The sequence below is a fragment of the Uloborus diversus genome, chromosome 5, assembly GCF_026930045.1.
Source record: "Uloborus diversus isolate 005 chromosome 5, Udiv.v.3.1, whole genome shotgun sequence".
NCBI lineage: Eukaryota > Metazoa > Arthropoda > Arachnida > Araneae > Uloboridae > Uloborus > Uloborus diversus.
In genome coordinates, this window is record NC_072735.1 from 175,792,197 (window position 1) to 176,017,755 (window position 225,559).

A 225,559-nucleotide genomic window follows, 5' to 3' on the forward strand; every position below is an offset into this window, starting at 1 on the left:
ATGTGACATGTTGTGCATCCGTTAGTGTCTGACTTAGTGTGCATGGAGTGCGCCAGCATTGCGTTTGCGAACACATGTTCCTATGTAAATCTTGTTCATCATGATATGACAGACCAGCATGTTAAGTTTGTAAACGACCTTTTGAGACACCCTGTATATATGTTTGCACTGTAATTCTACACAAATAAAAGTGATTACTTGTTGTAATAGATTTATCATTGCACGAATTAATTTTTATCAAAGTGCAATGTAAAACAAAAGGGCCTAATTTTACTGAACCAGTTCTGCTGATTGCAATCTCTTTTAAACTGCAAAAGCAGAATTTGGAATTTTTAAGCAAATTTTTTCATTTTTAGGCCTTCTGAAAATTCTAATGAAGAGCACGAACTTCTCGAGCTTTTTGGATAATCATCCCTGGGTATTAGACGATACATAACACAGTTCAGTAACATGGTGTTTACACAAATACTTTACTTAAAAGTGAATAATACTCACCACATCGTCGAACAATCAAAGCCCACCAGTAGCCATTTGTGAGGATTGAAATTAAAGCTGTCAGCGAGCTATTTAAAAAATAAAATTAAAAAAAAAAACATAAATAAAATTTAAAAAAAAAGAGATTTATTTTATAATTTTTGTTACTAGCTCACTCGTGCGAATGATTCGCTCTCGACAGAAAGCATACAAAAATCCGGTTTATCATATTAAAATAAAGAATTATTTTTTTTGATTTCAATGCAATAACACAACTGTGGTTTTGGAACCTAACCCCAATAAGTTAAGATTGTATATTCTTGGAAATTCGTATCAAAATTTGGTTGAGGAAAACTAGCCGTTCAAAAAGTGCATTTTTTGGCGTATGGGAGGATCGATTCCATGACTTTCGCATTATTATGCAATGTTTTTACTAATTAAACTAGTACTTGTCTTACGTTTCGGTATGTTATACACTACAAAAAAAAAAAAAAATGAAATCGATGAATCGAAAAATATTTTTAAAAAGTTATAAAAAGTTATTTTGTGATTTACGATGTAAAAATATGTGTTTTGCTTCCTGATTTTCACAACTACAGAACTGTAGTTAAAAATCCTGCTTTACACATATTCATAGCTTACACATATTCATGGTAATTTGGATCAGAATTCTTCTAAAGAAAATAATCCATTAAAACGATATTTTTTGGCCCATTCGTAATCTATTTTTATGCAAAAATAGATTAAAATTGGAATAAATTGATAATTAATAATTAATTAATTAATTTGATTACAGAATATTGCATTTTCTTCGGGTCTGAGGTCGCATGGCAAATTTCAAAAGAATCCGATCGCAGGAAGTGGGTGTAATATGAGTTGCAAGATTCCGTTACAAGATACATTCAGGTGAAGCTAATAAAAACGTGTTAAAAACAGGGGGCGTGTTAAACCCCGTTTTTGTCAAAAAACGGGGTTTTTTTTGACAAAACAACCACAATGTGAATTGTCTCTTTATTTTTCATCAAAAGCGGTGATAATAATCTTTGTAATGATGTCTTACTTTCAAAGTAATAGTTTTTCCATATATTTTACCTACAAGTTTAGTAATCATAAAAGAAGAAATTTTTTAATGAGTTTCTATGCTTTATGGTGTGTTTACATTCAAAGAAAAATAATTTAAAACTGCTATGAACTTTTGATAATCCATGTACGTGAACATTTGGTTTTACAAAGAGAATCGAAAACTTCGAATAAAAGTAGGTGTTAAAATTTAAAGAAAATGAAGAAAAACTTTTCTACTGTATTCTCATGGAAAAAAGCTTTTTTCAGAGCTGTTCATTTGCTGGAAGGAAAAAATTATTAACCCCTCCTCCCCCCCCCTTCCCCGGGGTTTTCAAAAATCAGTTGATGATATGACTTTTATACTGCGCAGATAATTAAAAGTTCAGTGTAATCCATTTTTACTTTCTTCTATATCTAATATATAGAAAAAAGTATTAGATTCGTGCAAATTTTCGAATTTCGAATTTTGACGGATTCGAACGTTTTGAGGTGTGCTGAGTCCATTTCGACTATTTTTGGAAAATGTCTGTCTGTCTGTGTGTGTGTGTGTATGTGTGTGTGTGTGTGTGTGTGTGTGTGTATGTGTGTGTGTGTGTGTGTGTGTGTATGTGTGTGTCCGTGTGTGTGTCACGTCTGTGTGTGACCAGTTTTTTGTGGCCGCTCTGCAGCAAAAACTACCGCATGAAATCGAACGAAATTTGGTACACATATGTGCCCCTATGTGAACTTGTGCCCATTGGTCTTTGGCGCGAATTCCTCCAAGGGGGGGTGGAGCAATGGGACGTTTTTTGAGTTACGCGTGCTTGCTATTCCACAGGAAGTAACTGACGGAATCAAACAAAATTCAGTCCATATGTTGCCATTAACAGGAACAGGTGCTGATTCAATTTTGGTGCCAATAACTCAAACGGGTGTTGAGCTATAGAACGTTTTTTGTCGTCAATTGTGACTGCTGTATCTCAAGAAATAATGAACGGAATCCGAGAAAAATTTATCGACAAGTAGTCCCTAGAGGCTATAAGTGCTGACTCTATTTTGGTGTCAATAGCTGAAAAGGGGGTGGCACAATCGAACGTTCTTTTTTTTTCATTGTGAGTTCCGTATCTCAAGAAGTAATGCTACCTTCTGGATGAAATTTGGAATAAATGTCAATCCATATGTAAACAGGCGTTGGTTCAATTTTGGCGCCAATTGCTCCATGGGGGGGGGGGGGGGTTTGTGTGAATAAAAATAGCTTTATAAATGCAACAATAAGAAAGATAAATTGTAATAGACTGTCGTCTGCGTATTTCGCGTGATTTTAACTGTTGGAAAATAACCAGAAAATCGCGATGATTTAAAATTTTTAACTGTTGCCATCTTGCGTTTGTTAACAAATAAAATATTTGTAATTAATTCAAGCAAGGCTTTTAAAATAACTTTCAATTTTCGCTCTTTGCTTTGCTTTTGTAATAATTCAGACATTGGGATGATCGTCAAGTTTTTGCATGTGTAAGTTTGATTTTGTTGGGAATATTGCTTCCTCGTCAAGCATGGGGAGGGATCAGAAAAAAAAAGAAGAAAAATATAGATGAAAGTTTTGTGATAGCCACAACATACTAGTTATGGTTTTGGCTTTAAATTAGTTTCTGAAAACGTCGAGTCAAGTGTGAATAGTCCACTACAATTTCAAAAAATGTTTACCTCCACTCCATCTAACAATGGCCTGAATTCAGGGCAAATGAATGAAGAACCAGCATAAGCAGCGTCTATGTGCAACCATATGTCTTCCTTCGAACCTAATAACGAAGAAACAAACGATTAATCAGTCCGAAAGATTAAGGTTTGTATAAAAGAAACTGCGATACAAAAGGTGCTGTTTCTGTGTTTGTTCCTGATACAAATCTTAGCTTGCAACGTATTAGAGGTGCTTTGATCCTCAAGAATTTTTAAAGGGGGGGGGGGGGTAACTAAATTTAAATAAGATCTAAATTTTCCTAAATTTAAAGTTATAAAAACGTTCAAATTTTCTTTTTACTGCTGAAATGACTTTACAATAGATACATGAATTTCGTGTTGCCTTAAAGCTCTTGATTTGAATATTTTGAATGTATATAAAAACTGGGAAAAATGTATTTTTAAATATAGCAACACTACGTGAGCGCCAGACATAAGCCATTGTACAAAGACCTCTTTAATTTTTCTTCGTAAGTACATCATTGCAGGTGCTATTATTTAAGCTGAGTTGGGCAGGCTTTGATAGGAAACAAGTAGCAAAAGATGTGTCAAAAACTAAACATCATTGAAACATTCCATGTCAAGTGACCTCGTCGTCTCTATCCGACCATCTCCGATTTGAACGAAATTATATAGAGGTGCGCACATGCCTTTGAAACTAACCTATACGAATTTTCAGTTTCCAAGGCCCAAATCCCGGGGATCTAGGATTATAAAAATAAGGGCTCCAAAATGGCGGATCAGATTTGTGAAACGAATTGCCATGTTTAGGCTGATCCAAGGACGAATCCAGAACATTTTCAAGGAGGGGGCGATTATTCTCACTTACAACGTATCTTATTCGCACGTGCTTATGGGGGGGAGGGGAGACTGTCACAATATTTTTATTTAAAACATCTAAAAAAGGGAGATTTAGCCAAGGATAGGGAGGCAGGAGGTTCCGGAACGTATATCTTTACTTTTCGTTACCAAAAGTATTCTAAAATTGCGTTTTTAGAACTTCAACTTGCTAAAAAATCCAGGGAAATGTTTCGAAGATCCCCTTTCATCATCAAAGGTCATCAAAAATTTTATTTTTTGGAACTTCAGTTTCGAAAAATTACCAGAGGAAGGCCTCACTTCCTTTACTAATGTCATCAAAGATGGTTTGCACTTGCGATTTTAGGACTTCTATTCCAGAACATGGCCGGTTCAGGGTCCCGCAAGGGAGGGGCGATCGCCCCTCCCTTGTATCCGCCCTTGGGCTGATCCTCCATTGGAGGCCATTTTTTGGAGTCCACATCCTAGATCCTCATGATTTGTGTCTTGAAAACTGAAAATTTCCATAGGTTGGATTCAAAGGCACATGTCTGCGCCTCTCTAGAACGTCCTCCAAATCGGACATATGGTCGGATGGGGGACCACCAAGTCACGTGACATGGAATTCATCTATGATGTTTAGATTTAGCAGAAATTTTATTACTCTCACCTGTGCTACCTGTTTCCTACCAAAGTCTGTGTGACTCAGCTTAAATAATAACGAGCCTTTCTTACCTGCTGTGATGTGCTGTTGCAGAAAAATTTTGGGCCTTTATACTACGACGTAGCTCTGGCACTCATGGGCTCTTGGACTGAAAGTTTTAGGATACCTACCCCGCCCCTCCCCCCCCCCTCCCTGAGACGATGAAATAGTGGGATAAGATTTTAAACATAACTAAAAAACTCATGCAGATAGAAATCCTTAGATGAGCAAATTTTGATCATTCCCCTTGAAAGTTGAAATCGCGGGCTTAGCTCTCTGAAAGTTAAGGTGTTAAACAATTGAGGCAGTGAGAAGCGCAAAGGGGTGCAAGTGGACATTTTCAAGTTTTGAGTAAAACGCGTTTAAAGATAAGCTCCTAGGTAGGCTTTCATTAAAATTTTTTTCTAAATCATGCCGTACAGCAGCACCTACCAGGGCTACTTGTACTATCTCTTTCCCCAAGACAGAGGAGAGGTTCACCTACCATTTGTGCTGGTTATCTCCAAGTTTTTAATTTTGCCACTTGCATCCCTTTGCTTCTCACTACCTCAATTAAGCTTTAATTACTGAAAGCAACATTATGGAAATATTGTCATGAAAGTGGGATCTTACACACAGTTCCAATCTCTTTCAGGTTGTCGAAAGCGCAGGTACTGGTCGTTCCTAAAGTGGCCACTACCTATTAGAAAATAATAAAAGTGTTGTATTTTGTAGTAAGTTACCGCCCTAAAGCCAGGGCTAAGACAGAAATACTTAAAATACACCGCCAGCTCAGTTATTCCATCCGAGGACTGCAGTTTCGTGCTTTTTAGCACTCATCAGCCCGGAATAAGAATCACATGAGCTGGAGGCGAAAAATCTCTTAAAGGAGCCAAGAGAGCCAAACAAACTGGTAGCTAATGTAGAATTAGCACACCAGATGAGTGACCGCAGCAATGGTGCGGTTCAACTCAAAGATTGATGGCAAAGCTAAGCTTTGCTTCAATACTTAAGAAAAAAGGCAAAGCTAACTTCAAAACTTAGCTTTGCCATCAATCTTTGAGTTGAACCGCACCATTGCTGCGGTCACTCATCTGGTTTGCTAATTCTGCATTAGCTACCAGTTTGTTTGGCTCTCTTGGCTCCCTTAAGAGATTTTTCGCCTCCAGCTCATGTGATTCCTATTCCGGGCTGATGAGTGCTAAAAAGCACGAAACTGCAGTCCTCGGATGGAATAACTGAGCTGGCGGTGTATTTTAAGTATTTTAAGTAATAAAAGAGTTGATTATTACTGAGTTGATGTAGGGTATAGCCATGGGCGCCTCGATGGGAGGTCACTGTGACCTTCCACAAATTTCCTTATTTGGCAAATTTTGTCTGATGATTCGCTAAAATTATCATCAATCGGCCAAATTTGGGGTTCGATTCGGCAAATTGAGAATTTCCACCCAGGGTCGGACTGGCCCACCGGCCCATCGACCCTATGGCCATCCGGACTATGCGCCCTCAAGTCTGAACACCTTTTTTTGAGCAATCACGATTGCTTATTGTTCTCACTTGACAGTCCTTGATGTTCCGGTTCCTTTTTCAGCTTGGACCAGGGCTGCAGCACCACCGTCCACCGGCGGCGGCGCGGCTGCTCCTGACCACTGTCCCCCGGAATCCACTTTGGCTGGGCCATGTCCTACACACGCATGCTCATACACACTCCCCTACGTGCGCACGCCTTTACACACATACACACGCCTACGTGCACACAAGTAAGCCTACACACACAACTATACAGTCGTAACCACCCAGGAGGAGGGACATGCTTGGGCGGGGGAGCCATTTCTAGAAACAATAACTCTAACCAGTAGAGTCTTGTCACAACTCGTGATTGCGAAAAACATAATTTGAATTCAAAGTTTCGGGATTCAAATTAGAGTTAATTTTTTTATTTTTTTTATTTTTTGGTGCAACTTTCCCCTTTTTTTGGCGTTAATAAACTTGTGAGAATTCACTTCGCTTTTTTTTTCTTTAAACCCGTAAACCTGTGTAACATTACTTTTTTCCTTTTCTTTCTTTTTTTTCTTTTCTCTTTCTCTCTCTCTCTTTTTTGCACCTTTTTTCTGCGCCCTTTGGAAGCCAAGGTTGGCGCCCTGTTGCCGGACCAAGTCCGCCCCTGTTTCGAACAACCCAAAATTTAAGTTCGAGACGCCCCGGGTACAGCTTGTTGCTTCATGGTACAAGCTGAAAAATATTGACCTACACTTACCCACATTGATACTTATGAGCAATGGCGTATGCAGGAAAAGGAGGGGGAATGGGGCATGCTGAAAGATGTGGAGTTTTGGGCGCGAAAAATTCCTGACACTGTTTGGGTGTCAATAAAAAATATGAAATTGGCGACGAATAAAGCGTCGAGTATGGCACAAACATTTTTAATTAATATTAGAACCAATGAAAGGAAGCATTATATTAAATATTTACTTAAAAAAAATTAATTAAAAATATTACAGAAAACACTTCATTCATAAAGTATTTGAACACAACGTGTGATAATTGCATGATAATCTACATCCATTCATCTCGGATGCAATTATTAACTATGGTTATACAATTGTGATGGATAATATTGTCAACGGTTTAGAGGGGGGGAGGGTATTGAGGGTCATGACCCTCCCCTTGTATCCATTCCTGCTCTTGAGGGGGAAAACACGAAATTCGCTTTCGTATTTCAAGACTATCTACATTGGAGTCACATGAAATGTGTAAATGTTTCAGGAATAATGTACTCCAAAAAACTGAAACATTTAAAAAAATTTTTTAAACGAATTCCTCATATTTAAACGAGCATTAACTTGAAAATTTTCAATTTCAACCCCCTTTTTAAAGGGGGGGGGGGGTAAGGGTCCTTGCAACTCCAAAAACACGAGCCTGCAATGTTTGATGCCGTTTATGTAATTTTAACTTTGTTTTCATTTACTTTTAGTTGTTACATTTAAGTAAATATTTTATTTGTAATGAAGAAAATATTCCAGTACAAAATTCATATACTTAATATCTTAGAAAAATTTCAAAACTGAGCTTGACGCTTGCTGAATTATATGTTAATTAAAGAAAACATTCTGAAATGACTTGCTTAATGTTTAGTAAAAGGGTGTACTTACAATAAAAGGGATGTCTCCTTTATCCTTATCTTCTTTGATGGCTTTGGCAAGAGTATCACCTCTCAACGACAGATTTTCGTCTGTTGGCAATAAACGCATGCGTACAGCACCTAACAGAGCGGCACGTTCCACGGAAGAATGAGACTAAAGTAAAAAAAAAGACTAAATTAGAAGAAATACGCAAAAAAAAGGTAAAAAAACTCTCGGGTAACCCTCAGTCTAAAACCAATAATAATAATAAAACTTATTCAAAAAAAACCGTCTATAAAGAAAATCTTTATAAAGTAAAAAGAAGCTGAAGAAACCATACACATTGAGCGCGTTTACAAAAGAAAAGTAATGACTCGAATTATTTCCTGGAGTAGAGATTCTCATAGCAACCGTTTACACAACAAACTGAACCTGACCTTCCTTCCTCTGAATTGTCCTAGCACCTCTGCATCTCCCTAGTAAGGAGCAGGTTCGTAATTCTACCTGCAATGATCTGTTTATCCTTTTTCAGCGAATTATCTTCATGACTGAAGGGGGGGGGGCATTTTCCACAGAAAATAAAAATAGGGGTCGGTCCGCTCGAAGGACACAACTTCCCCAAGAAACTAAATGACATTCCTCCAAGACATCGTATTTTGTCCATGTACTCGCAATGGCAAAGTAGAGTGCATCACAACAGAGTTAGTACGAATAGTGTAATGATGAAAACAATTAAATAAGTAGTAATTGTGAAAGAGCATATTAAAACATTTTTTGATGCAAAAATTATTTTCCTTCGTCACTCGTTTTAGAAAACTAATGTCTTAAAGCCTGCCGAAGTTTCAAGAAAAGTCGCCAAATTTAAAGACTTGAGGAAAAATGAAAGATACCACAAGACCTCACCGTCTGCATGTGGCAGGATATCTACTTGCAAAGCATGTCAAAGATGTCTTCCATTACTCACCGAAACTCGCTAAATTTGGCAAATTTTCTTAAAATTTCTTCAGACTTTAAGATCTCATATTTCTATAATAGGGACATGAGGGCAAATAATTTTTACGCATCTAGGAACATGTTTTATTATACTCCTACTGATTGCTACTTATGAAGTCCATAATGATTGAAGAGTATTAAAAAGAAGATGATGAGAGGAGGAAGACACTTTTTTGTGGATATTGCTGCATTACATAAAACCATTCAGCTGAGCAATATGAGCCTGAAGTTTCTGTCACTGAACCGCATATTTCAAGAGCCCAACCATTGTATCAGGTAGTATTCAGGACCTTTAAAGAACGATTACTTACAAACAATATGCGACTGAAAATCACACGGAAACCTTTTTACTTGAACAATTGAATGATTTCACATACCTTGCACGAGAATACACAATGCAAAAACCGACTAAAATTTCTCTTTGCTTACAGGTATTGCACTGATATCTGTATTGTAATGTTTTATAGTTGAATGTTACGTAAAACTTTTTAAAATGAAAAAGTAAGAAATGCAAGAGTTTAATCAGACATTGCACTAGCCGCCAATCGAAAATTCAGCACCTATTTCTCAATAACGGGCTTAGCTCACTTGGCAAAGCACTGAACATAGTCCATAGAACATAGACGCAATCGTATACATATGCATGCATTTCCAGTCTCTCTATATAATGAACACCCCCCTAATCTGATCACTTTTATTCGTCCCCATGAGTGTTCAAAATAGAGAGAGTCCACTGTATTTCATGGGTTGTCTAGGGTGTAAATAAAAAATTGTACTGTGTGTTGTTTTATTGGAAGGTCACCTTCTTTGTGAGACAATGGCACTTTTTTCCCACAGCTGTGGGACATGACAAACAAGCGAAACTTTAGACAGTTTTATGTGTGCTTTAGAATACTCTTCGGGGGCATTTGAGTTTCCGACATTTGTAACATAGTAAATCCGCCCGTCTACAAGGGGCCTCAGTTACCGAGTGATCTGAGCGATGGCTTGGTACACTTGAGGTGGTGGGTTCGACGCCCGTCCTCGCTTCGATGTGTCTCACCTTCTTTGTGCCATAAAGTCTTTCATATTGTACTTGTACAATTTGTACCATTAAATGAAATGTAACGGAGTTAAGGCGAGCTTATGCAGTTGGAGCTTTGAAGACGAATGTAACTACAAAGTGATCTACAAAGTAAGTTCGTACATAAAGGATTAAAATGAGCATCAATAAAGCCCAAACTCGAGATCTTTACAGACACCGAAGTTTCTTTGCGGATTGTCATACGGTTTACAAAAAAAGAAAAAATAATAATAATAAAACAGAACGCTAAGATGGGCCTCCATGGCTTAATGGTAGTAGCTTCGGTTCGTATGCCGGAGGTCGAAGGTTTGATTCTCACCCGCTGTCTGGGCTTTATTTCCTTCTCTATGTGTTGTAAATTTTTCCTGTTTCTGTCCGGAGAAAAATATGCGGTCCTTTACGTATGTAAATCTGAATGTGTCGGATCTTTTAGTTCTTCAAGCTGGGGCAAGTCTTGAAGCCACGGCCCCAACGAATTTTCCTTCAAGTTCTTGTATGGAATTTCAAAAAAAAAAAAAAAAAAAAAAAACTCACAGAAATAAGGTGAAATTTTCGACCCACAGAATTGCCACCTACGGCAAGTACTACCGGCTTACTGCCCGCTAGGTCCTTCACTAGAAGTTAATCAGCTTCTGGTATTCGCAACTGTAATAAACTATAGGGGGCGTTGCAGCCAGTGTCTAATGGCGGATGAAAAAGGTAAAACAAACAAATGCCGTAACTTATAACTTGCTTTGACGCTTAGTGAATGACAGTAATTTTTCATCATCGATGTGAGAAGCTTTCTTTTCTATTCTTCTGAAATTACATTACACCACAAACTGTCTGAAGCCTGTAATTTACCCCAAAGAAAACACATGGAATGGAATGTTTTACCTTTTTCTTTAGTATTGTTAATCACCGCAAGGTAGTGTATTCGAACTCTGGAGTTGCGAATAAATAGAAAAAAATAAAATTAAAAAAAAATAAAATTAAAAAGAACGCTCTAATGATATTCCAGTTTGTTTTGTAGCTCACGGCCTAACATTTGCACTAGCAGACGATATTTTATCCATGGCATGTATGTAACTGTAATCGAGTGGGGAAAGTTCGCTTGATGATTTTTTTAAATTTGCTTTTAGAATTAGTTCGCACCTGTCAAAATAGTGCACCGAAGAACTCTTTTGTAGTTGCGTCATACTTTGTGCTTAGTATTATAGCGCCGAATAATGTGATATTCACAATTCATGCAAAGTTTTTTACATTTTAAATTGTGAGTGCTTTCTTTTCTTTCTTAAATGTTTCCATTTTACTAGTCTAGGAACGTTTTTTCTTAACGTGTATAGTTTACGAAAAATGGGAAATCTTATTGTTAATGTAAATGTACTGTTGAATTATTATATGATATTATTTGTTTTGAGATGAAGTTCGTTTAAACTATGATGGAAAATTTAATATTATTGATTTTCCATCTAGAGAAAAATACATTTTTGATAAAGGGCAACAATTTCGTATTTTTAATGATGAATTGGAAAAAAAGGAGTACATTATCATTATAATGTAAACAAGTTGAAACCAAATGGCTATAATAATCTTTCAAAATATCGTGGGGTTACAAATGAAACCCACTAAGTAAAGTATAATTGATTTTCGGATTTTTAGCTTTTCTTAATCCCGGAAATCAGATCTTTTGACTGATGAAATGTGTTAAGTCATAGCTTATTTTTTTCTCTTATATTTCAAAATTTTGTAATCACATAGTCATACATACATTAAGCATTATTACAATTCGTTTTTGAGTGAAGACAGGACGGAGATCATCCCTGGTGGAATTAAAGTGTTGGAGCTGTCCCCAACTGATGGTACACTTAAACGGGGGGGGGGGGGGGGGAGCGTGAAATAGTGACATTTTGGGACAAAGGAAAGGGAGGAGGTTAGAAGAAATGACCATCACATTGTTTTATTATAAAATGTTTAAGAAAAATAGCGTTACATTTCGGAGGGGGGGGGGGGGAGCGTGAAATAGTGACATTTTGGGACAAATTAAAGGGAGGAGGTTAGAAGAAATGGCATCACATTTTTTATAATAAAATGTTTAAGAAAAATAGCGTGACATTTCGGAGGGGGGGGGAGCGTGAAATAGTGACATTTTGGGACAATTTAAAGGGAGGAGGTTAGAAGAAATGACATCACATTTTTTATAATAAAATGTCTAAGAAAAATAGCGTGACATTTCGGAGGGGGGGGGGCTTGAAGTGTGACTCTTTGTGACAAAAGGAGTTGGCGGGGGTCAAAAATGTTGAAAGAAACTGTGACATCATTAATGGACAGCCACTTATTGTATCGAAATATGGTAAACGAAGTTGCAAAATTGATGAATGAAAATGGTCAGCTTATTGCAGGGGTTCTCAAACGGTGGGTCGCGACCCTCCTGGGGGTCGCGAGATGTGAAAGAAAAGTTTAAAGAAAATTAATTTATTGCTGTGTTTTTCGTACTGCGTGCAATGATAGAACTTGAAGGAGCGCAAGATCAATAACTGTCATAAAACTACTGCTAGATTATAAAATCAGTAAGGTTTACTACTATCTCTTATTATAAAATAATTGCAGAGACAAAAGTTTATGTTTATTTTACTAGTTAGCTGTGTTTCTCAGGATAAAAATTAACCATTTGTGCAGTTTTTTAGTCTAAAAAGGGAGTCGCAATGTCTAAAAGTTTGAGAACACCTGGCTGATTGGATATCATATTTGCCATCACTAAATTTCACAAAATTCGTTCATATAAGCATGTCGCATTTCTCTCACAATGTCCAATTACTTCGTCGTTATTCTAGCCCATTGCTTTTATTGAAATGTACTACTGTAAAAGCACCTATTTTGACGAAGATGAAGATCTCTGTGATTGCACGGGATGGAAATTTCACGATTTTTGAAAGAACAGAACCTAAAACTGATTTAATTTTCAGGTTGAAATACTTCGCGAGGCTCAAGTTTTTATAATTACAACGGGTTTACAAAAATTGCGAAAACTAAAGATCCGCAAAACTAAGTGCATTTAGTACCTTTCTCTCGTATAAAGTAACAAATCCGTCAGTAATTTCATAATGTTGCTTGTGTCATCATAGAAGACATGGAATTACATTCCAGAAGATCAGGGAAAAAAAAAGTTGTTTCTATGTTGCTCAGTTCTTTATTAATGTGTATACAAAGAATTCAGTTTAAATTAAGTTAATGGTGCAATAAAATAAGTCGAAATCGTAAGTCATTTGTTTAATTTTAAGATTGGCTTTGAAGAATTTATCCTACAAAATGAGGGTTTAAATTATACTTTTTTAGAGCGTAAAATCACAGCAAATGGTCGTAAAAGCAAGAGAATATTGATATTTTCGTTATTCATTTATTTTCGAAAACTTACAATTCAATAATTTACTCTAAATAATGTACTCTAAAAAAATCATGAAGTAATTTGTAACTATAAACTATCTACTTAACTTCGAGATTTCTTATGAAGTATTCAGAATGCATGGGTGCCCCCCCCCCCCTCAAGTTTAATGGCGCAAATTACCCTCCCCCCCCAAAAAAAAATGTCAGCCCTCTTTCTCTTTTTTATTTTTTAGGTCTTTTATTTATTTATATATATTTTTTAAATATTTTTCATTTATTTATTTATTTATTTTTAAATATTAATAATTATTATTTATTAAAAAAGTTCTCTGCTACGCCAATGACCTACACACAAACTAAATAAATTAATTAAATAAAATATAAACAAAATAAAATAAAAAAATTTAAATTAAAAATAAATTAACAATTTCATTAAAATAAGTAAATTTACCCCCCCCCCCCCCTATTTTGATGGCCCAACTTTGCGCCATATCCCCCACCCCTGTAGGCACCCCTGTCAGAATGAATGGTTCAAGTATGCTTAAAAAATGTACTACGTCCAGTTTAAGCGTTTAAGCAATGTTATTGTCAAACCAATCATAGATCATTACATTATTTGCAAACCAAAATGCATAGCTTAACTTGTTAAATATATTTTACTGTGCAGTTTTTTTTTTTTTTTTAATTTTTACTCGATTATTGAACTGTATTATGTTTTAGCATGTCTTATATTTTGTATTTAGAGTTTTTGACGTAAATTGGTTGCACCTTTTGAGTTTTAATGCTTCTTTAAAAATATAACTATAAAAAAATATCAAATCCTTGTACCTGATGAATCTTCAGGAATAGACAAGGGCGCCCATATAAGGGGCAAGGGGGCTCAAGCCCCCCCCCCTTGAAATGAGAACTTTCTTTCTTTTAGTGCTTTTTTCTGTGCAAAAATGTATAAAAATTTCTTTTCCAGCCATTAATGAATAAATTATAAAAATCTCCAATTTTAATGTCTCTAATCTGTACTGAAATCAGTTTCAATGGGGAAAATATTCTGCTAAACCATGGGGAAAATTTTTGAGCCCCCCCTTAAAATTTTGCATATGGGCGCTCTTGGGAATAGATGTGATGAAGGAGTGGAAAATTAAACAGAACAGACTGTGAAGAGGATGAAAATGATCCTAATACTAAAAAATTAGGATCATTTTGTCAATGTTAAAATTGCAACCATAAATACAAAGAACTGTAGCTGAACTTACGAATCTGAGTTGAGGAGATGTTGGGTATGAGGTGCAATATTTAAAGAAAACCGAAAACTGAGATATTTATAAACAACGGACCTGAATATTATCATTCCATTATACTACTGCTTTATTATGATACTGGTTGATATTATGGATATATTTAATGTTTCAATTATTGACAACCAAGTTCGACATCATTTTTAAAATCCTGTACTAAAATTTTTATTTAATCATACACACCCTTTTATCTATTATTTTCATTCTTATTATTAATCTTTTGGAAAAGGTACGTCCGTTACCACTGTTGGTACGTCCGTTACCGACACAAAATATTTTTTTTAAATTATAATTTTAAAAAAATCCTAAAATGTTTTGATTGTTTTTGGATCATAGTACACTTAAATCTGTCAGAAAAATATTTTTTCACATGAGGAATATAGTAAATCAGAGAATTTTGATCAACATTAGCCTTCTATTGAAAGTCTTGTCCAAAAATGGTACGTCCGTTACCATTCACAAAAATGTATAGTTCTCAAATTTATTTTATGCATGAAGACAAAAACTTGTATAGGGTGAAAGGAAATGTTAGACTTGATCTAAACGGTTTGGGGTCAAAATGTCGCGGGACAAAATGTCGCGGCCAAAATGTCGCCGTTCTAAAATGTCGCCGTTCCAAAATGTCGCCGGGCCAAAATGTCGCCTGTCCAAAATGTCGCCGGGCCAAAATGTCGCCGGGCCGAAATGTCGCCGGGCCAAAATGTCGCCGGGCCAAAATGTCGCCAGTCCAAAATGTCGCCGGGCCAAAATGTCGCCGGGCCAAAATATTGCCGATCCAAAATGTCGCCGGTCCAAAATGTCGTCGGTCCAAAATGTCGTCGGTCCAAAATGTCGCCGGCCCAAAATGTCGCCTGTCCAAAATGTCGACGGGCCAAAATATTGCCGATCCAAAATTGTCGCCGGTCCAAAATGTCGCCGGGCTAAAACGTCGCCTGTCCAAAATGTCGTCGAGCCAAAATGTCGCCCGGCCAAAATGTCGCCTGTCCAAAATGTTGTAGATCCAAAATTCGTTTATTCAGTTGGTAAGAAAAATTTAAATGTATAAAAATGATGTTTAACACCAAATTTGCAGAATAAATGGTTACTGCCTTTAATGAATGTCTCCGTTAAAAATGGGACTGGACTAACTGAGTTTCATGATAAATTTTAAAAAGATTATTCCGTTTTGATTCGCAACTCTCGGCTGTTTTTCAGAAAACAAATAGAATACAAGCGTTACGTTATCTTATTTCTTGTGACTCGCTATCCACCAACTGTAAAACGTTCTGACGACGTTCAGTTCTGACGTTCGCTAAATTATTTTAAACTTTTCTTCAAGAATAGTGTGCGTTTGTATGTGACCGATTTTTTGGGGACATTCTACGTCAAAACCTGTTGTAAGAATTCGAACGATACCCGCAAGTACCCATTATATGATTTAGGGGCTGCGTGGTTTTTTGCGTCAATTCGTTCAAGATAGTGGAGTAACTGAACGTTTTCATCGATATGCGTGACTGTCATTGCTCAAAAAATGATGAACGGAATCAAATAAAATGTTAGGAAGCAGCAGGGGGGACAGATTTTGGACTCAATAACACCAGAGGGTGGAGCAATCGAATGTTTTTTCCTTTCTTTTTTATTATCTGTGATTGATATATCTCAAAAAGTAATACAGTAGACCCTCGTTTTCAGCGGGTTTATTTTACGCGGTTTCGATTATACGCGGTTGAAAATTTGACACCTTTATTTTATTTACGCAGATGAGTTTCGGTTTTACGCAGATGCGGCAATGCAAACAGGTAACATTTTCCTCTCTTTCAAAACCCAAGCTCCTAAAGATTGCAGATTACACGTAACTAACTGCATTTTGGCGTGCTAATAATCGAACTTGGGTCCTTGGAGACATTTTATGCGATTGGTTCCAGAGCTTTTTCCATCAGAAGTAAAGTGATTAAACTCACACAGTTCAGAACTCACTGGAAGAAGAGCTTTTAGGAGTGACAAAGGAGGTCAAAACCAACGCGGATACCGACTCCGGTGACACACAACCAAAAACGCTCACATTGAAAATTTTCGAACCATCCGTAGACAATAGGAATGATCTTTCTGTTTTGTTAGTGAAAGAAGATTCTATCATGGAAATGACGCAAGTGATCATGGATAAGTTAATGCTAAGCAAAGAATTGGAGGAAAAATTCGTAATGACTACCAAAAAACTATCATAGTCAGCTCTTCTTCATAAACAGAACACGAAATTAGTTTGTTTTCTTTATGCATATTGTGCATAAAAATTGATATAAGTACACATTAAACTTATTATACAATTAGTCATCACTAGAATGAAGTATTTTTTTTAATCTACCGAACCTAATTCCTATTTTGACACTAATTATTAGGTCTCAATTTACGCGGTTTCGATTTACGCAGCATTTCCGTGGAACATAACCCCCGCGTAAAACGAGGGTCTACTGTACAAGGGTTAAGACAAAATTTGGTCTACAGGTATGATCTTAAAGGGCGAGTTGCTCATTTATTTTTGGCTTCAGTCATCCCAAAAGGATGGATCACTGAATAATTTTTATCGTTTTATGTGACCTGCTATATCTCAAGAAGTAATGCGAGGATTCATACAAAAATGTAGTATACAAGTGAAATTAAACGAAAACAAGCCTTATTTTCGTTCTAAGTTGAGTTTCGTAATCGTTTACGTGAGTCAGTGTAATTAAATAAACAATGAAAAATATACTGAATTTATATATGAGAGGTTGAGCATGATATCAATAAAATCTAAATTAGCCGTGTATTCCTTTCATTTTTGTAGCACTTTAACTAGCGTGAGTGTTGAATAAAAACTGAGTTTGCATTCTTATATAATTTGCGTAGTAAAAATTCACTAATTAAAACAGCAATTTTTTCTGAGAGAGAAAAACTTATTTGTTTATTATTATTATTATCAATATTCTTTTCTTTCTGAATTACCAAGCTATATTGAGCTGGAACTATTACTTTTTGAAACTCATTTTAAAAATAAGTCTAGGTCAAAATTGATCTGAATAATCTCATTGATATCAGTTATTTCACCCTACATTATGAAATTTTTTCTTTTCTATTTAAAATTGGAAAATGTGATTAGCTGACAAGCGCTACTTCGCATGCATGAAAGTATCCTCTTGAAAACCTTCAATAAAATAGCTGTTCTGAAATTGTCCCTTGATGTTCTATCGAATATATAAATTTCATGAATGTTGAGAATTGAAAATATTTGTCATCGCGTAGAGTCGTTTTTCAAAAATCTGAGTGTAAGACACCTGTTTTAGCAGTTACGGGTTTCATTGATTTCAAAAGATTTGACGGTGAACATTTCGACGTAATTTCAGAATTTTACTCATAAGAGATAGGAGTTCCCACGGCAGTTTTGATCTTACTTTAACCAACGTATATCTCACTGAAAACGTAGTTTTTTTTTTTTTTTACAGTTCTTAGGGTAATGTTGATAAATCTATGAGAAAATTAAATTTCATTAAGATACTTTTCTACTTTATTTCCACCCTGGCCCGTGATTTCGAATTTTTCCAGTGAAAGGGGAGAGGGAGGATAACGGGCGTATGTATAACCAATGCAAATTTCATAAGATTGCTATAAAAACCACTCCCACTTGTATATAAAAAAAAATTCAAAGTCGAGGGCCATTCCGCCTGATCCCCTAAATGACTGACCTGTCGCTACCGTAATAATATGCTAGAGTGAAGGAGTTATTTGTTTTTACTTCATTACGCCAAAAAATACAAACCGCCTATTCTCTTGCCATATTCAAATTGCGCCTCACTATTCTTTCATTCGCGTTTAGAACAGTTTAGTTTTACTTCCATACCAATTTTTTGTCTGAATCCTTGCGTTACATCTTGATCCTTTATGTTACATCTTGAGTATTATTATTAATCAGATTAAACGAGAAAGAGAATTCCGTTGCAGCAGCCTTTCACATGTTTACGTTTGTAATAGTATACAGAAAAACGTATGTTTTTCTGAAAACTATTAATTTTCTGGAATTAATCTGATGTTTACGAATTAAGACAGGAGAAAACGTTTGGAATTTTTGAAGGAACTTACTTTGAAAGGCAATTAATATTCTTTCGCAACTTTTATGCTGGAAAGCATCGACGTACATTTAAATTTTTCATACAAATTGAACTAGCGAATTTTAGGCCGGCGACATTTTGGACCGGCGACATTTTGGACTGGCGACATTTTGGGCCGGCGACATTTTGGGACGGCGACATTTTGGACCGGCGACATTTTTGACTGGCGACATTTTGGGCCGGCGACATTTTGGACCGGCGACATTTTGGACCGGCGACATTTTGGACCGGCGACATTTTGGACTGGCGACATTTTGGACTGGCGACATTTTGGACTGGCGACATTTTGGACTGGCGACATTTTGGACTGGCGACATTTTGGACTGGCGACATTTCGGGCCGGCGACATTGTGGACCGGCGACATTTCGGGCCGGCGACATTGTGGACCGGCTACATTTTGGACCGGCGACATTTTGGGCCGGCGACATTTTGGGCCGGCGACATTTTGGGCCGGCGACATTTTGGGCGTATACCGATCTAAACATGCCAAAATTTTAAACAGCAAATCAATAAATGAGCGAGCTAAAAAAACATCATGAATTGTTGTATTTTTCTTGCAAATGGTACGTCCGTTACTTTGATTTTGCCTTAGAAGAAACTCTCCTGCGGTTTCAAAAGTAGATGCACCTATACCTTGTACTCAGGGCTGTAGCCGGAGAGGGGCCAGATTGGGCAGCGCCTGAATTGGAAACATTTTTTCCCATATTAAGATAGTCCTGTATTTGTCTTTTTTACTTTCTTCTATATCTAATATATAGAAGAAAGTATTGGATTCGTGCAAATTTTCGAATTTCGAATTTTGACGGATTCGAACGTTTTGAGGTGTGCTGAGTCCATTTCGACTATTTTTGGAAAATGTCTGTCTGTCTGTGTGTGTGTATGTGTGTGTGTGTGTGTGTGTGTATGTGTGTCACGTCTGTGTGTGACCAGTTTTTTGTGGCCGCTCTACAGCAAAAACTACCGCATGAAATCGAACGAAATTTAGTACACATATGTGCCCCTATGTGAACTTGTGCCCATTAGTTTTTGGCGCGAATTCCTCCAAGGGGGGTGGAGCAATGGGACGTTTTTCGAGTTACGCGTGCTTGCTATTCCTCAGGAAGTAACTGGCGGAATCAAACAAAATTTGGTCCATATGTTGCCATTAACAGGAACAGGTGCTGATTCAATTTTGGTGTCAATAACTCAAACGGGGGTTGAGCTATAGAACGTTTTTTGTCGTCAATTGTGACTGCTGTATCTCAAGAAATAATGAACGGAATGAAAGAAAAATTTATCGGCAAGTAGCCCTTAGTGGGTATAAGAACTGATTTTATTTTTGTGTCAACAGCTAAAAAGGGGGTAGCGCAATCACCCGTTCTTTTTTTCCATTTTGAGTGCCCTATCTCAAGAAGTAATGCTACGTTCTGGTTGAAATTTGGAATATATGTGAATCCATATGTAAACAGGCTTTGGTTCTATTTTGACGCCGATCGCTCCAAGAGGTGTTGATTTTTTTTTTTTTTTTTGCGAATAAAAATATTTTTTAATGCAACAATAAGAAAGATAAATCGTAATAGATTGTCGTCTGCGTATTTCTCGTGATTTTAATTGTATGGAAATGATAGGAAATATTATCTCAATGATTTAAAATTTTTAACTGTTGCCATCTTATGTTTGTTAACAAATAAAATATTTGTAATTAATTCAAGCAAGGCTTTTAAAATAACTTTCAATTTTCGCTCTTTGCTTTGCTTTTGCAATAATTCAGACATTGGGATAGTCGTCAAGTTTTTGCATGTGTCATTTTGTTTTTGTTGGGAATATTGCTTCCTCGTCAAGCATGGGGAGGGATCAGAAAAAAAAAGAAAAATATAGAAGAAAGTTTCGTGATGGCCACAACATACTAGTTCAATTTTCGATGTGAAACACGTTTCTCGCTTATACGTTAGAACTTTCTACTAATTGTAGTATGTACTGATTTTGAATTAGAGTAAAGAACGCCTTTCCTTACACTAATTAATGGTGGTAACCATAAAGATTTCTTAAGATTAAAATCCTATTTTTATGAAAAAATATCAAATAATCTTTGCGCTACAATATGATTAAACTGAAAAACCAAGTTAAATAAAGCTTTCTGGTTGTGTGTTGAACTTTTTTGCACTGATGAAGAGGTTAAATTGTAGCCTTGAAATAGCTATTTGCTGTGTCTTCTTTGTGCTTTTTTTAAGTTGGATTTTCACTTTTATCCTATTTTTATATTGCAATAATTTAGACCCTAAGATTTCAATAGTGAAATGACATTGTAAATCATTAAATGTTAGACACAATTTTTTTTATATGCGTATTGAAGCTCTGTCGTTCAATTAAAAGAGCAAACATCAGTTTAATAATATCCTGAAATAAAATTTTGTTCCGCATTGATCATGCAGTGAAAAAAAAAAAAGATACAAGATCCTATATTTTAGCTCGTCTCTCCTATAGAATCCGGTTCCCAACCTATTATTGGGCCCTAGGTGGAAACCTGCTTCCACTAATAGTAAAAAAGCTTAAAATAAATCTCAACCCACCTGATCCGAGGCGTATGCAACTAACTTTTCCAATTTAGCACCTTTCGTCAACGCTAGAGACCTACTTCTTGCAGCCAGTAGTGCGACTAAAGTTGCTTCACTTGCTGTTCCCTGAAAGAAAATATGCAAATTAAGCAAAGCTATTCATTTCGTATAAGTTTATTAGAGCAATTCTAGGACACTCATTCATGAAATAAAATCATTAAATAACCCTCTTTAAACCATTAATAAACCGAATTCTGAATGAAACGTGACTACATAGAGTCATATACCATTATTTACACAACCCCCGTTGCTTGTCGAAATGGCTTCATCCGACTTATAAAATTAAAGTTCAAAGTTCATCAAAACTTGAATTTTAAAGAATATAGTGTCAATATTCATCCTTACTGCAGTATACACGCCCATTTTTTGTACAATTTTATAGTTTTACAGTGGCGTGCTTAACGCGTTCGTGAAACTTGTATGAACTTATATATTCACTTTCGCACATAAAATAATCAGTGCCAAATGTACCATGTCGCGATTGCGAGGGGCCACATAACCTCAGGGGTTCTACAGGGATAAAAGTCTACGTTATAAATGTTTTACATAGTTCTGTGAAAACAAAGAGGCCCCCAAATCTGTAAATGGCACGATATTGTGCATTCAAACATAATATAAACAGGATTCAGTGAAAGCTAACAATTTTATTTGTGCGAACTAATGTATAGTACTAATAGATTGAAACGCATCACTCTATTAACCTAGTTAAATTCTTGGAACTTTATCATGGCTTTTATCCGCAGCCATTTTTTTTTAATTATTAAAATTATACCATGATGTAAAAAAGGTTGAGAATCACGAACTTTGCCGTTGGTTTGATGATTTTTTTGAAAAAATTTCACTGCTTTTATTGTTTCCACTTAAGACCGTAGAAGATTGAGTTTGATAGGTTGAAATAGTAAATCGGGGTTTTAGAAGTTTTCAAAGTTGGTGACATATATATTAAAAAAATGTTAACCTTCTGAGTAAAAGTTGCCCTGGAGAGTTTATTCATTCAATAGCAGGTTGATAGCAAGCACCTTGACATTTTAATAAGTTCCAAAGGGCAGTGGCGCAGTCAGGAAAATTTTCTGGGAGGGGTTTTCAAGATCGAAAATTGTTGCTTTCTTTCCCATTCATTTACAATGCGTAATTATTCAATATCAAAGAATTTCTACAGATTAGTAATTATTCATTCAAAGTAATTGCTTAAAAACAATTAATAATTCGTATTGATATCACTATGAAACGAAGAAAGTGAGAAAAAGCACAAAATATTTATTATTAGTTTTACTTTAATCTTATATTCATTTTTGTGTGTTTTTCACGAGATCATTTAAAACCTACTCCTCAAAAACATTCATGTCTTTATGAATGTCAAATGCTAGTTAATAACGGTTTCGATCTTTCGATGAGAATTGGTTAAGAGCCTCAGAAAATCCGGTGCGGTAGGCTTCCTCTTCCTAGATGTCCCATCCCTAAAAAGGATTTGTGCTGTGATGGAAGTCCTGAGGGACCATGATACCCTGTAGAGCTTTATCGACACCATTTTAGCTCTCTTATACCAGTGGGGACGTAGGGTGCTCATCATGAAATACAATTTTTATATTCAAGAACTGAAAAGTAATTTCCGACTGCTTCCCGATCATTAAAAGCAGTAAGATATTTTGTTGAAACCTATTCCGCTTGGAAAAGCTCAAAAACTCTGCTTTTTTCCCTTGATTTTAACGGAGGAAATGAATGTGCTTATGTTCTGGGAGGGGTTTTAACCCCAAAACCCCTCCCGTGGCTGCGCCATTGCCAAAGAGTTAACTCTCTCACCTGTATAACTCCTCCTCCAGGTCCTTTGGATTCAAATAAAAAGTGTTCAGGTAGTTGGATTGCTTTGCCTAACCAGTCCATCATCACCATTTCCATTTCCGTGCACGATGGACTCGACATCTGAAATGAATGGCTATAACATAAAATAAGTATGTAACAAAACTGATACAAAGGATTAAGTCTTAAATCTTGTGGTAACGGCTTGTGGAAAATGTTGATGGTAAATTTTGACATCGACAACAAGAAACGTTATCAACCTATTAGGTATAAACTCAGTAATTTTCTTTTGAATTCTAAAGCGTTTATTGGTTTCTGAAATATAAACTTTAGTTATTTAATTTATTTCTTATACAGGTATGACAACTTAAGATTCCTATTCATTTATAGCCTTCCGTACGGCACCCTTGAAAACTACTCATGTCTAATCATAAACCAAAAACTAGTAGTTATACTCAGTTAAATTATGTTCAATTGAACGTAACGTAATCCAATGAACCTTAAAACTAATTTTCCTTGTTCAATTTAAATATTACTGAAAATCAACTTACTCTGTTTATTAAAGTTATGACTGAAATCAATTTATCTTGTTCAATTAAAATAAGACTGAATGTCAATTTGTCTAGTTATATATTGACTAAAATATAGACTGAATGTCAATTTTTCCTGCACTGTTAAAAATTTAACTCTGGATCTCCTTTTACCGTGTTTAATTAAAGTATGACTGAAATCAAGTGACCCTGTTCAATTAAAATATACCTCAAAATCAATTTACCTTGTTTAATTAAATTGACTGAAAATCAATTTACCGTGGTTAAGTTACAACATGACTCAAAATCAATGTTCCCTGTTGAATTAAAATATGACTGAATGTCAAGTTGTCCAGTTCAACGAAAATATTGACTGAGTATCAGTTTTTCAAGTACAGTTACAAATTTAACTGAAAATCTCACTCACCCTGTTTAATTAAAGTATGACTGAAATCGAGTTATCGTGTTCAATTAAAATATAACTCAAAATCAACTTACCCAGGTCAATTAAAATATGACTGAAAATCAATTTACCCATGTGAATCCGATGCACGAGAGAGCACTCAAGAGTATATCGGCGCACATAGACGGATAGGAATTCGCTGTAGGAAAGTAGGCATGGAAATGGGGAGAATTCCAATGAGTCATCTGAAATATAAATGCAATTTGAGATTACGAGAAAAACTTTAATGAACAAGTTTCTTAAAAAAGGGGGGAGGGAGTGGACTTTTGAAAAAGAGCGCCTGAAAAACAGAATAACCGTGTTTCTGTACTTCGGGTACACTCAGCAAGATTACATTGTAACAGCACTATAGTCTGACCACGGATTGTATGCAGAGACAAAGATCCGTTTTACAGCCGGAAATGGACGAATCTATTATTTTTTAGCGATGTCAGCTTTTGCAGAAGCAGAGTCTCATTCAAATGAGCGGAATACGCGCATCAAATTTTTACTTTCCCCCCTTATTCGCATTGATTCGTCTTATGTGGACATTTGAAAATTCCATGCAATCCGTGGTTGGACAGTATATGATAATGCACGCCGAAATACATAGTTTTGTCAGCAGACTTACACCCTAGGCAGCTGCTTATTCTACCTTGTTAAAAATTTATCATTGGATGCAAGCCTAGAATTTTCTTAATAAAGTATTTTGAAAGAATAAGTAGAGTCAAAATTTAGAGAATAATCGAAACTATTTCCTGTTCACAAACGAAAAATAAAAATATTATAAAACTCCATTCATCTTATAAAATTCCTCATAGTCAAAACATGAATGTAAAATTGCTTTCGGATTTAATCATCTTTATATTTGCAATTTTAATTTCATAAAATTTTTTTGAATGGCAATTATTTTCTTGACTCATTTCAAAATTCTTTTCTGCCGTATATATGCTTTGTAATAAAAAAAATTCAGAAAATCTTAAGAGGGTATACTTATTAAAAAGCTTTTAAGAAGAGAGAAGAGAGCGAGATTCAAAGTTGGTGAACCAAGAAGAACATAATTTTAAATTATTATTGAAATGAATTTCTATAGCATATGTATCCCACACATTTCTGTGCAATTTGGTCTCATTTTCCGACTTCTGAATAAAAGTTTACTGTTATTCTCTCGGAATGTCTATTTCTCACTCTTTTCTGTAGAAAATGTTTTTGGTTTGAAACACAAGCATTCTTTCTCAGACTCAAAGCAAGTATATTTTGCATTTATCTTTCCAAATTTTTAGCTCACTATTTCAACTAAAAATGATGTATTTAAGGGGGTCCGGGACACATTTTGAAATTTTTTTATTATATACTTTAGAGTTTTGAAATTTTTTGCACTGATTCACCATTTATTTAATAAGCAAAATCATAACATAAATATGAAAAAAAGAAAAATTTTTATTTAAATTTAATTAGTTTTTTTTAATAAAAAATGGGGTTTCTTTAAATTGCTATAACTCAAAATATTCTTAAACAATTTTCAATTTTTTTTCAATGAATTACGCACAAATATCTAAGCTTTAATTTTTATTCGGCGATTTTAAAAATATTGATTTAATAAAAAATAAAAAATATTTGAAGAAAAATTTCGAAAAATTCGAAGATACTTTTTTTTTTTTAAAAATCGTAATTTTTGCAGCAAACGTTTTTTTCAAATTCGACGAATAAAATTTAAAGTAAACTGTTTGAAAAAGATATGCTCCAAGTTTCATTACTTTATCTTTATCGGTTCCTGACTTATAAGAGTTTGAATGTAAGAAATCGGGAAAAATTGCATCATGGAGAAAAACGCGTTTAAAGTTTTAAAGTTAAGTACACATTAGTTAGGTGCATGCAACAAAAATAATTATATCTTTCGTTCTGTTTAAGATAGAAACAAGATTCAAACCTCCTCTTAAGCAGAAAAACACGGAGTAATTTTTTACATGATAAAAAAAAATTGCAAAATTTGACGATTTTTGTGTCCCGGACCCCCTTAACCTGAAAACTAGCCCAACCCATGAATTTTGAAAACTTTTGCTGCCGTAACTTGGTTCTTTTTGTCTGCATTATCACACCACAAAGCAATTTGGAACAAATCCCTCTCAATCGGGTAGAAGTCCGTTTCACATCAAAACTGCTCAGTTCATGCTTTTACCATTCCTCCATTGTAAAAAATGCTGATAATATCAACAAAATTATTATTAATATATTGCTTAATATACTTGCTTATTCTTTTATTGTTTATTAGTAGAAAAATTAAAAGGTCTTTTGGTTCGCCTGTATATTTACAAATAATGTATGATGAATTTTTCGCCAATTGGTTTGACCATGTTACGGTTCCACGTTATGATAACTTTGTGATTTTCTCGTCCATCTTATGATAATTTTTCTCGGTAAAATGTTCTTAAAATTGAAATTGAACAAAATCGAATTTTCGAAAAATCGCTTCGAGGTGCACACCCCCATGCTACAAAATAATTCTGTGCCAAATTTCATGAAAATCGGTCGAACGATCTAGGCGTTATGCGCGTCACAGAGATCCTGAAAGACAGAGATCGGGACAGAGATCCGGACAGATATCCAGACAGAGAGACTTTCAGCTTTATTATTAGTAAAGATATTTATCTTTCCACTGTTTCTGATAGTAAATAGCATTAAAAAAATAAAAGGAAAACACATGAGTTTTACTGGAATTCGAATAATAAATTAATAACGCCGATTTACTTAAAAACCAACTGAAATCCAATTTTTTAGCTGTTAATAATTAAGCAATACTGCTCCATTAAAATGAAGATTGTAAATCGAATCTTATTCAAACGAGGAAAACAGTTTTAGAAAAATAAAGTAGGCAGAGTGCGATTTTTTTTCTTTTTTGTCTTTTCTGTATTTTTTTAAACCAATTGAGCCGACATTGATACTAAACGTTTCAAATGTTTTCAACTGTCATTTGTGCATCCAACCATTTCTTTTATTTATTATGAACAATTTTTTGTTCATGGCTATGCTCTCCTTTTAGGTACGCATCTTGATTGATAGCATTAGTCTCCCGAAAAATTTTATTTCGAATCTCAGGAAATGTAAATTAAAAACAGACGATACAATTAGATTCTTCTCCACTTTATTTCATTACTTTTTTCCCCCAAAAGAACAAAAGACTTTTTTTCTTATATTTGAACCGTATTTTTATCCTTTTATTTCCCCGCATTCACCACAATCTTAAAACCACTCGACTCTTTCCCCTTTCACCAACGACCGTCATACAGAAAAAAAAAGCCCATTAACACCTCCCCAGTCGCTCCTTAACAGCATAGTTTCAAAGATTTCCTCTATGGGAAGAGAGCTAGAGCTTGTAGCAATCTCGGATAATGCATCCTCCCCCGGTGTGTTGCCAGGCAACGACTCTTCGGCATCCGGAAGGGGTGTGGGAGGGGAGATTCTTTATCCCCTTAGTGACAGGCGACCGCGGCCTTTGGTATCTTGGCATCCGAAAGAGATATTTTCTCGCTTTGATGGCACTATTCATCCCCTCAGCGTTTAACCTTTTGCTTTTGAGGCGAGTAAAATAAAAAAGAAAAGAAAAGAAAAAAAAAAATGGATGAGAAATAGAGAAATAATCAGCGTTCGCGTCTCGATTCGTTGACAACGAGTAGTTTTCCTTGGAGGAGAAATGTTTTAAAATGTGGTTCTGGGGGGGGGGCAATGGGGGGGGGGGGGCAATTTTTTAAGTTATTTATTTTCGGGGGGATCCATTATTTGCGAAGCCTAAACTATAATCAGGGCCCGATTGAGATAGCAGGGGGCCCTAGGCTAAATGGTTTTTCGGGGCCCATCTGTAGTCAATCTTCACGAAGTAATAGGTACAGGGGGCCCTGAGGGCTATGTTATGCAGTCAATCTTTACAATTTTAACCATTGGCTAAAACAGTTTAGGTCATTCGGGGCCCCTAAAAATCAGGGGCCCTAGCCTACGGCCTAGTTGGCCTGTTCAGTAATCAGGCCCTGACTATAGTTTATCCGAGTCTCGTATCAATTCAATACGAAAAGTTTAGTCAACAGGTAGCCTGGTTTTATCAACAGTGAAAACGTGTGCAGGGCAGTGGTTCTCAACCTTTTCACTACTGAGGACAACTTGGTACCCTTTCGAATCTTAAGCGGACCACATACATACAGTCAACTTGATGCAAGGACAGATACAAGGGAGGGGCGATGGGGTGACCGCCCCTTCATTGAGGGACTCGGCACCGGCAATGTTTTAGAATTGAAGTGCTAAAAAGCCAAACGGTAGGCCATCTTTGGTGATGTTACGGGAACGAATGGGATTCAAAACTCTCTCCCGGAAACTTTTCGAAATTGAAGTTCAAAAAAGCAATTTTATAAGATCTTTGGTAATATTTTGGGGAGGAGAGGTTTTGAGGCCTTCCTCCAGATGTTTTGAAAACTTATAAGTTACCATTTCACTTAAGGTTAGGAGATAAGGCTCAGGTAATTTTTCGAAACTGACGTTCCAAAAGACGTAATTTTAGACAACTTTCGATGATGTTAAGGGGAGGGGAGTTTGAAGCATGCTCCTGGAATTATTACGATATTGAAGTTATGAAAACGAAATTTTAGAATACCTTTGGTAACGGAAAAGAAAAAAATAGGTTCGTGAACCTCTTACCTCCCTTTTATAGACTAAATCTCAATATTTTAGTTGTTTCAAATAAAAATGATGTTGCAAGCCCTCTCCCAAGTACGTGTAAATCAGATACGTCGCAAGAGATGAGTAAATAAGTAAATCGCTCCATCGGGGAAATTTCTGGATTCATCTTTGACTCGATGACTAGAAGCCTTATAATGCGAATATTTCTTTTATCTCAAAGTTTTCATTGAATCCTAAACTCTGGAGAAGGCTGTGTGAACTTCCCATAACTCGAACTACCAATAACTCGAGGGTTTTAGCCGATCCCTTTGGACTAGAGTTGACTATGTAGTATTTTCATAACAATTTCTTTAGTGAAATGAGGTGAATCCAAAAGTTTGCCATAATAAATTTAATTCCAATTATAAAAATGATGTAGATTAATTTTCACTAGCTTTTTGTGGACCACACGAAAATTGATTTCGGATCACTAGTGGTCCTCAGGTTGAGAATAACTGGTGTAGGGAAGGATGTTGTTAGGACTATCGATACGGAAGAACAAGTCAAACCAGACGCGGATCCAGAGGGGAAGAGGGATCATGTGGTCATGACTCCCCCCCCCCCCGCCTCTAAGCAAAGGCGGATCCAGAAAATGTTCAAGGAGGGGGCGATTGTTTTTTACTCTTTGCTCCTAAGAACTTCAATTTCTAAAAACTTTCAAAGGAGTGTACTGAATTCCTCACTTACCCTTATGTAATCAAAGGTGTCCTACAGTTGTTTCTTTAAAAAAAAATCCATCAAAACATATCCTTAAAACTATCCCGAATGTCATCTAAGATCGTCCAAAATTGAGATTTTGGAATTTTAATTTCGAAAAAATCCTTGTTGAAAGTTCCGGCGCTAACCCCAGAGTAATAACAGATTGCGTTTTAAACACTTCAATTCCGGAAGAATTCCGGGAAAGAGCTCCCTTTCTTCTAACATCATCGAATATTATGTAAAATTGCGGTTTTTAAACTTTAATATTCAAAATATACATGAAGAAAGTTCCTGTCTCTCGGTTCAGGGGGGGGGGGGCGATCGCCCCCATCGCCCCTCCCTTGTATCCGTCCTTGCCTCTAAGCAACTAAAGTTAGCCTAAAACTGCTTTCTGGGGACTTATATTTCAAACAATTCACCCACAGTTACCCTATATAGGCTCGAATAACCCTTCTTTCACTTATGACCCTTCTTTCAACTAATGACCATTCCAAAACCAGAAGCTATATTCGCTTTAAGTCAAACAAATTCAAAAGTATTTAGATCAGACGTTTAAATGAGGCCTTTCAGTCATAAAAAAAAAATGTAAGCTTTTGATTGACAGAAAACCATCACTACCGAAGTAGAAACAGAATCGATCTGAGAAATTTAATAGATTGAAGTTAATAGCCCACGTGCGTTGTGTGTGTGTGGTCGAAACCCTTTTCAAATTTTGAATTTAAATTATGCTTTTTCCAATCACGTGTGTGTGTGTAGGTCTGTATGGGTGGGTGTAGGTGTGTATGTGTGTGTGTAGGTCTGTATGGATGGGTGTAGGTGTGTATCTGTGTGTGCGTGTATGCAGACGTATGTGTGTCTGTGTGTGGGCAGGCCAATGTGTGTGTGTGTGTAGGATATGGACGCAAACGCCCAGCAGCTCGCTGGAGGTCACGGTGCTCGCTGGAAGAGCAGCATCGAGGAGTCGGTCGATGGGGGGGGGGGGGGGGGACAAAAAAAATCAAACGGCAGATGGACGGACGGACATTTAAAGCGACAACTGAGAACAATAAGCAATTCTTCATTGCTCAAAAAAAAAAAAAAAAGAAAAAAAAAAATTGAATTGCGATTCTACTCTTTTTTTTTTCTTCCTTCTTTTTTCAAAGTTTAAAATGTTTTTATTTACTTAGTTGCATATGAACCCAATCAAATTCCGCTTTTTTCTTTTTTTTTTCAATGCTAAAGTGCTTTGCTAGAAGCAAACAAATACCATCCATCATTTTCTTGACATTTTCCTTTCCCCCACTTCCGACGGAATAGATACATACCAGAACTTATCGGACAGCTTGGAATATATTCCTTGCTTTTCTAGCTGCGAAGGTAACTTTAAAAAATAAAATAAAAAAAGATAAGTGCCATTCGAGCACCCTGTATCCAGTAAATGTGGTGAAATAACATTCATCATCAGGGAGGCCATACCTTTGATATTGGCAGTGCAAATACCAGCAGTGTTGCCAGATGGTCAAATCCAGATTTCCCCAATTCCCTTCCAACTTTTCCCCAAAAAGCGATGTTTTCTACCAAAATTCCCCAAATTCAAAAATTATTTTTTCACTAATATTTTCATAAAATGAATCGACTTCCTCTGATATTTTTGTCTCTTAAAAAAAATGGTTTTTCCCCAAATAGCCAAATTTTCTTATAAAATTCCCCAACTTTTTTTTTCTTCCCATTTTCGTTTTTTTTTTTTTTTGTCTTCTTTATCTTTTTTTTTTACCTTTACTAATAATAAAGCTGAAAGTCTCTCTGTCCGGATCTCTCTCTCTATCAGAATCTCTGTTTGTCAGGATCTCTGTGACGCGCATAGCACGTAGAACATTCGACCGATTTTCATGAAGTTTGGCAAAGAATTAGTTTGTAGCATGGAGGTGTTGCACCTTTAAGCGATTTTTTGAAAATTCGATTTTGTTCTTTTGCTATTCCAATTTTAAGAACGTTTTCCCGAGCAAAATTATCATAAGATGGACAACTAAATTACCAAGTTATCATAATGTGGAACCGTAACGTGGGCAAGCCAATTGGCGAGAAATTCATCATGCATTATTTGTAAATATACAGGTGAACGAAAATACCTTTTAATTTTCTACTACGGGCAAAGCCGTACGGGTGCCACTAGTCATAAATACAAGCGCCTGAAAAATAAGAAATAGCCAAATGTTTTTTTTTTCTACTTGCATTTACTACTCTGCTTCTGTATGTACATTTAAACTATGATTTTTGTACATATTTATCCAAGAACATTCTTCATCACACTTATTTTTACCCGTTTCACGTATCAATTAGTTACTCACGCAGAACTATTAATGAGAATTCCGTAGAATAATATTCCACATAATGCGAAATGCGAATTCCATAAAGTTGAGCAAAGCTAAACCAACGCTGTTTGATACAAAACAATATAACTACTAGATGTCAAGACGAGAATTTAAATACGAAAAAAAAAAAAATTCCCAAGGGTTTTTTTCCCCCCAAGTTTTCAGCAAGAAAAACAATTTTCCCCAAAAAATTCCCCTCAAAACCCATTTCCCCAAAATTTCCCCAGAGAGCATCAGATTTCCCCAAAATGGGGAAATTTCCCCCAATCTGGCAACACTGAATACCAGTGAAAATCAGAGACATGAGATAAATGTCAATTGAAGAAAACTTTGAATTTTTACATGATTGTGCAATATTCTAACAACAGTTATACATTATGTATTTGCTAACGAAATTCAAGGGAAAATAATGAAATAAAATAGAGCTATGATTTTCAAGTGCACGTTCTCATGTCAGAATGATGACTCTTTAAAGGTTGTCCCCTTTTCAAAGGCATTACAGAGTTCCCGCATACAGTCGAACCTGTCTATCTCAAATTTTACGGGAGAGAAGAAAAGTTCGAGATATGGAGGTTTCGAGATACAGAGGTTTTGAAAAAAGTTCTAAAAATAAGTAATTGGAGCAATGACTCGTAAAACTTTGGAAGCAATTTTACTAATCAACAATGTTCCCTTCCTCTCGTTTCCGAATGGATATAATTGCTAGAAAACTTGCTTCTTGTACATAAAGTTTTAATTCTGGAGGATTATGTGACTGCTAATATTAAGAAAAATGCTTTTTGTCTCCAAATTCCAGTTAATAAAGATGGTTGGGGATCGAATTCAAGAAAGACACTTTAGTCGGAATTCGAGATAATAGGTTTTCAGAAAACTTCATTCGAGACAAACATGGAGGAAAACATTGAATTAATACTTTATGTGCAGGGAAAATGAAAAACTTCGACATAGAGAGGTTTTCGAGATAGGCAGGTTCGAGATAAACAGGTTTGACTGTATTCTGTAATTCATTCAACTTTTCAATCAATTAATTTCACATTTGAGGCAATGAGAAGCAATGGGATGTAAATAAATTTAATAAAGTTTTGAGGAAAACACGTTTAACGTTCAGATCCTAGGTAAGCATTCATTGTAATTTTTTTTTCTAAATCATGCAGTATATTAACAACTATCAGAACTACTAGCACCGTCTCTTGTTTCGAAACAGAAAAGGGGTTCTCCTACTGGTTATCTCCATTTTTTTAAATTTGTCACTTACATCCGTTTGCTTTTCCCTGCCTCATTTGTTTCATCTGACCCACTACTGTTATTGGCTTCACACCAATGTCGTAGGAATCTAGTATGAATTTTATGTCACTACTAGTGGTACCCGCACGGCTTTGCCCGTAGTAACAAAATTATAAGATGTTTCGGTTCGCCTGTATGTTAACAAATAATGTATGGTGAATTTTCTCGCCAATTGGCTTGTACCCGTGTTACGGTTCCACGTTATGATAATTTCGTATCTCGCCAATTGGCTTGTGCCCATGTTACGGTTTCACGTTATGATAATTTCGTAATTAACTCGTTCATCTTATGATAATTTTGTTCCTAAAATTGGAATAGAAAAAGAACCACACTGAATTTTCGAAAAATCGCTTCGAGGTGCACACCCCCATGCTATAAACTAACTTTGTGCCAAATTTCATGGAAATCGGCCGAGCGGTCTAAGCGCTATGCGCGTCACAGAGATCCAGACTCCAGACATCCTCCGGACAGAGAGACTTTCAGCTTTATTATTAGTAAAGAAGATCATTAAGGACTCCAGTTCGGACTTGATTCTTTTGAATTTTAGTCTTTTTGTTCTTAAAAAAAAAAAAAAAAAAAAAAAAAAGGCTTCGAGAAGAAAGTTTGGCACAAACCAGTGTATAGAAGTGGCTGTAAGACTAGGTGGCTGCCTTCTATTACGAAGTTTAGGAAAGTTGATGCCACCTTATAATATCTCTGAATCGAAAGGGTGCCTATGTAAAGAGGTAGCTAGATGATATATCCAGGGCTGCAGAGTCGGAGTCTAAAAGTAAGAATCGGACTGATTTTGAGGTAACAGGAGTCGGAAGTCGATGGTATAAATTGTCAAGAGTCGGAGTCGGTCATTTTCCCTCAAAGTCCGCAACTCTGCCAGGGCTTGTGTATTTGGAGTCGGGGTCGGACTGATTTCGGGGTAAAGGAGACGAAGTTGAAGGTTCTAAAATTTTCGGAATCGGAGTTGGTCATTTTCCTGCCGACTACGCAGACCTAGATATATCGAAATACTTCAAATAAAACTATTCTCATTCTCACCCTGATTTTCATTCAACAATCGATCGAACTTTGAAAAAAAAAAAAAAAAAAAAAAAAACCGAGCTGATGTGTGCATCACATGACTTCCTTTTACTCCAATTTAATGTCATTTCCCCATTACTGGCAGTTTTAATGGGATTCAATAGTCTTCTCTCTAAATATCACCAACAGTGGTCAAATTGAAATCAAATTTAAAAAAAAAAAATAAAAAAAAATCGCCAAATTAGTCGACAACTTGGCGACAAAACTTGGCGACCAAAAGACTGGCGATATATCGTTAAGTGTCCGCCAAATTATAATACCACTTGAGTTTGCATCGAAATTAACAATAATTTACCCCCAAAAAGGTTTAAAAGACCCCTTTTGAAACATCCGAATGCAATCAAAAGAAGAGGTGCCCAACTTGACCCCACTAGGGAGTCTACGTACCAAATTTCAACTTTCTAAGACATACCGTTCTTGAGTTATGCGACATACATACGCACATACACACATACGTACATACAGACGTAACGAGAAAACTCGTTGTAGTTAACTCGGAAATCGTCAAAATGGATATTTCTGGCGTCTATACGTTCTTAGGTATATATGCACGAGTGGTCGGGTCGAAAAAAAAAACTCAACATTCATTCGGGGATGAGCAAAATGGAAATTAAGATCGATTTTTGAGTGAAAATTTTTTGTGAATACACTACTTCCTTTTTTGTAAAAGGAAGTAAAAAGAGACTTTTGTACAGATACGGAACTGAGTTTCTAATAGATTTAATGATCACGAGTTAAAAATATCGCAAATAGGAACATTTCCGAACTCACCCCGGGCATGACGACTCGTTCGATGTCTTTGATCACTTCTTTCCAGTTCTCCGATTCCTGCGGAGCTTCGTCAGGGAGCAGTTCGGCCATGAATCCGGGCTGGACGTCCGGCAGGACGGACCTTTCTCCTATCCGGTCCAGATAATCCGCGACAAAGTCCACTAGTTCCTTCGCGCATCGGCGGAACTCGGTCGAATCCATGCTCTGAATCGGTTCCTTTTTGCCGAAGGAATGGGATGAAGAAACTAACGAATAATGGGGAAAATAATAGTTAGAAAAATAATAATAATAAAACAGCATCCAGCATTCATTTGAATTTTGACATCTTGAATTCAAATTGTTTTTCGCAATCACGAATTGCGATAAATGACCCTACTCGCGGGTTTCTTCTTTCTAGAAACGGAATTGAATGGAAATAGCCAAGAAATTTGCACCCGTAATATTATGACCGTTGATTTTCTAGAATAGGTAATACGAGGAATATCAATAAAAAAGGAAATGGTCATTAGAATGCGGTGATAGATTTTATTGCCGATATCCTCCAGTGCACTTATCATAAAGATTATTTACAGCGCATAAACGGTATGTATTTTATTTCTTGTCAATCTTAAATGACCACTACCCTACTTTCAAAAGTAAAATCTGCTTAAGTTAAGCCTTGAATGAACGTAAGCGATTTTTAACCATGGCGACGAAAATGTGTCCTCTTAATAAATATTAAAACAACGGGTTTGCTTATTTTCGTCGTCATGGCAATTTGAAAAATCAGAGCAACATCGAGTGTGGTCAAGTGAGAATAATAAGCAAATCGTGATTGCTCAAAAAACGAAAAAAAAAAAAAAAAAAAAAAAAATTGCCGTTGCGGGATTGGCTGACAGAAACTATGTTTTTATTGAATAAATTAAACTTTCATGCTGAAGGTATATTGAAACAGCAAATCGGATTAAGTTTCAGTGTTAATCGAATTAAGTTCATATATGAGTGATTTTCTCAATTCGGTTAACTTTTGTGTCCTAATGCTATATCTTTCAACTAAATATTTATTTTCAATATTTAATGACATATTTTACTTAAAATAGTCAAAGAGTATTAACAATGTGGATCAGTCACATTTTGTGTTTAAATTTTATTTTAAAAAAATGAAATGTAGGCGAAATGTCATTCCTGTCCCCAACACACATTTGTCAACTTTTGAACAAATTTATTGTGTTATGAAAGGGTCAAAAAAAAAAAAAAAATAATAATAATAATAATAAAATACATAAATGCATATACATTATGATATAGTGTAACTGTATAGTCCCCAGGTTTTGTGTTAATACTACCCCAAGTAGAAAAAAGGGTAATAAAGTTCTATAAGTGGCTCTGGTTCGCTAAAAAAAACTTCCAGAATACAAAGAAGGTTCTTCTCTGCAAATAAAGAAAATTTGAAATGAAGTAAAACATCTTCATCGGTATGTGAGCCTTGTTTTATCTTGAAAAATCCATGTGTGACTTTGTTCAATGTCACCTCTGTCCCCCAACATATCTTCTAAGAAGTTGAAAAAAAGTTTAAAAAAAAATGGACAGCCGAAAGTGTAATTACGTACATTTATAAGCTATGAATAGTTCAATTAAAGTAATGAAAAAGTTTTTCCTCTTTTGGGCCAAAAAACCACTATTTTGTTCCCTCTGTCCCCTCTTCATAAAGTGGTTAAGAAAGCTTTAAGAGCGCTCAATTTATTTGGTTATGTAATTTTTTAATTCTTTTCTCAAATTTCAAATACTAATAAGTTAAGAATATTGATCATAATATTTAAGATTTAAAGATATTTAGTTACATCTAAAGTTATTAGTTGTTTTATTAGTTACTCTAGTGGTACCCGTTTGCCCGTAGTTGAAAATTAAAAGGCCATTTGGTTCGCCTGTATATTTACAAATAATGGATGACGAACTTCTCACCAATTTGCTATATTCATTTGTTTGCCCATGTTACGGTTCCTCGTTATGATAACTTGGTAATTTACTCGTCCACGTTATGATAATTTGCTCGGTAAAATTATCTTAAAATTGGAATGGAAAAGGAACAAAATCGAATTCTCGAAAAATCGCTCGAAGGTGCACACCCCCATGCTACAAACTAATTTTGTACCAAATTTCATGAAAATCGGCCGAACGGTCTAGGCGCTATGCGTGTGACAGAGATCCAGACATCCAGAGACAGAGACTTTCAGCTTCATTATTAGTAACTAGTGATACCCGCACGGCTTTGCCCGTAATAGAAAAATCAAAAGGTCTTTTGGTTCGCCTGTATATTTACAAATAATGTATGGTGAATTTTCTCGCCAGTTGGCTTGTACCCATCTTTCGGTTCCACGTTATGATAATTTCGTATCTCACCAATTGGCTTGTGCCCATGTTACGGTTCCACGTTATGATAATTTCGTAATTTACTCGTCCATCTTATGATATTTTTTTTCTTAAAATTGGAATAGAAAAAGAACCACATCGAATTTTCCAAAAATCGCTTCGAGGTGCACACCCCCATGCTACATACTAACTTTGTGCCAAATTTCATGAAAATCGGCCGAACGGTTTAGGCGCTATGCGCGTCACAGACATCCTACAGACATCCAGACATCCTCCGGACAGAGAGACTTTCAGCTTTATTATTAGTACAGAAAAATGGAATAGAAAAAGAATCACATCGAATTTTCGAAAAATCGCTTCGAGGTGCACACCCCCATGCTACATACTAACTTTGTGCCAAATTTTATGAAAATCGGCCAAACGGTCTAGGCGCTATGCGCGTCACAGACATCCTACAGACATCCAGACATCCTCCGGACAGAGAGACTTTCAGCTTTATTATTAGTAAAGATAAAGAAGATTAGCAACTATCAATTAGTTTCGAGATGAATTGATGCAATGAGAAGCAAAGAGATTTAAGAGGACATTTTCAAGTTTTGAGTAAAATGCGTTTAAAGTTGTGGATCTAGGTAGGCTTCCATTGAAGAGTTTTGCTAAACCATGCTGCGTAACAACCTGCCAGGGCTAATGCTGCCGTGCTAAGCACAGATGTGGTATCTGCACATTTTATCAAAATTGAGTTATTGTCACCAGGTGGTCGTTAGTAATTTAATTTACCTAAATCTCAAGTTTTTTGGCGATTTGTGAACGCGAAATATTAAAAAAAAGCTTTAAGAAAAAAGTCGTAACTGCAAATTTGCTTAGTTTGCTAAGGCAATTCGAACGTAAGCCTTTAAATTGGTATATGCTCAGTTACCACTTTTTTCCTTAGTATTTTTTGTAGATACGACTTTTATACCTTAGAAAGCAGCATATTTAATAATGTAGCAGTTTATTATAACACAGAAATAAAAATTAGTTTACCGTTGAATAGTTGGTACAGGTTGATAATAAAAATTAATACAACTTTGCATAATTGTTAAAGTAAATATTCAGCTTTTTCTATTCAAATGTTTATTTAAAATGTAAATTCTAAAAATGAAATGCATGTAAAATATTAATATCTAATTCTTTCATGCAAAAAAAACGCATTTCATTCTACGGCCAGTAATATTTTTATTTAAGTATCGTCTGCTGTCAAAATTATCTTCATGCTCGGTAAAAATGAATCTAGAAAATAAAACATTATAAAAAACACATTCTTTGAATATATAGAACAGAAAATTGTAATGGATTACAGTTTTAACTGTCCGGAGTTTTGAAAATGGTATCTTTCAGAAGGTAGATTTTGTTAGATTTGTATTAACAAAATAAAGCGAAACAGCTAACTCCAAAGAAAGCAGATGTTTTCAGTATTATTTAATGATACCTTGAGCACGTTTTACTAAGCTATTTTTGTCGTATCTTTGCAGATACCCCTAAAAATGCGTAACAATTGTCACTTACGGTGAAAATAGCTTAGTATATGAAAAGGTTTTGAAAAGAAAATTTGTCGTAACTACATTTATTAATTTTAAATTAAGATTTTTACAAAAATACTCTCTTACGGTTTTTAGATAAGTTATTTACGGAACAACTACCGCAAGTTGAGCATTTAATTAAGTCATAAATCAAAGAAATGAGTTGTAAAACTTTAATCGTCGATTTCTCATTTTGAGCTCTACTGCAGATACCACATCTGTGCTTAGCACGGCAGAATAGTACTATCTCTTGCACCAAGACAGAGGAGAAGTGCACCTATCATTTGTACCGGTTACTTCCAAATTTTTAATTTTGCCACTTGCATCCCTTTGCTTCTCACTGGTTCAATTGGTCCTGCTTGTCACTGGAAAAAAGTTAACGTGTTGAGAAAATAAGCCATATATCAATTCAATATTATCAGCTTGAACATTATAAGTAAGCATAAGTTCTGTCAGCAATGCCATGACTGTCTTTTTTTTTAATTGCTTAAAAAAAAGGAAAAAAATTATATTAATTTGAATTTTTGCCATCTTGAATTCAAATTATGTTTTACGCAATCACGAGCGTGTGAGTGTATGAATGTGCGTGTATGTTTGCGTAGGCGCATGTGTGTGGGTGTGTGTGTGCGTGTGTATGTATGCTTGTGTATGCGTGTTGTGTATGCAGTGCTGTGTGTGTAGGCGTTCGTGCGTGTGTGCGTGTGTGTATGTAGGCATATGTGTTTGTGTCTGTGTGCAGGCATGAGTGTGTGTATGTGTGTGTGTAGGATTGTGTGTTTGTGCGCAGGCATGAGTGTGTGTAGGCGTGTGTGTGCAGGATATGGACGCAACCTGGAGACGGTTTTCGCAAGAGGATGAGTAGCATCGTGAGGCCGCACAGTGGGGCGAAAACGCCAAAAAGCGCTTAAAAGTGTTTTTAAACCTCTCTCGCTTGTTTGTTTACTCAGGCATGTTATAATAGATTTTTCTCGATTTGTTTGGACTCTAAGTCCAAAATTCGCAGGTTTACGCAGCTAATTCCTTCTCAGGGTATTTCTACAGACCATTGGTGACTAATTAATATTAATTTCTAAGAGGACATAAGAGGACATTTTTTTGTAGAGCGTTTTGAAAAAAATAACTTTGAATTCCCCAGTTTTCGGTACTGATCAAAACCAATTATCTGTTTGAATATTCGATTATGCTTTCTTTTGTTCTTTTACTATCGTTGGACACGAGAGAAATTAAATGTACCCGTTATTAATAAGAAAAAAAAATATAGATTGCTTCAAAGCAATTTGTTTAAATCCCCTTCATTCACGGTTCTTCACCTTCTAAAGGCTATCTTTAGCTTTGTAGTGGACGAAAGGCTCTAAAATTCCAGTTCTGATTGCCTAAGATATAGGCCTGTGCAAATATATTAATCCGCAATTGGTTGAATATAGAAAAAAAATTACCCTTTTAAGCGGTTTTTGTCGTTTTCGCCCTACTGTGGGCCGGTCGAAGCGGGGGTGGTGCTGGTGGGAAAATAAAATGATAGGAATTCAAAACAGTCAAATGAGAACAATAAACAATCGTGATTGCTCAAAAAAAAAAAAAAAAAAAAAAAAAAAAAAAAAAAAAAAAAAAAACACATCACTCTTCTGGGTGGGTTTGAACCACCAACCATTCGGTGAACATCCGAATGTGGTCATTTCAACTATAAATCTCTATATCAGTGGCTTTCTGTTCAAATATTTAAATCGAAAATTGTAACGATGAGTGGTATGAATGTAAGTAAAAGTGCTCCGAAAAAATTGCCCTTCCAGTTATCAATGATACATTTTTTAAAGTCATTTTATGATGAGGAAGTAGCTATTCATCACCGCAGCAATTGGATGTCCATGACCGAATAAGTGTCACTTTCTTTCCTTTTTTATGCTTCTTCTGTGTTTTTATTTATGAAGATTATCATGCAGGCTGAAGGCTACAACTTGTACTTACGTAAGATTAGCAGTATCTCACATTACAAATTGTAAACCGGGGAAACATAGAAAAAAAAACACAAGCTGATTTTTTTTTTCTGTGGATAAAAAATGCTAAAAGCCCCTCTCTCTTACATAAGGGTGAATGTACGGTAAATTATTTTATTTTTGCGTTCCCAAAGAAAAAATTTGTCTAGTTTAACATTCATTATTTCACTAGTTGTCGTTATTTTTGTATTTGCAAAGATGAAGATCAGATGATGTTTGAAGCTTCTTGAGTTTTATTGGCACCAGGGGAAAATATACCTTCGGGAGGGGAGGGAGGCACTACTGGCTTTCAAACTGCCAGAGGAGGGACGCCAGAGAAGTGACAAATCAACACATAACTTTGGGAAGAGTCAGGGGCACAACCAGAAAATATTTTTAGGGGGGGGGGGGGCACAATTTTTTTTCACAACACTCTATCAGCGTTCTCTCTCTCTCTCTCTCTCTCTCTCTCTCTCTCTCTTTACATCAATATATATTTATTATTATTATTAATATTATTTAGTAAAATTCCTTAAAATTGTATAAGTTTTTTCAATTTATTCAAAAACTTGCAAAAACAGAATTGAAATCACGTTAAGAATAAACTTTAAAGTACTTGAAACAACAGTATGGCGGTAAGATATTCAAATTAATAAATGGAAAGAAATACTTGTTATTACTTCGTTTACTATATTAATGAAATAAATCAAAATGAACACGAATTTTTATCACCAAAAGCTCTAAACTATTTATATTTTTAAGATCATTCAAGAAAAGAGAGAAAAAGAAAGGAACACGTTAAAATGGCATGAAATCACTTAAAAATACAACAAAATAGTCATTAAAATCACATACACTTGATGAGTCCTAAATATCCACATTGCATATGTACACTTATAAAATTGTCTTATTGTTTACAATCCCTGCTTACTTTGGAACCACTTCGTTTTCTCAAAGCGCATTCATCTTCGTTCGAATAAAAAAAAAAGAGTATTTTTGAAAATTGTTCAAAATAGCGTTCTAGGGGGGGGGGGGGGGCACGGGCTCTGCTGGTTGCGCCCCTGGGAAGAGTTACAGTCGCAGATCTGAGCCATTCTTGCATCTTTATAAAATTGACCAACAGTGTTTATTGCGTTTTGACTTTGCTACGGATTGGGGCATCACTTTTAATACTAACCTTGATTTTACGCAACATATTAACAGCATTGTTTCAAGGACATATAAGGTTCTGGGTTTTTTTAAACGCAAGACTAAAGATTTTTCTAATGAGCAAGCACTTAAAACGCTTTGTTTTTGTCTTGTGCGCTTTAAACTAGAGTACTGCAGTCTTATTTGAAATCCCTATTACAGTAATAAATCTAAAACTTTTGAGCAGGTTCAATCCAAATTCGTTTGTTACTTATGTTACAGAACTAATAATCAAGATTTTTTAAGTCATTCTTACTATCATTTATGTAATACTAGTGGTACCCGCACGGCTTCGCCCGTAATAGAAAAATTAAAAGGTCTTTTGGTTCGCCTGTATTTACAAATAATGTATTGTGAATTTTGTCGTCAATTGGCTTGTACTCATGTTACGGTTACACGTTATGATAATTTCGTAATTTATGATAGTTTTTTTTCTTAAAATTGGAATAAAAAAAGAACCACATCGAATTTTCGAAAAATCGCTTCGAGGTGCACACCCCCATGCTACATACTAACTTCGTGCCAAATTTCATGAAAATCGGCCGAACGGTTTAGGCGCTATGCGCGTCACAGACATCCTACAGACATCCTACAGATATCCTACAGACATCCAGACATCCTCCGGACAGAGAGACATTCAGCTTTATTATTAGTAAAGATTTATAATGTTTCCACTCTTAAATCACGCCGTGAACTTTTGTGTCTTCTTTTTTTCTATGAGGTCATAATTTAATTGACTACTCAGATATCGTCAATTCGATACAACTTGCTGTGCTAAGTAGGACTCTTAGGAGTCATTCTTCTTTTAAAAATTTTTTTTACCAGACGGAACTATGTTGATAATTTCTGTCTTTATAAATTTTACAAACTTTTAAACATTCATTGTCATGATTAAGATATTTTTAACTTGTCATTTTACAATTTTAAATCTTTATGCTTTAATATTTTAAATGTATAGTTTTGTTTTAGTTGCTGTTTTTCTATTATTGTTGCCACTGTATCTGGATTCTTTCTGTAGTGTGCAATACTTTTAATAAATAAATAAATAATCAATAAAAACACCACCACGCGTTCTTTTCACCAGAAATTAACCGAAATCCATGAAGTGTTCACACAATAAATATTGCATTGTACAAACGTATATTTAGGTAACGAAAAAATTAAACGAGCTGATGTGTGCATCACATGACTTCCTTTTACTCCAATTTTAATGTCATTTTCCCCTTTATTGGCAATTTTAATGTGATTCAATGGTTTACTCCATAGACTAATAATAAGAGTAGACCGAGCTATGGCAACACTTTTGCTGCTCATAAACCAAACCATGTGACTGGTGGAGATCCTAGCAACAGCGGGCGTTAATCGTAGCAGACGATCAACGCCAGCGCGAAATAAAATAAATAGAATTGATGGAACACGGAAGAATGATCTTTTATGGAGTCCGATTTGTAAATTTGTTATTCTAATTTGTAAATATTTTGTTAATATAGTGAGTTTTTCGTTTAGATAGTATTGTGCATTTTCTTTAGTCAATTTCAATAACTCTCTAAGCAATAAAAGATGCAAGCGACCAAGAAGAATCGGCAAACGGTAAGATTTTTACCTACAGTTTCAATTTAAGATACCGATTAGTACATTTTTGCGTTAACGCAAAACGTTTACGCCATTTCGTTCACGCCAACGCTGACAGCTCCAAATGAAATAAAAGTTACCGAAAACTGATCAAAAACTATTACTAGTGTCAAAATAATGCATAACTAAAAGAAAAACAGTTCAATCTCTGCATCTGGAAGTTTTTTTTAATGAAAACACATTGTCGTAAAATACATGTCGAGTGCCAAACTGTAGATAATGCTGCCATCTAGCAACCATGCTGCCAAAGTCTTCGCCAAGCCCTTCCACTAGTCACATGATACATCTATGAACCAATTTTCTTCATCAGCAAGAATGAGAAAGCTCGGTCTACTCTTATTATTAGTCTATGGTTTACTCTCTAAATATCACCACCAATGGCCAAATTGAAACCAGATTTAAAAACAAAATCGCCACATTTGTCGCCAACTTGGCAACAAAACTTGGCGACCAAAAGACTGGCAAAATATCGCCAAGTGCCTGCCAAATTATAACACCACTTGAGTATACATCGAGATTAAAAATGATTTCCCCCCCAAAAAGGGGCAAAAGACACCCTTAGAAACATCCGAATGCAACCAAAAGGGGAGGTGCACAACTAGACCCCACTAGGAGTCTACGTATTAAATTTCAACTTTCTAGAACTTACCGTTCTTGAGTTATGCGACATACATACGCACATACATACATACGTACGTCACGAGAAAAGTCGTTGTAATTAATTCGGAGAATGTTAAAATGGATATTTCGGATGTTTATACGTTCATAGGCACTATCCGCGTGTGGTCGGGTTGAAAAAAAAAAAAAAAAAAAAAAAAACTCAACATTAATTCGGGAGTGAGGAAAATGGAAATTAAGGCCGAATTTTGAGTGGAAATGTTTTCACGAATACAATACATCCTTTTTTAGAAAAGGAAGTAAAAAATATATGCTTTTACCAGGGGAAATACTGAAACGACTGGCACAAGCACGCTTTGTAGCAGTGCAAAGAGAATTGATGCAATATTATTTGAATTTTACTCGACCCCATTAGCTTGCTTCTAACTTTCGTCTGTATTACGCTGGTTATTCGCGGTCACGGACATTTTTTAGCAATTTTAATGCTAAATTATAGTCTTTTAATTTCGCCGAGTGAGGGTGACATAATTATTATGTCACGTGAAAATGAATAATTTTTTTTTTTACAATGTTTTTCGATAAAATATGTTTTGATGTTTATTTAGGTGTGTGATTACGGTAATATACATTATGCCAGGTTATTTAAAAAAGAACGTTGAACGTGTTTGTATAAAAAGTATAAAAAAGGGAGACCAGGGGAATATACATTTTAAACTGTTTTCAGCTATAAATGCTAAAATAAAGCAGTTATGGAGAATTGACTGTGTGTACCACATAAAAGACAAGATTCTTTATTAATAAAGCATACAATAATATAATTAGTTTTACCAAAAAAAAAAAAAAAAAAAATTCTATGCGTCGTTGAAATTTAAATAGTGTATATTCACCTATAATGCATCGTGCCCTCGTTTAAGCTGCATAATCTCCATTTTCGCAAACGTTAGTCCTAGATGCATACTTCCAGTTGCAAAAATATACAAAACCGGATGCAGAGTTTTAAAGTATTGAAAGTTTGAAGCGAAAATGAAATTTATCGAAAAAATACAAAGTTTTAATTTTTTCATACGGACCTTAAGTTCCCAAACTGAAATTTAGAGAAGTAATTTCCATTCAAAAATGATTCCAACACAAAAAAACTTGAGATATTTGATAAACCGATAAATCTTCACTAATAATAAAGCTGAAAGTCTATGTCCGGATCTATGTCTGTCAGGATCTCTGACGCGCATAGCGCCTAGACCGTTCGGCAGATTTTCATGAAATTTGGCGCAGAGTAAGTTTGTGACATGGGGGTGTGCACCTCGAAGAGATTTTTCAGAAATTCGATTTTGTTCTTTTTCTATTCCAATTTTAAGAAAAAATTTCCAAGCAAATTATCACAAGGTGGAAAAGTAAATAACCAAATTATCATAATGTGGAACCGCAACACGGGCAATCATAGCAAATACGGAAATTTTCGATTTTTCAAAATTTTTAAAGTTCAAGCGCTTGTGACGTCAAATGGCATAGGAAGTGACGTCATGCGCTCTTCCAATAGGGGAGAAGCCGAAGGTCACGCATTCGACTTCGAAGACGAAACATAAAAGGCTTATCTCCTCGCATTTAACTCCTCGCGTTTCTGGAACATTAAACCTCTCATCCTCTCGGAAATATTCGAATATCATCATTGATGTTACATGAGGAAGATTATTTAGATTGTGCTTTAACGAATCCAGTCTCCATAGTGTGTTCAAAAGGATTATTGAATTTCTAAAAAATAAAAATATCAGCGCGCTCAAAATGTCCCTAGCGAAAACAAGGGATCTTCGGCGGAAGGCTGCCCATTCGCGCCCTGTGACGTAGGCTCGTGACGTTTCAGAAGAGCGCACTTTTGCGCGTGGATTTTTAAAAATTCATTAAAAATCAACCACGGTGTTTTAAAATTCGGCGATGGTGAGTTTTTTAGTTTTGAGGGTCAATTAACAATATTCAATAGCCAAAATATGAACATTTAATAGGTTGCAACTTCCCTATTGGCGAGAAATTGATCATCCATTATTTGCAAATATACAGGCGAACCGAATGACCTTTTAATTTTCTACTACGGGCAAAGCCGTGCGGGTGCCACTAGTATTATATAAACCGACCAAAACTCAAGAAGATATTGCAGTTCAAACTTCAAAAGGGACCGTGCAGAGGATGAGATCGGAACTTACCGTCTTTACAGAATAATGATAGGTTGTCGGATCAAAGGAAAAGCAAAATACTTATACACCACAAATTCAAATAACTAGAATACTTTGGGGGGGGGGGAGTTAAATCTAACAAAAGATAAGAGCAAAGTAGGTATTTAAATAAACGTGCCGCCTTTCTTAGACTTTAAAGTGTACATAACGTTTCATATAAACCTAATTAAAAATTATCTTATACAGAATTATCTAAAAGTTTAAGTGATGATACTTTGCACATTGAGTCAAAAAATAGAACATCAAAATTAAAATGGAAAAATATATTTTCAAACGAAATAATATCAATATTTTGTCGCGTCATTTTTTTGCAAGAATCACATCTTTACTCCTTTCAGATATAAATTTCAACAGCTGTTAACATTCAAGGCTACTGATAATGTTTCTATACTCTCTTTAATACGGCAATAAGTTCAATTTCGTTAGCGCGCCCTAGGTCATGAACCTTTTTCTTTAGATTTGGCAATACCGAAAAAAATATTGATGGTATTGACATCAGTAGAGTTTGCTTGGCCAGTTTAATACCAAAATCCTTCTTTCTGCTTAAAATCTACGAGTCGATATAGAGATGTAACACGAAGCGGAATCTTGCTGAAAGATAAGTATGTCACTGGATGTGTCCCTACTGGTGCCCCAGTAAAGAGTATCATGCAATAATCCAGTATATCTTGATAAACAGCGGAAACTCCCACATTGTTTTAAGATACATACAATCGGCCAGTTCCAGCAACTCGCATGCATCCCCAAACCATAAATGGTGTCTCAATTTTAGAGATCGTCAAACACAAGATTTCTCAAGCGCTTTGCTTTTCTAATGCCAGAACCGAACACCTCTTTCTTCAACACACTGTAAAAAAAATCCGGAAACGTTTCTGAGTATATCGTGCAGCTGGTGGTTCATGAAAGTTTCAAAAACGTTTCTGAGTATTTCGGAATCCTCTTTCTGTAATGTCCAGAAACGTGTCTGAGTATTTCGGAATCCTCTTTCTGTAATGTCCAGAAACGTGTCTGAGTATTTCGGAATCCTCTTTCTGTAATTTTCAGAAACGTTTCTGAGTATTTCGGAATCCTCTTTCCGTAATTTCCAGAAATGTTTCTGAGTATTCTGTGCAGCTGTGGTTCATGAAAGTTTCGAAAACGTTTCCGAGTATTTCGGAATTCTCCAAACAATTTTCAAAAACGTTTCCGAGAATTTCGGAATCCTTTTTCCGTGATTTTTTCTAAAACATAATTCTTTATTATAGTATTGCATACCATATCAGTTTCAATTCTTTCATATCTAAGAGCAATAATACAAGCAATTTTAGAATTATTCGTGGGATTTTTTTTTTTGGAATTTCTAATGACAAATAGCATGGTTAACAGCATAACATATGATGGTATTGACATCAGTAGAGTTTGCTTGGCCAGTTTAATACCAAAATCCTTCTTTCTGCTTAAAATCTACGAGTCGATATAGAGATGTAACACGAAGCGGAATCTTGCTGAAAGATAAGTATGTCACTGGATGTGTCCCTACTGGTGCCCCAGTAAAGAGTATCATGCAATAATCCAGTATATCTTGATAAACAGCGGAAACTCCCACATTGTTTTAAGATACATACAATCGGCCAGTTCCAGCAACTCGCATGCATCCCCAAACCATAAATGGTGTCTCAATTTTAGAGATCGTCAAACACAAGATTTCTCAAGCGCTTTGCTTTTCTAATGCCAGAACCGAACATTTCTTTCTTCAACAGATATTTCAAATAAAGATTCATTCATTGAATAAAATACTTTCTCAGACTTGACTTGTTGCACCGAGATGAGCTTTGCTACAGGAGAGTTGGGCACGTCTCTGGTTCATGTTCATCTTTGGTTTTACTTCGACGATCCGAAATCGAAACTGTAGCAATCGTCAAAATGCATTTCAACACGACACGATAACTACATATGAGGTAGTGAGAAGCAAAGGGATGCAAGTGGCAAAGCTAAAAATTTAGAGATAAACAGTACAAATGGTAGGTGAACCTCTCCTCTGTCTTGGGGCAAGAGATGGTACTAGTAGTCCTGGTAGGTTCTGGTATACAGCTTGAATTAGAAAAAAATTTCATTGAAAGCCTACCTAGGATGTTATTTTTAAACGCGTTTTACTCAAAACTTGAATATGTCCACTTACATCCCTTTGCTTCTCACTACGTCATATGAGGTAGTGAGAAGCAGAGTGATGTAAGTGACAAAATTAACTAGTATGTTGTGGCCATCACGAAACTTTCTTCTATATCTTTCTTGTGAATTCTGATCAATCCCTCTGCTTGAAGAGAATGCAATATTCCCAGCAAAAAAAAAAAAAAAAACCTGACGGCCGTCCGAATTCCTGAATTCCCACAAAAGCAAAGCAAAGAACGACTTGAAAGTTATTTTAAAAGCCTTGCTTGAATTAATTAGATGTTTTATTTGTTAACAAACATAAAATGGCAACAGTTATTAATTTTAAATCATTGCGATAACATTTCCGATTATTTCCCAAAAATTAAAATCACGTGAAATAAGCAGACGACAGTATTACAATTTATCTTTCTTATTGTTGCATTTATAAAGCTATTTTTATTTACACAAAAAAAAATCAGCCCCCCATGGAGCGATTGCCGCCAAAATTGAAACAACGCCTATTAACAAATAGATTCACATTTGCTCCAAATTTCATCCAGAACGTAGCATTACTTCTTGAGATATGGCACTCACAATGAAAAAAAGGAACATTCGATTGCGCCACCCCCTTTTCAACTTTTGACACCGAAATAAAATCAGCTCTTATACCCACTAAGGGCTACTTGCCGATAAATTTTTGTTTGATTCTGTTCGTTATTTCTTGAGATACAGCAGTCACAATTGACGACAAAAAACGTTCTATAACTCAACCCCCGTTTGAGTTATTGACGCCAAAATTGAATCAGCACCTGTTCCTGTTAATGGCAACATATGGACCAAATTTTGTCTGATTCCGCCAGTTACTTCCTGAGGAATAGCAAGCACGCGTAACTCAAAAAACGTCCCATTGTTCCACACCCCTTGGAGGAATTCGCGCCAAAAACCAATGGGCACAAGTTTACATAGGGGCACATATGTGTACCAAATTTCGTTCGATTTCATGCGGTAGTTTTTGCTGTAGAGTAGCCACAAAAAACTGGTCACACACAGACGTGAAACACATACACACACACATACACACAGACAGACAGACATTTTCCAAAAACAGTCGAAATGGACTCAGCACACCTCAAAACGTTCGAATCCGTCAAAATTCGAAAATTTGCACGAATCCAATACTTTTTTCTATATATTAGATATAGAAGAAAGTAAAAATTAGGAGATAACCAGTACAAATGGTAGGTGAACCTCTCCTCTGTCTTGGGGCAAGAGATGGTGCTAGTAAGTAGCCCTGGTAGGTGCTGCTGTACAGCATGATTTAGAAAAAAAAATTTCAATGAAAGCCCACCTAGGGTCTGATCTTTAAATGCGTTTTACTCGAAACTTAAAACAGTTCACTTGCATCCCTTTGCTTCTCACTGTCTCATATGGCTTGAGCACAATAACTACAGATTCTTTCCAACACTTATGGATGTGATAGGCATTTTTAAAACGATTATTTTGGACAATTCACTTTAATTTGCGTTCATCTCTACCAGTTGTCGCAAGCTTTCTTTCTCATTTATTTCAGTTATTTTTTAATTAGTCGGTCCTTCTATATTCTTTTGAAATCTTCGGTAACGTAGGTAGTAAATGGTTCTTTTAATCCAAGATTAACTGTTTTTTTCTAACTTTAAACAATGATACAATAAGCAACATCTTCGTTTCCGATTTTATCACGTTGACTTTCAAACTTTATAGGGGAACTAGCATTCCCGTACCCAGCATTGCTCGGGTAATGGAATTAGCAGGGGTTAACAGTGCTTGGTGCACTTCGAAAATCCCCTATAATAATTACTTATTACCTATAATTTTTTTCTAATTTTGGGAGGATCCCGGGGCCCTTATACTCCTTATATATATGCCCTTGTCCTCAACCGATCTTTAACTGTTATTAACGATCCTTTTAAAGTATTGATTACCCTTGCAAACACAGGTCATCCACATTTTATTGTTATACCTATGTTTAAGCAAGAACTTCTTTGTATACAACATTTTTAGTTTTTCTTTTTTTTTTCTGGTGCTAAAATTAATAAGCTGCTTGACTTTGGAGCAAGCTACATAAAATTGGCCGAGTTGAAAAAAAAAGTGTTCTCTTAAATCGATCCCTGCTACTTTTAACGTCTGTCCTTGTGACTTATTAACGGTTATAGCAAAGCAAACTTTTACAGGAAACTGCACTCTTCTAAATTCGAAAGGGTAGTCCGCCTGTGATGATGTTCTTAAAAACTTCGTTTCTAGTTTTGAAAAAAATGAAAGCAAAAGACGGAAACATTATTATTTGACTTGAGAAAAGCTTCGAATAATCACGCGAGAAACAAAAAAATATCAAAATTAAAATTCGCTATCGACCAAAAGTTGAGATGAAGTACTGAATAATGATTTGAATGGAGGAAAGCCTCCGAAAATAAGGGATTTAAATTTGAATGACAATTTTTAATTCCACAGAATTTAAGGGGTTTTAATTAATTTCTCCTAAACTAATTGAAATTTCGAAAAATCCTTTCTTAGTGGATACTTTCGTAATCATGTGGACATGCCTGCCAAGTTTCAAGTCTGAGGCTTCAGCCGTATAGGCTGTGCGTTGATATATATATATATATGTTATCTCAGGACATTGATTTTTATATATTAAGATATGGAACAAAGTGAAAAAGTGAAATATTTTCTCTGCGTTTAGCGCCTGTTTCTTGTTATTAATATTTTAACTAATAATTGAGACCTTCTAATATGCAATACAATATTTTATTTGTTAATATTAAGCTTATTTGTGTTTAAAATATTTGCTCAAGTAGTCGAGTACATGCGATACGCGGAGCAAAGTGGATGGGGGGAAAAAGTGAAAAAGCTTATTTCGTTTACTCAATCAATCATTTATTAACTTACGTATTCATGCATTTATTGATTTATTTACGTTCCTTTAGTAATTCACTTATTTATTCATTCATTCTCTTGTTTTCTTATTCATTCACTTTGTTATTCACTCAGTTATTTTTCTTCATATATTAATTTATTTATTTATTCTTTTATTGTTTGATTTTATTTTCATTTAATCATTTAAAATTTTATTTACTGATTCATTTGGTCACTTTTACAATCAAAATACTTTTTACCGTCAAATAAAAAATAGTTCATTATAAAAATATTTCACTTTTCACTTGCCCCATGAAAAAAATAAGTGAAAAATTTCCACTATTTTTTAAAGGCTCAAAATTACTACTAAAAATATGAAATAATGTTTCAATGAAAGTTTTATCATAAAATACAATGTTCTTTCTTTTTGCACTGTTATTTTCAAAACAAATTTCCTATTTGTTTTTGTTTATTTATTTTTTGTAACCCGACTTTTATAGCACTCCGACGGTACTCAAAAGAATGAGCGGATTAGGGTATTCTAATGCAATCCTTTATTAGTGAGCGTGTGAAGAAGGCTAAAACCCGTGCAAGCATAAAAATCAATTCATTCAAAACAGATTGGTAAGTCTAATTACAAATGTCTAATGCTTTCCCGTTATTCTAATGTATGCTGGACATAAATTGCGTTGAGTAAACTTGAAGTGAGGGAATACGCTTTCACATTGAGAAAGAAGTGACGAGTTCCCGTTATGTTATCAATTACTCTCTCCATTCGTTAGTTTGTTTGTCTTTAAAGATAATACCATGGATTTGAAGTGATTCATCTACACACGATCTCATGCTTTTCATGATAGATAAAGGCATAAATAAATATGTACAGCTGAAGGGAAGAAATAGGGGATAGCTTTTCGATGTACAGTTTGCAGAAAAAGTGTTATGATAATTTGAGCTACATAATCAAGCGACCGAACCAGAAGAGGAGTTTAGTCCAAACCTTCTCGAAACGCAGGGCCTGGAGTTTGATTTACCAATTTTTATGTGTACAGTAGAGTACGGATTGTCCGAGTTATAATGTGGACCCCGTCTCACTCGGATAATTGAACAGCTCGGTTAACGCAATGGGTATAAAAAAGAAAAGAAAAAGAGTAGGTATAAATGTTATAAATTTCACAAATTCAAAATTTATACCAACTCACCACATGCAATTTATCTTCTATACATATAATAAAATAAGATGTTTGTGTGTGTGTGTGTGTGTGTGTGGCGCGCTTCCCGGGAAAACGGTAAGGCCTAGAAAGATGAAATTTGGTATACAGGTGCTGTTTTTGCCGAAGATGTGCACCTCGGGCTTCGATTTTTGATATTTTTATTTAAAAAAAAGTTATTTAATGTTTTATGTGTTTTTTTGCACTTTTTAGTACTTTTTACTTCACAGACCCCGAACCAATCGCACCACACAAATATTTTTTGTACTATAGTGTAGGAAATTTAATTTTAAATATGATGAATGAAAAAATTTTGAAGATAGAGCAATTTTTATATTTTTTATGAATTTTTGAAAAAAAATTTAATTTGCATTTTTTCCTGCGCTTTATTTTTTTTTAATATCATCCTGCGAGAAGTATCAAAGCCTTATTTCTAAAATTTAATTTGGTAATAGTAAAAACATTTCGCCCTCTTCAAAAGAAAAAAGTTCTTAAAAAAACCCAATAGTTTTTTTTTTAAACAATTTTTTTAATGCTGAACACATTATGTCCATACGCATCTGTCGAAAAATGCGTTCTTCAATCTTTTATGTCTCTGACGTCACTACTAGGATTTCGATTCGATATTTACGATGGAATCTTAATCTCAAACAATGTTAATCTTTTTTTTTACTATATAGCTTACGTCTACATTTTATGACGTGATGACCACGTGTTTTCCCGACAGCGCTTGCTTTTTTTTCTTTCCTTTTTTGTTTCATTTAGGAATTGTATTTATTTCTTTTTCCATCCCCCCCCAAGCTGGACGTTTTGCTGTATCTATATTACGTGACATTTCATAGTTGAGCGCATTTAATTCAATAAAAACAGCGAGATTTTTTTTTTTTTTTTTTTTGTCAAACGCTACTTTTTGCACACTACGGGGAATTTTGGAAATAACTTTTTTTTTACACTACTTAAATTTTGAAAAAAAAGCGGTTTTTTGAGTGATCTTTATTTTTATTAGGAAATCTGCGGGGAGGTTACAATAAATAGAAATGGATAAGGAAATTTAGAGATAGATCGTAAAGGTAGATAGCCGCCGAAGGCGGCAATCTTGGCGTAAAAATGTGAATGGCACAAAAAAAAGATAGAGATGGATTGATTAATACTGCTGCCAAATTATTTAAACAGCCGCCGAAGGCGGCAAACTTGAAGTAAAAATGTAAATGACAAGTTAGGTGAACAGCTGCCGCTGGTGGCTGCTTGCATAGAAAGGCGAATGGCGTAAGAAGGCGAACCAGCTGGTCGCCGCAGGCGGCTAGTATTAAAATAAAAAGCTTACTTAAAAACAATTAAAAACATTTTTTGCAACAGTTAAAGAGTTAAAAAAACAAGAGTCCTTAATCATTTTTTTTTACATTACATTGGCCCTTTTATGTAGCAATATTTCGTTATTTTTTAAAGAATAACAGGAAGGCTGGTATCGCATCTTTTATTGTTCTATATATTCAATAGCACTTTCACCATCCCCAATCAAAATCGCTCTTTAAGCGGTTAATAATTTAGTTTTACACACTTTTATACTTATTATTTCTTAATTATTTAGTTTTGTTTTAATAGCTACATTAACACTATTAAAGTAGAGCACGGCAGTTGAAAATACGATAAAGAAAGTTTGGAAAAAAAATTACTTGAACGACTAACGAAGTTATTTTTCGTCACAATAAGAAAAGAAAACGGAGGCTGGAGTGAGGTGGGGAGCTAAGAGAGATACTATTTTTTTGAACTTTGAAATAATTCAAAAGAGAAGTGCATTGCTCTGTAGCTATTATTGTTAATTATGGCGCATTATAGCCCGCAGTGGAGTTGCGAAGAGAACTGTAGGTTTTAACCTCCCCTTAAAATTCAAAATTATTATATGAACGCATATGCAAGTATGTATGAATATATTTTAGTGAAGATACTTTTTTTTCCCTGTGAAAAACTTCTCGCTCAATCTCTGATATCAGTTTGAAGTCATTGAGTTATTAAAACCTGTGCGTGTGTGTCTGTGACCCTATCGCTTGCGGACTGACAGTGTCTACCACGTCAGTACTAGTACCGTTGGATACAGGACAATTACGGGAAGACATTCCGTCCTGTCTCACCCCTCTATACCTTAAGGCGCTGGACATCCAGTCCTGAGGATGTCCTGACAGCCGCGGGTGGCAAAAGGGGGCTGACGAGCAAAGCGAGCAGGGAGCTGAGCCAGCCCCCTAGTTGAGTTATTAAGCCTAGAAACTCTTTCTCCTGCAATCTGATTGACTGCTTTGATCCTATCAGGCAATATTGCTGGACGTTAAACACAGATCAAGTAAATAATAGTCTAATGCAGTGGCACCTACGGTCCATGTGGCCGTGTGCGACATGTTGGCCGCGAGGTAGATCCGCGTGGCCTGTTGCTTTGTCTACTGTTACCACCATAGACTAATAATAAGAGTAGACCGAGCTATGGCAACTCTTTTGCTGCTCATAAACCAAACCATGTGACTGGTGGATATCCTAGCAACAGCGGGCGTTGATCGTAGCAGACGATCCACGCCAGCGAGAAATAAAATAAATAGAATTGATGGAACACGGAAGAATGATCTTTTATGGAGTCCGATTTGTTGTTATTCTAAGTTGTAAATATTTTGTTAATATGGTGAGTTTATCGTTTAGATAGTATTGTGCTTTTTCTTTAGTCAATTTCAATAACTCTCTAAGCAATTAAAGATGCAAGCGCCTAAAAAGAATCGGCAAACGGTAAGATTTTTACCTACAATTTCAATTTAAGATACCGATTAGTACATTTTTGCGTTAACGCAAAACGTTAACGCCATTACGTTCACGCCAACGCTGACGTAGCATTTCCAAGTGAAATAAATGTTATTAAAAAATGTGATCAAAAAATAATTACTAATGTCAAAATAATGCATAACTAAAAGAAAAACAGTTCAATCTCTGCACCTGGAAGAAAATTATAATGAAAACACATTACGTCTTAAAATACATGTCGAGTGCCAAACTTTTGATAATGTTGCCATCTAGCAACCATGCTGCCAAAGTTTTCGCCAAGCCTTCCACCAGTCACATGATGCATCCATGAAAAAAATTTTTCATCAGCAAGTCTGGGAAAACTCGGTCTACTCTTATTATTAGTCTATGCTTACCACGATTAGCCACAATGTCACAAAATGGAAGCAAAATATTCAGAAATTGGTTTCTAATAAACATATGAAGTAAATAAAGAAGCATCAAGAAATAATAGCAGCAATACTCAGTTTGTATTCCCCCCCCCCCCCCCGCGTTCCCATGTTATGTATAGAAAAATGTTGAGTAGTTTGGAATTCAACATTTGTTCTGCGCGGAGAGAATCATTTTAATAATAGGTGTGACCCTCTGGTAAAAAAGAGGTTGGTCACTAGTGGTTTTATTTAACTGACTATTTGACATTATTCTTATAGTAGTCGACACTTATAAAAATTACATGAACAATTCCACGGGTAACTGATTGACATTTTTGAAGCAAAACTATAAGTATTTCGTAACATATGCAAAACATATGTTGTGCAAACAATCTTTTGGCCTACAATATTGTATTTTTATTAACATGCTTTTATTAACTTCACCCGTATGTATATATGTATCATGTAACGGAATCTTGCAACTCAAATTTCGCCCACTTCCTCCGATCGGATTCTTTTGAAATTTGGCACGCGACCTCAGACCCGATGACAATGCAATATTCTATAATCAAATTAATCAATTAACTATTAATTGTTAGTTTATTCCAATTTTAATCAATATTTTGGCATAAATTCAATAATGTGAAGAAGAAAAAATAAAATATATAAATATTAAAAATTACTCGCAAAAATTATTTAAAAATATCTATAAAAACCATTGATTTTTCTGCATTAGATAAAATTTATTCCAATGTTCCGAGGTAGTTAGAACAGGAGTTATAATTTTTTTTAACTAATTTCACATCAAAATTTAAGTACGCCTTCAATAGGCAATTCCTTGTTGATCAGGCTATTGTTACACTTTTATTAAAATGTATCTCAATTTCAGTATATTTATCATTTCAGTCAAAACTATTTGACCGTTTATCTTTGGCATATCATTGAGCTGATAAACGATTTTAGAACAACAATAGCTGTATCTTATTGAATTGATTACATTTTAAGTCTTTATTTCCTAAAAATTACTGAATTTAGGAAATAGAAAACTACTTGAAAAAAAAAAAAATAATAACAGCAAACAGATTTCCTCTCCTACTTCCCAGATCTTACTGCCCTGAAGTTTAATTTTGGATAAGTATCCTATCAAAATTACTGTATACAAACTCGTAAAATAGTAACAGTTATGTAAACGAGACACAAGTCATAACTTTCTAGATGTATTTTGCTACATCAATTGTAATGCATTTCTATCTCTGAAAATAATACGGATTTTAGGAAAAAAGAAGTCAAATCTTTTTGAAAAATCGTTTGCTAAAAGACAAGTAAATGTTTTTTTTTTCCTGCATTTTACTGCAGTGCCGTGAACAGCATAGACTAATAATAAGAGTAGACCGAGCTATGGCAACCCTTTTGCTGCTCATAAACCAAACTATGTGACTGGTGGATATCCTAGCAACAGCGGGCGTTAATCGTAGCAGACGATCAACGTCAGCGCGAAATAAAATAAATAGAATTGATGGAACACGGAAGAATGATCTTTTATGGAGTCCGATTTGTAAATTTGTTATTCTAAGTTGTAAATATTTTGTTAATATAGTGAGTTTTTCGTTTAGATAGTATTCTTTAGTCAATTTCAATAACTTTCTAAGCAATAAAAGATGCAAGCGACCAAGAAGAATCAGCAAACGGTAAGATTTTTACCTACAGTTTCAATTTAAGATACCGATTAGTACATTTTTGCGTTAACGCAAAACGTTTACACCATTTCGTTCACGCCAACGCTGACAGCTCCAAATGAAATAAAAGTTACCGAAAACTGATCAAAAACTATTACTAATGTCAAAATAATGCATAACTAAAAGAAAAACAGTTCAATCTCTGCACCTGGAAGTTTTTTTTCATGAAAACACATTGTCTTAAAATACATGTCGAGTGCCAAACTATAGATAATGCTGCCATCTAGCAACCATGCTGCCAAAGTCTTCGCCAAGCCCTTCCTCTAGTCACATGATACATCTATGAACCAATTTTCTTTATCAGCAAGAATGAGAAAGCTCGGTCTACTCTTATTAGTCTATGGTGAACAGTATCATTAAGGGATCACAGTACCTTTCAAGCAATATTTTATTTAAATTTAAGTAAATTCTATTTTTTGTTGAAACCATAACATGCTTACTTACTTTGTAATCATTAATTTTTTTAAAATTTTTTAAAATATTGCTTACATTTTTTAAAAAATTCAAAACATTTAGGAAAATTTCAATTTTTTAAAATCCCTAAGGCTTTTTTTGTTTTTCAACTAATATAAAAAAATCTTTTTGCTAAACGATCACAATCATCATCTCTAAGAATCTGTGCATTCATTTGCTTTTGTGTTTACTAGAAAATTTTCTGTGATCAATTACGGAAAAAATCGTAATTTTTTTCAAAAAACTTAGGTTTTGAAAGGTATAACATGCTCTAAACATTTAAGTAATTTATAAAATGCTTATCCAATGCACACTTTTGTTAAATATACTATCTTAATTGTAATAAGTATTACTTTAAAGCTGTATCTTTAATAGAAAAAATCCTTAGGGATTCTTATGACACGAAAACACAAAAAACGATCATCGAGAAAAATCAATTTAAAGTTTTCTTTTTGCATAAGAACACCATAGCGAGCATGACTTAAAACCATTCATAACTTTTTAAATATTTGAACGAAAGCAATGAAACTTTTCCCCTGTGTTTGGACAAGTGTTTAGTTTCGAAATAAGCAATAAATTTTTTTTTTGACCGTTTGATCATTTTTTGAGGTACTGTAACTCCTTAAGTGTCCGTAAAAAAAATTACTAAACATGCAAATTTGTAAAATCGCATTAGTTGTATAAGAGGTAACAAACTGAAATTTGAACAGAGCTATTTTTACAGAAGAATCATTAGAAATCTGAACTGTGTTTTTTTTTTTTTTTACTTTTCAATTACGGGGAATAACATTTATCTGAATGCGAATAACATTCTGAATTATGTAATACTACGCAAGGGTATTATTGTTTTTAAATACACGCATAATATTGAACAATTATTATGGATTAATCTCACGTTTCAGTTTAAGCTATTACAGTCATTCGCAGTATCTTTGAGCTAGTCCGGATAACTTCATATTTTTTTGTAGTATAATATAATTTAAAATCATAAAGAGCATAAATCGTATTTTATAACCTCGCCTCCAAGAACGCATCACTGGATCTTCCAGTTTTTTCCCCTTCATGTCAAAAAAAAAACAAAAAAAAAACACGAGGAGACGTAAAGTTATCCGGACTGGTTCAAAGATACCATGAATGACTGTACTGAAGTCAGTAGCGAAGCGAGAAATTTTTCATGGGGGGGATTCATATGAAATTTTTCGAAACTAAAGGCTGAAAAGCGCAATTTTAGGTCCTTGCATGCGTGTTCATACATAAAATTTTGCTGCTTCAAGAGGGGGGGGGGTATGATCCCCCTATCCTCCTCTGGCTACGCAACTGACTGAAGTTATCTGGAATGACTTTAAAAGTAATTCAAGTAACGACGAAGAACTCAGCAAAACTACCTAAATTTCAAATCACAACCAATTTTTCGCTCATCCCACTCCCTCAAAAATATGATCTTCTTCCGTTTTGGAGCTGAAAAAAATTCAAAAGTGGATTGAGTACTCACCGCAGCCTGTTGCTCTTTCGCGCAGAGGAATGAGAAGAAACTGTTGCTCCCCGAGATGAGGGATGCGCGCGCAGTTTGCCGCTCTCCCACCCCTTCGGGATTGGTTTTATTTTACAATCGCGCAGAGAGAGCTTCTTTATGGTGTAATAATGCAAAGGTTATGAACGCATCAGTTTCTTTTTATTTTTATATAAATGTATTGAAAAACGGGAGCTTCCATCATGGGGACACTTATCTGGCGATTGTGTTACTTTCTTTTTCTTTCTTTCTTTTTTCCCCCTTTGTTAGATAATGTGCTCGTTTTGAATACTTTGTAACTTTCCCGACTGTCAGTTTTTTTTCCCTTCCCCAGATAAAGCAAGATTTTTTGAAAAATACGTACAAATTTCAAACCTTTCGCTCCCCCTCCCCTCACCACCCCGAATCTATATATGTATATAAATGGATGTATTTCTCTATGTGTGTGTGTGTGTGTGTGTGTGTGTGTGTGTGTGTGTGTGTGTGTGTGTGTGTGAGTGTTAGTGTGCGTGTAAAAACTTTAAGGCCACTAAATTTGTTTGAGAAATTGGACGCATCTTAAACTGAGGATCAAAACATAATTTGAGTGATAACTATTCCCCTTAAATACAAGTGAAACAAGACAAAATAATCATTTCTAATTATTTCATTGTCAGAAAATGTTAAAGATCAATATTTGAGCCTGAGTAAAATCTTTAAGGCCAGCATAGAAAAAAGCACAGGAAGAAAAAAGTAAAAACATTTAGAAGTTTGTGTGGTAGCCATTTCTTCAAATGGCTTCAAATATTCTTGTTTGCATAGATGAAACTAATTTTTGACAAAGTTCGGGATCTGTTTTATGCAAATAATCTTGCATAGTGGATTTCAGCTCTATTGATGAGGTAAAATGTCTCCCATTTGCATAAACTTTTCTTACTAAGTCGCAACATAAGTTCTCGATTGGGTTGAGATCCGGAGGCATAGCTGGCCAATTCAAAGTTTCAACATTGTTGACTTGGAACCCATTTTTTTGCACTGTTACTCGAATGGACAGGCGCTTTGTCTTGCTGATATTTCCAATTTTCTCCAGCAATAAGTTCAGCAGTTGGTAAAAGATGACTTGCAAGGACATTTTGATATGCTTATGTGAATTCATTTCACTCAAAACAAACGCAGTTGAGCCCGTACCATTGTAAGCAAAGCACCTCTAAGTCACGACAGAGCCTCCAAATAATTGGCGCTTGGAGAATATTTCTTTTTCTTTTCGTAAACCATGCCAATAGTGCTTCTATCAGTCTGGTCTATCCAAATTCCACTTCTTTTCATCAGAAAAAAATATTTGTTGTGATAAACAATAGGGAAGTTGCAACCTATTAAATGTTCATATTTTGGCTATTGGATATTGTTAATTGACCCTCAAAACTAAAAAATTCACCATCGCCGAATTTTAAAACACCGTGGTTGATTTTTAATGAATTTTTAAAAATCCACGCGCAAAAGTGCGCGCTTCTGAAACGTCTCGAGCCTACGTCACAGGGCGCGAATGGACAGCCTTCCGCCGAAGATCCCTTGTTTTCGCTAGGGACATTTTGAGCGCGTTGATATTTTTATTTTTTAGAAATTCAATAATCCTTTTGAACACACTATGGGGGCCGGATTTGTTAAAGCACAATCTAAATAATCTTCCCCAAGTAACACCAATGAGATATTCGAATATTTTCGAGAGGATGAGAGGTTTAATGTACCAGAAACGCGAGGAGTTAATGCGAGGAGAGAAAGCCTTTTACGTTTCGTCTTCGAAGTCGAATGCGTGACCTTCGCTTCTCCCCTATCGGAAGAGGGGATGACGTCACTTCCTATGCCATTTGACGTCACAAGAGCTTGAACTTTAAAAATTAATTTAAAAAAAACTACTTATCGTATCGCAAAATTTTTTTCACCTATGATGTTCGTACATGTTACTCTATCATATAAAAATAAAATTGAAAAATCGAAAACTTCCCTATTGTGCACATTTTGTAGTAAGTTACCGCCCTAAGCCAGGGCTAAGGCAGAAATACTTAAAATACACCACCAGCTCAGTTATTCCATCCGAGGACTGCAGTTTCGTGCTTTTTAGCACTCATCAGCCCGGAATACCTCTTAAGGGAGCCAAGAGAGCCAAACAAACTGGTAGCTAATGTAGAATCTTTGAGTTGAACCGCACCATTGTTGCGGTCACTCATCTGGTGTGCTAATTCTACATTAGCTACCAGTTTGTTTGGCTCTCTTGGCTCTCTTAAGAGGTTTTTCGCCTCCAGTTCAGGTGATTCCTATTCCGGGCTGATGAGTGCTAAAAAGCACGAAACTGCAGTCCTCGGATGGAATAACTGAGCTGGTGGTGTATTTTAAGAATTGTACAAATTGTTTATCACAGGTCATGACTTTCAGGCTAAAGTTCAAACGCTCTATTATGTGCTTATTCGGTAGCTCAGGCTTAACCAATTTTGCTGCATAAATAAAACTTTTACACCTTCTTATTGTGTTATACTCACTGAAGATGTTATTCAATCAATTTTAAACTTGTAAACACAACCTATCAAACAATATAAATAGTTTTTTTTCCCCCCAGCATTGGCAAATGCTTTTTTTTTTTTTTTTTTTTCAGATTCGCAAATGCTGACTTTTTTTTTAAAGTTTAGAGTGCTTGAAAATGCTTACTTCTTTTAATTTAATAACAAATCAAGTTTTACAACTACTTAAATAGTGAGGCATTTTTTACAATTTTTATCGGTGCTTTGGGACGTTTGATGGTAAATTATTTGTTGTTTTTTCAGTTAGAGCCCGAAGCTGCCAAGTGGTTATTTAACCGTAAACCATACCTATTTATTTTTCTGAAAATATTTTTCTTATGATTTGACCAGAATGATTTGGAAAAACAAAACTTAGAACCATTTCTATTTTCTTACTTTTCCTTTGGTTAGTCGGCAAGAGTCGAGCTGCTACGCGAAAATAAACGAGCTTTTCCTGCAGATCTTAATGATGGAGGAGACATTTCGCGTCAAAGAGCCCAATTTCCGCTCGAAGAGGAAAACTTCTTTTCTCCAGTGAATAATGGCAGCAGGAATGAGAAAAAGAGTCGACTTAAGAGTGGCTGATTGATCTTCATGCAATTCGTCAAAATGCCAAGACTGAATCTCGAACGAGTTATGTTCCACTAACAATTAGGAGCGACAAGATTTAATTGATACACATATTGCATTTTGATTTTTCTAATTTCTGGTACTAATGTAACCTATCTAAACAAAAGTTCATGGTAGTTGGTACAACAGTTGTGGTACACTGTTAAAAATTTTCCGGAAAATTTACGGTAATTGTTACTGGCATCCATGTTGCCAGTAACTATTACCGTAAAAATCAAATGTTACTGTAAAATTTTACAGTTTCCTTGGTAGACCGCAGCAACCAATTGGCACTGGGATCGCATATTTCTCCGGTAAAAATTACCGTAAAAATCGGCAATGCATTAGCCCGCCATTTTACAGTAACAATTTCCAGAAAAATCTTCCTGAATTTTTAACAGTGTAGAAGTTATTGAAATACAAGCGCAGATCCTGAAAATTTTCTATTTGCTAGGAAGCGCTACATCATTTTTATTTAAAACAACTAAAATAAACATTCAACATAAAGGAAATACGACAAGCACTCTTTAAAAATATTTTATTTTTTGTACATTGCACTGTTGCATTGTCATTCATTTATGAGACAAGTGGAAGTTTATTCACAAGCCTGTTATCGCTTCGGCTAATTCGGGTCATTGATTCTTGTGATGTAATTACGAACGAGTAAGAAATACAAAGTAATACTGTTTAACAAGTGTGTTTATTGAAATTATTATCTTAAAAGTTATGAAATTTTGGCTAAAAGATGGCTAAAAAATGATGTACGATGGCTGTTTGGAAAGTAAATACGGATTAAAAAAATACACATAAAAACAATTTTTCAAAACAAAATTTAGTTTTACATGAAAGAGCATTTGACACAATTGTTCAGGCATTTTTAAAATCGGGAAATTATTTTTTCTATGCAGTCCTCATAGAAAGATACCTCCAGGAAAGATAACCACTGTTGAAGGAAATTTTTTATATCGTCATCGCTGCCAAAGCAACTACCTTCAAAACCATATTACGTGCTCAGTAACCAGTGGAAATCAGAAGGTGCGAGATTCAGGCTGTATGGCGGGTGTTCGAACTGCTCCCAACCAAAATTTCGAACAATGTTTTGAGTGGCAGTGGCGTAGCCATGGGGGGGGGATAGGGGGGTCAGACCCCCCCCATGAGCCCCGAAACTATGTATATATATATGTATATATATATGTATATGTATGTATATACATATATATATACATATATATATATATATATATATATATATATATTATATATATATATATATATATATATATATATTATTATATATATATATATATATATATATATATATATATATATATATATATATATATATACATATATATATACATATATATATATATATATATATATATATATATATATATATATATATATATATATATATATATATATATATATATATATATATATATATATATATACAGTATAAGTGTATAAACTTGAGGGCATGGCTTTACTTGAAACTTCAGAAAAAATTAACCCCCCCCCCTAGGATTTTTTCTCGCTACGCCACTGTTGAGTGGTACTTGCAAAATGAACTGCACTTTCTGACTAGCGCTAGTTGGACTCTGGAGGAAGGTGCTCTGACAGCAACGACTGCGCAAAAAACTGTTCAACAGTGTCAGTGTTATTGGCAGCATCTTTCCATGAAGGGGCATAGAATTTTTTTTTTCCCGCGACGAATTTTGAATAATGGTAGCAATGATACTGAAAAAAGGTTCATGAAATGCTTATAACTGTAAAATTAAAATCGTTCTCAAAATGGGGTAAAATGCCTGAAACATTATGAATAACACCATTGCACACATACCCTTGAACCCCATACCCTAACGAACACATCCCATACGAGCTGCCAGTGCGCCGAAATTTGGCAAGACTTAAAACTGAAATTCGAAGGTGTTTCAAAGAGTAAGGTAACTCGAGTTGATGTATTGCTAAGAAGTAGCATGTGGATTGTGGAACTGCCTTAACTAACTGCGGGTCTCTTTGAATTTATGAATAACTAGCTGTACCCGACGCGCGTTGCTACGCCAATAAAAAAAATACATCATTATACTGATTTTCATGACAATCGGTTGAACGGGGCAGAAGTTGCTACTCTGCAGTGCCACCTGGTGGCGAGTGGCTTCAATGAGCATATTATGCACCTTCTCCGTGGAAAAATACGTATATATAGCAATTTTAATAATAATCGGTCCAGGTATCAAGTGAAGCCGTGACTATACTCAAATTTTGTACTCACGCAGTTTGCAAGATCAATCAATCGCTAAAAATATCAAATAGAAAAAGTTTTAAATCCTCCCGTTGCATGAAAAGCCATAAAACAATAAAGAAAGAATTTATTTGTTCAAACTCAAGGAAAATGGCAACAGCCAACTTCTTATCAATGAGATCTTTCACGCATAGACTAATAATAAGAGTAGACCGAGCTTTCTCATTCTTGCTGATGAAGAAAATTGGTTCATAGATGTATCATGTGACTAGTGGAAGGGCTTGGCGAAGACTTTGGCAGCATGGTTGCTAGATGGCAGCATTATCTATAGTTTGGCACTCGACATGTATTTTAAGACAATGTGTTTTCATTAAAAAAAACTTCCAGGTGCAGAGATTGAACTGTTTTGCTTTTAGTTATGCATTATTTCGACATTAGTAATAGTTTTTGATCAGTTTTCGGTAACTTTTATTTCATTTGGAGCTGTCAGCGTTGGCGTGAACGAAATGGTGTAAACGTTTTGCGAATTGAAACTGTAAGTAAAAATCTTACCGTTTGCTGATTCTTCTTGGTCGCTTGCATCTTTTATTGCTTAGAAAGTTATTGAAATTGACTAAAGAAAATGCACAATACTATTTAAACGAAAAACTCACTATATTAACAAAATATTTACAACTTAGAATAACAAATTTACAAATCCGACTCCATAAAAGATCATTCTTCCGTGTTCCATCAATTCTATTTATTTTATTTCGCGCTGGCGTTGATCGTCTGCTACGTTTAACGCCCGCTGTTGCTAGGATATCCACCAGTCACATGGTTTGGTTTATGAGCAGCAAAAGGGTTGCCATAGCTCGGTCTACTCTTATTATTAGTCTATGCTTTCACGCGAATTAATTTCTGCAGCCGATAATTTTATTCCTATTTATCCAATGGATTGTGACTTAAATTGGAATAAAAAAGGAACTATCGATCGGATTTTTTTCGAACTGGTCTATAAACATTCCCAGTACCAAAAATAACAAACGGTGAAAGTTTCAGTCAAATCAGCCGGGTAGTTTTTGAGTTCATGGATGACATACAGACAAACATTCATTTTTATATATATAGATGGTGGTTTCATACTAACAGCAACGAAGACGGAATCTTTGTAAAAACTATTCAGCACTGTTAAAAATCCATAAATTTTTTAACGTGAAACGGAATTTTTACATCGTAAAAAAAAAATTGGATTCCTGTTGGTTCTTTATTGGTTTACGATTTGCTCATTGGTGTTTGCTTAATCCGCTATTTTTATCTTTTAAGCTGTTTGCTTATCTGGCTCTTGTCTTTTCTCGGATGTCTTTTCATCCATAAACTCTTTTTTTTTGCCATTGAAAAAGACGTTCCTTGTAACACCGAAACACGTGTCTGCAGTAATCTGCAATTTGTGCTTTTTGACGTTGTTATTTCTTATTTTACTTTTCAGCACGAAGGTATTTATTTATCTTATTTATCTTTATCTTCGATTGAATGGTCTACTGGAACAATGTTGGATGTGATTTTTTTTTTTTTTTTTTTTGAGCAATCACGATTGCTTATTGTTCTCATTTGACTGTTTTTGGTGTCCGTGCCTTTTTCAACTTGGACCAGAAGCTGCTGCAGCACCACCGCCCACCGTCCTCTGCTGATGGCGCGGCGCGGCTGCTCCGGTCTTGAGCAATCCGCTTCTCCTGGTCGGAGGCGTCCATGTCCTACACACACGCACGTTCACACACATACACACACACGACTTCACACACATACACTCACACACGCCTACGTGCATACACACAGGTCTACGCACACACACAACTATGCACACGTAACCGCCCAAGGAGGAGAGGCAGGCTTGGGGGGGGGGGGGGCAGGAGCCGTTTCTAGAAACAATAACTCCAATGAGTAGGGTCCTGTCTCAGTTCGTGATTGCGAAAAACATAATTTGGATTCAAAATTTCAGAATTCAAATTAATTTTCTTTTTTTTTTTTAATTTGATTTTAATTGGTTTTTCGGTGAAATAACGCCAGTTGATTCATTAAAAAGCAAATTCGGGTTTATTTTTATCCTTTGGAGGAAAGTGTTTATTACAGTAGAGCAACGATGGTGTGTCATTTCTTGCCAGCTTTTTCAATTTTAATTGAGTTCGCAGAAAGAATGCTCTGCTGCAAAATTTGCATTTTGTAACCCCCAACTTTGTTCCATTCGACAATGGCATACCACGTGGCTAATGGTATGAAATGAATAAATCCTCATTCCCGTTCTTCCCTCGAGTCCCATTCAGTATAGAGGCTAGCGCACCGTTCTTTGAACGATGAGAAAGCAGGTTCGATCTTCTTGTTTGTACCTCATTATTTTTCATCAGCGCAAATAGTCGCAGCGTTCTCACTTTCTTACCGTGAGATTGTACAGTAAATTACTATTTTACGGTAAAAAGTGCTTGTAACAAAGATGCCAGCACATTTAACCGTAAAACTGTACAAGAAAATACGAGTTTACCGTAAAAGTACTGACAACATGGATGCCAATACATTTTGCCGTGAAATTTTAGAAAAAAATTAACAGTGCGCTCATGTTGTGCGATCTGCATAATTCATATAACACGCCATTAGACTGTCTCATTTACTGTAATTTGTTCCATCAATAAAATTTGGCTAGAGGACCATGATTTGTTGATTGTGCATTGAGGTAAAGTTTTGTTGTTGATGTAACGCCATAGCAACAGCCTACACTGCAGTGGGCAGGTAAAGGGCAGTAACCATTGAGAAGAGATAAAAATGGAGGGAGTGAAGACTTTCGTTCGTGAACCAGAGGCCCCACGTCACGTGATAGGTTTTAAAGCAAAGCATTGGATTAAATCCGGTTTTTTTTCGCTAGTTTCACGCAAAACGTGCCAACCATTCGCCGTTGTTGAGTCACGTGACTCAGAGTCGCAGCCTCAGCGTTTGCTAAGCCAAAGATTTGACTGGCATTTAAATTCCTGCTCTATGACAGTAACAGCAAATTTCTCGGTTTTTTTTTTTTTTTTTTTTTGGGGTCAACTGTTGTACGTTTGCTTTGTAGAACAAGCTTGTTTATTTGGTTTCCGCTTAAAAAAAAGGGCGAAAAGTGTAATTCCAACTTTCTCCTGTTGCTAGTATTGAATCCATCACACATATCTTCAAATATCTCAAGCTCATTTCTGCAGATACTGCCATTTAACTGCCCACGGCAGTAACAGGAACAGCAACAAAAACGCGTTTTGAAATGGTCGTGGATGGCGTGAAACCAGCATAAAAGTTACCTCTCTGACGGCTCGTTACCTTTTTTTTTGAACTACCCTCGCATACAAATTGCACATCACAACCATTTTTCTGAAATCTCCAATGGCGATTCCTCCGCGCATAATAAATACGACGACACTACATTCATCCTTTGACAGTTCGGACTGAACGAGAAGCTCTGAAAGAGAGGATGGGTCTTTCTGCAGATAACTGCATCCGCGGCGTCCAGTCGGATCCATTTTCGGGGCTGCTCCACTGGGAGTGCCCCTGCCTCCACGGATAGCCCCTGCACGGAATCTGTTTGTATTCTGCGTGGAAGCCCGGCGCTGAGCCGTCCTTGTCGGATTCGAACATAAGAACAACTTCATCCGCCTCGCCGATCGGGAAATCGATTTTCCCTAAAAGAGAAAAGGAGGGAATTATTCAAATTTAGGGATGAGAGGATAAATCAAAGCAAATCAGTTTATTGTAACACAAGCACAGAACACAGTGGCAACACATCATTAGCACGGTAGCAGTAACAACTAAGTGGTAGCATATCAATTGTGGCATCGCATCGGTAGAGGTAGCTAAGCAATGTTAGTGGCATCGATAGTGGCAAAAGAGTAGTGACTAACAGCTACCATACTCCGTAAACTACTATTTTCAAAAGCTTTTACCAATTGCAATTCTGTACCTCAGAGCCAAACTAACGTCACTCACGTTATTACTACTTTACAGGAGAGCGATAAAACTTTTGTTTGCTGCATGCGAAGGATGGGGCTCACGCTCTTTTATGATAGCAAATAATTATCTTTATATTTACTCACTAGTGATACCCGCACGGCTTTGCCCGTAATAGAAAAATCAAAAGGTCTTTTGATTCGCCTGTATATTTACAAATAATGTATGGTGAATTTTCTCGCCAGTTGGCTTGTACCCATCTTACGGTTCCACGTTATGATAATTTCGTATCTCGCCAATTGTCTTGTGCCCATGTTACAGTTCCACGTTATGATAATTTCGTAATTTACTCGTCCATCTTATGATATTTTTTTTCTTAAAATTGGAATAGAAAAAGAACCACATCGAATTTTCGAAAAATCACTTCGAGGTGCACACCCCCATGCTACATACTAACTTTGTGCCAAATTTCATGAAAATCGGCCGAACGGTTTAGGCGCTATGCGCGTCACAGACATCCTACAGACATCCAGACATCCTCCGGACAGCTTTATTATTAGTAACTAGTGGCACCCGCACGGCTTCGTCCGTAATAGAAAAATTAAAGGTCTTTTGGTTTGCCTGTATATTTACAAATAATATATGGTGAATTTTCTCGCCAATTGGCTTGTACCGACGTTACAGTTCCACGTTATGATAATTTCGTATCTCGCCAATTGGCTTGTGCCCATGTTACGGTTCCACGTTATGATAATTTCGTAATTTATGATAGTTATTTTTTTCTTAAAATTGGAATAAAAAAAGAACCACATCGAATTTTCGAAAAATCGCTTCGAGGTGCACACCTCCATGCTACAAACTAACTTTGTGCCAAATTTCATGAAAATCGGCCGCACGGTCTAGGCGCTATGCGCGTCACAGACATCCTACAGACATCCAGACATCCTCCGGACAGAGAGACTTTCAGCTTTATTATTAGTAAAGAAGATAATAAAGCTGAAAGTCGGATCTCTGTCTCGATGTCTGTGACGCGCATAGCTCTTAGACCGTTCTGCCGATTTTTATGAAATTTGACACAAATTTAGTTTGTAGCATGGGGGTGTGCACCTCGTTGCGTTTTTTCGAAAATTCGATTTTGTTCTTTTTCTATTCTAACTTTAAGACCATTTTGCCGAGCAAATTATCATAACGTGGACGAGCAAACTACCATATGAGGCAGTGAGAAGCAAAGGGATGTATGTGGCAAAATTTAAAATTTGGAGATCAGATCAAACCAGTACACATGGTAGGTGAACCTCTCCTCTGTCTTGGGGCAAGAGATGGTAATGGTAGCCCTTGTGGTTGCTGCTTTAAAAGCATGATTTAGAAAAAAATTTCAATGAAAGCCTACCTAGGATGTTATCTTTAAACGCGAATTACTCAAATCTTGAAAATGTCCTCTTGCATCCCTTTGCTTCTCACTGCCTCGACAACGAGGCGAACAAATTAATTAAGCAAATTGGCGAGAAATTCATCATCCATTATTTGTAAATATACAGGCGAATCAAATGACCTTTTATTTTTCTACTACGGGCAAAGTCGTGCGGGTGCCGCTATTAAAGGAATATTTCTTATAGAACTACGTTCTGATGACTCGGAAGAAGATTCTGCATATAAAGCCGCGATAACCTGAAAATTGCCATTTTTGGACTTCGTTAATCTGGCTCTGAGGTGCAGAATTCTTGTTCACTGTGGACAATTTGATTGACTTTTCCTTCTTGGAAGTTTTCGGAATTCAGTTGTCGATTGCTGGAAGAGTGTAACCTTACTATTTTGGACTTCGTTAGTCTGGCTCTGAGGTACAGAATTCTTGTTCACTGTGGACAATTTGATTGACTTTTTCTGCTTGGAGGTTTTCGGAATTCAGCTGTCGATTGCTGGAAGAGTGTAACCTTACGACCAAACGGTACCACCTTGAGGGTCACTGGACAAAACTCTGGATGTAGATCAATTCGCACTGGACACGAGCCCAGGCAAAGCGATTTTACTGCACGCTCCTGCCCTAGTTCGGCTGCAACGGTAATCCGAAATTGCTAGTTTGGCTTCAGCAAGACAATGATAATTTCTTTGGAATTGATCTATTTTGATACTATACTTGCAACTGCACCTATTACTTCCTTTTACAAAAAAGGAAGTATTGTATTCGCGAAAAAATTTTCACTCAAAAATCGGCCTTAATTTGCATTTTTCTCACCCCCGAATGAATGTTGAGTTTTTTTTTTCGACCCGACCACACGTGGATATATGCCTAGGAACCTACAGACATCCGAAACATCAATTTTGACGACCCCCGAGTTAATTTCAACGAATTTTGTCGTGACGTCTGTATGTATGTGCGTATGTGTGTATGTATCTCGCATAACTCAAGAACGGAATGTCCTAGAAAGTTGAAATTTGGTACGAAGACTCCTAGTGGGGCCTAGTTGTGCACCTTCCCTTTTGGTTGCATTCGGATGTTCTTATGGGGGTCTTTTGCCCCTTTTTGGGGGGAAATCATTGTTAATTTCGATTTAAACTCAAGTAGTGTTATAATTTGTCGGACACTTGGCGATATATCGCCAGTCCTTTGGTCGCCAAGTTTTGTCGCCAACTTGGCGACAAATTTGGCGATTTTTTTTTTAAATTTTAATTTGGTTTCAATTTGGCCACTGTTGGTGATATTTAGAGAGTAAACTATTGAATCCCATTAAAATTGCCAATAATGGGGAAATGACATTAAATTGGAGTAAAAGGAAGTCATGTGATGCACACAAATCAGCTCGTTTTTATATTATACTTGCAACTGCACTGCAGTATGTACCGATTGAGTACATTCATTCACAATCTATATATAGATAACTATCTGTATGTGTGCATGCATGTATGTTCTTTATGCATATCCACAGTTTACGTTCGATCTTTCTCAAATTTGGCATTGAGGTCCTTCGATGCTCAGGAATTCATTGAAATTGGGGGAGGGGGGGTTGTCCCTATATAAACCCACAGTTTGCATAGGATCTTTGCCAAATTTGCCACTGAGGTCATTTGATACTCAGGAATTCACAGGTGTTCACCAGAAAATCTATGACACGGAATGTTTGCTCCTATTATTGACAATAACTAAATTTTCAAAATTTAAAAAAAAATCCAAAGATGTCAAAATTTTAATTTTGATACATTTTATAGATTACTCTTTTCTGCATGTTGAGCAATCACGATTGCTTATTGTTCTCATTTGACCGTTTTTGGTGTCCGTGCCTTTTTCAACTTGGACCAGAAGCCTTTGCAGCACCACCGCCCACCGTCCTCTGCTGACGGCGCGGCTGCTCCGATTTTGAGCCATCCGCTTCTCCTGGTCGGATGCGTCCATGTCCTACACACACGCACGTTCACACACATACACACACACGACTTCACACACATACACTCACACACGCCTACGTGCATACACTCAGGTCTACGCACACACACAACTATGCACACGTAACTGCCCAGGAGGAGAGGCAGGTTGGGGGAGACAGGAGCCGTTTCTAGAAACAATAACTCCAATGAGTAGGGTCCTGTCTCAGTTCGTGATTGCGAAAAACATAATTTGAATTCAAAATTTCAGAATTCAAATTAATTTTTTTTTAAATTTTTCCTATTTTTTTCTTCTTTTCTTTAAGCCTGATTGTTGAACATGCGTCACATGACGCAACTTTTATTTTAGTGCAAAGCCGGACATACGCGGTTGGTATTAATTAAATTCTATATTATCCTCCCATAAGTTGTATTGACAACAAAGGCCAAATGTGTAGGACAGCAAATATTGTGCCAAAGCTTCACATTAAATTAAAAAACACCATTGCAGTTTTGGAGCGAAACTAGCAGCTTTGGACGCCTGTTGCAGAAGAACTAGAGCATGTGTAGTCCAATTGCTTCAACTATGCTCATACCTACTGCCGATTCACAGTTTTGGAAGGATCCGTGACCCTCAAGGTTGTGACAGGGGAATGACAAAAATTAAAGTTAAGTTATACATTGTCATAACTACATGCAACTAGTGATGTTCCCATCAATTTTTCTGAGGGTATACTCCCAGTAATCGATTGCGCACAATATGTGTATGTGATCATATACATAATATGTCATAATATGAAAATTTTTGAAGCTTGAGGGTATACGTTACAGTAAAACCTGTAAAGTTGATCACCTTTGTAAGTTGACCACCCGTCTATGTTGACCGCCTTTGTCTGGAACGGAATTAGTCCTATCTTATATAATGACTAGTGGTACCCGCACGGCTTCGCCCGTAATAGCAAATTAAAAGGTATTTTGGTTCGCCTGTATATTTACAAATGATGTGTAGTGAATTTTCTCGCCAAATGGCTTGTGCCCACGTTACGGTTCCACGTTATGATAATTTCGTATCTCGCCAATTGGCTTGTGCCCATGTTACGGTTCCACGTTATGATAATTTCGTAATTTACTCGTCCATCTTATGATATTTTTTTTCTTAAAATTGGAATAGAAAAAGAACAAAATCGAATTTTCGAAAAATCGCTTCGAGGTGCACACACCCCCATGCTACATACTAACTTCGTGCCAAATTTCATGAAAATCGACCGAACGGTCTAGGCGCTATGCGCGTCACAGACATCCTACAGATATCCTACAGACATCCAGACATCCTCCGGACAGAGAGACTTTCAGCTTTATTATTAGTAAAGAAGGAAAACCTGTGTAACTTGACCACCTCTCTATCTTGACCACCTGTCTATCTTGACCACCAATGAACACCAAATTTGGTTTGGAGTAGTGTAAAAAACCCTTTGTAAGTTGACCACTTGGTTTATTTTTTAAAATTTTATTTAGCAAATTATTTTATTACTAGTGGTACCCGCACGGCTTCGCCCGTAATAGAAAAATTAAAAGGTCTTTTGGTTCGCCTGTATATTTACAAATAATGTATTGTGAATTTTCCCGTCAATTGGCTTGTACTCATGTTACGGTTCCACGTTATGATAATTTCGTATCTCGCCAATTGGCTTGTGCCCATGTTACGGTTACACGTTATGATAATTTCGTAATTTATGATAGTTTTTTTTTCTTAAAATTGGAATAAAAAAAGAACCACATCGAATTTTTGAAAAATCGCTTCGAGGTGCACACCCCCATGCTACATACTAACTTTTTGCCAAATTTCATGAAATCCGGCCGAACGGTTTAGGCGCTATGCGCGTCACAGACATCCTACAGATATCCTACAGACATCCAGACATCCTCCGGACAGAGAGACATTCAGCTTTATTATTAGTAAAGAAGATTATTATTATTTTTTTATAGCTTTCCAAGAACATTTTTGATGTCAGACCAGCATTTTACCAACTAAATGAAACAGCAGCATAACTAAACCTCCTTTTGAGTTTGAGTAGATTATCATGGGGTTATAAATGTATATGAGAAAAAAATTAAGCGAAAAATTTGTAATTTTTGATTAGCTATGAATTTTTAGGAACTATTAATATCAAATGAGTAACTTTTCATAAACAATAAGATTTTTTTTTTGAACAATTTACTGAAATTTTAAATTTGCATGACACATTATATGTCATTCTGGGAAAATATTCTCTAAAAATATTTAAATAACATTTTAAATTATTGTTTCAACAAAGTAATGCTAAACAATGAAAGTGAGTGGAACAGAAAGAATAAGTGTCAATTAGTCAAAAAATGAATATATGGTGCAAGAAGTGACAAAAAAAAAAATCATTACCCCCTTTATAAGTTGACCACCTGTCTAAGTTGACCACCAAAGTACTGCACCGCAAGTGGTCAACTTACACAGGTTTCACTGTATATGTCTAAAAAATGTTTGAGAGTATACGATGTATATGGAGGGGTGTTCCCTATGGGAACACCACTGCATACAACAAAAAGCCATGCCACTTAAAGTAAGGCGGAAAAACACCATACCAACAGTACTTAATCACTCATTGAGAGATTGTTACGAAATTAAACTAATTATCAGAAATAAGGTAATGGCAGTCATTGAAAATACTTAACAAGATTAAACTTGAGATCACCTAACTGTACTTGACTCTGTGTATTTTTTCCAAAAGAACCAATTAAGATTATTTCTATAATGAGGCTACAGTTCAAAGACTAAATTATGGGTTAATACAACTATTACTAGATGTGAGAAATATGAATTCCACTCTTCGACAGGGGAGTGGCAACAAAATAAAAATGCATTATTTATTTATTTTTTCTTCAAAGTAGTGTAAACCTTGAAAAGACTTGATTTTTCTATTTTACAACATTGCATACTAGTTGTCAATATGTTAAACAACATTTTCTTTGCAAATATGTATACTTTTTAGAACTAATTTTACTATAAGGGGGGGTAGGGATACGCAGGGGAATGACTTTTATCATGTAAAAAAATATTTACATGAATAATAATACAGTTTATTAATCTTTTTACTTCCTTTTACAAAAAAGGAAGTATTGTATTGGCGAAACAATTTTCAATCAAAAATCGACCTTAATTTCCATTTTGCTCACTCCGAATGAATGTTGAGTTCTTTTTTCGACTCGACCACACGTGGATAAGTGTCTAAGAACATATAGACACGCGAAATATTCATTTTGACGATTACTGAGTTAATTACAACGAGTTTTCTCGTAATGTCTGTATGTACATATGTATGTATGTGCGTATGTATGTCGCACATACATACATATGTACATACAGTCGCATAACTCAAGAACGGTATGTCCTAGAAAGTTGAAATTTGGTACGTAGACCCCTAGTGGGGTCTAGTTGTGTACAGCTTCTTTTGATGGCATTCGGGTGTTTCTAAAGGGGTCTTTTGCCCCCTTTTGGGGGGAAATCATTGTTAATTTCGATGTAAACTCAAGTGGTGTTATCATTTGTCAGACACTTGGCGATCTATCGCCAGTCTTTTAGTCGCCAATTTTTGTTGTTAACTTGACGACAAATTTGACGTTTTTTGAGCAATCACGATTGCTTATTGCTTTCATTTGACTGTTTTTGGCGTCCTATCATTTTAATTTCCCACCACCACCCTCCGCACCATCACCGCCGACCGGCTCCTCACGATGCTGCTCCTATAGCGAAAGCCGTCTCCAGGTTGCATTCATGTCTTACACACACGCGCATACATACACAACTACACACACACACGCATACACCTACACACACATACACCTACACACATACACCTACACACACATAAACCTACACACACATACACCTGCACACACATACACCTGCACACACATACACCTACACACACATACACCTACACACATACACACACATACACCTACACACACATACACCTACACACACATACACCTACACACACATACACCTACACACACATACACCTGCACACACATACACCTACACACACATACACCTGCACACACATACACCTGCACACACATACACCTACACACACATACACCTACACACACATACACCTACACACACATACACCTACACACACATACACCTGCACACACATACACCTACACACACATACACCTACACACACAAACACACACATAGACACAACTATCCACACATTCATGCCTGCACACAGACACAAACACATACGCCTACACACACATACACATACCATCTCACACACAACTACCCACACAATTATGCCAGCACACAGACACAAACACACATGCCTACACACATATACACATACACCCCCCACACACAAACACACATGCCTACATACACACACTCGTGATTGCGAAAAACATAATTTGAATTCAAGATGTCAAAATTCAAATTAACTTTTCTTTTTTTTTTAAATTTGGTTTCAATTTTTCCACTATTGGTGATGTTTAGAGAATAAACTATTGAATCATCATTAAATTGGAGTAAAAGGAAGTCATGTGATGCACACATCAGCTTGTTTTTCTCAAACATAGAAACGTGTTATTTAAGCGTTGTAGCATCAGTTTCATTTCTATACGAGTTAATTTGTCATTTTTACTTTCTTCTATATCTAATATATAGAAGAAAGTATTGGATTCGTGCAAATTTTCGAATTTCGAAGGATTCGAACGTTTTGAGGTGTGCTGAGTCCATTTCGACTATTTTTGGAAAATGTCTGTCTGTGTGTGTGTATGTGTGTGTGTATGGTTGTGTGTGTGTATGTGTGTGTGTGTGTCACGTCTGTGTGTGACCAGTTTTTTGTGGCCGCTCTACAGCAAAAACTACCGCATGAAATCGAACGAAATTTGGTACACATATGTGCCCCTATGTGAACTTGTGCATATTGGTTTTTGGCACGAATTCCTCCAAGGGGGTGGAGCAATGGGACGTTTTTTGAGTTACGCGTGCTTGCTTTTCATCAGGAAGTAACTGGCGGAATCAAACAAAATTTGGTCCATATGTTGCCCCTAACAGGAGCAGGTGCTGATTCAATTTTGGTGTCAATGAGTCAAACGGGGGTTGCGCTATAGAACGTTTTTTGTCGTCAATTGTGACTGCTGTATCTCAAGAAATAACGAACGGAATCAAACAAAAAATTTTTGACAAGTAGCCCTTAGTGGGTATAAGAGCTGATTTTATTTTGGTGTCAACAGCTAAAAAGGGGGGTGGCGCAATCGCCCGTTCTTTTTTTCCATTGTGAGTGCCCTATCTCAAGAAGTAATGCTACGTTCTGGTTGAAATTTGGAATATATGTGAATCCATACGTAAACAGGCTTTGGTTCAATTTTGACTCCAATCGCTCCAAGAGGTGTTGATTTTTTTTTTTTTTTGCGAATAAAAATAGTTTTATTAATGCAACAGTAAAAAAGATAAATCGTAATAGATTGTCGTCTGCGTATTTCTCGTGATTTTAATTGTACGGAAATAATCGGAAATATTATCTCAATGATTTAAAATTTTTAACTGTTGCCATCTTATGTTTGTTAATAAAATATTTGTAATTAATTAAAGCAAGGCTTTTAAAATAACTTTCAATTTTCGCTCTTTGCTTTGCTTTTACAATAATTCAGACATTGGGATGGTCGTCAAGTTTTTGCATGTGTAATTTTGTTTTTGTCAGGAATATTGCTTCCTCGTCAAGCATGGGGAGGGATCAGAAAAAGGAAAAATATAGAAGAAAGTTTCGTGATGGCCACAACATACTAGTTAAAGCAAGGACAAGAATAACGCAGCTCAGAGAAAATGACCCACTATGTAACTGATTTAGTTCAATACTTACTGCTTTTCCCTTTCAGTTTGTCGCCGCACAATCTCTCCCCGGCCACTATGAGTGCATCCCCTTCGCACTCTGGAGTCTCTGCGATGTTGAAGTCGTGGAAGTAGACCTCCACTCCGCAGAAGGTCCGGACCCGCACGAGCCGGAACGAGCAGGACAGGTCCGGCGGGTAGGGGGCCGGATAGTCCGGGGAAATGATGTGGCCCCTTCTTTCCCTGAGGCAGTGGTCGCACATTCGGATGGGAGGAGTGGCTGAAAAGATGCGAGTAAGTCAGTAAGATTCAGTTTTTTTCAATTAAGAAAAAATAGTTTCGTCTTTTAATTGGTTTTTGTAAAAAAAGAATCTTTTAACCCTCCAGAACTCGCGCGGTTTGCAAAGTACTCACACTAAGAAGAAAAGAAAATATTTTTTATTCTGTTTCATCAAAATAATATTTTATTTAACAAACGAGGTTGGATTTATTGAAGTAAAAATCTCTTGAATAAGATTGTACTTAGCTTTGAATTTCTTACCAGGCTTCCATGTTGTTCCACATTCGGTCTTTTGTTTCACTTTTATGGAAAATCCACTTTTGGAACTGTCCCAATCGGAGTTGAAAGTAAAGCGTATTTCTTGAGTATCGAAAGGTATATCACCTAAGGAAAAAAATGAAAGTTAGTTTTAATTACCAATAATAATGTTATATAGAAGTACAAATTTTTAAAGTTACGTAAGCATAAAACATTTATACAGTATCATTCACTAAACCATTTTTCATTACAATTGAATCATTTGTTTCTGAAACCACTGAAACGCCAAAATGTCTAATTTTAGGAAAGAATTTTTATCATCCTATATTAAACAAATCAATGCCGATCGCAACTCTTTTTTCTGAAATAAATGCACCCAAATGTGTATTTTTAACGGTTTGAAATATTGTTATCCTACTCGAAAAGTTTTAATACACTGGCCTCAAAAAGTTAAGATACAACCGTTTTTTTTTTTTTTTTTTTTTTTTTTTTTTGCGTCTAATTTGCAAATGAATGAATGTAGAAACCAAAAATTAGGAAGGTATGTGCATTAAATATGTTTTTTACTTTCTTCTATATCTAATATATAGAAGAAAGTATTGGATTCGTGCAAATTTTCGAATTTCGAATTTTGACGGATTCGAACGTTTTGAGGTGTGCTGAGTTCATTTCGACTATTTTTGGAAAATGTCTGTCTGTCTGTGTGTGTGTGTGTGTGTGTATGTATGTGTGTCACGTCTGTGTGTGACCAGTTTTTTGTGGCCGCTCTACAGCAAAAACTACCACATGAAATCGAACGAAATTTTGTACACATATGTGCCCCTATGTGAACTTGTGCCCATTGGTTTTTGGCGCGAATTCCTCCAAGGGGGGTAGAGCAATGGGACGTTTTTTGAGTTACGCGTGCTTGCTATTCCTCAGGAAGTAACTGGCGGAATCAAACAAAATTTGGTCCATATGTTGCCATTAACAGGAGCAGGTGCTGATTCAATTTTGGTGTCAATAACTCAAAGGGGGGTTGAGCTATAGAACGTTTTTTGTCGTCAATTGTGACTGCTGTATCTCAAGAAATAACGAACGGAATCAAACAAAAATTTTTTGACAAGTAGCCCTTAGTGGGTATAAGAGCTGATTTTATTTTGGTGTCAACAGCTAAAAAGGGGGTAGCGCAATCGCCCGTTCTTTTTTTCCATTGTGAGTGCCCTATCTCAAGAAGTAATGCTACGTTCTGGTTGAAATTTGGAATATATGTGAATCCATACGTAAACAGGCTTTGGTTCAATTTTGACTCCAATCGCTCCAAGAGGTGTTGATTTTTTTTTTTTTTTTTTTGCGAATAAAAATAGTTTTATTAATGCAACAATAAGAAAGATAAATCGTAATAGATTGTCGTCTGCGTATTTCTCGTGATTTTAATTCGCAACTCCAACGAACTGTAGGGGGCACTGAAGTCACTGTCTAATGGCGGAATTGAAAACTAAAACAAACGCACATGGTAACGAAGAAAATGCCAAGTGTTGTGATTTTTGTTCGTACGTATGATTTTTTCGCTTTATTCTTTTTAAATTAATTTTCAAAGTCTTGTGGATATTCTGGCCCACGTAGAAAGAAATGAGAATTCAAGAAGCATTACTAAACGTCAAAGATTAATGCAAACTACGTAGTTCGTAGTTCTAAGCAGCTATTTCCCTGATGTTGAATTCGATATTTATCAATTCTTGATAAAACTAAATAATAATTGTGGCCTGACAAGAACAACAATTAATGCTAGAAAATTCAATATGACATTACAAATTATTATCGAAAGAAGATGATACTTCTTTGCCTTGCTTGGCTAGCGCTTATTTTTTTTCCATTTGTAGCTGAGTTATTTCTCTCGAATTCCCGAATCGGTTCATTTAAAAATTTTCTGTTTCGATTTTTCTAATTTCTGAGTTACGATTTAATTGTGTCATGTTATGCAAATCATCAACAAAATTCTCACGGATATATGGTGGTAGTTTTCTTTTCAGTTGATTGACCATTATTTCTTTTCACTTATCGAATTCTGTAATCTTACTACCATTTTATTCCACTCATGATAAAAATTAAAAATGGTTTAACTAAAAACGCGAAATCTCGCCAAGGCTACTTTGCTCGCACAATACCAAAATTATAACCCTAAACAAATTTGGCGAAACCTTTCAGCTGAGAATAAAAGGAATAAAGTAAATTCTTTCTAGGTTAAACATTTTTCATTTTGTTCTACGATAATAAATCCAAGAAAATATTTTGCATACTGTCCATTCCAACTAAATGCTGCTGTAAAATATGATTAGTTAAATTAATTTAAGATTAAAAAAAACTCATATTCTTACAAATTCATACAATAAAAATTTTTACCTGGTATAACGTTATCCAATTTTGTTGATCCAGAGTTTTCTTGTTTACGCTTCCACCATTTAATACTTTTTTGAAAGAAATAAGGAAAACTAACATTATTTTGAGAAGCTCGAGAATACTCTTAGGGGACGAATTAATTTCTGTAGCTGAAAGCAAACTAAGACACATCGATTGCGTTAATAAATACTCAGAACAAACTGCCTGTGTTTACGTCAACAGACACACATGGAACTAAAACGTGGCAATGTTTTAGTTCCATCGGCAGTTTTGTAAATCACCGCAAGGTAGCGTATTCGAGCGCTGGAGTTCCGAATTGTATGGAAATGATAGGAAATATTATCTCAATGATTTAAAATTTTTAACTGTTGCCATCTTATGTTTGTTAATAAATAAAATATTTGTAATTAATTCAAGTAAGGCTTTTAAAGTAACTTTCAATTTTCGCTCTTTGTTTTGTTTTTACAATAATTCAGACCTTGGGATGGTCGTCAAGTTTTTGCATGTGTAATTTTGTTTCTGTTAGGAATATTGCTTCCTCGTCAAGCATGGGGAGGGATCAGAAAAAAAAAAGAAAAATATAGAAGAAAGTTTCGTGATGGCCACAACATACTAGTTTATTGAATGTGTCATAGAAGTTTGTATAAGTGGATTGCAAAAACGATTTTTAACAAAAGCAGCAATTTTTGCGGAAAAGTCCTTTTTTCGAAGAAAACAGAACATCACAGTATTATGTAATTAAATGTCATAGAAACAATACAAAAATGGATTCTAATGGGGGGGGGTGTCCCCCTCTAACTTGAATACATTGGCGGCATTGATTTTCCATGCTGTTTGTTGTGTTGTCGCACGTTGGAATAGAAAGCGAAGACCAGACACAGAGTAAGCCTTGTCCCAGCTCATGTAACGACCTTGGAGGAGGATTTAAAGCATCAACCTGTCCGCCAAGATAGTCCCAAAGATGTTCTATTGGATTCAAGTCTGAAGATCAAGCTGGGCATTCCATTCGTCCCAAACTGTGATCCTCAAGATACTCAACAACCCGAGCTCGGTGAGGTCGTGCATTATAATCCAATAGAATGAAATCATTACCAATGGCACCAGCTTCTGGGCGTACGTATGGATCAAGGATCTCATCCTAAAATCTCAGACCAGTCAGAGTTTCTCCAACGAACACATGGGGTCAGTGTGACCACCGAGCAAGATCCCTGCCCAAACCATGATTCTAACACCTCTTTAACTGTGGTATTTCAAGTGTTGGATTGATAGTATCTAATGCGCTGTTCCCTCCAGATCAGTAGACGTCTTGAATCACTTTCCAATGTAAATCTGGGCTCGTCTGTGAACAACACAGAAGCCCATTGCTGCTGGGCCCAGGAAACATGTTCTCTTGTCCAGCATAAGCGGATCCTTCGCTGTGGTCCTTCGAGGGGGAAACAAACAACTGGTCGTCTTGCATAGAGACTTGCATTGTGAAGACGATTTCGCACCGCAGTAGCAGAGATTCTTCTTCCTGAGGTTACAAAGTGGTCCTCAACAAGTTGCGGCACAGTAGTGGTTCTTCTCCTTCAGGCCAAAAGAACTAGAAAACAGTCTTCTGCAGGTGCTGTAGCTCGTGGTCGGCCTGGAACAGGTCTTCTGGACACATAATCTTCGGATTGGTATCGATTCTAAAGTCACTGAAAAACACTACTGGACACATTGAGACGTCTAGTAGCATCAGACTGCGACAACCCCATTTCCATCCATCTAACTGCTCTCCATCTTAACGAATCGGGTAAACGACGTCTCTAAGATATTTTCCAAAATCTATTGACTATTATCACCGAAACTGCCAACAGCAGTTGAAAATCAATGCAACTTGCACACAAAAGAACGAAAGCTTGATCTTTGCATATTTTTTCTCTCTCGTAAAAAAGTTATTTTCTATAAAAGAAAAGTGGTAGCAACCTTTTTTACTTCCTTTTACAAAAAAGGAAGTATTGTATTCGCGGAAAAATTTTCACTCAAAAATCGGCCTTAATTCCCAATTTGCTCACCCCCGAAAAAATGTTGAGTTTATTTTGCAACCCGACCACACGTGGCCTAGGAACGTACAGACAACCGAAATATCCATTTTGACGATCCGCGAGTTAATTAGAACGATTTTTCTCGTGACGTCTGTATGTGTGTATGTATGTCGCATAACTCAAGAACAGAATGTCCTAGAAAGTAGAAATTTGGTACTTAGACTCCTAGTGGGATTTAGTTGTGCACCCCCCTTTTTGGTTGCATTCGGATGTTCCAAAGGGGGGTCTTTTGCCCCTTTTTTTGGGGAAAATCATTGTTAATTTCGATGTAAAAAGTGGTGTTCTAATTTGGCGAACACTTGGCGATATATCGCCAGTCTTTTGGTCGCCAAGTTTTGTCGCCAACTTGGCGACAAATTTGGCGATTTTTATTTATTATTATTTTTTTAAAATCTGGTTTCAATTTGGCCACTGTTGATGATATATAGAAAGTATATTGAATCACACAAAAAACTACCAATAATGGGAAAATAACATTAAATTGGAGTAAAAGGAAGTCATGTGATGCACACATCTGCTCGTTTTTATAAATGGTTTTAAAGTTCGTTATTATCATTCTTGCAAACTATGCATTTAATTGTTACTACCATTTTTATCGTGAGCTTCAAAAAACATGTTGTACCTTAACTTTTTGAGGGAAGTATATGAGTGGGAAAATGCATCATATGGGGCGTTCCATAAATGATGCGACTAAATTGGTGAAAAGTAATTCATTGAATTCATTCGTGCAATAAATCAAAAATCTTTAAAATAGCACCCTCTTGTGTCGATACACTTCTGGAGGCGGTGTTTCCATATCTGGAAGGTATTCTGGAAAGCCTTTTCCGCGGAATGTCCTTTAGAGCCGATGTAACTTGCGCCTGGATGCTTTCAATCGTATCCCGATGTTTTCCTTTCATGGCTCCTTTTAACCAAGGAAACAAAATAAAGTCAGCGGGAGCCAGGTCAGGATTGTAGGGAGGCTGGGGAACCAATGGGGTATGGGTGCTGGCCAGGAAGTCGTTGACAGTGAAGGTGCTGTAACTCGGCGCGATGTCGTGATGAAGATTCCACGCGTCCTTGATACCAATTCGGCAGCGCTATCCTCCTTTTCGACCTTTTGAGCACTTCCAAGTGGAAAGCTGAGTACTAATCTTAAGGTGGTCCGGGACACATTTTGAAATTTTTTTTATTATGTACTTTAGAGTTTTGAAATTTTTTGAACTGATTCATGATTTATTTAATAAGCAAAATCATAACATAAATATGAAAAAAATTATTTTTTTATTTAAATTTAATTAGTTTTTTTCAAAAAAAATGGGGTTGCTTTAAATTGCTATAACTCAAAATATTGTTGGTCAGTTTTCAATTTTTTTTCAAAAAAGTATGCACAAATATCTAAGCTTTAATTTTTATTCGGCGATTTTAAAAATATTGATTCAATAAAAAATAAAAAATATTTGAAGAAAAATTTCGAAAAATTCGAAGATACTTTTAAAAAAAATCAGAATTTTTGCAGTAAACGTTTTTTTTTTCAAATTCGCCGAATAAAAATTAAAGTAAATTGCTTGAAAAAGATATGCTCCAAGTTTCATTACTTTATCTCTATCGGTTCCTGACTTATAAGAGTTTGAATGCAAGAAATCGGGAAAAATTGCATCATGGAGAAAAACGCGTTTAAAGTTTCAAAGTTATGTACACATTCGTTAGATGCATGCAACAAAAATAACTATAACTTTCGTTCTATTTAAGGTAGAAACAAGATTTAAACGTCCTCTTAAGCAGAAAAAAACGGAGCAATTTTTCAAATTATAAAAAAAAATTGCAAAATTTGAGGATTTTTGTGTCTCATACCCCCTTAACGATTAAATGTGCCATGTTACATAAACTCAAAACGGTGATCACGGGAATGCACGTCCTGACCTGTCTGGCAGCTCGCAGCCGACTGAGACTGGGCGCCTTTTGAAACTGAAGGGCTGTTCACTTATCAACCGTCCGTTACTTATAGAACGCACCTTGTATTATTGACTTTAGGTTTAAGCAGATCTTACTGCAGACACTTTTTCTGGACACTTTTTAAATAGCTCTGGCAGCAAATATGACGCAACACAAAAAAAAAAAAAAAAACCTTCGGAGAAAACCAAGGTTTTACGCAATAGCAGTTTTGAGTTATTTAGTATCCGAATCTAAAATATTGCAATACGCATATAACAATTAAGATGTTATGTTTACTGGTTGGTTTTCGTTATCTAAATTAATAATGCATGCTTAACGTTCGAATATTTTTCTTCTAAATTATCTAGTTGTAATGACGTGTCACTATTAATTATATCGTTTTCACTCCGCCACGCGCCAGTTATGTAAGCTAATGTTGTGCGATTTTTGTGTCACTAAAGAGCATTATAAATTCAGATTTTAAATCAATTATTAGTACATTTTTCCAAGTTTTGTTTCTTTTATTTGAGTCCCTTTCGTTGCCGGGGCGCGATATGAGAAAGCGCATTACATAAGCTTCAAGAGACCCCAAACTACTTTAATTTCTACGTAACTTTAGAGATATTCAGGTACACTTATTTATTATAATTTTTTCTTAGTGATGCTTTTTTGAGTTAAATGCAATTAAAAAAGCAAAAACTTTAAAAATTGCCAATATCGTCTTAAAAGCAATGAACTTAAAAGCAAGCCTAAAACCTTTTTGTATCACACATTATCGTCACAGTAAAAATTTTCAATTTCTGTTACTCAACAGAATCTGAAAATAAAACCTTGAAATAAAGTTCAATCTCGGGGTGTTGATTTTTGACTGAAATAACGTATGTTAAGATCGCGCAAAAACGAGTTAAAACCATACTTTGGGGCTGCGTAGCTATGGACAGCAGTGTTGGGCATTAATCAATTATTTTTTCAATTGCCTTGATAATTGATTAAAAAAGTAATTGCAATTAAATTAATCGCAATTAAATTAATTGAAATTAAATCAATTGCAATTAAACTATTAATTGTACTTTGCAATTAATTTAATTAGATTAATGTACGTTAATCGCTATTCACAATTAAAATAATTGCAATTAATTTTCTTAATTCTTTTATGAAACAATTAAAACTAACAATTAACTTAAAGTATCAATAGGTACAGCGCAGCGTACAAAGTTCAAAGTATTATTCGAATTTATTTTCGTTCAGTGTTGACTGCTCGCTCGCCGCGTGAACTATTCTCGTCTTGGCATGTTTTTTCCACACGTAAATGTTTGTGTTTTAATTAAGGGTTTTAAAATTGTGCAAATCATTGTTTTATAGCTTAACCTGTAACAGGGGAAATCAGAAAGGAGGACATAATAGGGGACGTTAAAAAAATAAAAATAAACAGAGACCGCTCTGTTTATTTTTTTATTTTTTTAATCGTGTAGTTAAGATGCATTTCTGTAATTTCCCTCAGATGTTCTTCGGACTTTAACTAGTACGGAAAAAAATTTTAAATTTTTAATTGAAATATAAATTTTTTGAGGATATTTTGCTGGAGCCATAAGATTTTTTGAGAAAAAACATATGCTGCAGTAAATAATTTATTGATCGTAATAAAGTTACTGGTACGTGAAATACACCACCAGTTCAGTCATTTCCAGCCGAGGACTGCAGTTTCGTGCTTATTAGCATGCATCAGCCGGCATAGGAAAGTGACTGAGCTGGAGATGGAAAACCTCTTAAGGAAGTCAAAAGTACCAAACAAACTGGTAGCCAATATAGAATTAGTGCAGACGAGACGAGTGACCGAAGCAATGGTTCGGTTCAACTCGAGTATTTCATATATTTCTGCTTTAGCTCTGGCTATTGGGCGGTAATTTACTGAAAGTTACTGATATTTTATTGATATTTTATTTGTTGCTAACATGTGTATTTAAATAATTCGATAGTAATATGGTACCCGTTTAGCGTCCACGTCCCAGGTAGACCTTTCGTCTGTAGAATATATTGTACAAAACCAGTAATTTTTTTATGAGTTAGTTTTGATTAAAATTCACAGAACAATCGCCAATTGTTAACTGTAGTAAACTACAATTAACAATTAATTAATTGCCAATTGTAATTTTCCACAATTACAATTGATCAATTGTTAATCTTTAATTGTCAATGCAATTAAGATTTGCCCAACTCTGATGGACAGCAACACTACGCAACCACAATATCAATGGAGTCATAGTACAATCGCCAGAAATAGTAAAATCAGTAATAATAAATATAACTTTCAGGAAAGTGGTGTTGCTGTAAATAACTACAGTGCATTGAAATGTGCCTTGTAGTGGTTTTGTCAAAGCAAGCGCTGCACAATGTAAAACTTAGGACAAATTTTTTCGGAAAGCTGAAACTGTCAGAATGTTCACTTCATATGACGCACTCTCATATATTATTTCTTTTTTAATCATTTATACGGGAGCTTAAACAGCTTAACATAAATAAGGATTGCGCACAAAGCGCTTTGCATACCGACAAACGCAAGAAAGTTTTGCAAGAGGAGAAGATAAGACATAGGGCACCGGCGGAAATCGAACCCTCGACCTCCGACATGGAAGACGAATCTTCTACCACAGAACCACGGAGGCCCCGCTGTTATATATCAAAACATTACGGAAATTAAAAAAATCTCCTCTCTTACATTTAACCTCTTTTACATAGTTAAGGAAGTATTTCCATTCGCAAAGTTTTTTTTTACTCAAATGCTACCCTAAATTTCCATTTTGCTCACTCCCGAGTGAACGTTAAATTGATTTTTCTGCCCAACCGCAAGTGCATATGTACTTAAGAACATATGAGCGCTCGAAGTATCCATTTTGACCATTTCCGAAAGAATTACCCGGAGCTTTCTCGTGACGTCTGCATGAACGTATGTGCGTATGTATCTCTCATAACTCAAAAACGGTATTCCGTAAAATGTTGAAATTTTCACATAGGCTCTAAGTGGGGTCTAGTTGTGCAGCTCCCCTTTTGATTGCATTCGGATGTTCCAAAAGGGGCCTTTTACACCTTTTTGGGGTAAAGCAGTGTTAATTTCAATGCAAACTCAGGTGATGTTGTAATTTGGCGAACATTTAGCGATACATCACCAAGCTTTCGGTCGCCAAGTTCTGTCGCCAACTCGACGATATAACGTCAAGCTGGGGACAAATTTGACGAAAAAAGATATGTTTTGAATTTGGTTTCAATTTGTCGCTATTGGCGATAGTTAGGAAATTGAAACACGTTAAATTTGTTGATATTGAAAAAAATAATTTCTGTAAAACGCTTTTTTTTTTTTTTTTTTTGCTATCGCTTCGCGACAAACTAGAAGAGAAAATATTTAAAGTAATTCCTTGCTTTATTAGTTATTCAAAAAAAAAAAAAAAATTTTAATAGATGTAAAAAGGAGTAGAGTGGAGGCCACACCAGATATTTTTTTTCTTAATTTCAAAGCATAGTTTTTTTAAGCTAATAACCCCATTTCCCTCCGTTTGAATCGGTTGTGTCTTACAAAAGAATTGATGATATTATATTTTGCAACTCACGTGTGAAACCAGACGGAAGCGTTCCACAGAGAGTCTTGTGGCCAATATCCAGGTGGTCCCTTTTGCAGTCCGGCCCTTCTCCGACTTCAAAGTGCGCGAAACGAAGTTCCAGGGCGCACACCTCCGAAGAGAATTTCACCACCGTGTAGACGCAGGTAGCTCCTTGGGGGTACTCCTCGGGATAGCCGGGGCTCTGGAGATCGAATTCGGACTGCTTGAAGACTCCTCCGCAATCTTCTGCGACGGGGGTGGTTGACGGGACTGGAGAAAGAAAGTGAGAGCCATCATGTGCCAGACTCGATTAAAATTTCATTTATTGTGATACAGTGGACGCCGGTTAATTGAATCAGTGGTTGGTTGAATTAACCGCTTTAATGAATCAAATGTCAAAAACAGCATAAAATCCAGCTTTATTGAAACAGCCGCTTTATTGAATCAGCCGCTTTATGGAATCAAAACTGTTTAGAACAAACGTGATTCATACTAGCGGTGGCCACTGTGCTTTCAATGGCAACAAAGAGACATGTTGAATATGACTGCAAATCATATGTCACACTCCAGGGTCGCCCCATAACTACCACTATTTCTGTACCTCAGAGCCAGAGGTAAGTCACGTTGTGGTAATTTTACAGGAGAGAGGAAAAACTTTTTTCTGGCGCATGCAAAGGATGGGATGCGCTCTCTTAACCCTGGTAAAAAATTGAAAGGGATTTTTTTTTTAAGAATTAAGTTCACATGAATCGATGCGGAATGGGTTTCCACACACAATGCACTAATAAACAGAAAATCGAAATTTTTCGACTCATGTCACTCTGGCTCTGAGGCACAGATTTGTGGTTCAACCGTTTGGAAAAGGCCCTTAAGACGGATCTGCTTTCTTTTTCTTTACATCCAGACTAGAAGTCGAGCAATTTCTGGTCCAGCAACCCCAGAGGTATCGACTCATACATGAATACTTCGTGACCCATATTTAACATGCCCCAGTCACCCAAAACGAACACGGATGATCTTCTACAGGCTGGCATTGAATCCGTGACCTTTCGGTTACGAGGCTGATGTCTTATCGATCAGACCTCCACGACCACACATAATCATGCGATATGCACGCTAACGAATTTCTGCACCTACTGACTACTTATATAGACCGTGTATTCAGAACCCATGACCAAAGGCGTACGAGGCCAAGGTCTAACCATTACGCCACCCGCCAACGCTTATTGAAAATATATCTCAGCTATTAGATTAAACAAAAAAGTGCTAATAAGCACGAAACTGCAGTCCTCGGATGGAATGACTGAGCTGGTGGTGCATTTTATGTATTTCTGCCTTAGCCTTGACTTTAGGGCGGTAACTTATTGAAAATATTAGATTACATTTTTGTGAAATGTAAAATATTTGAAATGGTGAACATGGTTGGCATCACTTTTAATTAAAACTTATACATACCCTTTCTGTGACCATCAGTCTTGCCAATTCAAATATCTCACATAATATCATTTAATAGTCTGACGAAAACGATGCATGAAAATTTTCATCGATTCCTACCTAATGTATTGTTTGCTACTCTAAAACAAAGGCTCACACTCAAATCAGTACAACCAACTTTATAAAGTGAAATGAAATGAAACAATCGTCCTTACCAGTTTCATTTTTCGGACAGTCTGGAATTTGTCGCACTTGTATGGAGAATCCTTGTCTCTGGGAGGCAGCGTCCGAATGGAATGTCAGGAGAATGTTCTCCTCATCAGGAAGGAATGGAATTTTTTCTAAAAATAATAAATAAATCACTTCTCATTGCAAGAAATTATATGCTCCACGCGGTTACATTGCGTAACAGTTGAAAGGGATCCCATGATTAATAACTGGGATCTCCATAATTGCGCAATGGGGCTTTCCGAGTTTGCCTACAGCGCAGATGCATGAGAATGCCTGAGTTCATATGGCTTTAGACAGCCGTGTCGTGAAGGCATGACTGGAAAAACTCCTGGCCGAATAGCGGGATAACATTTATAGCATTAATTTTTACCGCTATTCGGGAAAAAGACGGGCAGACAATCTGCCCATCATGTAAACTGTTTCAGTGTGTAGAAAATAAATTAGTTTGTGTGTATTGTGAACATGGTCCCTTCAATTCTCTCCAAAAATTGAATTATGAAACATGTGAATAAGAAGCGGGGAAGATCGTTTTCAACACACGTTATTTGATTTATCGATACAGAAGAATGTTAAAAATATATACTATTAAAACCTGTGAGCGTCTTCCTGTCTGAAAACTCATCTCCGCGAGACCCTCTGGGAGTTGAGAGTCGAAAGAGGTAATAATTAATTCAAAAATTTATGAGGAACTCATCTTGTTAGAACTTATTTTCCAAAACTGCTCAAAACTCTCATGGAAAGAGCTTTTACTATTATAAAAACACATTATTTTATTAAAACAATACGCAGCGTAAAAATTCATCAAAATTGCAATTGCTCGTTATATCACCTCATCAATAAATAAATAAAACTTTTACAAACACATTACAATCTCTCTAATATAATAAGAACAATCGCATTTCGTCCGGTTTCATCTTTGTAAATTATTCAAAATATAGTTATGCAAACACTTAAGAGTTTTCTTAAATATCACATGTAACGTGCTTATGAAGTTCTGAAATTCCTTCGGGGTATCAAAAAGTGAGGTAACAAGAGCTCTGACATGTGTGAAGATTTTCTGTATGGTTGGAATAGAAATTACGCTGAAGATAACAAAGACAATCATAGTTTTCAAACGGTGCCGGTGGCTGGAGCTGGGAGTCCACTAACAGAACAAATTGTCGGTTAGAAGAGGGCTGCGTTAACTGAAACGTGCCCGCCAGTGAAACAAGAAGTGGGATAAGGTTTTTTCTTTGACAGGTATTGGGCCATACCTCCTTAAAATCTCGACCTCACACCAAGTGACTTCCATCTCTTAGGAGCTTTAAAGAAACTCTTGGATGGAAGAAATTACTGTCAAGAATGAAACCACATCAAAAGAACGCTTGCTGAGCTGCAGTACCGATTCAGAACTGCTGACCTTCCAAGTGCTTCTTTCAAAGTCCAAAAAGGTGGAAATAAACGGGTGCGAGGTTAAGGCTATAAGGAGGGCGGTTCAAAACCTCCCAACCAAAAACCTTATCAGATTTCTTGTTTCATTGATGGGACATGCTTCCGTTAGCGCAGTCATCTTCCAACTGGCATTTTGTCCTGTTAGTGTCCATTCTGTCCTTGTGTCCTCCCAGCTCCATCTACCAGATCCATTTGGAAGCTCCGTTCATCTTCATTATCTTCATCGTGATTTCTATTCATACAGAAAATTTTCACACCCGTCAGAGCTCTTGTTATCCTAATGCATTGAATATACAGCCCTTTGTTCCCCCCCCCCCCCAAGCCAGGATAAAATTGGAAATGACGGACCTACCACCAGGTAATTACAAAAATAAATCATTTCAAAGCAGAAAATTTGAAATTATTCCGCTGTCAGTAGTAAATATTGTGAGTCATGCTGAAATATCATCTCAATAAAAATCGCAGGTTCAGTTACATTTGGAACCATACGAACACAGAAGGGAATCATATCTATCAGTTATGAAGCTTACCAATGTGATCTTTGGGCAACTGTCCGCAGAGTCTGTAATTCCTCGGCAGCTCGAGTCGATCCCCGCTGCATCGGGCGAGCCCTTTCCCTGCGTCTTCTTCGACGTCGAAGCTGAGGACTCTTAACTCGATGCTGCAGTGGCCGGGGCTCGCCCGCCTGATCAGGTACTCGCAGGTGGCTCCGGGCGGGTAGTCCTCCGGAAAAGAGGGACTTTGTACCAAGAAGGATTCGTCCCGAAATTCTTGTGAGCAGGATTCGCTCGTTGAAGCTTAAGGAAATAAAGTTAGGACATTCTGTTGTAGGTAAATTAGTTTTATTTGCAATAACATACAGTCGAAGCTCGATACAGTAAAACCTTTAAAGTTGACCACTTTAAGAAAACCGCCGTTTTAGGTACATAATTAGTTTTATATCATATAAATCAACCTCTGTAAGTTGACTACCTATTTATGTTGATCACTAAACTAGTGCACCGCAAGTGGTCAACTTACGCAGTTTCACTGGAAACCGAAACTCGAAGCTTATAACTCGAATATTCCTTTATCTCGAAAATTTCATCGGGTCCCAAACTCTTGAGCTGTTGTGGAAACTTCCCATAGCTCGAACTACCAATAACTCGAACGTTTTAGCCCGCCAATGGGACTTCGAGTTATCGAGAATTGAATATTAAAAACTATACACAACAATATTTTAAACCAGTAGTACCTATGACTTAAAAGCCATATGGAGCATACGAAGATGATCCGTATGGCCTGTTGTTATAGTCGGTGTATCGAGTCGTTTACTAAGTGTTATGTAACCTTCCAAAACACCCGCTCATCTCCATTCGGTATAACAAATGGCTGTTGAAAATTCGAATCCAAAATGAAATTGGCTTCTTAACGACAGGTACAAACTTCATTTCAATGAAATTCGCGTGTAATGACAACACCTCGCAGCAAAAAAAGAGTTTTTTTTTCTGCATCCTGTTTTTAAATAGTCAACTCCTGCTAATTTTGCGTCGAGAAAAACGAGAGTGGATTTGTTTTATTAGCTCTTGTTTTCAAGATACACAAAAGCCAACTGGAGAAAGATGCACAGCAACCACGTATTGATTTGAAGGTATAGTTAAAAAGAAAGAAGAAATCTATGCAATAAATGTTATTAAATACGTCCTGTTTCATTAAATTCAAGCAAACGCAAATTAAGTTAATTTGCGTTTTGATTTTGTCGTTCTCCGGATTATCTGGAGGGTTAAGAAGTGATTTGAAACAGTTTGAGGGGGGGGGGTAACAAATCTTTACTAGTAATAAAGCTGAAAGTCTGTCTGGATCTCTCTCTGTCAGGATCTCTAACGCGCATAGACGTTCATCTGATTTTCATGAAATTTGGTACACAATTAGTTTGTAGCATGGGGGTGCGCGCCTCGAAGCGATTTCTCGAAAATTCGATTTTGTTCTTTTTCTATTCCAAGTTTAAGAAAAATTTACCGAATACATTATCACAACATAGACGAACAAATTATAAAATTATCATAACGTGGAACCGTAACGTGGGCAAGCAAATGAATATAGTAAATTGGCGATAAATTCATCATCCATTATTTGTAAATATACAGTCGAACCAAATGACCTTTTCATTTTCTACTACGGGTAAAGCCGTACGGGTTCCACTAGTGTCTAATATAATTGGACAGTAGGGTGGAACGAAAATGACCTTAAATTTTTTTTTTAATTTTTTTGGTTTGCCGTAGGGGGGAAAAGTTGTCATTTAAGTTTAAAAAGGAGCAGAAGAAATTTCATTGCTTTACTACAACATCTTTAGGTGCTGCAACGAGCTTAAAGTTTGATAATTACCGAAATTTCCATTTAACAATGAAATTCCTTTTTATGCTTTTCTACTGTATATAATGGCACAAAATATAGCAGTGAATACATTTTTAAGCATTACATTAGGAAAAAAATACTAATTAAAAATTACAGTTTTAAAAAAATCATAATCTTTACTAATAAAAAAGCTGAAAGTCTGTCTGGAGATCTAGATCTCTGTCTGGATCTCTGTGACGCGCATAGCGCCTAGACCGTTTGACCGATTTTCATGAAATTTGGCACAAAGTTAGTTTGTAGCATGGGGGTGTGCACCTCGAAGTGATTTTTTGAAAATTCGATTTTGTTCTTTTTCTATTCCAATTTTAATCACATATACCCGAGCAAAATTATAAGAAGGGCGAGTAATTACCAAGTTGTTATAACGTGGGACCGTACAATGGACAAGCCAATGGCGAGAAATTCATCTTACATTATTTGTAAATATACAAGCAAACCAAATGACCTTTTAATTTTTCTACAACGGGCAAAGCCGTGCGGGTATCACTAGTATACAATAAAAGACATTAACAATTCCATTTTTACCATTCAAAGTATTCTTAATGATTGTAAATAAATGGTTAAAACTGTATGATGTTTGTGTCTACTTCTTTGACACATTAAAGTGGTTTTTTTTTTTCTGTACCAAATAACTCTTTCTTCCAAATAACTCTTGAGTCAATTTTTCATCTCCTGCGACTGAACCATACTTTTTAAGAGCCGCTTACGGGTTACAAGTTTCACTTTGAGGGATTCACTAGACAAATGTTTTACCAAGGGGGGTTCGGTTATTTCATTTTCACCCCATTAGATCAAATCGATGAAATCTTTGGCAGCAAAAATTATTTGTTGAACTTTAAACGTCTTAACCCCGCCTCTACTTTGTGTTCTTGCATTCAACACACGTCGTAATCCAAGTTCTCTTACATTTCTACGCTCTTTGCATAACATAGCCAAATGGAGATTTTCTGTTGCATCAAAATACCCATTTCTTTATGTAACATGGTCTATAATGTTCTTAAAATCATGAGAGAGATACCGTGAATGTAAGATACGTTCAAATAAATATTTAGAGCCGTAAGTACGAGAAGGTTTTAACTTGATGTTAAACCACACAGGAGCATACGCATTGCCCACTTGATCCGTACAAGAAATGGATCCTTTCTTGAAAATGTATGAATGAATAATGATTACTATTAATATATTTCAGTATTTTTATTTGTTTTAAACAATTTTAGCGAAATGCCACGCCCATATAAAGGAAACTATACTTTACTACACTTTAACAATGTACTGAGTCAGAGTCTTGAGATTTTAAGTCGGATTTTTAGTTGCCACGTATAATCGAAATATACGGTTTGCAAATGTAAATCATCTGGAGTGGGGAAGTTTTCCCAGGTTCCTTGAAGATAAATCTAGTGAGAAAGTCCCACTTGATATAGTGAAACACATATCCAATACATATTTGTGATCGGTACTTATGTCTTGTATGTTCTCAAAAAGAAGGTTATTTTCAATGGATAAGGAAGTAACCACAGGAAGTTTAGAACAGGTTTCCAGCTGTTGACTTAGTTTGTCTTTAAATTCGTTTGATTCTTTTGTTTTACCATCTAAGAATCCATTAGGCTTCAATTCCTGTTGTCTCAAAGAAGCTCTTAACCAAATGTAATCTATTCTGGAAACTAAAAAGTCATAGATATTTCACTTACAGAAAGATCTTTTACCGCCGCACTTTTTAAGCCGTGTGTAATAAAACAGTAGCATTTCATTACATCTTCGTAAGTAGGTAGTAAAACTTCATTGAAATCGCTAAATATTCCAAAAATAGGACATTCTGACATTTGTCTCGTCTGCACTTGTTTAGACTGAGCCATTGCAAATCACAACAATGAAGTATTTTACCAACTAACGAAATTTTACGCAACTCACTGGTCACTAACTCAACTCGACAAAGAAATTGACACCTGATCTGAGCTTGACCCCACTCACACAAATCACTGCTGACCAGCCCGCCCCATTAAACATCCGCTGCTGCAATGACTCAAGCTCCCAGATGCCAGTGCATTCGGCAAAAAGTGCGTTTTTGCGAAACTTACTTTGCTCTTGCGGCACCTCAAGACATAATCCGAACAACAAAAAAAATCTATTATGTGACCTGTTGAGCATAAAAACTGCTTTTCGACAGCATTTAAAGCATAATGATAAATTTGAAATTTTTTTTAAAAAATTTAAAATGTAGCAAAAATTGCAATTTTGCAAAACTTTATGCACTTTGCGGCACCTCAAGACGTGCTTCAATATTTTTCATATTTTTTTTACATCTTGTTTGCATAAAAAGGCAACTTTTCCGCACTACGGCAAATTGAAAATCAAAAACTTTTTTTTTCGTTCCACCCTATTGGACAGGCTCATGAAAAACTCGTGTACATACCCTTCTTCACCACGCGAAATTTCGATTTATGCGAGGGGTCTTTTGGAACGCATCTCCCTCGCGTAAGTCTACTGTCAATAACAAGAAGTTCCGTCTAGAACTAGACGAGCCTACTTTCCCGTATACCCATACTACTTTCTAGTACCTGATCAATATTCTCAAAAATAGCTAAAATCGCAAATTTTTTCAAACATATTTTTTTTAATATTTTAAGCTGATTTCTAGGAATAAAATATTCCTTACTTTTCTTCAAAAAAACGAACAAATAAAATAGCAGCACCTTTTAAACAAAGCAGCTAATACACTTCTTTCCATTAAAAAATTTTTTTAACAGCTTTCAAAACGAAAAAATAATAATAAGTTCATTAAAATAAATACATCATATAAAAAAAAATCGTTTCTTTTTCCCCTGTTGCCGAAAATAATTTTTTAAACGAATTAATGCACTTACCAAAATAAAAAAAACAATAAAATGTCAACTTAAAGAAATAATTTTCATTGTCAAAAAAAAAAAAAAAAATCGTCTGCGCATATTTTTCGAGTTTATTCACCGAAAACTAAATACCTAAATTAAAACTTTAGCGTGAAAATAAAAACAAATCATATCAACAATAATTATTTCACAGTTAAAACCACAGCAGCGGAGTCGGAGTCAATCTCATTTTGGGATAAAAGAGTCGGAGTCGAATATCCAAGAATCGGAGTCAGTCATTTGTCCACCGTGTATAAATGTTTGCCAAAGCTACGAAGTCAGAGTCGAAGTCGGGGAGTCGGAGTCCGATTAATTGTCGGGAACAGGAGTCAGAGTCGGTGTCAGGTCCCCCTAAATTCTCGGAGTCGGAGTCGGGAGTAGGTCGTCAAGAGCTATTTCCAACAAAGTTTGTTTGAAGTAAATCCGCCTTCAAGTACGGAATCTACATTGACTTTCAGTTTCCCCGTAGGCGCTAATGTTAAGGGATTTGAACTGTTCAAAATTGAACGGAAAATTGTTCAAATCAAAAAGATATCTTATATACAAGTTTTTTTATCAAAATCTTTTTCCTACAAAGTTTGTTTGAAGCAAATTCGCCTCACAGTTCGGAATTGCTTTGAATTTCCCCGTAGGCGCTAATGTTAAGTTTTTTTGAACTGTTCAAAATTGAACAAAAAATAGTTCAAATCAAAAAGTGAAATATGGGAATGAGGTGTCCTCGCCGAGATCTTTCGAACAAAAAAAAGTTTGTTCGAATCGGACTATTCATTCAAAAGTTATTAGGGGGGGACAGACAGACAGACCGACAGACAGACAGACAGACCGACAGACAGACAGACCGACAGACCGACAGACAGACAGACCGACAGACAGACCGACAGACATTTTTCCCCATCTCAATACCCTACTTTCCAATTTTTAATTTTTCAATATTTATTTAATTATTTTATTTATTTTTGACTTTTTTTTGTTTTTCACGATATTTTTAAGATGCATTAAGCCTTCTTTCATGCTTTTTTCTTCTTTTTCTGACTTTTACTGTGAAAGTAGGCTAAAAAGGGAAGCTGTAAAAGTTGCTTCCCTGCCAGTGGACTATCAATACGGGGAAACAACTTGTCTTAGTTACATGAGAACAAGTGTGAGTGTTTAGCAGCAGTTTTAATTTAAGCGGGAAAACTCGCAATATTTTCCCTTGTTTTACTTCGCTCGGTATCAAATAAGTCTCAATAAATTGATGAACATAATTTTCTTAGTAATGAGGACATTTTAACGAAAAAGAGAACTCAAAAGGTACGTTCATGCGAAAACAATGCCCTCGAAATGAAAATTAAAAACTTTACATTTTCAGGGATGTTTCTCGTCAATGTGGTTTATCAACCGAATAAAAGAAATTTAACATTTATTTGCTGATTTGAACATTTTTTTTTCTAAAAACTATCTTCTTTATAAGGATTCGTATTGCGATGCATTAAATGAAGTGAGAAAGCTGTCACTGTCTAAATATTTTGTTGCTAAGTTTCTCAAAATATTTTTCAGCTGTGTTTTAAGATCTTTTAGCAACGCTACAGTAACCAACTTTATTTTGAAATGAAACTTTTTAGCGGGCTTTAAAATTCACTAGACGTTAAATCCCGGTTATCACAAATTTGCCATTTCAACTGCGCTTGCGCACGGACTTGGCTTTTTGGGCCTTCTGTTTTAAGATTTCGTGTTGCTTGTTTATATTTAGAAAGAGCTAGAGTCCCAACAAATTAATGAATGCGATTAGAAAATTTTCAGAGATTTCGAGATATATTATATGAAACTACGGATATGAATAACTGATAATCTTTATAATGTAAAGGGAAAAATGATATTTCAATATTTATTGGTTTGAAAATATTTACTTAACGTAAACGTAAAACACATTGTGTGCTTCAAAAATGATTGGAATATGAGTACAGATATCCGTCTTTTGCGGATATTTTACGTTAGGCGTGAACAGCTGAGTATTATACATTTTTATTTCGGTTGAGGGTTTGGCTTTTTATTAGAAGTGATGCTGCAATTCTAGTACGCTCTTCTGAGGTTAAAAATTTGGCCCTGAAAAAGGCCTTTGACAAAAAAATTAGACTCCGAATCCATTAATAATTAAGACGCAAAACTCAATCTTTAACAGGCCTATAAACTAAATCAGAGAAAGCTTTGTGATTTCTAATTTTTATCTGTTGCCATCTCATATTTCAAATTTAAAATGTTTGTAATTAATTTTAGCAAGATTTTGGAAATCAGCTAAGTCTGCGCGTAAGCGCAGTTGAAATGGCAAATTTGTGATAACCGGGATTTAAAGTCGAGTTTAAAATTCTGATCTGTAACCGTTTTGAGTGACGGAAGTGACGCAGTTGTATTTTTATTGTTGCCAAAAACAATGAAAAATAATACAATTTATGGGGTTAGTTATGTTAATAGATTTAACAAATTAATTTCAAGGCTGATTTTAAGCAAGCATATATTTGTGGAGTTTTGGATGCTTTAAACTTTTCAAATAATACAAGTTTTCGAACATTTCTCTGATTCAAGTTAAACCATCAGTTTAAAAGCGTAATCCACATTGCTTAAATTCAGCCTTGAAATTAGTTTGTTAGCTTTTAGTAACAAAATCAACCGTATAACTATTATTTTTCACTGTTTTTGGCAACAATTGAAAAAGTGGATTTGGAGTTTTAGTTTTCTCGTTGTTTATAATTTATTTTCTTCATTAAAATGTACAATTTTGTTGTGAATCTACCTAAATCAGACGCAGAAAAAATAAGAGCTTGGCGCGAGAGAAAACTTTGGGTGAAGTGACAATTCAGAATGTGAAAATTAGAAAATGTAAAAGTTTCACTTCTATCGTGTGTCTTTACGACTCACATTTTTTTTCTTGCTTTTATTTTGAATCTAGTTTTCTAACTCATAAATAAAATTTAAAAACAACAAACGTGATTAAGCTGTTGTCGAGCACATGAGATGTTTTGTTTTCCAAATGCACCATTTTTGCTAAAAATTTGATATCTTAATCAAATTTAGATAAAGAAGGATAAAAACAACAAAAAATCGCTTACTTTTACGAACTTAATCCTCTTCAAGTTTGTCCTTCTTTAAAACTATCACACACATGTTTTTTTTTTGCAAAAAAATAAATACAAAAAATAACTTACAAGACCTCCTGATTTCGGGGCAGTCTTCCGTTTGTTGGACTAAAATAGAAAATCCGGGGCGTTGAGTTTTGCCGTCCGAACGAAACTTGATGATCATCGTCTCGTCGGTGAAGGAAATGAGTCCTAAAGAAAGCGTACAAACATTCAGTTCACTCGTACGAGACTTGACACAAATGTTTGTTACTATTGTTATAGTTGTACCATGGAGAAATGGCGGATGAACTAGAAGCGGAAGCAAATACACTTCATTTTGCAGTAGGTAGAATCAGCGAGGACGCGCGGCAAGCGACACCAGCGGAGGCGGAGCCCTCTTATTGCACTGAAACGTGTGCTATAAAAATGTGTCATTAAAAAAACTAACTTCAAATATTTCTTGCAAGTTGTTCGGATTATCCGGACGGTTCGGATTATTAATTTGATTGGTTGGTTGGTTGTATTAAATTTATTGGCGCACGAGCCTTAGTTGGCTATGCTGTGCCAAACAAAATTGTCGATAAATAGACAAAATCCAAAAAAAGGGGGAAATTTCATTGAGAGTAAAAGACACAAAACTTGTAGAATTTTGAAGAGTTTAACCGAAATAAACACATAAACGAAGTTTCAAAATTTTGAGCAACAAGCCAAAAGGGAAAACAGAAGAATAATTTTGAGCAACTTTAAATCATGTAAAACGGAATAAATATCAGACGAAAACAAGAACAAAAGGACGCACAATAAATTACAGAAAGAAATCCAATCTCCTGAAATAAGAAGACCAATTTTAGATGAGGCAAGTCCCCTAACAGCTCCTTCAAAGTTGAATGAAAATAAATGAAGTGAAATAAAAATGAAGAAGCTATTTACTTTGAGGCGGGGAACTTTTTTTTCTTTTCACAAAATCATCAATTTAACGCTTTTGATTCTGATTGTTACGATGGCACCATTTAGTGGTAAAGGTTACCATTAGAGATTACAAAAAACATGGCTGCTAAACATAGATTCTTAGAAATTAGCAGTGCCCAAGGTACAACACAGTGAATTCAAAAGTTTGTCATAAGAAGCCAAAAGTAAGTAACTTAACTTTTGAATTTGATTTTTCAATTTTCAAATCGAGTCTTAGGCTTTCTCTTTACAAGATGTTCGGATTTCTGGGATTCAGATTTTTGAGGTTCCACTGTTTTATCGTACTTACTGACAGTTCTCGTGGGAATGGGTCCGCATAGCTTCTCACTCCCCACTTGCAAATAATCCTTCCTGCAAACGGCGTCGTTTTCCAGATCGAAGGCCAGCGTGCTCAACTGCAGGCCGCAGATGTAACGGTTTGCCTTTTTGATTTCAAATCGACACTCCGCGTTGGGAGGATAGACCTCGGGGAAATTAGGGCTCTGGATCACAAAAATATCTCTGTGGAACGTCCTGTCGCAGCTGACGTCTGAAAAATGAAATAGTTATAAGATCATATTTATTATTTCGCAAATGGTGCCTTTTGTGAATGCGTCATAACTTTCCTAATACAATAGACCCTCGTTTTACGCTGGTTTGTTTTAAGAGGTTTCGATTATACGCGGTTTAAGATTTGACACTTTTGTTTTTATTTTACGAGGATGAGTTTCGGTTGTATGCGGATGCGGTAATGCAAACAGATAACATTTTCCCCTCTTTCAAAATCCCAACTCCTAAATATTGCAGATTGCACGTAATAAACTGCATTTTGGCATGCTAATAATCGAGCTTGGGCCACTGGAGACATTTTATGCGATTGGTTCCAGAGCTCTTTCCAGAAGTAAAGTTATTAAACTCACACAGTTCAGAACTCACTGGAAGAAGAGCTTTTAGGAGTGACAAAGTAGGCCAAAACCAACGAGGAGGTGTGACAAAGGAGGCCAAAACCAACGAGGATACCGACATCGGTAACACACAACAAAAAACGCTCACACTGAAAATTTCGACCCATTCCTAGTCAATAGAAATGATCTTTCCGATTTGTTAGTAAAGGTAGATTCTATCATGGAAATGACACAAGTGATCATGGATGCTTTAATGCTCTGCAAAGAATTACAGAGAAAAATCCTTAATGACTGCCAAAAGACTGTCATAGCCCGCTCCTCTGTATAAACAGAACACGAAATCAATTTATGTTTTCTTTATGCATGTTGTGCATAAAAGTCGATATAAGTACACTTTAAACTTATTATACAATTCATTCACTAGAATGAAGTATTTTGATATTTACGGAACCAAACCCCTATTTTAACACTAGTATTAGGTCTCAATTTACGCGGCATTTCCGTGGAACGTAACCCCGCGTAAAACAAGGGTCTATTGTACTTCATAAAATTTCATAAGAAAAGCATCATTTTGAAGATTTTTTCCGCAGTTGCTGGCTAAAAACAGACAAATAGTTTGAATTCTGATTAGTTCCTGAAAAGTTACTTTTCAAAATCTGGATTCAGTTCAATCGCCAAGATCAAACAAGAACCAATTCACTTCTGCTCGATTTCGTTCGATTCATGCAGAAGTTCTCGAGCACGAGTGACCTCAAAACATCTGTCACACACACACAGACAGGTAGATAAATTTTCCAAAAATGCTCAAAACGGATTCAGCACTTCTCAAAACATGTAAACCCGTCGGAATTTGAAAAATTTCAGAAACCTTGTACTTTCCTCTGAGTATTAGATAGGGATGAAGGAAATAAAAAAAAAAACCGCTTGCGCCAAAACAAAGCAAAAGCTCTAGTAAAAATATTCTTTCATTTTCAATGCAAGTAACTTTGTTTCAATGCATGTACAGTGCGATTCAAAAAGATTGGCGACGTTTCAAACACATATATTTCTTAGAGTTAAATGGTGCTAAAATAAAAGTTTTAAAACTTGAAATCCTTCTCATGATGTTTTTTGAGCCCTCTTCCTGAAGCCTGAGCGATGTCCCACCTCGACTCAAATTCCTTCCATACACGTTGCTTGTACGCAAACACAGAAGCAATTGCTGCAGTGATCTCATTTTTCAGTTCTCTTAGATTTGCAGATAAGAAGGGAAAAGACATAGTATCCTGTACATACATATCACCACATGAAAAAAGCACACGCTGTTAGGTCTGGTGAATTGAAGGGAGGGGGCAGCGGAAATCATGAATTGCTAAATCACCTCTCCCTTGATCGCCATTTTGCCAAATTAAATGATAAATAACAAGTGGGGCACTTGTGATAGTACGTGGAAACATCTAGAGACAGCCAATTGAAACTTTCCAACTCGATCTTTCATTCAAACTCCAACAGAGATCCTGTAGGTACAATATTTCCAAAATGTTGCCTTATTAATCCCCTCCATTATTTTTGAAACACCCTGTATGTTGCAGTATTGTTTATTTGTTGATTTATTTGAGTGGATTTTTAAAAAAAGTTTGTTCTCCGGACTTACTTCGATACACTACTGGAGGCGGTGGTGGCGGCGGCGTCTTCTCGACGTGAGGTTTGCACTTCAGCTGCTCTCCGCGTATGAGGAAGCCTCGGTGGGAATGAGCACTGTTTGACCGGAAGTACAGGGATATTTCTTCGGAATCAAAGAGGTAGGCTCCTTCAAAGAAAATAAAAATGTCAGTCGAAACCAACAACATCGTAATTGAATATACACTGGTTATCATAAATTAAGGAAAAATCACAAAAATGACGATTACTCAAAAAGTTACGTGTAGAATTCTATGAAACTTACCCACAATATGCAACACATAATAAGATATAAAATAACATAAAAAGAAATTATCAGACAATTATGGCAGTATAGAAAGTAACACATCCCTAAAATGAACAAATCGAAAGTGTCAGTTTGCTATAGAAAAAGTACCTCAAATATGGACTGTGTTAATCTCTAGAAGCAATACAGCACATACAGCGATGTGTGATGCTATCAACCATGAGGTCTGTCAGTTCCACAGGAAGTGGGACCTAATGCTCTTGCAAAGCAGTATCAAGAGCAGCAAGGGTCTGAGGAGGCGGGTTGAGAGCAGATAGACGTCTCCCTAAAGCATCCCGAACGTGCTCGATGGGATTCAAGTCCAGGGATCGAGCTGGCCACTCTATGCGAAAAATTGTAGGTTGTTAAAGATAATCATGAACGATGTGAGCTCTGTGTGGTCTTGCGATATCGTCCTGTGACAGAAAAGCATCGCCTATTGCCACGGCATATCGGCGCACTTAAGCATCAAGGATGTCATCTCCATAAACCTGAACATTCACGATTCCCCTTGGAAAGACATGGAGGTCTGTGCGTCCATTTAAAGAGATGTCACCACAAACACAGACACTGCCTCTTTCGTATCCATCTCTTTGACGGATGATAACGGGTTATAGGTTACCTCCAAATCAATCCTACCATCGCTTCCTAGACTAAATCTAGACTCATCCGTAAAGGGAAAAGCCCTCCATTGATCAGGCGTTCAGTGGAGATGATGTCGTCACTACTGTAAGTAACAGTAAGTCGTGAGCACTGTAAACCGTCCTTTCTATGACGAGGCGTGAGCTTCACACAAATGGTTGGTCGCCTCGCATACAGACCACCTTTGTGAAGCTTTCTACGTACAGTTGACATTTCTGTGGCTGCAGCACAGAAGGATCTGAGATGAGTCGGAGTAGCGGCTCTATTCCTACGTGCACATAACCTCAAAAATAAGTCATCAGCGCTCGCTGTAGTCATTGGCCGTCTTTGGCTGAACCTCCTGGATGCCAAATCTGTCGTTTGAAATTGGCTCCAAAGTCTGTGAAGCACAAAAGGACGCACATTTAGCCATCTGGCTACTTCTGTTTGACTTTGCCTTGATTCTAGTTTACCAATCGCTCTCCATTGTAATTCTAAAGGCAAATGATGCCTGGAAGCATTGTTACAAAATGGCTATCTCGGATTTCTTATGGCAGTATCACAGCGAAGTTTATGGACTTTCTGTCAATTATGGACTTTTTATGCTCTCACAGAAGACGCACTCCGATTTCAGCGCCACTGACTTTCATACTGCAGTTTTATTGAGCAATTCTTACTCGGCAACATATTCAAATTTTACACGGTTTGACTTATTTTTAAGAGTTATCACTATTTTTGTGATTTTTCCCTTAATTTATGATAACCAGTGTACTTCATTTCAGTGGCGCAGCGAAGGGGGAGTTGGGGGTGAAAACATCCCCCAGAGACATTAGTTTTAACATAAATACAAATTCTAATGCAGTAGTTTATGCATATGAAAGGGCTGTTTTGATCAAAAAAAAAACCTTCAAAAGGTATTTTTGATCGAAAAATCCTCTTCAAAAGGGCTTTTTTCATTAAAAAAAACCTCCAGAAGACACTTTTGATCCAAAAAAAACCCTCCAGTAGGTATTTTCTATCAAAAACCGCCTTCAGAAGGTATTTTTGATTTAAAAAAAAAACTCTCCCGAAGGTATGGCTGCGCTAATGCTTCGCTTTAACTGGCAGAAATTTATCCCATAGAAAGAGATGTTTCTTCAAATTTGCCACTCCGTACCATTAAGAACAGATAAAATGGAGGGAGAGAGGATTTTCACTCGTGAAACCAAGACCCCACGTCACGTGATGGATTTTAAAGCAAAGCATTGGAAGAAATCAGGTTTCTTTCGCTTGTTTCTTGCAAAACGTGCCAACCATTCGTCGTTGTTGAATCACGTGACTTATGGGAGTATTTGAGTCAGCTTTTGCTAAGCCAATTATTGGACTTGCTAACTCCATTTACTAATTCCTGTTCTAAGTTCCGTACACCGCAGTAAAGGGGAAATTTGACTTTGAGAAGAGAAACATAACGTTTTTTGGGAAAAGCAACATGGCGGACATCTTTAAATAAGAACCGAATGTATTAATAGAGGGTAGAAAGTAGTGAAGTCCATTGTCTTCAGGAGTTTTTTTTTTTTTTTTTTTGTAAAAAACTATTTTGGATTGATACATTTATCACTTAATTCATGTGCAAAAGTGGATACATGTTACAATAAAAGACCGAAACTTCGTTAATGTCGACATTCTCCAGTGAAAATCAACATTTGCAAAGTAAAGACATTGGTAAAGGATCAAATATTTCAGGTGAATTACTTTTGAATGATGATGCTCTCTAATTTTGGTCTTTTCTTTTAGCATATAGCACCATAGCAAAAAAAGTGACCGAACTCCACACTTCGGGAAAACGTACTAACTATTGAAGTAAAATTGAAATTTGATGCTCTTTCTTACCACAAAATTCGCGCAAAGTTAGTTTACTTAACTGGTGCATGATCAGGGGTGCCCACATAGGGGCGGGGGTCGTGGCGCAGACTGCGCCATTGAACTTTTTAGGGAGGTTCAGGGGGATATTCCTCTTTTTTAGGTGGGGGGCTCTTGCTTTTGGAAGGTCTTAGTGATTTTGGGGAGGGGATGCGCCCTTGCTCTTATGGGGAGGGCACTCCTGACATAATGGCATAAAAAGGAGATAATCATTAGTGACTCGTAATTAAATTTCATAATTTTGAAGAAAAATTTTTGAATTTTAAGTAAGCATTATTACTTTAGACAAAAAAAAACTAACTGGAAAACATTACACCATAAGTAGTTCGCTCCTTTTGTAATATTTGAGACAAAATCGCGTTAAACTACAATTGCGTAAACTCTTGATTTACATCAAGTTTTTTTTTTTTTTTTTTTTGAGTAGTCACTTTTCTTGCCGGAGTGCGATATGTACTACCTTAAAAAGCAACATTATTATATGTTAATGTAAAAACTAAGTTGCCAAGCACAATCATGGAATATGAAATGCAAATATTTATTTGAAGAAAAAGGTGTTAGCAGTCAAAAAAATTATCACTATGTTAAAATCTGAAATGATGAGCTGGAAATGTTAAGTTTTATTCGTACAGCAAACAACAGCCAGTAAAACGACTTACGAATTTCGTGATCCGGCAACGTTCCGCAAATACGTCTTCCGTTGATGCTGAGATAATCATGGAGGCAGTGTTCGCTGGCAGCCAGATCGAACCTAAGGAAAGTCAGCTTGACCCAGCAGACATTCCGAGAGGGGCGCCTGACCAGATAGCGGCAGTCGACACCTGCGGGATAAGGCAAGGGGAAGTCGGGACTTCGTATTTCGAACTCGGCTCGTTGGAACGTCCGGTCGCAGTTCGTGGTTCGATGAACCTGTGAAACATGATGGAGCAAATATTAAAAAATGGAAAGTGACGACAAAAGGCATATGTCACAATCAGGGTTGCCAGACGTCCCGGATTTCAAGCAGGGGTGATTGTGAGTTCATCAAAAAATACCTGAAAGTTTCAAAGCGAGAACGGGGGTAGGGGGGGGGGTAATCTTTGGCCCCTATTACCTAAGTGCACCTTTGCCATAGTTTTAAATAGTTCTGAGTCAAAATATTGCGTGCACATTTAATTAAATTTTTAATGGATTACAAAGTTACTTTTGAGCTGGTGTTATACAAATTATCCTGACATTTGTCCATCTTAAGGGATAATTGTCCATCTTAAGGCTCTTGCAGGTATATTTGATGAGTATTATCTAATTTAAAATAAATTGCTGAGGTAGGGAGATAAAAGCATAACGAAACGAGCTGATGTGTGCATCACATGACTTCCTTTTACTCCAATTTAATGTCATTTCCCCATTATTCGCTATTTTAATGTGATTCAATATTTATTCTCTAAATATCACCAACAATGGCCAAATTGAAACCAAAAAAAAAAAACTCCGCCAAATTTGTCGCCAAGTTGGCGACAAAACTTGGCGACCAAAAGACTGGCGATATATCGCCAAGTGTCCGACAAATTATAACGCCACTTGAGTTTACATCGAAATTAACAATGATTTCCCCCCAAAAAGGTGCAAAAGACCCCCTTAGGAACATCCGAAAGCAACCAAAAGGGGAGGTGCACAACTAGACCCCACTACGAGTCTATGTACCAAATTTCAACTTTCTAGGACATACCATTTTTGAGTTATGCGAGATACATACGCACATACGCACATACGCACATACGCACATACACACATACGCACATACATAGAGACGTCACGAGAAAAGTCGTTGTAATTACCTCGGTGATGGTCAAAATGGATATTTCGCGTGTCTATACATTCTTAGGCACTTTTCCGCATGTGGTCGAATCGAAAAAAAAAACTCAACATTCATTTGGGGGTGAGCAAAATGGAAATTAAGGGCGATTTTTGAGTGAAAATTTTTTCGCGAATACAATACTTCCTTTTTTGTAAAAGGAAGTAAAAAGAACATAATTCCGGTACTTTCAAACATGAAAATACCGGAAATACGTCCGAAAATACCGGAAATTTGGTAAAATACCGGACCACAATCACCCCTGTTTCAAGGGACAGTCCGGTATTTTGAAAAATTGTCCCGCGTCCCGGGGAACATCCACAAGGGGTGGCTGAAGTCCCATATTCTGGCTAGTAACAGTATTTTACAAAATGAGAAATTATTTTAAGGGGAAAAAAAACACGTGAAAAAAAGGGCTAAAAGAAAATAATTTAATGCAAAAATTGTTATCGTTTTTATTTGGTTCGTACGTTTCCATTTTGGCGGTAGACCATTAGGCTTACTCATTCAGATTTCCACATTGGTTGGTGTGGCATTAAAAAATAATTTTTGCTCCACGATTCCTTCCATTACTATTTTTAATAAAGTAGTCACATTTAGCAAGAAAAATTTTCGACTGCACTGTTTCTCTTATAGCAAACGTAAGTAAAAAACTATTAAAGCTTGACCACGAAAAGAAGGCGAATGACCTTGAAGCGAAACATTATTTGTAATAGGTAGAATCTGCCAGAAAGCACCGAATAGTAAGAGGCATGGTCTCGCTAATCCTATCTATTCCAAAATAATAACAAACAACCTATAACAAATGATACAAATGAGATTTTTGCTTCAAGGTCATCCGCCTTCTTTTCGTGATCAAGCTATTTATAGCACCTGCTCCTATCAACGTCGATCTGTAACTGAACATCGTTCTATTGCTTGCTTTATTCTCTGAGATATAGTTCCTCCAAAATTGTGCTCACCGATAAACAAACTGAGAGAAATCTTCGGAAAGCTATAAAAACATCGGTGTTTATCACTCCTTAAAGATACACCATAACCAGTAATTGCACTCAATCTCAAAAATATCCCCCCCCCCCTTTTTCACTCCTAGAAGCCCGTCCCGTATTTACTGCTCTTAAATCTGGCAACCCTGGTCACAATATGAAAAAAGAATATTAGTGTTTCAAGTTTCAAAACATATTTGTGTCTCTGCATTTCTAAGATTTACAAAAAGTGAAGCAATTTATCTTCTTAAAAAAAATTATTTCCTTTAAATTTCCTTTTTAAGACTCTTAACAGGAAACCATATGAAAGTGTAATAGCAAAAATTAAATAAGTAGCATTCGAAAGAACATAGTAAAACATGTTTCTGGACGCGTAAATTAATTGCTCTCGTGTCCCTGTTCTCGAAACAATGAGGTCCTAAAGCTTGCTGAAATTTCAAGGAAAGTTGCCAAATTGAGCGAGTGTCGGTGAGTAAGATACCGTTTAGGAGCTCTGCAGATGGATGGCCATTGCAGACGAAGAAGTCGCAGTGTGCACCTTCAACTTCTAACCGAAATCTTAAATTTTGTGGTTTTTCCTTAAATTTCGGCAGATTTTAAGACCTTATAATTTCAAAAACGAGGAAGGATGGGGAAGGGACTATTTTTGCGCAAGGAAAATACCTCAATATGCTGTTTCAATTGGTGTCTATTTAGACTGTTTTGATTCAAACATTATTCGTGTTCCTGGTGAGAACTCTATTAACATTGCATTTATCCACAAACTCGTCTAAAAGAGATCATTGTGTAGTTTGTATGACTACTCAAGGTGTTTTAACTTAAAATATGTTTTTAATCAATCTGTTTCTCACTGTTTAACATTAGTTGCATTGCGCGATCCATTTTTACTTTCTTCTATATCTAATATATAGAAGAAAGTATTGGATTCGTGCAAATTTTCGAATTTCGACGGAATCGAAGTGCTGCTGAGTCCATTTCGAACATTTTTGGAAAATGTCTGTCAGTCTCTCTCTCTCTCTGTCCGTATGTATATGACCGCTTTTTTGTGGCCGCTCTATAGCAAAAACTACTGCATGAAATCGAACGAAATTTGGCACACATATGTGACCTTATGTGAACGTGTGCCCATTGGTTTTTGACTGGAATTCCTCTAAGGGGGTGGAGCAATGGAACGTTTCTTGAGCTGTGCGTGCCTGCTGTTCCCCAGAAAGTAAGTGGTGGAATCATATAAAATTTGATCCATATGTTGCCCCTAACAGGTACAGGTGCTGATTCAATTTTGGTGTCAATAGGTCAAACGGGTGCTGAGCTATAGAACGTTTTGTGTCGTCACATGTGACTGTTATATCTCAAGAAATAGTGAACAGAATCAAACAAAAATGTATCGACAAGTAGCCCTTAGAGGGTATAACAATCGACTCTATTTTGGTGTCAATAGTTGAAAACAGGGTGCGCAATCGAACGTCCTTTCTTTTTCACAGCGAGTGCCGTGTCTCAAGAAATAATGCTACGTTCTGAATGAAATTCGGAATAAATGTGAACCTACATTTAAATAGGCGTTAATGGTTCAATTTTGGCGCCAATCGCTCAAGCGCGGGGTTAACTATTATTATTTTTTTTTTTTTTTTTGAGCAATCACGATTGCTTATTGTTCTCATTTGACCGTTTTTGGCGTCCGTGCCTTTTTCAACTTGGACCAGAAGCCTTTGCAGTACCACCGCCCACCGTCCTCTGCTGGCGGCGCGGCGCGGCTGCTCCGGTTTTGAGCTATCCGCTTCTCCTGGTCGGAGGCGTCCATATCCTACACACACTCACGTTCACACACATACACACACACGACTTCACACACGTACACTCACACACGCCTACGTACATACACACAGGTCTACGCACACACACAACTATGCACACGTAACCGCCCAGGAGGAGTGGCAGGCTTGGGGGGGACAGGAGCTGTTTCTAGAAACAATAACTGCAATGAGTAAAGTCCTGTCTCAGTTCGTGATTGCGAAAAACATAATTTGAATTCAAAATTTCAGAATTCAAATTATTTTTTTTTTTTTTTTTGAGCAATCACGATTGCTTATTGTTCTCACTTGACCGTCCTTGATGTTGTGGTTCCTTTTTTAGCTTGAACCAGGGGCGTCTGCAGCACCACGGCCCACCGGCGCGCTCCTTTGGTCCTGAGCACTGTCCCCCTCAATCTACTTCTCTTGGGCAGCGGCGTCCATCTCCTACACACGCATGCTCATACGCATACACACGCCTACGTGCACACACAGTCTACACACACACACACACACACACACACTCAACTATACGCACGTAACCTCCCAGGAAGAGGGATATGCTTGAGGATGGAGGGGTGCGCCGTTTATAGAAACAATAACTCTAATGAGTAGTATCATGTTGCAACTCGTGATTGCGAAAAACATAATTTGAATTCAAAGTTTCAGAATTCAAATTAAGAGTTGATTGGGGGAAGTGGGTCAGTTTTTTTTTTTTTTTTTTGCACGAATAAAAATAGCTTTATTAATGCAAGAATAAGAGAGATAAATCGTAATCGACTGTCGTCTGCGTATTTCGCGTGATTTTAATTGTTGTAAAATGACCGGAAAATCAATGATTTAAACTTTTTTACTGTTGCCATCTTGTGTTTGTTAACAAATAGAATATTTGTTTTTATTTAAGCTTTGCTTTGCTTTTGCGATAAATCGGAAATTAGGATGGTCGCCAAGTTATGGCGTGTGTATTGTGCAATTTTGTTTTTGTTAGGAATATTGCTTCCTCGTCAAGCATGGGGAGGGATCAGAATTCATAAGAAAGATATAAAAGACAGTTTCGTGATGGCCACAACATACTAGTTTCTCTAAACGTTTTACTATTTGTACTAAAACTCACAATTCACATTGATGAATCCTTTTCTTGCCTAATTCGTGTCTTCATATCCTTACAGTACACAGTTTGGATCTTAAGATTAATATCGATGTAAAAGGAGTTAAGGGGTCTAAGGACCTTTAACCTTCAAAATTTTCGAATTTCTGGAAAAAATATATGTTATGCATATTTTAATTCTGAACAATTCGGTACCTTATTTATTACCATACGCCAAAAATTTTTCAAGTTATCGTAAAAATGTGTAAACTTTCCCCATAGAGTTTTATGTTAACAGCAGCTGTTTAGGCCTTTTTTTCTCAGGTGCCGGTTTCTTCGGATTTCTCGTTTTGCGCGCATGATATCTCAGAAAGTTTCTTCTGTATTTCCGTAAAACTTTTAATGTATGTTTATCTGGTTTATATTTATGACCTAAACCTAAGTTTAGTTATTTTTTTAAAAATTATTTATTTTTTCTTTTGAAATTTTATAAGTTAATATCGAAAATTTCCAAAATTTTGGGCAAAAATATATATTTTTTTAAATATTAACTTTTATTTTTAGTTAAAATTTAGGTTCAGATCATAAATATAAACTAGACGAGCATGAAAAGTTTTACGGAAATATATAAGAAACTTTCTGAGATATCATGCGCGCAAAACGAGAGAACCGAAGAAACCGGCACCTGAGAAAAAAAGGCCTAAACAGCTGCTGTTAGTTTTTGGCGTACGGTAAAAAATAAGGTATCAAATTGTTCAGAATTAATATATGCATAACATATATTTTTTCCAGAAAATCAAAAATTTTTGAGGTTAAAGGTCCTTAGACCCCTTAAACAAATTCATTTTCTGAAACAGTGTTGAGAAAAACTTGTTTGAGAAAAAAAAGCTTGTTTTCATAGAGTTGGCACCGTTATTACACGTTTGCCATTCCATGTAGGTTTGGATCCGTTTGGTTGGAATTCATTCCATAGAAGTCGTTCCCCTTTCAAGGAATGACCTTTCAGCATCTGGACTTAGTAAACCGGAAAAAAAGAAACCTATTGGAAAATTTCAAGCACACTTGAAGAAGAGACTGTACATTGTACAAGATTTGTGAGTAATGTAATATTTGACTGCAATAACTTGCTGCGAAGCTAACCAAACTCAGTTAAAGTATAGCAATTCCTCCTCCTACTGCTTGCTCTCTTCAAGAAAAAAAAAAAAACTTTCTCAAGCTCGGACCTCTTATTATCAGACCCAGACAATAGTTTTCTAACCCAGTTTTATAGCAGTTTTCACTTAAAATAAATTATTTTAAACTAAAGGAATTTCTCTTTTTTTTTTTTTTTTTTTACAACCGGTTAAAAAAGTACCTTTTTGTTCTACCTTTTTTTACTCCTTAAACTGCTATACGATGACTTCACTAGAACACAAATAAAGTATAGATTGCTCTCTTACCTGTAGCGTCCTCTGGTGAGACAACGTCTCAATTTCTGGGTAATCAGACAAATGTTCGTAGTCGTAGGGATGAATGTGGGGGTAGTGGAGTGTCTCCACGAACGGGCGACGTTCCACGTGCACCGGCTCTGCTTTCCAAGAAGACGTCTCCACAGTTTGGGGGGCACATTCCTCCTGCTCGACTTTTATTTCGAAGCCAGGTCTAGCGTTGGCCGAATCAGAGTGAAAGGTAAAAATAGTCTGGTAGTCACCTTTGAATTCCACCAACTCTGAAACGTTACATAGAACGGTATCAAATACACGTTGACGGAAGTTGTTCAAAACATATGAGGCAGTGAGAACCAAAGGATGTAAGTGGACTTTCTAAAGTTTCGAGTAAAACACGTTAAAAGTTCAGATCATTGAGAAGATGATAAAATGAAGGAAGTGAAGACTTTCATTCGTGAAGCTAAGACCTCAAGTCACGTGATAGATTTTAAAGCAAAGCATTAGAAGAAGTCAGGTTTCTTTAGCTTGTTTCGCGCTGAACATGCCAACCATTCGTCGTCGTTGAGTCACGTGACTTGGGCTCTTTGTGTCAGCTTTTGCTAAGCCAATGATTAGGCTAGCTCCCTTCATTTACTAATTCCTGCTCTAAGGTTCAAATCCTAGGAAGGCTTTTATTGTTTTTTTTTCTAAATCATGTTGTACAGTCAGGGGCGGCATTTCAGCATTTCATTTGGGGGGTCGAATTTCTTAAATATGAAATACCTTAGTATGGAACAAAACACATATTGGCTAACAGCAAATAATCATGATATGGGGGGAGATTGCATAGTTAACGACCTCAGAAAAGATATTTGTTGATGTGAGATATATTTTTTTAATAGGATGTATTTTTTAAGAATACCTATGAAAGCATTACTATGCATTCAGCAGCTGAAATGTGTTTCGGACAGAAGAAAGTGGTGAGCATTCATTTAATAGACACACTTAAAATATAAGCGTAACAATGTATGTAAAATACCAAGATATTTTCTTGTGAATATCACGCAGCCTCTCACTGCACGAGCCTCTCATAACCATCGTTACGCGGAGCACACAAGAACGAGATATTTAGCCTATATGAGGAAATTACTTCTTTAGTTAAAACTAGCAAAAATACCCGGCGTTGCCTGGGTCAGTAATAATTATGAGAAACAATCGTTACTTGCCCTTGTTTTCTGTTTTAAGCGAAAGAATTTAAAACAAACCTTTTTGACGTGATTAAAAATCGAGCTTCTTCCTTACTCATTAAACTAAAATAGCAATAAGTATAAAGAACAAAATAGTATTCAACTAGAAACGAAAGCACGACATTTAAGCATATACAAATTTGAAGAATTTCCGAAATATGAAATTAAATTTTACATTTTTAAAAAGATTTATCTGTTAGTACTTTTTTTTTTTTTGAATCTAAAACCTTCTCTGTTTGGCTATTGATGTACGAACTGCTTTAAAAAATGTAGCCGCCCGTGTTCCCCTTACACTTGCTTTAGTTATTTTGGGAAATTTAAATTTTTGTGGGCACTTGGTGCAGTTTAAAATCTTACCAAATTTGCGAGAATCATTTTGGGACACTTTCGATAATACTCCCCCTCCTTACTAATTTTTATTATAGAAATATTGTTGCCAGATGCTGAGATACTTTTGGTCAAAATAAAATGGCGCTAAACGGTTTCATCCGAAATGTTTCCAAAAATAAGTAGTAAAATTTGGCGATTGTTTGAAATCGTGCAAAAAGAAAAATTAATGGAAATTTTTGTGCGGTTTATGGATTCGCCTAATTTATTTGTTGAACTATTTTACACAGTATTTTTTTTTTTTTTTTTTTTAAGTATCTTTGATTGGCGATATTTTGTTTATATGGTGAAAGCTGAGAAACATTAGGTAGTCTTTGGGCTCAAAAACAGCGACAGTGGAAAAAAACTGCCAAATGCATCAGCTACTGAAATCTTTCTGAAAAAATTCTGACGATATTTCTGCTGGTTGGTTGGATATTGTGACCAAGTGTCCAATCAGCATAAATAATAATAATAAACCATTAATTACATAAGTTTCGTTTGAAAGTAAAATGATCAGCCAAATCCATTTATTTTTAGCCAATCTTGTGGAAAAACGTTACTTTAAGATTTAACTTGAGAAAAGTCTCAAAAAGTCAGACGAAACGCAAAAATATTCAACAATACAACAATTCTTGGGAGTTGAGATGACACACTAATTAATGACTTGGGTTGATGAAAGCCTTCGAACAGGGAACAAAAAAGCTCATAACTCGTTTTTTATACAACTTAGAAACTTCGAACAGATGCTATCTTCAGCAGAAAAATTGGCGCTTAATGTTAATATGTGCACGTTTTTTTCCACCCCCATATTGGGGCATTTATGCGAAAATTGGGACTAAAATTGGAATAAAAAGGGAACTATCAATCGGATTTTTTTCGAACTGGTCTATACACCTTCCCAGTACCAAAATGAACAAACGGTGAAAGTTTCAGTCAAATCTGCCGGGTAGTTTCTGAGATCTTAGGGAACAAATTTACCAAACTCCATTTTTATATATATAGATTAACCATTATTCATCATCGGTTTTTTCTGTATTTAAAAAACGGAAAAAACTTGCTCATGTCTGGAAATGTATCGAATTTCATCAACCATTACGGAGAACCAGCAAGATTGTTTTTCTTGAACACTGATTTGCGATTTACGTAAATTGAATTTGCTAATTTTTTATCATTCCTCTAAATATCTTGTTCTTGTGTGCTCTGCATAACGATGGTTATGAGCGGCCCGTGCAGTGGTGTGGCTGCGTGATTTTCATAAGAAAATGCCTTGGCATTTTACATTAATTGTTATGCTCATATTTTAAGCGTGTCTATTAAATGAGTGTTCATCACTTTCTTCTGTCCGAAACACATTTCAGCTGCTCAATGCATAGTAATACTTTCAAAAAATTTGGGGGTGTCTCTGCCCCCTCTCGACCCCCCTATTTGCCGCCCCTGTGTACAGTAGCACTCACAAGAGCTACTAGTACCACTTCTTGTCCCAAAGCATGGGAGAGGTTCTCCTATTATTTGTTTTGATTACCTCTAAATTTTTAATTTTGGCACTTACGTCCTTTTGCTTCTCACTGCGTCATATAACACTAAAGCATTATAATTTTGCAATAGCAAACGTTATGTACACTATATATATCTATCATTTCAGTATTTTCATTGGATTATATATGCATTACATACAAAGACAAACATGTGTATATAATACTTATTGAGTGATTTTTTTTTTTTTAATCCCATAGTAAGAAATGTTTGTACTGTCTGACCACCGTTAAGATGAAAAAGCGAACACACCATTTACTGGCGGAAATGGAAGAAGCTATTGGTTGGCTGAGACAATAGCTTTTGCAGATATGTGTTGGCCTCTAAATCAAGCAGTCACATAGAAATGAACGAAGTAAGCAGGTTATATTTTTACTTTTCGTACTCATTCAGATATACCCGGCTTAGCTGGCCATTTGTCAATTCCATGGCAACCATGAATTTGACAATATATTTTCAAAAACAATTTCTTTTTAACACGCTTTTATTAGCTTCACCTGTATGTATGTATGCATGTATGTATGTATCTTGTAAAGGAATCTTGCAACTCAAATTTTGACCACTTCCTGCGATCGGATTCTTTTGAAACTTGGCACGCGACCTCAGACTCGATGACAATGCAATATTCTGTAATCAAATTAATTAATTAACTCTTTTAATTGTTAGTTTCCTCCAATTTTAATCAATATTTTGGCATAAATCTAACAATGTGAAAAAGGAAAATTTTTTAAAAATACAATAAAAAATGCTCCAATGTTCCAAGGTAATTAGAACATGAAATATAATTGTTTTTAACTAATTTCATGCCAAAATTTAGGTGAGCCTTCAATTGGAAATTCATTGCTGATCAGACCATTGTTGAACAAAACTTTTATTCAAATGCATCTCAAATTTTCAAAGTAATATAGATATGATTTCCGCAAACATACATCGATGACTCACAGTAGCTTCCCATCGGGGTGCCCTTGTCGTAACTTTAAGATATTACCTCGCACTAGGTTTATAAATAATTTCGTCGCCTGATAATTCTCCAACATAAGACTAAAAAACAGAAAAATAATATAATAGTTCAAAAAACTAAAAAACACGCTTTCGTAGCAAAATGAACTAAAAAGTGAAAAATAATCTTTGGACTGAAGTAGTTGACCAATCACTTAATTTTAATGTAATACAAAAAAGCGTGGGGGGGGGGGCTTCTTATCAGTTGTCTTGAATTTCTTCCATTTGTTGTCCAAGCAAAAATGTAAATAGACAGCACCCCACGCTTTTTTGTATTACATTAAAGATAAGTGATTGGTCAACTACTTTAGTCCGAAGATTATTTTTCACTTTTTAGTTCATTTTGCTACGAAAGCGTGTTTTTTAGTTTTTTGAACTATTATATTATTGCTAAAGAGTTTTACTTTCTACATTGTAAGTAACTTATTTTTCTACATTTCTTGTTGGAAAATTGTTACCAGTCAATTATAATTCATTCAGCTATTATAATAAAAAAGCGATGAGTTTCCATTTCTTTAAAAGAGTGCAACTGCAGTAGCACCAACGGCCGTGTTTACTAGTCAAGTTGATCTTCAATCAACCATCCGAACCAACAGTACATTGCAGTCTTCTGATTGGTTGAATAAGGCTAAGATTGGCGGTTCGGGTATTTGACTCATATTCAACTATGCTGGTCAATATGACATTTAGATCGTTCGCCCTTGTGTCATTCACTCAGTTCTTGTTCAAACGTCAAGCACCAGTGTGCAAACACTGTCAACAACTGAGCCCTCCAAGCTAAGTTTGATTTCAATTTCTCTATTTTAGCTGTTTCATTCACGTATTAAGACCAGTTTTATCTCTTCTATCGACTCCTGAAGAACTGATTAGTTATTTAAATTCAAGAATAACATAACTAAGAAAAAAAAACGTTTCAAATAATTGTTATCCTATAACTGGAGCAAACCTAACCTGGCAGCGTCTTAATGCTATGATTAGGATCCCTGTAGCCTTCACAGAGCTGCCAGGTTATGTTTGCCCCAGCTAAGGCCCCTATACGAGCCGAAGCATCAGCTTAAGATTGGACATTTTAGATCAGAGCGCGTGTTTGAGTGATTTGATTACTTTTTCTGGCGAGTTATCGCGTTTGGTGATTGTGAGCAATTCTTAGCGTCACGTGAATTGTTTATTAAATATAAAAAAAAAATCTGCAAATTTGGTGAAATTCGAAACTTTGCTGTGGTAACTCTAGCAGCGCAACAATGCAAAATCCGATCCAAAAAGGTTAAACTTAAGCTGATTCGTCGGTCTATCTACTATATCTTCTCTACATAGTACAAAATGAAGTCCCCAAAAAGCGTCTGTGTGTTTGAACTCGCAAAACTCGAGAACTACCCGTCCAATTGCGCTGAAATTTTCACAGTTTGTTCCTTTAAGTCCTGAGAAGGTTTTCAGACCAGTTTGAATAAAATTCGAAGAATACAGTTGGCTCTCTATTTAACGACTTTCAAGGGACCACAAAAAATCGTCCTTAAGTAGAAAGCGTCCTTAAATAGAATGCTTTTAACACTATAGTGGACCATTTGGGACCATGAAAAGCCGTCGTTAAATAGAGAAAGTCGTTAAATAGAGCGTCGTTAAACAGAGAGCCAACTGTAGTTCTTTTTTTTTATTCCAATTTACGTCCAATTTTTACATAAATTCTCAAATATGGGGGTGAAAAATTGCTTGCACATATTAATATTACATATCGTTAGAAAGGGTTTTTTTCGCGTTCTACGCAATTGGTTTCAATGCCCTAACTTTGTTACGGCGGGAGTTATTTGCGTTTTCAGCTCGAATTTTTTTAGGCTTAGCTGAAATTTAGGCACTACTTTCTTCATTAAATAAATCAATAAAAAGTGAAGGAATTGTCCCACAGCTTTCTTTTTGATGCCATTGGAAAAAGCGACCTATTTTACTCCAAATCTAACTCGACCTATGGTCGAAAAAATAAGCTTTTATCTCGAAAGGAAAAAAAGTTACTAGCCTTTTTAGTTCAAGTTTGAGAAATCTCGATTTTATTCAAATTGTGAACCATTTTCTTCCGCATTTTAATTCCTTAAACTTATTTTATTTTGTGTTTCCATGGTTACGCATTTTAAATCCATCTTTCTGGATTTAATTTCTTAAAAGTATTTTAATATCTGTCGTCATTGTTTGGAAGGGACATCATGATGTTTTTTACATTTATTTTTTGCGCCTGATTGTTGAATATACGTCACTTGACAAAATTTTTATTTTCAAGGTGGACCGGGCAAAGCCGGGCAACGCAGCTAGTCCTGTATATAGTTGCTCTAGCCCCGCAGCTATCGTTACACCATTATACCTTACGATTTTAATAATAACACATTTCACTCATGAGTTTATTCATTTGGAAGCATTTTTTGAAAATCAAAGCTCGCAAATAAAGTCTTAAAGTGAAATTGTTAAAGGCAAGTTTTTTTTTGCCGGGGCTCTAGACACTAGAGGATGGTCCCGTGCAAATCTCCTCCGAGCCCATTTAGTACATACGCAATCTTTACTAATAATAAAGCTGAAAGTCTGTGCCTTTGGATGTCTGGATGTATGTTACGCGCACAGTCAGACCGTTCGACCGATTTTCATGAAATTTCGCACAGAATTAGTTCGTAGCATAGGGGGGAGCATCTCGAAGCGATTTTTCGAAAATTCGATTTTTTTTTTTTTCTATTCCAATTTTAAGAACATTTTACGGAGGAAATTATCATAACGTGGACGAGTAAATTACCAAATTATCATAACGTGGAATTTTAATATGGGCGAGCAAATGAACGTAGCAAATTGACGAGAAAATTTTCATCCATTATTTGTAAATATACAGGCGAACCAAATGACCTTTTAATATTTCTACTACGGGCAAAGTCATGCGGGTACCGCGAGTATTAAATATTGCAAATCTATGTAACCGTAATAGCAACATCATAAAGAACTGACAGGGATTGAAGAATTTTCACATATATTTCTAAATTAAGATAAGAAAGAGATTTTAAAAGACGTCAATTTTTTTTTTCAAACTTTTTAGATCAACACAAATGAATCTAAAATACTAAAACTAACTGGTTAAAATCACTCCAAGAAGCGTCCAATGTACGGGTTTGCTAAAATAGCCTTACGCCACCTATTTCATGCAGTCGAATTTCTGATGTCCCAAAAAACAACTTGTTCTTCTTATTACGTTACGTAAACGTTGCTGAGACACAACGACTTTCGGAATAACTAGAAAAAAAAATTGCTTCGAATTTATGAAAAAAAGGAACATGTCATCAGCTTTTCCGCTCCTTTATATGCAAACAAATGAACGAGAGGGAGAGTTTTTTTTTTAGTAGTTATTCAAAGTTGTCGTGAGCACAATCTTATTAGACCATAAAGTAGACAAAGTAAGTAAAAAGTGCATTGAGAGGACAGGAATTTATCAAAAGGATCACGTGATTGTTTCAACGATGGGAGGATTTTACTAAAACTTATTCTTACGTATATGGACTCGAAGAGGGGCATGTTTTTACCATACAATTGAGATTGAAACATTATGAGAATATCATTTTCAATTACATGCAAACTTATAATTTCTATGTTTATAGTGAAGGTTTTTTTTTTTCCTTGCAATTTTCTCTCTTCCTTTTCTTTTTTTTCCCTAATTTTTGCCAAGTATTACAACTTGAAACTACTCAAACGTATTATACTGCCCTGCTAAACACTAAAGTCGAATTTGCACTTTTGAAAAATTTGAGTGATTGTCACCAGGTTGTTTTTTTGTAACATATATTGCCTAAATACAATGTTTCGCTGCCATTTGCTAACGGGAATTTTTTTTTTTTTCAAAAAATTCTGAAAAAGTGGCAGCTGAACCTAGGATATGGAGTTGTAAAACTTTCAAAAGCAATTTCATATTTTGAGCTCAGCTTTACATGGCACTTTTGCGCTTAGCTCTGCAGTATACTCATTAAGTCCCATTACATTGACCAAAAGGCTCTTAAAATATTGAAACATAAATGTGGATGAAAAAATGCTGAAAATTCAGATTTCAACTAAACAAAAGATAATAATGTTTGATAATTATATTGACTACGAACGAATGAACCAGTCGGTTTGTTCCGGTTTCACTGGGCAGTAATCGGAAGCGTTTTAATCAATCCACTGGGAATTGGGCGTACGAGAAGACGTCCCACTGGTCAACTGACCAATTGTGATTAGAGTAACCGCATCTCGATGCCAGTTAATACGATTTCGTGGTATTTTCGGCCAATAGATAATCTGTAGCTCAATTTCGAATCTGTGTGTTTAGAATTGGCGTGTCCAAGACCAAATAACTCTCCCCCTCTTCATCCTTTTTCTCATCTGGGGTTCATAGTAACGGCAGTATGAACTTTTTCGCCACTTTGCTTCTGCTACGCGTAAAATATTTTATGTGCTGCAGAAACAATGTGGGGAAAAAGTTCATGCTGCTGTAACCATGACAACAGTCGGAGAAATAGGGTAGAGAGTGGGAAAGATATTTAGCTTTGACACGCCTATTCTAAATATATAGACTATAAAGTTCTAAAAGAGAGGCTGGGCACATTCTTCTACTCTAGTAACGGTGCATTAACCTTGTCTTATTCAAACGTGACCTTTATTTGTTTTTTAAATTAAGACAATTTGGGGGAGGGAGTGGAATAAAATTGTATTCTCAGTATTTTTTTTCTGGTGAATGTAAACATTGGTGGCAATTGGAAAAAAAATTTGTTTTATGCTGGCAGTGGGGAAACCACTCTGTGGTATCAGAGTCTACTCTAAGAAAATATGCTGTGATCGGCAGTGAAAATATCATGGCATGTCCTCCTCAAAGTTTACAACAGTTATAGAATAAAATAATTGATTTAAGATCAGAAATGTCCCATGTGACACGAACTTCAAGATGCTTTTTACAATCACCAATGTGACTTACTGGTGTATCCGTCAGGCAATGTTCCACAAAGTTTCTCTTCCCCCACTTTCAGCCAATCATATTCGCAGCCCTCGCTGCTCTCGACTTCAAACCGCCTGAAGGAGAGACGTAGGCGGCACACCCTGACGCTGAGTCGCCTGATGGTGTATCGACATTCAGAATCAGGCGGGTAGGCAGCCGGATGAGCCGGACTCAGCAGCACGAAAGCTGGAGACGCGTACAGGCGGTCACAGCGAAATGGAATTGTATCCGTGCGGCGAGACGGTCCTCGACCTAACAAAAAAGAAATACGTTAATTAATTAATTATAAAAGTATTTATTTATTTTTATTCAGAAGCTAAACAGTTTCACATACATAGAGGACTGCGTGCCAAGCACCTTGCCTCCGGACATACACAGGAAAAACCTACAACACCCAGGGCACCGGCGGGAATCGAACCCCCGACATCCGGCTTAGAAGACGAAGCTTCTACCACAGAGCCACGGTGGCTCCCAATTATAGAAGTAACAAAGTAAAACTTGAATCATTTTAATAAATGAAGACTGGTGGTGGATGAATATGTTTAATAACGTTTTTAGCGATTTTTAGTAGTTTTAACTACAATTACAGTACAATCTCGTTTATCCGATGTATCTCGTTATTCCAATGTATATTAGAAAAAAGTCTCAGTCGGAAACAAGAACAGCCAATTGAGGTTAGAAATGCTTTCAAATAATCACAGGACATCAAATTATGTTCCTCAAAAGACAGTAGAAATTTCATGAATTACAAAAATACCTCGCTTTTCGCAGGGCTTGCTCGTTAAAAGCGAGTTATGCTCCCATGGGTTCTTAACATTGTACTAACCAAGTATTTCTGATTTCCTCGCTAAATCCGGGTTCTCGTAAAATCAGTGTTCGTAATGAGCGAGTTCGACTGTACTAGCAATTCAATTTAATTTGATAGATTTCTCTCTTTCACTTATGTGCCCAGTAGTGTAGGATAACAGAATTTAAAAAAAAAACCAAGCACTTTTCATAATGCACTCAAACGGACAAAATAACTTTTCTGGGTCAGACCGGACAATTTAAGAATTCCTGTAGTTTTCGAAAATTCCAAGAAAATGACACCACAAAATAAGAAAAGTGCAGCTCAAGTCATGAAGAGAATTTATTATTATTATCTAGCTTTTAATCATAACTTTGAGTGTTGAAACATGCATGTTTTTCTTATTGGGAAAGATTGTTTGAAATGACTAGAACCGCACTGTTCTTCGTTTGTGTGTCATTTTCTTGGAATTTTCGAAAACTACAGGAATGCTTAAGTTGTTCTTTCTGACCCAGAAAAGTTATTTTGTCCTTTTGAGGCAATTAAGGAAAGTGCTTAGTATTTTTAAAAAAATTCTGTTATTTTATTCTTTTTAGTGTAAATGTATTTCAGAAATAGAATAATTTTACCCTCACGAAACTTTTACCTCATTTTTTCATATAAATGCTCGGTTTTAAAAGGGAAAACACCTATATATGTGTCTAAAACTTTAAGCAGTTGGCACTGAAAATTAATCCTTGTTCCTCTCTAGGATTTATGCTTGCTAATTTCATGCCTGCTACAGAGAAACTTGATTCAAAATTTTCATTACGATTGCTTTTAACGTTACTGTTACAAGGCAACAAAATTTGTAACAATGGGTTTTATATTTAAACATTTAATAGGGAAATTACATGAAATTTGCTGTTTTCAATCCTAACTGAAATAATAATTTTGTTTTAGAATTTTAATTTTTCAGCGTTAAGTTGTACCTTATGATTAAGCAAATCATTTAGTGAAATCTCGAAGTCTCTAAGTGGTCTAGTTGCAGAGATATAAGCAAAACCAGGCCTCAGATTTCTCCGTGACAATCAGGTCATTTTTTTTAATTAAGATTTTGACACAAAATTTGTAGTCTTTCATGTGTGACCTCATTTTATCCCTAAGCCCCTTGCATTTTATCCCTAAGCCCCTTGCAGGGCAATAATTGAATATTAAAGAATTGTGTAAAACTGCTTCTTTGATAGTGAAGCGGAAATGAAGGGAGAAGAATGTATCCTCTCTATATTGCTACAATATTAACTTTTTCAAAAATATTCAAATCTCACCAGCTGCGGGGTCGCATGGCAGTTGCTTGTAGACAGCATAAAATCCTCTGCCAGAACCGGAAGCATCGCTAAAAAAGGTGACGTTGATAACTCGCGGGTGACCATAAAATGTCAAAGTTCCTGCAAGGAAAGAAAGAAATCAAGTTATTTCATATATAAATTACGATGCACAAGAAATCAAGTCATTTCAGCTTTTTACTATTAGGGATTTCCCAAAAGTTCATAGAAACATGGAAAAAACTGATATTTTACCTGCCAAGTAATAACAGAAACAACAACAACCAAAAATACTAAATTAAATTTTTAGCAAGTATTTTCTTTACTAATAATAAAGCTGAAAGTCTCTCTGTCCGGAGGATGTCTGGATGTCTGTAGGATGTTTGTAGGATATCTGTAGGATGTCTGTGATGCGCATAGCGCCTTGATCGTTCGGCCGATTTTCATGAAACTTGGCACAAAGTTAGTTTGTAGCATGGGGTTGTGCACCTCGAAGCGATTTTTCGAAAATTCGATATGGTTCTTTTTCTATTCCAATTTTAAGAACAAAACTATCATAAGATGGACGAGTAAATTACGAAATTATCATAACGTGGAACTGTAACATGGGCACAAGCCAATTGGCGAGATACGAAATTATCATAACGTGGAACCGCAACATGGGTACAAGCCAATTATCGAGAAAATTCACCACACATTATTTGTAAATATACAGGCAAAACAAAAGACCTTTTAATTTTTCTATTACGGGCAAAGCCGTGCGGGTACCACTAGTAGACAATAAACTGAAACTAGGAGAGCATTAGAGCTATACGCAATTAGGTAATTTTCCTTAGTTTAAAAGTGGACGAGGCTGTTGACTTGGTAGCCAGAATGAAACGAATATGAAACAAAAATCGGCAATTGCAATGCACTAAAATCTGAGTTGTCTAAATGTCCCCCAAAAAATATGGTAGCAATATAATAGTCATCAACAAACTTGTCGGTGTGACTATTGAACAAACTGCAATGAGATCTGAATAGACATTAAAGTGATGTACATGCGACTTTTGATTTCTATTTCTCCTGGTTTCTCTGGTTTTTTTTTGGGGGGGGGGGGAGGGGATTAGAAATCTAGTTTTTAAAATTACATGAAAAAAAACGAATGAATGCGTCAAGCTTAAAGTTAATTTTTGCTATTTTAAATTGTCTTTAAAAATATAGCAGTCTATTTGATCATAACTTTTAGCTCATTTTTATTTCAGAATTGCCCAAATTCAGTAACAATTTTAACTTGGATGAATGGTTTTTTTAACTCTTTAATTAAACAAAAGTAGGTTTGTAGGTTTTCTGAACGAGTATTCTCTACATCTTTTTGTATGATTTGGTAGAGACTTTTCTGTCACGTGAGTGCTAAAAGTGTCTTTCTCTTGAGCTTGTCGAATAAAATCAAATCGTGAAAAACTGGTGGGGAATGCTTTTGAGGATATTTCTCTCCAATGGACGGACATCGTTGACACGGGGGCCATTTCACATTATTTCGGACAAATGTACAATGTTCAAAATTCAGGAATTTTTCACGGTAAATATTACTGTAAAATGGAGTGTTTACAGTACAGAAAAAAAATTTACACGTTTGTTGATACACTACGTGACATACAGTGCGAAGCAGATAACGCCGTATTTCTACCCGCTCGATGTGTTCCAACTGGTATGATGGTCAGCAAAGCCGCCTGCCAATACGAAGGTCCTGAGGTCGAGCCTGGCGTTTTTTAACTCTCGCTTATTCTGCCGTAAACTTTTACAGTAAAATAGGATTTTACAGTAAAAGTTCCTGGCAATATGAATGCCAGTAACTTTTGCAATAAAATTTCAGGATTTATTTTAACAGTGTCGAGTCCGTAACATGACTCTGTTGCCATAACTATTTAATTTGCCGTTTGATTAACACATTCTTTTAATTTGAGTTTGTGCGTTGGTAAGATAAAATCAAAATAAAATAATGTGCTAATGAAAAATACACTAAATAATTGTGACAAAAAAAGTTATGTTGCGGACTCTACATAATCAAAACATCCAAAATACTGTGAAGTGACCCATTGTTGATTATTTCAGAATAATTTCCAACAATGTCGAATTCTGATATGTATAATTACCATTTTTTATGATGACACTTCTGACTTAAGAAAACGTAAGTAACCATAAAAACAACAAAAATCAATGTTAATAAAAAGCAATAGTTTTTACATCCGTTGGATAATGCAGTTTATGGACTTGATGCAGAAAGGAAACAAGTAACAGTATTGAATTGATTCAATAAGTACTTTTTTGTCCTTGAAGTTGAGGTCCACAGTACTTTATCCCATTGATGATCAAGAAATCTTTCGTGCAAAGAGCATTTTCGGCCTCCAGTCCGAATTCTAGGAAGTGTAGAGAGATCCGGCACCGGTCTGGCAGGGCTTCGAATCGATAGACGCAACGTTTCGAAACCGGATAGGCGTCTGGGAACGATGGACTTTGGAAGGTGCCACTCGCATTGTTGAATGTCATGTCGCATTCTGAAAAACAACAATTGATTTCAATTCGTTAAAGATTCCATAAATGACGCACATTTTTGACTCACATCGAAGATTGCTACCATATAAAATAGTGCCAATATTGCTTTTTATCAGCCATCCTAAATAACGCGAGCGAATAGCAATTTGACTGTTTCAGGTCTATGACTTGTTTTTGAATAACCTAACCACTAAGTTTAGAAATTATTTCAAATTTAATTTAGCACTTAAAATTTTTAAGTTACATAGGGCTCAAAGTAACTATTTCACAAAATACAGGATATTTTAAAAATTGTATGGACAAAGGAATTCTGTTTAGCTAAACAACAACTACATACATTGCATGCACAATTTGCAATTCCAATAAACTATAAGAAACGCTGCTATCTCAGGCTAATGGCGGCTGAAAGAGGTTACAAACACTTGAGAAACTTATAACCTCCTTTTTGGAGGATTTTCGTTTCTGTTCTTTAAAAAATACATTACACCACAAATTATCCGAAGCCTACATTTTACCACAAACGAAAAAGAGCGTGGAACGGAATGTTTTACCTTTTTCGGTAGTTTCTTAAATTGCCTCAAGGTAGCGTATTCAAACTCTAGAATCGCGAATATAAAATACTACCTTTTTGTGTTTCTGATGAACACGAAAATTTTTTATATTCCTTGCTAAAAAAATTAATTTTTTTACTGTGGCAATAAAGTGAGTTTGACGTTGCCACAAAAAACAACAACAATATTTTGGAAAGAAAACACTTGATTTGAATTTGAGAGGTTTATGTCAGCCAATAGGAGAGCAGTAGGGTATCCTGTGACACGTGTTCTACCGTGGAAAGTGGTACCATTCACATAAGGGGTAGAGAAAAAATCGGACATGGCGGGAGAAAATTATCAACAGTTATAAATTCAGCATACCGATTTTACTCGGACACAACTAAAGAATGTTACTCGGCAGAAATTTCGCTAAAACATTTTCCCCTGTGTAAGCTTAAGTTCGGTTCACATCTTAGTTTCAAGAGTCTTGCTACATGATGTATGTAAATTACAATGTGTCAGTTTTTATCTTCAACGATAAATTAAACGAGTCCCACAAAATATTTCGTTTCACAATATTATTATTACTACGGTTAGTATAAAGCATCAATACTATGATTAAAGTTCGTACGAATGTTTAAGTTTAATAACTGTTTTTGTGTTCTGCGAAAACCAATTCTAATATATGAACCAATGGCGTCGCTTATATGAATCACGTTTGTTTTGAACAGTTTTATTTCCACATAGCGACTGATTGAATAAATCTGGATTTGGTTCTGTTTTTTACGACTTGATTCATTAAAGCTGTTGATTCAATTAACCAGCGTCCATTGTATCACGTGCTTTTTTTCGCACATGTTGCTGTGTCTGAAATAGTTGGGTTTATTTGCACATTGGTAACAACACGTAACTTCTCAGCGTTTGAAAATGGTTCTTCTTTTACCTGCAGTTCTCCCTCCAGTCAACGGGGCACAATCCATTTGCTGTCCACGAATATGAAATCCAGGTCTTGCAGTAGCTCCATCCGTGTGAAATTGAAGGGATATTGATTGCTCTTCAAACGGCACGACTCCTGAAAATACAAAATGAACATTATTACAGCATTTTGCAATAGTTAAGGCTTAATTTCAGACTTTGAAATTAGTTTTGCTAACTTATTAACAACTAATTTTTGTTTTTGGCAATGATTAAAAATTTTGTTCTACCGAATCACACTGACACCAGGACACAGTAAGTGGAAAGCTTTTAAAATTTTTTAAATTCATATTTCTTTGTTGGAAAGTTTTGAAGGAAAAGCTATTAGGCTAGTGAGAAGTCTTTCAGATTTAAATTTCAAGGAGTCTTAATATTGATACAGCCTGGAATAAAGGGTTATAGGGGACATGATTTAGTTGGTTAAACTAAGCAAAATGAAAGATGTTAATAGGTTAAATATTTTTCACGGAAAGCAGAACGAGGGGGTCATTGTTTTAAGCTATTCAAATCTCAGGCTAATCTGAAAATGAGGAAAAATTATAACTTTAGTAAGGTTGTGGGCACTTGGAGCAGCTTACCGGAAGAGACTGTACTAAGTAAAGAGGTAGAAAGTTTTAAAAGGGCCATTGATCTTTATTGGGGACTACTGAACTGACTAGACCCAGAGTCTGTTGCTGTTCGTCATATTTGTATTGTACAGAGTTAGCATAAAAGAATATCTCGGTTTTAAAAATTTATACTTCATAAACTATTACACTTAGCACTATAAATGATGCATAAAGATAAACTGAAAGTTTTTTTTCACTCACAAATGATCGAGGTGTGCGCCTTTCGTAACGCGACACACATCTATAACATACATTTTGTACTTCACTGTCAATTTTTCGAAATGCTACACGTACGCGATCTTTCAGTTCTTGCAATGTTGTAGGCAATGGTGGTGTATAAACAGTCTTTGACGAAACCTCATTTAAAAAATCACATGGGGTTAGGTTTGGGGTCTGGCTGGCCAATGCATAAAGGGTATATCATCATCACCTCGAATCCATCGTTGCGGAACGTCAGTGGCGCTGAGAAGTGGGAGGGGAAGACCCCCCCCCCCTCCCAGAGGACTTTGTTTTAACATTGTTGCCAATACTAGAACAGTAGTTAATACACGTGTAAGGACTGTAGTGACCAAAGAACCAGTCCCGGAAGGAATATCTGGCTGCGCTTGTGCAGAACGTGCACATGTACATAATTATTTACGTCCAAGAACTTGGACAGTTTATCTTTATTTTTATGCATCATTTATAGTGCTAAGTGTAATAGTTTATGAAATATAAATTTTTAAAACCGAGATATTCTTTTATGCTAACCCTGTATTGTAAAATAGCTACTTGCTTTTGAGGTTTGTCGGATAAATCCCACATAGTTTTTCTCCCTGCAGCAACAGGTAATCATACTGGCATCCATCGCTCGCTTCCACGTCAAAGGTAAGGAACGTCAGTTCCAAAGCACACACCCCTCGACTTGCTTTGGTGATGTTCCATTCGCAGTTCTGATGGGGGTCGTAGTTCTTGGGGTGATTACGGCTCTTAACTTCAAAGGTCGAACTTGACAGTGCAGTTCCACATGTTTTACTTTTCGGCGATGTGGCACCAGCAGGTGGAGATTTGCAGGAAATTTGTTGAACTATGATCATAAAACCTGGTCTGGATGTCCCGGAATCGGAATGGAAAGTCAGCTGCTTTTCGTAGTCCTTGAATGGAAAGGTTCCTGAGCAAGAACAAAAACAATATTTTTTTTAGATGTGATGAAGTATTTGAGTATAATATTTTCAATGTTTAAATAATAGGGGAGCGTGGGGCAAAGTGAAATGGTAAAGATAACTCAGCTTTTTCAAAGTGAACTAATCACCGGATCTAAAACTGCGGATTTATAATTCGTCTCGAAAACAGAACGAAGTAGGGGAGAAAAGTAATTTACTAAGTTGAACAACATCATAGATTTAGTTCGTAAAGGTACCTTGTGCACTTTAATGCGAAGAATATATTACCTAAAACGCGCTTCTGGCTTTTCGTGACTATGACGTCATAAAACTTGCACTGAAGGAAAAATGATAATCTTTCGGGCAAAATAAAATGCTGCTGCGTCCATTGAGAAGGAATACTAATGGAGGGAGTCATAGCAAATGTCTCAGTGAAATGAGCTTGGGACCCAATGTTTCCCAGGTCAGGTGACTTGTTTGGCTGGGAAGTTGTCGCGTTTTGGCACGCAATCGCTCTTTTGGCATTAAATATTTTTCAGACGACGCGACTGCGCTTATAATGAAGTCGGGCTACAGATCAGAGCAACTCTGGCTCCAACTCCATTACCGCATAATAATAAATAAATAAATAAATAAGTAACGGATAAAAATACAGGCCTATCATTCAAATACCCTCTCCCCGCTGCTTTCCGGATTTTAAACTATAATGTAAGTATATTTTTCATGCATTTTGATGTTTATCCCTAAAATGACGGGCATATACAAATAGTTTAAAGTGTTCTGTTATTGACTGAAAAGTTATGGATTGATATGTATTGTAATCAATGTTTTGAAATGATTTCATACGCAGGCATACTAGTATTTAAACTGAAGCATAAAAATAGCAAATCTTTATTCTTGCGCATCCGCTGTTCACAGGAGCTTGGCGAGAAGATACTCGCTAACAAAGCAAATGTACACAAAATGCTTAAGAGCCGTTAAAATAATTACTAGTTGAGTAAAAAGTGTTTTTATGGAACTAAAATGTTATTTGCACTCAAGATATACAATTTTTTATAACTTTTACAGGCAAAATAAGTACAAAAATTAAAAAATTATAGGCAACTGTGGAATATGTACTCGTTGAATGCATATAAATGTTATTTTTTCTTTATATAGAAGTAAAAAACATTTATAAATGCTAGGGAAAAGTTACTAGACCTCCTGGTGTGGCTTTTTCTTCACAGTTTACAATGCTAGAATACTGCACTGTTACTATAAATCTAATTTTTCCCTACTACAGTTAAAGGTTGTTATCATACAGGGCTTCAGCTAATGAAAACTTCTTCAGCGGTTACGGTCAACTCGAAATTGCTCCCCAGGTAACATGGCACTGTTGCCGTATCGGGATAGTAGGGTTGCACTCTCTCCATCTATTCCTTCTCAATGGCTACGTCAAACATTATGTTGTTCTGTTTTTTGCTTTCCTTAATTGTTTTTTTTTCACGTCACAGTGTAGATAATCACGAAAAAACAAATGCGCATTTTAACCATTCTATTCTTTGCATTGATGTCCATGAGGTGTCTTTTGGAATGAAATCAATGACACAGTTCAAATTTGTAAAGCTGTTTTTTCCCAAGCTCGTCCCGTTTTCGAGATGGTAATTCTAACTCCGCAGTTTTCTACTAGGTGGCGCCATTGGTGCTTTTATACAGCTATATTTCATACGCATGGCTACTTTTCTATATATAGATCCCGCTTTTATGAAGGTCTCACCAGCCGTTTCGAAGTCAAAAGGTGGCAAGGGATTTTAGTGGCCACACTGAATACAGTTAAGACCTGGGGCATGCACAGGGGGAAAAGGGATACTTGTTGGCCCCGGCACGAGCATGAAGGGGCCCCAATATTTTTATGGGTGAAATATGAGGATAAACAATATGGAGGGGACCTGTAAAAGTCATTTGTGACGGGCCCCAAAATTTCTGTGCACGCCCCTGGTTAAGACCTGTGGTTGTATCTCTGTAAATGCGAGTAATAGTACAAATAATGTTTCGCCAGCTTACAGTAATTTCTAGAACTCGCTTTCTTGTGATGCAAGATCAATGCATCAAGAGAATGGCGCTAGATGAGTTGTTAAGCTTTAGTTGTTAAACAATATCCTTGAATACCATCTTCAGCAAAAAGAAATGGAAAAATGACTTACGTGTGGTGTTTTCGATGACGCCGCATATCTTCTCGCCATCGATCTCGAGGTAGTCGTACTCGCATTCGCTGCTCGACTCGACATCGAACCTCATAAACTGAAACTCTAATCTGCAAATATCGTCGTTCAGGCGTCCAATCACGTACCTGGAAATAAAAGAATCAGGAAACAGAATTTCAATAAAATTTAAAATTTTAAGTAACGTTTGATTAACTTGCGGATTACTGCAGTGGATCATTTCCTTCCTTTTGGATGAATTAAGAGATAAAACACAAAGTGGTCAAAATACTTTTAAATCCTTCATAAATTACTTACGTACAGACCGATGATACTCGTACTTTATTACACAAAAATTAATGGAGAATCAATTTTTGAAAATGATTATTAGGCGGAAATTATTAAAATTGATCAATGATATTGAAGGGCAAAAATGTGATATGCCACATGATGTGAATTTTTCAGTAGGCCAATGTCCATCTTATAAAAAAAATAGCAGTAGAATTTTTCAACGTTATTATACATTCTATATTCAGCTATACTAAAACTATATATGTTTTTCTCCAAATGACATAATCCATTGTCATTTTTATTTGTTTTAGTTATAAGAAACAAACATTTTGATTGAAAAGTCGCTCCTTGTGGCTTGTCACATTTCTGCCCCTAGCCCTTCAATTAGAAAGTACTGGACCTGATTTGTACTATTTTTGTGAGAATGTCCCTGTTATGCTTTTTCGAGCCGGAAATCCCAATTTTACCGGGGTCTTTGTTTGCTACTTTTAATGTATTATTTTTAAACTTTTGCAAGTGCCAGAGTGGGAACAACTGTTGCAACCAGGGGTCGCCGACTCAAGGGGTGCTGCAGTGCTCAAGCACCCTGCTTGAGCTCCGGTGTTTGTGGGAGTGCTGGGCTTCAAGTAAACAGAACATAAGACGGAAAGAAATAAATGGGACCATCTCATTTTTTCTTCCCAATTTCTAAATACAGGAAGAGACAATTTTAAGTCACTCTAGGAACAGGATAAAAAAATTTAATTTCAAAAATGGCAACACCTAGAAGCAGAAGCTACTGATAACGCTGCAACTATAGCAAAAACTGCTTCAGAATTGTAAGCAAAACTTATGCTGTACCTGCTGTTCACCATTTTCCTCCTTGCAATTTAAGAAGCAATGCAAAATAAGAACCTGGTGAGAAAAATTCTGATTAAAAAAAAAAAAAAGAAATGATTAGTTTTGTATATTAATACCCTAATCGTGTGGCAGTATTTAGAATCTTTATAAAAAGTCGAAAACCATAAAATTCCTTCATCCTTGCTCTTCGGATTTTTTTGCTTTGCCTTCATATAAAAATATGTAATTTTCTACAAGGAGTATGAGTTACGGCAATGAAATAATTTTTTCTTTTCAAAAAATAAATATTGCAGTTACATGTGAGTAAACGCTCACTCACATTCTTAGCTGCTGTGCGCTGAGCTATTTTGTACTGATGAAGGAGGACTGTTAAAAACAAACGCTCAACGCTTCCCAAGTTTCTGGTTAATCCATGGGTCTTAAAAAGGAGAAGTACCATTTTCCTGGTTCATTTGAAATGATCGCAATCAGCGAATTACTAACTTTCACCGAAATCTTGGTTCAACTGAGAGTGCTATGGAGAACACTCAGGTCCAGGCTCAAAACAGTCCGGCAAAGCCTGGACTGTTTTGACAGGCTGTTTAAAATTTCGGGGGGGGGGGGGGGGGCTCAAGGCCAAAAGCTTTATCATCCCCCCTCCAACCTAAGGCTTACAGCTAAGAGTTGGGGTGTGTGCGGAGAAAAGCCCCCCCCCCCTTCCTTTGTTGTCGAAACTTTCAATTTTAGTCATTGGTTAAAACAGTTTTACGCATTTTGGGGGCAGGAAAACAGTGGTTCCCTAACAGTGGGGGTTGGGTCATAGGGCTCTAGGCCACGAACTAGTTGGCCTATTCAGTAATCAGGCCCTGTCGACAGGACTATTTTATCTTTTGCTATTTGGAAAATCATAAAAAGTAAACATTTAAAAATCACTCTTTCATTACGTATGAAAAAATGTTCAAAAGTATAAAAAGAAAAAAAGGCAAGATATCCACACGCTCAAGAACACAGTGCAGTCGTTACGTGTTTACTTATAATTGTATACTTTTCTTCAAGGTTGTCATTTTGTTTCTAAGCGTCCCCAAGTTGCAGTGTTCTGTCGGGCTTGTCAGCGCATCAGCTTAGTCCTCCGACATCCCTAATCTGACGAGTTACACAAAAGGTCAAATTAACAGCCATCCTTCAGGTGTAGGATAAGATTTGAATAATATGAACATCGTTCTGAACAGCTGTGATTTACCGTGGAACACACACCACAACAGCATTCAAAACGGCTTTCCGCTCGCTGAAGCGTAAAAAGAGAGATGTTGCGCCTGGAAAAATTGAGCATTGATGGTTATTTATGCGTTTAAAAAATATGCATGGCTAAGCAAGAGGCTTTTTGAATATAATGTTATAGTTTCGTGTCATATGCTATTATCGTAGATTAACGAAAAGTAGGAGTTTAAGAAAAAAAAGTGAAATGCGTTTTAGCGGTTATTCAGTTGAAAAAAAAAAAAAAACTCTTCCTTTCGAAATGACGCGAATCTTCTTTCACAGAGCCGCATTTCATTTTAAATAATTCGTTTCTCATTCTGTATATCAGCGACTTTCAACCGGTGCTTCGGCGCCGGTTTGCAGAAAAATTTGACCGGTCCCCAGACATTTTTGCTCATCCATGTTAAAAAATGTTCCTTAATCAAAAAAAAAAAAAAAGAAAGAAAGAAAAAAAGAAAGAAAGAACCTCCATAATAATAAATTGTGATTAGTTTTCGTACTTTTCTGATTCTGATCTTCTCGTACTACTCTGATTTTTGAGCAATTTTTAGTACTTCTGTATAATTATTACAATAATTACTTATCTTAACATTCAAATATATTTTGCTACAGGTCTTTAACACCAAGTAAAGTTTTACGCATACATTTTTTTTTATCCATCCAATTATTATATTTTGTAAAAAAAAAGGAAAAAAAAAACCTTTTTCGTTTGCGAGTATTTAACGGTCCTCGAGAAAGAAAAAAAATGAAGTAGAAAGGACCTCACCGGTTCGTAAACATAATCTGCATATTTTTTACGGTGTGCAAACTCAAGGGGTGTCTTAGCGGGGGAAAAGGAAAAAAAAGAAGGAAAAGAAAAATTCTTGCTGGTCTGCGGGGGGTTAAGAAAGATTGAGAAAAGCTGGTGTATACCATTCAGTAAATAAAATATCTTGAAAATATACGAATGAAGCATTTATGTTCAAAAACGTCTTAAATGTTTTAAAAATGATTAAGATGTAATAAGCAGTAAGTTACCGTCCTCAATCCGGCTTGAGGGCTTTTTACCTGAAGTTTTTACCTTCACTGACGAGTTAAGCTGCACCATTGCTCGCGAACTCTCGCTGGAGTGCTAAATTAATTTTAGCTACCAGTTTGAAGATAATCTCAAGTTTCAATGAAATTTCATCCGCCTCCAGCTTGGTTATGACTATTCCAAACTCATGAGCGTAAAACTAAGACGAAACTGCAGTCTCTGGATGTTTTAATCGAGTTTTTGGTATTTGCTTGGATGATTTAAGTGTAGGGCTCCCTCATTCTCATCGCTAACCCACACAAAACTTGATTTTTTTTTTTTTTTAAGTCTTGATTTTTATTAGTCTTTAGTAGCGTTCAAGAGACAATACATTTTAGTTTAAGGGGACTTGGTACCTTTCGACCTTCTTTTTTTAATTTATTTAAAGATTTTAGTCTACCTCATGTGTGTAGTATTAAGGGTTATTACGTATGAAATAGCATAATTATCACACAAAAACAAAACTTAAATTTACAGATTTTTTTTTAGATAAGGTTTATTTTACTTTTTTTCTCCTTTTTATTTATCAGTATTTTGTTACTTTTATACTTAAGGAGGGGTTTGCTTTTGCTATAAATGAACTACTTAAAAAAAAAAAAATCACATCCATTGACAAACGTAGAATAAATCTTCTGCTTCTTTGTTTCAAATGTTTTATTTTTTCAAGATATAGCCCACCCATTTCTAATTCTGTTTAGCAAATTTTATTGAACTCAAAAAAAAGTTAAGCTTTTTCATGAATACACCTTGAGGTTTTAGCACTTGAAATGCTACAATGTGAAAAAAAATCCAAACTGAGAACACAGTATTTAAAGAACACATAGGCTATTAGAAACACAGCACTATTGAAGCTTACTATTTAGCCAAGTCCCGAAAACTCGGCCCAATTTGGACCAAGTGTCCGAGTGTGAAAATGAAAGGTTATCGAATGTGCTCGCAACAAAGGTTTTCCCGTCTTCCCGGAATGCGGTCGTGTGTTCTGAATTCGGCCAGGTTTTTGAAAACCGAGTTTATGGGACTCTACTGTTTCAATATTGATTAGATGGCTCAAAAACTTTTTCTCCATTATACTCAGGGTTGATTGTGTTCCGGTATTTTACCGAATTTCCGGTATTTTCGGGCGTATTTCCGGTATTTTTTTGTCCGAAAATACCGGAATTATGTTTTTTTTGTTATGCTTTTATCTCTCTACCTCCGCAATTTTTTAAAATTATGTAATACTCATCAAATATACCTGCAAGAGCCTTAAGATGGACACCTATCCCTTAAGATGGACAAATGTCATGATAATTTGTATAACAGCACCCCAAAAGTAATTTTGTAACCCATCAAAAACTTAATCAAATGTACACACAATATTTTGACTCCGAACTACATAATACTTTGGCAAAGGTGCACCCCCCCCCCCCCGTTCTCGCTTTGAAACTTTGAAACTTTCAGGTATTTTTGATGAACTCACAAACACCCCTGATTGTACTAAAGGAACTAAACCACATTTTAAGCAAAAAAATCATAATTTGCCATCTGTGAAGTACGACAGGGGTGCCCACCTAGAGGAAGGGTGTTCCAGACTACGCCATTGAAATTTTTAGGGAGGGTCTTTTGTAGGGTATTTTTTATTCTGGGTGGGCTCTTGCTTTTGGGGGGCAATGTGCGATATTAAAGGGGGGCGCCATTGTCTTAGGGGGGTGGGCACCCCTGAGAACGAAGTCCTCTTCATCAAGAAACTCCTAAAACAGGCAGTATCTGATATCTATCGCCCATTGGCAGGACTTTTTCAACTTACCTGCAATCGACTCCATTGTCATAATCGGCAGGATGATTGGGACTGAGCAGCACAAATTGGCTACTTTCGAAGTATTGGTCACACAGTGAAGATGGGGTCGTCGTGGGGGCGGCACACTCTCGTTGGGTCAGGGTCACTTCAAACCCCCTATCCTGCGTCACTGAATCTGAGTGAAAATGTACCACAATTCTGTCCGTTTTGAAGGAGAAAACACCTGAAACATAAAATTTTGTGTAAACTTTGATTTCTCACTTTCTTTCATACCCAAAATAAGAAGAGGTGATGTGCAAAAATAGTTTAATACAACCATAACTGACGTAATGTGGAAAATAAAAAGGGGTTGAAGGAGGGTAAGCCACTTTTGAACCACTACAAGTTGTTTTTCTATATGTACTGTAATTTTCAGAACAAATTTCCAGATTGTTTATTTTGTAAAAAGTAAATTATTTTCACTATTTCCCTTTCCCCCAACATTCGTCTTCTTGTTTAAAAGCTTTTGTTATACTTGCTCTGTCCAGTCAGTTCATAGAATAATAGTAATTATGAAGTTAGTTGTAAAAAAAATAATTTCTAAGACTTAATATAAGTATAGTATCCACGCATTTAAAATGGTTTTAAACTTTTCAAATAATACCTGCTTTTTGAGACTTTCCTCCATACAACTAATCAATTTACAGTCTGACCACCGGTTAGATGGGAAGGCAAGCGTCCGGTTTGCAAGCGGAAATGGAAGTATCTATTATGATGTCAGCCTTTGGAGATGTATGTTACCCACTAAATTAAGCAGAGTCACATTCAAATGAACGGAACACGCACATCAAAAATGTTTACTTTTCCCTCTCATTCAGATTGACTCGTCTTAACTGGACGTTTGGCAATTCCATATAATCCGTGGACAGACTGTAAAAGCCTTTTCAATTTATACTATTAGTTCACACTCTCCTTACATATATTTACTTGTCTTGTTCAAACTTTCAATCGTTGATAAAATACTTTTTATTCATCCACTCAAGTTCAAATTCGTTTTCAAACTTGTAGAGGATGAGTTATGTTTATACAGGGGTTTTTAACAACAATTCATTAATTAAATGTAATTTATATTTTGCCACTTAATATTAAGATTATGTCATATTTATATACATATTGATACGAGTCCAGGCTCTTCAAGAAAATCTCTAAATGACGGCACAGTTCTTGAGAAAACACAAGAGATTTATTTACAATCATGTACAAGAACTATCGTTAGCAACTGCTAAATTAACCATATCAATTAGGCAAATATCAATTAACACTGTATACTCAACGATGGCACACGTATTTACATCAAAATACGCAAAAACACAGCGCAAAGGCTAATACACACTTTCCAGAGCAAGGACTAAAACGAGACTAACTTTGATGACGCCGAAACGGCAATTTATAAAACTCAAAAGAAAGCTCTACATTCCACGTGATTCCCGAGAGAGAGAGAGAGAGAAGTTTCATTTCATTATCTTTTTTTATTCGTTCACAAATCTTATCCTTCAGAAATGGAGGGACTATATACTTCCTTCGAATGTAAGGGGGTTGTATATTCATTGCAAGAAACTATTTACAGATTACGTTACTAAGATAGTTTTAGGTGAAAGATTTTGGCATAAACGCCAAAATTAGCCTGATTACAACAAATTAATCATTAAAAAAATTTACCATTTACAGAATTTGTAACAATATTTATATTAACTGCAATTATTTCTTAAAAATAACTAAAATCAAAATTTTTCTTTGTCGACATAAGTGGAAATTGAGTTTAAATGTTTTTATATATTACTTGTTTTCATCGTTTAAGTGTTCTTAATTCAAAAGAAAATTGAAAAGAAAATAGAAAAAAAAAAACAGAACCCAAAGCATACGTTTATTTCCCGCGGTCGTGCTTCCACAGAAACGATGCCCGTCAACTTCCAGGAAATCATACTGGCAGCTGTCCCCAACCTGGATGTGCAGGCTGTGGATGACGAGCTCCAACTCGCAAGTCGAGGAACCGGACCGCAGAACCGTCCAGCGACAGTCCATGTCCGGCGGATAGACGAAATCCGGGAACCCGGGGCTGCGGATCGTGTAGTCTTCGCTGCCGGTCAGGGTCCGGTCGCAGCTCGAAGAGGGGGACGATGCCCTCCTCCCGGACGCTGTCTCGTTCGACGAGCAGTTCCGTTGCAGGACAGATATGTGGAAGCCCTTGTCCGGCACGGTGGAGTCCGTCTCGAAGATCATGATTATGTTGTCCTGATCACCAAACGGGTACGTCCCTGGGAGGAAAAAAAATCATCAAGGAACAGTTTTGGTATCTTCCATACTTAAAAAATAATCTTAAGATGGCATAATTGTTGCAGAAAAAGGATTTGGACTGTTTGCTTTTTCATGAAATATGAGACACATTCTACGTAAAAATGGAAAGTATAAAACTAAATCGAGATTATGTTTTCAGCTTTTTCGAAGTTTAAATAAAACGCGGTGTAGCAACCCAGTAAATGAACATGTGTAATTTCTGAACAAACAAAAGATTTTCTACTATTCAAAATATGGAATATTTTACTTTAAATCAAAGTACCATTACTTCTTCTTCTCACTGTGTATTTATTTTACCTTTGTCTTTTTTTTTTAGGCTCTAATTATTATTATTTTTTACTATTTTGTTTTCCCTCTTGTCTATGTCTACCCTCATAAATTTCCTTCGCGTTTTCTGGTACACACTCTTTCTCTTCATTTTTTCAAAATTAAATTGTTGTCTTAAATAGATTATTTTCTTCCTATTAGAAATTGAATAAAAGAGTGATGCTGTTGCCGGTTTATTTAGTACTAGTGGCACCCGCACGGCTTCGCCCGTAATAGAAAAATTAAAAGGTCTTTTGGCTCGCCTGTATATTTACAAATAATGTGTGGTGAATTTTCTCGCCAATTGGCTTGTACTCATGCTACGGTTACACGTTATGATAATTTCGTATCTCGCCAATTGGCTTGTGCCCATGTTACGGTTACACGTTATGATAATTTCCTAATTTATGATAGTTTTTTTTTCTTAAAATTGGAATAAAAAAAGAACCACATCGAATTTTCGAAAAATCGCTTCGAGGTGCACACCCCCATGCTACATACTAACTTTGTGCCAAATTTCATGAAAATCGGCCGAACGGTTTAGGCGCTATGCGCGTCACAGACTTCCTACAGACATCCTACAGACATCCAGACATCCTCCGGACAGAGAGACTTTCTGCTTTATCATTAGTAAAGAAGACGCTTTCACACCTAACCTTAAAAATGTATAAATAAAGAAAAATAAGAACCGTTCGTTTAGAGGGATATATTCTTTTATGTCTCTCTCCCGGTAAAAAGTTAATGAAGTAGTTTTGGTTTTAGATGCATTTGACGACATAAAGTATACAGATTTTAGTGCACGAAAAGGAATATCAACCCACTGTTCATTCCAGACTCTATGGTACCACATAGTCTCTCTTCCGCTATCTGCAGGTAGTCGTTTTCGCACACTTCCCCTTCCTGGAGTTTGAAGTCACGGACAGTCACTACCAGCTCGCACACGTCTTTGGAAGCACGCGCAACGCTATAGCGGCAGCGTACCTCGTTCTTGTAGTTTTCGGGATAACCCGGACTCTGCAGCTCGAATTCCGTCTCCCTGGAACGAGGAAGTAGATATTCAACAAAGCAATTTCTTTGATTTTTCTAAAAACAATCACAATAAATTCATAATGCACCTTTTCAGAGAAGAGAACTACAGTTGGCTCTCTGTTTAACGACGCTCTATTTAACGACGGCTTTTCACGGTCCCAGATGGTCCACTATAGTGTTAAAAGCATTCTATTTAAGGGCAATTTCTACTTAAGGACGATTTTTGTGGTCCCTTGAAAGTTGTTAAATAGAGAGCCAACTGTATTAATGTGGCGATATAATATGAAAATAATGTACAGGTGAATCTGGCCGAAACAGCAAAATTTAAGTATAGCAGGGTTAAACATAACTTGGCAGCGTCGTAAAGCTATGATTAGGATCTGTGTAGCCTTCACAATACTGTCAAATTAGGCTTGCTCCAACTATAAGTGACAGAAAACTTCTTGACAAACAAGAATCGGATTGGAACATACGCTCGCAAAAGCAATGCCGACGCGCTACCTGGATACAAAGCCTGAAACTGATGGGTCCGGCAGTGATGTTCCCATCAATTTTTCTGAACGTATACTCTCAGTAATTCATTACTCACAATATGTGTATGTGATCACATACATAATATGTCATAATATGGAAATTTTTCAAGCTTGAGGGCATACGCTATACGAAATACACCGCCAGCTCAGTCAAGTCCTCGGTGCCAATTCTATATTAGCTAAAAGTTTGTTTGGCTCTCTTGACTTCCTTAAGAGGTTTTCCACCTCCAGCTCAGTTAGTCCTATGTTGGGCTGATGAGTGGTAATAAGCACGAAACTGCAGTCCTCGACTGGAATTGATTGAACTGGCGGTGTATTTCATGTATTTCTGCCTTAGCCCTTTGCTATAGGGCGGTAACTTCCTGAATATACGCTATATGTCTAAAAAATTTGAGAGTACCCTATATGGGAACACCACTGCGAAGCAGGTCATAAATTTATTACACTTTATTACACAATGGCGATTTTAAGCACCATTTTAGTTTTTAAGAAAGGTTCAAAGCATTTGTTAAAATTTTTGACCAGCAGTTGCATCACATGTGTCACCATGACAGCTCATCGACGAGCCATTCTGACAAGCTTTCACTGGTTGCTGCCCTTCCCTCCTCTTGTCACACTGTATAACGTATAGCTTTTTTTTAAATGTTATAATTTTAACCAAATGTGTAATGCCATACTTCTTGTTAACCCTCCCACCCCCAATCACAAGCTGTCACAATTTAATAAACCCACGTCGCCTTCACAACATGATTTTCTTCATGGATTTTCTTCCCTTAACGAGTAGAATTAGTTTGTATTAATCGGTAATGTTTTTAAAATTTGGTACAATTTACTGGTTACGCTTAGTTTGTTAATCTGGCTCTGAGAAGGTGACTACCGATGTGCGAAGCATGAAACGAATCCATTTGTTCAAATAGAGTTGAAGGAAGCCAGTTCTCTTTTCTAGTACCGATTATTAGAGTATACCAATATATATTTTTATCGAGTCCAAATATTAATTGAGCTTTTCCAAGCTCAAGGTTCTGGCTATCAGAGTATCTATTAAAGCTGTATACTAGAAAATCACGCGTCAAGGTATGACGGATGAAAATTTCTTCTTCATTTGAGTGTAACAACTGCCTGTTTGAGAATAGTTCGTTGAAACTTCGGGTCGCATAACTTTGGGCAATTGTTCCTTTCTGGCAAAATCAGAGAGGTCGAAGCACATTAACTCTTTTTGGTACCAAAAAAATTGGCAACAGTTGAAAAAAAAATCTCAAGAATCTCAGTTATTTTCTCGTAAAAATGTATGCAAAATTTGAAAAACATCCTCAATTGTAAAGTTATTCATTTAAAAAATAACTTCATTGCTGGTGACGTCAGAGCGTTACTCGATCGGTAATTTTGGCTATTATATATATGAGGATGCTTGCGAAAAAGATGATTAAGGTACCATGCCAAGATTCAAAAATGAGATGTACCGGTAATCTCTGGAACATTCTTCCTCCCCAACGATGGCCAGGGACCTTTGCTCGCACTCTTCTTGGTGTATGTGGGCGAAGAATCCGGGGCCCGTCACGCTGGAGTCGGAATGAAATCGAAGGAGTTTGCTCTCCGTTTGGAAAGGGAACGTCTCTGAAAGAGGATGAAAGAACTAGATCAGTGAATTTTCAACATTTTCTTCTCAGAAGATTTTCAATTATTTGAAAATTTAGCGGCACATTAACACAATTTTTAGGGAGTTTTGCTTGGTTACTTGGTAGATATTATAAGTTACGGTGAATCAAGTAATTTTCAACATTTTCTTCACGGAAGATTTTCAATTATTTGAAAATTTAGCGGCACTCTAACAATAACTCAATTTTTAGGGAATTTTGCTTGGTTAGTTGGTGGATATTATAAGTTACAGTGAATCAAGTGAGTTCCAACATTATCTTTATGGAAGATTTTCAATTATTTGAAAACTTAGACTCACTCTAACAAAAACAATAACACATTTTTTAGGGAATTTTGCTCGGTTATTTGGTGGATGTACCGTAAAGTAGGTTTTTTTTTTTTTTTTGAAGAAAAAAAAATGCACATAACTTTCTTCGTATTGCAGCATCTGACCGGAATCGAAGGATTCCGTATTAAAAGCCCAAGGAGTTAAGAGTCTACGATTATATAAGGGCTCATACTCGTTAAATTTGTGGGTTTGAAAGTCTTGTAGTAGGTCACTAAATCTTTTACAGTTGATACAGGACACTGAAGGTCTTTTTATTCTCGTTACCCAATAAAGCAGGTGGAAATGACTGGTGGTGCCATCTCTCGATGGTTGTTCCAGTTATCTAAGTGCAATTTTAAAGGAATGTTGGTCACCTACAAAGTCTTCTTCAAAAAAATTTAGCTACCAGTTGGTTGGAACTCTCGACTTCAATGAGATGACATCTGTCTCCAGCTCCATCACTGACTATTCCTGACAGATGAGTCCGTACCAAGGAAAAACTGCGCTCTGGATAACGTGACCAGGCTGTCAGTATATTGCATGCAGTTTTGATTTAGCCCTGGTTTAAAGGCGGTAATTCACTGCGTACTATCTACATTCTACGCTATTAAAATCCGATCTTATCGATGTATGTCCGACTAAAGGTCGTTTCTGATTGGTTGTCGGGTGTTACATGTCATTGTTGATGATGTTCACGTTACAGCTTATAACTTAGAGGTTCGAAAAATTTCTAAACTTGGCATCATTTGGCAATTTTCCCCAAAAATGTCGCAAAAGTGATACCAACTGGTGGATATAGCTTCAATTTCTCTCCAAATCAATAAACTCTAAGCAGATATAACATCATCACTCTATGATTGATGGTGAATGTTTGTTTTGTTGAAGCGACGAAGGCCGCTATATACAGGAATTTCAGAATAAATATTTCGACTATCGTGTTACCTTAATTTTTATTACATTATTAGTTGAACAAAACATTCCTCGTATGTAAGTTTTGTTCGACATGACGTATGCTGGTTTCGCATCTACCACTCAGCCACGAAATAGGTTGCTGTTTTCTCTGTAACTTCTTTCCTGTTCCTCTTTGCACCATAGTGCAACCAACAAATCATACTATCGATGTGTAGATGACGACCAATAAGTGCAGATTTTCAAAACTGAAGTCGTATCAACAACGTTGTGTAAAATTAATGGTGTTTAGTAAAAACTATGACGAAGGTTCTGACGCTATCCTTAAAATATTAAATCCAGGGCCAACACAGGAACGATTATAAACATGAAAACAACCAAGAACTCGTTTGATAGCGAGCACCGGTTGGTCTTTTAAATGACGTCATAATGAAAGAATAACGTCTGGGTGAAAATATTTTTTATGATGGTACAAATGACAAATTATGAGCAAGCGACCGGCAGCATGTAGACGTGGTAATTAAATTAAGTGGAATCTCGCGGAAAGAGAAAAAGGGTGGCGCAAAGATCTCGAAAATCACAGCAAGACCATTGTCAGACAAGAAAGCGAATGAATTAGAAATTGACTTCAGTTATATCACGAAATATATTTTACGTTTAGTGGGAAAAAGTTATGGCACACCTGTTGTTGCATCAGCCAGTTGACCACAGAATTTCTTCTCGTCGACCGCAAAGTAATCACTTTTGCAAAGGGCGCTCTTCTCCAAGCGGAAATGGGCAAAGGTCACCTTTAGGGCGCAGACTCTCTTGCTGAATCTGTTGATGTGGTACGTACAGTCTGCGTCGTCACTGTAGTTTGCAGGAAACCCAGGACTGCGTAAGAAGATGTCTTTCTTTGAAAAATGGCCATCACACTTCTTACCTGAAATGAATGGAAAGCTGTTTAGTTTTCATGTAGCTAAGAGAAAGAAACGAGTTCGAGAAATCACCACAACCTCTCAATAAGTTTTAAATAGTGTGTCCACAGTTTAAATGCTTATACTCGACACCAACAGTTTAAATGTAGTGGTCAATTATACAGGGTGTTTATAAAGTCTAGTAATGATGGCGAAAGCCGGGCTCGAGCGCAGCCAGAATGTACCTTCTGGGCGAAGATATTTTGTTCATAATCTTCCTTTTATTGATAGAAACTACGTATTATATTAGAATTGGCAATGTGTGTTAAAACGGAAGGTTTTGAAACCCTTCTAGTGCCTCCCCTGAAAGGTTTTTCTTTCTCAGACGCCATTTTCAATTTTCGATGCTAGCGCCATCACCTACACGCCTAGCTAATATTGTACCGAGGGGGAAACTTTGTGAGACAAGGATAAAAAGTTTTTTTTCAGTGTATAAATCTTAAATGTATCTTTTTTTAAATATTTTTTTACACTGTATATGTATACGGGACGTTACATTAGTATGTATAGCTTTTACTCGGAAAAAGTATCAAGTATGGATATCCAAAAAAAAAATGGAATGTTGCTTACGGTGTTTCATTTAACAACATTTTACGTCATTTAGAACTGACATTCCTCTTCTTTACTAGTTTAATGTAACATCCTTCAATAACTTGTAATATTTTTTTCTGTGTAAAAGATATGTTTGTTATAAGAAGTTCGAAACTATATTCAATCAATTTACTTTAACCTGACAATTTTAACTGTGTTTGTGTACTATTTCATCTAGTCACCTGTATATTTTATAGGTGGAAATATTTAACCTAAACATGTCGACTTTCACTTTTGAAAAGGTTATTTTCCAATTATAAATTTATAAGACTTTACCCAGACTATAAAAGAATAGCAATGGAAATAGAAAGGCTGGGATATTTTACCTTCAGTGGGGGTATTGCACGAGTTGAGTTGTTTGACTGTAATGTTGAAGCCCATCCTGGAGTTTTGATTGTCACTGACGAACGTTATCGTCGTCAAATTGCCTGTAAACTTGAAGAAACCTGTACGACGAAAAATAACACAATTAAGAGACGATTTTTCTTTTCTTGTCTGAAATAAGAAAGTGAAATTTATCAGAAAATGTTATAAGTAAAAGAAAAATGTAGAAAACGAAACGCGTGATTTTGTTTTATAAGGTTTCAAACGTCAAATGTTTTTAAATTTCAGTTGAGTTTCATTGTCCGTCTGTAAGTCATAGAGATCATGATATTTCCCATTATATTGCAAGCAAATGTAATTAAAAATTCACTTTTCTTTTATTTAATATGTCTTTAAAATGTCTCACTCGTTTAAAACTTTTTGTAAAAGATATTTACTTCTGCATTCCAAATTCATTCCAGTTCCATCCAGGTTTAAGTTACAGGAAAATGTGAACTTCCTGACTTCCACTCTGAGTTTCTACCGTCATTAAGGTAATAATTATCGTAATTAAGGTATGGTTGTTCCTTTCTTGCATAATTTTATTCGAAAATAATTAATATGAGACGAACAGCAAACAAATTTTGATTCCCTTTCACTGACGGTAAGGCAACCAGAATTTACCTTCTAGGAAAGTTAAAGGGGCTGGTCTGAACAGTTCTTACCTGTATACAGTAAAACCTGCAAAGTTGACCACCCTTGTAAGTTGACCACTGAAGTGAAGCATCACAAGTGGTCAACTTACGCAGGTTTCATTGTATAAGCTATACCATATTAAAATTGATTATAGTGCTAAAAGCAAAGGCTCTGTTGGGTTTGATCCCCAATCTCCTTCTCCTCTTACTGCCCCCCCCCCCCTTCCACCGGTTTTTGAAGACATTCTTCTATAAATTAACGTGAAATTGTATTTAACATTCATAATAAACCTATAAAAGTTACTATTGATCTTGAAAGATTTATTCCGCATGACAAAAAGTTTAGAAAATTTTATTGAACTTATTTCGACACTTTTAAACTGCTTAAGTCGGTAAAATATTGTGAATTTTTGAACTATTCTTCCGCATGTGAATATAGTCAAAAGGCAGTTAAGTTAATGTTCGGAAGAACCTTGCTCTGCGCATGAGCAATTAGGGGAGTTCAATATATTTAACTAAACAAAAAAGTATATTATTATAAAATTGAATAAATATCTTTGAGCATGAAAACTAAAACAAGGAATACCAGCATATAATTGCACAAAATCGCAGACACGTGTTTCGGGGTTATAAGGAACTCCCTTTTCAATGCAAAATAAGTGAGCTTATGGATGAAAAAACAACCAACAACAGTCTAAGTCGGCCTTTTGTCGGATGTCTTATCATCCATAAGCTCCCTTATTTGCATTGAAAAGTGGGTTCCCCGAAACACCACACACGTGTCTGCAATTTTGTGCAATTATGGGTCATTTTTTATTTCATAGTACATTATTATATTGTAACGGATCCGGCGCGACTTCCACTTTCTTGAAATGAAGACACAGTTCTTGATAAAAACACAGGAAATTTATTTACACTATGTACAGGAGAAATCGTTAACAACTGCTAAAATAATCATTAGCAATTAAGCAAATATCACTCAACACCGTAAACTCAACGGTTACACACGTATTTACTTCCAAATACGAAAACAACACAGCGAAATGCCTCGCTATAAACAGAGCAAATACGCTCTGAGTTCGAAATCTCAATCGAAACTCTCCTTTTTCTCACGCAGGACGCCTTTATAAACATCGAAGAAGTTTCCACAACATTCTTTCTGCTTTCCGAAATGCGTAGACCGTTATCAAATTTTATCAATGAAAAGAAAAGGAAATAGGGGGTCGTATACTTTAGCGGAATGAAAAGGGGTTATATATTCATTACGGGAAACTATTTACAGGTTACGTTACTACAATAATTACTATTTACAGAATTTGTAACAATATTAAACTGAAACGTCAGTGAATGAAGTTTTTATTCACTTACGAACTGTTCCTGAAGGAATTCTCCCGCATAGCCTCTCACTGCCTTGAACTTGGAGGTAGTCGTAAGTGCAATTATCACTCGGTTCCAGATCGAATGCCCAGAACTGAAATTCCAGACCACATACGGTCGAGTGACTGTGGACCACAGTCCATTCGCAGCGCCCCCTAGAGGGATAGGACGAAGGATGACCTGGGCTTGAGAGGGTGAATTCAGTTTCCTTATGTACTGCACCACACAATTGGTCTGCAACAGATTGGGAGAATTTAGTACACAGAAATTTGTTTACATTTACAGCATATACAAGGTGAGTCCAAACTCTTAAGCAAAATTTTAAGAGGTGTTAGAGGGGACGATAAGAAGCAAGAATCTTGTAAAAACATATGGTAGCAAGCGCAATACTGACGCGCTATGTGCACACAAAGCCATCAAGTGATGGATGCAAAACAGGTCGCAAATTGAATACATAAAGACGATTTTGCACAACATTTTATTTTTTAGGAAAGATTTAATGCAGTTGTTAAAAGTTCTTGACTGTAACTCTAATACAACGACACCTTAGCTATCTGTGAAATCTTATCAGAATACTCGTTATTGCGACGGTTTGCGCGTCGTCATTGTGATACATGTAATACAGCTGCAGGCCGCAAATTTCAACAACCACATTAAACTTTTCTTAAAAACAAATAAGTTGTGTAAAATCGTCTTTTTACACAACTTATAACTGTAATAAATTTGTGACCTGTTTTGCATCTTTCAGTTCCTGGCTTTGTGTACATGTAGCGCGTCAGCATTGCGTTTGCAACCATTTGTTCCTGTATGAGTCTTGTTTCTTGTCGTTTCCTCTAACATCCCTTAAAGAGTTAGCCCCCCCCCCCCCCCAAGAGTTTTGGCTCGCCCTGTATAGTACAGCTACCAATTTGACAGTGTTTACCTCTGTTTCGGGTAATTGGAACTGAGTTGAGTTGGATTACTTTTGCAGTAGTTTTGTAAAATTATTCCAACTGGAATTCGAGGCAATAACACGTTTCGTTTCCACTCATCTCCCCCAACACCACTCACCTCCTCATCAGTTGTCGAGGTAGTAACTCAAATAACCAGAGCCGCACTATACTAGTATGGCTCGAGATTAGTTGAGCCTTGTCTATGTTCACTCCTGTTTGGAGCAATAGGGAAGGATACTTGGCACCTAGTTAAGTTGGATTACATTCGAAATAATTTTGCAGAAGAATTCCAACTCAATTCCACAACGATAACGCGTCCCTTTTTCTCCCCGAAAAGCAGTATTGTGAAGTTCTGAGAAGTTGAGCTCCGACTCCGACAGTGTTTACCTCTGTTTCGGTAAATAGGGAGGGGGTAATTAGCGTTAAGTTGAGTTGAGAAAAATACTTAGCGGTTTTTCAAAAATATTCCAATTAAAATCCGAACTAATAACGCGTCTATTTTTCACTAAACTCCTCTAAAACAGGTAAACATAGTCAAGGTCACAGCTCAACTAGCTGCACTGTAAGCATTGTCGGGGTCAAAAGCTCAACATTATCAGACCCTTACTATAGAAATATCGAATACGGATTCTACAACCACAATTCAAAAGAATAAAGTTAAAGATTTTTTTTTCTTTTTGGTCCTGTGCTTAGAAGTTTACACTTAAATTGATTTGCGAAATTTGTTTTGTTCACAAAGCATTTTATTATTTACTAGTGGTACCCACAAGGCTTTGCCCGTAATACAAAATTAAAAGGTCTTCTGGTTCGTCTGTATATTTACAAATAATGTATGGTGAATTTTCTCGCCAATTGGCTTGTGCCCATGTTACGGTTCCACGTTATGATAATTTCGTAATTTACTCGTCCATCTTATATTTTTGTTCTTAAAATTGAAATAGAAAAAGAACCACATTGAATTTTCGAAAAATCGCTTCGAGGTGCACACCCCCATGCTACGAACTAACTTAGTGCCAAATTTCATGAAAATCGGCCGAACGGTCTAGGCGCTATGCACGTCACAGAGATCCTGACTGACAGAGAGACTTTCAGCTTTATTATTAGTAAAGAAAATCGTATACTCAAAGAATTACACTTTTGACATTCGCTAACGACTTGTTACCAGGACCCAATCAAGTCATAGTTTTGCCCTGGGCCTGGAGTTCACGTGCCACCCCTTCCTCCTCTTTCTACATAACATACATTTATTTCAATACTAGTGGTACCCGCACGGCTTTGCCCGTAATAGAAAAAATAAAAGGTCTTTCGGTTCGCCTGTATATTTACTAATAATGGTGAATTTTCTCGCCAATTGTCTTGTACCGGTTATGTTACGGTTTCACGTTATGATAATTTCGTATCTCGCCAGTTGGTTTGTGCCCATGTTACGGTTCCACGTTATGATAATTTCGTAATTTACTCGGCCATCTTATGATAGTTTTGTTCTTAAAATTGGAATTGAAGAAGAACTACATCGAATTTTCAAAAAATCGCTTCAAGGTGCACACCCCCATGCAAGAACTAACTTTGTGCCAAATTTCATGAAAATCGGCCGAACGGTCTAGGCGCAATGCGCGTCACAGAGATCCTGACAGACAGAGAGACTTTCAGCTTTATTATTAGTAAAGAATACATCCATTATTTCAAAAGCAGTTTTGTGTTTAGGATTTTTTGCATGACCATTTACATTAAGACTTATCTTTGCTTCCTCCGAATGAACGTAATTTGTATTACAACCTCTAGTTTTAGAATAGAAATCTCTATAGTAACTGCCCTTCAAATGTTAAAACTGAAAATTGTAAGGATTAGTGGTATGAACGCAGCAAAAAGTGCTCCATAGCTTCTTTTTTTCACATTTATATGCAATAACTACTCTTTTTGTTACAAACGTCAATATAGTTTCAATGTAACGCTATAAGATAACTAGTGTTATGCAAGTATATTGAATGATGTTTAATTTAAATCACAAATAATAGATAAATTAAAAATTAAAACAATATATTTTTAGTATTTTTACATCTAAACGCCTAATAAATAATAAATTCTATAACTGCTGATGATTTGAAAAGAAACTGATTGCCCCAATTTTGGGGGCCCTGAACCTGAACCCAATTGACTCGTGCGTTAATTAGAGCCTGCCAGAAAACCCAGTTAAAAAATAAATTCCTTAAATTTAAGCAAAATGTAAATTCCTTTAGAAATAAATAGTGCATTCTCAAATGCAACATGGCTTTCTATTGCTAAGCTACTTGATACAACTTGTTGATATCCAAGGTCTTTCTGATCCAAAAAGTACAGCAGTGTCGGAGCAGGAAGGGATGACGAGCGCTTGGCTATCATGCACATTTCCAATCCCAACACTAGGTTTTTACATGTAAAACCTGTTACTACGACCCTCCTCCCATTTAACCCATCCCTCTGAAGTTAAGTTCTGGCTGCGCTAGTGAGGTTCAGTCACGGGGAAAAGAACGGAATACTCTTAATTATTCGGTAATTACTACGAAAGAAAGAAAGTTATCAATCGAGTTGGATTCAAATCTTCTTTAAAATCACCCAAATGTTTTCTGTGAGAGTTAATTTGTAGTGTCAAATCCCCTCTCCACCCCACCCCCCGATTAATTTTTTTATTGTTTTATGTAAAGAAAAATTTCATCCAATATTCAAAAACAAATTTATGTAGTCAAATGAAAGTTAACATTGAAACACCAGTATTAATTATGAACGCAATTTATATAAAGAATTATCCTAGAAGACAATATATGTAATCGCCTCCTCCCAGCAATATGTGCTATCCTTCATTTTTGTTGAAATTTGAAAGCTTAAATGTAATATAAGATATATTTGGAGAAAATTTTCAAAATTGAAAGGCATATATTTTTTTCTGAAACTCTTAAATCCATTTTAGGTGAAAAAGTGTGTCGTCCGAGGCAGACCGTCCTGTCCGCCCCCGGTAGTTCATCTTCTGTTTTCATTATATAAATGAATATGGAAGCAGCCTGAATACTAACTACCAAACGGCACGACCTTGTGGGTCACGGATTTGGACAAAATTCTAGGTATAGGTCAATTCCCACTAGATATGAGCACAGGTAAAGCGGTTTGACTGCATAGACCCTAGTTCAGCTGCAACGGGGGTCCAAAGTTGTTAATTTGTGCCCAGGATGCAATGGAGTTACCTTTAAAATTACTATTTTTATCTCTTTTACTGCTACTGTACTGTAGTATGAACTACAGTCGAGCCTCCATATATCGAACTTCCACATATCGAAATTTTCTATATATCGAAATCCCAGCAAATTTCAATGTTCATTACATAGAAAAATTGTTTCTATATATCGAAAAAATCTCTATATATCGAAAAAAATTTCGAGACATTCGTAGATTTTTTTTTCACTTTCGACTTTAGTCTCATGAAAAATGAAGGTTAGGGGAGAAAATTATGTTTACTAAAGGTTGCTAAGAAACTCATAAGAAATCTGGGTTTGAGGGGTATGTAGATAGGTCGTTGTTCCGTTTTGGAATTCTTAAATTCCCTCAAGTTTATTTCAAATCTTAGTTGTAACCAACCACTAACATTATAAAATCAGTTTCAAGTTATCCTTTTTGTCTGTTGATTATCATTCCTAGTCTTTTTAGTTTCAGTAAAAATCATTAAAGTTAATTAGAATGATTTTTTTACTTTTCTCTCGATTACATTGTCAAAACGAAAATCCCCCAAATGTTGCGAATCAAGTTGAACTGTCGAAGAATGAAGATGTATGAAGGCACAAAAATGTAATTTCTGTTAATTTTTCAATTATTAACTTTCGTTTAATCCAATGCTCGTATCAATTAGAAATTGGGTTTTATGCGCGAAAATTTGCTTTAATTTTAATGTTTTAGGAGATTTTTAGGACAGAATAAGATCGTTTCTATATATCAAAATTTCTGTGTATCGAATTTTTTTCCCGGCAATTTGCTACTTCGATATATGGAGGTCCGACTGTATTTGCATGCTTACCTTTGAATTAATTATGTTGGATACTAGTTTTCAATAAGCTGTTCTCAAATTTAAATTGGCTACTACTTTTAATTTCAGTAACTTGACTACAAAACTAACATAGTTACAAGATATTTACCGTTTGCAAATGAATTTAATTATTTTCGTTTTATATTAATCGTCTGCTAGTAAAAAGTATTTATCGTTTGCTAATAAACACATTTACTTTAACTGGATATTGATCATCTGCTGTCAAAGATATCCCACATTGATAAGCAAAAAATGGGGCAGGAGAAAAAGCTCTGATTTATTGCGCATAACACACACACACACACACACACACAAAAAGATTATTTTGACTTTTTATATAACTTAGATAGTGCCCATAAATAAATACGTGTTCAACTCATACTCAATTTACTTACAAAAGATGCCAAAGGTATTGGGAGATCGAACATAGTGTCGAAGTCTGAAATTCCAATGGAAACGCTATTGCATTTCTGGGTATCCAAACTAGCAACTTTGGAGGAGTCACATGCACAGAAATGGATTTTTTTTCCTAAAGCATGAATTAAAAAATAAAAAAAAAATCAACAAAAGAATTGAACATTTCTCACAACTTAACCCGGTCTGTGACTTGCCTTGACATCCGGAACATAATTGGATGGGTCAACAAAGCTCAGGAAAGGAGAGGAGAGAAGAAAATAAGGCATTCTGTGCTTCGCAATTTCATTACCCAATCCATCCCAGAATAAACATCAAAGAAATGTAAAGAGTTAATTAGGAAGAAAAAATCGTTCACGGATCGTTGGCATACACGCAAACTTCCATGATGAAAGAATAATTTCTCCCGCGGAAAACAAAAGTAATTTCTATCTTAAAAAGGAGAAAAAAAGAATGAACGAGTCTGGAATATGAAAAGAAGGTGAGATGTGGGCTTGAGTTGACGTTTCTTTTGTAGGGTGGATTTTTTTTTTTTTTAATTACATGTTACGGTTCATTGTACTTAAAAAATGATAACCTATCGTTTGAGTTATGATGTTTTGAGAAATACGCAATGTAAATTAGGATTATTTTATTACATGTGTCTAATACTATGTTCTAGTGGAGTTACTAAGGGGAGGGGGATGAGAGGTGTCTATCCTGGGTTGACACCTAGGGAGGAGGTTTGCTACCCAAATTAAATTAAGGAGTTAATGAAAAATATAGACACTTCAATTCTGAAAATTTCCCCGAATAGTTGTTACATTATTTTTAATCTATTGAATTTCAACAAAAATGGAGTTCAATATTGTTAAGAGAGGATGGTTACATATGCATCTGAGATCTGAAAAATGTGTGAAACTTCTTTTTACCTATAACATTTTTTTTTAAAAACTCTGAGAGGGGGGGGTGGAGATATTACAAATTGCATCCCTGTTCGACGCCCGCGGTAAGAACGCCACCGTTTATACCAAACATTAACTTTTTTTCATCTTCAATAAACAATTTTTCAAAATTGTTTTTTTTTTACAAAACCATATCTTTGTATTTTTGGTCTTAATGCTCCTATTTTGAAGCTTTAAGCTACTATACACCCTGAGTCGGAAATATTTTGTGATCGAAAACATAAATCTTGTATCAAAGGATGAAAAGACAGTTGTGTTAAACCAGCGATCGGCAACCTAAACTAACTGCCGATCGATTTTCCAATTTTGGTCAACACCACAATCGATTTCACTGGGTGGTGGCGGCGGGAGTGGTTGGAGGGGCTGATCTCTAATTGCTGCGCCACTGATAAAATTCTGTTCAAAGTAATGTTTTCCTTGGTAAAAACAATTATAAAACATTCGTACCAACTTTCATCTGTCAATCCACGCTAACTTTAGCAGACATTATTTTTGAAGAACAAAAGGCAAAAATGATTCCTTTTCTTAAGTTTTGAAAACAGTAGCCCTTTCTGAAAAAAGTTATCAAAATTCTTCAAAACCTTTTTGATTCAGAAATTTATTTTGATAAAATAATGTGTATGTAATAAAGTAATGTACCCTAGCAAAACAAAAAAAAAAAAAAGGGTCTAGAATGTCGCCGGGATCGACTAAAAACAGGCTCGATATCGACCGGTCGATCACGATCGACGGGTTGCCTGCCGTTGTAAACAATGGTGATGAATACTATTTCCAGCTGTCCTTAAATTCACAATACAAGAGCTATTTGTTTAGAAAAATGTTTTTATGAGCAGCAATATGCCTATAAGAAATATTCAGGATTGTTTGAAAATATTATTTATCTTAGAATTTTTTATATCCCGTTTTACTAATTATAAACAGGGTGTCTGTCAAAGTCTGTTGCCACCCCAATAATTTATGAACAGCAAAAAATAGTCATAAAAGTTGGGTTTACGTGTAAAGTTGCCGCCGCTTGCAGTGAAACATAGCGGCAAAACTCGGAGTTAGCGTTCCTGTTTCAGAAACGGTACGAGACACGGGGAAATGGGTCAATTACAAAATTCTTCAGCACCATCGATTTAATCAGAATATCTTTCGTAAAGCAATGCTAAAAATATTAGGCACAAAATGCATAATGTTAGTAAGCATAAGATGTTTAGAAGGCATAAAATGTTTGATGTCGTTGAACAAAACGTTACTCGCCGGAAAGAAGTCTCATCCATCTATTGCTCAAAATGATGTTTTCGATCACAAATACCCGTATGGACACGGGTCTGCTCTTCCCGCTGAATATTTACTACATGGTAGGTATCCGAATTACGGTTTCAATATCCCTGCAATAATGATGGAGTCGTTGCATACACTCGCTATGTGATGCATTCTTGCAAAAGAAGGTGCTAGTTTTCCGAGCAACTGAACGTGGAGACCATTCTACGCAACCGCCATATTCGACAACTTCAAGCTGGGGTGTGTTTTACTATTTTAACACTACTATGCGGAAAATTTCATTTCCTTCTTAATTTGATGATGCTGAACATCTTTGAAATTGCCTTTTTTTCCCCGTACCTCGCACTGTTTTCGAAATGAGGGCACTAACTCCAAGTTTTGCCACCAGGTGGCCCCGTAAGCGGCTTCATTGTGTGGCGCATCGCAACTTTACTATACCTAGATCCAACTTTTATGAACTTCTTGCCATTGAGAAACTATTGGGGTGGCAACGGACTTTAGCGAGCACCCTATATAGCAATTGCAATACTGATCCGGTGTTTTAAGATGAATATTTAAAATTCCACAACGAAAATTAGTTATGCAATGAAATAAACTAATTGGCAAGTAGTTAACTACTTTTGGAGAATAGTTGCTACGAGTTGCAACTAATCCTTTAAAACAGTAGTTAACTATTAGTTCACACTGGATAGTTTTCTGCTAGTTTATAGTTCATAGTTAACTTCTTGATCAGTAATCACCTAACACTAGCAGTTTAATATTCGTTTGTGATAGTCACCGATTCTAAAGATATTGATCTTGATACTTGCAAGATATCTATGTATACCAGCTTTCACCTTTTTTTTTTTTTTTTTGGTTCCACGGACTAGCAGAATTTGTAAAAACGAATTCCCGAACCGGTAAGGTTTTTTCAAAGAAAAAACACTTAAGGTTTTAAAACTGATTACACAAGTTGTAAAAATTTCGTACGATTTTGTGAAATTTGTATTATGACTGACTTACAATGATGCGTTAAAGTAAAGATGAGTAATTATCACGATTATTATGCACATCTAAATGAGCGTTATCACTGAAAAATATAAATAATCAGACTTCACCCAAAACATATCGTATAAAATGCTTTACCATTTTTACTTATTTTATTTATTTATTTATTTTATTTTGAGAATAAATACTTTATAAGAGTCTCTGAGAATGGTAAAATTTTTCAAATGATTAGTGTCAATCTGCCGAACTAGCGGTTGAGAATCGTTGATTTATATGTTTTTAAGTCTTATGCTTCTACATCGCCAAAGGCCAGCGAGCGCCGAGCGGTCATGTCATCCTAATATGAAACTAGGGCCTGGCCTTTGAGGGGACCCTGTTCATAATAATAGAAGCATAAATTTAGTGAGTTTTATGGAGGACCCATTGGCCTAACTGACAAGGGTCCCGCCTTGACTCTGGAATCTTGATCGAGCAGGCTGCCTTTGTTAGTTAATCCACTCTAACTAATACTTTTAAAGGATAAACTTTACTCATTAACTCTACCGGTCCTTTCGCTTGATTTGAAGGCGATTAAGTTTCTTCAAGATTAGACACTCAACAATATTAAGTTGCTTTCAGAACATTCCCTCTTCACTTCAATTACGCTGTCTGCTTCCGAAATTATGAACTCCAAACTAGAGTTCGGAAGCAATTTGTTTCCGAACATTCTTTAAGGACACTTATCCTCCAACAGCAATGATTGGATAGCGCAGTGATCCATCACAATTATTTTGTCTGAAAAAGTCTTCCGAAAATTTAATAGCTACTGGCGTCAAACAGAACATTAAAAGCATCCAGCATGAAAGCATCAGGAAACGGTAGTTCCTCACATAGCTGTTTACACGCAAGTAATCAAATCAACGAGACATTCTATTCAACATGGTCGGCTGTATCTTGTTCTATCTAGCAAGTAACGAAGTCACCGCGTGCAGCAATCTGCCCCATCAAGGATTGAGTTGTTGAAAGAATGCCCTACTTTCATGGCACGTAAAGAAAAGAAGGTTTCAACATTTATTTGCACAACGAAGTACCTTGCTTAACAAATTAATATATCAGAGTATGCATGTAAAGTGTAACAAAGCACCGTACTTTGAACTCGGAATCTTTTATGTCGCCAAAGGAATTTGATTGTAAGTTAATAATAGCAGAAGGTGTTTATTGAAACACTAGGTAAACAATGAAGATAAGGAAATTTATTTTGTATGTTGTGAGCAATTTTCTCGCTAGGTTCTTCTTTGCAAATAGGCAACATTATTCGTTTGAAATGAATGAATGCTTATTATGGAATTACGATACAGTGAACTTCACTCGGGATCACGAATAAGAAAGTTTCTCTGCTATTACCTTGAACTTAAGATTTGAGTAACATATTTTTGAGTACAAGCCATGTTTCGAAACTCATCTGGAAAAGCGTAAATACTGTAGATTCTGCTCATTAGAGCATAACGGCACGTTATTTACCTCCGAGTAATTTTATATAAGAAAAAATTTTTTATAATATAAAACATTTCTTACAATTAAATTTCCACAAAAAAAATACCTCTTTTCGGTAATTTAAGAAATGATTTTGCCTGATAAGAGACATTAAGGTGCGATTTGGTTGAAACCAAATATTTTGAGTCTCAGCTTCTTAATCTTAACTGAGACATTTGGAACTTTTTGAAAAACAAGTCTGTTAGATAAGCTCATTTTTGGGAAGCAAAACTTAAGAAACAGTAAAATATTTTTGAGTGCAAGCGAGGTTTTAAAACTCACCTGGAGAAAAGTAAATACTGTAGAATCTATTCATAAGAGCATAATGGGATGTTATTAATCTTCAAGCAATTTCATTTAAAAACAAAAAAAAAGATTTTTATGATAAAATAATTTTTACAATCAAATTTCTACAAGAAAAGTTACCTCTTTTCGGTAATTTATAAAATGATTTTGCATAAGAGACATTAAAGTGTGCTTTTGGTTGAAATCAGATATTTTGAATCTTTGCTGCTTAACCTTAAGTAAGACATTTGGAAAATTTTGAAAAACAAATCTGTTGGACAGCTTCTTTTTGGGAAGTAAAACCTTTTTATTGCTTTCGCGTAAGGCTTCGACACAGGACCAAATTTATCATTATGGGCTCATGTGACTCGGGCAAAAGTTACTGACGTACATTTCTATTTGCTTGTTTTTCTGCAGTTACACTATAAAAAAGCTCTTTTTCTCGTTTTGAAAGCAACTGCAGATTGGTCTGAAGAGATAAAAGACTTTATGTAATGAATTCAGCGATGTTATCATACAAAATGTATTTATAGCACGAATTAGTTTTCATTACGTTTAGATTCTGGTCTGTGTGAAAATATTTGCCATGTGTGCACGGCCTGATTGAATCAAAAATGGAATTCCTTATATTTACACCGTATGTACGGCAGTCTATAGACTTGCATTTGCATAGAGAAAAAGATATACGGTTATTATCAGTACTTCAATTGCTGAATTCCAAGAGACTCTATAGACGCGTCGTGCCTACTGTCTCGATTTTTTTCCCATTCTCCCTGTTAATCATTCCCTTGCTTACCTTACACACATTCATATATAATCCAAAACTAGTTTTGTGACATTGAAGATTTACAACGTCTGAAGAATTAGAAGAAACAATAAACCGTATTTTATTCAGTGGCCTAAGTTTACGGATGTAGCTTTTAAACAGTCGAATTGATTCATATCATGTTTTAAACAGTTTATATGAAATTGTTAATTGAAAATTCTAGTTGACTTCAGCAATATGTTAAACGTATTTTGTGAATTTAGTGATGAGTTTAGAATCAGTGGTGCTCAACCTTTTTCTATCCGAGGGCCGCACCTCATATTAAAATGATTCTCGCGGGCCAGAACACATGTAATATTTTTAAATATTTTAACGTTTTCTAAATAACATGGAAAAATATGGAAAAAGGAAAGAATATTAAAATCTAATAACTGTTGTTATATCATTACTTAGTTGTTCATTGCATTTATTTTTCAGAAATCAATTTCCAAATATTTGGCTCTAAATTTGTAACATTGTCATTAATCGTACTTTCCATTTGTAGTATTCAAACACAGTAACAGGTCACACAGATTAGCTTCACGGGCCGGATGTGACCCACGTGCCGTAGTTTGGGCACCACTGGTTTAGATTGAACACTGATCACTCACTTCGATTTAACAGGTGAACTATGTCGGATGTATAATATCTTTTTGTATTTAAGGGTTATTCCCCCCCCCCCCCCAGCTCCACACATAGTGGAAAAAAATCTGGATTCATTTCTGAATCAACAGATTTGTTTCGCATTGCTTTGTTTCTACCTGTTGCCATCTTATCCGATGAGTTCTGTTCTCGATGAATCGATACGAATCTCCTCTTCTAATTTTAATTCTTTTCTACCTGGAATCCGCAACGAAAAGAAAGAGGGTTTCCTTTTCTTTCTTCATCCCCTTGAAAAAAGCGCCAGCTATAAATGGCTGGCAGTCCACTTTCCGGGTCAGTTATCGGGGTCACTCCAGCCCCTGTCCTCCCTTTCAGATTCTTCGCTAGACGAGAGAAATGAGGATCTGTCTCAGTGTGAGGCAGGAGAAATCTCTCCTCTGGATCGATGTCAGTTACCCACTCATTGAAACAGACGATTCATTAGACTGTCCGTTTTTTCTATTGAATGTAGTACTTGGGGCTTTCATTATTTGGCTCATCGATTCTTATGCAAATGAGGGAATTTTGTTTTGATTGCGGTCCGTACTGAATGTCGAGTGCCACAGCGGAGGCTGTTTTCATTAGATGTTAGCAAGAACTTTCTCTTTACTTTCATACTTGAATATTTTTCAGATCAGCTGGGGGCGCGTCTTAGGCTTCAATCTAAGTTTTTGGGGCACTTCAATGCTCATTTTGTAGCCATTTTTCTCGCCTAGACGCTTTTGATTTGTGATAGACATTGATGGCTTGACTCTTAATTTCAGCGTCAATAAGAGAATAAAACGTATAAGTTCGCATGGCTCCCAGAAATACAGTTTTAATTGCACCTGGACAGTATTCTATTTCATTGGAATTCTTAAAGAAGACAATATTGAACAGGATTCTTTTGTCGTATTCTCACGAAATAGCTATTAGTTATGATGACTAAATTTGTGCGATCAGAGATAACTGGAAAACCTTTGGTCAAAAATCACGCAAAGAAGCTGTGCTCAACCTTATACTGAGAACTGGATGTGATTGCCTGGTCGACTAATCAGAATGAGCATTTTTAGCTCTAGTAAATGTTTTATGTGCTATTAGAACTGGAAAAATGAAATAAGTCTAGGGTCACTTTTCCTACTGGTTTCGCAACTAATTCTGTAGCATGTAAGAATGACATTTTGAAGAAGATGATTCTCAGTATTGGGGAGCGAGTTCGATTTTTAAATTTATGTCGCTTTGTTGATTGGCTGTTTTTGCTTTGAGTACCACAATAGTTAACCAATAAGCAGTGTAGATAAAGTGAATTACTTTATGTTTTGTTTTCTTGAAAGATGGTAAGCGTGCAGCATTCCAAATCTTCTTTAGTGGTCATTTTCGCCTAAAAGATGATGCTGATTTGCTTAGCTACAAACAGTGGCGCATAATTTTACCATATTTTGGTATAACATATGCATAGAAGCACCAAAACTTGCATGTGCTGCGCCAAAATTATATAAAACTAATAAAAACCATCCTTTGGAGCCTGCGAATTAGCACCATCTGTTGATGTGTCAAACTACTTTTTTTTTTCTATTAAAGAAAGCAGCGTGAGAAAAATAGTTAAAACATATAACATTATATAACATTTTGAAGCACATTGTTTAAAATATCGCCGAAGCAACGTCCAAAATTATCGGCGTCCACACATTCAAAGGAAGTTTCTTCCAAACAGCGACCTCTGCGTATATCTTCCCAAACAGAGACAATTCCATCCAATCTGGGTCATTACAGCCATGGGAATCTGCCGTAATTTGACACACAGAAGTAAACAGCGGGATTAATATCGGGCAGAAGCACTTTCTGGAAAATGAACCGCAACCCTTTAACCCTTGTTAAAGAGGCTCATTGGCGGTGGCCATGCGGAAGTTGTTGTTTTCTGGAAAACCACGATTCTCCAATTGAACTCCATTTGTTCGACATGGGCAGGGGGCTCTGATGCGTGACGACACACACTCGGGTGACGGAAGCAGAAGGCGAGGGATTAAATTAAAGGGACTCACGCATAATTTATTACATAAGTTTTTCCCCCATAATCACGACAGCTTAACCTTCGGGATTGTCTGCTGTAAAAATATATGGCATACCTACGCAGATGACCTTCTGGGAAAGTTCGTGGCTTGAGAACAACCAGAAGGTCAACTTAATGATCCTGTTGCCTCAGGTGGTACAAATTTGGCGAAGGAAAGTTTATGGTAATTTTCGTTCAAGAATGGAATGTGGTCAAACTATTAAGTCACCACAGGCACAACGTGGGAGAGTTTAGGAGTTAAGGAAAATCAGTAAATCCTTCGTTTAAGCTATATTGCTAATCCTCATATGCTAATATAGCCACATATTGGCAGTGAGAAGCAAAGGGAAGTTGTTATTGTTGTTGTCTTGTGCCAGCTAGGCTGGTAATTTGGGGTGAGCTGCGTCACTTTTCCAACTGTACCGTAATTTAGTGTGAAGTCCGACTTCCACTGTACACACATGCAATAAAGACCCGTTTATAGGGTAGGCAACCATTCTCAGCACAACAACACATTCACAAAAAGGAAGGATAAGGACAGGAGAGAGAAAGTACATTCATGCCCGAGCCAGGATTCGAACCCGGGACCTCGCTATCGCAGTCAGACTCCTCTGACTACTGGACAGGGCGGGCGGCGCAAAGGAATGTAAGTGGCGAAATTAAAAATTTGGCGATAACCAGTACAAATGGTAGGTGAGCCTCTCCCCTGTCTTGAGGCAAGAGATAGTACTAGCAGTCCTGGTAAGTTCTGTTATACAGAATGATTTCGGGAAAAAAAATTAATGAAAGCGTACCTAGGACCTATTCTTTGAACGCGTTTTATTCAAAACTTGAAAATGTTCACTTCCATCGTTTGCTTCTCACTGCCTCATCTAACGATTGATATGTTCAACCTCCTTAGCAGTAAATTTTTGTTACCCCTTGTGTACGTCACCAAAAAAATAAATTTAAAGAAAGAGACGCTTTATTTGAATGACATTCAATCCGAAGCATCAATCTAAATATTAATAATAAAATCAATAATCGCTGAAACGGAATTCAGTTTTTCGACTGCAGACGAAAAGCGCAGGGTGTATTACGGTGTGGCATAGTAGTACGCTTTCTGTCAATGGATGCCACTGTTTCCCACACTTTTTACTCATTCCCACGCTTCGAAGCCAGCTGCATCGAATTCTTTCAAATCCATAAAATACTATGTTCCGCCCCCAAGCTGACCTTTGTTCGTTTTGGCTCAAGTTTAACATTCCGTTCCCAGGATGGCCACCTGCATCCATGGACCAGCTGCATCCTTGGGAAGGGAGTGAGAGAATCCCCGTTTGTTTTCCAAGAAAAGGGGAGATGAATTTAGCGGGGGCTGGGGCGCGGCTGACTTGGAAACGAGGAGAACGATCAAAAACTTTGGAGAGGTCAGTCATGTTTTTCTGACTCTCCAGAAATCTATCTAACTACGAATCAATTGTGTACTTCTGAATCTTGTAAATAGCTGTGTAAATAAACAATGTTAAGTTTACCCCTGGTAACTTCTTGCTTTACCACTCAGCATGCCACACGTACTACCAAAACGCCACAGCTATATAAATTTTGGAGCCAGCGGTGGAGATTTTAGTTAGATAGAAAATGAGAGTTTTTCGTCTCCCTTCTCTGTATTAAAGAAAGGCAATCTTTCATTGAGAAGTTGTGTTGCTGCAGCCTAGCTGCGGAAAAAGAAAGATCGACCCCCGATCTTATTTTATGGTCAGTTTTTATGACTTCGCTCCTGCTTCCTTGCTCCGGCGTAAAGGACCTCCTGCTGGTTTCTTTTGTTGAATGGAGAAGATCGACCCCGATCTTGATGTGAAGTCATTAGACTGAGTGAAAAGATCGCCCTGCGGATCTGTTGAGAAAAACGGAACTTCGTTGTCGTCTCGCGATTATCCTGATCTCTGGGACATATTTTTTCGAAAGATTCGAAATTTTTTTCTGGCTAACCTGGCTGATGTGTATGTGCGAAGTGTTCCAGTGGCGATCCTTGCCTGTTGCGTTGTTCCTACGGCTACCCTAGCCGATTGTGTTGTTCCTGGGCTATTCCTGTCGATTGTGTGACGCTGTGACATGCGTTAAGGAGACATCCTGTTCTCCGGGGAAATTTGTGAACAAAATTATTTGTGAGGCCAACTTGGTCTGATTCTGGTCGGAACGTCCGTTTCTGAACAGTGTATTTATCCGCGCAGTTGGTTATCTCCAAGGAATGTGATACTTAGAACAAACTGACTCAATTTTCGCGAGTGCTATGTCATGTGAACGTTTAAGTTGCATTGGATTACTTTGAAGCTGTGCCAGGGTGCAGCCAGCGTAAGTTTTTTTTTTCTTATTGTTGGTTGTGAATAGCTTGTTGGTAAAAATTCAAAACAGTGCATTTGCTTGTTTACATCCGATTGAATTGTTTATTTATTTTGTGCTTTGCTGTTTGTTCTAATGCTTTTCATATAACTTTAATTTTATGCCGCTTAAACACTCTTGTGTGTGTATTTTTTTTTAAATTTACTGAAAGAGTTTTGTTCATTGTAAATTGCATTTCATTTTAACATGGCATTTTTGATAAAAGTTAAGAAGGTGGACCTTGAAGAACTCGCAACAGAGTTCGGGGTACAATTTACTTCCAAAATACGGAAGCTGGATTTAATAAAACAAATTACCGAATGTACTGATTATGAGGAAGAGCTAGCTCAGATTCTGTTAGAGGATATTGTGCAAACTAGAGATAGGAAAGAGAAAGATGAAAGGGATAGAATTGAGAGAGAAGAAAGGGATAAAGAGAGAGAGGAAAAGAATAAAGAGAGAGAGGAAAAGGATAAACAACGTGCTTTTGAATTTGCTATGCGCACGAGCACGAATGGGGGAACAGCATATTCTTCTACTAGAGTAATTCAATCAAGTATTCACAATTTAATACCTAAATTTTATTCCTCCCAAAGTGATATTTGTCTCTACTTAGTCATGTTTGAACGGCAAGTTAGACGCGCGGGCATCGAGGAAAGTGATTGGGTATCGCATTTGATTCCATTACTGCCCTTAGAAATAGCGCAGCTAATAGCGCGTGAATCAGATGAGGATGCTGAAAATTATTCTTTTGTTAAAAATTTGCTTTTAAAGCGATTCAAGTTAAGTGCCGAAAGCTTCCGAAAAAAATTCGTTCAGCACCAAAAACGCGACGACAGTACATGGAAAGACTTTGTTTTTGAGCTTCGAAACTATCTAAATGAATGGATTGACAGTCTAGAGGTTAAGGATTTTGAAAATTTAAAAGACCTTATGATTACGGATCAAATGAAAAAAAGAGCCCCATCGGAAGCAAAAGAACACTTCCTTGATGACTGGTCAACAATGAAAAGCTCATCGAAGTTAGCAGACATGCTTGATAACTACGATGAAGTAAGGAAATTCAAAAATCCTAATTCGGAAAAAAAGAAGGACAGGAATAATTTGTCTGAAAATACGGAGCTAATAAAGAACGAAAGCAATAAACCCCAAAACAGATCCCTTTCCGATAGTGAGTGTAAACAGCAGTTTTGAGCAGGACTATAGAAGATAGAAGGGCTGGGTCTTAGCGCCGCGAAAGAAGGAACGAGGGGGAAAGTGCCAGTGACGTCACTGGGTAGACTCGATCTGGGACATTTGTATTTGTATAGTGAGTGCGCGCGTAATTCTTCACTCTCTTTTCCCGTTTTTATGTTCAAAAGTTTTTTGAGGTTAAGCTTCAAAAGAAATGAAATACAAGGGTAAATGTTTTGAGTCCCATCGACAAGTTAATAAGCGATACTAAAAACTATAAACATAATTAAAATCTACAATACAAATTTTTAGTTTCTCTTGCTTAGTTATGGATATTCTTTATCCAATATGCGTGTTTTAATGGGGTAGAAAGCGGAAATTTTGCACAATAAAATTGAGCTTATAAAGAAATGAAAATAATTTACTATGCTTGTCAAGTTTCCTCTTGCGTGTACATAATTTTGTCAGTTTAGACTTTAAAAAAAATAATATTTTTATTTCAAACTTGTCTCAAAGAAAATGAAAGAGATAAGATAGATATAAGGAATAACTAAACATATTTGAATTTCGTGATACCTCCTTTGAATATAAATACTGCCGATAATTTTTAGAGGAAGTTTTTTTTTTTTTTTTTTTTTTTTACGAATAACTATAACTCTGACCAAGAATCTTAACAAACGTTGTTTTTGAAAACTGAAGTAGAACCTCATTAACCTAGACTAAGAGAGGATCCAGGTCTTCTAGATTGTTTAAAACGAATTAAGCAAAATAACCTATAAAATGAACCAATATACATAAGTAAAATACTTGAACACAGTAAAAATTGTATTTTTAATTCAAGAGAATGAAATATAAAGCTGTATTAGAAAAAGGTAAAAAAATAAAAATACAGCCTTACAAAAATACATTATTGCGCTAACGCGTTCTTTATTTACACCGTATGTACATTCAAATGGTTGTCCGGATAAAGCGAAGTCCAGATTAATAGGTGTTTACTGAAATTGCTAATCAGTATTTTAATTACTTCAATTTAAAAATAACATATTGAAATTTAGCAACGTAAACCAAATTTTAAGTTTCAATGATTATCACCAAATTTACAAAGCTAACTTATTTGTAGACTGAAAAATTTCTTCATGTCTGAATTCTACAAAACATTACGTTGCAGTAATAAATGAAATCTTTCCGAATATTCTACAAAGTTTTCTTCTGTGATAAAGTCCATTTAAAAAAAAAAAAAATTGCCGGCTTACCTTTTGTCCTCAGAAAGTTTTTCATTCAAATATCGGATTCTTCCATACGTTCTTACTCGAGAAAAAAGTTCAATAGCCTTTTTATATGGGTCAGGAAATTGGTCTTTCAATACAGAAGAACAATTAAATGGCCTAGCTTTTGTACTATCATAAAAACACTAATGTATCTGATTTGGAAGCTTTAAATAATCACAAAAAAAAAAAAGCTCCTATACTAAAATAGATACACGATTGAGATAATCACGATATAGTGCTCATTTTCCATCTCCCTTCTCCCATCTTTAAGTCATTGTCGCATCAATGCGAATTATTATATATTTTAAGCATGGGGATACAGTGTTCAAGAAATTGTTAAGTTAAATCTATTGAATAATATTTATAAAGAAATTTCGTGCATTACATCTAAATGCATTATAATTTTACGGTTGAAGGAAATTTATTACGGTCTCACAGTGCAGTTACTAAATTAATTAAATATCATAAAGTTGCATTGTGACAGGGTTAAACCAAATCCTGCATTAAAAAATAACTTCGCACACCACATTTTATAAAATTTGTCTCGCTCTATATCTTAACTTTTTAAAATTCTTCCCCAATTATTTATTGAAGCAACTTCAAAGTTAGTATTCAAAAAAAAAAAAAAAAAAGCATTTCAAAACAGAAAAGAAGGTTGTATTTCTAATTTTTTGGGTGTGTTTTGAGCTCTTTGACAATCTTGACGGAAAACTTAAGTTTCTAGAACTTTTTCAGTAACTAGGCCATCAGCACGTGAAGGCATTTTCAATACTTTCAAACATAATTACACACAAATATTTTCGATTCTAAAAAATGTGAACTTTATGTCTACTTTAGCATAACGTGAAGGGAAAATAACCTGTCAACAGATTTAGCGCAGGATCTGAAGAAGCCCTAGTCAAATGTTATGAGATATTTCCAAATTAAAATCAAACCTTGAAAACAATATTCATATCCTTATTCATAATGAGTGATTTTTAGCCTTGTCTGGGAGTGGCCTCGGCCCCTTCAACTGCCTCTTCAACAATCCTTGTACAAATGTAAAAATTCTTAAATTCTATTTTAGCTAAGGCATACCACAGTTCTTTGGGCATACGCTGTGGAAATTGTCTCGCGGAGTGTACCCGATGACGTCAAAAACGAGTTTTCTCCTCTCGCTGTCCATTTGGCGGCGGATGAAAAGATCAAAGGAACGAGCTAGCCCTTGTATTCGTAAGTCCTGAGTTTTGAGAAGCGAAGACCCCTGCGGTGCTTTGGGTGTAGCAGCGAGACACATTTGTGGCCGACTTGTCCTAAGAATAAAAAGAATAGTGGATTCCCCGTGGCGGAAGAGGTAGTCAATTGCGTGAAAACTCTCGCTGGAGAAGAGCTATTAGCTCCATTCATTACTAAGGGAACTGTGAATTCTTTTCCCATTCGTATTCTTCGGGACAGTGGTAGCTCTATTGATTTGGTTTGCAAAAAATATGTAAACCATAGCGATTTTACCGGGGAGAATGTTTGGTTACAAACCCCTTTAGATAAAAAGAAAGTTTGTTTACCCCTTGCCAGTGTTTACTTAGAAGGTAAATTTGGAAAAGTGAAAACTAAGGCGGCAGTCATAAGTGACGAATTAGATCAAGGGAGATATTTATTAGGAAATAGAACTGCGCTTTTGTTAGGGGACAGCTTCGAAAATTATTGCTCGAACGGAGATGCTTTAGATGCTGTAACAACGCGTGCTCAGGCTCGCGAAAAACAAAGTTTAGAAGGAAAAAATCCTTCTAAGAAGTGTAAGGTTTCTTTGGACAATACTCCAATTTTTCCCGTAACGCCTTTGGAAAATGTAGAAATTCCAGAAGTCGATATAAATGCGCCAGAATTTTCGTTAGCCAGGATAAGTCCTGAGGAATTCAAGTCAGCGCAGATGGAGTGCCCCACTCTTAAGCCCCTCTTTGAGTTAACGGGGAAAAATACGGGTCTAAAGGGAAAGGACTATTATTGTCTTGAAAATGGAATACTGTTTAGGTTTCAGGAGGATCACATGGGGTAACACTAGAAAATTAGCGGTTGTCCCGGAAAGTTTGAGAAGTAAAATACTTACTCTTTGTCAGGAGGGTACCTCTGCACATGAGGGAATGACAAAGTCTAGGGAAAATTTGAGTCAATATTTTTTCTGGCCTGGTTGCCATAAGCAACTGGAGAAGTTTATCCAAGCTAGACATGAATGTCAGATAGCTGAGAAGTCAACTGATAAGAAGGAAGTCCCTTCGAAATTAGTTTCAATTATTCGAGAGGTATTTTTTGGAATCAATTTTGATGCAAGGCAATGGCACCGATTTCTTTATTTTTGTTCTTACCTTTGGGGAGCAAAAAGAAAAAAAGAAAGAAAATTCGACTTAAAGAGTTACACTAGCATGGAAAACTTTGATGACAGTCATAAAATAATGTTCTACTTACTAAAGTTTCAATGTAGTTGCAAAATTTTTAAAATTTTGGTTTTGTGTATGTACAAGTTTTACTTATTGTATTAAGTATATCATTTGTGATTGATTCTGTTCATCAAATGACAAATGATTGATTAATGATTTTTCAGGGTTTTTTGAAGTGTAAATTGGTTGAAAATTTTAGTGTCATTACTAAAAATCTGAAAATGTGTTAACTGTGCACTTTTAAAGCAACTGCACTGGTCACGTTATTATGCTATACATCTTAGATGTTTTGAAATTTAAATTTAAACTAAAATTTTGAAATTTTAAATGTGTTAAGTCCAGACAAGCTGTTTATTTTTGTATCACAACCAACTTAGGAAAGAAATACTTGATGTTTTGATATGAATTTGCATTAGGTATTATAGTTTAATTTGTTAATGGATTTGAAAGTTCTAAAGGGGGGAGGAGTTGTGGCATAGTACGCTTTCTGTCAATGGATGCCACTGTTTCCCACACTTTTTACTCATTCCCACGCTTCGAAGCCAGCTACATCGAATTCTTTCAAATCCATAAAATACTATGTTCCGCCCCCAAGCTGACCTTTGGTCGTTTTGGCTCAAGTTTAACATTCCGTTCCCAGGATGGCCACCTGCATCCATGGACCAGCTGCATCCTTGGGAAGGGAGTGAGAGAATCCCCGTTTGTTTTCCAAGAAAAGGGGAGATGAATTTAGCGGGGGCTGGGGCGCGGCTGACTTGGAAACGAGGAGAACGATCAAAAACTTTGGAGAGGTCAGTCATGTTTTTCTGACTCTCCAGAAATCTATCTAACTACGAATCAATTGTGTACTTCTGAATCTTGTAAATAGCTGTGTAAATAAACAATGTTAAGTTTACCCCTGGTAACTTCTTGCTTTACCACTCAGCATGCCACACGTACTACCAAAACGCCACAACGGTAAGTAGAAGCGGAATGATTAACAACCTAACAGAGAAATTTTTGCCCGTGTACCATAAAGATCCACCAAAATGGCACCTTGGTGAATCTTTATGGATGAAAATTTCTTTTCATAGTTATATGTGTGATTTTTTCTTGACTAACCATAACACTGCGTTTTCTTCTGTGCAGTCGCCATTTCGATTGTTTTAGTTTTTTGACTTAGAACTAGTGCCTTCTATTTCAAGCAAGTAATACCAGAAGAAAACGTTCGAAGTTTTTCATTCTTCTGCAGCAAACTGCGTTTCAAATCACCTATTATTAATATTATTAATATTAATGTTCAGAATGGCAAAGATATGTTCGGCAAAGATATGTATATAGGTGAAAAAATGTCCGGTTAAAACAAAATGACATCTTTTCCTAAAGCTATTTAAAAAATATTAAGTAAACCTGTCCCTTCAAATTTCATTTCATTGATTTTACTCCAATATTGTTATCCATTAAACTTTCTTTATGTATGAACCCGCAACTTTGACTTTCATTTTCATTTATTGCATTAGATCAACTACAAATTACAGTAATTAATTTTGTTATTTAATGACTGACCATTGACCAAGACATTGTTTGGACAATAAATATTTATAGTTTAGCATATACATGCTTCCTAAACTTATTATATGAAACTCTTTTTAGCACCACTTTTCAGAACTGAAACAAGATTTTGCAAAAAAATTGTTTTAATATGTCTGTCACAAGTATTAATATATTTTTTGTATATAATGGTGATGAATCACAATAATCAAATGCGCTAAATATTAAACTGGAAAAATAACATGAAATAGTTTTACCTTTGCTTACTGGTTCCAGTGTGCCATTTTCTGTGCCCTGAAAAATAAGGGAAACTTTTAAATTTTCTAAATGTGTCAAACTGAAACAGGGTTTTAATATAACTCCAAGGCGGAGTAAATAACTTTTTTTATGTAACAGAAGAATCACAGTTAAAATTTTTATAGTTTAAATAAGCAAGCAAAAATAAATTGTTGAAATGCAGGTTTGTTAAATCACAACTAATTTCAATAAATACAAAATCCTTCGGAGGTGTACTTAAGGCACTAACGGACTAGCCAGCAGTGTGGCGTAGAAGTTTGGTGTTGGTTTCTCAGGATCATTGTCGTGGATTCAAATCATTGAAAAAAAATAAAATGGAGGGAGGGAGGGAAGATTTTCATTCATGAAACAAAGATCCTAAATCACGTGATGGATTTTAAAGCTAAGCATTGGAATAAACTAGGTTTATTTCGCTTATATCACGCAAAACGTGCCAACCATCCATCGCTGTTAAGTCACGTGACTTGGAGTCTTTGGGTCAGCTTTTGCTAAGCCAATGATTGGACTTGCTCATTCTATTTTAATTCCTGCTCTAAGGTTCAAACCCGGCTCCTGTCGGTTGATCTTAAAGATGTAGAAGATCATTAGCGTCCATTTCGTAGGGTTATGCCGCAAGTTAGAAATCCCTTCAGCTATCTATTCGGCTTTGATAGTTTTGGTTAAATTTAACTTTCCGAATTTCTATAGTTTTTGGATAGGCGACGAATGGTAAGGGGTCGTTCGCAAACTGGCAACACTTTCCTGCTATCGATGCAGAGTGATTCATGATAAGAACGGATTATTTGCGTACGATCCCTCACAATTCGTCGTCTAACCAAGAATTATAGAAATTCGGCTCATTAGATCGCTGATAACTTTTCAAATTTTAAAGATGTCAAGATGGAACTTTTTATGAGATGCAGGATATATCTGGGCTTCCAATTAAGAAGGTTATAAATTGCTATCTTTCACGCATGCGCAGCAAAAAATTAAATGCTTTAAACGTCCATATTTCATTAAATTTTCAATATTTCAACTTCAAATTTTATTATTTTGTTTTTCTAATATGCTGTCAAATATTCTGAAAGTTTAGTAACGTTTGACGGAAAACTCTGCGTGATATGAGCCAAAAACCTTCAAAAAAATTTTGCATTTTTGAAAAAAATGCTTATATCTCCGTGGGTATAAGAAATACTTTCACGAAAATATAAAAATAAATTCTAGATAGGTTTTTAACTTATTTCTGAAATGTATAACTTATTCCTAGCTATTTACAATGAAAAATTATTAAGAATCTGTTTTGTTTCCTCAATATGTTTTTAGTCCCCAAAATGATTAGTAGAAATAATTTTTGTTGGGAAAATGGCGGTTGGAGTATATACTTTTTATGTGAAAAAATTACAGAGCAATTCATCTTTTATTTCTCGAGAAATCCGTAAAAATGTGAATTTTTGAAAATGTCCCAATATTTTTGGTCATACGTGTAGAAGCTTATTCCTCATCGAGCCATGAGAACGTATTTCTTAAAATTAAAAAAAAAAATCTTTTCAATTTTTTACCTGGATTAAAAGAACGGGTTTCCTCATCATTTGCATGGGTCAGAGAAAATTGTTTTTCCTCTCTACTGTTAAACTTTCATAACGTGACTTACGTTCCTTTGACTCTGAGGTACAGAATTAAACTAGCGAAGCATGATTAAAAAAATATCTGAAAATAATTACAAAACACGACATTTGATTAAAATAATCAGATAGGCGATGTTTTTAGTTCAATGACAAATCCAATGTTTTCTCTCTTTTACTGATCTATCAACATTGATTTAAAAATTGTGATGAAATAATTCAAAGAGATTTTTCAGCTTCGTTATTGGCTACTAAATATTGATTTTGTGAATGTTATTACATCTCTTTAAGCACCACTGTCAGCGAAAATTTCCACACCAAACTAGTCTACGCATCGCGTTGTTAGTGCATCAAATAACCACTAAACTCCAGTCATTTATTTATTTTTTCATTCTAAATATTAAAATTGATGGCACCTTAGTGGCATCTTAAGTTGTGAAGATCGGAAGATAAAGAAATTTTCTGATCGAAAAGAAGGAGTAAGATTCTCGATATGCTTGAACAACTATAAAACATCGACTTTAGCGCGACAATAAGTAGGAGTGAATCTTCCATTACGTACAATTAAAAGGCAAAACAAAAGGATATCTGTAAAAGTTCAGGATTTAGTTTCAATATTGAAGCTTGCAAAGCAGTCTAGCGAACTAAATATTATAACTAGTATGTTGTGGCCATCACGAAACTTTCTTCTATATTTTTCTTTTTTTTTCTGATCCCTCCAAATGCTTGACGAGGAAGCAATATTCCCAACAAAAACAAAATTACACATGAAAAAAACTTGACGACCATCCCAATGTCTGCATTATTGCAAAAACAAAGCAAAGAGCGAAAATTGAAAGTTATTTTAAAAGCCTTGCTTGAATTAATTACAAATATTTTATTTGTTAACAAACATAAGATGGCAACAGTTAAAAATTTTAAATCATTAAAATAATATTTCCGATCATTTCCATACAATTAAAATCACGAGAAATAAGCAGACGATAATCTATTACGATTTATCTTTCTTATTGTTGCACTAATAAAGCTATTTTTATTCGCTAAAAAATAATGATAATAAAAATTAATCAGCACCTCTTGGCGCGATTGGCGCCAAAATTGAACCAAAGCCTGCTTACATATGGATTCACATATATTCCAAATTTCAACCAGAACGTAGCATTACTTTTTGAGATAGGGCACTCACAATGGAAAAAAAGAAAGGGCGATTGCGCTACCCCCTTGTTAGCTGTTGACACCAAAATAAAATCAGCTTTTATACCCACTAAGGGCTACTTGCCGATAAATTTTTCTTTCATTCCGTTCATTATTTCTTGAGATTCAGCAGTCACAATTGACGACAAAAAACGTTCTATAGCTCAACCCCCGTTTGAGTTATTGACACCATAAATGAATCAGCACCAGTTCCTGTTACTGGCAACATATGGACCAAATTTTGTTTGATTCCGCCAGTTACTTCCTGAGGAATAGCAATCACGCGTAACTCAAAAAACGTCCCATCGCTTCACCCCCCTTGGAGGAATTCGCGCCAAAAACCAATGGGCACAAGTTCACATAGGGGCACATATGTGCACCAAGTTTCGTTTGATTTCATGCGGTAGTTTTTGCTGTAGAGCGGCCACAAAAAACTGGTCACACACAGACGTGACACACATACACACACACACACAGAGAGACAGACAGACATTTTCCAAAAATAGTCGAAATGGACTCAGCACACCTCAAAACGTTCGAATCCGTCAAAATTCGAAATTCGAAAATTTTCACGAATCCAATACTTTCTTCTATATATTAGATATAGAAGAAAGTAAAAATGGACGCTGCTCCTGTGTTGTGGATTAGTAAAGAGATCAGGAAGAAGGTGCCAGAAATTGAAACGTTATAAAAGAAAAGGCGATGCAACCGTATTTAAAAATGTATTTGATAAGAATAAATAGTTGATTATGGAGCATAAATCATCACTATCTTCATTTTTTTACTTATAAATATTGTCACTGGATATCTACTGTACAGTACTGTTATAATGAAGCATTTTATTACTACTACATATTGTACGTACAGTGTTGTTTCTTTTATGTCTTTCCCTCCTATCGATCATTCATTCTGTGCATCTTAAAGTATTTCACGTTGAATAAACCGTTTTTTTTTATATTTTAAATACAGTAAAAGTTCAGTTCTATATGCAAGAAACTGTAGTGTATAGTTGAGGAATACTTTAAAACAGTTTGAGGAGTGTTTATAAGTGTCTAAAAGAATTTGGTATACTTCTAAAAAATTTGTATGCATATATTTTTCCACAACGCTAAATTTCGACTTACGCGAAGAGTCTTGGAACGCATCCCTCGTGTAAGTCGGGACTAGACTGTACTCTGCGTCAGCAGGCCTCGATTTATACCTCATGGGTCCAGGACTAACCAATTTCAAAGTGATTCTTGTGCCCTCCAACCAGCGGTAAATTAAAGTAGTAACTACTTAAATGAAACGACATTTGAAAGGGTACTTTCCCCATTTATAAGCGTCACGATTAATAATGCTAAATATAAGTTGCTTCCAAAAGATTAGTGGGGTTTCATAAAGCTATCCGCTATCGATTTCGGAAAATTAAACTTACAGCTTTTTCATGGAGCTAGAATGAAAGAGTGAATTGTTAAGTTTCAATTGGGTAATGATAAATATTCACGTGTTGTCAAATGTGTCCCCCTTTTTACTCATTTTTCAGTTGTTCAAAATGATGATCAAGGGAGAACTGATTTTTCATTTTATGATTTGACCCTTAAGTCACCAGAGCTAACACCATGTGGTTTTTTCTTGTGGGGATATGCAAAGGATACTACTGTGTTTATACCCTCCTTATCTGCGCATATTGACGAACAGAAAAAAATAGAGCACAGTAGCAGTTGCTTCTGTGACTGAATACATGCTACGTGTATTTTATAAATTTCAGTCCAGGTGGGATAGCGCTCAGGTGTCAGGAGAAAGGCACGAAGAACACCTTGAGAATGATTTAGGCATGTTTAAAAAGTTTGCGTTTTTGTACCAATTTTACTCTTAGAAATAAACACGTTTGAAACTCCGCCACTTTGTTTGATCTCCTGTACTTAGCAAATGTTTGAGCATTTGTTTACAGAAAAAGTGACAACCTTTTTCTGTTCGTGTGCGCTGGCATGAATGCTGTATAATATAGACTACATCAGGGATTCTCAAACTTTTCCGGCACCAGGCACCCTTAAAATTATTAGATTTTTTTCACGGCACACTAGTAGTCTATGTATATTTTATATATATATACATACCGAAATTCCCCCCAGGGTTCGGAAGCCCTTTTGAAACAAGTATATCGTCGGCACCATGCTAAACTATCGAATGTGAAAAATCGTAAAGCGTGTTTTTCAAATTCGATGATTTGCAGTAGTACTCAAAAAGGGCTACCTGTTTTAACTATACGATAGTTTTAGGCTTGAAACTGTCAATACAAATTAAAAGATCGAAAATAACTAAGCGCATCAGGTGAAAAAACATTATTGTTTCGGCTCCCCTGAAAAGTGAAAATTTTCAGATTCGTTAGCTTAGCATGGTGCCGATGATATCTTGACTAATAATAAAGCTCAAAGTCTGGATCTCTGGATGTCTGTTACGCGCATAGCGCCTAGACTGTTCGGCAGATTTTCATGAAATTTGGCGCAAAGTTAGTTCGTAACATAAGGGTGAGCATCTCGAAGCGATTTTTCGAAAATTCAATCTCGTTCTTTTTCTGTTCCAATTTTAAGAAAATTTTATCTAGCAAATTATCATAACATAGGCGAGTAAATTATCATAACATGGACGAGAAAATTGTCATAACGTGGGCAAGCAAACTATCGATGGGCGAGCTGCTTAAAACAGAAAATTAGTGAGAAATCCATCATCCATTAATTGTAAATATATAGGCGAAATAAATGACCTTTTAATTTTCTACTGCGGGCCAAGCCGTGCGAGTACCGCTAATTGTCAATAAAGCAACAACGCAGATTTTACTGGAGAATAAAACTGTACCAGTTTTGTTTCCGAAATGTTCGATGTATGCACCTTTCGTATTGCGACACTGATATTGTAACTTTTTCAGCAAGTAGAGTGCAACATTGAGCATTTTTCTTTCGCAGTCAAATATAAGAAAAATATGAAGTCGTGAAAAATTAGCCCACATGCTACAAAATTGCACTAATTCATTGTAATTCTCTTGAAATTACAATGTTAACAAACATTAAAATATTCAACAAATTTAACCCACATGGTTAAAAGTTTCTGTATTCCTCCTGATACAAAACATTAAATAAATTTAATCGAATGATTTAAACTTTATTTAGCAAACTGTAGGGGAGGCCGGGGTACAGTGAACACGGCGAACAGTGGGAAAAATGATATTTTCTTACTATGCAAATGCTTACAAATCTGAAAAAAATCCACAATTTAATTAACTTGTACGACAACACTGTGGAAGCTATCCACTTCTACATTTCATTTTTTGAGGTAGTTGCAGCCATCTTTATTTCTACTATCAAAGCCATGTCAATCAAGCAAGTTTTAATTTTTGAATTTCAGTTGTGAATTATTGTTCAATGTTGAATATAAGCTATAAGTTTCGCTAGTATAATATGTTATTTATTTATTTTTCTAGAAATAAAATTTATTCAGTTTTTTTTTTTTTTTTAAATACTTCTTCGGAGGTACAATGGAATAGCGTTCCACTGCTTCCTCGTCAACATAATTCACTGTAAAGTAAACATGTTTTAAGAAATTTCAAATTAAATGTATTTTTCATCACCCAGATTTCCCCATTAAATAAGTTATGGTCATGAGTTTTAATGAACTATCATATCAACTATAGCGTTAATGACATTTAAGAATCCTTTTGAAAATTGTTTTTAGCAGCCTATATTTTGCTGGTGCTATTATATTGATATTGTTAAGTGTTCCATATAAACTGCAATCTTTATTCATTTTTTAAATTTTTTTCATGTTCGAATGTGTAATAAAATTGTTATCTTAAATTGAACAATGAGAGAAGTTCAAAATTATAAAAATAATAAAATTATATAAAGAATTATACTACCCTTCCAACTTTGTTTTCCTTTAATATTTTGTTTGATTTCCTTCAGTATTTTCATTGCCTCAAACATTACCTTGGAAAAATATTTCAAATTTCAAACGTGATTTATAGTTATAAATTGTTTAAAAATCCTGTCGCTCAAAAACTGTTTTCATATCTTCTATACTGTAATCGCTATCTGAATTTAGTAATAATAAATATTGTTAGAAAACAGCTGGTTCTAACTGGGCATTTCTCAATGTCCCACTGCAGCCGAAACCCTGTCTCACAGAGCCCCCAGATGGGGTAAAGTAGGGCACTTTGACAGCCTGTCGAAATTTTATTCCTTCAAATAGAAGCGAGTGAGGATAAATTATGAAGAAAAAAAAAACAGTAATATGTAAAAAATCTGCAGTCGTGCCCTGTAATTAAAATTTATTTAAAACTAGAATTTAAGAAATTGCAACAAATCAAAATAAATCTGTCCCGCTGTGCCCCACTCTCCGCTATTCCTCATGACTTAAATATTCAACAAATTGAATCCACATGAGTCAAACTTACCTTGAATGATCGTGAATCTCGTGACTGAAAACGTTCAACAAATTTTACGTGCGTGGTTCAAAGTTACCCACGTTGGTTTCCTCATAATTTATAACACTCCCAAGTCCAATCGACATGATTCAAAGTTACTCTAAACAACTGTATTCCTCATGACTTAACATTCAAAAAATTTAACCTACGTAAGTAGAAGTATTCACACGTGACTAATTCTCATTGCCTGAAACATTCAACAAAGAAATTCCACACGAGTTGTTCTAAGGGACTGTATTCGTCATGACGGAAGATATTTAATAAATGTAACCCACGTGGTTCAAAACTAACATAAATGAATGTATTCTTCACTCAATGCATTACTAAAAATTTTTAACAAATCTAACCTCAAATGGCATAGTTTCTCTAAATGATTGTTGCTCAAAATTTAACAAACCGAAGCCACATGATTCAATGTTACATAAATTCCTCATGACTGAAAACATTTAATAAATTTCCCCCCTATGGTTCAAAGTTGCCCTAAACGACTGTATTCCTGATGTCTTAAACATTCAACTAATTAAACCCACTTAAGTCAAAGTTACCCTAAATAACCGTGTTCCTCATGACTGAAAGTATTCAACAAATTTAACTTACATGAGTCAGAGTCAAAGCTACCCTCAATGTATTCTTCATAACTTAAAACATTCAACAAGTTTAACTCAATTGGTTCAAAGTTTAAAAAAAATGCCCATGTTCCCCACGACTTAAAACGTTTAAAAACCGAGTAAACATGGTTCAAATTTACCATAAATAACTACTTTTCTGATTTCTTAAAACATTCGACAAATTAAACACACATGAGTCAAAGTTATCCTAAATAACCGTATTCTTCATGACTGAAAGTATTCAACAAATTTAATCTTCATAAGTCAGGATCAAAGTTACCTTAAATGTATTCCTCATGACTTAGAAGGTTCAACAAGTTTAACCCACTTGGCTCAAAGTTAACCTAAATGCCCATATTCCCCATGACTTAAAACATATAAAAATTGGACTCACATGGTTCAAATTCATTATAAATGTTTACATTTCTGGTGTCTTAAAAGATTCATCGAATTAAACCCACTTGAATCAAACTTACCCTAAATGACCGGATTCCTCATCATTGTATTCAAAAAAGTTAATCCACATGAGTCAAGGGCAAAGTTACCCCAAATGTATTTCTCATGACCTAAAACATTCAACAGGTTCAAGTTTTACGCATTTGATTCAAAGTTAACCTAAATGCCAACATTCCTCATGACTTAAAATTTTAAAGATCGAACCTACATGGTTCGAATTTACCATAAATGACAACATTCCTCATGACTTAAAATTTTAAAGATCGAACCCACAAGGTTCAAATTTACCATAAATGACTACATTCCTCATGAATTGAAACTTTCAACAAATGCAACCCACACGAGTCAATGTTACCCTAAATGACTGTAATCCTCATGACTTGAAACATTTTAATACTCCGGTAAGAGATGCGAAAGTCGCAACTCACCCATGCGTTGTGCGTCAGCATCCCGATCAGCAAGAGCACGAGCTGGACGTCCATTCTTCGCGTATGGTCCATGCCCTCTAAGTTGAGAGCCAGCAGCAGGAGAGAGGGAGCGCAGACGATGCGTGAAAGGGATGACCGTCCAGGCGAAACGCTATTCCAAAAGGACTGTAACGAGCTACGGCCGTCGTTAAAGGGCTCCGACCATTCTTTTCTTGATTGGAGCCTCTCGATTTGTTTGCTTGCTTGTTTTTTTAAGAAACCGGAATCTTGTGAATTGCTCTCTTCTTCGGCAGATACCTCTCTCTCTCTTTTTTTTTTTTTTTACTGGTGTGAGGTTTTTTTTATTTTATTTTGCAATATTGTGGATGAGATTCCTTGAGTAATCACACTTATCCCTCTCTTAGAAAACGTTCAGGTTTGTAGAAGATGGTAAATGTTTGCATTTCAGATTTCTCTATGGATTTTCTCAGATGATTGAAAGGAAAAATCACTCTTTTTTTACTGGGCTTTTTATTTGTTGTTATTTTTTATATATAGTTTTATTTTCTTTATTGGGACAATTCTCACAAAACTAGAGACAATAGAGGGGAAAAAATCTCGACTTTTCAAAGCAATTTTCGTCTACTTTTAACTTTTAATTTAAAAATCTGTCAAGAGTTATTTGTTCACAAATCATCATTTTCAGCAATTTTGCTTCCATATGAATCCTATCAATTAGTTTATTTATCTTAGTTATACTGATGAATATTTTGCCATGTTAGCCATTTCGGAGCTCATTTTTAACACCATGTTTCATTTTTAACACGCTTTTTTTAGCTTCATTTGTATGTTTGTGAGTAACTCGCCTTTAGACTAAGAGCTAGTGGCTTATTACTGTTAGTACATTCCACCACTTTATGAGCGTTCGTGGCCGAGCGGTCTAAGGCTCGGGTCTTCGCTGACGTCCACCTCCGGGAATCTTTGGGCGTGCGTTCTAATCCTTTCTACACCAAAATAAATTCATAATCTTGCAACTCAGTTTTCGCCCACTTTTTGTGATCGGATTCCTTTAAAATTTGGAATGCAACCTCAGACCCGATGACAATGCACTATTCTATAATCAAATTAATTTATTAACGATAAGTTCTTAGTTTATTCTAATTAACACGCTTTTATTAGCTTAACTTGTATGTTTGTGGGTTAAACTTTCCTTTGGACAAATAGCCAGTGGCTTATTAGAATTACTTACAACCTTACAAATCAGAGCTGCGGAGTGTTACAATGTTTGCACATGAATTTACCAGAAAGCATGCAAAATGTCTGATGCAAATAATGCTATAGAATACTAACATACATTCCATTATAAAAATCGAACACACGCACAAAGATTTCATTTAAGAGTAACAAGTATTAGCAATATTTAGTATCTAAATCTTATTTGAAATTAAAAAACTTAAAAAACACGCTTTTGTAGCAAAATGAACTAAAAAGTAAAAAATAAAATAATAGTTTAAAAGACTAAAAAAACACGCTTTAGTAGCAAAATGAACTAAAAGGTTAAAAATTAGCTTTCGATGACAAGTATATAAAGTAATTGACCAAACACTTAATTTTACTGTTATAGAAAAAAAGCGTGGGGGGCTTCTTATCAGTTGTTTTAAATTTCTTCCACTTGTTATCCATGCAAAAATGTAACTAGGCAGCCCCCCATGCTTTTTTTTTATTACTGTAAAATTAAGTGTTTGGTCAGTTACTTCATATACTTATCATCCAAAGATTATTTTTAACTTTTTAGTTCATTTTGCTACTAAAGCGTGCTTTTTTAGTTTTTTAAACTATTATTTTGGCACCACGTTTCCTTTTTTACTTTTAAAAGTTATTTGTATCGCCATCATACAAAGTGATCAAATGAAATTTCTGTAAAAACGTCTGTATAGCCTGGCCCTAGAAGAGGCCGTGTCAGCCTAGTCGAAAACTAGGGTTCGAGGGGGAAAAAAAGGACAGAGAAAAAAGGAAGAAAATAAGAAAGTAAGAGCAAGCAAAAAAAAAAAAAAAAACTATGAACGTAAACGGGTCATTCTTTCAAAAAGTGTAACTTTTCTTGTCACACGAACTTTACAGAATAAACTTTAAGAAGCAATTCATTTAACAATGATTTTTAATTTCATCAAAAATATATCTATTTAAACCTGCCTACAATTTTTTAAGAGTAATTTTCATTTTAGTATATTTTTGGTTCACAACATGTGAGTTCTCACCTCCGTGGCATGTCATACACCTTGTGTGACAGTTTATGTTGCTTAATAACTTGCTTAATTAAAAATATTTACTTATTTATTGATTACTAGCCGCCTGCGGCGACCAGCTGGTTCGCCTTCTTTCGCAATTCGCCTTTCTGGGCAAGCAACCACCTACGGCGGCTGTTTGGTGAACTTGTCATTGAGCAGTATCAATGAATCCATCTCTTTTTTTTTTTTTTTTGTGCCATTCACATTTTCACGCCAAGATTGCCGCCTTCGGCGGCTATTTACCTTTACGATCTATCCCTAAATTTTGGTATCCATCTCTATTTATTTTAACCTCCCCGCCCATTTCCTAATAAAAACAAAGATCTTTCAAAAAACAGCTTTTTTTTTATTTAAGGGGCATTCCACGGTATTTTTGACATTATGTAGAGTCCGTAACGTGACCTTTTTTTGCCATAACTTTTTAATTTACCGTTTGATTTGCAAATTATTTTAATTTGAGCTGGTGTGTTGGTAGGAAAAGATCAAAATAAAATAATATGCTAATCATACAGTAAATCAAAAAGTTATGGCAAAATAGGTCACGTTATGGACTCTACATAAATGTCAAAAATACCGTGGAATGCCCCTTAAGTAAAGCAAAAGAAAAAAAAATCTCAAATTCCCCGTACTAGTGCAAAAAGTAGTGTTTGACAAACATAAAAAAATCTCGCTGTTTTTATTGAATTAAATTCGCACAACCATGAAATGTAACGTAATATAGATACAGCAAAAGGTCCAGTTTCGGGGGGGGGGATGCAAAAAAAAATGTAGTCCCTAAATAAAACAAAAAAAAATAAAGAAAAAAAGCAAGCGCTGCCGGAAAAACACGTAGTCATCACGTCATAAAATGTAGAAGAAAGCTATATAGTAAAAAACAAGATTAACATTGCTTGCGATTAAGATTCCATCGTAAATATCGAATCGAAATCCAAGTAGTGACGTCCAAGTATAAAAGATTGAAGAACGTTTTTTTCGACCGATGCGTGAAAAGACATGATGTGTTCAGCATTAAAAACATTGTAAAAAAAAAAAAGAAAAAAACACTATTCCGTATTTTTAAGAACTTTTTTTTTGTTGAAGAGGGCGAAATGTTTTTACTATTACCAACTTAAAATTTATAAATGAGGCTTTGATTCTTCTCCCAGGATGATATTAGAAAAAAATAAAGCCCTGGAAAAAATGCAAATTAAAGGTTTTTTCAAAAATTCATAAAAAATATAAATATTGCTCAATCTTCAAAATTTTTTCATTCATAATATTTAAAATTAAATTTTCTACACTATAGTATAAAAAATATTTGTATGGTGCGATTGATCCGGGGTCTGTGAGGTAAAAAGTACTAAAAAGTGCAAAAAAACACATAAAACATTAAATAACTTTTTTTCTAATTAAAATATCAAAAATCGAAGCCCGAGGTGCACATCCTCGGCAAAAACTGCACCAGTATACCAAATTTGATCTTTCTAGGCCTTACCGTTTTCCCGGGATGCGCGCCACACACACACACACAAACATCTTATTTTATTATATGTATAGATTTCTTTCACAAGTGTCTCAAATACTAATTGTTAAAGTATATATATTTTTTTAATATTGTGTTTTAGCAGGAAAAGAAGTCACACAATAAATTTTCACTTTCGTTACCTAAGCACAAAATGCCATTCCTCATTAACGCATGGCAGTAATCACATCAAATTTTATTTTCCACGATACAAGGGAAAATAAAATTTGATGTAATTACTGCCACGCGTTAATGAGGAATAGCATTTTGTGCTTAGGTAACGGAGGTGAAAATTTATTGTTCACTTCCGCCTTACTTTCAGCCATAGTTGAAGTTGTGAGATTTTTGTCGAAAAACAAAAAGATAGATTTTGCTTTAAAAACTTAGTATGGTTATTCTGACTTCTCACCTCCGTGAACTTGAATTCAGTGATGTAAATTAATGTAAAAAAAAAAGAAGTGAACATGTTTTCTCATATGCTTAACATGTGCAGATTGTAGTAACGAAGAAAATAAATTTCCCTGAAAAAGTGTCTATTATGCCTATATTAATGGAAAATTTTTCACCTCCGTGACAGACCTATCAATGTCATTATTTCTGTGGCGAAAATAAATGATGGAGGCAAAATACATCAATAATAGGCATTTTGCCATAGTTATCAATTGACAGTATATCCTCAAATTTACTAAATATTTTGAACATACATTTGAAACTACTAACTAAGCCGTACTTTAATTAAGAGAGCTTAATATTATATTCACACTAATCATTAAAATAGCTGATTGTTTGCACCAATCAACAAAATTACTACTTTGATATTAAATTAGCCTCGATTTTTAAATATTAAAAGTTTTTTTCCTTTTTTTATTTCTATGAACAAGGCATTTTTTATTTTTTTTATTAATAAGTAAAATAATTGGAACTTTGCTGGGCCACTATTTATGGTTACTTCTAGTAGTTAACACTTTCATGTAGGAACAAAAAAAAAAAAAAAAGCATCGTAGCAAAAAAAAAGTCATATCTGCATCTGAGTTAAAAATGATAAATTGCCGTTCAAAGTTTTGCAACTCCATGTATTTGATTCAGATGCAACTTTTTGAGATTTTTTTTTCTTCAAAAACCATAATTAATGACCATAAAACATTGTAATTGGATAAAATATGTGGCAAAGAATCATCCGATGATCGTAACTCAATTTTGATAGAAAGAGCAGATACGACTTTTGTGCTAAGCACGTCAATGTCTGTAATTTAACATTTCAATGGTATTTCTTGAAATATTTTTACAAATTTAAAATTTAATAATTGGGGTAAATCTAACTGAAGGTTACGCAGATCCTAATTATAGCATTATAACGCTGCCAGGTTTGATTTGCCCCCACTATAGGATAAAGTTATCTTTACTAATAATAAAACTGAAAATCTCTCTGGATGTCTGGAAGAAAGAAAAGAAATAGTTTCGAAATTGAGGAATATTTGCGTTTCAAAAGTTACATTTTCTGGAGAATGACCCAAATAATACAATTTTCTTTTAGCCTGAGTGTTCGCAAATAAACAAATGTTCTGTTCTCAGTAATGATTAAGAGGGTGAAAGTGCCCCCCACCCCCTCGTCCAAAAAGAACGATCATAAAATATCACGAAGCGTGTTGAATTGAGAATTGCGAATAGTATTACTGACGTCAGAGGCATGTTTACACTATTGGGGGGTCTGTCTCAGTTCTCAAGATACGTAGGTTAGTCAGAAAGTTAGTTGAACTACTTCGTAAATACGTTCCGTCTAAGACAATTTTGATAAAACTCGGTGGCAATACTTCAGACATGTACCTTTGTCGTGTGACATAGCGACTTCCCCAAGGCAAGTTTAGTTTTTCTGATAATCAGTCGCAAGCATGTCTCAATCGCTGCCATTAGCGTTCAAATTGGAAATGCGTGCAGTGATTCGATTTTGTGGGCAAAAAAGATGCAATTGCACTGAAATTTATGAGCAGTAGCATGAAGTGTATGATGCAAATGCAATGTGACGTTAAGCTATCGTGAAATGGTGCAAAATGCTTTGGAATGGACATGCAGATATTGGCGACGCTGGGCGCGGGAAAACCAATTTTAGGTAGGAAGTGTGGGATCACCCTCCCCTAGCTTCCTAAACCTTTCACCTCCTGACTTCGATGTTTGTGGTTCCAAGAAACAAGAACTTTCAAAGCGACGATATCATTCGGATGACGAAGTGAACGCAACCCAACAATGGTTATCGGACATTGGACGGCATTTCTTTGCATCGAAAACCTTGTGCCACGCCTCGACAAATGCTTAAATAACGGAGGTGGTTAAGTTAAAAAAAGTAGATTTTGAATCGAACTTTAAGATAACAATAAAGTTATAGTAAAATTACGATCATTTTCTTGTTTTCTTGAGCAGTGCAACTAACTTTCTAACTGACCCTCGTATTTTTGCCCATCTCACTGTCTATCACTCGAAAATAAACAGCAATACTTTAAAAAATGAACTTTTCATAACTTTCATCTCTAATTTAAAACGAACTGATGTGTGCATCACATGACTTCCTTTTACTACAATTTTAATGTCATTTTTCCATTATTGGCATTTTAATGCGATTCAAAAGTTTACTCTCTAAATATCACTACCAGTGGCCAAATTGAAACCAGATTAAGAAAAAAAAAATCACCAAATTTTTCGCCAACTTGAGGACCAAAAGACTGGCGATATATCGCCAAGTTTCCGCCAAATTATAACACCACTTGAGCATACATCGAAAGTAACAATGATTTCCCCCCAAAAAGGGTCAAAAGACCCCTTTAGAAACACCCGAATGCAACCAAAAGGAGATGTGGACAACTAGGCCCACTAGGAGTCTACGTACCAAATTTCAACTTTCTAGGACATACCATTCTTGAGTTATGCGACATACATCCGCACATACGCACATACATACATACGTACTACATACGGACGTCACGAGAAAAATCGTTGAAAATAACTCGGGGAATGTCAAAATGAATATTTGGGGTGTTTATATGTTCTTAGGCACTTATCCGCGTGTGGTCGGGTTGAAAAAAAAAAAAAAAAAAAAAACAACATTAATTCGGGGGTGAGCAAAATGGAAATTAAGGTCGAATTTTGAGTGAAAATTTTTTCGCGAATACAAATACTTCCTTTTTTGCAAAAGGAAGTAAAAAAGCAAGATCGAAGATTTTTCAAAGGACTGTCTTCACACGTTAGAAATAGCATTGTAAAAAGGCATTTTATTTTAAAGCATAGTTTTTCATCTTACATGATAAACAAAAAGACTTATTATTGAGAAAATACTACCTGTTTGTCAAACGCTCTTATTTTAAGGGTTTTGCAGTTTCAAAAAAAAAAAATTTTTTAGCTATCACGATTGCTTCTTGTTCTCACTTGACAGTTTTGAATTCCTATTATTTTATTTTCCCAGCGCCACCCTCCGCACCATCACCGTCGACCGGGTCCTCACGATGCGATGCTGTTCCTATAGCGAAAGCCGTCTCCGGGTTGCGTCCATGTCCTACACACACGCGCATACATACACAACTACACACATAGATACACGCACACACAAACACAACTACACACACATACACCTACACACATACACAAACACATACACGCACGCATAAATACAGACACCTACACATACACAAACACATACACGTACGCATACATACAGACACCTACACATACACACACACATTCATGCCTGCACACAGACACAACCACATATGCCTACACACACATACACATACCCCGCCCCCACGCACACGCATTCATACACACAACTACCCACACACACATATGCCAGCTCACAAACACACACATACACATACCCCCTACACACAAACACACATACCCCCACAAGCATACACACACGCCTACCTACACACACTCGTGATTGCGAAAAATATAATTTGAATTCAAGATGTCAAAATTCAAATTTTTGCACTCTAAAATAAAATTATTTCTATTTCGTTTCGTCTTGTAGTTAAACATTTCAAAAATATATCCCCAAAATTTCAAGTCGTTTGAAGCAAAATTCTCAAGTCAATCGAGTATTCAGTCTCCTCTCCTTCAAACTGAAGCTCCGACAGCTACCGAAGAATGCAGCAGTTCTGACAGCTGCAGACGCTCAGAATGTCAGTGCTGCTTGTTTGGGGTTAGTTACATATACTATAAATAAATAATGAAAAAAAAAAGAGGCTGAAGAGATCGAAGTTACTACAGGGACTTGACTCTACGGAGCTGGAATTGGTGCTTTTTAGCTCCTAAAATGTGGTTTTTCTCAAAACCACTTTTTCAAAGTCGGTGTGCACTCCCATTTTAAAATCAATTAACCGATTCATTTCAAGTTTAAAATACACATTCTGCATATAAAAAACCTCCCCCCTACGTTGAGGGGGGTTTTTTATTATTATTTTTTAATGAGTCATTTACTAACAAAATAGTGGAATTTTTAGTAAAAAGTAGCACTTTTAACTTCAAATGGCCGCCAAAAATTTTAAAGTCAAACAAAAAAAGATCTGAGAACGTAAGAGGGAGAATTAATTCATACTTTGACTAAATTCAAATAGAATTTGATTTTACATAAATTTCCGCCGAGATACTGTGAACAGCGCAAATCACCTTTCTTCAAAGGTGTTCTACGAAAAGCTCTGTCATCGGTTTGTCTGTGGATATTTTTTGATCAAAAATTTATAGAATTTTCTTAAAACCATACACAATAATGCACAAAAGGTTTTAATAAATTTAATCAAACCATTTTCTTTAAAAAAATTGTAAAAAAATTTAATTTTTTGACGCTGAAAACCTCCCCCCCCCCCCCCCCCCTCCAAGATTGATTGTCAAATAGCGCTCCTAAAGTACATTGCAACGGGCAACCAGTCTCGGAGTTTTCGCATTGGAAAACAAGTTTTCAAAAAATTTTAACTTCGATGAAGTTATAAATCATTTCGCGAATCAAAAAGCAAGGAAGGTTGCTTTGAAATAAGTTCAATATTGTGCTTGTGTGTGTTAAGTTTCAATGCATAGAAATTTGGTTTTTATGCGTAAATTTCTGTGTCGCATTTTTTCTTTCAATTAATTAGCAAGCAGTATTCCTGAATTAAACTTTTGATTGTTTGTAAAGTTTGCTCCTTTGGTATTTACTGTTGCGGTACCTTAAAAAAGTCAATTGTTTTTTAGCAAGCTGTGTTTCCCCTCTTATTTTCATTCTTTCTTCTTTTTTTTTCTTTCTTCTTCTTCTCTTTTTGCGGGGGGCCCGCCTTGGCACTCTGCGGCCCTGGGTATAGCATGTGTAATATGAACTTAAATTACCATGGATATTTCAGTATTTTTTATAAACAAGCGTTTATAAAGACTAATGAATTGCTATTGTAAGAACTTTTCTCATTTTAATTTGTGAAATTGTGTGTTTACTTTCTAAAACCCTAATAAGTTCGCAATTTTCCACATAACTTCCAATCTTTCGCATATTTCAAAAATAAAACACGTGCTAAAATGAACTTTATAAGCAAGACCCAGTGAAGAAGGAGAATGATTTGCAAATGCAATAAATATTCTCTATATCTCGTCAGTTCAACACTCTAACTTCCCGTTTTGGTGTTAGAAAGTTATTCAAGGCCTTCGTCACAGACTTAGAGCTTTTTGAAGGCGTTAACATAATCAGCGCAATCCTCTGTAAAGATTTTATTGTTATCGCTTTTTTGAAAAGTGAAGCTCAGTGGCTCAATGGAAGCGCTCTGCGCTTCCACGCCGCAAGTCCGGGTTCAATCCCGGGGTCAGACACAGTCGACTCATTCGTTCATCCCTTCAGTGGGTCGATAAAATGAGTACCAAGCGTGCTTGGGAACTAAACCCTGGGGGTTCCGCGTTCGGCTGACCACCTAACCGGAGCATCCTAGCACCCAAGAGCCCTTGGTCAGAAAGACTGAAATGGGAACAGTAGGCCTTGGCCCCCTTTGACTTTCGTGCCACTGGGTTTGCGTTTGGTTTGGTTTAGTTGAAAAGTTATTGCGATATTTTAAAAGAAGCATTAGCATGAACCACGGCCGACGAGTATGGAAAACATTTCACTCCGGCAATGACAGCTTTAGCTATTATTCATTCTTCTCTACTACTCCAGTGTTTAGATGTTTTTTGAATTTTCTGAAAGTTTAGATGGTGGTCACTATTTATATATAATTAACACTTTTTGATGAATATATTCCTGTTAAGTTAAGTGGCAGTTGCTGACTGTATTTTCTACATTTCTTTTACAGCATTATTGCAATACTATAAATATTATTGATGGAAGAAGATGAAAAAGGAATAAGGAAGCTCTTTCTGGAATTTGAAAAACTTTATTTTTTGTTTAGAAAGCTTCTCTATGACACAAATAAGTTTTTCACAAGAGATCTTTGATTGGTTAAATGAGTTTTATTTTATTTATTAAAAAAATATTTGATCAGTAATTTAAAATGTGATTGAAAGTGTAAAAGATAAAATATAAATAATCATTGACAAAAAAGCATGAATGAGTTTTATTTCATTAATTTAAAAAATATTTGGACAGTGATTTAAAGTGTGTTGTATTTAAATAAAAATCTTCTCTATTATAGGAGAATTTTTCCAATCCTCATGTATATGCCAATGATGGAGTAACGCTCCTGACGTCATCAACAATGAAACTCGCGCCACGGTATGATAATTTGATAATATGTGTTGGTAATGTTTGACATGCAGGGAAAGGCTTTATTGTGACAAGGCTGAACTGGATCCGGTAACTTATCTGTTTTAGTGGTAAGACTGTTTCATTTCAAGGGAATAAAGAAACCAAAAAAGCGGTTAATAATGAGCGCTATCTACTGGAGTTTAGGGTAAATGCACCGGAGTTAGAGTTGAAATGACAACTATCAAAATATCACCAAACAGGGAATGGCTTCGTTCAAATGTTGAAGTAATTTTCACCCGTCATATCTTGACGAGCGATTTTCTACTATAAAGATACTTGTGACCTCAGCCAATGAAACTTCAGCTCACAAGTAGCCATTTTTCGAAGTTTCCCTGAACTAGAAAACGTGAGCATCGTTACGATGTCCTTGAAACAATTACGTGTTAGCTTTAAATTACCATCATGTAGCAATCAATACAACTATCAAATATCAGCCAATACAAAATGCGCCTACAAACTGCGGATCTGTTACATTGTAGTTAAGGGCTCTAATTGTATTCAGTAAGTTAACTCTAATTGTAGTCGTTATGTCTTTGTCTGGTTTTATTAGGTTTTTTGGAGCAAGAGTCTTAAATAGGCTATACTGCTCCAGTTATGTGTTTGAACCAAAAAAAAATACATTATTTGTTTGAGTTCTTTTCTTCAGAAGTTTGCCTTCATTTAACAGAAATGCGACAACGATGATAAAAAAAAATCGATGACAGTCATCCATTGACCGAAAATCATAAATGGTTTGAAACATCGATTTTTTAAACTGAAGGGAGAGGAACCTTCGAACATAGATAGAAAAAAAAAATAAGTAGCGGTTATTATGCTATCCGGGATGGATGAAGTCAACTCCCTGTTTCATTACTTGTTGGATATTTTTCCTCGCAGTCGGGTGTAAGAATGTGTTTTTGATGTTCCAGAGAGGCGAGGAGTTCGGGTAACGACACCAGTAACAGACAAGGGTCCAGTAACAGACAGTCTTAAGTTAGGATTTATATCATAAGAATTTTAGGCGGGTAAAACGGATGTTGCTGCAACAAATGAATACCGTGCAACCATTTAGTGTTTATCAAAGTGAATTTTATGAGCCAGTTAGTATTTACAAGGCAATGGTGGAAGGTTATGAACAGCCACCACGACGTCTGCCGATGTTTCATGTTCATTTGAAATTAATAGGGTTTTAGATCCGAAAATAAAGTACTTTTGCACTTTTTGAAGAAAAACGTGGAATGCTGTCCATTTCTCATCCTTTCCACATCCCATTTGTTACTGGGTCTCATCAGAATTTTTGGTGTCTGTTACTGGGGGGTCGGAACTTTTTTTCGAAATTGAGCACATAAACATAGAATTAACTAATTCAAAGAATACAGAAGCAGCTTAACATGGATGTAGTTGCATGATATAAAAAAGTTTCAAAAATCTAATTACAATAAAAGGCTCAGAAAATTGAGTTAACCTGAGAGCGATGTCTTAGCCATGTCTGTTACTGGTGCCATTACCCTATTGTAATTTAAATGAAAGCTTGATGATAGTGGACAACTGAATACGTAGTGCTCTGGAGGTCCGCGTTCACCACAGACACATAGTGGTGATTAAGATTTGTGGGAAACCCATAAATTCATCAGATCAGTTCATGCAAAAGGAGAAATCCCAATTGCGCAACCACTTGAACTCCCACAAGGCTAGCTGAGAATCGGCACTGGCAGTCAGAGCAAGATTGTCACTGGAAGAGTGAACGTGTAAATATGTGTATTAAAGTGATCAACCGAAACCGAGTTATGCAGTGAATATACCACCTCTGATATAACCACACAACACTACAGATTCATGGGCGCACAAAAACTGAGCTACCTGAGGAGTTCTGCAGCGAGGTTTCAGGAGGATTTTGGGCAGGTTCGAAATTAAGCAAATATGAAGAATAAGATTCATGGGCTTACAATAATTGAGCTTCTTGGGAAGTTTTGAAGCGAATTTTTAGGGGAATTTTGGGAAGAGCTTTTGAACTCTTCGTCCTAGGGCGACTGTATCCCAGATCTGTTGCCATTGCTGACGAAGCTCTTGAGCTATGCAATTTTTTTTGGAAAGATCCTGGTGGAAGAGACGTCGTCATCTCAGGATGTGAAAGCAAACTGTTTTTGATTGCTGACAAATCAGCATTTTCCTTAACTTTTAAATATACATAGCTAGCAGTACCCGCACGGCGCACAGTGGGACGAAAACGCCAAAAAGGGCTTAAAATGATTTTTTTTTTCCTACATTAAACCAATTGAGGATTAATAAATTTGCGCAGGCCTACCTCTTAGGCAATCAGAGCAGGAATTTTAGAGCCTTTCGTCCACTACAAAGCTAAAGGGAGCCTCTAGAAAGTTGAAGAACTGTGAACGCGGGAATAAAAAAAAATGCTTTCAAGCAGGCATTTTTTTCTTATTAATGGCGGATATATTTAATTTCTCTCGTGTCCAACGATAGTAATAGAACGAAAAAAAATGAGTAATCGAATTCTCAAATTGAAAATCGGTTTTGATCAGCACGGAAAACTTGGGAATTCAAGGTTATTTTTTTTCAAAAATACTCTTCAAAAAATTGTCCTCTTATGTCCTCTTAAAAGTTTATATTAATTAGTAATAAATAATCTGTAGAAAGACCCTGGAAAGGAATTAGCTGAGCAAACCTGCGAACTTTAAACCCTGAGCCCAAAAAAATATAAAAAAGTCCTTAATAACATGCTTGTGAAAACAAACAAGCGAGAGAGGTTTACAAACAAACTCTTTAGCTTTATATTATCAGTATAGATTATCTCTAATAAATATTCCACGGCTAATTTAATTTGGAAGTGACTTGGTTTATAAATACATATATAACTAACATTTTTTTAGCAGTCCTGTGTCTAGCTTTAAGTTTCTCTTCCCCTTAGAGCCTACATTTAGTTAGTGGTTCAAAGTACTCTGTTAAATTGGTTAAATAATTGCACTGTTCTGTAAAACTAAACGGAGTTCATAAGCCTAATAGTAACTACACCTGGATCTGACATAGGAAAACAGTTTAGAGACCCTGTTATTAGAACGTTACATACTCCAACAGCTTTTGTGTACAAAGCCATCATCATCACGCAATGTTTCTTTTTCTTTTTTTCTTTTCATCAACCATTAACTAAACAGTTTTCAATAAGTGATGTGCTGTTACTTTCCCACATTGAAGCTCTTTTCGCTTTCTTTTCAAGAAAAAGCATTCAACTGCCGCCGAGGTAGATAATCGGTCCTCTCCTAACTGTGACCTTGACCTTCGAGAGTATTTCCGACAGGTAGAAAACACATCATCAGTTCCACGCAGCTGAGTCCTCGGTCTTCAGATGCGGAAGTGGTTGATGAGGGTTTGGAGTCCAAAAATTTCCTTCGAATAAAATTCAAATGAATAGGATAAAAAATCAGGAAAAGAATGAAAAAGCAAATTGATTTGAGTGGCAATGGAACGAAAATGAGAGCGTTTTTCTGATAGAACAGCAATGTTCAAGTTGAGAGGTTTCATGGAATGAGCCCTCATCAGTCTTACGATAGGTGGTTTTGAATTTTCTGTTTGGTAATCTCCTTTGGCAACGTGACGATTTACCCTTATATTTATATTTTTCGCTTGAAATGCTTGAAAATCATTTTCCGGCTCTTTGAGTCTGCAGCATGAAGTCCAAAAATAATGCAGCTAATTCTTTTTAGGATGTGAAGTTTAAAATTTGATTTCAACAGTGGTGTCGCTTGGCTGTTACTTGACGATATATTTTATCTCTGTTGCTAAAAAAACGATTGACCTTTTCATAAATAATAGCCAAAGAAAGTTAAAGGAATAGGTACGGAAAAATAATTTAAAAATAATGGCAAAATAGTTTTGAAAATTTGCTAGCTGAACTATTAGTCAACTTAGCAAGCCGCCCGTCAAGGTATGACGGGTGAAAATTGCTTCTGCTCTTCTACGTTTGAACGAAGCCATTGCCTGTTTGGTGATATTTTGATACTTGAAATTTTAACCCTAACTCCAGTGGATGAACCCTAAACTCCAAAAGATAGCATTCATTGTTGACCACTTTTTCGTTTCTTCATTCCTCTGAAATAACACAGTCTTACCAGTAAAACAGTTAAGTTTCCGGATCCAGTGCAGCCTTGTCACAATAAAGTCTTTCCCTGCATTTTATACATCACCAAAACACATTATTAAATTATCATGCAGTGGCACGGGTTTCATTGTTGATGACGTCAGTAGCTTTACTCGATCATTGGCTATTATATATATGAGAATGAGCGCAATCTTTGTAAAGAAATTAATGCGATAGCCTTAGTTTTTTATAACGTTATACTTGGCACGAAAAGATTAACAAATTTACCAACATTATTACTGGAAAAAAATGTATGCATGTTTTTCGTAATTACAAGTTAGCCATAGGATTAAACACGATAACCCTGTTTTTTTTTAGTTTGATGAGTGCGAAGAGAAATAATAAATTAACAACGATAATTTTAAGGAAAAAAATGAATGCATGTTCTTTAGGATCAGTAAGAACTCTTAGAAGTTTATACGATAACTCTGGTTTCCTGTAAAGTCTATGAAATGAAATAAAAGGTCGCTAAATTTAAACCAAGCATTGCGACCATAGGTCTATTGTAATCCCCAAGAAGAAGTCTAAAAGCAGACCAATAGCTAATTCAAAATTCAGCAAACACCTAATAGGAATGTCATGAATCTTCCATGGTTCAAGCAAATGACGACCAAAGTATTCAAACCTATAGGCAGAAAACACTTCACAATCACACAGGATGTGAGCAATAGTTTCCTCGTAAAAGAGGAAATCTCTGCAAATTGGATCATTACTAACACCCATTACAGCAAGGTGCCGCTTTGAGATGAAAAGCCCAATAAGAAGACACACACACTCAAATCGTCTTCATACTAATATTATTTCTGATAAAATTTTTGAATTTTTGGCATGTGATCCTCAGAGAGAATCAGATCTGTCTTCCTTAGGATGACCAGCCTCCCCCTCTCCTGCCTGCGCCCGTTGCAGTTTTGTGCAAAAGTGAGCACTCCCTGTCCCCCTTCTGCAGTGTTGGTGGAATGCAGAGTGCAAACTTGCACCTTAAGCAAGTTTGCTGGCTTGCTCCTTCATGACAGCTGCCAGCTCCATAAGAACTGGGAGGTTTTAAAAGTATGAGTGGGAGGTGGTAAAAATACCACCCAGTACGAGTGCAAGGCAAATTACAACGAGGTTTCGTCCATTTTCTCGAGTGGACCGTTTAGGACGTTATACAACACAGATGCCATCCAACCATCAGCACGGTGTTTCAAACCTTAGATTGGGTGTCTGATTTTAGTCGCCTTTTACGACACGCATGGACTACGTTGGGACTATTCTGTTCCGGTCTAACTACCGGAATCTATTCCGGTTCTGCTCCTGTGAAGTCTAACTCAATGCGGAAAGAATTAATGAATTAACCATTGATATTATTGAAAAAAGAATAAATGCACTTGTTTCAGGATTACAAGGTTACCCTTAGCAGTAAATACGAAAATGTCATTAAACCAATTGGAATGATTTTATTTACATAGCAATGTTACGAGTCTAAAACTTCATTTTTCTTTTTCAAATCAAAAACCATACAAATGTGCAATCCTCATCGACATTTTTAAAGCTATCTTTATAAAAGTTGCTGCTCATACATGGCAGTGCCATGCATATGGGATAGGTACTGGTAGTTATATACATGGTGTAACTACCAGTATTTGTAAGTTTCTAGATGAAACATTCCATATTCCATTTTTCTGTCGTGTCCTCTAGCTGAAATGTCACTTCAAATGGATGATGTTTCCTCGTGAATAAGTTAATGAAAAATGCTCGAAATGGGCGAAACAACCTCTGTTCTATGCTTGAGCAAGCCAGTCCTTGTCTCCCAGTGAACTCATCTCGAAGGTGGATAAGTAGAAATACTTAGGCGGTGTGTCCGTATCCGCAGCAGCTCGATGTTTCTGTGTATTCTGAAACGTTCTATCGTCTAACTCCCCATCAGCATCCTGAAACAAAATAACAGCTCGTGAGGTAAAAACACCTGTAGTTTACACCTGCACTAGTACAGTCGTCCCTCGTATAACACGGTTAATTCGTCCCGTGTAGTGTTGAAACCGTGTTTTAAGAGACTTTTTTAAAACATAACTTTCTAACTTATTTTTCACAATAATTAACCATGTACCTAGTAAAAATCATGTCAATATGTACCGTGTTGTATCGAAACCGTGTTGTACGAGGCTTAGAAATACAGTGAATCAAGGGAGTTATATCGGAACCAAGTTTCATAAAAACAAAGTAAAAACTTATTAGCGTTATCAACCGTTAACAGAATGTATTAAACAAAAATGAAAAAAAAATTGCATTTTTTAAAAATAACTTTCGGGTTATATCAAAACCATAAAGTATTCAATTCAAGTTTCGTACCGCGTAATATCGGAACCTTGTTATAATAATCGCAGATTTGGTACCGTGTAATATCGAAACTGTGTTGTACAAGTATACTACCGTGTTGTACGAGGGATGCCTCTAGTTGACACTTATAAAGAAAAGATTAATTAAACATTAAGTTTGAACTTTTGACATCTTGAATTTAAATTATGTTTTTTGCAATCACAAGTGTGCGCTGGCGAGGGTGTGTGTGTGTGGGCATGTGTGAGTGTGTGGGTGTGTGTGTAGACCATAGATGACACACCCCAGGAGTGGTACTGCTCGCGGAGGCTGGTGGACAATGGAATTCGCAGAGTTAAGTTTTATGCTTAAGTTAAGCCTTGGATGAACGCAAACGATTGGTAACCATGGTGACGAAAGTGTGCCCTTTTAATAAACATTGAAACAACGAGCTCAACGTATTCGTATCGTCTTGGTAATCTGAAAAATTAGAGCAACATCAAAAGTGGGGATAATGAGCAAATCGTGATTGCTGCACAAAAGAAATCATAAAATTGCACAAAAATTACGAATTGGCGTTTGAATTGGCATTGCTTACGTTTCAGCTTATTCTTAGATGATCTCTCGTCGCCTGTGTTTCTCTTGTAAATTTATTTTTCTTTGTAAGTGTCAACTACTAGTGCAGTGTCAAACACCAACGCAGGGTGTCAACTACTGGTGATTTTGCCTTAATTAGGGAAGCAACATAGATGTCGAACTTCTCAAAACATATATGAGGCAGTCAGAAGCAAAAGGATGTAAGTGGACTTTAGAGTTTCGAGCAAAACGCGATTAAAATTCAGATCCTAGGTAGGCTTTCATTGATTTTTTTCCCGTAAATCATGCCGTATAGCAGCAACCTCCAGAGCTACTAGTGTACAAGAGAGGGTCTACTAACAACAGAGCCGGCTCTAGTAGTTTTGCCGCCCTAGGCGATAGTGACAAGTGCCGCCCCCTCCCATTTAATAATTATAATAATATTAATATAAAGTAATAATATATTAATAAAATAAAAGTAAAGTGCTTAAAATTAAAGTGAGTTTCTAGTTAAATTCCGAAATGTTTTTTGCATATCCAAGCACTGATACACGTACACACTTTAAATTATCTTTTTTAACATTAAAGTAGTGCATCTTATGGCATTGAAACAGATATCAGTATTTTCAAAAAGACTTTCAAATCATGCAATTTGCCGCCTTTAAAATTAATTTGAATTTATAGTTAAGTTCCCAACTTTGTCTTGCATAAAAAAAAATACAACTCCGAAGTTTGTCGCCCCTAAAATCTGCCGCCCGAGGCAGCTGCCTAGGTCGCCTACCCCAAGAGCCGGGCCTGCCTAACAATTGTACTGATTCTATCTAAATTTTTGATTTTGTCACTCACATCCCTTTGGTTCCCACTATCTCATATGTTTTCGTAAAAACATCGGTGTTTCAGGTTCATTGTTTTGTCACCATTGGTGATTTGAATTAGATGTGTTTTTGATGTCACAGTTTTAAAATTGAACCAACAATTTAATTAAAAGCTACGTTTATTAAGTTTATGAAAAAATTCGGTTATTATATTTAAAAAAATACATCATTAATCAATTATCGCGACAACCTTCAAAGGAGCTTTCTATATTTAGTTGTCTAAGGAAAAACACTTCCTTTGAAGAAAAATTAAATATAATTTTCTTCCAGAGGAAGCATTTTTCCTTAGATAACTAAACATAGAAAGCTCCTTTGAATGTTGTCGCGATAATTGATTACTGATGATTTTGTTTTAAATAATAAACGTATTTTTTCACTAACATAATCAACATAGTGTTTAATTAAATTGTTGATTCAATTTTAAAACAATTTATCGTTGATTAAAATAGTCACAATATTTTTTTCCTTAATGATTACGATACGATTAATTGTCTATATTTCAAATCGCAGGAAACATTTAGTAATCTTTGCATGTATTAATGACTATGATGAAATAATTTACTTCCAAATTTTACAATTTACTGAAATAGATACGCTTCTGTTAATCGATTATTCACTAATCCAGCCTGATGAGTTCTAATGAGAACGAAACTGCAATTTCTGGATGTGGGCTGTTGGTTGTGATGCATGCAGTTCTGCTTAAGTTCTGGCTTAGGGGCGGTAACTTACTGCTAGAAACGTATCTCTTCTATCTCTTCCAAACTGGACAAGCACATATGAGGCAGTGAGATGCAAAGGGATGTAAGTGGCAAAATTAAAAACTTGGAGACAAACCTGTACACATTTTAGGTGAACCTCTTCTCTGTCTTGGGGCAAGAGATGAAACTAGTAGCCCTGGTAGGTGCTGTTGTACAGCATGATTTAGAAAAACATTTCAATGAAAGCCTACGTACGAGCTTATCTTCAAACGCATTTTACTCAAAATTAGAAAATGTCCACTGACATCCCTTTGCTTTTCACTGCCTCATATGAAACAAACTTGGTCAGCAATGCAGTTTTTAGCGTTGTTACTCTAACACAAAAGTTTTCATAATTGTAATTCAAAAAGAAAAGTCTTTCTCACCTTTTGTGCTGCACCGCTTGAAATTGAAACTGCTTTCAAGATCTTGTTTATTGTCAAGACTTGTCTGTAAATTCTAACAATTCAAGAACATCCGCAGAGGAAGGCCTCTTGATTGGATCAGTTCCTGAACATTTTCTGACAATAAGTCGAAGCTGCAAAAGAAAATAAAAACTTTTACGACGTCTATCCTTGTCCATATTTTCCCCAAGAATAATAATTTACGCTATGTATTTTTTTTTTCGAGTTATTCCTCAGTTATAGAAATATAAAGTAGGGTAACGGCACCAGAGTAACAGATATGTGCTTAAGACATCGTTCTCAGGTTGATTCAATTTTCAGAGCCTCTTAATGTATTTAGTCTGCTTCTGAAGCCTCTGAATTAGTTAATTCTATTTTTATTTGCTCAATCTTGAGAAAAGGTCCGACCCCCTAATAGTAACATACACCGAAAAATCTGATGATATTCAATAACAGATAAGATAAGAGAATGGGTATCGGACATAATTCCCCTTTTCTCTTCAAAATGTGCAAAAGTTCTTTATTTTATGAAATGAAACCTTATTAAATTTGAATGAACATGAAACACCAGCTGACATCATAGTGCTTGTTCATAACCTTCTACCACTGCCTTGTAAATACCAACTGGCTCAGAAAATTCACTCTGATAACACTAGATGGTTGCACCGTATTCATGTGTCACAGCAACATCCGTTTTACCCGCCTAAAATCCTTATTATTTAAATCCAAACTTATGACTGTCTGTTACTGGTGCCGCTACCCTAATTGTGATACCAACAAAACTATCAAGTACAGGGTGTCAATTTTTGTCCCTCTGGATTACTCCATATAGCACAGTGGTGCTAGACTTTTTTTCTTTTTTTTTCAAAACTTCCGTGGAGCAAAAACTTCCACGCATTAGTAATGCAAAATTCAAAAGGGGTATTTTTGCGGTGCTCCCTCCCCTCCCCTGTACCCAAGTGAACAAATACTTGGACATTGAAAAAGGATATTCCTGATGTCAAACACAGGAGAAGACAAGCAGCCAATACATTTTTAGTGTTGTTCGCAAATGATGTCACGCAGAAGATGTTTGACATCACACGTTTTAGTTGAAATAAAAACTTTTTTTAAAAAATGTGTTTGTACAGTAGGCGTCGCTTAATGTGATCACTTCGGGACAAATATAATTTGATAGCAATAACCGACTGATAACAATAACCGAAAAGAATCCAAGAAACACAAAATAATGTTTTTTTTCCAATTAAGGTGATTTTATTTTGATAACCTTAAATTAAAATCACAATGATTCAACTGAACGCAGCTTTAAATTATAAATTATTAAATTAACAGACTGGAAATATCTGAATTATAAAAAGTTAAAGCCAAATTATGCAATTTTTAATCACATAGTAATAGGTGAAGTAAAATATGACCGTTTTCCCTGACATTCGTAAACCAGTTTCAAAGCAAATTCAGCTTTTCTATCTTTTCCCGCATGGTTTAGCTTGTTGTTTAAATTTTAATTTAAATTCGCTTTGTTTTCAATCTCGAAACAATTCTTTAATAGTTTACAAAGTAATGGCAACAATGGAGGTCCTACATCAATGCCTGCAACATGTCCAGCGACTGAATTTTTTTAGGTGCAAAAGAAAGTTTTCTTAGGGGGAGTCTGCGATCACTGGGGGCGAACTTTCTGTAGCTTCATTCCTAGAAAAAATTTGAACTGCTATTGAAAACCACAAAATGCCACCCAGAAAGTTGGTCTCGTCAGGGTTTGCCTATTTATTTCTGTTAATTGAGGAACAAAAACGGGGGGAAATTGAAAATTTATGAAAAAGTGATAACAATAAACGAAGACGCTGATTACAATATCCGACTTTTTAAACGTGTGTTAACATACAAGTGTTCCGGGATTTCGTGATTCAGATAACATTAAGCGAATGATAACATTAACCGTGATCACATTAAGCGGCGCCTACTGTATATCATAACATGACATGTGACAAAGGGAGAAGGAAGGGGCAATGTGAAGAGTGACACTTTGTGGAAAAGAAGGAAGGAAGTCAAATATGTTGAGAGAAAATGATATCAGTTATGGATAGTCCCTTTGGGTCAATCAGATAAGTGAATAAATAACCCATTTCTTTTATACTTTACTTGTATGCCACACAAAAACCTGTAAGTGATGGAGAAAAAATATAAATATTAAAAATGTTTGTTTTAATACTACTAAATTGCTTTCCTTTAACTTTTCATACACCTTTGAATTTTTTCCTGTTTTTAGCTAACGCATAAACCGTGAAATTTCTTGAAATTAGCCTAAATTTGACCTTCTTAAGGTTTTTTTTTATTCCACCATATTTCCTCTTTTAACTCCAATTTTGCAATTTTTCGCAATAATTGTGCAATGTAAAGCTCTTTGCTGGTAAAACAATTTTTTTTTCTTTTCCTTTTTGAGCAATCACGATTGCTTATTGTTCTCATTTGACTGTTTTTGGCGTTACGCTGATTTTATTTTCCCGCCAGCACCCTCTGCAGCATCACCGTCGACCGGCTCCTCACGATGCTGCTCCTCTTGCGAAAATCGTGTCCAGGTTGAGTCCATATCCTACACACACACACACGCACACACACACACCTACACACACACACACACATTCCTAAACACACATACACACACTCATGCCTGCACACAGACACAAACACCACATGCCTACATACACACGCACACCATGAACACCTACACACACACACGAACGCCTACAAATACACACACACGAACGCCTACACGCACAGCACTGCATACACAACACTCACACAAAGGCATATATACACTCACACACACACGCACCCACACACATGCGCCTACACAAACACACCACGCGCATGCATACACACACACACACACACACACACACGCTCGTGATTGCGAAAAACATAATTTGAATTCAAGTTGCCAAAAATTCAAATTAATTTTTTTTTTTTTTTTTTTGCATCAAAAATCCAGAACTCAACACGATGAGGTAGGTGCCTGTACATCGTGTTACACGGTGCCTTTCCCAATTTCCCATGCATCCAGAGAAGCAGGATGTTTGTTTACAAGAGTTATCGTCGCCTCAGAGCAACAGTAAGATATCTTAGTGTTATTTCTGAGATTAGATACTATACTTTTGATGGTCGCCCGCGAATTCATTTTCTGCATATTCATCGATCGATTTCGCAATCCTTTCAATTGCCTGAGTATGGTATGGGAGTTTCAAGACTGCAAACGTTGGCAATTGTATAGCATCTACAAAAGCATTTACAGTAATTCCAAAACACGTCTCCGTGTCACACTGAGATTGGGAAAGGAACGTGAAATTGGTTAGTGGAGCGGCGGTTGGAAAAGAGAAGAGAAGGATTTATAAGAATTTTTTTAAGATTAGCAATGCCTAATCCGAATGTTATAAGTCCAACTTCAAACTTTCTTCCAAAAGCAGAAACTTATTTAAAATCACATAGTAATTGTAAATGTAGATGTATTGTAAGTAGGTCAATACTCTAAATAACAACCCTTGGATGAGAAGGGCAGGATGGGACACGAAGTGCAGCCACCTCCTCCCGGTGAATTCTGGGTTGCTAATGCAATAAAATACAACTGCTTTACGAGAGAAGGGCTGTGCAATACACATTTATTGCAAAAAATCTGAAACTGAACTGTAAAAGAAGAAATACGGCAATGTCCAAAAAAAGCTGAAAAAAGTCACATTTTGATTGAATTCCAAGAAGTTTTACGGCTTATGCTCCACTAAAACCTGTAAATAATTCTGAAGATGTATAAAAAGAGTATTAAAAGGAAGGAATTTAATACATGGAAAGAAAAAAATTTACTAATTGTATTTTTACAAAAGTTTTTGAATTATGACCATTTTTTATCCTTTTTTAAAAACTTTGAGGCTTATGCGCAACCTAAAGATATAAATAGTAATTTTTTAAACTATTTTTCCCATAGTTAGGATGCTAAGACCAAGTTCCTTTTTTTTTTTGCTTTATTTGCAATTGCTTACCCGAAATATCTTCTTTTCAGCCCACCCAAATAAAAAAAAAAGAAAACTAGGACCAGCCTAGCTGGGCCAAGACTGTTGCTGGTCGTCGCATTTATATTTGTATTTGTATAAGTATGTAGGTAACGAAACGAATAAGAAAATATTTTTAAAAAGAGCACTCTACTTACTGATTCTAGAACAAAATCTTCTTCGTCTATTTTGTTCTTAGGGTCATGAGCGTGATCGAACCTTCTCCTGAAAAAGCTTCCATCCGTGAACCTCTCTATACTTATCTTCTTCGCAGGGTGTGAATTAACTGCAATTAAAAAAGGATTAAATGATCGAAATTGGAAAAATTTCGATTATTACGAGTAGTTTTCGCGCTGTAGCCATACTTTCTCATACTTTACAGTTTATCTATGATGTTGCTATCACTTTTTGTTTATTATTTATTACTATTTAATTTGTCTAATCTGAAATTATTTAAGTAGATGTATAAAAGAGCATGTTGAAGCCAAGGAAGCAGATTTTAATGCTAACAACTTTGCTAGAAATATCTAGTGTACAAATAAATTTTAAAGGATTTTTTTTTTTCCAAATTACGCTTTATTGTGAGAAAATAGTTTCATGTTCATTTTTTTAAAGTATTGTCCATTGTTGGCCACTGCCTTTTCCCATCTTTCTGGCTATTTTCAGATGCCATCTCGAAACAACGGTGCGTTTTTTGATGTGATCCACGAATCGATCCAATTTTTGACTTCTAAAGAGTGGAAGTGCCGTTCCTCAAGAGCATTTGTCATCGACGAAAACAAATAGTAGTCTAAAGGGGCAATGTCTAGGCTAGGGCGGGTTAGAACTTCTATTTCAGCGTATCAAGGTATGTTTTGACCGACTGCGCTACATGTGGCAGAGCGTTATCATACTGCACAATTACTTTGTCGTACCTCTCCTTATATTGTGGCTCAAACGTATCAATTGGGTTCGTAAAATCGTCCTGTGATGGTTTCACCCTGTGGTAGCAACTCATAGTACACCACGCCCCAATTGATCCCACAAAATACAGAGCATGACCTTACCATCGTGAATATTCGGCTTTGGCGTCGATTTTGGCGTATGGCTGGGCAGCCCGTATGATTTTTTGCGTTTGGGGTTATCGTAATAGATCCATTTTTCGTTATTAGTAGGGAATGCAATACCGGACCGAAAATTCAATACCGGTATTCGGTATTTTTAAAACATGACACCGGAATACTGGTATTAATACCGGTATTTGAAATTTCTCGAAAAATGCTTGGAAACGTATTGTTTCGTTGCCACATTTCATTATTTTATACAAAAGTTGTGTTATTTATGAAAACGTATAGTGGAAAATATAAAATGCAGGAACAAAATATAATAATAAAAAATCCTCATAAAAATATTATGTAACAATAAATAATAGTAAAAAACATAATGCATCTATCGAATTGTCTCTAAGCCTGGAACTCATTTTGTGCTCACAATTTTACAACAATTGAAAACACTGAATTCACGCAGGTGGGTCGGACTGTTACCTCCTCTAATTGTCTAAGTCTTTCATCTTCAAATAATCCGATCTCTTGAGTGTTATTTTTAGAAAAATCCTTTTGTGTGTGAGTTTCTTTAGTATTATGAGTAGTATAATTATAATTTTTTTTTATAGATTTATAGCTAGCTGTAATTTTCTTCTGAGAGACGATATTTTCCCAATATTAACATCAGTTTTTCTTGAGCAGGAGAGGTCCGTGTTTGCTTTTTATTAGCCCTTTAGTTTGCCATTTCCGATAACCTTGACTAAATTTGATCTTGTTAGTTTCTCTTCGTCGTTCTCGCGTTCTTTTCAAAATTCTTTGCAATTATATTTATGCAAATATCTGAAAATATGTTTTAAATGAATATGCTTAACCTCTATGCAAATTTTCAAGGCACTATATAATTTCTAAACATGATCTTGCCAAGTATAAAGCGAGACATGACAACAAACCAATACCGGTGACAACAAATTACCATTTGTTTTACTAACAAGAAAAGGTTTTTTGCCGAAATTCAATACAGTTGAGACAAATGTTTAAAGAAATCATCATAAAGAATTACAGCAATTGATAGTTGGAATAAATAGTTCATATACAAATACATTCGAAATTACACTCGAAATTAATTGTTGCAAAAGGGAAAATGAGTTCAAAGAAATAGAAAAAATAAAAGCATGGTGCACAAAAATGCACAATAATGCGATTCAACTCACCATCCGCTACTTTTGTTTAGTGATATTCTATTAGTTCGAGCTTTTAAAGCCAAATTTTTACATCAATGGATTGATTTTGGTTCCGTGCTATGGAAAAAGAAATGGACTTTTAAAAACATAAGCAGATATTTAGTAAGTTAAACTGAAATCTTTTTAGTAGAAACCATTTATTATTTTCAGCTAATACCGAAAATACCGGTATTTTACCTCAGCAAATACCGGTATTAGGAAATTTCAAAATTGCTCGAGATACCGGTATTGCAATCACTAGCCACCAGTAACAATACGATGCAAAAAGAAAAAAACTTTTCTTTTTTGCCGTTGGAGCAGCTGCTCACAAGTGAAAAAATAGCGTTCGTCTTCATTTCATACGGAACCCAATATCCTACCTTTTGGATCGTTCCCATGGATTTTAAGCAAACGGGTATGATTTGTGGAATCACTTCCAATGTTTTTGCTAGTTCTTACGATTGGCTCGAGTCTTCGTCGAAAAAATCCTCCAATTCAGCATCCTCAAATTTTTGTTGCTGACCATTGCGCTCTTTGTCATTGGTATTAAAATCACCACTTCTAAAACATCTATACCCTACCTCACAGGTGGAAATCGATGAAGTATGTTCCTCGTAAGCTTCTTGCAGCATTCAGTGGCCTTCAGCAGCATTTTTCTTCAATTTGACACAGAGAAGTAAACCTTTCCGCAAATTGTGTTTTGTTGGCACAAAAGTTGACATATTCCGACAATACAAGAACTAAATTGTTTCCACTTCAGCGAAATGTCACATACTGAAAATGAAAGCCTAACGTTGAGGTTATACTATAATGAAGTTTGTTGCAATATTGTCCGCTTCGATTTAATACTAGTAAGGACATCTCTTGAAAATCCCTTTAAACTTATTTGTACACCTGATACTTACTATTTTTGAAACACAAAATTATATCGCTATGTACACACAGACTCACACACACGCACGCGCGCACATACATACAGAGCAATTCAGAATTATTTTTTTAAAAATCTGTTAGCAAATTAGAAACACGATAGGAAAACAAGAATCAGGGGCAAAAAACAGTGTCACAAACGCATTGCTGACGAAAACGAAACCAGAAACCAAAAACAGAAAGATGTGATACCAGGGGTGAATGCGAGGGGGTCGTGACCCCCCTTCACCCCAACCGTTAATAAAGTTATCCGTCCACCATTTTGGTATATGATCGTAATGGGGTTGTTTCCAAAAGTTTAAAAGCATTTATTTTCTGAAAGAACATGCTTAAAAACATAGGATCTAACTATTTTTAAATAATTTGTTTAAGTTTAATATTTTTGGAAAATTACTTAAATCGGCGCGATTTCATTATTTACATTTCTTGCCGATTACATCACAAATGATGAAATGCCATTCTGTGTTGCCAATCACACAGCAAAATATTTAATTCGCATCTTTACTCACGTGTATTGGCAACGATAGGGTTGATAGCAAGCATGGAGCGCAATTTTAATTCGCTTCTTGATTATCATAACGTGGAAACGCGGTAGAAAGATGCGCCAAAGATCATCATTTGTGACGTCATCAAGGCTACGCCTTGTTTGAAAAATCGGACAGTTTAAAAAATTAATTAAAAAATAACTGTTGGGAAAATGAAAGAATTTTCTGGGTCCATGTTATTATTATTATTATTATTATTTGCTTATTCTATCAATTTCAGTGACTAAAAGTACTACTTTTGACTGAAGGAAACAACCCCATTCAAGAATGAATGTTTAAGGAATGTCATGCAAATATATTATTACACTTTGTGCTCAAATACTTCATAATTGAAATGCAAGTATTTTCCGCAAGCATTTGAGTTCATAAACTATTTGCTTAAGTAAACATTTAAAATAATGCTTCCTTTTATTGCTTCTGAAATCAATTGATAATGTTTATGGCCAACCAGAATCCGTCTTCCTGACCGATTTGGCGCTTTTTATTGACACTTCAACAGTTCTAAAACTTTTTCGTAACAAAACTCTATAGTTGGGGGGCACACCTAACCTGGCAACATCGTAATGCTGTGATTAGGATCTACGCAGCCTTAATATTGCTGCCAGGTTAGGTTTGTCCCAACTATATATTTTCCAGCTCGACCAACACCCTCCCCCCCCTCCCCCCTCATACATGCGAAAAAAGTACTGGTCTGTATCCGCGCCTGTGCGAGTTGTATCACGAATAATGATAAATTATTACAAAAGCAAGATTTTAGACGACATTTTATTCTGTGAGATAGATTTAAAGCAGTTCTAAGTTGCAGCTGTAGCTATAACACTCGCATCGCAACGACAACGCAATGATCGATGGAAGAGCTGGCAAGAACGGCTGGTGATTAGTGCGCTGCAGTTGTGACGCGTGTATAACGGATGCAGGCTGCAACTTTCAACAACTGCTTGAAACCTTTCTCAAAAACTAAATGTTGCGTAAAATCGTCTATCTTAAATAGTTTATCATTATTTGTCACCTGTGTCGCATCTTTACGTCTTTGGCTTTGTGGTCGTGTTGCGCGTCAACAATGTGTTTGCGACCAAATGTTTCAAAGGGTTTTTATTTTTATTATGTGCACAGTCTTCATGTAGGTTTTTGAACAAGAGTTCCGAATCACCCTACATCGGGGTTTAATTTGTATGGGATTCACGGAAGCTGAGCTCTTGATTACACTTATTTTCAATTTAATCTGAATCTTTGTATTTCAGACGGAACTCAGACTTTTTACGTACGAAAATAGGTTTTGAGGACTAAACTGCAGTGAGCAGGTAATGGGTAGTAACTGCATTTTTTTTCCTGTTTTGTATTTTTGTCATCCATTGTACGTTAGCTATGCTATAGTGTACAAGCTTGCTTAATTGATTTCCGCTGAAAAAAAGCATGAAAACAACGTCAAATTCCATTGTTAGTATTGAATCCAAAATGCGTTTCGTCAAATATCTAGGAACTCTTTTCTGCAGATACTGCCATTTACCTACCCACGGTACAATGTAAGGCCCATACACTTCTTTTTTCACAAATAAAGCCCTGCCCTACATATATTGATCATCTTTCAAACTCAACAATTATAGAATAATGAAATATGTCTGGGGAGTTCCAGGAATAAATATATTAATAATGAAATCTGCAAAATTTAGGTTTTTCATTACGGATTCTGACAAAAATTCATTATTTGAATAACAAGTATTTGGAACCCAAAAAATTACATCAACATGAATATTTTGTTATTGGAAAGTCATACATACTAGATAAAAATTCATATTCTCCAGTTGACTTCTTTTTGACGCTGGAAAAGAAAAAATTTTTTAGAATTCAACTTATAACGATTTATAAGTTACAATTTATTGTAGTGTTATATCAATTCAGGATTCATAAATCTGGGATTACTGGCTGTAGTACCAGACCTGCGTCAATTTTTTTTTTTTCAATAATTTCACTTTATAGCTATACATAACCCCCGAGGGCCCCCAGTTCCTATCACACTTAATAGCTACACAGGGGTTCCATAAAAATGTGTGAATCCACTCTTTAAATGTTAATGACACTAACAATTACCTTGCACGTCAAAAAGAACCTCTTAAAATGCTTCTGCCACTATAGTAGGCGACTTGTACAGGGGGGGGGGGGCAAAGGGAGCAACTGCCCCTCACTTTCAAAAGTGAAAGCGCTTTGCCCCTACATTTTTCTAAATTCAAAATTAATGATCGATCAAAAGATGATGAAATTGATCGAAAAGAAGAATTAACTTTTAAAAAAATGTGCGCCACGGGACGCTGGGCAGAAGTGATAACTTTCACAGGATTAAATTATTATCATTTTTTATTCTTATGAGAGTAACAATTGGTTTATGGTAACTATAATAAGCAACGAAATTTTTGCATTGTAAGTTATTTAAAAATCTTGTCAAGACTGCATCAAGTACAGTTCCGTGATTTGTAGTGGGGCTTCTTCTGGCTTATTAAGCATTCATAATTGTAATTTGGATTGTAGAAACGATACTAAATTTTTAGCTCGATCAGAAGCAAAATTAACATTAAAATCTCCGGTTAAAATTAAAGGAATTGTATAATAATCTTCATGAACTAAAGCAGAACCTTCTTGTGCGTGATTTAAAAGCTGTTTATGAATAAATTGAATAATACTTTATATACTTTTGTTTGGAGATGTATATATATGTTGGCAATAATAATTTGTTGTTTTGCATTCATTGCGACATTCCACAATATACATTTCACCAATATGGTTTTGTGAAGTCGTATTAAAGCGTGTAGCATTATTAGCATGTAATCCTATATTTTGAGTGATAATATTTATGCAATCAAGATCATTCTGATAAACTGCTACGCCTCCTGCTTTTATATTTTGACGCTTTAATTGCACAATACGTTTAAAAGATGGAATAATTTTAGTATCATCAACTTCCATTTGAATAGCCCTAAAATAATGATTTGTAAATAAATATTGAACGTTTGAATACGTAAGAGAGAGAGAGAGAGAAAGGTGCTTACTGGCTAGATTTTTATTTTAAAAAATTTTGTAAAAAAAAGAACCGACTTCAAAATTGCTCTAAATGAAAAATAATTTTATTCTTTGATCACCATTCAGACTACTTTCAAACATAAGTTTTGATGTCGGAGCAAAAACAATAGATTAAATGACGCGTCGTTTCTAGATATTTCGTTTCTCAGAAAAAACACTCAAACTTACGAAACATTTTAAATTTTACTCTGTGATGAACAAATTAAATGTTTATTTATTATTTTCGTTTTCTCTGCCGTCCCCAACCCCCGCATTGCGTAGTCTGCGGGGATGAAGTTCGTTTAAAATATGTACACCTTATCACAGTTCAAAACCTTAAATGAAGCAAGATATTTTTAGTATAACTAATCGCAAAAATGTTTCTGTTTTAAAAATAAATTTAAAGATTAAATGCTGTTTTGAATATATATTGTTTCCAATGTTATTGGTATTATATTGTATTATTAAACTCACCTTTCGTTAGGAGATTGCGTTTTGTTGTGACGATCACCCATCTTCTGTTAGTTTCATTACTTTTTCTACTATCACTTAACGCTTAAAGCTGACCCAAAGAGTAAAGAAAAAAATTTCCCCGACCATGCGCGCCTCTGTCGTATGCGCGAACGAAAGGAATGCCAGACGAGAGTTGCGCCGTTACGCGCGTTATATCACAAATCGGTTTACCACCTCATAAGAAGTTATCAGTTCAAGAAGTGTGGGTTTTGTATTTTTCTTGTGTTATTACTTCATAAAAATTAATAGCTTGGAATTGGAAGGCAACCATTTGACCATTGTTCCGTACGACCTCAAAAATCGGAACACGAGGCCCGAATTTTTTAGCGGAGGTCATCATGTCTTCAAAATTTCACTTTAAAAAAGTTTATTTTAGGGGCACCCACTCGGCTAACTTGCCCTCCTGATTTGACAAGTCGATATTTTACATTAGAAATCGCGCGGTCAAGTGGTTTGGCAGGGATAATATTTCATTTCCGTCTGGAAGATAAAAAAAAATATCAGGATAATCTGTTTTTTATTTGTTTTACGAAGAATTAATGGTGTGAAATAAAATTACAAAAAATCGCATGTTTTATTTTTAGTTAATATCTTATCTTACCCCCCCCCCCCCCCCCAAAAAAATGTCGAAAAAAATAGCCTAGATTCCAACTTTTTAGTAAATATTTTTTGATACAATAAGGTTTAATTTAATAATAGTGAATTTAATAACGATTCCAGTGATACAAGATTCGTTTATTCGTTATTTTATTATTTTGGATCAAAATGGAATTTTACGTAAGAATAGCACGGGGGAGGGGTTTAAAAATCCTATGTACCCTTACATGGGGGTAAGGGAGGTCAAAAACTGCCAAAATCCTTACGTAATTAATGAATGCCCCCATACAGGATAGTTCCAAAATCAGAATATTGCGAGCATTTGTGAAAACCAGTCGTTTAACGAAAGTGTAAGAACGGTCAGCCATTGTTTTTCAAACACAGCCGATAGCGCTGACCGGATTGGCGTATGTTTATTATCATTATTTATTTTGTCTTGCCGTGTATGCTCAAGTTTGCTAAATTATTCAATTCCAAATCATACATATCGAAAAAGAAAGAGAAAATACTTACCTCGAACTCCTTAGTAGAGCTGGAAGTGATACTTCATTTGATTCCGTCGATGTAGATCGGGAGTGCGGCATTTTCGGAATAGCGAGAAAGTTGTGTCTTCTTTCTCTGGGCATGATTTCGGTGTACACATTGTCTGTCACCGCGCTGACATTGTTTTTGTCTCCCGTCACCGGATCGACGCCCTGAAACATAACCGAACTGCATGACTCTCAGCGAACGTCTTTAGACCTTCCGTCATCCCTGAAACAGTAGGAGCACATCTATCGTTTATAATATAACGTTCATACTGTCCGTTCTCGAAAACAAAGACTAGCACTCGAGATACATTCCATTTCAAAAAGGGGCGATAGGGTGATGATGTGCACTTTCGCTCGTACAAGCTATGAGACTCGGTCTTTTTCGACTCTGCTTCTAATTTGTATCCTTTTACTTCCGGGTTTCCAGACCTATTTTGATTAAATCAGTGTAGACCTGACGCATGCGCGAATGCGACGAAGGTTTCGACTAAGGAAAACATACAGTACCTCCTTGAAGAGTTCCAAGGGAAAACATTTCATTGATGTACCCAAGTAGTGAAAACTCACGAGATCAAAAAAGCAAAGTTCGCACACTACTTAGATAGTGCTTGACCAGGGCAATTATTGCTGAAGAAGAAAGTCTCATGACAAAAACTGGCTAAGTAACTGGACAGAAATCGGGGATACAACAGCCATTTCAATACTTAGAAATCGTAAACGGCTTTTGCATTAGCATAAAATCTACTTTCAACGGATCCCATCTCACATTATAGACGTGGGGCAGACCAAGTTTGGTCTCATTGTGAAGACTACGCAGCTCCTAATGAACCATTACGTACGCTACCAATTTAAGTTCGTCCCAGCTATAGAATCTATGGCAATAACTGCTGATATTTTGGTCATAGAATCTGATGTGTCAATCTCAAATTTTAGGCCTGTAGATATGAAAAAAAAAACTTTCTAACTCACCCCGGGCAAGCTCAATATGTTCCCCTTACCATCAAAGCTGATCGAGTTGGCGAGTTCACCATTAGTAGACTTGCAAGTGGACGACACATCAAATGTCTGTTTTTGATTAGGGGCCAAAAAAGCATTCTAAAATAAGTATTGAATAATTACTTTTGAGCTTGAAAAATAAAAGAATACCGTAAAGCAACGTTTTAACGCCCAAATCAGCAAGAAAGTCACATACACGTGTTTCGGGGTTATTAACCAGTTTTTGTCGAATGACCTTTTCATCCATAAGCTCTCTTGTTTCGCATTAAAAAACGAGTTCCTTGTAACCTTGAAATGCAGCTTTCCTACTAATTTTTGAGTTAAAATGTTGTTTTATAGCTTTTATCTTTCTAACGTGTACCAATTGTACCTTAGTAAAGGTGTCTCCCCGAACATTCGATTAATTATGCGGATCTTATCAGGGAGAAGTTAAACGTCAGTCCTTATCTTGTTTCTATAATTATTAAATTTTTTTATTATTCACTTGTGGTACCCGAACGGCTTTGCCCGTAGTAGAAAAATTAAAAGGTCATTGGTTCGCCTGTATATTTACAAATAATCGATGATGAATTTCTCGCCAATTTGCTTGCCCATGTTACGGTTCCACGTTATGATAATTTCATAATTTATTCGTCTATGTTGAAATAATTTGCTCAGGAAAATAATCTTAAAATTGGGATATAAAAAGAACGAAGTCGAATTTTCGAAAAATTGCTTCGAGTTGCACACCCCTATGCTACAAACTAATTTTGTACCAAATTTCCTGAAAATCGGCCAAACGGTCTAGGTGCTATGCGCGTCACAGAGATCCTGACAGAGATTCAGACATCCAGACAGAGAGAGATCCTGACCGAGAGAGATCCAGAGATCCAGACAGAGAGACTTTATCTTTATCTTTTCTAATAATAAAGCTGAAAGATAATTTTCCTGGAAAAAAAGTCTCGGACGAGAGGAGACTTGGTCTTTTCTAACCTGCGGCAAGATCATGTGGTATAAGTCAACAACAACAATAATCAACTTATTCCTTCCAAGATTCGTTTTCAACCACAGTGCCACTTTACACAATGGTTGTATAGATTTGGGAAATTTATTCTAAAAATTTATTACAAAAGCATCTCCCGTGTACAATCCCCGGGGGGGGGGAGTCTTCATGCGGACTAACAAACAAGATGTTAATCTACGTTGATTAAAGTCTTTTAATTAATTGAAATGAAATTTTGAGAATAAATCGTTTCCATAGTAAAATGACAGCTAACTTCAAGGCTATGATTAGAATACTCTATTCTTGACAATGAAGATGAATTCAGAGTGCTCTGATAACTCTAAATACAAAATTTCATCGGAATCTGATCTTTGGAAAATAAAATGTGCTCTAAAGAACCATCAGTATTTTTCTTTTTTTTAATGAAGTAAGGGAGCAAATCAGAGGCAGCGATTGGGACTGAAAAGGGGGGGGTGGTGCAAAAAAAGACATAGGATTTTTAGTGACAGCAAAAAATAAATAAATAAATAAACAAAACTCGCGTTTTTCTTATTATTTTGACGAGTTACGTACACAATAACTTTCCACAAAGAAACACTTAGGCATGAGTTAGACTTAAATTATTTACCTTAAAGTATTTTCAGATGACATAAACTAAAAGTTACTGCTTGTGCTTCATAATGTTTCGTAAACACATACACATACAAAGTAAAACAAAAATTTATGATATGAAAATTTTGACAGTTCTGATTTTTTTATAATTTCTAGTTTTGGTTTCTAAATTGGAAAATAAAAAAATAATTGAACCATAAAAAGAGAGGGGCGGTTACTCCCCTTGTCTCCCCCCTCCATCAAATCGCCGCCACTGGAAACAAACATTAATTTTTTTCAGACAAAAGACATACGTAATTCGTTGTGAAATGTCAAATTTAAGTAGCTCCTGACAAAACACTGCGACTTTGTTTAGATTTAGGGCCGACGAGAGCCATGTCAGCTTAGCAGGAAACTGCGGACCTGACCCTTGACAGAGCCTGACTCCTAAATGGACTAGTATACATTTTATAAGTTTTAATGGGGGGGGGGCGACCAAAAGGAAAAGGGGCTCGTCCCGGCTCTCGGCGGTCCTGTTACGATTTCGCCATTTTCCCCAAAGAAATAGAATTTTTTCCATTCTGCAAAAAAAAAAAAAAACCCCTAAAATTTACAAAATGTATTTCTAAGCATGGAAAAACCTATGTATTTGGAATATTTTTGAATGAAATAAATAATTAACCCGGTGCAAAGTTATCCTTTCACTTTAAACCACGTCTGAAATGTGATGCGAAATAAATTAATTTTATCAAAATAGTGCAAGCTTGAAACATAAAACTAAAATTTCCAAATATTTTTAAAAAGAACTCCCTATTTATGTATCACCGCATCGCAAGATTTCTGTATTTTATTATATTGCATAAGGCGTCGGACAAGAGTTTCTAACAACTTCAAATCAAATCAGCATTCAAAAGTAGCATCCAAAGAGCAACTTCAGAACTATTGTTTTCTATACAATGAGCTGTGTATAGTGATGTAAAATACCCGGGTATTTACTTTTAGGGGTAAATACCCAAGGTATATACCCGGGTAAATACCCAAAATGGGTTTTTACCCGGGTATTTATTTCAACAATTTATATTCAACTAAAATACTTTTCTGTATGTATTCCACTATGTATATATACACTATGTATATATGTGAATCATATACAAAACAATTTTTGCCCAAAATTGTATTTTGATCACATATTTAAACAATTTAATAATAGCAATCAAATATGATATTCACATTAAATGTGTTGGATATGCCTAATCAATGTTGATAGCCAAATTTCAGATATAAAAAGCCATTCTACAAAAAGTAAAAAGATTAACTGGTTACAAAAAAAGCAAACATCAATTTTTTAAGGTCCTAGTCATTTATAACCCAGTAATATGTCCCTGCATGACATCAAAATGTAACGAAATGTCGCTCAATTTATTATTACTATTTATTTACCTATATTTTTTACAGAAATTTCCTCCAAACCTAGTTCAAGTGTTCAGGCGTATTCTGCATATCATTTTTTAATTAAGCCTTAGATTTCATTAAGCCTTTAATTAAAAAATTTATAATACATAAATTTTTATATTTTTAATCGTTCCTTTTTTGGTTGGTTTATGTTAAAAAAAAAAAAGTCATCACCGTTTGATACCACCTAAATTTGTTTTGCAAAATGAGCAATTTCTAGGGGATTTACCCTGCCTTGGGAAAAATATCGAAAAAAAAAATATTTATCTTCCCACCCTACATCACTAATTGGGTGTATTAAAAATAGTTTGAATAAATTTTCATCATGAAGTACCAGGGAGAAAATGCAAATGAGCAAGGCAACAGAAAACAATATTTTGATTTTTTTTTTTTTTTTTTTTTTTGCTTATTCATGGGAAAACTGTTTCTATATTTGCCACGTTATCACTTAAACAGCAATAAAATAAATAAATAACATCATATTTTCTTAATAACTTCTCAGTTTATTCTTCCAAACATCAGACTTAGATAAAATGAAAAGCTTTCTGCGAATACAAATCCTAAGTGGAAAATTTTCTGCAAATAATTATTTTGCTTAACTCACCCTTGAATAAAAAATTAAATTTATATTCAAATATGAAAGAGACAAAAAAAAAATGCTTTAAATCATTTTTTTTTTTTTTTTTTTTGCTTATTAATGTGAAAACTGTTTCTATATTTGCCACGTTGTCACTTAAACAGCAATAAAATACATATATAACATCATAGTCTTAATAACTTCTCTGTTTATTCTTCCAAGTTCATCATTGAATTGCTTATACTTCTCCAATTATGACATTGAAAAGAAAGATTCTTTGATTCACGATATGTTTCTTTCATAATTTCATCAAGTCTTTCAATTAAAAATATTATAAACTGTGTAATACATATGTACGTATCAGTTTTACCAATTATTTCATATTTAGATTTAAAAAAAAAAAATTCCATTCACTTTTTGCATTTTTTTTTTGTAAAATACCCAGTTTTTGGGTATTTACCCAGGCCTTGGGTAAATACCCAAAAAATATTTACCTACCCGCTGGGTATTTACCCGATCCACATCACTAGCTGTGTATAGAGATATATTGTGGAACAAAATGTCGAAAACTGATACTATAGCCCTATAATATTAGTTTCCCTTTCCAGCAGAGTGCACAGCATTAGGCCATCTACAGTTTCTTTTGAAACGAAAGATATCGAAAAATAGGAAACTGTTAGGTTAACTCAGATGGCTCAAATTTACCCCCAAATGACTGCATCACTGCATACAACTTTCATGTTACCTGCATCAGGCTCGTCGATGCCTCGGTGTCTGATGCAGTATCGTTGTCCTCTTCGACGAATTGTAGGTCTTCACTGCTGCGTACCATCAGGGGCAATGAGACTTTGCGATCTTCCATTCCTGGGCGGCTGTCAAAAGCCGCAACTAGAGGGGGGAAAATGTAGTCGGTTATTTACAACTCAAACATTAGATTTTGTTCATTAAAACATTGTTCAGAAACGAATGATTTTTTTTAAAATTATTATTTCCTTTTACAAAAAAGGAAGTATTTGTGTTCGCGAAAAAAAAATTCACTCAAAAATCGATCTTAATTTCCATTTTGCTCACCCCCGAATGAATGTTCAGTTTTTTTTTTTCCACTCGACCACACGTGGATAAGTGTCTAAGAACGTAGAGACACGCGAAATATCCATAATGACGATGCCCAAGTTAATTACAACGAATTTTCTCGTGACGTCCGTATGTACGTATGTATGTATGTACGTATTTATGTCGCATAACTCAAGAACGGTATGTCTTAGAAAGTTGAAATTCGGTACGTAGACTCCTAGTAGGGTCTAGTTGTGCACCTCCCCTTTTGATTGTATTCGGGTGTTTCTAAAGGGGTCTTTTGCCCCCTTTTGGGGGGAAAATCATTGTTAATTTCGATGTAAACTCAAGTGGTGTTATAATTTAGCGGACACTTGGCAATATATCGCCTTTTGCTCGCCAAGTTTTGTCGCCAACTCAACGACAAATTTGGCGTTTTTTTTTTTTAATCTGTTTCAATTTGACCGCTGTTGGTGATATTTAGAGAGCAGACTATTGAATAGCATTAAAAATGCCAGTAATCAGGAAATGACATTAAATTGGAGTAAAAGGAAGTCATGTGATGCGCACATCAGCTCGTTTTTTTTTTTTCACAATCCAACAAGTACTGAAATCCATTATGAAATGAGACGATATAATTGGATGCCTCAGTTGCCAAATTGATTAACTTCACTTTTTAAAAAAATCCTTATTTCTGCTTTAATAGTGCTCAACCAATGCTTAGAATGTGAATTTATATTAAACTTTTGGTTCAGTACATTTCTGATCCTGCGATGGCAGAAAATGTAACACGAGGGCCCATTCACTCCTATGGATGGAATGGATAGTGATGGATGGATGGTGATGGAAATCACTCCATCAAATGGATGGGTAGTGATGGAAATCACTCCTATGGATGGATACCTACTATCTTCTTCATCTCTCCACTTTTTGTTTTCTGGAGTTAATCGATTTGGCAAGTGAAGCATCCAATTGTCAATGTGTTTACCGTCTTTGTAAGCAATGCTTTCTATATTTTTTAATTCATGGCAAGTCGTTCAAAACTATCATGATTTTATACCGAGGGTGCTGTAAATTATTAAACAAAATATATTATTATTATTTTAAAAAATAGTTGAAGTATTATTCTGCCCTGTGCAGGTAAAAGGCAGCAACTGCGGATTTCTCAATTTTTTTTTTGAGCAATCACGATTGCTTATTGCTTTCATTTGACTGTTTTTGGCGTTCCTATGATTTTATTTTCCCCCCAGCACCCTCTGCAGCATCACCGTCGACCAGCTCCACACGATGCTGCTCCTCTAGCGAAAGCCGTCTCGAGGTTGCGTCCATATCCTACACACACACGCATACATACACACACCTACACACACACTCATATATATATACATACACCTACACACACACATATATATATATATACATACACCTACACACACACAGAAGTACATACACACACGCATACATACAGACACCTACACATACACACGCCCACAGATACCCCCCCCCACACACACAAGCACACATACACACAACTACCAATACACTCATGCCTAGACACAAACACACATGCCTACATACACACACACTCGTGATTGCGAAAAACATAATTTATATTCAAAATGTCAAAATTCATTTTTTTTTTTTTTTTTTTTGTCATCTATTGTACGTTATCTTTATTATACAAGCTCCCTTATTTGGTTCCGCTGAAAAAAAAGGCGCGAAAAAGATGTCTTATTCCGCATTTCCCTATTATTAGTATTGAATCCAAAACGCGTTTCTTCAAATGTCTCAAAAACTCATTTCTGCAGATACTACCGTTTACCTGCACATGGCAGTATTTATTTCTGAAGTTTTGATACTAGATCCTTTAGTCCAAAGTAGACCGCTTCTGTTACTAATGCGGTGCCTTCTGCCAACTCGAAAAGTCCTTGACACATTACATTCATACTGTAGATTTTTTTTAGTGTAACGTCTGAAATCTTCTTAATTGTTCTCCAGAAAAAGTAAAGGAAAAATTATTTATTTATTCCATTCAGGGGGGTGCGGAACTTCTTGTACCCTGTAAATGGGTTGCATTTAATATTTTTTAAAAGTATTGCTTCAACTCTTTGACCATACAATGACATCTCTGAGTTGAATGATGACTTGGAAATAAGGATTGCAATACCGAACCAAAATTTCAATACCAGTATTCGGTATTTTTTAAAAAGTGATACCAAAATACCGGCATTGTCACATTTACATTTTTGTGCAACAATTGCATTATTTATGAAAACGCATTGTGAACAAATATAAAATGAAGAAACACATGTCAAAATAAAAAATTAATAATAGTAAGAAATACTATGCATCTATTGTATTGTCTCTAAGCCTGAACTCATTTCAGAGTACACTTTTCCTGCTGTAGAAAATAGTCTTTCTGAATTCATGCAGGTCGGTGGTACTGTTAATCATATGCGATACACCTCCCCTAACTGCCTCGAAGTCCTTTATCTTAAAATAAGTCGATCTCTTGCGTGTTGTTTTTGGATAAATCCTTTTGTGTGTGTGTGTATTGAAATGTACGATGAACTTAAACTAAATTTTTATCCTGTTCATTTCTTTAATTCGTTTTCGTTTTCTTTTCGAAATTCGTTACAACTATAGTTATGTAAATATCTGAAAATACGTTCAAGTTGATTATGGCTTACCTCTCTGAAAATTTTCAAGGCACTATGTAATTTCTAAATATTATAATTATTATTCAACATAATTATTATTCCAAGTATTAAGCTAAATGGCGAGACAGAACGACAAACCAATATGGGTGAGAAGAAAGTACTATTTCTTATACTAACAAAAAATGGTTATGTCAAAATTCGGTGCAGTTGAGATAAATATTAAAAAATAAAGTATTATAAAGTAGTAGACCCTCGTTTTACGCGGGTTTATTTTACGTGGCTCCGATTATGCGCGGTTTAAGATTTGACACCTTTATTTTATTTTACGCGGAATGAGTTTCAGTTTTACGCGCATGCGGCAGTGCAAAAAGATAAAATCTTCCCCTCTTTCAAAATCAAACTCCAAAAGACTGCAGATTACGCTTAATCAAATGAATTTTGGCGTGCTAAAATAATCGAGCTTGGGCCACTGGAGACATTTTCTGCAATTGGATCCAGAGCTCTTTCCAGAAGTAACGTTCCTAAACTCACACCGTTCAGAACTCACTGGAAGAAGAGCTTTTAGGATTGACAAAAGTGGTGAAAACCAACGAGGATACCGACGTCGGTGACGCACAACCAAAAACGTTCACATTGAAAAATTTGAGCCATTCCTAGACAGTAGAACTGATCTTTTTGATTTGTTAGTGAAGGAAGATGCTGTCATGGAAATGACGCAAGTGATCACGGATGCGTTAATGCTCTGCAAAGAATTACAGAGAAATATTCTTAATGATTGCCAAAAGACTATCATAGTCAGCTCTTCTTTATAAACAGAACACGAAATTAGTTTGTTTTCCTTATGCATGTTTTGTATAAAAATCGATATAAGTACACATTAAACTTATTATACAATTAGTCATCACTAGAATGAAGGTTTTTTTTTTTTTTATCTACGGAACCTAACCCCTATTTTAACACTACTATTAGGTCTATCAATTTACGCGATTCCGATTTACGCGGCATTTCCGTGGAACGTAACCCCCGCGTAAAACGAGTGTCTACTGTATTACTGCAATTGATGGTTGGAATAAGTCATTCATAGGATAAATACATTCGAAATTACACTTGAACTTTCACAAAAGAGAAAGGGAGTGATCGGAGATGTGAAAAAAATAAAAACATGATGTACATAAGGGTACCAAAAAGCGGTTTATCTCACCATCTAGTAATGAATGTATCATTTTGCAATCTTTCCGCTACTTTTATTTAATGATATTCTATTGTTAAATCAATAGATTGATTTTGATTCTGTATCATGGAAAAAGAAATGCACATTCAAAATAAAAGCAGATATTTAATAAGTTAAATTGAAAACACTTAAACTTAAGCTATTTATTATTTTCAGCTACTACCGAAAATACTGGTATTTTATCTCAGCAAATATCAGTATTACGAAATTGCAAATTTTTCTGAAATATCGGTATTTGTTATACCAGTATTGCAATCACTACTTGGAATTAGTAAAATTTACAATGACTCATGAAAGGAATGACGTATCGGAGACGTCATTCTAAATTATCACATGAAATGAATGACGACTTGAAGGCATTAAAGTCTGCAATGGCAAATGAAATGAATGACGGCTCGGAAATGTCATTTTAAAAAGACACGATTTACATGTTGGAGACGTCAGTCTTCAATGGCACATAAAATGAATGACGGCTTCGAGATATCAGATTTTACAATGGCTCATGAAAGGAATGACGTATCTGAGACGTTGTTCTAAATTGGCGTATGAAATGAATGACGGTTCGGAAATGTCATTTTAAAAAGGCACTATTTATATGTTGGAGACGTCAGTCGTCAATGGCCCATAAATGACGGCTTCGAGATATCAGATTTTCCAATGACTCATGAAAGGAATGACGCGTCGGAGACGTCATTCTAAAATGGCGCATGAAATGAATGGTAACTCGGAGACGTCCAAGTCTACAATGACATGTGAAATGAAGGACGTCTCGGAAACGTCATCCTAAAACGGCACATCAAATGAATGATGCCTCGGAGACGTTATTCTTAAATGACACAAAGTACAAATGACATCTCTCAGCATCATTCTACAAAAACGAGTAAAATAAATGATGTTTTCGAAAATTCAACTTTGTTCTTTATATATTCCAATTTTAAGCCACCATTGGTGGATTTAATTCCTCTGCAGTAATACCGAGCGAATTACCATAACAAGGACGAGCAAATTAACATAGCATATTGGCGAGAAGTTCACCATCCGTTATTTTAAATATACATGCAAACCAAATGAACTTTTAATTTTTTACTTCAGGCAAAGCCGTGCAGGTACCGCCAGTTTATTCATTAAAAAAAAAAATATTTTTAGTATGTTGGAAGCTGACTAACGTTGAGTTTTCCACTTATTTTGCTTTTGTTTTTCCTGTGTGTACTCCAGTTAGTGAGTATCTATTATTTTCATTATCTTTTACCACAACGATATTTTCAAGATTATTCCTCTTAAAGTCATTGCTTGTTTCGCGGTTTTTTGCGATTATCAAGTTACAAAATGTTTTTTCCAATTCTTCTCTCATTTATTTACGACTTAAAACAATCATTCTCTATTTCTTTCTCCAGTTATATTACTATCTTCACTTAATCTTTCGGGTATTCAAATATTTGACGAAAATACACGAAAAAAAAAAAGTGAAAAGAAAAACAGCATCACAAATTTATCAACAAGATTCCGAGATGAATGCCCTTAAATGAAGAGAATGGGGGAAAATGATGCACACTACCCGATCATAGGTCAAGTATTAAAAAACGTGTTTCCTAAAGCTTTATTATTAAATCGAGCGATATCTCACCTTTCAAATCAAATTGTTATTCTTTATAACTGTACGAAGATTCTGGCTTGGGGTTGAAAAACTTTTTTTTTTTTCGAAGTGCTGGGTAATTATATAAATGTCAACCCAGACATGATTTTTTCATCTTCCAATACAGTCGGATCGCGACTTACGCGAGGGATGCGTTCCAAGACTCCTCGCGTAAGTCGAAATTTCGCGTTGTGGAAAAGTGTGATGCGTATATGGCTTTTTTAATAACATACCCAATAATTTTAGACATTCAAGACCTTTTAAACTGTTTTTGACCATTTGTTAACTATATATTACCGTTTCCTACATAAACAGCTGAATTTTTAACGTATTTTTAAAAAAAGTTGTATTATTCAATGTAAAATACTGTTACGATGCACAAAATCAATAATCAATGGGAGAGAGAGACATAAAAATAAAACAGTACGGTACGTACAGTATATAGTAATAATAAAGCACTGCATTGTAGTAGTAATGTACAGTAGATACATTGAGTTACATTTATAACTTAAAAATTGATGATGATGATTTATCCTGCGCAGTCGGATCGTCATTCTAATATATTTTTAAATACAGTAGCTTTGCATTCACTTTTATAACATTTACATCTATGGTCCTGGGACCCCCTGGACTTATACGGATTGCCTTCTCTTGACTTTTAATTACACGTATGGAAGATTCGCTCCCCATACCTAATTGTCGTGCTACCTTCGACCCACTTTCTAGTTGTTCAAGCTTATCAAGAATCTCTACATTTTCTTAAATTGTCGCAAACTTTCGCTTTTTGTTTCCATCTTCAAACGTTAGATGAACAGCATGCCTGGGTGCCACAATATTTCATCACCTTTCATATTTAGAATAAATAAATGGAAAATGAGGAGTACTAACAATGCTATGTTTATAGTGCGGTATGTGGGAACTTGCGCAGCAGTGATGCTGAAAGGATGAAAGTACATTCACGAATTAGTGTTTAGCAGTCAATAACAAAGCCGAAACTAAGCATCACGATTCCTTTCCAAATATTTTCGTGTTGAAAGCGAAAACTTCGCTTTAGCTTTAAAATTCGTTGCTCCTGAAAAACTCGCGTTATAGCCATTTCGCGTAAGTCGGATCGCGTTGTAGCGGGAGTCGACTGTATATATATATATATATATATATATATATATATATATATATATATATATATATATATATATATATATATATATATATATATATATATATATATATATATATATTGCATAACACATCCTTTAAAAGATAATTTCTCAAATTGTTATAATTCAGCTTCAGTTTTCATAAAATATAACTCCAAACCTATAAAAAATGGCTTTAAAGATAACATATGCAGTTTTCCAAAATATCACGCATTTTTCTAATTCTTTATATACATATATATTTTAAAAAACTGCAAATAATAATGATTTTTTTTTATTATTGAAGCAGGGTTCTTTTTCTTTGTAATAAAATACAACTTTTTTTGTTATAGGCATAAAATTAATATTTCAAAGCTATAAGTGTTCAATCTGTTTTACTTGTTATGTTAGTCACAAAAACATAAATGAAGTTAGTCATTCACTTCTGAAAATAATATTTAAAAACAATTTTCCCCTGATCTCTTCTACATTATGGGTACAGTTAGATCGATGAGATTGTACACAAATAATTTTCTTTTTTGTAGCCATAGTACTTGTGACTAACATAACATTACTGTTTAAGAAATACCTGAATGTTAAGCAAACATTGAATTTAGTTTAGGAACATATAAATTTATTGAACTTCTTATTAAAAGTATTCCCCCCCCCCCATCTATGCATAAAATTTTGTTTTTTTGGATTGGCAACAGACTTAATTATCCAGAAC

At 35.8% G+C, this 225,559-nt stretch overlaps 2 protein-coding genes across 2 annotated transcripts in view; both read right to left on the minus strand.

Annotated features, from left to right (window-relative positions):
* LOC129222844 (aromatic-L-amino-acid decarboxylase-like) overlaps positions 1–35,134 on the minus strand; it is a 48,903-nt gene extending 13,769 nt beyond the window's left edge. The window contains exons 1-8 of the mRNA XM_054857395.1: positions 34,931–35,134; positions 24,140–24,253; positions 23,079–23,198; positions 21,234–21,344; positions 7,885–8,028; positions 5,366–5,432; positions 3,220–3,314; positions 496–563 (exon numbers count right to left, since the gene is read on the minus strand). Of these exons, the coding sequence (XP_054713370.1) occupies positions 496–563; positions 3,220–3,314; positions 5,366–5,432; positions 7,885–8,028; positions 21,234–21,344; positions 23,079–23,198; positions 24,140–24,253; positions 34,931–35,131 (920 nt within the window). The 5' untranslated portion in view covers positions 35,132–35,134. The remainder of the gene's footprint in view (positions 1–495; positions 564–3,219; positions 3,315–5,365; positions 5,433–7,884; positions 8,029–21,233; positions 21,345–23,078; positions 23,199–24,139; positions 24,254–34,930) is intronic.
* A 33,262-nt stretch (positions 35,135–68,396) lies between these two features.
* LOC129223287 (cubilin-like) lies at positions 68,397–217,981 on the minus strand. Its single transcript, XM_054857853.1, has 26 exons — positions 217,865–217,981; positions 213,520–213,616; positions 148,898–149,140; positions 146,814–146,977; positions 145,667–145,898; positions 143,573–143,726; positions 141,372–141,586; positions 139,812–140,204; positions 137,920–138,133; positions 132,716–132,861; positions 130,166–130,540; positions 128,739–128,879; positions 127,043–127,282; positions 124,743–124,862; positions 122,628–122,900; positions 113,550–113,818; positions 107,076–107,325; positions 103,596–103,743; positions 101,360–101,592; positions 100,189–100,311; positions 92,264–92,530; positions 90,275–90,412; positions 88,647–88,880; positions 78,686–78,808; positions 78,176–78,424; positions 68,397–68,650 (listed from the first exon to the last, which is right to left on the minus strand). Exons 1-26 carry the CDS (start codon positions 217,979–217,981, stop codon positions 68,397–68,399), a joined length of 5,412 nt encoding a protein of 1,803 aa, XP_054713828.1.
* Positions 217,982–225,559: the final 7,578 nt, after the last annotated feature.

Bases quoted from the DNA above. Each gene is read 5' to 3' on its own strand.
- LOC129223287 (XM_054857853.1), bottom strand. From the start codon at position 217,981: ATGGAAGATCGCAAAGTCTCATTGCCCCTGATGGTACGCAGCAGTGAA. The intron at 132,862-137,919 runs GTAAGTTGAAAA...TTTTATTTCCAG, and splicing joins GACAATGGAGTCGATTGCAG to GTACGTGATTGGACGCCTGA. The intron at 124,863-127,042 runs GTACTTATTGAA...CTTTCCTTGCAG, and splicing joins TCAACTTCAAGGACAAAAAA to GAACTTTGACATTTTATGGT.